The following is a 288,358-nucleotide window of genomic DNA, read 5'->3' as shown; positions in this document are numbered from 1 at the left end:
TGCCCTCCCCTGTTGTGGTTCCACAGGAATGGCATATGTTAGTTATTGATTTAAAGGATTGTTTCTTTTCCATTCCATTAGCTCCTCAGGATTGTAAACGTTTTGCCTTTAGCATACCAGCTACCAATTATGACAGACCTTATGAAAGATTTGAATGGGTTCTTACCTCAAGGTATGGCAAATAGTCCTACTTTGTGTCAGTCCTATGTTGCTAAAGTACTCTCTCCACTTCGTCATCAGTTTCCTGAGGCCTTACTGTTACATTACATGGATGACTTACTCTTAGCAGCACCCACAGAAGGGCTTCTTTTTGAAATCTATAACTCTTTGCAGGCATGTTTATTAAGTGCTAATCTTGTTGTTGCTACTGACAAGGTTCAGCTAGTTACTCCTTATCATTATCTAGGCAGACTTATTGATTCTCATCAGGTGTCCTTTAAAACTCCTATATTGGTTACAAGTCATTTAAAAACTCTTCATGATTTTCAGAAGTTTCTTGGAGACATTAATTGGATACGCCCTAGTTTAAAATTAACTACTGGTCAATTGAAACCTCTGTTTGATATTCTTAAGGGTTCCTCTGATCCCAAGTCTCCTAGACAACTGACAGAACCGGCTAAGCAGGCTCTACAGTTGGTTAGTGAGTCTCTAAGACAACAAAAACTTACCAGAATTTCTGTGAAAACTTCTTGGTGTTATTGTGTACTTCGCACACAGTACACCCCCACTGGAGTTTTTTGGCAACAGGGAGTGTTAGAGTGGCTCCATCTGCCGGCTAGTAGAAGCAAAGTCATCACCCCTTATTTTGACCTTGTAGCCACTCTGGTCGCCAAAGGCCGATCCAGAGCCCTAACACTCTTTGGTTATGAACCATCAGAAATTATTGTTCCTTATAATAATTCACAACAACAATGGCTTTGGACATTTTCTGATTCTTGGCAGATTGCCTTTGCTGGATATCCTGGTAAAATTTTATGTCATTATCCTACTGATAAATTTCTTCAATTTTATTCTCAATGCTCTCTTATTTTTCCACAAGTTTGTGTAAAAAACCCCTTGCCTTCTGCTTATTTAGCCTTTACTGATGGATCAGCATCTGGCATTGCTGCTGGAGTAGTTAATGATCAATCCTTTTCTTTTCAGACTGAGGAATGCTCTGCGCAAAGAGTAGAATTACTTGCTGTTCAACATGTGCTTTCAAATTGGGATTTCCCTTTAAATTTATATTCTGATAGCCAATATGTTGTTAACTTAGTTCAGAACCTTGAAACAGCTCCATTATCTTTCTCAGACTCTTCTTCCATAATTTCCTTGCTCTTACCTCTCCAACAGGTTCTTAGACGCTGTTTCCATTCTTTCTTTATAGGGCATATCAGAGCCCACTCTAACCTACCTGGACCCTTGGCTACTGGAAATTCTGCTGCTGATGCCCTAATGCAAAATATTTTTCCTGCTCTTTCTCCTATACAACAGGCAGAGTCTTCCCACGCTATACATCACCAAAACGCAAAGAGCCTCTGACTACAGTTTCACATTACCAGGGAACAGGCAAGACAAATAGTTAAACAATGCCCTGCCTGTGTTTCTTTTCTCCCACAGACCATTCATCTTGGAGTTAACCCGCGCGGTTTGCAACCTGCTCATGTTTACCAGATGGATGTTACACATTTTATTCCTTTTGGCAAGCTTAAATTTATTCATGTTACCATTGATACCTTTTCCCACTTTCTTGTAGCTTCGGCCCACACCGGAGAAGCAGTTAAGGATGTTATTTCTCATTGACTCTTGGTCTTCTCTATTATTGGACCTCCTAAAATTTTAAAAACTGACAATGGTCCTGCATACACTAGTAAAAGTTTTCAGTCATTTTGTTCACAATTTCAAATCTCCCATCATACAGGTATTCCTTACAACCCTCAAGGCCAAGGCATTGTTGAACGTTCTCATGCTGTTCTCAAAAATTTGCTATCTAAACTGAAACATGATTCTAATACTGTGTCTTTTTCCAAGTCTCCACATGACTGGCTTCGTCATGCACTCTATGTACGAAACTTTCTCACTTTGGATGACAACAACTGTTCTGCTGCTGATCGCTTTTGGCATCCTGATCATAAGGCTCGCCCCGAAGTTATCTGGAAAGACGCCCTTTCTAATCAGTGGCATGGCCCAGATCCAGTCCTTATATGGGGACGAGGACACGTTTGTGTTTTTCCTAGGTCTGCTGATTCACCTATTTGGGTTCCTGAACGCCTTGTGAAGCATGAACATAAACAACAAACGAAGTCCAAACTCCTTGATCCCGAGATTTCATCAACTGCGAGTGACGACTTCTGCTCATCGCAGACACCGGTCCCGACAGAACAACAGACGTAATTCATCATATCATGATGTATCTCTACCTTCCTGGAATCAACTTCGCCGTCTTAGTGCTGAAGCCTCTAATCTTGTTCGGCGACAAGGACATTCTAGAAATCCTGTTACCTTGTTTCTTGCTATGCTTACTATTTTGGCTTGTGAACAAGCTACTCCCTTTCCTGTGCCTCATTCTCCCCCCTCTACCCATCAAACTCTGTGGGCTTATGTTCCTGATCCACCTGTCTTAAGACCTGTTACTTGGGATGATCCTGCTTTTTCTGTTTACATTAATGATACCTCTATGCTTGGTTTTCCTTCTTCCTCTCATATTACTCCTCAAATTGCCAATTATACATATACAGCTCAGGCCATTGCTCCTCCTATGTGTTTTTATGCTTCTTTCATATATGATAAATATTCTTACAGTGATTATGTCTCTTTACAACCTTCCCCTCCTCCACCTATTCCTGGAGACTTTTGTTTTCCTCTAGGAGTTAAGCAATTAAAAACATACAATGACCCTTCCACTCTCTTCCCTACTGAGTCTATTGCTCAAAGAGATTGGATATTACTTTATCCTAGTATTCAGGAATCTTCTAACATTTTTTCTCCTAATTTTCCTTCCATGGAACTACAACCTTGTCACTCTAGCAACATTCCCTTTAATCCTCCTCCCCCATGGCAATTTTGCTACCCTAATCAAAATCAAGCTCTGAATTATACTCTGCCTTCTGGTTTTACTTTGTATGACTGGTCCGTCCCAAACCTTTTAAGTGAAAATCTAAGTCGTTATAAAATATCCGGTGGGTGGAGCACTCCTATTTTTACCACTAATAAGGGCACACTTTACACCTCTCTTTGGAAATTGTTTTTATCTGTATACCCCAGTTATTATTTTGCTGGCTCTCGTAGCCGTGCCTATCCAGCTAAAGGTCATGTATACGTTCAATCTTGTGTTGCATCCCCCTACGCTATTTTACTTGGTAATGTTTCTTTTTCTGAAAACAATGGACCTTATTCAATTTCTTGCATTAATTGTACTCTTACCAATTGTATGGACTCCTCTATGTTTCCTACTTCTACAATATTGATTGTCCATCAACCTCCTTATGTTTTGCTTCCTGTTAACATTTCTGGTGATTGGTATGATGAAAAAGCCTTACAAATTTTTCATGAAGTTCATGAACTTCTGTTAAGACCCAAACGATTTATTGGTATTCTCATTGCTAGTATTATAGCTATTGTTTCTGTTGTGGCTACTGCTGCCACTGCGGCTGTTAGTCTTGCTCATAGTGTTCAAACTGCTTCTTATGTTAATCATTTGGCAAAAAATATTTCAGTTACTATGGGAACTCAAATAGACATTGAAAAGAAAATTGAGGTTAAACTTAATGCTTTAGAAGAAACTGTTGACATAATTGGAGATAAGGTGTATAATATTCAAAATCATCTTACCCTTCGTTGTCATGTGGATTTTAAATATATTTGTGTTACTAATACTCCCTATAATGATACTCATTGTAAATGGCCCTTAGTTAAGGCTCACTTGCAAGGTATATGGAGTCACAATAATATGTCATTGGATATTCTTAAACTGCAGCAAGAAATTCATGCTATTGACTTTTCCCGCAGAGAACTTCCTGAGGATGCCACAATTGCTCATGACATTGTTAACACCCTGTCTTCTTGGACCCAGAGCTTCCACCTGCCATCATTTTCTTCCATCATTGCAGTCGGTAGCTGTGTTCTTTTACTAATCGTGTGCCTACCTTTCATCTTTCGCCTTGTGTTCTCCTCCCTCCAGAAGATGCAGCTTAAACTTTTTGAGTTGCATTTAAAAATCTAAAAATGGAGGAAATGTGGGGATCACTCCTGCGAAGGGCCCTTGACAGGACCCTCGCCATCTTGAGCTTGAGCCCATACACGTTTCTCCTCTCCTGGAGGCTGTTGAGCTAAGGGAAAGGAGGAAGTCTAGTTGCACTGATTTTATAAACATCAATCTTTGCCTCTGACATTTGCAACAGAATGGCTGAGCTCAAGCCTTGTGGTCTAATGAGACATTGTATGGGTAGACATTGTGTGCCTCCTAGTTCCTTCTCTGCACAATAACTGTATGACTTCATTTACCTCTGCTAACTCAATCATATTGTTTGCATATGATCCTATATGAATAGGCAAGGTTAGAATGACATTTAGAAAGGTCCAGCTCTACCTTGTTAACAATCTTACTTGCTTGCTTAACTGATTTTAGAGAAACACATGTTTAGATTTATGATCCCCTTTTTGTAAACTTTATTGTCCCTTTGCTGTACACCCTTTGATTAAGAGTCATACTTTCTGTACCTCTTTTCTTATGATTTTTGTTCTTGATTTTATTTCAAGATACAATGGAATGTACGTCACTCCTCAAACACTGAAAGGTATATAACCTGTAGTTTGCACAAATAAACTTGCTGTCTTGGCACTTCTTGCTCCGGCATTGCCTGGCAGTACTCCAGACCCCGCTCTCTATCTTTTATTCCGCGCACTCCCTCTTCCAGGTTAAAAACACTTGAGTGGGGCTGAGGCTCTCCGCTGGTCAGAAGCCCCCCAGCAGACGTGACGGACCCCCACAATATACACCAACTCAATATGCTCTCCCATGTAAAATACGGAAATTCTAAATTTACGCTAATCGAATAAAATCTAAATATTATCTAGGCACCCCAATGTTAAAAGCAAAATTGCTTGGAATATAATCTGTCCGAAAAAATATACAATGCCCATTTCTACTTTGTTTTGGAGTATATACACCAACTCAATATGCTCTCTCATGTAAAATACCGAGATTCTAAATTAACGCGAATCAAAAAATATATAAATATGATCTAGGCACCACAATGTAAAAAGCAATATTGCTCTGAATATAATCTGTCAGAAAAAATATACAATGCCCTTTTCTACTCTGTTTTGGAGTATATACTCCAACTCAATATGCTCTCTCATGTAAAATACCGAAATTCTAAATTTACGCAAATCGAAAAAAATCTAAATATTATCTAGGCACACCAATGTTAATAGAACATGGCTCTGCATATAATATGTCAGAGAAAATGTACAATGCATTTTTCTAGTCTGTTTTGGAGTATATACACCAACTCAATATGCTCTCTCATGAAAAATACCGAAATTCTAATTTTACGCGAATAGAAAAAAATCTGAATATTATCAACCACCCCAATGTTAAAAGCAAAATTGCTCTGAATATAATCTGTCAGAAAAAATATACAATGCTCTTTTCGACCCTTTTTTGAGTATATACACCAACTCAATATGATCTCTCATGTAAAATACCGAAATTCTAAATTTATGCAAATTGAAAAAAATCTAAATATTATCTAGGCACCCTAATGTTAAAAGCAAAATTGCTCTGAATATAATGTGTCAGAAAAAATATACAATGCTTTTTTCTACTTTGTTTTGGAGTATATACACTAACTCAAAATGCTCTCTCATGTAAAATACCGAAATTCTAATTTTACGTGAATCGAAAAAAAATCAATATTATCTAGACACCCTAATGTAAAAAGAAAAATTTCTCTTAATATAATCTGTCAGAAAAAATATACAATGCCCTTTTCTAGTCTGTTTTGGAGTATATACGCCAACTCAATATGCTTTCTAATGTAAAATACCGAAATTCTAATTTAACATGAACCAAAAAAAAATTTAAATATTATCTAGGCACCCCAATGCTCACAGCAAAATTGCTATGAATATAATATGTCAGAAAAAATATACAATGCCCTTTTCTACTCTGTTTTGGATTATATACACCAACTCAATATGCTCTCCCATGTAACATACCGAAATTCTAATTTACAGGAACCGAAATAAATCTAAATATTATCTCAGCACCCCAATATTAAAAGCAAAATTGCTCTGAATATAATTTGTCCGAAAAAATGTACAATGCCTTTTTCTACTCTGTTTTGGAGTATATACACTAACTCTATATGCCCTCTCATGTAAAATAAGAAAATTCTAATTTTACGTGAATCGAAAAAAATCTAAATATTATCTAGGCACCCCAATGTTAAAAGCAAAATTGCTCTGAATATAATGTGTCAGAAAATATATACAATGCCCTTTTCTACTCTGTTTTGGAGTATATACACCAACTCAATATGCTCTCTCATATAAAATACCAATATTCAAATTTTACGTGTATTGAAAAAAAATCTAAATATTATCTAGGCACCCCAATGTTAATAGAAAATGGCTCTGAATATAATCTGTCAGAAAAAAATGTACAATGCTTTTTTTACTCTGATTTGGATTATATACACCAACTCAATATGCTCTCTCATGAAAAATACCAAAATTCTAATTTTACGCGAATAGAAAAAAATCTGAATATTATCTAGGCACCACAATGTTAAAAGCAAAATCGCTCTGAATATAATTTGTCAGAAAAAATATTCAATGCCCTTTTCTATTCTGTTGTGGAGTATATACACCAACTCAATATGCTCTCTCATGTAAAATACCGAAATTCTAAATTTACGCGAATTGAAAACAATCTAAATATTATCAACCACCTTAATGTTAAAAGCAAAATTGCTCTGAATATAATCTGTCAGATAAAACATACAATGCCCTTTTCTACTCTGTTTTGGAGTATATACACCAACTCAATATGCTCTCTCATGTAAAATACAAAAATTCTAAATTTACAAAAACCCAAAAAAAATCTAAATATTGTCTAGGCACCCCAATGTTAAAAGCAAAATTTATCTCAATATAATCTGTAACAAAAAATATACAATGACCCTTTCTACTCTGTTTTGGAGTATATACACTACCTCAATATTCTCTCTCATGTAAAATACCGAAATTCTTATTTTACACAAATCAAAATAAATCTAAATATTATCTAGGCACCACAATGTTAAAAACAAAATTTCTCTCAATATAATCTGTAACAAAAAATATACAATGCCCCTTTCTACTCTGTTTTGGAGTATATACACTACCTCAATATTCTCTCTCATGTAAAATACCGAAATTCTAATTTTACACGAATCGAAATAAATCTAAATATTATCTAGGCACCACAATGTTAAAAACAAAATTACTCTGAATATAATCTGTCAGAAAAAATATACAATGCAATGTTCTACTTTGTTTTGGAGTATATACACCAACTCAATATGCTCTCCCATGTAGAATACCGAAATTCTAAGTTTACACAAATCGAAAAAAATCTAAATATTATCTAGGCACCCTAATCTTAAAAGCAAAATTTCTCTGAATATAATCTGTCAGAGAAAATACACAATGCCCTCTTCTACTCTGTTTTGGAGTATATAAACCAACTCAACATAGTTTCTCATGTAAAATACGGAAATTCTAATTTTACGTGAATCAAAAAAATTAAATATTATCTAGGCATTTTGATGTGAAAAGCAAGATTGCTCTGAATATAATCTGTCAGAAAAAATATACAATGCCCTTTTCTACTCTGTTTTAGAGTATATGCACCAACTGAATATGCTCTCTCATGTAAAATACAGAAATTCTAATTTTACACGAATCAAAAAAAATCTAAATATTATCTAGGTACCCCAATGTTAATAGAAAATGGCTCTGAATATAATCTTTCATAAAAAATGTACAATGCCCTTTTCTACTCTGTTTTGGAGTATATACACCAACTCAATATGCTCTCTTATGAAAAATACAGATATTCAAATTTTATGCGAATAGAAAAAAATCTAAATATTATCTAGGCACCCCAATGTTAAAAGGAAAATTGCTCTGAATATAATCCGTCAGAAAAAATATACAATGCCCTTTTGTACACTATTTTGGAGTATATACACCAACTCAATATGCTCTCTCATGTAAAATACCGAAATTCTAATTGTACATGAATTGAAAATAATCTAAATATTATCTACGCACCCCAATGTTAAAAGCAAAATTGCACTGAATGTAATTCGTCAGAAAAAATATAGAATGCCCTTTTCTACTCTGTTTTAAAGTATATACACCAACTCAATATGCTCTCTCATGTAAAATACCGAAATACTAATTTTAAACGAATCGAAAAAAATATAAATATTATCTAGGCACACCAATGTTAATAGAACATGGGTCTGAATATAATCTGTCAGAAAAAATGTACAATGCATTTTTCTACTCTGTTTTGGAGTATATACACCAACTCAATATGCTCTCTCATGAAAAATACCGAAATTCTAATTTTACGTGAATAGAACAAAATCTGAATATTATCTAGGCACCCCAATGTAAAAAGCAAAATTTCTCTGAATATAATATGTCATAAAAAATATACAATGCCCTTTTCTACTCTGTTTTGGTGTATATACACAAACTCAATATGCTCTCTCATGTAAAATACCGAAATTCTTAATTTACGCGAATCGAAAAAAATCTAAATATTATCAACCACCCAAATGTTACAATCAAAATTTCTCTGAATATACTCTGTCAGAACAAATATACAATGCGCTTTTCTACTCTGTTTTGCAGTATATACACCAACTCAATATGCTCTCTCATGTAAAATACCGAAATTCAAATTATACGAAAATCGAAAGAAATCTAACTATTATCTAGGCACCCCAATGTTACAAGAAAATGGCTCTGAATATAATCTGTCAGAAAAGAAATACAATGCCCTTTTCTTCTCTGTTTTGGTGTATATACACCAACTCAATATGCTATCTCATGTAAAATGCAAAAATTCGAATTTTATGCGAATTGAAAAAAATCTAAATGTTATCTAGGCACCCCAATGTTAAAAGCAAAATTGCTCTGAATATAATCTGTCAGAAAAAATATACAATGCAATGTTCTACTTTGTTTTGGAGTATATACACCAATTCAATATGCTCTCCCATGTAGAATACCGAAATTCTAAATTTACAGAAATCGAAAAAAATCTAAATATTATCTAGGCACCCTAATGTTAAAAGCAAAATTTCTCTGAATATAATCTGTAAGAGAAAATATACAATGTTCTCTTCTACTCTGTTTTGGAGTATATACACCAACTCATTATACTTTATCATGTAAAATAAGGAAATTCTAATTTTACACGAATCGAAAAAAATTAAATATTATCTAGGCATTTTTATGTGAAAAAGAAAATTGCTCTGAATATAATCTGTCAGAAAAAAATACAATGCCCTTTTCTACTCTGTTTTGGAGTATATGCACCAACTGAATATGGTCTCTCATGTAAAATACAAAAATTCTAATTTTACACGAATCAAAAAAAATCTAAATATTATCTAGGCACCCCAATGTTAATAGAAAATGGCTCTGAATATAATCTTTCAGAAAAAATGTACAATGCCCTTTTCTACTCTGTTTTGGAGTATATACACCAACTCAATATGCTCTCTTATGAAAAATACAGATATTCTAATTTTACATGAATAGAAAAAAATCTGAATATTATCTAGGCACCCCAATGTTAAAAGCAAAATTGCTCTGAATATAATCCGTCAGAAAAAATATACAATGCCCTTTTGTACACTGTTTTGGAGTATATACACAAATTCAATATGCTCTCTCATGTAAAATACCGAATTTCTAATTTTACACAAATCGAAAAAAATGTAAATATTATCTAGGCACCCCAATGTTGAAGGAAAAATTTCTCTGAATACAATCTGTCAGAAATAATATACAATACCCTTTTCTACTCTGTTTTTAAGTATATACACCAACTCAATATGCTCTCTCATGTAAAATACCAAAATTCTAATTTTACACGAATCGAAAAAGATGTAAATATTATCTAGGCACCCCAATGTTAAAAGCAAAATTTCTCCGAATATAATCTGTCTGAAAAAATATAGAATGCCTTTTTCTACTTTGCTTTGGAGTATATACACCAACTCAATGTGCTCTCTCATGTAAAATACCGAAATTCTAATTTTACCAGAATCGAAAAAAATCTAAATATTATCTAGGAACCCCAATGCTAAAAGAAAATGGCTCTGCATATAATCTGTCAGAAAAAATATAAAATGCCCTTTTCTACTCTGTTTTGGCGTATATACACCAACTCAATATGGTCTCTCATGTAAAATACCGAAATTCAAAATTTCCGCGAATCGAAAAAAATCTAAATATTCTCTAAGCACCCCAATGTTAAAAGCAAAATTGCTCTGAATAGAATCTGTCAGAAAAAATATACAAGCCATTTTCTACTTTGTTTTGGAGTATATACACCCACACAATATGCTCTCTCATGTAAAATACCGAAATTCTAAATTTACGTGCATCGAAGAAAATCTAAATATTATCTAGGAATTCCAATGTTAAAAGCAAAATTGCTCTGAATGTAATCTGTCAGAGAAAATATACAATGCTTTTTTCTACTCTGTTTTGGAGTATATACACCAACGCCATATGCTCTCTTATGTAAAATACCGATATTCTAATTTTACGCGAATCGAAAAAAATCGAAATATTACCTAGGCACCCCAATGTTAAAACAAAATGGCACTAAAACAGTCTGTCAGAAAAAATATACAATGCCATTTTCTACTCTTTTTTGGAGTATATACACCATCTCAATATGCTCTCTCATGTAAAATACCGAAATTCTAATTTTACGCAAATCGAAAGAAATCTAAATACTATCTAGGCACCCCAATGTTAAAAGCAAAATTGCTCTGAATATACTCTGTCAGAAAAAATATACAATGCCCTTTTCTAATCAGTTTTGGAGGATATACACCAACTCAATATGCTCTCTCATGTAAAATATCGAAATTCTAATTTTACGCGAATCGAAAACAATCTAAATATTATCTAGGCACCCCAATGTTAAAAGCAAAATTGCTCTGAATATAGTCTGTCAGGGAAAATATACAATGCCATTTTCTACTCTGTTACGGAGGATATCAACCAACTCAATATGCTCTTTGATGTAAAACACAGAAATTCTAAATTTACACGTATCGAAAAAATTCTAAATATTATCTAGGCACCCCAATGTTAAAAGAAATTTCTCTGAATGAAATCTGTCAGAAAAAATATACAATGCCCTTTTCTACTCTGTTTTGAAGTATATACACCAACTCAATATGCTCTCTCATGTAAAATTCCAAAATTCAAAATTGACGCGAATTGAAAAAAATCTAAATATTATCTAGGCACCCCAATGTTAAAAGCAAATTTGCTCTGAATATAATCTGTCAGAAAAAATATACAGTGTTCTTTTCTACTCTGGTTTGGAGTATATACTCCAACTCAATATGCTCTCTCATGTAAAATACCGAAATTCTAATTTTACGCGAATCAAAAAAAATCTAAATATTATCTAGGCACATCAAGGTTAACAGCTAAATTGCTCTGAATATAATCTGTCAGAAAAAATATACAATGCCTTTAACAACTTTGTGTTGGAGTATATACACCAACACAATATGCTCTCCCTTATAAAATACCGCTATTCTAATTTTAGACGAATGGAAAAAAATGTGAATATAATCTAGGAACCCCAATGGTAAAAGCAAAATTGCTCTGAATATAATCTGTCAGAAAAAATATACTATGCCCTTTTCTACTCTGTTTTGGAATATATAGACCAACTCAATATGTTCGCTCATGTAAAATACCGGAATTCCAAATTTACGGGAATAGAAAAAAATCTAAATATTATCTAGGCACCCCAATGGTAAAAGCAAAATTGCTCTGAATGTAATCTGTAAGAAAAATATACAATGCCCTTTTCTACCCTGTTTTGGAGTATATACACCAACTCAATATGCTCTCTCATGTAAAATAACGAAATTCTAATATTTCACGAATCGAAAAAAATCTAAATATTATCTAGGCACCCCAATGTTAAAAGAAAATGGCACTAAATACCGTCTGTCAGAAAAAATATACAATGCCCTCTTCTAATGTTTTTTTGGAGTATATACACGATCTCAATATGCTCTCTCATGTAAAATACCGAAAATCTAATTTTACGTGAATCGAAAAAAATCTAAATATTATCTAGGCACCCCAATGTTGAAAGCAAAATTGCTCTGAATATAGTCACTCAGAGAAAATATACAATGTCCTTTTCTTCTCTGTTTTGGAGGATATACACCAACTCAATATGCTCTCCAATGTAAAACACCTAAATTCTAATTTTATGCGAAAAGAGAAAAATCTAAATATTACCTAGGCACACCAATGTTAAAAGCAAAATTGCTCTGAATATAATCTATCAAAAAAAAATACAATGTCCTTTTTTACACTGTTTTGGAGTATATACACCAGCTCAATATGCTCTCTCATGTAAAATACCGAAATTCTAATTTTACGTGAATCGAAAATAATCTCAATATTATCTAGGCACCCCAATGTTAAAAGCAAAATTGCTCTGAATATAGTCTGTCAGAGAAAGTATACAATGCCCTTTTCTACTCTGTTTTGGAGGATATACACCAACTCAATATGCTCTCTCATGTAAAACACCGAAATTCTAAATTTACGGGAATCGAAAAAAATCTAAATATTATCTAGGCACCCCAATGTTAAAAGCAAAATTGCTCTGAATATAATCTGTCAGAAAAAATATACAATGCCCTTTTCTACTCTGTTTTGGAGTATATACACCAACTCAATATGCTCTCTCGTGTCAAATACCGGAAATGTAATTTTACGTGAATTGAAAAAAATCTAAATATTATCTAGGCACCCCAATGTTAAAAGCAAAATTGATCTGAATATAATCTGTCATAAATAATATATAATGCTTTTTTCTACTCTGTTTTGGAGTATATACACCAACTCAATATGCTCTCTCATGTAAAATATCTAAATTCCAATTTTACGAATATCGAAAAAAATCTAAATATTATCTAGGCACCCCAATGTTAAAAGCAAAATTTCTCTGAATATATTCTGTCAGAAATAATATACAATGCCCTTTTCTACTCTGTTTTGGAGTATATACACCAACTCAATATGCTCTCTCATGTAAAATACCGAAATTCTAATTTTACACGAATCGAAAAAAATCTAATATCATCTAGGCACCCCAATGTTAAAAGCAAAATGGCTCTGAATATAATCTGTCAGAAAAAATGTACAATGCTCTTTTCTACTCTGTTTTGGAGTATATATACCAACTCAATATACTCTCTCATGTAAAATACCGAAATTCTAAATTTACGTGAAATGAAAAAAATCTAAATATTATCTAGGCACCTTAATGTTAAAAGCAAAATTGCTCTGAATATAATCTGTCAGAAAAAATATACAATGCCCTTTTCTACTCTGTTTTGGTGTATATACCCCAACTCAATATGCTCTCTTATGTAAAGTACCGAAATTCTAATTTTATGTGAATCGAAATAAATCTAAATATTATCTAGGCATTCCAATGTTAAAAGCAAAATTGCTCTGAATATAGTCTTTCAGAGAAAATATACAATGCCCTATTCTACACTGTTTTGGAGTATATACACAAACTGAATATGCTCTCTCATTTAAAATACCGAAATTCGAGTTTCCCAAAGATGGCGCTGTGAGAACAACCCAGGATTGGAGCTTTCATTGTGTCCGCGGAGAGGTGAGTCTGAGCTGCATTTCCAGACTGATATTTGTTGCCCACGGAACGGGGAAACTCCCAAGTCAAGAGGAGACGCGGGATGCCAGGCAGAACCTCCGCCTGGCGAAGCCAGCAGTCGGGGTGGCGACGGCCGGCCCTACCCAGCGCTCCCCACAGGGCGTGCTTGTCCAGGCGCCTTGTTGAACCAGCAACCGAAGACGTGAAAGGGCTGTACTTGAGACTGAGCTAGACTTGGACAGTGGGCCAGCCCAGGGGATTGCAGGGACAGAGCGTTATGGGTGGCCCAGCGGGACGAACAAAACCGCGATTTCAAACAAGCCCCATGCAGATGGTCCGAGACACTCTGAGGGGGAGGGGCGTCCACCATTACCGAGGCAACCTGCCCCAACTGAGATACACGCCCATTGCTGATGCAGCCAGCCATTGCCGAGGAAACCCGTCCCTACTGAGATACACGCCCACTGCTGATGCAGCCTGCCATTGCCGAGGCAACCCGCTACAACAGAGAGACTCCACCGCAGGGCGTGGTGGAGAACACAGCAGAGCCAGGGCGAGCCTCACAACAGCAGGGCGGAGCCTCGGCTGGCAAACAGTGGCTAGTCTGCGTCCTAGCTGGGCAGGACCCCAACGGACATCCAAAAAGAAAACCCAAACCCCTCAACACAGAGGATTTGAGGAAAAAAAAGCGTTTTTTTAATGGGCTCTGTTGCAGCAGAATCAAACATAGCAGCCTAACAGCCCTTAATGAACAACAGAGCTCACAGCTCAGCAATTAAGCTCCTATAAAGTACAAACTGTCTCCTCAAGCAGCTCCCTGACCCCTCTATATCCAAAAGACTGACATTAGGCAGGCATCATCCTGGGACAAAGATAGCAGAAAAAGAAACTGGTAGCATCCCTCGCTGTGCCACAGCTGCTAGAGGTGCGCCCCAGACAAGCAGGGCCTGGAGTGGACCTCAGCAGTCGTACAGTGAAGGGGCTAGACTGCTAGAAGGAAAACCAAGCAACAGAAATACTTCATCATCAACATTCTGGGTGTCCATTCAGAGACCCAATCAAAAAGTCAGGAATTACGCAGACGACCAGCGGACAAATCCACAAAGATGGGAAGAAACCAGCGCAAAAAGGAGGAAAACACCCGAAACCAGAACACCTCGCCTCCTAGAAAGGACCAAAACTCCTCACCAGCAAGGGAACAAAGCTGGACGGAGAATGACTGTGACGAAATGATGGATTTGACTTCAGAAGATGGATAATGAGAAACGTTTGTGAGTTAAAAGATCATGTATTAAATCAATGCAAAGACACTAAGAACCTTGAAAAAAGATTTGAAAAAAGACTCGAGGAAATGATAACAAGAATGGATAATCTAGAGAGGAATATGAATGAATTAAAGGAGCTGAAAAACACAATACGAGAACTTCGCGAAGCAAGCACAAGTTTCAATAGCCGAATTGACCAAGCAGAAGAAAGAATATCTGAAGTCGAAGACCAACTCAATGAAATAAAACGAGAAACCAAGATCAGAGAAAAAAGCGCAAAAAGGAATGAACAAAGTCTCCAAGAAATGTGGGACTATGTGAAAAGACCTAACCTACGTTTGATAGGTGTACCAGAAGGGGACGAAGAGAATGAATCCCAGCTGGAAAATACTCTTCAGGACATCATCCAGGAAAATTTCCCCCACCTAGCAAGATAGGCCAACGCTCAATTGCAGGAAATACAGAGAACACCACAAAGATATTCCGCAAGAAGAGCAAACACAAGGCACATGATCATCAGATTCAACAGGGTTGAAATAAAGGAGAGAATACTAAGGGCAGCCAGAGAGAAAGGTCGGGTCACCCACAAAGGGAAGCCCATCAGACTCCCAGCAGATCTCTCGGCAGAAACACTACAAGCCAGAAGAGAGTGGGGGCCAATATTCAACATTCTTAAAGAAAAGAACTTTCAACCCAGAATTTCATATCCAGCCAAACTGAGCTTCAGAAGTGAAGGAAGAATAAAATCCTTTGCGAACAAGCAAGTACTCAGAGATTTTGTCACCACCAGGCCTGCTTTACAAGAGCTCCTAAAAGAGGCACTACACATAGAAAGGATCAACCAGTACCAGCCATTCCAAAATCACACTGAATGCTAAAGAGCTTCAACATAATGAAGAATCTACAACAACTAACAGGCAAAACAGCCACTTAGCATCAAAATGGCAGTATCAAATTCACACATAACAATATTAACCCTAAATGTAAATGGACTAAATGCACCAATCAAAAGACACAGACTGGCAAATTGCATAAAAATCCAAAACCCATCAGTGTGCTGTATACAGGAAACCCATCTCACATGCAAGGATACACAAAGGCTCAAAATAAAGGGATGGAGGAAGATTTACCAAGCAAATGGACAGCAAAAAAAAAGCAGGAGTTGCAATTCTCATCTCTGATAAAATAGACTTTAAAGCAACAAAGATCAAAAGAGACAAAGAAGGACATTACATAATGGTAAAAGGATCGATACAAGAAGAGCTAACGATCCTAAACATATATGGACCCAATGCAGGAGCACCCAGATACATAAGGCAAGTTCTTAATGACTTACAAAAGGACTTAGACTCCCACAGAATAATAGTGAGAGACTTTAACCCTCCACTGTCAATACTAGACAGATCAACCAGACAGAAAATCAACAAGGATATCCAGGGCTTGAACTCAGACCTGGAGCAAAAACCTGATAGACATTTACAGAACTCTCCACCCCAAATCCACAGAATACGCATTCTTCTCAGCACCACATCACACCTACTCTAAAATTGACCACATAATTGGAAGTAAAGCACTGCTCAACAAATGCAAAACAACTGAAATCATAACAAACAGCCTCTCAGACCATAGTGCAATCAAGTTAGAACTCAGAATACAGAAACCGACCCAGAACTGCACAGCTTCATGGAAACTGAACAACTGGCTCTTGAATGTTGACTGGGTAAACAATGAAATGAAGGCAGAAATAAAGAAGTTCTTCGAAACCAATGAGAATGAAGACACAACGTGCCAGAACCTCTGGGACACATTTAAAGCAGTCTCTAGAGGAAAGTATATAGCAATAAGTGCCCATATGAGGAGAATGGAGAGATCCAAAACTGACACCCTATCGTCAAAATTGAAAGAGCTAGAGGAGCAAGATCAAAAAAACTCACAACCCAGCAGAAGACAAGAAATAACTAAGATCAGAGCTGAGCTGAAGGAGATTGAGACACAAAAACCCTTCAAAAAATCAATAAATCCAAGAGCTGGTTTTTTGAAAAGATCAACAAAATAGACAGATCACTAGCCAGATTGATTAAAAATAAAAGAGAGAACAACCAAATAGATGCAATAAAAAATGATAAAGGGGAAATCACCACAGATTCCACAGAAATTCAAACCATCATCAGAGAATATTACAAACAACTCTATGCACATAAACTAGTAAACCTGGAAAAAATGGATAAATTCCTGGACTCCTGTGTCCTCCCAAGCCTAAACCAGGAGGAAGCTGAAACTATGAATAGACCAATAACAAGGTCTGAAGTTGAGGCAGCAATTAAGAGCCTACCACACAAAAAAAGCCCAGGTCCAGACGGGTTCACAGCCGAATTCTACCAGACACACAAGGAGGAGCTGGTACCATTCCTTCTAAAACTATTTCAAACAATCCAAAAAGAGGGAATCCTTCCCAAATCATCTTATGAGACCAGCATCATTCTGATACCAAAACCCGGCAGAGACCCAACAAGAAAAGAAAACTTCAGGCCAATATCCATGATGAACATAGATGCAAAAATCTTCAATAAAATATTGGCAAGCCGATTGCAACAGCAAATCAAAAAACTTATTCATCATGATCAAGTAGGATTCATCCCGGGGATGCAAGGCTGGTTCAACATACGCAAGTCTATAAACGTAATTCACCACATAAACAGAACCAAAAACAAAAACCACATGATTATCTCAATTGACGCAGAGAAGGCATTTGACAAAATTCAACAGCCCTTTATGCTAAAAACCCTCAATAAACTCGGTATCGATGGAACGTATCTCAAAGTAATAAAAGCTATTTATGACAAACCAACAGCCATTATCATACTGAATGGGCAAAAACTGGAAGCATTCTTTTTGAAATCTGGCACTAGACAAGGATGCCCTCTTTCACCACTCCTATTCAATATAGTACTGGAAGTTCTAGCCAGAGCAATCAGGCAAGAAAAAGAAATAAAGGGTATTCAAATAGGAAAGGTGGAAGCCAAATTGTCTCTATTTGCAGACGACATGATAGTATACCTAGAAGACCCCATTGCCTCAGCCCAAAAACTCCTGAAACTGATAAGCAACTTCAGTAAAGTCTCAGGATATAAAATCAATGTGCAAAAATCACAAGCATTCATCTACACCAATAACAGACTTAAAGAAAGCCAAATCAAGAACAAACTGCCATTCGCAATTGCTACAAAAAGAATAAAATACCTTGGAATACAACTCACAAGGAATGTAAGGGACCTCTTCAAGGAGAACTACAAACCACTGCTCAACGAAATCAGAGAGGACACAAACAGATGGAGAAACATTCCATGTTCATGGTTAGGAAGAATTAATATCGTGAAAATGGCTATACTGCCCAAAGCAATTTACAGAATCAACGCTATCCCCATCAAGCTACCATTGACTTTCTTCACAGAACTGGAAAAAACCACCATGAACTTCATATGGAACCAAAAGAGAGCCCGCATAGCCAAGTCAATTCTAAGCAAAAAGAACACAGCGGGGGGCATCACACTACCGGATTTCAAACTATACTACAAGGCTACAGTAATCAAAACAGCATGGTACTGGTACCAAAACAGAGATATAGACCAATGGAACAAAACAGAGGCACCGGAGGCAACACAACATATCTACAACTATACAATCTTTGATAAACCCGACAAAAACAAGCAATGGGGAAAGGATTCCATGTTTAACAAATGGTGTTGGGAAAACTGGCTAGCCATGTGCAGAAAGCAGAAACTGGACCCCTTCCTGACACCTTACACTAAAATTAACTCCAGATGGATTAAAGACTTAAACATAAGACCTGGCACGATAAAAACCCTAGAAGGAAATCTAGGCAAAACTATCCAGGACATAGGAGTAGGCAAGGACTTCATGAACAAAACACCAAAAGCATTGGCAACAAAAGCCAAAATAGACAAATGGGACCTAACGAAACTCCATAGCTTCTTCACGGCAAAAGAAACAGTCACTAGAGTGAATCGGCAACCAACAGAATGGGAAAAAATTTTCGCAGTCTACCCATCTGACAAAGGGCTGATATCCAGAATTTACAAACAACTCAAACAGATTTACAGGAAAAAAATAAACAAGCCCATTCAAAAGTGGGCAAAGGATATGAACAGATACTTTACGAAAGAAGACATATATGAGGCCAACAATCATATGAAAAAATGCTCATCGTCACTGGTCATCAGAGAGATGCAAATCAAAACCACATTGAGATACCATCTCACGCCAGTTAGAATGGCGATCATTAAAAAATCTGGAGACAACAGATGCTGGAGAGGATGTGGAGAAAAAGGAACACTTTCACACTGTTGGTGGGAGTGTAAATTAGTTCAACCATTGTGGAAGACAGTGTGGCGATTCCTCAAGGCCTTAGAAATAGAAATTCCATTTGACCCAGCAATCCCATTACTGGGTATATATCCAAAAGACTATAAATCGTTCTACTATAAGGACACATGTACACGAATGTTCATTGCAGCACTGTTTACAATAGCAAAGACCTGGAATCAACCCAAATGCCCATTGATAATAGAATGGATTGGAAAAATGTGGCACATATACACCATGGAATATTATGCAGCAATCAGAAATGATGAGTTTGTGTCGTTTGTAGGGACATGGATGAATCTGGAGAACATCATCCTCAGCAAACTGACACAAGAACAGAAAATGAAACACCGCATATTCTCACTCATAGGCGGGTGATGAAAAATGAGAACACATGGACACAGAAAGGGGAGTACTAAACACAGGGGTCTATTGGGGGGAAAAGGGGAGGGCCAGTGGGAGGGGGCGGTGGGGAGGGATAGCCTGGGGAGAAATGCCAAATGTGGGTGAAGGGGAGAAGAAAAGCAAAGCACACTGCCCTGTGTGTATCTACGCAACTGTCTTGCATGCTCTGCTCATGTACCCCAAAACCTAAAATCCAATAAAAAATTAAAAAAAAAAAAAAGAACTTAGAAAAACACAGAGCATTACAACAAATGATATAAAGGCCTGTAGTGGAGAAGACAGAGTGGAGGACATCTCTCAAAATAAGGAGAAAACACAGATGTGGACAGATGTCCCCAAGGGTTAAAAAGGAATACCTGAGTTCATCCACAAGCATCCCTCCTTGGGGGTGTCTGGAACGTGGCTGTGCCAGGATGAAGGAGTGAACAGTGTCAGGGGAAGAGATCAGGGAGGTGGGTTCTGGGGCCCAGGTGAGGTCTGGTGTCCCCAAAGGACCTGGCACCTGGGATGGGGCACAGAGGCCCCCGGGAGCTGCTTCCAAGGAAAAGCTGGGATCGATGCCCACCCAGGAGGTGAGTTTGTTGGAGAGCGGGGAGGGGTGAACTAGAGGTACATGGAGAGGCAGAGGGTGGGGTTTAAGTTCATTTCTAGAGCAGGGGCAGAAGAGGGCACGGATATTTAAATAGTGATTTAACCAAATTTACTGAGCACCCAGATCAGGATGGGGAAGTAGCTGGGGGAGTCATCGAAGTGGCCTCCAGACGGCTCCAGATATCGGACATCTCATCTCAAAGACCCGGCGCAGCCACATGCACCTGCTACTTGGCAATGCAAAGTATTTAATATCAGATCAGGTGCCTCAAACAGCTGAAGTCATGTGAAGTTGGCATGTCTCCCCGGGAGAAGCTCTGTGCAGGGAGGGCCCCTGCCCTTCCTCCCGGGTGCCCAGGTGTCCCTGGTGCTGTTTTCATTTAAAAATATGTGAAAAAAAGGAAGGAGAATAAGGAAGAAGACACAATGCAGAAATCTTCTTAATGCAGGTCGGATTTATTCTCATCATTGCTTTATTCATTTTTTAAACTTTTTAACCTAATAGTCACTTAGGAATCTGGAGCCTTTTAGCTTTTTGCTGTGTTGAGCCAGCTGGGAGAGCGCTATCTGGAGATGCCCACAGCGTAGCTGCACTGACAAAGAACATGCATGCTCCTGGAGTGTGACCTGGAAAGCGTTTCTGTGGCAGGCACCATGGCAGGCTCCGTGGCAGGCACCGTGGCAGGCTCCGTGGCAGGTTCCATGGCAGGCTGGGTTTCACTTAATACACTTGCTGCTGCATCTTCCCTCCACGGTGTCTCCCACCGGGCTTTGGGGCACAGCCTGCCATGGAGTCAGTGAAGTGCCCAGACCCAGAACCAAGGCAGGAGAAGGCATTTCAGAAACTGGCAACATAGCTTTTCCTGTTCAGAGTGAAAGAAGGGGCCATGTGGCCATGTCGTTCCCGGAGACCCTCCCACGCTGGGGGAGCGTTTGCAGCAGTTCCGGGTCATCTCTAGGAGAAGGCCGGTCCTTGGAAGTTTGCTCTCTCTCTCTCTCTCTCTCTCTCTCTCTCTCTCTCTCTCTCTCTCTCTCTCTCTCTCTCTCTCTCCTCTCTTTTTCTCTCTCTGTCTGTTGGCCTAGAGGTTGATCTATTTCATCAATCTATTCAAACAACCAGGTTTTCAATTCACTGATTTTTCTGTTATTTGTCCGTGTCCCATTTCGGTAATTTCTGCTCTTATTTTTATGATTTCCTTCCTTATCATTATTTTGAATTTAACTTGCTCTACACATCCAGCAGCGATGGGACTCCTCACTCCACAGTGAGCTTCCTCAAGCCAGCAAGCCTGTGAATTCCCAGGGTCACAGCTGGAGGGGGCAGGCTCAGTGGGCGGGGGAGACCCAGGAAAGAAGCCACAGCCTGCAGGTCTGACCCAACGCAGCCAGCTTCTCCCTTTGTTCATTTCCGCTGCCTTCACTTAGTGTCTTTCATAACTTTATCTTCTGTGATCACTGACTTCATCATTTTACAGCTACACAATGTGCCACCTATAGATATTTTTAATGCCTCAAAAGATTGATTTCATTAGACTGAAAGCCTCTGTAAATTATGTGAATCTAATCATTAGGCCCACATTTTCCATTTTTGTCCAAATTTATTTTTCCATGTGGTTCTATATACTAGGTATTTTGACAATTCAACTAAATTACAAAAACATCCAATTAGTAAAACTAATAAATTTATGTTACCTTTTCATTTTAAGAAAAATAGCATCATTTATGTATTAATTAATGAATGTTCTCATTTCCTTAGTCTTTACATCTGTGAAGCTTCCTCTCTGGTTCATTTGCCATTGGAGCAATAGCCTACTGAGGCACCAGCCCAGATCTGAAGGTGCTTCGTCCACATGCCACGGGTGGTGAGGATGTAACTTGGGATTCTCACTAACGCCCTCATGAGACAACACTCAGTGTCACCACAGACTCTGGGAAAAGCACATGGCCAGTGGAAGACTGAATTCTAAAGAGAAGAAAGGAATTACTTCTCAATTCCCATCGCAGTGGCCTTCCCCAAATCCCCAGCCAAATAGACCACATGCAGAAATAAATGTACAGATATTTTCCTTTCTTTTCTTACTTGCAAGAAGCTACTTGAGTTTGTCTACACAGCAAGTTGCCAGCTAGTGATTTTCTTGTATCATCAAACAATAATATCAAATACAGCCAGGCAGACGATTCCTGTAATCACACAAAGTCTCCAGCTTTCTGATTCCATTGCATGTGGCTCCAGCTCCCACTGTCCATGGATAAATAGAGCCAGGCAGGCAATTCCTGTAATCACACAATGCTTCCAGCTTTGAGATTCCATTGCATGTGGTTCCAGCTCCCACTGTCTGTGGATGCTCCATCACTCCCCATGGAGCCTCCTCTGTCCACGCTGAGCAGAACCTTTGCTGGGAGCTGAAGCACCCAGGAGGATGGGTCACTACACACTCCAGATGCCCAGCTTGCAAAACAAGACACGTGGGAGCCCCCACCAGGGAAGCCTTTGGTCTTCTCTCTTCTTTGGGGTGCAAGAGAATGAGACAGACAAGCATGTGGGGGTGCCAGGACATCCTGGCCAGTGGGGGGATGTCATACAGTGGCTGCCTGTGCCATGCTGGCTGCTGAATACATGTCACCCTGGACACAGGCATGCCAGTGTGGGGTGGGACATGTGACAGTCACAGGCCTTAGCCCTGGTCACATGGACATGGATCCAGTGGTAACTCTCACCTTTGCAGCTGAATCTCTCTTGTGTGCTAATCCACATATTTGCCAAAACTATAATGGTTCACTCTCTATTTTCTGTAATAGCCACAGATTAGAGCAGTGGGATAATTTTCTACTATGAATGGCTGGTTCCCCATGCCCACCAGATGGCTCACTCCACCAGGACCTGGTCCAGTCCAGAGGAAGCTGATCCCCTTTGAAGACAGCAGGCAGCCTGCCAGTGTACTCCCCCTCCTCCCCTGGATCTCAGAGACTTCCCTGGACAGCCAAGGGTCCCATCCTACATCCCTTCCTCTGCAGAGCAAACTCCGTCATCCCTCCACCTTCAGCGGGAGACCCCCAGACACTGCCTCACCTCTGAGCAGCCACAGCACCCCTGCCTCTTACAGATTTAATTATTTAATCATGTTCTACCTTGAAAAAGCACTTAGGTCTCAAAGAAGGGGCTCGTAGCTTCAGTCAGGGATCCAGGAATTCCTCAAATTGGTGTTTTATCAAGAAACATTTTAGTGTGTAGGTGGAATGAGTGTATAAACTAACATAAAGGAAAATGCTTAAAATACCAAACTGTCTTCTGAAGGGATGGATAAGATCTGGATTCCTGGTAAAAGTCATTCTCTCCAGACTTTTACTTTCCATGTGGAAGAAAATCACAGGAATCACTAACATGTGTAGAGTGACTTACTTACAGCTAAACTTGAGTTTAAGAAGAAACTTTTTCATAATTTATGCATCACTAACCCCAGCCCTAACATAGTTCTGCACACTGTGCGATGCCCATCATACTCTACTCAACAACTCCCTTCCTGCTTCCACCATACAGCTTAAGCCACCCGCCTCCTTTCTTCTTACAACCTCAATCAGAAGCTCATGTTTTGGTCTCTGGTTTTTCCCCAGGGCACATTTTAATAAACTTCTGCAGTGAGGTGTATCATACTATCTTGAAATTACTTGCCTGCATGTCTAGCCTGACCCACATCTCCACCAGCAAGTGGGCTACACAAGATGAGAAAGCACATTTTATTTATCTTTATGACTCTAGTACTTGGCATCAGGAAAGAACATAAGATGGGTTTATAGAATTTAATAATTTTGATTAGTTTGTCATTTTCATCTCAGTGGTTTAAAGCATGATTTTTAAAAAAAAACATAGACATAAGATATGCTTTTACAGATTCATCCTGAGTGGCTCTGAGTCTTTGGGAAGCCACTTAGCTTTTCTGAGATCCAAATTACTCATGTGTGAAAGGATAAGGAGATCTACTTGACCAACTTTACCCACTTTGTGGGAGAGGGTGATAAGCAATCCTAAAAATAACAATCAGCATGAAGTTTCCAAAATCATACATGCACATTTCTAAAAACTAGTCATTTAAAAAGTACCTTCATAAACAAGGTATTTTATACTGGCAAAAAAATGAGGCCTAAATAACATGTCAGTAAAAGCTCTTTTTAAGTTGTAAAGCATACATGTGAAATAACATGACTTTCAGTTTCTATTATAATAACTATATCCAGGTTTCTTCTTGGATGTTGTGGGCTCCTGGCCTCCAACTTCTTAAAAGAACAAGCGGTGGGACCACTTCAGCTGCACTGTATGCTTGCAAAGTTAAATTTTGGACCAAAAACAGTGTTGCAGGAAGGTGATTTTATTTAGGTAGAGAAAAGAGAAGGAAAGGAGAAGAAGAGAAAAGCTTCCACGAAGAGTGTGGAAGGGAATTCCAGAGGGACCTCCCACCATGTGGGAGGGGATTCCAGAAATTTGGAAATCTGGTGCAGGTGAGGGAGCATCAACTTTTATGCTGAGGGAAACCTCCACCTTCTCCAAGACCCTGGGCCAATGAAAGGAGCTCCTTAGAACTTCCACTGGAGTGACTGACTTTTAGTTTCTTCCCGTGCCCACAAAATTCAAACATAAACCATTGAATCTCCCAGATGGAGAGAGATGGGAGGGGGTCATGATGCCGGGAAATTCTTGCCCTTAAAGCTACATCCCCTCATGGACCCAGAAAAAGAACACAGTCCCTCATAACCACCTGGCACAACTCAAAAGATCAGTGTAGCCTGCAGAGAGAAGAGCCTGTTTCCAGGGCTCATAACGCATTGAAGATTAGAAGGTAATTTTATTTTCATTAATTTAATGAAAAGAAAATGATACTTTCTTCTGGCTTCCTCTACTTCAGTTGTTTTATGAGGAAATAAAACATCTTACAAGTGCATGGAACTTACATTTTTAAGACACTTCCACATCCATTATGTCTTTTAATTCTCAGGACCATCCCCACTTTGCAGATCAAAAATCCATTCTTCAGAACTGGGAGTGACTTGCATCAGACCTTCCAGCAAGCAAGAGGGAGTTGGACTTCAAACGGAGGTCCTCAGGTGGCAAGTTTTCCATCTTTCCATCAGACCAAAATCCCATAGGATTAGAGTAGTTCAGATCATTCTAATATCTTTAGAGATTAAGAAGCAGAGACTAAGAGATTCCAAGTGATCTAAGATCACACAATTAAGGAGAGTGTTGGGAAATCAGAACCCCCCACTTGCCCCAGTCCCTAAATAACTATATGTTATCTTTCGTGATATCCAGCCTCAAAGATGGCCCCCAGTGATTCCCACCTACCAGTATTCACATTCTTGTATAATGAGAATGCTCACACTAGAGAGAGCTGACTTGTATAACCAATAGGATATTGTGGCAGTGGCAATGGCAATGTGTGACTTCTGAGGCTAGGTCATAAGAGAGATTGCAGCTGTTTTCTTGCTCTCTTTAAATGTGTGCTCTGAGGGAAGGCAGACACAAGGTTGTGAGGACCCTCAAGACACTCCAAAGCGTTCTTGAATGTCCAAGAAACAGAGGCATCTTGCCAAGAGACAGTACTCTTTCCAGTTATGTGAATCAGTAATAGATCTTCTGGTTCCATTAGAAATTTCATTTAAATTTTCAGAGATTGCAGTCCTTGCCAACATCTTGACTAGAACTCCATGACAGACCCTAAGCCAGAACCACAAGGCTAAATCACTCCTGAATTTCTGACACACAAACTGTGTTATAATAAGCGTTTGTTTCTGTTTAAGTCACTTGGTTTTTGAGGAGATTCATTATTCAACAATAAAAACATATTTTCTGTCATGGTCAGTAGGCTCTCCGCAGTGTATGCACATTCTCCTTTCTTCTCCTAATTTCAGGCTTCCTTCCCTAAAACGTAGTCACAAACCCACTTTCATCAGTTCCCTAAACTCCTTGTCAAGGATATTAATCAAATGAGAGGAGTTACTTCAATAATTTGATTCACTATAATCTTCACCCAGCTGCCCCAGGAGTTTTCCATCTTGTCCCAAGGCATTTCCTCACCATATACTCATGTCTAAAGCCTGAGATTAGGTTGACTAGATGGTGTGAACATCACAGGCTCTAGATCTGCTCTGTCTTCTAGGAACACCTAATAAGATCTGAGCTACACCTGGTTGATTGGGTCTAGAAATGATAGGATTGTGGGACTCAATTATACTTCTGTTTATTTAACAAAACTAACTCTCCTCCCCTTCCTCCATCCTATTTACGTATCAAAAGAATCCATGTTTCTCTTTCAACCCTTCTACCATTCTCCTGTCCTGTATGTTTTAACATACTTATTACTGAGAAACCAAAACCATAGCAACTGGTTAACTATAAATATGCTCATCCTCTTTAGAAATAATCTCTCTATAAATTAGAACCCTTTATTTTTCCAAATAAAAATAATTGTGAAACCACAAGTCCCCTTGACAAAGACCAGTCCATTTATGCAACTCCCAGGACCAAAATAAATCAAGGATGAAAATCCTGAACTCATCCCGTCTGCTCTAGGAAAATCCATGATACCTGTCAAGAGGAAGGGAACAAGATGCCAGCCAGCCTATCAGGGCATTGCTTTCGTTGCCAGCTTTATGGTCAGGAGCAAACATCATCAAGTTCTTTGCAGTGGGGATGAAGGGAAGAAGAGGGGCTGGCAACACCCTTTAGGATACCCTCTAGGATCCAGAGGGAAAACAGACATCACTCCCTCCAAGGCACAGTCGAGAACCACTGCCCTAGTCAAGGGGGAGCCAGGAACTTAGTTAGGGCCTCTCTTATCTAGGGTGGACCAACATCAATGCCATGGCAAGGGAGCATCTGGAAGTCTCAAAATAACCAGAACAGAGAAAGAGAACAGAAGTAACAGATAAGGTTACCAGCATGTATTGTCCATCTATGGTGGGCCAGGTACTCTGAGTGATGGATACTTAGCATCTTATTTAAGTCTCCCAACTGCATAGTGGTTAAGAGTGTCTGCTTTGGTGGGAACCTAGCTTCAAACCCTCTTTCTGGTTGTATGATACTGAGCAAGCCATTTGACCTCTCTGAGCCTCAGTTTCCTTCCACATAAAGCAGGGTAGTGGTTAGTATTACCAGGAGATAGAGTTTACAAAATGAGTATCTTTAGTATCATTGAGGAAGAAATGAGGTAATTGCAAGTGCAATTATCAAACTGTCCAGAGCATACAAATTACTCAGAGGATTTGATTAGATGCATATTCTTTATTGAATCAGAATTTCTAAGTACTTTGGGGTGTGGCCTGAGAGGCTACGTTTCTTGCAAGCATCCAGGAAATGACAATGCTGCTGGCCTGAGAACCACATTTTGGGTAGTGAGGATATAAAACGCTCATAACATTCAGTGACATTATTGGTGTTGGTATTTTAACATGATCTCCTAGCAAGAGCAGCAGAGCTGGTAAGTGGCAGAACCAGGGTACAAATTCAGGAATAACTCTCTTCCTCCTTTTTTACTTGCCTTTCAAAAGGAGCCAGATATGTTTGGAACAGGGATAAACAATGCCTTCATGGGGCCATTTCTTCAGTTATCTACCTGTTCAGTGACATCATGTGACATATCAACCCTGACATCTCAAAGTCTCCAGAAAGTACGGCACAGATATTATGGATTCACTGCATCCTCCATCATATACTCTTATACTGAGGACTTTCTGAGTTGCCAAGAAAACTTCTGTCAGCAAAGACAGATTCAATCAAAAGTGAAAACTGAGGCTTAATTCAGCCTGCACATGAAAGGGATCAACTAGGAGATGGGAGATTAACCCCCTGGGTCACATCCCAGGGACACAGATAGGCTGACTGTTCGATGCTCATTAGAATTAATTCACCACCGTCTGCCTTGGGAATCACAGAGAGGAGCTTCTCCTCTAAGACTGAACAGGCCCTGAGACATGGGCACGGGGCTTAAATCTCATTGCCTCTCAGTGAAGGGTTGGACCTAAATAAACAGGTATTTGCCTTAAGAGAGGGTATGATAAGGTTTCCAAGATGAGTCTGACGTTATTATTTTATACTTATGGTACCTATGAGGCAAGACCACTTTGCATTTTTAAATTAATTTATCTTAAAAATGCAAGTAGTCATGAAAAAAGAAAGCAGAGACCAATTCTAAGAAAGAGAAAAAAGTGAGCAACCCTGACATCCAAAACCCTGACATCGGACACTTTAGAAAGTGTGTGCATTGGAGCTGCATGTTGCTGCAGATATATCAGCAGCTAGTTGTGAAGGTTTGAGGCCAAGGGAGACACCTGCAAGCACAGCTAGTTTAAAATGGCACTAATAATAGTTATGACTGATAGCAGGTGCTATTCTGTTCCAGGCACAGTGTTAAGCACTATAAATGCATTGTCACAGTCATCTCTCCAATAATCTTATGGAAGATGGATCAGTTCTCCCTTTCTTACCAAGAATTGAATCATTTGGTAGGAACAAGAGATCCAGCTACTAATCAGAGCACAGAATTTGAGAGAGAATACAGGACAAAAGAGAACAGAAGAATCTTGCTGTTATTGGTCAACATCAAAGCACTATCACTGGGTCTTTTTAAGTTATATAAACCACTCAATAGAATACATGTGAGCTTTACTAGTAGGCAGCATGCTGAGAGTTCAAACCACTCCTTGATGTGGCTATGGTTCCTTAACAATGGGCCTCTCCTGTGTCCAATTATGGCCAAACCCATTTGGGGAAGACAGTGATGATGTGATGGAATTCTCACAGAGCATGGCATTTCAAAGCCTGAGTTTGCATCCAGGTAATAAATGTGTCCAGGGCACTTAGGGAAAGCAACTAACTTTTCTGATGCTGTATCCTGTTCTGTAAAATGGGGCAAATGCTACTTACTTTATAGAACTCATAACCTTCAGTGATGATTATATGTGCTGGTATGTTACATAATCTCCCTAGCAAGAGCAGAACTGGTGAGTGGCAGAACCAAGGTACAAAATCAGGACTAACTCTCCCCCTCTTCTAGTTATCTACCAGCCCATTGACTTCCTATGTGACATTTCAACCCTGACATCTCAAAGTCTCCAAGAAGCAATTCCAGCAGAGATGTAATGGATTCACTGCATCCCCCATCACATTATCTCATGCTGAGGACTTTCTGGGTCACTCAGAACTTCTGTCAGCCCTCTCTCACCACTCCTATTCAACATAGTATTGAAGTTCTGGCCAGGGCAATCAGGCAAGAAAAGAAATAAAGGGCATTCAATTAGGAAAAGAGGAAGTCAAATTGTCTCTACTTGCAGGTGACATGATTGTACATTTAAAAGACCCTATTGTCTCAGCCCAAAATCTCCTTAAGCTGATAAGCAACTTCAGCAAAGTCTCAGGATACAAAATCAATATGCAAAAATCACAAGCATTCCTATACACCCACAGTAGCCATCAGAGAGCTAAATCATGAGTGAATTTTCATTTACAATTGCTACAAAGAGAATAAAATACCTAAAAATACAACTAACAAGGGATATGAAGGATCTCTTCCAGAACTACAAACCACTGCTCAAGCAAAGACAGATTCAATCAAAAATGAAAAGTGAAGTTTAATTCAGCCTGAGAATGAAAAAGGGCAAACAAAATAATACTTGTGAAAATTACTTTACCCTGCAGCACAAATATTAAGTGTTGTCCTTAGAGGAAAATAACCTTTTATCCTTTCCCCCCAAGAAATTCCCAGCCTCAAGCAGTGTTTAGTTTTTAGTTCTTATTCAAAATAATTGCACATAACACATGAATCATCAGAGCATTTGCTTTCTGCAGGGTAGTTTTTTCTCTTTCTCCCCTTTCCACTGGCAATGAGTCCTTTTGAAAACTAACAGTTCTATGATCAGTTAGTTCTCCCCTTCATGCCTAACCAGAGGTTTTGTAGAAAGCAGGGAAACGTCTTCTTTCAGTACCTTGAGAAAGGAATGCTGACAAAGATAATTCAGAATCACAGGCCACTCGCTTAACACTGTTATGTCTGGCTTTTCATCATAGGCTCACCTCGAAAATTTCAGGAGCTAACCAAGCACATACTTCTGCACACATGCACACAAGCTATGCACCCACAGTGTGATGAGAAATCCCTGCCCTGCCCCTTGCTTCCTATTCAAGCAAAGTATGTCACTAACAGCTGGAGGACAAATGTTACAAATAGAAAGCAAATGGTTGGAGGGGACGTTTACCTATGGTCATGGAACCAAGGCCTCGTTGACAAAGCAAAAGTAGAGCTAAGAATGGACTGAAGGGTTATCGATGTAAGAGGACTTTTAAACACTGGAACTCCCCCACCCTTCCACTGCTAACATGGTCTTGCCTCTGGGAGTACTGATCGCCACACTCTCAGGCAAAGTCTGTGAAAGAGACTGGCTAAAGAAAATGTGGCACATATACACCATGGAATACTATGCAGTCTTAACAAAGGAACTTCTTTGAATAATATATCTGACTTCTTATCTTGCTATTCTGCCATTAATTTTGATTTGAAGTTCTTTTTAACCTACCATCCATTTCCTTGCCAAGGAATTACAAGCTTATTCACTAGTCTCATCATACTAGCCACGAACAAGCCCACATGAATGTCACACTGAGTGGCCAGCATGTCTGTGAAGAGCAGAAACCGGGGCAGCCAAACAGCTAAGGCCAGCTAGTAAGTACCCGATGCCCACTCTATAGAGGACTCCACACTCAAGACAGGGTAAGCAAATGCCAGGCTGTGTCATTATTCCCCCCAAACAAAAAAAGTAACCCCGCCAGGAAACATGTGTGTGTACACACCTAAGTACATGCACACAGCTACATGCAACGGGGAAAGGCCGGGAAGGAACCAAATCCACCTCTGAACACCACTTACTTCTGAGGAAAAGCCAGGTGAGGACGACTACCAGCATTCCTCGTCTTTTGAACTGGTGAGCTTGTGTCAATTTTGGCTTTTTTTAAAGGCAATTTGTACTCCTTGTGTGATCACACAAGCCCTACAAAACTGAACCATTAACAACCACCTTCCCATGAGGCCAAACAATGGCTACTGGCCTCCAGGGGTACAGGAGTCCAGGCCAAACCCATGCCACAGATTCCCAGTGAAACCAGCACGTATCCAAGGACCTTTCCCCCTCCTGGGTCATGTGCTCACTGCACAAATATGCCTGTGCTTGCTCCCCGAAGACAGAGACTCCCTTTTATTACAGTTGCAATGAGGAATAGGGAGATCTGATGCTGTCCTGTACAGTTGGATGTTAATCTGATGTGGTGCTGTCGGAGAAGCTTGCCTGACTCAGGTGCATTCTCAGCATATAATGTACGCTCTCCCTTCAAGTTGCAGGAGTCTAAAAAGGCAAGTGCTACTGCAAGCCCCATTTACTGGTGAGCAGAGGTCAGGTGAACTGCAGCTGGCCAAGCAGCTGCTAAGTGGCCCACGGGCCGGATCTGCATCTCACTTGCAGAGTCCCTTCCTGGCTGCTGGGGCTGCCCTGGAGACTCATCCTGCCTCCTCCTCCTCCTCCCTCCACAATGATGCTTGCTTCTAGCCACAGCTGTACTCCAGGTGGAGAACACCTATAAATGCACCAGGGTGCAACTACTCAAAGACTCCAGCGTGCAGAAGGGCCCCTGCTCCACGTCATTCCCATATTCAAGCCCAAGCTCATCTAGGGCTCCAGCAAATGCAAGCCTCCCTGAATTCCCTGCTGAAACCAAGCCAAGTCGTATGACTCCGCTACACTGGCTAGCTGCCCGTTCAAGATGCTGCTCCCTCCGTGGCCCCTGTCTGTACAGTTCTGAAGTCCTACAAGAATATTGAGATCCTAAGCTGACTCTCACCCAAGGAAGTAAACAACTAGGGGCCAGGGGCCACCAGGGGTAGAGAACATACCCAGACAGGTACTGCTGGCTTCAGGCTGAATGTCCTTCCCCTACTATTCACCATGCTTGCCAGGCTGGAAGGGGGACTCCAGAAACTTTGGAAACCCAAGCCTGTAGCTAGCGTATGGATACAATGCCTGGAAGAGCACCACTCCTATCCATAAAACCCTCAGGTGGAACCAGGTAATTGGGAAATATGTGGGTACCAAGCCCGACCCCTACTTAGACTCAGGTGAGAATTGCTGCAGTTACTTGCCCCCTCTGCCACTCTGGCTGTCCCACTACTGCTACAGGAGGAAGGCACATCTGAGCCCATGCTTGAGTAGAGACACTAGGTGTGAGCAGGTTCCCGGTGGTTGCTGCAGCTGAACCTTCCCAACTGGATCCATACAAGGTCATCTCAGGTGGGTGTGTGCCTGGGCTGGGCTGTGGAAGGACACCCCTCAAAGGGTGAAAGCCACTGAAGAGAGCTGTCAGAGAGGCCCCTTTTCCTGCTCCTGGAAGCAGAGGGGAGGTAGGGAGAGATTCCCTCCCTACCTCCCCTCTGCTTCCAGGAGAAACTTCTTTCAAGATGAAGTACTATCCTTTTGCCTGGCCTCATTTGCCCCCAAGAGCCCATTGTCAACATTCAGACAATAAAAAGAGGAGCCTCACCTGTTTTCCCTGACACATCTGAGGCAGGTGGGTATGCCCAGGGGACCTGGGGTAAAACCCATACATCTACCCACCCCCAGGCTAGACTGGCTTCGTCTTGTCTGTTTGATGTGGCAGGTGGCAGAGAATTACCAAGAGGTCATCACACAGACCATGGACAAGTTCTAAAAGAGCCAGGTAGAAGGGCACTGTCCTGGCATGCTGCCCGGCACCCCACTCACACACACCTCATTTGACAGCTTCCTCGAAGCAGACCTTGAAAGTCCAGGCTCCCTGAGAAGCCTGGGGAGGAGACTCTGCCGGGCTAAAGAACCTACCCCCAAAGGTGCCACCCTCACCAGTGTCATCCTGACAATCTTGGATTATTATTGCCCTGAAATTTTGGAGTGGGGGACAGACAGGAGAGTGCCCATTAGCCACCTTTCCAGAGAACATCAGCCCTCCAGACTGGGGCGGCTCAGACCTCCATGCAGGCACTTTTTTCCTCACTGGTTGCCAGTGGGGAAAACAGCACTTGTGAGCACCTGCCTGTCTTCCCAGGCCCTGTTCAGAAACCCCATCTGCACCTTTGGAGAGAGACTACCCCAAGCACGCAGGCCAGCAACTGCATCTATGGCCTTCAGGACCTGCTCTACTTCCATAGGGGGTTCACTGCATGTGAGTATATGGTAGGCTCAATTCCTGCCCAGTAGCCCCTGCCAGATACCCCATGCCCACCTCATTAAGAGAATGAGGCCACACAGACCCACCCAGGCCATTGTGGTGAGGGGGTGGCTGGGGCCCTACTTGCCCACCCTTCATGGCTGGTTCAGGGCCAGTTGTCCACCCACATTCCTGCCCTCAGACGATACATTGGGGACATCGTCCACTGGGGTCACTGACCACTTATAAAGTTTCAGAAACAGAGGCCCAGCTGGTCCCCCGGAAGTTCAGTCCATGGGATAAGCCAAGGCTTGCCTTCAAAAATGGGTTTCACATGAAGTGGCTGCCCAAGACCCAGGCCAGCCCCAAGTTTGCATGAAGCCTGCCTGCCATGTCCACAGCCCATGCCGCCCCCTCCAGGAGCCACTGGACTGCTTGCTCCGGGGATGTGAGAAGCCCAAGACAGATGCAGCCTTGCAGGACCACTATGCCCATCTGGAAGCAGTACCCAGGGGCCTATAGAAAGAAGGTGAACCCAGATGCTATGAAAGTGCTTTATTAGGCCAAACTACTTACTACGAAAATGCTTTAAAATGCAGCAGGAGGAGATGTAAACACTCGAAGAAGAGCATAGTGACCATGGCTATCAGAACACACTAAAGAATCCACACTGCTTCCCCCTTTACCTAGAAAAGGAAGCTTCTAGGCTACCTCCTCCTCAGCACACTCCTCAAACTCCTCCTCCTCAGCTGTGGCGTCTTGGTATTGCTGGTATTCTGACACCAGGTCATTAACGTTGCTCTCGGCCTCGGTGAACTCCATCTCATCCATGCCCTCGCCCGTGTACCAGTGCAGGAAGGCCTTGCGCCTGAACATAGCTGTAAACCGTTCGGAGACGCGTTTGAAGAGCTCTTGGATCGCCGTGTTGTTACCAATGAAGGTGGCTGACATTTTTAGCCCCCGGGGTGGGATGTCACAGACGGCTGTTTTCACGTTGTGAGGGAGCCATTCAGCAAAGTAGCTGCTGTTCTTGTTCTGAATGTTGAACATTTGCTCATCCACCTCCCTCATAGACATGCGACCTCTGAAAATGGTCGCCACGGTTAGGTAGCGGCCATGACGGGGGTCACAGGCGGCCATCATATTCTTAGCATCGAAGAGTTGCTGAGTGAGCTCAGCCACGGTCAGGGCCCGGTATTGCTGGCTGCCCCGACTGGTCAGCGGGGCAAAGCCGGGCATGAAGAAGTGCAGCCGGGGAAATGGAACCATGTTCACGGCCAGCTTCCGCAGGTCCGCATTCAGCTGGCCCGGGAAGCGCAGGCACGTGGTGACCCCACTCATGGTAGCAGACACCAGGTGATTCAGGTCACCGTAGGTGGGTGTGGTCAGTTTTAAGGTCCTGGAACAGATGTTATAGAGCGCTTCATTATCGATGCAGAACGTCTCGTCTGCATTTTCTATTAGCTGGTGGATGGAGAGGGTGGCATTGTAGGGCTCCACCACGGTGTCTGACACCTTGGGTGAGGGCAGGATGCTGAATGTGTTTATAATCCTGTCTGGGTACTCCTCTCGAATTTTGCCCATGAGAAGAGTACCCATCCCAGACCCAGTCCCCCCACCCAGGGAGTGGGTCAGCTGGAAACCCTGCAGGCAATCACAGCTCTCAGCTTCTTTCCTCACAACATCCATCACCGACTCCATCAGCTCCGCGCCTTCCGTGTAGTACCCCTTGGCCCAGTTGTTCCCGGCCCCACACTGACCTGTAAGGTAGTTCAGTCAGTCACTCGATGGCCATGTATATGGTCATCAGTGGTCACCACCACAATGCAAAAAGCACCATTCACCCTGCAGGTGGAGCAAATGAAACCCTCTCCCCTAAAGTTACAGGACAGCAGCCTTGCCTGTTAGAACCTAGATCAGGGGTCAAACCTGAGACCACTTAACAGACTCGCTGCAGGTGCCTCCTGCCCGTTCCCAGGGAAGGCTGTGGTCACCGCCCCAGCTCAGCTCCCTGAGGGAGATTACATCAGCAACTCCTCACCTTGAGAAGACAGCTGGGCCTTCCTCCCAAATCCCATTTAGGAGAGGGAGACTGAGTAACTCAGAGGATGGGAGGGTGTTCAGGGACCCCGGTTCCACAGTTCCCACAGAGATGACCTTGGGGCACTCACTGACTTTGAGGTGCCCTGGCTAAGGAGCTGCACCCCTGTCCTCATCCACAGCTCACCAAAAATGAAGTTGTCTGGCCTGAAGATCTGCCCGAAGGGCCCTGAGCGCACAGAGTCCATGGTGCCTGGCTCCAGATCCACGAGCACAGCGCGGGCCACATACCTGCCACCTGAACGGAATGGGAGGGCATCAGGGAGGAGACGGCTGCCATTCCCAGGAGGACAGTCGGGGAAAGACTGGGGTCTCACCGCTAGCTTCGTTGTAGTACACATTGATGCGTTCCAGCTGCAGGTCACTGTCCCCGTGGTAGGTGCCAACAGGGTCAATGCCATGTTCATCAGAGATCACCTCCCAGAACTGCAAGAGATGCAAGAGGCCAGACAGGCCAGGGCTGAGTCATGGAGCTCAGGGAGCTGGAGTTGCCCCAGCCCCTCTCCCACTTCCACCCCCACCCTCAGGTCACTGGGTCCCTTGAGGTTCTCCCCGGCAGCCTTGCCAACCACCCAACTCTACCACGTTCTGGGCAGGGAGCCTAGGGACCACAATGCAGAGGCGCCACCCCTTCCACTACCAACATCTTCACCAGCCACCCTGCAGGCCTGAGCTGGGCCCTCAGAGCCCTGGCTGCCAACCTTTGCACCTATCTGGTTCCCGCACTGTCCAGTTTGGGTGAGCACAATCTCCCTCATGGCCAAGGTGGGACTAGAGTAGCAGAAAAAAATGCAAGAAGGAGAAGCAATCACAGAAGAAGTGACTCAGCCCATACTCCACCAAAGCTTAAATAGCCCCACACCCACCTGCCCCAGTCTTGGATCGGGCTCCCAGAATAAGAAACAGCTTTACTTTTACACAGGTGTGCCCACCTGTGAATCCCTTGGAGTTTAACATCTATTGGAGAGCTCAGATGGCCTTTCTGTGGTCCTTTCCACGTTGGGGAAAGATTGTCAACTGGAGAACTTCCTCCCATGTCTTTAGTGAGACTAAATCCCTAGCTGAGCTGAAACTGAATTTTCCTCTGATGTGGGAGGGGAAGATTCACAGAGTGCCTTTGCACATGTCCTAGATTGATAACATACTTTTGTAATCGACAAGTCCTTTCATCTGAGGAGATCTGTGGTTAGGAAAGGCTTTCTGTATGCTAACTCAACAGGCCCTAATTATAAGTTTTCCTTTGGAGCAACTCAAACCCATAGTAAGCTATGGGTGTTAGAGATAGTCAGGCCTCTGATTTCGCTAGAGTCTTCTTTTTTTTTTTTGAAACGGAGTTTCGCTCATTACCCAGGCTGGAGTGCAATGGCGTGATCTCGGCTCACAACAACCTCCACCTCCTGGGTTCAGGCAATTCTCCTGCATCAGCCTCCTAAGTAGCAGGCATGCGACACCATGCCCAGATAATTTTTTTGTATTTTTAGTAGAGACGGGGTTTCACCATGTTGACCAGGATGGTCTCGATCTCTTGACCTTGTGATCCACCTGCCTCAGCCTCCCAAAGTGCTGGGATTATAGGCTTGAGCCACCTCACCCGGCCTAGAGTCTTCTTTAGAATTTGATTAGTTCTTTCACCTTTCGAGAGGACTGCCGTCTCCACGCAGAATGAAGGTGATACTTGATTCCTAAAGCTGAGGATAGGTGTTGGGATAAGGCTGCTGTGAAAGATGAGCCATTGTCACTTTGCAGGCTTTTAGACGATCCAAACTGAGGAATTATATCTTCTGGTAAACACTTTTCAGATAGCGTGGGGAATGTCTTGATCTAACCAGTGAAGGTATCAGTAAGCATTAGCAAACCTTTGAATTTCCTGCAGAAAGGTGCCTGAGTAAATTAGAGTTTTCAGTCCTCATCTGGAGAGGTTTCTCAGCGTTGGACAGGTTAAACTAGAGGAGGAGAAAATTACTGGCTGTTTGGGTTATTTCAGGCACAGAGCTCAGGCAGAGTCACCTGTTTTAGTGTCTTGAAAAGATTTATCACCATAAACCGATGAGACATTAACTGCAACAAAGAATCTCTTCTAGGGTGAAAAGAATCATGTAAGTGCTTAATTATTTCCCTATGATGAGTATTTGGCATTAGTAATGTATTACCATGAGTCAGCCAGCCAGAGGGGTTCTGGGCTAAACTGCAATCCCTGGCGCATTTTTGTTCTTCTTCGGAGTGTTCTGGCCCGGCTCTAGGTATGCTGACCAGCATGCCCATCAGCTTCAGTGCAGTGACCCTGGCTGCCACATCTGCAAGGGCATTTTCTTTAACACGGTCAATCTCTCTTTTGGTGTCCTCTGCAATGAATTACAGTCACTTTTCTTTGGCAGTCAAGCAGCATTCTAACAAGCTCAAAATCTGAGTGATGTTGTATGGAAAAGCCCTCTGTGGTCAGGAGTCCCTACCCATTCCAAATTGCAGCATAAGCATGAAGCACCACAAAAATCATACTTAGAATCAGTGTAAATGTTAACTTTTAAATCATTTCCCGACTGCAGGGCTCTAGGAAGTTCAATCAACTCAGCTTTTTGAGCTGAGGTAGAGGCCAGCAAGGCTTGTAACTTGATTAACTTGTGCTGACTAACAAGAGCATATCTAGCCCTCCTGTTTTCCTGATGCATAAAACTACTTGCATCTGTTAACCCCTCTTCCTTGGGATGGTCAAGGAGCTCATCTCAGTGAGCTGTGTCTACAGTCAAATCTTAAATTGTAGCTCTCATAATTCCCATGTGTCTTGGGAGGAACCCAGTTGGAGGTAATTGGATCGGGGGTGGGGCAGGTCTTTCCCATGCTCTTCTTGTGACAGTGAATAAGCCTCATGAGATCTAATAATTTTATTTTATTTATTTTTTGAGACATAGTCTTGCTCTGTTGCCCAGGCTGGAGTGCAGTGGCAGGATATCGGGTCACTGCGGCATCTATCTCAAGTGATTCTCCTGTCTCAGCCTCTTGAGTAGCTGGGATTGTAGGTACCCACTATTATTGCCTGGCTAATTTTTATTTTTAGTAGAGATGTGATTTCACCGTATTGGCCAGGCTGGTCTCGAACTCCTGACTTCAGGTGATTCACCTGCTGCCTTGGCCTCCCAAAGTGCTGGAATTACTCCCCTTTATAGAGGGGAGTTTTCCTACACAAGCTCCTCTACCTGCTGCCATGTAAGAGATGTAAGTTTTGCTCCTCATTTGCTTTCTGCCATGATTGAGAGGCCTCCCCAGCCATGTGGAACTGTGAGTCAATTAAACCTCTCTTTTTAATTACCCAGCCTCAATGTATCTTTACTAGCAGCATGAGAACAGATTAATACAACCTGTGTGCTGGGAAGGCTGGGAGCACCTGTGTGCTCTAGCAGATAAGGAGCTGGGTTTATAGTTTGTCAGACTTCAAGGGTTATACCTGGAGTGTCTAGCAATAAGGCCTGATACTTTAATCAATGTTCTGCTATAATCCACTGGAGCCCTTTAGCTTCTAGGACCACCTTCCCTTGGTGTGAGGTCAACAAATTTTTAGGTGCTTTCCTAATGTTTTTTTGCCTTGCCTACTAGAAAAGTTGTAGCAGCAACAGCGCTAAGAAATCTAGGACACCCTGAGCCCATCTGGTCTATCTGCTCAGAAAAGCAGGCTACTGGCCTTGGAATGTTTCCTAGTTTTGGGACAAGATTACCCAAGGCCTATGCCTTGCTTTTTGGCCACATAAAGAAAAAATGTTTCATCCAACTTATGGACATCCAAGGCTGCAGCAGAGCCTAATTTCTCTTTGAAAGTATTTAAGGTTAGCTTGCAGTTCTAATTACATTGAAGGAGATCTAATATTTTCCTTTTAGTGTTTTATATAAAGGCTTGGCTACATGTCCAAATCTGGGCACCAATCTGCAGTACCCAACTGTCCCTTAAAAAGGCCCACGGCCATTTGTTGGATTAGGACTCTTGGATGACTAAAAAACTGTTTTTCCTTCAAGGGATGTTGATCAGTTCCAGAGGTTAAGACAGATTCCAAATATTTGAGTCTTTGAGTTATAATCTGAGCCTTGTATGGTGACACCCTATAGCTGCCATTTCCCAGGAAATTTATCAATTTAACAGTATTATTATCTGAGTCTTTTTTAGTTTGGCTAGCAATGAGCAAGTCGTCTACATACTGAATAATTGTGCCCCTTTGCAATTGTGAATTTCTTAAGTCCTTAGCTAAAGCATTTTCAAATAGTTGCGTTAACCCAGAACTCTTCAGAGAGGACTGTCCTGGCTAGTTTGGAGGCTAAATGAGTATCTGGATCAGTCCATTCAAAGGCAAACATATGGTGAATCTGGATGCATTGAGATTCAGAAAAATGTCTTTCATATCTAAGAATGTAAACCAGCTCGCATCCCCTGAGACTTGGGTAAGAACTGGGGACAATGGGGTGTATGGAGATGATAACTGCATTTATTAATGCTCTAAGGTTTCTAATGAATCTGTAGGCTTTTGATCTGGTAACATGGGAGCACTGTAAGGAGATTCTCCTGGTCTTAATAAGTCATGCAGCAAGAATTTGGCAATAAGGGGTTGGATTTCCCCTCATGTTCCCTGCCCTAAAGTGTATTGTCTCTTCCGAGGGTGAGCAGCATGAGGCTGGAGTTGGATTTGAATGGGGGGCGGGGGGGGGTCTTTAGTGTGTTTCCCAGAGCCTGTGTGGCCCAAACCTCAGGCAGTAAATGTGACAGCTCACCCTTAACTTCCCCCCCCCCAGGGGTCAGGAAACAAAGTAATGTTTTATCTGCTTTATGATCTGTGAAGGTCACCTGAGTCAATCAAGTTCTCCCCAGTAAGAGGTCAGGCATTCAGACAGTACTAAAAACTGAATGAGAAACCCAGAGGCCCTGGAGAACAACTTAGAAAATAAGAAGAGCAGTGTTTTGGGGCTTGTCCATCATGAGAAGACAGGAGCCACGGTATTAAATCAGGACAGAGTCATCTGCTCCCGTATCTAATAAGAAGTTAGTACTCCTACATGCCACTTTAGGAGTCACCTGAGGCTCCTCCATCTCTTGATGGCTAATAGTCCAATGGGAGTGGAGGCAGGAAGTATCAGGCCTTACCACTCTTGGATCTGCTGGGCTCTGATGATGGCTCCCTTAAAAGCACAGTGCATTCCCTTCGGTAGCAGCCTATTTTCTTACAGAAGTTGCGTTGATTTATACTCAAGGCACAGTGGCCCGGAAACCCAGACAGACACTTTTACCTTCTCACTTCCTCTACAAGGGCCAAGGGCTGAGAAGCTGGCTCTGAAGTGTAGAGGGCACAAGGCTGCAGCTAGAAGCTGTGCCTTTTGGGAGGTTTGCGTTATTTTTTCTCTGCCCTATTTCTGTGATTGAAAATTGTAAAAGCCAAGTCTAAAAGCTGATTCATGGGAGTGTGGAGGCCTAAGGCTACTTTTCGTGGCTTCCTGCAGATACCAAAGGAAACTAGACGGGGTTATAAAGTGAACTCCTAGCAATGCCTGTTCCTTCTTGCAGTCAGGGGCAGTGTTAGTGTATTTCTTCAAAGTCTAAATTATCTACGCTTTTAATAAGGCTAGGTTTTTACCTTTTCCTGGGTAATTTTCCTGACTTTATAGAACTCAAAAAGCTTTGTCACATTTTTTTATTCTTTCAGGGAATTGAATGATCATAATTTTTTCTCTATATATCCTGCTTTCTTCCTAATTTATTTCTCTTTTTTAGGTCCTAATTCTTTTTTGGGTCCTGGTCAGGCACTACTGTGCCTCCTACTCAACAGGCATATGTTCCTGGTTGCAGGCTGCCACCTATTAGGATGTAGTTTAGCCACTCCCATAATGCGCTGCTTTTCTGCCATGCAGTAGGTAGACACGAATATATGCAAATCTTGCCTGGTCAAATTATACATCAAAGTTAGCCTCTTTACATTTTCCAGGATCCTGTCTATACATTTTCCTGGATCCTCTGAAAACTGTTCGTTTTTTTCTTACATACAGCTAATTCAGACATAGAAAAGGGTACATATATTTATATAGTGTCCCCATGATCATCTGCTACTTCCCAAAGAGGGCAAAGATTCAACTTTGCCAGCGGATAAGAGGCCCTACTGCAAGTTGTTCTGGTGAGGCTCAGGTCTTTCAAGAGTGGTATGTATGTAAAATAGGACTTGAAAGGCAGGAAGAAGATGATGACTGGACACTAGATAGCCTTGGAAAACTAAAAGGAATTAATAACATCTTACACACCTCACCAGAACTGGAAGAAGTCTGACTGTGTTATTATAGGGTGCTTGGACTTGCAGAATAAAGTTCAGCCTCAGCTAAGAAAAACCTAATACTAAGAGGCACTTGCATTAAAGATAATCAGTTATGTCCAGTCCCTGTTCTGCCTTTTCCTGCATCAAACATATACAAGCCCCTTTGCTGTTTTTTATCCTAAGCATCAGAGAAGCCTGTATATAATGTATTTCCTCCCCTTTAGTTTATCTTCTATAAAACAAATTAAGCTGAAAAAAAAAAAAGGAGTCAGACCAAACAGGAGACATGGGAAGGTTGTAATTTGTATATTGTAATACATTAGTCCAGTTTCACACTGCTATGACAAAACTCTTTCAGGGAAAAAGTGACATGCTGGGTTTAGAAAGTAGGGTCCAGCTGTCCTTTAACAGCCCATCAAAAGATGAGCTTCTGGTTAAGAAGTGAGGGAAAACTGCTAAGAAAAAGTCTCCATGTTGACCAGGATGGTCTCGATCTCTTGGCCTCGTGATCCCCCCGCCTCGGCCTCCCAAAGTACTGGGATTACAGGCTTGAGCCACCGTGCGCCGGAGGTTGCAGTGAGCCGAGATCGCACCATTGCACTCCAGCCTGGGTAATACAGAGCGAAACTCCATCTCAAAAAAAGAAAAAGTCTCATGTTCTCCATCCTGAGGCTAATTGTTTGCAGGGGGTTGTGGTAAAAGAGGATGTGGCTAAAGAGGCATGTCTGTTTTTGTCATGTGGGGCTGTTAAATACATTTCAACTTCTAATCATAATGATGGAGAGGCTTTTGCTGATCTTTTCTGCTAATCGAGGTACAAAAATACTAAGTTCCAAGACATCTCTTTTTTCCAGTGTCACTTGGACCAGTGGCAAATTAAACAAGCAGTCAGCTAAAAGTCAGAAAATTGTTAAGGAAAGTAAAAGCTAAACTGTTTGAGGCCTCCTGCCTGCGGTAGCCTCCAGGCTGCTACAGAACACAGGCAGTGAGCAGAAAGGTGACAAGATACAGAGCACTCAGGTGAGGGACAGGGAGCACAAGGTGGGCAGTTCAAAAACAGAAAGTCGCAAACATCTTGTTTAGCAAAATCTATTCTTCTCAATATACCCCAGGGCCTCTATCCCTGTGAGCTTGGCCTCCAATCTGAGTATGACACCCCCGGGCCTCTGACTTGGGGCTGAGTCTCTCACCCTAACATTATACCATAGGGCCTCACACTTAAGTGATAGTGGATAATTATTCTTACCCACCAGAATGGCTTTATGACTCTAAAAGATGCCCCACTTGCCTGATGTTAGCTGATTGATTCTGTGTGAATTGTTTTTCTTGGAGTGGGGGTCTTATCTTGGTGTCCCTTCATGGTGTTGCTGAAAGATGTTGATGAAAAAGAGGGTCCTGATACAGACCACAAAGGAGGATTCTTAGATCTTGTGCAAGAAAAAATTTGAGGTAAGTCGGAGAGCACAGTACAAAAAGCACATTTATTAGAAATGACTCCATTACATAGTTGGGCATCCTCAGAAAACAAGAGCAGGAGTGCACTGTCTTTCGTTAGTGTCTCTACCTATAAGTAACTATAAAGAGAAAGAGTTATAGTTAAACTTGGAAAGTGCACTCCTTTAGAGATGTACTCACTAAAGGCAGGGGCCATTAGTTTTCACAATGACCATTAAACCTTTGACCTAAGCTAGCTCATTAATATTATCTTTTAAAAAAATGCTGCACTCCTAGGACATATATACATTTTTCAGTCTTGGTGGAAGATGTCTTGTATGGCTATAAATATTCTGCAATTGTAATTGGCGGCCAGCTAAAAACTGTGGCTATTTTCAAACCAAAAGGATTAATCTTTTAGATGCCTTGAGAGTGCCTCACTACTCATATTAAGATAGAGTACTCTAGTCATGTTTATTAAACTAGAGGCTTGGCAACCATGAGTTTCTCTAACACAGCAAGTCTACTTCTCAATGAGAAAACATATTTCTCAGGAATTTTGTGCATTTTGTTTGATGGAATTTGGTATCTTTACCAAAATGGTAGAAAACAGTACAATTAGTCCTTAAAGATTTCTCAGGATTATATATAAACAAAATGATTATAGATAATATGCAAGTTGATACTCAAAAGGAATTTTGTTTAAAACACAATGAGGTTTTTTATTTTTATTTATTATTTTATTATTATTTTGAGACAGAATCTTGCTCTGTTGCCTAGGCTAGAGTGTAGTGGCACCATCTCGGCTCACGGCAACCTCTGCCTCCCAGATTCAAGCAATTCTGCTTCAGCCAACCAAGTAGCTGGGATTACAGGCATTCATCACCACACCCAGCTAATTTTTGTATCTTTAGTAGAGATGGGGTTTCACTGTGTTGGAAAGGCTGGTCTCAAACCCCTGAACAAAAGTGATCTGCCCACCTTGGCCTCCCAAATTGCTGGGATTACAAGCATCAGCCACTGCTCCCAGCCACAATGAGGTTTTTAAATATTTCTAACTGATTTCCTGTTGTGGAGCAGGGAGCTACCAAATTCAGCACATCATGGGCCTAAAGCAAGAGAAGACTGAGGACAAACTCTGGAACACATGTGATTAAATTAATTACAATTAAAACCTAATAAGATTTAATAAGGCTGTACCTCTTAGTTTCAAAATCGTTCCTGCCATTTTAAAATGTGGTGTTTTTCAGTGGAAAAGAAAAATAGTGTTTATCTCCAGGGTAAAGAACAAGCTTCCCTGCAGGGACTGATTGAGAGCTATGGCTCAGGATTAAAAATCCTTCTTTCTTCCCTTGTAAACCAAAAATAAATTCCTAAGCCCCTATTGACTAAATGGAGCCCTCTTATTGGATAAGGACATTTCAAAGTTAACCTGAAAAGCTAGTTCAGGCCATGGGTCACACGTGCCTCATTATACTCTCTCTTTTTTTTTTTAATTTTAATTTTTAATTTATTTTTGTGGGTACAAAATTTGTGTATATATTTATGGGGCTACATGACATACTTTGATGCAGGCATTTAATGAGTAATACATAATGAAAAATGGGGTATCTATTCCCTCGTGCATTTATTGCTTGTGTTATAAACAATCCAATTATACTCTTATAGTCATCGTAAAATGTATAGTTAAATTATTTTTTACTATAATCACCCTGTTGTGCTATCAAATAGTGTCTTATTTATTCTTTCTAACAATTTTCATGCCCATTTAGCATCCCCACTATCCTGCTGTTCCCCCACTGCCCTCTCCATGCTCTGGTAACCATCCTTATACTCTATGAGATTGGTTGTTTTGAATTTTAGCACCCACAAATAAATAAGAACATGTGAGATTTGTCTTTCTGTGTCTGACTTATTTCACTTAAAATAAAGATTTTCAGTTCCATTTATGTTATTGCAATGACAGACCTTTATCCTCTCTTATAGCTGAGTAGTGTATGTGTAACACGTTTTCTCCATTGTGTATATGTACCACATTTTCTCTATCCAGTCATCTCTTGATGGACATCTAGGTTTCTTCCGAATCTTGGTTATCGTAAACCTTGCTGTAGCAAACATTGGAGTGCTGATATGTCTTTGATTTACCAATTTTCTTTCTTTTAGGTATATACTGAGCAGTGGGATTCCTGGACCATATTGTAACTCTATTTCTCATTATGTCAGATACATCCAATCTGTGTTTCTACCAACAGGGTATGAGGGTTCCCTTTGCTCCTCTTCCTCACCAGCATTTGTTTTTGACAGACTTCAGGATAAAAGCCACCTTAACTGGGGTGAAATACTATCTCATTGTGGGTTTGATTTGCGTTTCTATGATGATTAGTAAGCACCTTTTCATTAGCCTGTTTGCCATTTGTATGTCTTCTTTTCATAAATGTCTATCTAAATTTTTTGCTTACTCTTTAGATTATTACATTTTTTTCTATAGAATGTTTTGAACTCAATATATCATACTGTATTAGTCTGCTTCTGCACTGCTATGAAAAAATACCTGAGACTGGTAATTTATAAAGAAAATTGGTTTAATTGACTCACAGTTTCATATGGCTTGGGAGGCCTCAGAAAACTTACAATCATGGCAGATGGGGAAGCAGGCACCTCTTACATGGCAGCAGGTGAGAGAGCATGTATGTGAAGCAAAGTGGGAAGAGGAGAGCCCCTTATAAAACCATCAGATGTCATGAGAACTCATTCACAAGAAAAGCATGAAAAAAACCACCCCCATGATCCAATCGCCTTTTCACCAGGTCACTTCCTCAACACCTGGGGAGTAAAATTATATGAGATTTGGGTGAAGACACAAAGCCTAACCATATCATGTGGCTATTAATCCCCCTTCAGATGAGTAATTTACAAATATTTTCTCACCTTCTATGGGTTTTCCCTTTACTTTGTTGACTGTTTCCTTCACTGTTAAAAAAGCTTTCTAACTTGCTGTAATCCCATTTGTCCATGTTTGCTTTGCTTGTCTGTGCTTATGGGCCATTATTTAAGACATTTTTCTCAAACCAATGCTCTAGAGGGTTTCCCCAGTGTTTTCTTGTAAAAGTCTGATAGTTTGAGATTTTAAATTTAAATCTTTAATTCATTTTAATTTGGCTTTTGTATGTGGCCAGAAATAGGGTTCTAGTTCCATTCTTCTGCCTATGACTTCCCAGTTTTCCCAGACCTATTTATTGAAGAAAACTGTCTTCCTTTTTATTGTATGTTCTTGGCACTTTTATTGAAAATAAGTTTACTGTTGGTTTATAAGTTTGTTTCTGGGTTTTCTATTCTGTCCCATATCTGTGTTTATGCTAGTGCCATGCTGTTTTAATTACAATAGCTTGGTGGTACAATTTGAAGCCGGCTAATGGGATTCCTCCTGTTTTGTTTTATATACTCAGCATAGCTTTGACTATTATAGTATTTTGTGTTTCCATATAACTTTCAGAATTCTTTTTTGTTATGTCTTTGAGGAATGTTATTGTTATTTTGGTAGAGATGGTATAAAATCTACAGATTACTTTGGATTGTATAAACATTTAAAAAAGATTTTAAAAATACCTATTTATGTATTGTTTGATTAGATTTGCTAGTATTTTTCTTCGCAAATTTTTGCATCAATATTCTCAGAAAAGGGCCTGTACTTTGCCTTTTTAATGTGCCTTTGTCTGGTTTTGACATCGTACTGATCTCCAAGAATGAGTTAATAAATGCCCCCTGGACCCTGCACTGCTCTGAAGGCTTATATCATGGTCAGGCAATGATTATTTCTTCCACAAATGAGCTCATTCTCCTCCTCTTGGGATCAACCCTTTGGCCTGCATGGAGGCATCTGACACCAGGATTCAGGGAATGTTCACTCCTTCCTCTTCTCTCAGCTGCCTGTGGAAATTCCCACCTCATATACGTGACTCCCACAGAGTGGCACTCACTGATCATGGGTTTAACTTTAACCGCTTAAAAATAAGTCAAGGTTTAAGGTAAAGTAACAGGAGGCGTGGGTATCTGAGCAATGCAGAGAAGCAAGTCACAGGGCCATAGAGACGTCACAGCTGGGACCTTCCAGGTCTCCCCAAATGCCAAGTGCCTGAAGCCCTCAGTGGGGCCACAGAGTGTGTTTCAAATGTGATGTGGGGTCATTTGTGCCAGTTTTATTCTACTTTTATTTTCTTCTGGTTTTCTTTCTATAAACCACATACGTCACACATGCTACGTGTTAGTCATCCATGTGACATCTGTCTCACACGGCAATTTAAAGAGGACATTGTTCTGCTGCGCTTTTCACTCAAAAAAAATAAGAATAAACACGAGCTCGAAACTCCTTTGGAATCACTACATGATCTGATAATTAGCAAAGGCAATCCATGAATCACACACAAACATGTCTGCGTGTATGTGTATACATACATTCATAGGCGCAGGCACACACGCCCTGAAGGTCTGCACAATGTAAAATTCTAGAAATGTTCATTTCTAGTTCCTGCCAAGTGCTGAAAACTGTGTGCACCTGAAAAATCACTTGGCTTCTGTAAACAGATTTACCGAATGAAAAAATTAACACTGTCCAAGTGTAGAGGCACTAGAATTTTATGTCTACATTATTTTTTGAACTACCAAACTCTTATGATTTTATTGCATTTTTAACAATGCTTGAGTCAAATATCTCAAGTAAAAAACATCTTCTGAAAAGAAATATATAAAATCATGAAATTTTTAAAAAGCATTATCTGCTGACTCTCTCTCCCCAAAGTTGTGTTAATTTGTATGTCATGCATTGGTTTCTTACAATAGTTCAAAGTCCTCTGGAAAAATGTCAGCGTATCACCAAAAGAGCAGAAAACATGTGTTTTGAGAGCCTCGCCTGAATCCAGGAGTGGAGAAAAATGGCAGAAGCTTGTCCTGAGCAGACATCTGGCATCCACAATGCCAGTGAGGAAAGTGCATCTCAAAAAAAATTAAAAAGGCACGGAAGAGAAGCTGCGTGAAGCTAAGGGACCTCCACTTTCACTTTTAACCTTTGGCAAATGACTTCTTTAAACACTGTGGGTCCATTGGTCTATATATTTATGGGGTGTGTGAGATGTATGGATACAGGTGTGCCATGTGAAATAAGCATGTTGTGGAGAATGGGGCATCTGTCCCCTCAAGCACTCACCCACTGAGTCACAAACAACCCAACTACACTCCCTGCATTGTTTTAAGATATGCAGTCCAGCTATTCTTCACTGTAGCCCCTGTTGTGCTATCAAACACTAGGTCTTACTCATTCACCTGTAACCACCCTGCCTCCCCTGCCCCGCTGTTCTGCCCAGCCTCTAGCAGCCTTCGTTCCACTCCCCATGGACATGGATTCAATTGTTCCAATGTTTAAACCTAAAAAGTAAGTGAGAGAGTGTCGTGTTTGTCTTTCTGTGCCTAGCTTAGAGAAATCATTTTACAATATCTGGCATGCTTGATGGTGACAGCCTGAGTCGGGGCTGTTCCAGTGAGGGGTGTGATGGGGGTGGGGCTTTAGTCAGGGGGTGATGAGACCCCACCCATGGCCCAGCAGCCATGGGAGCTGGCGAATGCCCTGCAGGAAATCAAGGCTGCACATTGATGTCCTCCTCCCAGCTGCTGAAGTGATGTCTCCTCCCGGTTGCTGAAATGATGTCCTCCTCCTGGCTGTGTGAAGTGACGTCCTCAAAACTGCATGAATAGGTGTGTGGCAGAGATGTGTGGGTTCCAGCTGTGACTGATGAGAAAAATAACAGCGATCACAATTTCCCAGCCACAAAATGGGGTGCAGCAGAGTGAGGACCTGGCACGGAGGAGAAACAGACACACCTGAACACCCATGGTGGGACGGGCAGCCCACACTCACCCCTGCATCCTCACATCCTCTGCTGGAACACAAGGATTTTGTGTGTATCACGGGTGTGCATGTGTGAATGAGGTGTCATGTGTGCAAGAGCCCGTGTGTGTGTGGTCAGCATAGCTGTGTGTGAACTGGCAGGAGAGTGTGGATGTGTGTCTCTGTCCAGCTGAAAGGACTGTGAGGGGAGTGGATACCGCCCTCTTCATGGCTGTCTACACCCAACCTCTGAGCTGGCCCCATCCCACTGTGAGGGGAGTGAGTGGATACCACCCTCCGTGTGGCTTTCCATGCCTGACCTCTGAGCTGGCCCCATCCCACTGTAAGGAGAGTTAGTGGATGACAACCTCGGTCATGGCTTTTCATGCCTGACCTCTGAACTGGCCCCATCCCACCTCCCACCTGCAGGCTACATGGGCTGCACCTGCCATCTGCCCAGCAAGGCACAGGTGTTTCTCCCAAGTAGGGGCTGCCCTCCTGCCACCTCTGCTTGCAACCACCCATCTCAGGACGGCTTTGCTCACACCCACCCATCACAGGACGGCTCTGCTCACCAGCCCATCTCAGGGACTGCAGGCCAGTAAAAATAAAATGGACCCAGGATAGCAGGAGCCTGGCTGGCTGTGTTGATGGATTGTGGCCTTGAAATGAGCCCTTGAACATTTGTAGACTAAGAACCTTGATCCATGCCGGGCAAAATGAAAACGGCGTGAGAAAGGGCATCAGCTGGATCTGGGAATCTGGTTTGGCTGTGGTAGCCACTTGTGTCTGGCTCGCAGTGGCTCTGCTCAGGCACAGATCCAGGCCTCTCCCAGAGAATGATCCTTGCCTGCTCTTTCCTTCAACCACCGCTCAGCTCTGACCCTGCCCTCTGTTGTCCTGTGCACATGTCCAGCTCTGTGGAAACTACCACTCTCAGGGTGACACCTCTGCCATGTAAATGGTCCTACTGGCCTTAAGATGTCCTTGGAGTGGAGCTGTTCCCGGGGGCTGCCGGCCACAACCTCAGGCACCACAGGCTACACCTGCCACATCCATAGCTGCCCCACAGGCCTGACCTGCCATGCCCATGGCTGCCCCACAGGCCCCACCTCTCACATCCATGGCTGCCCCTCAGTCGCCACCTGCCATGACCTCAGGCACCATAGGCCCCACCTGCCACACCCACGGCTGCTCTTCTTGCTCAAGGGCATTTCTTTGAACATGGCTTTTGGGTTTTCTTTACATGGAGTTTATAAATCACAGTCTTCTTGGTCATAAGACAGGAACGAGCCTCGCAGACATCACAGGGAGTTGAGGTGACCAGCTGTGTGAGGTGCTGCCTTGAGTGTGTGGATCCTCTCAGCAAGAATTAACAGCTGCCCGGCCCCAGGAGCCCCAGCCCAGGTTCAAAGCCCTGCGTTTCTTTTAACTGTCTTCTGGATCTGAAGGGTGGGGTCACATGGAACACAGGCAGCCTCCGTGTCTCCATAGCAGGGAGAAGAGGCGCCTCTCAATTGTCCCTTCCTGCAAATTCCCCTCCCCATCCCAGAGCTGTGACAGCAGAAACTTCTGGATAGTGGAACCTTCTGGAAGGTGGATTTCCAAGAATTGTCCTTATCCTAGAACTGCATTCAAGAAAAACACACTGACATGATTGCAGGCAGAGGTAATAGAAATGAAGGTATAGTTTTCAAGTAACCTGAAAACTAAATTATCCATTAAAGTTTATTACATTAAATATTTTGCACCTGCACCAACTCTCATTTTGTCTCAGCTTTCACATAAAATCTTGCAAGTACCTCTTAATAATCCATTTCTACACCTTTCGAGTGTGATGAGCATTTCATGTATTTTACAACATTTCAAATCTGACACTCAGTGAAACCACAGGGCTCATTAGAAGGAATATAGGTTTTTAAAAACAGGGAACAGCCAGGTGCGGTGGCTCATGCCTGTAATCCCAGCACTTTGAGAGTCCAAGGCAGGCATATCATGAGGTCAGAAGTTTGAGACAATCCTGGCCAACATGGTTAAATCCTGTCTTTAATTAAAAAACAAATACATAAAAAGCTGAGAATATTGAATCCATGAATAAAAGAGAAAGGAACTGCAATTAGATAGAAATGCTGAAAAGAATGTATCATTCATTCACTTTTGAAAACAGTTCTATCCATTCAACGCGTGCTTGTAGCTGAAAGCACAGGTATTTCAGGCCCTGTCCTCAGGCCCAGCCCACTGCCTGCTGCAGGTCCCCGGGAAGCGCCCACACCTCCCTCCCACAGGCAAGGCTGCCTCATAATGAGTGTGTGCCTCACTTCGTCTTCACCTTTCAAAATTGTGTTATGCATTATAATAACTTTCATTTAAATGAAAACTTTATGCATCAGAAATAGAAAGACCACAAAATGTGTGGCCACCCCTGAACTCCAGTGCCACCGATACTGCCAGACATTGGCTGGGCAAATGGGAGCAATTCATTTGACATTTCTGCACTAGATTTTTTAACTGCAAATTGAGCTTGATAACATTGATTTCATGAAGTTTCCTAGGGATGCTGAAGGCAAACAAGCCCAGTTAGACCCAGATGAAATGAAGAGAGAGAAAAAGAGAGAGGGAGGGCAGGGAGAGGGAAATGGCGGAGGTGCCAACTCATTCTCCTTCCTAAATGAGCTTAGTGGTGATTCTGTGGCCACTCGGTAATGAGTGCTTTCTCCTCTGCAGTGACCCGGGGTGGCTTCGCCATCTGTGTTTATTTGATCCTAGCTGAGGAATGGGCTCCTTCTCAGACCTCAGGCCCTGGAGACTCTCCCTTTAATCAGCACCATGAGATCTTTACTCCCTCCTGGGCCCAACTGATGATGATATTACCAAAGGCATGCATGTAAAATGCAAAGTAAAGAACAAGATTTTGAGTTAAACCCTGGAGCATTTTATTCTAAACATCTGGAGTCCATATCACTGTAAAAGACATGCCCCACACTCAGTTTAAAATCATATGCAGGGGCTTGGGGAATGAGATAGGAAGGCACCGAGCCCCTTCAGCTGATGTCTAACCCACAGCCTCTCCCTCCAGGATTCCCAGGCCTGTGCTTTCAGTGCTATGCTGCCAGGTAGATTGTGTCAGCTCAAAGTCCAACGATCTTATGAAATACTTTTCATGTTTTTTTTTCTTAATTTTAGGAGGGTTTTTGAAATATGTTTTTGTTTTGTGGAGGGGACACCCTCTGTCTTTGACTTGTGGGAGCCTCCTCCATCTGCGTGTACTGAAGCCAGTGTCTGCCACACAGCCTCTCGGCCAGTGCCCGTGGTCAGGTGCAGCTGCTCACTCCATCGCCCTGGAGAGCTCCTCCCCTCACCCCTCCACCCATAGCTGAAACCACTGCCCTGCTCCCCCACACGGTAGCACTGTCTCCCCCAAGATGTCACGTGGCGGGATCCTTCACCTGTGCCCACTGAAACCGGCTTCCTTTCCTGACCGAGTGTCCTGGGAAAGCTTCTGCAATCGGGATGCATCTTTCCATGCTGGCTGGAGCCCCCTGTGTGGAAGCATCGCATTGGTTCACATCTTCTCCTGCCAATGGACACTTCATTCTCGTCCAGTTATTGGTAATGAGAAATAGGCCTAAATACTCCTGTGCAGGTTGATGGACGCATGTTTAAGTTTTCTCTTGGGGGGAATGACAGGATTGGGATTGGATGAACTGGTAAGGATGGGTTAACTTAGTAAGAAACTTCCAGACCACTTTCCAGCATGACAGGACCCCTCCCATTCCCACTGCAGCTTAGGAGAGTCCCAGGTCCTCTGCGTCATCACTAGAGCCTGGGTTGGCCATTGGATTCTGTTTGTAGACATTCTAATGGATTTGCAGAGGGACTGCTGATCAGCATTTCTCCAACATCTCTGTGATGCTGAGTGTCTGTCCTGGGCAATCTGCCCTCCCAATGCCTTCTCTGATGAGGCCTCCATTCAAATATTCACCATCTCTTTTATACCGGGGTTTTCACTTTCTCATGGTTAAGTTTTAATGGTTCTTCATATATTCTGCACGCCAGTGCATTGTGAAATGTGTGATTCACAAAAATTTTTTCTAGACCAAAGTTTGTACTTTCATTCCCTTTAAATTCTTACATTGCTATACAGAGTTACAATTTTGAATTTATGACTAAATCTAATTGGTCAATATTTTCTTTTATGAATCATGCTTTTGGTGTCAGGTCTAAAAACTTTTCACCAAACCCGAGGCTGTGCAAATTTCCCCCATTTTTATCTAAAGGTTTTATAGTGTCAAGTTCTATGTTTAGGCCTGTGACAAACATCGAGTAGTGTCTTGTATCAGCTGTGGCCTTATCTTCCTGCATCTCTGACAGTATCGTGGGCATTTCTCCTGCCTGCACCCTGTGCTCTTCCCGTCTTCTTGGTCCACTCTTCCTGTGAGTTTCAGGGGATGCCTTAGTACTGGCACTGTCCTGGTCCATCAGAAGTCTTGTGGGCTTGCCCACCTGGGAAAGTCAGAACTGTGATGCTGACTGGATACCCTGTGAGTCAGGGAGGTGCTGACAGGAGTTTGGTTTTACAGATGGGAGAGACCTGGGAGGGGATAAACTTGAAAAATGTCACAGATGAGAGGCCCAGGCAGGGCAGGTCTCGGGCTACCCCACTGTGTAAGCACCAAACGTGGATGTGTCAGTGCCACGCCAGGAGGGAACACTCAACCACAGGCTTCTGGATGCCCAAGACCAAGTCTTGTTCAAGAGGTACATTCAGCTGAGCCAACCATGGCAGAAATACATAAGGGCAATCTCATGGTTCCTCTGGTTAAATCCCCTGCTAATCCCACCCTACTCAGAGGGAGCCAAGTCCTCACAGCAGCCTTCAAGCCCCACCTGCTGGACCCGATGTCTCATGCCTGTAATCCCAGCCCTTTGGGAGGCTGAGGCAGGCAGATCACCTGAGGTCAGGAATTTGAGATCAGCCTTGCCAGCATGGTGAAACCCTGTTTCTAGTAAAAATATAAAAAGTGGCTGTGCATTGTGGTACACACCTGTAATTCCAATGACTTGGGAGGCTGAGGCAGGAGAATCGCTTAAACCCAGAAGGCACAGGTTGCAGTGAGCTGAGATTGTGCCACTGCACTCCAGATTGGGGAACAGAGCAAGACTCCATCTCAAAAACATAATAATAGTAATAATAAAAGAACAAGGCAAAAATTTAAAGAAGTAAACAGACGCATGGCAAAAGAGTTGAACCAGCCCTTCACAGAAGAAAAAAATGTGGAGGAATGGCCGATAAAAACATGAAGAGGTTCTTGGTCTAACAGGGTGAGATACCAGGTGACACTGAGCAGACTGGTAAAAATCCCACAATCAGTGAAAGTGTTAAGGAGAATGGAGAGCCACAGGAATGCTCAGCCACCATCAAGAATGACTGTGAATTATTTCTGCTATACTTGCTTATGAAAGGGTGTGTGTCGTGGGACATGAGGAAAATTACATTTCTTACTGCGGTGAAATTTTAAAAATTGAAAGCTACTGACCAGAAGAAACTGTACTTCTGTACAAAAGAAATTCCCAAGAACCTTCATAGTAACACAGTCCTAGGGGCCCACCTGGCCAAACACTCATCAGCAGTAAAACAAAGACATTTCCCACAGTCCTGTCCACCAGGAGAGACCATGCAACAATGAAAAGGAATCAGGTCAGTGTGGACGGGTCTCAGGAAGAGAACAGAGGATGAAAATAGACCTGGAGCAAATGCTCAGAGCCAGTGCAGCAGAGGAGCAGCCACACAGGAGACTTCTTCACATCAAAGTTCAAAACTGCAGCTGAGGCAACAGAGCAAGACCCTGTCTCAAAGAGACAACAGTGTTCGAAAACCACACGCAGTATTGTTTAGGGATGCGCACAAATGCGGGGAAAGAAATGCGCCACGAAGAAAAGCATGGGAATGATAAAGACTAAAGCAGAAAGCCACTCCCTCTGAAGGAGAAGGGAAGGGACTGGGGTTCGGGAGGGGCCTCCAGGGAGCATCCAAAGTTTGGTTTCTTCAGATTCTATTTCCTAAACTTGGTGGAGCTCCCGTGTGTCCAATGTGTGAACATTCCTTATACCTGACCCATATTATACAAGTGCTTATTTCCTATACAGTATTGAAAAGACAGTTATAAACAAGATTCATTAAAGAGCAAGATGGCAGATGAGCATCAGGAAGGAACCTCAAACACATTTGAGATGTTCCACCCACGGAACCTCACCACGGATACCCTTGTGCTCACAGGCCTGGCCTCCCCTCAAAACACAGTCAGTTGTTGGAGATCAGAGGTCACACTCATCACAGCAGAGGGGCAGGAACAGCTGGGGTGGGGTCCTTCTGTGATGCCCACTGCATCCCCAGCTGTGTGAAGCAACCCATCTGCCACGTCTCACAGATCATTGTGCACTGAAACCGCATGGGGAAAATGGTAAGTTCTCCGTGTGTCCATCAGCAGCAACTCTCAGCTTCACCTCTGTCCTTCACCCCTCCATGAAACAATTTTATAGAGCTTTACTTGGACCTATTTTTCTATTTATTTTTATTTTACTAACTATTGAAAAGACATATATTGTGTGCATGTGTGATTTGTTTCTATCAGGATAACCCTGGTTAAATTCCTACTATCATTATTATTGCCAACATCATTTAGTTTTTTTTAAGCTTTTCAATTCCTGAGGATATTGATCAGGGTCTTTCTGTCTTGTGAGACAGAAAACAAATCCCAACTGTGTAGCAGGAAAGAGAAAGCATTAACATCGAGGCCTGAGACACCCCAGGCTCAGCTTGCTTGGTGTACAGGCAGATCTACAGTTTCAGGTGCCCTCCTGTGATTCTCTCTCTCTCCTTCCCAACTTCAGATCCATGTTTAGCTACAAGAACCTCAGACATAACACCATCACTAACTCCTCCAAGGATTCCAGCTAACCTACCCTTACTCCGCAACAGCAGCCCTGGATTCTCTGAAATCTCTGACTCTGAGTAAAGCAAAAAGCACTCCTGCCCCCTCAAACTAAAGTAAGAACCACTCCTGTCCTGGTACTCAGGTCCTCAAACTAAAGGAAGAACTGCTCCTGCCCCAGTCTGAGGCTGCGCAGCCCTCAAACTAAAATAAGCACCACTCCTGCCCAGGTCCCCAGCTGTGCGGCCCTAAAATTAGAGAAAGAACCATTTCTGCCCAAGTAGTTGCTGCCCAGCCCTCGAAATAAACTAAGAACTGCTCCTGCCCAGGTCCCCAGCCGGGGCCATCAACCTAAGGTAAGAACCACGACTGCACAGAACCCTGTCTGCATGGACTAAAGTAAGACCCCTCCCACCCAGGTCGGCAACTGTGCAGCCCTCAAAAAATACAAAGAACTGCTCCTACTCAGGTCCACAGCTGTCCGGAAATCTAAAGTAAGAAATGCTCCTGCCCACATCCACAGCTGCGTGGCCCTCAAACTACAAAAAGAACTGCTCCCACCTAGGTCCACGGCTCCGCGGCCCCAAAGTAATGTAAGAACTGCTCCTGCCCAGGTCCACGGCTGTGCGGCCCTCAAACTAAAGTAAGAATTTCTCCTGCCCAGATCCACAGCTGGGTGGTCCTCAAAATGCAAAAAGAAATGCTCCTGCCCAGGTCCACATCTGTGCAGCCCTTAAACTAAAGTAAGAGCTGCTCCTGCAGGTATAGGAAAGGCAGGTATAGGAAAGGGTCAAAGACATCATATCCCCTCCTCAGATTCTCAGGCTAAATCTGCACTTTGTTCAGCTCGCAATCTTTGCATATTTATATATTAGCATTTGGTATACACTATTTTGTGTGGAGAGGTATAAACAATATATTTAAACTTAACGTTTCTAGTTACCATATGGCCTACTGTTAAATATATCCACACTGTTTCAACTACTTTAATGCTGTGAGACAAATGAGCTGTTAAAACACGAGTGAAAGTGTTTGTGACCCCGCGGCACCTGTGGGTCTACAGCCATCGCCCCCTTGCCCGTCCTGATGGCAGGATCTCTCCACGATCTCTCCCCAGAAACAAGCCCGGGTCTGTAAGACAAGCTGCACTCAGCTGTCATGACATGCAGTCAACATCGGGCAGAAGGGACACCATTTTGCAATAGGCTGCATAGACGGTGACAGGGAAGTAAGGCCCATGGCAGTGCTCCCTCCTCAGCACTTGTGGCTGCTGACAGGAAGCATTTTCCTCCTTCCCTCGCCTGGTGACTGACTGTCCTGAACCACGGCCTCTCCCGGGTGGCGGACACGGAGGAGAAGGAGGCTCCTTCCTCAGGGTTGAAGCTCCATGACACGAGTGAGGAATTCACTGTGGTTCCCCCGTGCACTCCTGGTTAGGCAGGAGCTGGGCGCCCCCTGGTGGAAGCCCTGAGGAATCTTGGAAAATCAGTGTTCAGATTATCTCAGGCTGTGATTTTCGAAATTTCAACTGAAATCTAGCCCACCATCCCATGCCTTGATGGAACAGATGGAGGGTTTTTTTATTTGTTTGTTTTTTGCTGTTGTTGTTGTTATTTTTAAACAGAGTCTTGCTCTGTTGCCCAGGCTGGAGTGCAGTGGCATGATCTCAGCTCACTGCAACCTCCACCTCCCAGGTTTAAGTGATCCTTCTGCCTCAGCCCCCTAGTAGCTGGGATTACAGGCACATGAAACCATTTCCTGCAAATTTTTGTATTTTTAGTAGAGATGGGGTTTCGCCATGTTGGCCAGGCTGGTCTCAAAACTCCTGGTCTCAGGTGATTCACTCACCTGAGCCTCCCAAAGTGCTGGGATTATAGGTGTGAACCACCATGCCTGGCCAGAACAGAGATTTTAAAAACTAAAAAAATATCCAGTAGGCAAAAGTCAGTTGCGTTTCTTCATATCAGCAATAACGAATGAAAATAATTGGAACTGGAAATATTAAAATGCCATTTACAATAGCACCACTAAAGTTGAATCCCTTAAGTATGAATGTAACAAAATGTATGCAAATAAGCATTCAGAAAACCATGAATCACTTTTAAGAGAAACCAAAAGAAATACAAATGAGTGAAGAGATGTTCCTTAACCCCTAACCCTAACCTTCAACCCTATCCCTAACCCTACTCTGATTACCCTTATCTCTAAAGCTAACCTTATGGTAACCCTCAACTATAATTTCTAACTTTACTTTTACCGATTCTAATTCTAACCTTAATCTAAACCTACTCAAACCTTTACTGTAACCCTAATCCTAAACCTCACTACCCTTCACCCTAACTCTTCACCGTAATCCTGACCTCTCAATCTAACCCTGGTTACTCACCTGATCTCTCTCTCTAATGTCTTACTATGCAGCTCCCAACCACCAACCTGAATCTCCTACTTGAAGCCCTTATGCCATAATCTTCAATTGGTAAACTCTGAACCCTCAACCCATATCTCTTGATTTTATAATATCCTGACACACTAACTCTGTAAATACTAACTCCAGTCTATATACAGTCTCATCCTGATCTATCCTACTCAGTGCTATGCCACTTCAAGGACCGATCTATAACCTCAGAAATATAGACTTAATAATCTTCAACAAAATAATAGCATATTAAAACCAACAGCATTTTGAAAGGATCAGACACCATGAACACGATTTTTTATCCCAGTAAATCAATGGTGGTTCCACACACTAATACCATTCATGTAACACATAGCATTGTTAGAATGAATGGAAAACACTCCATAACTTTCTCAGCTGTTGCAGAAAGGGCTTTCAATAAAGCTGGAATTACAGTCATATGCCACCATGCCCAGCTAAATTTTTATTTTTAGTAGAGACAGGTTTTCACCATGTTGGCAAGGCTAGCCTCCAGCTCCTGACCTCCGGTGATCTGTCTGCCTTGGCCTCTAAAGGTGCTGGGATTACAGGTGTGAGCCACTGTCCCTGGCCAAAAAATCCATTTTATACATATACACTAGCAATGAATAATCTGAAAACAAAATTATAAAAATTTCACTTTAAATAATAACAATGGCAATAGTATGCTTAGGAATAAATGTGATCAAAGAGTAAGACTTAAAAGGGGGAAATTATAAGACATTGCTTAAGGAAATTAAACAAAGCCCAAATGAATGTAAAAACATGTCATGTTCATGGATTTGAAGACCATGTTCATTAAGTTTGCCAAACTACACAAAGCAATCCACAGATTCAGTGCTATTCCTATGAAAATCCCAAAGGCCTTGGGACAGAAATGGGAAAGCTGATTCTAATGTTTATATGGAATTTCAAGGAATCCTGAAAAGCCAAACCAATCCTGAAAAATAACTCCAAATCTGGAGTTTAGCCAGGCGCAGCGGTGAGCACCAGCTACTTGGGAAGCTGAGGCAAAAGAATTGCCTAAACACAGGAGGTGGAGTTTGCAGTGAGCCAAGATCACGCCATGGCACTCCAGCCTGAATGACAGAGCGACACACTGTCTTAAAAAAAACACCGAAAATATACAGATAGCAAAATAATTACACAAAAGGATTTCAATATCATGTCTCATTAGGAGACTGCAAATTAAAATAATGCTGAGAGACCACTGCTCACCTAGTAGAACTGCAAGACTCTAAGAAAAGCTCAACAATAACAATTGGAGGTTCTCAACAAGAACAATAGGTACTGTCATTCACTGTTAGCAGAACGCATTAATTGTACAGCCACTTTGGGAGACAGTTTGGCAGTTTTTCCCAAAGATAAATAAGGCTTACCTACAATCCAACAAATGCGCCCCTAAAATGGATATGTTTATACAGATGCTTTGAAAAATTATTTTCAAACAAAGACTAGCATAATCAACTCGAAGTACAACAATGCAATGGCATACCATTCAGCAACAAAAAGGAAAGAACTTTCAACCCCTGAAAATGAATGGATGAATCCTGCATGTATGTTGCTAAGTGAAAGGTGGCAGCATGAAGATGCTATACATTATATGACTCCATCCATGAGACATTCTGGAAAAGGCACAACTACAGAGATGATAATCAGATGAGTGACTGGGGTGGGGATTTGAAGTATTCTGATACTTTAGTGGTGGATATCCGACACTATGTATATATTTAAACCCACAGAATTTTAAAGCACAAAGAACAAATCACAATCTACACAAATTAAATTATTTAGGTTATGGAAGTATCTAAAGACAAAATACAGAGTGCAACTAAGAGTCTAATTGTATTACCAATGCATGTTGCAAATGGTGGGCCAAAGGTACTGACCTAAGTCATTTTGGAAATGAGTAGAATTCACAGACTTGAAGCAAAATGTACTATATACAAACAGTGGACTTTATATTACAAAGTTATTTCCCGTAGGGATAATAGTTAATTTTGAAATCACTATATCTGTAAAAAGAAAAATAACCATAATTTCCCCCTATACTCTCAATACTTCACTTCTGACAGCAAATTGGGGTGGGTGAGGTTTCTCACACCAACCAATTTTCCAACTCTCTGGACAACAATTGGTTGTCCTATAATTCAATTATGACATTAATTACTGAAGTTTGTACAGACCCTACAGGTTAAGGGCTTAACACCAGACTGTCCCCAACCTCAGATGCCAATCAAAAGTAGTGAATCCCCAGTTTACCCAAACTTCTATATGACTTGGCCAGAAACCATGAACTTCTACACCCCTCCTCGGGTTTGATAATTTGCTATAATGGCTTATGGAACTCAAGGAAACACTTACTTATGTTTACTAGTTACTATGGTCTCAATGTGTGTATACCCTCCAAACTTCTATGTTGAAATATAATCCCCAAAGGGATGGTATTCAGAGGTAACTGAGGGGTGATTGGATCATGAGGGTGCTGCCCTCATGAATGAAACCATGCCCTTATAAAATAATCTAGGAGACTTTTCCCCCCAATTCTGCCATGTCGGACATGGCTAGAAGGCACTATCTATGAAAGATGAGCCCTCACAAGACATCAGATCTGTCAGAGTTGATCTGGGACTTTCCAGATTTCGTATTTCAGGAATTTTTATGAAAGCTTCATCATGTAGACATGATCAGCTATTAACTCAATCTCCAGTCCCTTCACACCCTCAAAGGGTTGCATGTGAAGCTAAAAGTTACAAGCTTCTTATCAGGGCTTGGTCTTTCTGGTGACCATCCCCCATCCTGAAATCACCCGGGAACCCACAGACAGTCCTTACAGAAGACATTCCTATCACTCAGGAGATTCCAAGGAATTTAAGAACTCTACATCAGGAACCAGGGCCAAAGACCAAATGTTAGAACACAAGATGTTCCTAGCACCCCTATTGTTCAGGAAATTATAAAAGTTTTAGGAACTCTGTACTATGAACTGGAGACAGAGACCAAATATATTTCTCATTAAATCACAACCTGGAATCTGGATTAAGAATGAATTCCTTGTTCCCAATGGAACAAGGGACGAAGTAAATGGCAGATAGTGACAGCCAGGTTCCTCACTGTTAAGAGTGAGCAGTTACAGATAAGAAATGTGGGAAGCCTGGAATGATCTCTGTGATAATGGATTAGAATATATATCTATAACATAGGTATAAATTCACATTTAAGTTAATATATATACACAGATGGTTCCGTGTAGAAACTGTATAATTAAGTGGGTACATATCAGTTAGAACACACACATATATTTGTTTGCACATGCAGCTGTGAGGATGATGAGGCAATAACCACATTTAGTGGCCAGATGTAAGTTTTTAATACCATTCCCTATCAGAGGAAATCAGGGGCCTTTGAAAAACTGGTTGAAACTGGGAGTGGGACAGAAAATATATGAGCCAGGGTACTTTTGAAGTAACAGAAAGGAATTGTAAATAAATAAATACATGAAATTATGTCAAAGGAGCCAATGGAAAGAGCTCCCAATGGCCACAGGGTATAAACAAAGAGCAAAAAATACTGCAGAATCGGACAACAACCAAAACATTAAAGTAACTCAGCGTCCACACTGGTCTCTATTTATGATTAAATTGATACATAAATGGGCTGAATAGAAATCTCTTATACAGAAGAATTCCAAATACCTGATATAGACACTCAGCCATCAAGGAGGTGAGGCTAACTCCCCACTCCTGAAGTGTGGGCTCTGCAAAGTGACTTCCTCCAAAAGCACACATGAGACAAAAGTACACATGAGACAAAAGTAACTTCATAGTGAGAAATTTGAAGACACTACCTCAGACAGGTGATCAAAGTTCACATTATGGTGATAACACATCTTGAGGCATGAATAGTACCTGCAAACCAAAAATAAAATTCAAAGGCTCCTCCAACCATCTGTCTAGACTCCCTCCTCTCCACCAGAGGACATCAAAGTTCACCTGGAAGACTGGGTCAGGCCTTACTCACAGTGGACGCGGTGGCCCCGAGGTCCGTGCTAAGAACACTGCTCTGCCTTTACAGTGCCCTCGGGTCTGTGCTGGGGAGAACGCAGCTCCGCCCTCGCGATGCCCCCGCCACCCTGCCCCGAGTCTGTGCTGAAGAGGATGCAGGTGCACCTTTGTAGCGGCCCCCAAGGTCTGTACTGAGAAGGCAACTCTGCAGACCGCCGCGACGCCACGCACGCCGGCGTGCTTGGGCGCCCCCTGCTGGCTGTCAGGCACTGCAGGTCCCTCTTGCTGACGGTGTTGTGCCCACGCCGCCTGCTGGCAGCTGAAGCCACTGCAGGGCCCTCTTACAGTGTGATGACCAGCATCCCCTGCCGGCTACCAGAGCACTGCAGAGCCCTCTTGCTCAGTGTCACTTCCTCTAAGGACCCTCCCTAGACACCTCTCCAGTAGAAGGGCCCCACACTGGTCTTTGCACCTCTGTCCCTCAAGGTGCTGCTGTCCTCACTGCTGGTCTTCACTGTGGATATGCTACCAGGTGCTCCAAAGTCACGGCCTCTCCTCGGGTGCATCCTCAGGAGAACAAAGCTCTGATTCTAATCCTAACCTTAACCCTGTCACTAGACTTTGACCCTGACCCTAAACCCTAATCCCTTCCTTGGTCCCTCATTCTGACCCTTACTCCGACCCTGACTTTGATCTTGACCCTGACCGTGACCCCACTGCTACCCATACTTCCAGCCCTGACTCTGACCCAGACCCTAATCCTAACCCTAACCCTATTGTTATCTTTATGATCTATCTCTAATCTTACCATCTAGCACTAAATAACTGTACCCAAAACACTTTTGAATTATATAACTTCTTTTCCTTGAATGTTCTAAGGACATCCTAAAGGAGATGTCATTATGTATTTTGCAGTCCTTCTGAGTGCTATGGCTTCAGATAAGAAGCTCTAATACTTTGCAAGCCATGAAAAGTTCGGAGGGTAATAGTACTGAGTTGTTAGGGATGCATGCTGGCTTCACGATAGTCATGGTGTGTTCTCCAAATATGTTCCGTTCATTTTTTATGAATGCACTCTGACTGTTCCAGCCCACCTAATTAAATTTTTGCATGGCCACATGACTTTTTTTGTTTGTTTGTTTGGCCAATGGAGGTGAGAAAAAAATAACGTGACTTTTTCAGGGGAAATCTCCAGGAAACCGACTTCTATGGATCATGCTTTTTCTCTTTTCTATAGCAATGGAGATCTTATTGATGGTACCTCCCTCAGCCTGGATTCCTGTGTTAGGATGATATAGCACAGACCTACCTCTCATTGACCCATGATGAAATGTAAATAAATGAGGAAGAAGATTTTTGAGCCACTGAAATTTGGAGGTTGTCTGTCACAATGGCTTAACATAGCCCCCAATGACTGATGCAGGGCTGAAGAATGAATCAGAACTGGATCTGGACAAGACATGTGCGGAGCGCTCCAGCCTGAGTAAAATTCAAGCCTTGTCTCAAAGATAACAGTGAGCACGACATGTTATTGGGGTGGGTGTGGGATAAATAAGGTATAGCAGGTGAGAATAATGAGAAACTCAACTTTAAAAGACAGTGCTAATTTGGGCTGTGGAGAAATTCAAATGCCCTGCTTAGCATTTGAGAATATAATGGTTGAGCAAACTAACTAAGAACCCTAAATGAAGGCTTGGGATAAATATTTGATGGTGTCTAATATCCCCATTTTTCATCCTGGAATGGGCAGAGTCCGTGACCCCATTCCAGGGAGACTTCCAACAGAGAAAAGACTTGCAATTCTCCAACAATTCACACTGAGAGACTTTCCTGCACTTTTGACCTGTGGCTAACACTCCTCACCTTTCATTCTGTCCTCAGTGTTTTGGGGAAACACTTTTATCTCTGTATGACTTACAGGTTATTAAGTGGCCCTTGTAATTCCCTCCAGAAGTGGAAAAGACGAATGATGATGGTGTCTGAGCTCACAGCGGCAAGTGGACCTTTGTGCTCAGCAGCCACGTGGCTCATCTGCTAGGAGCTTACTACATACTATACTTAAGCAGTTCTACAACACTGCTTAACACGAGGGGAGAATCTCCTGACTCAGGGTTTAATTACTCACCTACTTCCTTTTCTGCCCTCTTGGGCTCCTAAAATGAAAAGAACCCTGGGGTGATAAAATAAGTCAAAGGGTTGCAACAACATCACGGCAAAATAACGATTCCTGAAAAATCCCTGGCCTTCCATGACAGCCTTGACTGGGTAAGTCTGGATGTGCTGATAGTGGACATGGGAGCGTGAAGGTGGCGAAAACGTTCTTATTAAAGGACTTCCACCCAGATTGCAAGAAAAGAGAGAGGAATGGAGATGGAAGCATGAGCCCCTACAATAAAAGCAGATGTTTTGAGATCAGTTATATTTATCTGACAAAAATTAGAGACAGAAACCAAAGTTTAGCCTGAGGCTACAATTAATTGTGCGATAAGCCAGAGGCACATGTGGCATAGACAGATCTAAACATTTCTCCCTTATATTAACCCAAATACCAAAATTACAAATAAATTGATGCCAAATAAAGCAAGTATCTACAAAATTTAATAAATAAACCCTGGGGTCTATAGTGGTATTGAAAGGAGATCTCACAAACAGGTTTGGTGTTTGAAGGTCTAAAGAATTCATTTTGTTCTAGAAAGAGAAAGAGAGGAATTTCTTGGGTTCCTTCAGGAATGCGTCTGACTTTGCTTCATCTTTGTATGTTTGAACTATGCATGTGGCAGAAGAAAACATGAGGATTTAACAGATTTAAGGTGTGAAAAATCACTGGTTTCTCTAAGAAGCCTGGGATTCTTCTGCTGGAAAAATAAGTTTGTTGAGAAAAAATGAGTTGGAGGAGGTTGTTATTGAAGTGAAGCAGAATTGTTTTTACTGCTACTCCCCACAACTCACCCACTCTGTAGTATGGAAACAAATTATTCATGCACGAGGTCCTCTTACTGTTCCTGGAATGCAGTGGAAATAGAACAGATTCGCTTTTCTCCCTCAGAACACAACCACTAAAAAGTCCTACCTCAGGTGAGATAGTGCATAGTTATTTTCAAAAGACAGTGAAAAATGATGGATACAAATGTTTGCTACAAAATCAATACATGCTAGACACAGAAGCATCTGGGTCACACCTATATTGCAGCTACCTGTGTTCCCCTGTCACTGAGTTTTTTTTAAAGACCAATAAAATCATTCATAGTGTGGGACAGGGGAAGTTGAAGGATGAAAAAGCCAGGCATAAAAGGATTTCAGAATTTCAGTCCATAAGGAAGTGGCTTCATGCATTGCATGTTGCTGTGTGCAAGGCGAAGACTTTCCTCCCTTCCCTATGTTCTGATGCTCTCTCTCTCTGCCTCTCAAGAACTTCCTGTCCCATCTCTCATGACAAATTCCTTCTTCATTCTTCATGATGCAGCTCCTTTGCTCCTTCCTTAAGGATGTCTATCTGGCTCTATTTTGGGTGACATGTTCCTTCTGCATCTCCCAGAGCCATCCTGTGTCTGTCAGCTACTGAATTTCTTTGCGTCTCTGTTTCATATATCACCCAATCTGCAGAAGCTTGCATGAGTCATTGCATGCAGGTGCGGCTGCACATGACAACTTCGGATTCCGCCAGCATTGTCCCCACTAACCACGAGGCTTAGACATTTGTCCAGTATGCCCAGGGTTGTGGGGAGGTATCAGTAACCAGCTGGTGAGCATCCTCTCTTACATCAGACACCAAATCTGTAGATCTATGCCATTCATAAGTATTTGGAGTTTAAAATTAGCATAAAGATTTTCCTTAAAATAAGGACAAATGGCTTGAGTAGGCTTTTGGAATATATGATGTTTCCACTGGTTCATTTCTGTGTTCAGTATTCACACATGAATCTAAACACGAGCCTGCTCTTAGTAGCTGTGCGACCCTGGGGAAGTCACTCAATCTCCCTCAGCTAAATTTTGTTGTGTGAGTAATGAGAAGAGAGTTGTGATTTGTATTTAGGGAATAATAACAAACAAAAGGCACTTGGCTTTCTGGAACTTGGTATGTAGTAGATCCTCATCAAATACTATCTCTGTTGACAAAACTAGAATGAAAGGAGCTTTCAAAGTCAGTAACAACCTCCTGCAGTGAAGGACGTAGATGAGAAGCTGCTGCTGCAGCCTGAGCTCCTGGAGGCCCGTTTTACCCGTGATTTAGCAGGAATGCACTACCTTTCTATGAGGAGACACTGCCCACAGAAACCAAGGCCATTCTTTGAAGACAAACATGTTTTAATAGCCTTTACATTATGGAATATTGTAGTTGATTATTAATAATGTAAAATTATTTGCATTATTATGTTATGACTTCTGTACAGACCTTTACACCTAGCTGTTCCGAAGTTGGTGGTCTGGGAGTGGCATCCAGTGGTGACTGACACACTGATCTGGGGCAGAACAGCACATGCCCCTGCGGTTGGCTGAATTTAAGTGCATCGCCACCTTTTTTCAGGAGTGTGTTTTCCTGTCTTCTAGAGTTTTTCCCACTTAAGCAATGGTCCTGTGGTATTTATCAAAATATTACTTTGGAAGATACTGGTTCACATAGTTCATTTTCAAGTTTTCTTAAACTACCAGGTCCACAGCTAATGCCAGTGGCTCCAAAGATGAGAAGGTAAAAAGGCCTTTCTTTTACCTTCTCGGAAAACAAAAATAACAACCACATTTTAAACTTTACTGTCTCACGCTATTCACTGGAAAATTAAAAGTGAACACACTTCCCTTCCAGCCCAATCACAGCTAATAAATAACCAAGATCTCCTGCAGGTGTCTTTGCCTTGGATTTGTGAGCCTGGAGTTGCTGGCTGGCACTGATCAGCAGGCAGAAGAGCTGGTCCCATTTCTCGGTGCTGTCCCCATTCTGTGGGGGAACACAGACACATTGAAACCCTGGGTCCTGGCCTGGCAGTGGCTGAGAAGCTATTTGATGTCAGGCTCATAGTGGACTTCTGAGTTGAAAAGAGAGTATGGGTCATGCAGCCCCACTTACTCCTTTTACAAAGAATGAAAATGGGGCTCTGTGCCGGACATGAGAGTACACATTACAAGCTGTGCAAGTTCACCACACTTGTATCCACTCAGCACACACTGACTGAGTGCCGAATGTCTCCAGCATGAGAGGGGCTCTAGTTCCCGGGGTCCCACCCTCCACAGAGGACAGCAGCACCTCGAGGGACAGAGGTGCAAAGAGCAATGTGGGGGCCCTTCTACTGGAGAGGTGTCTAGGGAGGGTCCTTAGAGGAAGGGACACCTGAGCTCTTCTCTGAAGAGTGAAGCTGAATTACTTGAAGCTTAGGGTGAAGAGGTGTCCAGGGAAGTGGAGCTTGTGAGAGAAAAGCCTGAGCATAATAACTTGTCCAGAGAAGTGTAACAAGTTCCATGTTATTTTTATGACAAATCTGAACAGGAGTCACCAAAGGAAAGAGCAGGATCCTGGAGCCAGGGCCTTGGATTTCACCCGCTGGTGATGGGAATGTTCACTGGGAATATTGCGGGCAAAACGTGAAAGTGTTTTCTCTTAGCTCCAATTTGCTCTATCTGTCTGTCTCTTTCTGTCCTTCTCTCTCCCTTATCTTTAATTTTTCTATTATCATAAGAAAACACAAATGTCTCAGATGTGCGGATTAGCAGACTGCCTCTTTCGGGATGACTTCAGGGGAGCACTTTGGCCTCTGTGAGCCTATTTACAATAATTCACGAATCTTGCAAAAATAAAAGTTGAAAAAGTCATGATAGCAGGGGTTAGAAAATCTCCTAGTATTTCTTCTGATACTTTCAATTCATGATTTATATGTTTAATCTTCATCTTCTGAAAAGTCACCAGTTGCACACTGAGGACGATAAAGGGCCTCTGCTTCTGTGGTTGTGGTTTCAAGTGTCAGTAGTTTGCAGCAACAGCATGTGGGTTTTAGGCTGATGATGCTGAACAGTGGACAGTTCTCTCACCTGCCTGGCCCCACTGCCCACCCTTCCATACAGCATGGGTCACAGCTGAGCTCTCCAGACACCTCAAAGGATCTGAGCTTCTGAACTGTCAGGTGTCGTGTAGGTGAAGGCTCGGTCTCATAGCCTTTGTGGCTTTCTCCAGGAAGGTTGGTGTTTTTGACCTAACCCCGGTATTTGTGTGACACACGTGTGAATGTGCTCCCTGTGGCAGCGCTGAAGAAGGACTCAGTTTACAATAGCAAAGACCTGGAACCAACCCAAATGCCCATTGATGATAGACTGGATTGGGAAAATGTGGCACATATACACCATGGAATATTATGCAGCAATCAGAAATGATGAGTTCATGTCGATTGTAGGGACATGGATGAATCTGGAGAACATCATTCTCAGCAAACTGACACAAGAACAGAAAATGAAACACCGCATATTCTCACTCATAGGCGGGTGATGAAAAATGAGAACACATGGACACAGGGAGGGGAGTACTGAACACTGGGGTCTATTGGGGGGAAAAGGGGAGGGCCAGCGGGGGGTGGGGAGGTGGGGAGGGATAGCCTGGGGAAAAATGACAAATGTGGGTGAAGGGGAGAAAGGAAGCAAAACACACTGCCATGTGTGTACCTATGCAACTGTCTTGCACGTTCTGCACATGTACCCCAAAACCTAAAATGCAATTAAAAAAAAAAAAGGACTCAGTCATCGCAGATGCCAAAAGGCAAATGCAGTGTGCGTTTTTCCATCTCCAGTCTTGCGTTATTCTTACCCATCGGCCCATTTGAAAAAGGAAAAAAAAAAGCCTTCTGTTAGAATTAAACCCCCTCTGGAGATAATGGGTACTTTTTAAATCTTTCATTATTTTCAGTCACATTTGCTCCCAGTGCCGCCAGGATCCACTAGGGGGCAGAGACGCCGCGTGTGTTCGTGCGGTGCTCGCTGAGCGGGAAGGAAAACAGGCGGCCCCGCCTCCAGCGCCGGCCCACGCGGCGAGTAAGAAAACCTCCCGCTCCGCGTCCGCGCCGTCTGCAAGGTGCCGCTAGTTCGGATCCCGCATCCGCGCGGTCTGCACGGTGCTCGCACACAGGAAGCATCCGCCAGTTTTCCCAGTTAAAGAGACGGAAACAAAACGTGTCTTCACTACTTTTTGAATTTACCGCGTTATCTAGTTGTTTAACTTAATTGAATGAATAAACTCCCTATGTATCTTGACACGAATATTTCAAACCAAAATAGGGTATTTCGCCAAAAGATAATTTTTTTGATACGTGAATTTCACTTTTTCCCCTATCTTTTAGTGATTTTAATGTAATGAAATTGACTTTTCATGCCTCTAAGAGACTTTTTTAAGAGCATGGTATTTCTCCATTTTGGAAAAAAAAAAATGGCAAAATATCTTCTACTGTAGATAGAAGTTAATTGGCTGAGGGTAATAAACAGATTTAAAAACGACCTTTAACCCCTGACATTCCGCCAAGGGCTGCAGTGAGTTGCACGCCCCGTGGTGGGTTCGCACCCACGTGCTGGGAGCCGTAGTCTGCAGGCCACGCCTCCCGCTCCTGGAAAAAGGCCCGTGAGAAAGAGCCCCGTCGGGCTCCCAGAACGTGGGAAACGCTCAGCCCCACGAAGCACCGGCGTCCAAATCCTCGCAGCGCGCAGCTCTGGCATCGGGTTCCCGTGAGGACAGACCCGAGACGATTTCCGGACGGAGGCCGGGGCCGGAGGGACGATGTGACCGCGGACGCTCGTGCTGCCCCCACGCGGCGGGGCCGGTGACAGGGATCCCACCCGCCGTCCAGCTGGGAGATGCACGGATTCACCCCAGCTGGGTGCGCTCTGCGTGTCCCCTGTCAAGAGGGGGGACTCCTCAGCTTCCCTCGGTTTTTCCTTTTTAACACTCTCTGTTTTCCTCTCCAGTGGGGGCCGCATCTCACCTTAGAAGAAAACATTTTCCAACTGGGGGCTGTCTCGGTGGCGGGTCCAGGGAAGGTCTCCGCTCTCTGGAGTGAGGCCCAGCCCAGTAACTCCAGCCAGGTCTCCCTGAGTGGGGCTGGATCTGCCCCGTTCTCCTCCCATCCTCGTGCTGACCGTGGAAATCCATCTATGCCCTATGCAGAGTCCTGCGCCTCAGGCTGTGAAACGGCAGAAGCCGAATTTAAAACAGATGATTACACTCACTCTATGAGGCAAGGAAGATTCTGACGTAGACACTTGGTAAGCGAGCGATTGTGTGTGACTTGTTAGAACACCAGAGTGTTTTTAATTGTCTTACTGATTATTTTCTGTTTAACAGGCTGGCTGAGAGCCAGAGAGAAAGCCGCTGCGAATTGACAGGCATCAGGCGACCTCAGTTCCAACATTTCCGGGTAAACGATGACACAAGATGAGCTGGTGACAGGAGTCCCTGGAAATTCTGACAGTCTCAGCTTCTAACTCTATAAAGTATCATGTCATTTATGATCTCTTTAACAAATCATTTCTTTTCTAATTGTAAAAGTGTGTATTCTCCCTGGAGGGTCTTTGGTAAATATAAAATGAGTTATTTAAGAAACAAAAATTATTCATAATTTTATACTCAAATTTTGATAATTATATTCCTGCATTTTTAACTAAACATAGAAATTTTAGATTATACTGTACATAAAATGTAGTATATATTTTCTCATCCAGTACTAGATTATAAATGTTTTACATGGAACAAACTACATACATAAATCAGGTATTTCCACACCTGGATGCTGATTTAACCCTCCTTATACTGTTAGCCATTTAACTGATTTCTACTTTATCCTGTGAATGACACTTCAACCAGTTATTATTCTTATATACAGCTCATTCAATCACTCATCATCTTGAGCATTTATTTATAATTTAATTGCATGTTACCTGAGTGGTTTCTGGTTATATGTTTATATGCTTATTCCAAATATAGTGCTAAGATTAGCGTTAGAGACAGGAAAATACTCACGGGTTTTGAAACTAGAAGGAGCCAAACCCAAGTCCGCCGTCCAGCTCTGCACACTCTCCCAGCCTTAGTTTTCTACACAGAAAGAGAAAGCTATGCTGTGTGATTGCGCATCGCTGTGAAGTTACAGGAGACACTGATTGCACACGCAGCGGTGCACAGACAGTGGGAGGCTGGGCCCTACCAGCTCTAAGGACAATCACCATCAGACGCCCCACAATCCTACTCCCGGGGTGCTCGTGTGCCATAGGTCATGTGAGTGTCACTCGGTGAACACATATGTGTTGATTATAAATTACTCCCATGCTGTTTTCTTTGTTTTTACATGTTCAGAAATCTGTAAAAAAAAAAAAAGAAAAGAAAAGAAAGAAGAGATATAATTATGAAATTGAAAGTTAATTAAAGGGGGGATGTTTTCATTATCTCTGAAATTTAACCCCCCAAATCCAGATTATAAAGCAAGGAAATGTCTTACGGCCCAACACTTGCCATCAATACTTTTTGGATGTTAGAGGGCAGAGGAGGGTAGTGAAAGCGATGGAATCAGAGCTCTGATGGCTGCACACTGTCACCCTGCAAATCCATTTCTAGTCCAGCCTTCCTTCCTCACTGGGGCTGCTCTATCCTTCTCGGCACATTTGAACTGCTCCCCTGTGGGCCATTCCCATTGGCTTTACTTCCTAGTCTGAATTCCATGGGACCTGCAGTTAAGAGGAGAGGGGAGCCACTTCGGGACTGGAGAAAGTTCACCTCATGGATATGCCTGCCTCCTTCCTCTGCAGTGAGCAGTCTCTGGGGTCCTGGGTGTTCAGTTTCTTTCCACCCATGTGTTACTGACTGTTCAGGTGGCAAATGGCCCATGATCTTTACGGTATTTAAGGGAAAAAAATAAAAAGTTGTGTTTTTTTAAACTTTTTTTTTAATGGTTAAAACCATCTTTATTATATAGATGAAGAAACTGAGGCCTTGAGAATTTCACTAACTTGCCTCAGGTACATGGCATCTTGTTTGTCAAATAGGAAATTATCTTTAAAATACTAAAATGTATGAACAAGTGGCTATTTAAAGAAATTCTGTGATAAAGTCTTTCATAAGGTGAATAATCCTTTGATGATTTGCATAATGATTCTCTGACTTTTTATTATGTAAGTCCAGATTTCATGTATTGGACTTTTTTTTATTTTATTTATTTTTATTATTTTTTCATTTATGTTTTTATTTTTTTTAATTGCATTTTAGGTTTTGGGGTACATGTGAAGAACATGCAAGATTGTTGCATAGGTACACACGTGGCAGTGTGATTTGCTGCCTTCCTCCCCTTCAGCCATATCTGGCATTTCTCCCCATGCTATCTCTCCCCAGCTCCCCACCCCCTGCTGTCCCTCCCCTATTCCCCCCAGTGTGTAGTGCTCCCCATTCTGTGTCCATGTGTTCTCATTGTTCAACACCTGCCTATGAGTGAGAACATGCAGTATTTCATTTTCTGTTCTTGTGTCAGTTTGCTGAGAATGATGTTCTCCAGGTTCATCCATGCTCCTACAGAGGACACGGACTCATCATTTTTGATTGCTGCATAATATTCCATGGTGTATATGTGTCACATTTTCCCTGTCCAGTCTATCATCGATGGGCATTTGGGTTGATTCCAGGTCTTTGCTATTGTAAACTGTGCTGCAATGAACATTCGTGTGCATGTGTCCTTATAGTAGAACGATTTATAGTCCTTTGGATATATACCCAGTAATAGGATTGCTGGGTCAAATGGAATTTCTATTTCTAGGTCCGTAAGGAATCGTCACACTGTCTTCCACAATGGTTGAACTAATTTACACTCCCACCAGCAGTGTAAAAGTGTTATTTCTCCACATCCTCTTCAGCATCTGTTGTCTCCAGATTTTTTAATGATCGCCATTCTAACTGGCGTGAGATAGTATCTCAGTGTAGTTTTGATTTGCATTTCTCTAATGACCAGTGATGATGAGCATTTTTTCATATTTGTTGGCCTCATGTATGTCTTCCTTTGTAAAGTCTCTGTTCATATCCTTTGCTCACTTTTAAATGGACTTGTTTTTTTCTTGTAAATCTGTTTTAGTTCTTTGTAAATTCCGGATATCAGCCCTTTTTCAGATGGGTAGACTGCAAACATTTTTTCCCATTCTGTTGTCTGCCGATTCACTCAAATGACAGTTTCTTTTGCCGTGCAGAAGCTGTGGAGTTTGATTAGGTCCCATTTGTCTATTTTGGCTTTTGTTGCCAATGCTTTTGGTGTTTTGTTCATAAAGTCCTTGCCTACTCCCATGTCCTGAATGGTTTTGCCTAGATTTTCTTCTAGGGTTTTTATGGTTCCAGGTCTTAGGTTTAAGTCTTTAATCCATCTGGAGTTAATTTTAATGTAAGGTGTCAGGAAGGGGTCCAGTTTCTGCTTTCTGCACATGGCTAGCCAGTTTTCCCAACACCATTTATTAAACAGGGAGTCCTTTCCCCATTGCTTGTTTTTGTCAGGTTTATCAAAGATTATAAGGTTGTAGATATGTTGTGTTGCCTCTGATGCCTCTGTTCTGTTCCATTGGTCTATATCTCTGTTTTGGTACCAGTACCATGCTGTTTTGATTACTGTAGCCTTGTAGTATACTTTGAAATCCAGTAGTGTGATGCCTCCCGCTGTGTTCTTTTTGCTTAGAATTGACTTGGCTATGCGGGCTCTCTTTTAGTTCCATATGAAGTTCAAGGTGGTTTTTTCCAGTTCTGTTTAGAAGGTCATTGGTATCTTGATGGGGATAGCGTTGATTCTGTAAATTACTTTGGACAGTATGGCCATTTTCATGATAATGATTCTTCCTAACCATGAACATGGAATGTTTCTCCATCTGTTTGTGTCCTCTCTTATTTCGTTGAGCAGTGGTTTGTAGTTCTCCTTGAAGAGGTCCTTTACGTTCCTTGTTAGTTGTATTCCTAGGTATTTTATTCTCTTTGTAGCAATTGTGAATGGCAGTTCGTTCTTGATTTGGCTTTCTTTAAGTCTGTTATTGGTGTATAGGAATGCCTGTGATTTCTGCACATCGATTTTTTTATCCTGAGACTTTGGTGAAGTTGCTTATCAGTTTCAGGGATTTTGGGTGGAGATGATGGGGTCTTCTAGATATAATATCATGTTGTCTGTAAAGAGAGACAGTTTGGCGTCCTCCTTTCCTATTCAAATACCCTTTATTTCTTTTTCTTGCCTGATTGCTCTGGCTAGAACTTCCAATACTATATTGAATATGAGTGGTGAGAGAGAGCATCCTTGTCTGGTGCCAGATTTCAAAGGGAATGCTTCCAGTTTTTGCCCATTCAGTATGATATTGGCTGTTGGTTGTCATAAATAGCTTTTATTATTTTGAGATACATTCCATCAATACCAAGTTTATTGAGGGTTTTTAGCATAAAGGGCTGTTGAATTTTGTCAAAAGCCTTCTCTGCATCAATTGAGATAATCATGTTGTTTTTGTTTTTGGTTCTGTTTATGTAGAGAATTACGTTTATAGACTTGCATATGTTGAACCAGCCTTGCATCCCCAGGATGAATCCTACTTGATAATGGTGGATAAGCTTTTTGATGTGCTGTTACAATCAGCTTGCCAGTATTTTATTGAAGAATTTTGCATCTATATTCATCATGGATATTGGCCTGAAGTTTTCTTTTCTTGTTGAGTCTCTGCCGGGTTTTGGTATCAGGATGATACTGGTCTCATAAAATGATTTGGGAAGGATTCCCTCTTTTTGGATTATTTGGAATAGTTTCAGAAGGAATGGTACCAGCTCCTCTTTGTGTGTCTGGTAGAATTCGGCTGTGAACCCATCTGGACCTGGGCTTTTTTTGTGTGGTAGGCTCTTAATTGCTGCCTCAACTTCAGATATTGTTATTGGTCTATTCATGGTTTTGACTTCTTCCTGGTTTAGGCTTGGGAGGATGCAAGTGTCCAGGAATTTATCCATTTCTACCATGTTTACTAGTTTATGTGCATAGAGTTGTTTGTAATATTCTCTGATGATGGTTTGAATTTCTGTGGGTTCTGTGGTGATTTCCCCTTTATCTTTTTTATTGCATGTATTTGATTATTCTCTCTTTTATTAATCTGGCTAGTGGTCTATTTTGTTGATCTTTTCGAAAAACCAGCTCCTGGATTTATTGATTTTTTGAAGGGTTTTTCGTGTCTCTATCTCCTTCAGTTCTGCTCTGATCTTAGTTATTTCTTGTCTTCTGCTAGGTTTTGAGTTTTTTTGATCTTGCTCCTCTAGCTCTTTCAATTTTGACAATAGGGTGTCAGTTTTGGATCTCTCCACTCTTCTCATGTGGGCACTTATTGCTATATATTTTCCTCTAGTGACTGCTTTAAATGTGTCCCAGAGGTTCTGGCATGTTGTGTCTTCATTCTCGTTGGTTTCAAAGAACTTCTTTATTTATGCCTTCATTTCATTGTTTATCCAGTCAACATTCAAGAGCCAGTTGTTCAGTTTCCATGAAGCTGTGCGGTTCTGAGTTAGTTTCTGAATTGTGAGTTCTAACTTGATTGCACTGTGGTTGGTCTGAGAGACTGTTATTATTTCAGTTGCTTTGCATTTGCTGAGGAGTGATTTACTTTTAATTATGTGATCAATTTTAGAGTAGGTGTGATGTGGTGCTGAGAAGAATGTATATTCTGTGGATTTGGGGTGGAGAGTTCTGTAAATGTCTATCAGGTTTGCTTGTTCCAGGTCTGAGTTCAAGTCCTGGATATCCTAGTTAATTTTCTGTCTGGTTGATCTGTCGAATATTGACAGTGGAGTGTTAAAGTCTCCCATTATTGTTGTGTCGGAGTCTAAGTCTCTTTGTACGTCATTAAGAACTTTCCTTATGTATCTGGGTGCTCCTGTATTGGGTGCGTATATATTTAGGATTGTTAGCTCTTCTTGTTGTATCGATAGTTTTACCATTATGTAATGTCCTTCTTTGTCTCTTTTGATCTTTGTTGCTTTAAAGTCTATTTTATCAGAAATGAGAATTGCAACTCCTGCCTTTTTTTTTTTTTTCCGTTTGCTTGGTAAATCTTCCTCCATCCCTTTATTTTGAGCCTTTGTGTATCCTTGCATGTGAGATGTGTTTCCTGCATACAGCACACTGATGAGTTTTGGCTTATTATCCAATTTGCCGGTCTGTGTCTTTTGATTGGTGCATTTAGCCCATTTACATTTAGGGTTAATATTGTTATGTGTGAATTTGATACTGTCATTTTGATGCTAGCTGGCTGTTTTGCCCGTTAGTTGATGGAGATTCTTCATTCTGTTGATGCTCTTTACCGTTTGGTATGTTTTTGGAGTGGCTGGTACTGGTTGTTCCTTTCTATGTGTAGTGCCTCTTTCAGGAGCTCTTGTAAAGCAGGCCTGGTGGTGACAAACTCTCTGAGTACTTGCTTGTTCACAAAGGATTTTATTTTTCCTTCACTTATGAAGCTTAGTTTGGCTGGATATGAAATTCTGGGTTGAAAGTTCTTTTCTTTAAGGATGTTGAATATTGGCCCCCACTCTCTTCTGGCTTGTAGGGTTTCTACCAAGAGATCTGCTGTGAGTCTGATGGGCTTCCCTTTGTGGGTGACCTGACCTTTCTCTCTGGCTGTCCTTAGCATTTTCTCCTTCATTTCAACCCTGGTGAATCTGATGATTATGTGCCTTGGGGTTACTCTTCTTGAGGAATATCTTTGTGGTGTTCTCTGTATTTCCTGGACTTGAATATTGACTTGCTTTGCTAGGTTGGGTAAATTTTCCTGGATAATATCCTGAAGAGTATTTTCCAGCCTGGATTCATTCTCTTCATCACATTCAGGTACACCTATCAAATGTAGATTAGGTTTCTTCACATAGTCCCACATTTCCTGGAGACTTTGTTCATTCCTTTTTGCACTTTTTTCTCTAATTTGCCTTCTCATTTTATTTCATTGAGTTGATCTTCGACCCCTGATAACCTTTCTTCTGCTTGGTCAATTTGGCTGTTGAAACTTGTGCATGCTTTGCGAAGTTCTCATGTTGTGTTTTTCAGCTCCATCAATTCACTCATATTCCTAAGTTGTCCATTCTTGTTATCATTTCGTCAAATCTTTTTTCAAGGTTCTTAGTTTCTTTGTATTGAGTTAGAACATGTTCTTTAGCTCACGGAAGTTTCTCATTACCCAGCTTCTGAAGTCTGATTCTGTCATTTCATCACACTCATTCTCCATCCAGCCTTGTTCCCTTGCTGGCGAGGAGTTGTGATCCCTTGTAGGAGGAGAGGTGCTCTGGTTTTGGGTGTTTTCCTCCTTTTTGTGCTGGCTTCTTCCCATCTTTGTGGATTTATCCACCTGTCATCTGTGTAGTTGCTGATTTTCAGATTGGGTCTCTGAGTGGACATCCAGATTGTTGATGATGAAGTTATTTCTATTTCTTAGTTTTCCTTCTGACAGTCTGGCCCCTCTGCTGTAGGACTGCTGAGTTCTACTCCAGGCCCTGCTTGCCTGGGGATCACCTGCAGCAGCTGCAGAACAGTAAGTTTCTTCTTCTGCTCTCTCTGTCCCAGAATGATGACCACCAAATGTCTGTCTGATCAGTCTTTTGTGAGGTGACTCTTTGGATATACAGGGGTCAGGGAGCTGCTTGAGGAGACAGTCTGTTCTTTATAGGAACTCAAGTGCTGAGCTGTGAGCTCTGTTGTTCATTCAAAGCTGCTAGGCACATATGTTTAAGTCTGCTGCAGCAGAACTCATAAACCCCCTTTTTTTCCCAGATGCTCTGTCCCAGGGAATTAGGACTTTATTTATGAGTATCCATTGTGCTGCTGCCTTTTTTTTTTTTTTCAGGGCTTCCCTGCCCAGCAAGGAGGCAGCCTAGTCACTGTCTGCCTGCAGAGGTTTTGCTGAGCTGCTGCTGGCTCCGCCCTGCTGCCATGTGAGCTTCCCTGAAGTCCTGTTTAAATGGGTGTGGTTAGAACTGCCTTGGCAATGGTGGCCTGCCTCTGTAATGGTGGACTCTCTCTGTTATGGCGGGTTGCCTCGGCAATGGCAGGCTGTCTGAGCAATGGCGGACTACCTCTGTAGGGGTGGAATGCTTTGGTAATGGCAGATGTTCCTCTCCCACCGAGCTGCACTGTCCTGGTTTCAGCTGTGCTTGCCGTGAAACTCTCAACCCCAAGCATTTCCAACTGCTGGTTTTTCTGTTGTTGTTTTTGTGGGGGTGGGACCCACTGAGCCCAACCACCTGGCTCCCTGCCTCAGAGCCTTTTTTTTTTAAGTTGAATGGTTGGTTGACTCTCTCCCAGGTGTTTCAGTCACCTGCTGAAAGGGCGCTAGGATCTGTGTGATTTCCCGTGCAGCAACCCACTGCGCCGGCTGAAACAACAGCGCTGCCTGGGAATCTCCTGGCTTGTCTCTCTGTTTCAGTCCCATTTAATCGGATGAATGGGCTAATCTGCCTTCCTGGAGCTCCAATTGCCAGCTTAAAAGGGCAACCAGACCAGTGTATTTTGTATGGAGAGCCACCGCCATGCCAGGGCACTCGCAAAACAGCCGTGCCAGCTGAAACAGCCATGCAGGCCAAAACAGCTGCGCTGGTGACCCATGGAGTTCCTCCACCTGGGAATCTCCTTGTCTGGAAATGCGGCATCCACTCATCCTCTGTACTTTCACTGGGGGATGCAATCCTGAGCTGCTTCTAAAGGGCCCCCTTGGATTTCTCTCCTAAACTGTTATTTTAGGTTTGGGGGTACATGGGAGGGTTTGCTATATAGGTAAACACATGTCACAGGGGTGTGTTGCACATATTATTTCATCATCCAGGTATTAAACCCAGTACCCAATAGTTATCTTTTCTGCTCCTCTCCCTCCTCCCACCTCAAGTAGACCCCAGTGTCTGTTGTTTCCTTCTTTGTGTTCATAGGTTCTTATAATTTAGCTCCCACTTATACATGAGAACATGTGGTATTTGGTTTTCTGTTCCTGCACTAGTTTGCTAAATATAATACCCTTCAGCTTCATTCACATTAATGCAAAAGACATAATCTCATTCTTTTTTAATGGATGCATAATATTCTATGGCATGTATGTCCGACATTTTCATTGTGATTAATGGGCATCTGGGTTGCTTCTATGTCTTTGCTATTGTGAATAGTGCTGCAGTAAATATTTACATGCACGTATCTTCATGGTAGAATGATTTACATTCATCTGGGTATACACCCAAAAATGTGATTGCTAGGTCAAATGGTAGTTCCACTTTTAGGTCTCTGAGGAATCACTATACTGCTTTCCACCATGGTTGAACTAACTTACACTCCCACCAACAGTGTATAATTGTTCACTTTTCTCTGTAACCTTGCCAGCATCTGGTTTTATTTTTTACTTTTTAATCATAGCCATTCTGATTGGTGTGAGATGGTATCTCACTGTGGTTTTGATTAGCATTTCTCTAGTGATCAATGAGACAGAGCTTTTTTTCATATGCTTGTTTGCAACATGTTTGTCTTCTTTTGATAAGTGTCTCTTCATGACCTGGAGCCAGTTTTTAATGGGGTTATTTTTCTCTTGTAAATTTAAGTTCCTTATAGATGCTGGATATTAGACCTTTGTTAGATGCATACTTTGTAAACATTTTCTCCCATTCTGTAAGCTGCCTGTTGACTTTGTTGATAGTTTCTTTTGCTGTGCAGAAGCTCATTAGTTTAATTAGATACCACTTGTCAATTTTTGATTTTGTTATGATTGCTTTTGTTGTCTTTGTCACAAAATCTTTGCCTGCTATAGCCAGGATGGTATTGCCTGGGCTGTCTTCCAGGGTTATTATATTTTGGGATTTTACACTTACGTCTTTTTCTTTTTTTATTGTTATTTATTTTTCTTCTTTTTTTTTTTTTGAGATGGAGTTTCGCTCTTGTTACCCAGGCTGGAGTGCAATGGCGCAATCTCGGCTCACCGCAACCTCTGCCTCCTGGGTTCAGGCAATTCTCCTGCCTCAGCCTCCTGAGTAGCTGGGATTACAGGCATGCGCCACCATGTCCAGCTAATTTTTTTTTTTTTTTTGTATTTTTAGTAGAGACGGGGGGTTTCATCATGTTGACCAGGATGGTCTCGATCTCTTGACCTCGTGATCCACCCACCTCGGCCTCCCAAAGTGCTGGGATTACAGGTATGAGCCACCATGCCCGGCCTATACTTAAGTCTTTAATCCATCCTGAGTTGATTTTTGTGTATGGTGTAAGAAAGGGGTCTAGCCTCAATCTTCAGCACATGGCTAGCCAGTTATCTCAGCACCATTTATTCAATAGGGAGTCTTTTCCCCATTGCTTGTTTTTGTCAGAAGAGCTGTGTTTCTAAGTCTTTGTCCAACATACCTTTAACTTTTGACCACATCTCTCCCCTAATCAACAGGCTCCAGGAAATGGGACAGGATTCTGGGAAATAAATAGCTGACCCTGAGACAACACAGGTGAACACAGGCAAGCTGCTGCATAATAAGTAACCAAAATGTGTGTCTTTCATTAAATATCAAACAATGACAGGCTGAGGATGTGAGCATGTTACCATCGCAGGTTGGAAGAGCTAATTATGGCTTAAATAGTAGAGCCTCAGATTTTAGAACTGGAAGAGCCATGGGTTTTAATCCATACTGGGAGAAGAAACTCAAGGTTACTCTGGAAAAACACATAGTTTGGGGCGGCTGGAGACTGAGGGGTGGGCTCTCATTCCCCAGCTCTTTCAATTAGTCTGATCTATTTTATAAATCAGTTACTGGAAAATGATTCAAACAACTCAACCCAATTCCCTATTATTTGGTCAAAGCCATCGTCCTCAGGCTTCTTGCCCCTGCAGCTGTGGCTCCTGCTGTCCGCCTGCTCTCCTGCTCCGGTTGGGGCCACCAAAGTCCTTCTCTTGCTGGGGAGAGATGTTAAGGAGGGACCGTTTCTTGATTTTTTTAGGGTGTGGTTCAGTTGCAAGCAGTGTAAAAAGTTTTAGAATTTGTGTTATTGTGATGTTGATGACTGACTGCAAAATATTTTCCATTTACCTTGCAATAACAAGATGTATTTTACACAATTGAAGGTTTTGGATCCTACTTCTTTACTTTACTTTATTAAGAATGGTGACATCTGACCAGAGAAGGGTTCTAATTTTGCATCAGAGTGAAGGAATTTTGCACCCATGAAGGAACAGGTGTGAGCTGTTTGCTTCATTCCTGCCGGTCCTGGTTGATGTTCAGCCCTGGCCCTGTATCCCACTTTCAAATGGAGTGGCTCCCTCACCCAGGAAAGGCCCTCCCCACGCTGGCTCCCTCTGCTCACCCAAATGTACTTGCTTCTCTTCATCCCCTGTGAACACCATTTTCTAGGTTGGGTGTGTTTTCCGCAAAAAAAAGGTATTGTTGCACACTTATTGAGGACTTTTTGGATGCCATGCTAAGCATTTCAGAGTCATGAACTCATTGTACAAACTACCCTTTATAACACTCCTGTGAATTTATATTCCCATATGAATTGCCCTGAGGAAGTGGCATGCTGGAGAGATTAAGTAATTAACTGATGGCACAGTTAATTACTGAGGGGATTTGGGTTTGGACCTGGATCTGTGATTCAAACACTTAAGTCTATGACTACAAGTGTTGCCATATCATTTGCATCAGGATTTAGAATCCCTGCTGACAGGCCTGGGAAGATGCATTGTAACCAGATGAGAGGTAATCACCACATTTGCTGAGTTGTGAGAACCACCGTACTGCCTGTCATAGAATGCCAGGCCCTCCTGTGTTTGCCTCGGTGTCTCCAGCTTGAATTGCCTCACCCCTGGCTCTCAGCAGTGTTGCACCTCTCTCCTGCATGGATCACCTGTTCCTGGAGTTCATTTCTCCCATTCCTCAGGTTGCCACATCACTGTAGCTTCCTGAGAAAAGGTAAAGCTTTAATGCCGTGCATGTCCCAAAATGCCTGTGCTCTATTCTCACACTGGGTTGATGGTTTAGTTGGGTTTAATACACACACACACACACACACACATATATATATATAATCTCAGAATGTGAAGGCCAAATTTCATTTTCTTATTATATCTAGAATTTCAATGAAAAACTTCAGTACCATTTTGGTTCTTGATTCTTTGTAGGTGATTTCTTTTATTATTATAAGTTCGGGGGTATAAGTGCAGAATGTGCAGGTTTGTTACATAGGTATACCTGTGCCACGGTGGTTTGCTGCACCCATCAACCTGTGATCTACATTAGGTATTTCTCCTAATGTTATCCCTCCCCTATCCCCTGCCACCAACAGACCCTGGTGTGTGATGTTCCCCTCCTTGTATCCATGTGTTCTCATTGTTCAACTCCCACTAATGAGTGAGAACATGTGGTGCTTGGTTTTCTATTCTTGTGTGGTTTGCTGAGAATGATGGTTTCCAGCTTCATCCATGTCCCTGCAAAGGACAAGAACTGATCCTTTTTTATGGCTGCATATTATTCCATGGTGTATATGTGCTACATTTTCTTTATCCAGTCTATCATTGATGGCCATTTGGGTTGACTCCAAGTCTTTGTTATTGTGAACAAAGACAATATACATATGTGTGCATGTGTCCTTATAGTAGAATGATTTCTAATCCTTTGGGTATATACCCAGTAATGAGATTGGTGGGTCAAATGGTATTTCTATTTCTAGATCTTTAAGGAATCATCACAGTGTCTTCCACATGGTTGGACTAATTCACTCGATTTTGTATCCTGAGACTTTGCTAAAGTTGTTTAACAGCTTAAGGAGATTTTGGGCTGAACAACGAAGTTTTCTAAATATACAGTCATGAAATCTGCAAACAGAAACAATTTGACTTCCTCCCTTCCTAACTGAATATGCTTTCTTCCTCTTGCCTGATTTCCCTGGCTAGAACTTCCAATACTATGTTGAATAGGAGTGGGGAGAGAGGGCATCCTTGTCTTGTGCCAGTTTCCAAAGGGAATGCTTCCAGCTTTTGCCATTCAGTATGATATTGGCTGTAGGTTTGTCATAAATAGCTCTTATTATGTTAAGATATGTTCCATCAATACCTAGTTTATTAACAGTTTTTAACATGAAGGTCTGTTGAATTTTGTCAAAGGCCTTTTCTGCATCTATTGAGATAATCGTGTGAGTTTTATCATTGGTTCTGTTTATGTGATGGAGTACGTTTACTGATGTTGAACCAGCCTTGCATCCTGGGATGAAGCAGACTTGATCGTGGTGGATGAGCTTTTTGATGTGCTGCTGGATTCGGTTTGACAGTATTTTATCGAGGATTTTTGCATTGATGTTCATCAGGGATATTGGCCTGAAATCTTCTCTTTTTATTGTGTCTCTTCCAGGTTTTGGTATTAGGATGATGCTGGCCTCATAAAATGAGTTAGGAAAGATTCTCTCTTTATCTGTTGTTTGGAATCGTTTCAGGAGAAATGGTACCAGCTCCTCGTTGCAACTCTGGTAGAATTCGGTTGCGAGTCCATCTGGTCCTGGACTTTTGTTTTGTTGTTCGTAGGCTATTAATTGCTGCCTCAATTTCAGAACTCGTTATTGGTCTATTCAGGGATTTGACTTTTTCCTGGTTCGGTCTTGGGAGGGTGTATGTGTCCAGGAATTTGTTCATTTCTTCCAGATTATCTAGTTTATTTGCATCGAGGTGTTTATAGTGTTCTCTGATGGTAGTTTGTATTTCTGTGTGATGGGTGGTGATATCCTCCCTTATCATGTTTTATTGTATCTATTTGATTCTTCTCTCTTTTCTTCTTTATTAGGCTGGCTAGTGGTCTATCTATTTTCTTGATCTTTTCAATCCAGCTCCTGGATTCATTAATTTTTTTGAGGAGTTTTTCATGTCTCTACCTCCATCACTTCTCTCTGATCTTCATTATTTCCTGTCTTCTGCTACCTTTTGAATTTGTTTGCCCTTCCTTCTCTGGTTCTTTTAATTGTAATATTAGAGCGTTACCTTCAGATCTTTCTTGCTTTCTCTCGTGGGCATTTAGTGCTATAATTTCCCTCTACACTGCCTTAAAATCGCAGAGATTCTGGTACATTGAGTCTTTGTTCTCATTGGTTTTAAATAACTTCTTTATTTTTGCCTCATTTTGTTATTTACCCAGTAGTCATTCAGGAGCAGGTTGCTCAGTTTCCATGTAGTTGTGCAGTTTTCAGTGAGGTTCTTAATCCTGAGTTCTAATTTGATTACACTGTGGTCTGAGAGACTGTTTGTAATGATTTCCAATATTTTGCATTTGCTGAAGAGTGTTTTACTTCCAATTATATGGTCAATTTTAGAATGAGTGTGATGTGGTGCTGAAAAGTACACATATTCTGTCGATTTGGGTGGAGAGTTCTGTAGATATGTATCAGGACTGCTTGGTCCATAGCTGAGTTCAAGTCCTGGATATCCTTGTTAATTTTCTATCTCGTTGATCTGTCTAATATTGACAGAGGGGTGTAAAGTCTCCCACTACTATTGTATGAGAGTCTGGGTCTCTTTTTAGATCTCTAAAACTTCTTTTATTAATATGGGTGCTCCTGTATTGGGTGCATATATATTTAGTATAGTTAGCTCTTCTTGTTGCATTGATCCCTTTGCCATTATGTAATGCCCTTGTCTCTTTTGATCTTTGTTGGTTTAAAGTCTGTTTTATCAGAGATTAGGATTGCAGTCCTTGCTTTTTTTTTCTGCTTTCCATTTGCTTGGTAAATCTTCTTCCATCCCTTTATTTTGAACCTATGTGTGTCTTTGCACATGAGATGGGTCTCCCGAATACAGTATACCAATGGGTCTTAATTCTTTATCCAATTTGCTAGTCTATGTATTTTAATTGGGAAATTTAGCCTGTGTACATTTAAGGTTAATATTGTTATTTGTAAATTTGATCCTGTCATTATGATGCTAGCTGGTTATTTTGCCCATTCATTGCAGTTGCTTCATAGTAGTGATGGTCTTTACAATTTGCTATTGTTATTGCAGTGGCTGGTGCTGGTTGTTTCTTTCCACATTTAGTGCTTCCTTCAGGAGCTCTTATAAGGCAGGCCTGGTGGTGACAAAGTCTCACCATTTGCTTGTCTGTAGAGGATTTTAATTCTCCTTTGCTTATGAAGCTTAGTTTGACTGGATATGAAATTCTGGGTTGAAAATTATTTTAGGAATGTTGAATCTTGGTCCTCACTCTCTTCTAGTTTGTAGGGTTTCTGCCAAGAGATCTGCTGTTAGTCTGAGGGGCTTCCCTTTGTGGGAAGCCCATTCATTTCAACCTTGGTGAATCTGCCAATTATTTGTCTTGGGGTTGCTCTTCTTGAGGAGTATCTTTGTCATGTGCCTTGTCTTTCCTGAATTTGAATGCTGGCCTGCCTTACTAGGTTTGGGAAGTTCTCTTGGATAATATCCTGAAGAGTGTTTTCCAACTTAGTTCCATTCTTCTCATCACTTTCAGGTACACCAATCAAACAAATATTTGGTCTTTTCACATAGTCCCATGCTTCTTGGAGGCTTTGTTCATTTCTTTTCACTCTTTTTTTTTCTGTAATCTTTTCTTCTCACTTTATTTCACTGAGTTGATCTTCAGTCTCTAATATCCTTTCTTCTGCTTCATCGATTCTGCTATTGATACTTGTGTATGCTTCACGAAGTTCTCGTGCTGTTTTTCAGCTCCATCAAGTCATTTATGTTCTTCTCTAAACTGGATATTCTAGTTAGAAGTTCATTTAACCTTTGTTCAAGACTCTGAGCTTCCTTGCTTCCTTGGGTTAGAACATGCTTCTTCAGCTCAAAGGAGTTTGCCATTACCCACCTTCTGAAGCCTACTTCTGTCAATGTATCAAATTCATTCTCTGTCCAGTTTTGTTTCCTTGCCAGCAAGTTGAAGTCCTTCGTAGGAGAAGAGACAATCTGGTTTTTGGAATTTTCAGCCTTTATGTGCTGGTTTCTCCCTATCTTCGTGGATTTATCTACCTTTGGTCTTTGATGTTGGTGACCTTAGGATGGGGTATGAAAGGACGCCCTTTTTGTTAATGTTGATGTTATTCCTTTCTCTTTGTTAGTTTTCCTTCTAACAGTCAAGCCCCTCTGCTGCAGGTCTGCTTGACTTTGCTGGAGGTCTACTCCAGACCCTTTCTACTCCAGACCCTGTTTGCCTGGGTAACAGCAGCAGAGGCTGCAGAACAGCAAAGATTGCTCCCTGTTCCTTCCTCTGGAAGCTTTGTCCCAGAAGGGCACCCTCCAGATGCCAGCCAGAGCTCTTCTGTATGAGGTGTCTGTTGGCCCCTACTGGGAGATGTCTCCCAGTCAGGGTACATGGGGTGAGGGGCCCACTTGAAGAGGCATTCTGTCCCTTATTAGAACACGAATGCTGTGCTGAGAGATCCACTGCTCCCTTCAGAGCTATCAGACAGGGATGTTTAAGTCTGAAAGCTGCACCCACAGCCACCCCTTCCCCCAGGTGCTCTGTCCAGGTAAATGGAGGTTTTTAATCTCAGTCCCTGACTGGGGCTGCTGCCATTTTTTCAGAGATGCCTGGCCCAGGTAAGGAGGAATCTAGAGAGGGAGTATGGCAATAGTGGCCTTGCTGAGCTGAGGTGGGCTCCACCCTGTTTAAACTTCCCAGGCAGCTTTGTTTATACTGTGAGGGTAAAACTACCTACTTAAGTCTCAGCCATGACAAATGCCCCTCGCTCAACAAACTCAAGTGTCCCAGGTCAACCTCAGACTGCTCTGCTGCTAGTGAGAATTTCAAGCCAGTGGATCTTAGCTTGCTGGGCTCTGTGAAGGTGGGACCTGCCAAGCCAAGCCAGACCACTTGGCTCCCTGGCTTCAGCTCCTTTTCCAGGAGAATGAAGAGTTCTATCTCGCTGGCATTCAAGGTGCCACTGGGGTATGAAAAAAATCTCCTGCCACTAGCTTGGTGTCTGCCCAAATGGCTACCCAGTTTTTTGCTTAAGACCCAGGACCCTGGTGGCACAGGCACTGGAGGGAATCTCCTGGTCTGCCAGTTATGAAGACAACTGGGAAAAGTGCAGTTTCTGGGCCGGAATGTGCCATTCTTCCTGGTATAGTCTCTCACAGCTTCTCTTGACTAGAGGAATGAAATCCCTCCACCCCTTGCACTTCCCTCATGAGTTGACACCCCACCCTGCTTCATCTCACCCTCCGTGAGCTGCACCCACTTTCCAACGAGTCCCAATGAGATGAACTGGGTACCTCAGTTGGAAATGCAGAACTCACCCACCTTCTGCATCTCTCTCTCTTGACGCTACAGACCACAGGTCTTCCTATTTGGCCATATTGCCAGCAAAGCCAGGTGATCTTTTTCTTTCACCTCTCTGGAAGCTTTTCAAATCTTTAGCTCTGATGTTCTCAAATGTCACAATAATGTGCTTTAGTGTAGAACTTTGAAGTTCATTTTGAGGGAACTCAATATATCTTTTAAATGTGAAAATTCATAAACTTTTTTTCTGGAAAATATTTTTGATTTTTTAAATGAGATATAATTCAAATACTACATTTGACTCATTTAAGGTGTACAATTTAGCACTTTCTGGAAGTAGCACAGACTTCACCACTATTTAATAATTCTAAAACATTTTCAGCACCCCAGAAAGAAACACTGTATTTCCCATTTTTCCTTCCTCCAGCCTCTGGCCACAATTCCTTTTTAAGGCTGCATAGTATTCCATTGCGTGCATATACTTCATATTATTTATCCACTCATCAGTTGGTGGACATTTGGGTTGTTTCTACTTTTTGGCTATTATGGATAATGCTGCTATGGAAATCTGCGTACAAGTTTTTGTGTGGACATGTTTCTAATTCTCTTCAGTATGAAGACTTCAGTAGAATTGATAGGTCAAAGAATAATCCTATGTCTTACTTTTTGAAGAACTTCCAGGCTGTTTTCCAAAGCAGCTGTGCGATTTAAATCCCATTGATTTCTTTTCTGACATTTTTATTACTTCTGCTTTTATTTTTTCTCTGAATATGAATCAGGAAAATCAACGCAGCTTCTTCAACAAATAAATTACCAGAAAAGGATATACAGGGGATATAGGGAAATGTGTACCTAATATAGACTTAAAAACACCTCATCTGATCACAACATATGAATTTTATTTGGGAATATAGAGGGCAGAGAATTGGCCACGTGTTTCTGGTTGTTCTGAAGGGTTATAGATATATAGGGGTTTGTTATATTCATTGTTTATTTACATATATGTTTAAAATTCTCCATATAAGGTTTTAAAAATTCCATTGGAAGCCTTATGTCTTAAAATGTATTCAGAATTTGTTTTAATCAGCGATGTTAAGGTCTGCAGACATGGAAGTGACTGCCCCATGGAAATACGTTCATACTCACAGACCCCTGCACAAAGAAGCCTGGGCAGAAGCAGAAGGAGAGAGGGGAAGACATGGGCAGGAGCCTCTGCTGTGCTCTCTGAGGGACAACAAGGCCCAGCAGGGCAGGCAGGCTTAGGCTGACCAGTGTGAATAATTTCAGCAGGCTCTGGGGCATAGAGGCCATCTCTAGTTGCCTAGTACCTGGACCTGGGGTGATTAGGGAAGGGTGGTATTGTCTTCTACAGTATCAGAGCAGATAAGGTAAGTGGTTTGCAGTATGGGTCCTAGATTGGTAGTTTAATGGGCTGGCCATGGGAAAGGCAATCTTTTCCCAGTAAACCCAGATGCTAGAGCATCAGTGAAATAGAATATAAGAAAATATAATTAATGCATCTGTATGCACAGATGGAGTCTTCCTTTGCTTCCACAAAGGAAGAGCACATGGGAGCCTGGCACCCCTGGACCTGAGGAAACCCTGAGTGTTGGCATCTGCAGATCCTGTCCAAAAAGAGTTTGCCAATCTCCTGTCTAAGACTGCAAGCCTGACCCCAGCGCTCTGGGAGCCAAAGGGAGAACAAGTCTGCGGATCTCCCTGCTCAGTAAATTGGATTTCACTAAATACTCTGTTTGCATGAGCAGCATTACCCAGTGTCCTGGAGCTTAGAAAAGTTCTGTTCTGATGTCTGAAGAAAATAAATTGTTTATTGCTCTGATGTCAGGGAGGAGTATTTGATGGCCAGTGTGGAATGAGGGGGTTATGGGATCACACTTCCCAACATGCTTTGAACCAACCATTCTGTGTCTGCCCCTCCATCTCCTCTGCTTACTTAGAAACTTGGGACCCCTAACACAAGCCCTTCTAGGAGTCTCTGGTGTGGCTCAGTTGCCTCTGTAGGCATCTCTTGGGGTTAAACATTTTCTTATCTAAGTCAGTGCCATCTAACCCTAACCCTAACCCCTAACCCTAGCCCTAACCCTAATCCCTAACCCTAACCCTAATCTAACCCTAAACCCTAACCCTAACCCCTAACCCTAACCCCTAACCCTAGCCCTAACCCTAATCCCTAACCCTAACCCCTAACCCTAACACTAAACCCTAACCCTAACCTAACCCTAACCCTAACCCTTAACCCTCACCCTAAACCCTAAACCATGCAATGGAATACCATTCAACAACAGAAAGGAATGAACTTTCAACTCATGAAAAGAATGAATCTTAGATGTATTTTGCTAAGTGAAGGTGTCAGCATGAAGATGCTATTCATTATGTGACTCCATTCATATGACATTCTGGAAAAGGCACAACTACGGAGATGATCATCAGATGAGTGACTGTCTGCGGCAGGGATTTGAAGTATTCTGTACAGTACTTTAGTGGTGGATACCTGACACTATGCATTTAATAAAACCCACAGAATTTTCAAGTACAAAGAACAAATCACAATTTACAGAAATTAAATTATTTAGACTGTGGAAGTATCTAAGGACAAAATACAGACTGCAATCAAGAATCTAATTGCATTACGAGCATACCTTGCAAATGGTGGCCCAAAGTCATTCTGGAAATGAGTAGTATCCATAGACTAAAAGCAAAATGTACTATACACAAACAGTGGACTCTATTTTATAAAGTTATTTCCCATAGGGATAATAGTTAATTTTGAAACTACTATATCTGTAAAAAGAAAAATAACCATGATTTTCCCCTATACTCTCAATACTTCACTTCTGACAGCAAACTGGGGTGGGTGAGGTTTCCCACACCAACCAATTTTCCAACTCTCTGGACAAAAATTGGGTGTCCTATAATTCAATTACATCATTAATTACCTGTAGTTCCTGCGGTTTAAGGGCTTAGTAACACCAGACTGTCCCCAACCTCAGATGCCAATCAAAAGTAGTGAATCCCCAGTTTACCCAAACTTCTATATGACTTGGCTAGAAACCATGCACTCCTACACCCCCTCCTAAGGTTTGATCATTTGTTATAATGGCTTATGGATCTCAGGGCAACACTTATGTTTACTAGTTACTATGGTCTCAAGGTTCCACGTAGAAACATTCATAATTAAGTGGGTACATATAAGTTAGAATACACACATATACTTCTTTGCCCTTTCAGCTGTGAGGGTCATGATGCAATGTCCACATTTAGTGGCCAGATTAAGTTTTTAATTCCATTCTCTAACAAAAGAAATCATGGCTCTTTGAAAAAAATGGCTGAAACTAGCACTGGGACAGAAAATACATGAGCCGGGATACTTTTGAAGTAACACAAAGAAGCTGTAAATACATACATACATACATACATACATGATATTATGTCAAAGGACCCAGTGGAGAGAGCTCCCAGTGGCAATACGGTATGAACAAAGCAACAAAACACTGCAGAATTGGATAACAACCAAAAGATTAAATAACTATCTGAGTGTCCATACCGGTATAAATAAATGATTAAATAGATACACAAATGGGCTGAATAGAAATCTCTTCTACAGAAGAATTCCAAATACCTGATATAGACACTCAGCCATCAAGGAGGTGGGACTAACTCCCCACTCCTGAAGTGTGGGCTCTGCATGGTGACTTCCTCCAAAAGCACACGTAAAATATCGACATGGGGAAAAAATAACTTCACAGTTAGAAACCTGAAAACACTACCTCAGCCAGGTAATCAAAGTTAACAATAATGGTGATAACACATCTTGAGAGCATGAAGTGACTAGAATAGCATTTGCAAACTAAAAATAAAATTCAAAGGCTCCTCCCCCAATCATCTGTTTAGACTGTCTCCTCTCCACCAAAGTTCACCTGGAAGACTGGTTCAGGCTTTGATGGGAAAGGGGTGGACAGACTTGCCTCATTATTCCCTCCTCCCTTTTGGAATTCAGGAAAAGCCAATCAGCATTTAGTTTCCTATCAGACCTAAAATCTGATAAGAAACATTTACAATTTAACCTTAAATCTGCTAATAAATATTTAAAATCTACTCTCTCTGAAACTGCTTCCTGGAGGCTTCATCTGCATGATAAAACCTTGGTCTCCATAACCCCTTATCAGGACCCAGACACTTCTTTCTATTGATGATAACTGATGATACTGTAATCCCAGCACTTTGGGAGGCCGAGGCGGGTGGATCACGAGGTCAAGAGATGGAGACCATCCTGGTCAACATGGTGAAACCCCATCTCTACTAAAGATACAAAAAATTAGCTGGGCATGGTGGCGCGTGCCTGTAATCCCAGCTGCTCAGGAGGCTGAGGCAGGAGAATTGCCTGAACGCAGGAGGCGGAGGTTGCAGTGAGCCGAGATCGCGCCATTGCACTCCAGCCTGGGTAACAAGAGCGAAACTCCGCCTCAAAAAAAAATAAATAAATAAGTAACTGATAAGAACTCTTAATTGCCAATAATAAAATGTTTAAATCTACCTATAACCTGGAAGCCCCACCCCACCCTTTCCAGACTGAACTGATCTATATCTTAAACACATCTGATTGATGTCTCCTGTCTCCCTAAAATGCACAGAGCCAAGCTGCACCCAAACCGCCTTGAGCACATGATCTCAGGGTCTCCTGAGGGCTGTGTCACAGGCCATAGTCACTCATATTTGGCTCATAATACTTCTCTTCAAATATTTTACAGACTTTGACTCTTTTTGTGGACACACTACATACCTGATATGCTTCCTCCAAACCCATAACCACAGTCTAATTATGAAAAAAATCACCAAGTAAACCACAATGGAGGATGATTCTACACAATATCTGACCAATCCTCCTAACACTGTTCTAGGTCCTCAGAAGGGAAGTCCGTGAGACTGTCACAGCCAGGAAGAGCCTGACATGATGAGAAAATATCCTGGGGGATCCTAGATAGGATCCCAGGACAGAAAAAGGCAGAACTAAGGGAAACCACGTAAAATGTGAGCCTATTTAATAATATAATATCTGGTCAGTAACTGTGACAAATGATGTGAGATGTTGGCCAGGCATGGTGGGTCACGCCTGTAATCCCAGCATTTTGGGAGGCCTAGGCGGGAGGATCACCTGAGGTCAGGGGTTCCAGACCAACCTGGCCAACATGGTGGAAACCTATCTCTACTAAAAATACAAAAATTAGCCAGGTGTGATGGCAGGCATCTGTAATCCCAGCTACTAGAGAGTCATTTGATCCCAGACGGCAGAGGCTGCACTGCACTCCAACCTGGGCGAGCGAGACTCCATCTGAAAAAAAAAAAAGATGTTAATAACATATCTGATACATGTTGATATGTTAATAAGAGGTAAACTTGGTTGGGTCTACATAGGAAATCTGCATTTTCTTCCCAATTTCTGTGTAAATCTAAAACTAATTTAAAATAAAACCTTTATTAAAAAATAACTTTTCCAAGCATCTTCTTGTTTGTACTAGTAAGTAGTAATTGATACTAACTACTCTTACTTTTTAAAATAAGAGCATTCATGATGCTGCAAAGCAAATTATGCAAACTAATAAATAATTTCAAAAAATTCCTCCTTTACATGTTTTATGTTAAAATAACACATACTTGTAAACATACTTACATCTTTTTTCTCATAGTGTGGTTCACTCTCTAGGAAAGCTGGTCACCTTCAAACCAGGGGAAAAATTCACATTTTGGAGACTATTTCAATTTATAGCTGGACGTTTTCAAAAGTACGACTTTGTAAAAAAAAAAAAAAAGTTTACATAGCAAATTGTGACCGGACTGAATCACTTATTCTAATGAATGCTTGTCTTTATTTTGTCTCCCATCATTCCTTTTAACTACAATACAACAAAAGCAAATATTTGCAACTAAAAAAAATATTCAAAGACAGGAAGACTGTAAACAGAATTTGTGACCACAATCATTCAGTGTTTCATCAGGATGCTTTCTAATATAGAAGAGTTTAAAGGGATAATCAAAGCTATTCTCCCAAAGATGCTTTGCAGAAATTGATGAAACTAGAGAAACAAAAGTGGCAGGACATTCACTGTGACTTTAGATGTCACTGTGTCTTGTGGGAGAAAATAATTTACCTTTTAGAGGATCACAAAGAAATACTGGAAGCCCAGTCTTTGGAACTTTCTAAATTTAGATGTCAAGACAGCTAGTAATGAGCATAATGGTAAAATGGGATCTGTGCTTTATTTGTGTAATAAAATACCAAAGCAGCATTTAATGCTCCAAGGAAAACAAATTATGCCTGAAATACAGTTGGCAATATCAAAATCAAAATATGCTTCCTAGCCAGGCATGGTGGCTCATGCCTATAATACCAGCACTTTGGGAGGCCAAGGCAGGCACATCACCAAAGGTCAGGAGTTCGAGACCAGCCTGAAAAACATTGAGGAACCCAGTCTCTACTAAAAATACAAAAATTAGCCAGGCGTGGTGGTGCATGTCTGTAATCCCAGCTACTCAGAAGGCTGAGGCAAGACAACTGCTGGGACCCAGGAGATAGAGGTTGTGGTGGGCCAAGACCACAATATTCCTCTCCCCTCTCGTATATGTAAAAATGCAGACTCACTGAGTCAGACTAAGTTGTGATTTCAGTGTAAGGCTGATCAAGGAAGCAAAAGAAGGCAATCTTTTGTCTCTTACCTACTTCTGACCTGGAAGCACCACCACTTCCTGCTTCTAGTTGTTCCACCTTACTGGACCAAATGACTGTACATCTTACACATGTTGATTGGTGTCTCATGTCTCCCTTGTCTACTTTGCTTTTGCTGGTTACCTCAAGGCTACTGCACCTCAAGTCATCTTTCTTTAAGTTGAAGACAGTACTTACATATGAATTGAAAGCCACCTGTTGGAGATTTACTTATTTTTCCCTATCTCCTGTGTATCCATAAGATGTAAATGTTTTTAAACTTTTGTACGTTTTTTTCATTTTAATCTGTCATTTGTCACAGAGGGTCCCATCTAAGAATTCAAAAAAGGTAGAAAGAAATTTGTTTTTCCTCCTCTATTACACATTGGGCAGTTTCTTCCAAAACTAAACAAGTCTCACCTTACAATCCAAAAATCACATTGCTAAGTATTTTGACAATTACTTTGATGTTATTTCCAAACAAAAGCTATCATGCAATTATGTACAGAAGCCCTATACATAATGGCCAAAGGAAAAAAAGGAATCAGAAAGTCCTACAATAGACGGCTGTGTGGGAACTCACTCAGACATCAAAAGTTGTTATAAAGATTATTTAAATGAAAACATTTGAGATATTGAAGATAAAGGAAGAAATCTTACCAGAACTTACTGTATCCAGTTAAAGCAGAGCTCCCAGGAAATACAGCTGCCATTAACCCCATCCAAGGAGTTTCTTACAAATTCAGCTGCCATGAAGACAGACTGCTCATTCCCATTAGCATGGATACATATAAATTAAATCCTAAACTCCCAACTGACTGAACAGACCCACTCTTGGCTAAGGGGACCCCAGAATAACTTTAAAAACTGAGTTATTGGCTTGGCCAGAATGGGATGACAGGGGTCAGATACACTTCATAATACCCCCTCCTTTGCTAACCACGCGGTGGCTCATGCCTATAATCCCAGCACTTTGGGAGGCCGAGGCAGGTGGATCACGAGGTCAAGAGATCGAGACCATCCTGGTCAACATGATGAAACCCCATCTCTACTAAAAATACAAAATAATTAGCTGGGCATGGTGGTGCGCACCTGTAGTCCCAGCTACTCGGGAGGCTGAGGCAGGAGAATTGCTTGAACCCAGAAGGCGGAGGTTGCGGTGAGCCAAGATTGTGCCATTGCACTCCAGTCTGGGTAACAACAGCGAAACTCCATCTCAAAAAAAAAGAAAAAGAAAAAGCAGTCCTTTCAAAAGACTGCACGACTGGTATCCAACTGCCTGAAGCTGCTTCTCCTTTCTTGCTTGATAAGAGACCACCCATGACAGAGAGGTTCTGGTCAGCATACAGAGGATGCACAGAGCAAGTTTTCATGTCCTCTGCTTCACCTTTTAGCGTCAGAGGGCTGAAAACTCCACCCCGGGATCATGCTAACACTGCCATTGTTTGTACATGGGACTCGTGAAGGAGTAAGAAACTCAATTGCGCCTGCATGCATTTCTCCTTTCATAAGTATTCATGACTCCTCCTAGAGCTTGTTAAATATGGATATCTGGCCGTGCCACTCAGCATAAATTACTGTTTCCTTTACCTCTCCGTTGAAGTGTCTGTTTCTGGCTTCTGGTTGGAGGCTATGTTTCCCAGCCTGTCAGGACTACCCTGCAGGCTGCAACTCTTTATAGAAAATAAATCTCTCACTGGGTGTGGTGGCTTATGCCTGTAATCCTAGCAATTTGGGAGGCTGAGGCAGGTGGTTCACCTGAGTTCAAAAGTTCAAGACCAGTCTGGCCAAAATGTTGAAACCCTCTACTAAAAATACAAAAAATTAGCCAAGTGTGGTGCTGGGTGTGGGCTGAGGCAGTAGAATCACTTTAACCCAGGAGGTGGAGGTTTCAGTAAGCCAAGATCATGCCATTGCACTCTAGCCTGGGTAACAACAGTAAAACACCATCTCAGAAAATATATAAATAAACATAAAAATAAAGAAATCTCTCCTTTCCAAATTTATGAGCATCGTCAGTCTTCAATTGACAGCATTAAAAAGTTCCAAAACATTTTCCATACTCTCCCACAGAAGCCCTAGAAATTGTCATTTTGTTAATTACTTTGGATGCCTGAGAACTTGTAATCAAATGAGTAGAAATGTTGAAACTGTGCTTTACCAGCTATGTGAGTATCTCTTAATCCAATCAAGCAGATGTTTAAATCAACTATCAGAATATTTGTGCCTGATTCCTGGCTAAAATTTCAGAATAAAATCTATGAAATCTCTATTTGTATTTGTATGCCTACTAATATATGTTATGTATATGTGATATTTTCTTATCTCTGGATAGCACTGTGAAATTCATTTATAAAATCCTCTCAAAGTGTTCGAGTCTAACTTGGCTTGCTCTGTTTTGGCCTGTTAAACCTGTTTTTGTCTACCACACTGAGAAATTGTACTACGAGGAAACACATCCCTCTAGATGTTGGGAGATTGCATATTCATATATTTTCTAATCTACTATAGAATGATAATATCTGACAATTTAAAATTGTCTACTTCCTAGTTTTCTCTGGAAAATAAAGAGTACTAAGTATTAAAATTATAATCTATATATACAAATAAAAATACTAGAAATAATAGAATAACTAGAAACAACTCTATGCAAACTGTGCCAGAAAAGTAGGACATGTTTTGCAAGTAAAGTTGGATGTATTTTTTGTAAGACAAACCATACAAAATATATAAATAAAGAGAGATGCCTAACCTTCTCTGGGTTATATATGTATGGGCAAAATGTTATGTTTTCATAAATTATATAAAATTCCTGGAAATTTGTTAATGTCCTCCTTATCCATGGTATGTGCTGGTATAGTGTTATGTCATGATTTCAATTATTATTTTAAATGTTGTATGCCACAGAAAAGAATTGAACATCCTTGTCAGTTGTGGTATAATGAACTCTCATCAGATCCTTCATCACAGCCATTGCATACTTTTTGTCATTTAGATATTATTTCCCCCTGATGCTTTCCTGAAAGCTCCTGCAATAAAAATGTTTGGTTGAAATATTTGTCTCCAACACAGGACTCCCTTTGAGACTCATGGGAGGAAGAATTTTCCCTTGCAGGTAAGGGACAGACACGTGAAACACCTGCCCATCCTAAACACCAAACCTGGAATCCTAACCAATAAAAAGTTACGTTAGAGTTTAGGGTTAGGGCTAAGGATTAAGGTTTTGGGTTAGGGCTAGGGTTACGTTAGAGTTTAGGGTTAGGGTTCAGGGTTAGGGATTAGAGTTATGGTTAGGTTAGGGTTGGGGGTGGGGTTAGGGTTAGGGATTGGGCATTAGGGTTTGGCTTGGGGTTGGGGTTGGGGTTAGGGTTAGGGTAGGGGGTGGGGGTAGGGTTAGGGCTAGGGCTAAAGGTTAGGGTTTAGCGTTTAGGGTTAAGGGCTATGGTTAGGGTTAAGGTTTAGGGTTAAGGGTTAGGGTCAGGATCAGGGGTTAGGGTTAGTCATTATGGTTGGGGGTTAGGGTTAGAGTGTTAGGGTTACAGGTTTAGGGTTAGAGTTTGGGTTAGGGTTGGGTTTTGGTGGTTTAGGGTTAGGGTCAGGGCTAGAGGTAGAGTTAGGGGTTGGGTTAGGGTTAGGGTTAGGTTTAGGGTTAGGGGTTAGGGTTAGGGGGTTAGGGTTACAGGTTCAGGGTTAGAGTTTGGGTTAGGGTTGGGTTTTGGTGGTTTAGGGTTAGGGTCAGGGCTAGAGGTAGAGTTAAGGGATGGGTTAGGGTTAGGGTTAGGTTTAGGGTTAGGGGTTAGGGTTAGGGGTTAGGGTTACAGGTTCAGGGTTAGAGTTTGGGTTAGGGTTGGCTTTTGGTGGTTTAGGGTTAGGGTCAGGGCTAGAGGTAGAGTTAGGAGTTGGGTTAGGGGTTATGATTAGGGGCTATGGGATATGGTCAGAGTGAAGGTGAGGGTGAGCATCAGGATCAGTGGCAGGGTCACTGTGAATGTGAGGGTCTGGGTGATGGTCAGTGTCAGGATCAGTGTTTATGTTAGTTCTCACTCTCTTGCCCAGGCTGGACTGTCATGCTAGGATCATAGCTCACTGCAGGTCGGACCTTCTGTGCTAGGTGATCCTCGCACTTCTGCTTCTTGAGTAGCTGGGACTAAATGCTCATGCTGCAATGCTCTGCTAATTTTTTTAATTATATTAATTTTTTTTCCTCAGAGACAAAGTCTCCCATGTTTCACAGGCTGATCTGAAACTTCTGGGCTCAAGCAATCCTCCCCTTGGCCTCTCAAAGTGATGGGATCAAGGACCCCTCTTAAGAAAGCCTGACTCTAGCCACCAACGCTCCTTGGCAGAGCCTTCACAGGACGCGAGATCACTCAGGCCAGAGCATTTGTGTGAGATCAGCTTCAATTCGGAATGGGGTTTGGTCAGAAAGTCAAAGTGTTTGGTTCCTTTGTTGCTTTTAGCTCAGGTTAGTCCCTGGGCTGGTTGCTCACTGTTGTTGCCTGTGCCTGCCATACATTAAGGACCCCAGTGCCACATCGATTAGTAAGTTCAGAGTGCGTTTTGTGGTGGATGATGGGGCATTTGCTTCGTTGGAAACTCTTCAGTTTTTCACTGCCCATTATGGGCATGCTGGGATAAATCCTGGGGATCACTAAGGATCCCAGCAATGGAAAATGCTCTGCTAAGCCACGGGACCTGGGCAATTTATTAGCATCTTCCCCTTAAGAGTCCTCAGCTCTAAATGAATGCACTAATACCCCGTATACTTCATGAGATCTGTGTGTATGTATCAGATGAAGTTGTGCATATGAGAGCACTTTGTAACCTCAAAACTCTTAGAGAAATGGAAGAAGTTATTACTCTAACTCCCGTCCTTTTCTATTCTAGTGGAAAAGAGCTGTGTCAAGATTCCCTCACCCCAGTCCCACTCTAATCCCCATCAGCCCTCTAGGCTCACAAACCCAAATCAACACAGTGTAAGCAACTGCAGTGTGCTTGCTGCATAAATACAAATCCCACCTCATTACCACCAGATAGCTGTGCTGTGTAGAACTTCAGTCATTACAGCCTTTGCTGCCATGCACACTGAGGGTTCTACAACCTCCAGTCTGACCTCCATAAATCTTTTCTTTCCAGAGGCATATCCATGGGGAACTTGAGAACACACGTGGTTTCAGTTACTACAGTTTTGGATACAGCACAACTAAAATGAAGCAGCTGAGAGCTCCAAACACACTCACTGTCCAGGCTGAAAGAATGCTCCATGGCTGACGGGGCCACTCTGCCATCCCTAACCCACAGCTTCCTGCCCAGGGCCAAGGATCCACTGCTTGTCAATCCTAGGTCTACAGGCAGTGGGCAAGGTGGGGCAGCAGGTAATAGGTTGATCATCATTTCCACATAGGTTCACTGGCCAGAGCTTGCTTGGGTGGTAACATCTAGCTGCAAGAGAGGCTGTGAGATGAACCTTGCTAAAATTGAGGAAGATGGAGATACTCAATTTCTGAAAAGGAGGAAAATGGGTGTTGGGGGAAATCACGGTATCCAACATACCACAGTAATCATGAAAGTTCTATTTTCAGGTGTCCCTGAACACTGCCTTCCTCAAGGTCTCAAGAAAGGCCTAAGAGAGCTGGACCCAGCTCAATCCCCACCCTGCACTCCACAGTGAGTGGCACGGAGAAGGCTTCAATAAACTTGGTGAATACCTCCTACTTGTAAAGGCCCTTCATCCACAGAGGTTCCCATCACCCACATCTGCGGACCCTATCTCACACCAGGGGCCAGCCAGCCAGAGCAAGCTTCCCTACTCATGTCTTACTAATTTCAAAGGGAAATTCTAGGGCTTTGCCCCACCACCCTCCAAGTCCAATGCCCACTCCCCACTCTCCAACACCTGCCCTGCACTCACATGACCTCCTTCAAAAGATCCCAACCCCATTCAAAAGATCATCAGACCTGGTTACCCCAGGCAGTGACTCTATACTTCCAACAACCTCACATACATGAAGGTATTTGGGGCAAACGTCACCGAGCTGTCAAACACCCTCACGGATCCCTCCTGTCCAGGGCACAGCTGGGACTTGTGCTGCCTGCTGACCCCCATGCCTGCCCCATCAGCTCCCACTCACCTTCTTCCCTCACAGCATCACTCTCCTGAGACGGCTCGGGAACCTTGCTATGAGAGGCAGTGCTGCCACTTCACAAGATGAGGGCCAAGGGAGGAGAGAGGGCTTTAACAGCTGAGTGAGTAGTCAGCCAGCAAGTTTCTCCACACTTTGCAGAGCAGGCCAGCAGGACACAAGGAACACCTAGGGCAGAGGTTAGACCACACCCACAGACAGCTCACACCCACAGAGGACAGGCCACGCCAACAGACAGGTCACACCCACAGAGGACAGGCCACGCCAACAGACAGGTCACACCCACAGAGGACAGGCCACGCCAACAGACAGGTCACACCCACAGAGGACAGGCCACACCCACAGAGAGGCCATGCCCAGAGGACAGGCCATGCCCAGAGACAGGTCACCCCTGCAGAGGACAGACCATGCCCAAAGAGGAAAGGCCACGCCACAGTGGAAAGGTCATGCCCACAGAGAGGCCACACCCATAAAAATCACACCTACAGAGGCGAGGCCATTCCCACAGAGAACTGGCCACACCCACAGAGGCTCCCATAGAGACTCCTCCATCTCCTCCATCCCCACCCCACCCCACCCCACCCCAAGTGGGGCTAACAGAGTCACATCAAGAAGGGGTGCCTGGGCTCCCCCATTCCTGCTAGTGGGAGTGCAGCTTAGAACAGTGTTTTTGAGGCAATTCAGTGGTACATTTCAGATATCAATGTGCCTTCTTTGTGATCCACCAATGCCTACAGAAACAAGAAACAAATAGTGATGTGTATAAAGATTCTGAGAGGCCGGGCGCGGTGGCTCATGCCTGTAATCCCAGCACTTTTGAGGCCTAGGCAGGCGGATCATGAGGTCAGGAGATTGAGATCATCCTGGCTAACAAGGTGAAACCCCATCTCTACTAAAAATACAAAAAACTAACTGGGCATGGTGGCGCATGCCTGTAATCCCAGCTACTCTGGAGGCTGTGGCAGGAGAATAGCTGGAACCCAGGAGGCGGAGGTTGCACTGAGCCGAGATTGTGCCACTGCACTCCAACCTAGGCAACAGAGTGAGACTCCGACTAAAAAAAAAATAGAAAGAAAGAAAATTATTCTGAGAAACACAAAAGAAACCTGGACAAATGTCCCTTAAAAAGAAAAACAGGGGATATAGAAATTAAATGCAAAACCTCTGTCCTCAAGTTGCCATCTGGTGGAGACAGAAAGTAAGCCAAGTCCTCCTCCCCAGAGTGAAAATGCAGTGATAGAGCCAGGCACAGAGGAGCAGTCCTCAGACAGAGGCCGCAGGCCTGCAGGAGGAGGAGGAGGAGTTAGCCAGGCAGAAAAGGAGACCAGTTAAAGAGGTGCCTGCACAAACTGGCCCTTGAGACCACCATACACAGAAAGGCCCCCAGTCACTGGGAGGATTGAGGCCAGGCTGCACACACTGCAGGGCAAGTGGTGGGCTTCACAGACCACAGGGGACCCGCAGCCCTGACATATACCTGGAAGAGAGGGTCCACTTGAGGGACTGGGTGGCCCCTGGGCTGCCTGAGGTGGGGCTGGGAGACAGGCAGTCCAGCTGGAAGAGAGTCCAGAATGACCTTTCCTGCAGTAGATGACTGAGCAGTGATGTTTTTGGAGGTGGAGACAGATGCTTCCTGAGAAGTTTGGGAAGTGAGGAGCAAGGTCAGAATCCATGAGCTCTGCATTGCACATGTCGAGCCTTGGTGACCAGTGACCCAAAAGAGTGTTTGAGACCATATCTGAGAACCTGTGGATATGAGTACACAGGAAAGAGGAGAAGAGGACCTGGAACTCTAGGGTTTTCCCACCCCTGGAGGTCACAAGGATGTTAGTGTTTAGCAGGGAGTGAAAGTCCAGGCACTTACTCTTGGAAGTAAAATTGGGAGATACAGATCAAGAAGAAGAAGATATCAGGAGGGCATGCGGAGGTACAGAGACTGGGACGTGAACCAGGAGACTGAGACTGGATTAAGGTTGTCTGAGGGAGCCCCGAGAGTTTCCCAGTTTGTCCTTGGGCCGGGTAGCATTATTTGGGGGTTTTATGGCATGCTCTGGAATAATCGAATTGGACACATATTGAGGACAGAGGAGACTTCTGGTTGAAAGGACTACATATCATGCTGGGTTCTGTCTGAATCCAAACCCTTGTCTTCATTTGGGGCTAAGGATGGCTCCAGGAGGTTGCTTGTTCACTGCTTTCTGTGTGATGCTGTTAGTTTTACAACTTGAGCGATCAAGCAGCATCTTCCAGGAAGATTTCCCCACAGATCTAAGAATAAGGAGTTGATGTGTATTCATTTAGAGTGAATGAACTCTTCATACCTGGCTTTGGGATTCTTGCTTTGGCTAAGAGCTCAAGCCCAGAGACATGAGTGCTTCCTTAATGTTTGTATTGCCACGGCCTGGTACAGACCAGCCCACAGCATCATGGCATAATCTGATGAATCAGAGACATTATCTTGGAGATGGCCATAAACTGGGCCACCAAGAAACCATGTTGAAATAGACAAGAGGAAAAGCATGCAGTTTCTTCTGATAGGAAACCCAGCAGGGCCTGCAACTACTTGGAACCTCTGAAATGCCTTGGGAGTGTGCACCAGGAGATGAATCATGCTGATGAATGGATGCTGCATGGCTGAAGACTGACCATGCTTTTCTGCAATAAAATCATATTCTGATACATTCACCAAGTCAGTGAAAAGCTTTACAGATTGACTCTTTTTAAAACAGATCCTGACACTCTAATCCATGCTTAGTGTAATCCTTGGAACAAAGACTGTGCTTCATGTTCTAGGTGCTTTTATTTGTATTTTGAAAAAGTGTCCCAGCGTTTTAAGTAAAGTCAGAGACAGCTGGATGAGGTTTACCTGCCTTTTATCTTCCACCTGGGGATGGACATGCAGGTCACACTACAGGCTGTTTGAGGTGGGAGCCCTTTGCACCAATCTAGGAGATACAAGCAGAGCCACTTTATAGGATGTGGGCAGATGTGAGCAATGACTTCCACATGGCTCTGGAATGCAGGGAATTCATTCTATTCTGGCTGACAGCGCCATCTGTTGAAAGAGCTACTGGTAAGTCAGTTTGGGCATGAAGCTTCCATTGAGAGTAAAGATATTATTGCACCAAAAAGGCACAAGAGGCGGGGGCGTGGTGGCTCATTCCTGCAATCCCAGAACCTTGGGAGGCTGAGGTAGGAGAACCACTTGAACCTGGGAGGCGGAGGTTGCAGCGAGCCAAGATCATGCCATTGCATTCCAGCCTGGGCAACAAGAACAAAACTCCATCTCAAAAAATAAAAATTTTTTTAAAAAAGGCAGAAGAGACCTCTTTGAGGAGGGGAAGAGTACAGGGTAAAAAGAAGGGATGTCTTTACATGATAATTAGGTGATGGTGAAGCATAAATACTTTACTCTGCCATTTCCTTATTTCAATTGAATATCAGTTCTTCTCCTGCCTCAGCCAGAAAATATATTAGAATGCACTGCAAAGGCAACAGCCTGCTAGTTCAAACGTTACAGTGATGCTTTCCTATTACCCAACACAATCATCTTAGAGAATATTTTCTTAGGACATATGTATCAGTAACAAATGTAGAATTATAAAAGAGCCAGCCGGGTGTGGTGGATCACGCCTTTAATCCCAGCATGCTGGGAGGCCAAAGCGGGTGGATCACACCTTTAATCCCAGCATGCTGGGAGGCCAAAGCAGTGGATCACAAGGTCAGGAGATCAAGATCATCCTGGCCAACATGGCGAAACCCCATCTCTATTAAAAATACAAAAAATTAGCTGGGTGTGGTGGCGCATGCCTGTAGTCCCAGCTACTCAGGAGGCTGAGGCAGGAGAATTGCTTGAACACAGGAGACAGAGGTTGCGGTGAGCCGAGATCACACCACTGCACTACAGCCTGGGCGACAGTGCAAGACTCTGACTCAAAAAAAAAAAAAAGAGCCTGCCCTCATTTTTTCTTCAACAGCGTCTCACTGTGGAGGGCAGTAGCATAATCACAGCTCACTACAGACTAGACCTTCCAGTCTCAAGCAATCATCCCACTTCCGCCTCCCCAGTGTCAAACTCCTGGGCTCAAACAATCTGCCCCTCTTGGCCTTCCAAAGTGTTAGGATGACAGGCGTGAGCTACTGCACCCAGTCAGGGCATACGTTTTACCGGGTTCACAACACATTTCCTTGTTGCTCCTGATGGCTCACTTATTGGATCAGTTATTAGAAGCTGTGATTTGAGGAAGATTTAACCCCTACTCATTCCTATTTTCTCTCTCATCTTCTGTCTGAAACCCGTTGGCCCCTTAAAGGCTCCCATGACCCTCTGGTTGTGTGAAAAGGCAGGCTATCAGGCCAAGACCTGTGGAGTCTTTTCTCTCTCTCTTTCTTCTTTTCTCTTTCTCTCTCCTTTTCCTTTCCTCCCTCCCTCCCTTCCTTCTTTTTTTTTAGATGAGGTCTCTCGTTGTCACCCATGCTGGAGTGCAGCGGCACAATCATAGCCCACTGCAGCCTCGACCTCCTGGGCTCAAGCAATTCTCCCACCTTTGTCTCCTGAGTAGGTGGGACTATATTTGTGCCCCAGCATGTCCAGCTAATTTTTTAATTGTTTGAGAGACAGAGTTTCACCATGTTACCTAAGCTACTCTCAAACTCCTGGCCTCAAGCAATCCTCCCACCTCAGCCTCCCAATGTGTTTGGATTACAGGTGTGAGCCACTGTGTCAGGCAGGAGAGGTTTTGTGTGTGTGCGTGTGTCTCTGTGTGTTTTCTCCAATCTTGCTGCTGTACCGTGTAAAAGCCTTTTCAGCTGAAGGCTCAGTTAATTTTTTTTGGTCTATACCCGACTCAGCTAAGACCTCAAAGCCCTAACAAATCCTGTTCAAGTCTCAGCTGGAAACTCAGGCTCCACATGCAACAGCCAGCGTTCCCACCCTTTCCTCCTGGTTCTGCCTGCATATCATGCCAATCCAGAACTGTGGAGCAACAGATGATTAAGATGAAGGAGAAGCACCTCTCAAACTTCAATGTGGACGTGAATCACCTGGGGATCTTGTTCAAGTGCAGATTCTGATTCAGTGGGTCTGGGGTGGGGTGTTGCTAACAAGCACCAGGTGGAGAAGATTTTGGGCCTTATACCACACTCTGAGCCACAGGCATTAACAAAATGATCTCACTCTCATCAATCTCATCCAGAAGCCAAGTCTACAGCTACTTCTGTAGACTTCCAGCCTTTCCTTCAAAAGGTTTCTTCCCACTCCAAAACCCCGAGATTGCTGCGTGGACCCCACTCCCATCTTCACTGCCTACAATACTGTTCATTACTCCACATAGTCCTTTGCCCCTCCATTTCTTAACATGTGTGAGTTGGAGCGTATCCCTCAGGATGTGATTGAGCCTCTTCTAACCACAAAACGATGCTGCCCTCTGTAATGGGCAACTTGCAGTCAGCATTGAGCCTGTGACTTTTCTCAAGTCCAAAGATCCATATTCAGTTCAGGAAACTTCTCTTGAAATAATGTCAGCATCTTGGTCCGCGGTCTGTTTGCCAAGTGTGTGTCTCTCGGCATTTTTTGTCTGCTTGCTTACTGCACGCTTGCCTTGTTTTTGAACTCTGTTTACATATCCGGTCCTCTGGCCAGCCCAGTGTTTCTCTAAAAGGCAGTGATTATAACTCAGTGCCTTTGTAATGGTACTCCCTGGCACTAAGTCCCAGCACGTAACAGGGTAAATACTTAACAAAACTAAAGGAAAATCAGATTTCTATGAAACTAATTTGTATTAAAGGCTTTAGAGGTGTGTACTTTGTGGCCTAGTATTTCTAATTTTTTTTTTTTTTTTTTTTTTTTTTTTTTTTTTTTTTTTTTTTTTTTGTCGGAGTTTCGCTCTTGTTACCCAGGCTGGAGTGCAATGGCGCGATCTCGGCTCACCGCAATCTCCGCCTCCTGGGTTCAGGCAATTCTCCTCCCTCAGCCTCCTGAGTAGCTGGGATTACAGGCACGCGCCACCATGCCCAGCTAATTTTTTGTATTTTTAGTAGAGACAGGGTTTCATCATGTTGACCAGGATGGTCTCGATCTCTTGACCTCGTGATCCACCCGCCTCGGCCTCTCAAAGTGCTGGGATTACAGGCGTGAGCCACCGTGCCTGGCGAGTAGTTCTAATTTTAAAAGTCAACTTAAAACATCAAAGTAAGTAAAATTTAAAAACACAGCTAAACATTGGAAACATCTTAAATATCCAACAATAATGAAATGATTATAAATTATGCTTATATTCATATAAGCACCTTTTAGAAAATATCTAAGAACATTTAATGTGGCCAAGTGTAGTGGCTCACACCTGTAATCCCAGCACTTTGGGAGGAAGAGGTGGGAGAATTGCTTGAGGCCAGGCGTTGGAGACAAGTGGGGACAACATAGACTTCTGTCTTCACACACACACACACACACACACACACACACACACAATTAGTCTGTGTGGTGGCACAGACCTGGGGTCTTGCTATTCAAGAGGCTGAGGTGGGAGGATTGCTTGAGCCCAGAATTTTGAGGTTGGAGTGAGCTATGATTGTGGCATTGCACTCCAGCATGGGCAATATAGCAAGATCCTGCTTTTAGAGGGAAAAAAAGTTCATTATATGGCATAAGCTGAAAAAAGCAGGTTGTAAAACTAGATAAGCAGCATTATCACAGTTTTGTAAAATATACAAATATATATGCAAAAAAATAAGTGAAAATAAAATACACCAAAGGTTAATATAATTCATTGCTGAACTGCATGACTACGGGTACTTTGTGCAGTTTTTTCACTTATTTGTATTCTGCAGGTTTCTTTTGAAATGAATTTATGATGAGATTTATAATTATATAACTTGAAAATTACAATTCATAGTATGCTTTACAATGATTTCTTTAAAAAACTGTCTTGTCTTCCGCACTTCACAAATTCGTCAGAGTCTAGGACTGCATCTCTGGTTTCAGCAAGCCCCTGTTTCAGAGGCCTCTAGATTGATAATCATTCAATGATGCTGCTAGTAATTGATTCTTTGTCCTAACAGGTTCTCTTCTTCTAGCTGCCTTAGACAAAAAGTCTCCTCTCACATCGGGCAGGTCTACAGGTGCTTCTGATCCTGTCCCGAGAGATAGGCTATCTGATAAAACCCTTTAAGCCCTTATTTTTACTTTTCATTCTTTGAGACGGAGTCTGGCTGTCTTCCAGGCTGGAGTGCGGTGACGCGATCTCGGCTTACTGTAGCCTCCGCCTCCCAGGTTCGAGCGATTCTCCGGTCTCAGCCTCCCTAGAAGCTGGGACTACAGGCACACACCACCACACCCGGCTAATTTTGTATTTTTAGTAAAGACGGGGTTTCACCGTGTTATCCAGGCTGCTCTAAGCCTGTCTGATAAAACCCTTCTCCCAGACCATCAACAACTTGACAATTAGTACTGACAGGTGATGCCTTTTGGTCTCCAGCGGTTCTCGTTAGCATTCTTCTCCTGAATATGACCCAAAACAATGGCACAGATCAGCCCCTCTCCTAGGTTGCTCCGTGGAGCCAATCAAAACGAGACGCCTGGGCTGGGCGCGATGCTTCTTTCCCCAGGCTCCGGGATTGTTGGAAAAGAGCGCACACCTACTGGCCAGGCGCCGCTGAGCAGCAGCGTGGGGGCGGGGTGTGGCGGCGGGGCGGGGCGGGTCCTCCGGAGCGCGGGGCGGGGCAGAAGCTGGGCGGGGAGGGTCCTCCGGAGCGCGGGGCGGGGCAGAAGCTGGGCGGGGAGGGTCCTCCGGAGAGCGGGGCGGGGAAAGGGCGGGTCCTCCGGGGCTCGGGGGCGGGGCGCGGGCGAGGGCGCGGGGAGGTGGGGCGGCGCGCGCCGGCGTCTCCGGCGCTCCTCCCGCGCGCGGCCCCTGGATTCCCTGAGGCGCGCGGCCAGCCCAGCTCGGGCCCGCAGCTCCGGGAGCAGCCCGGCGGCCGAGCGATCAGGGGCCGGACCGGGGCCTGGGGGCGCTGCCCCCGGGAGTCTCTGCGGCCCCTGAGGAGCGAGGGCGACGGGGAGGCTGACCGGGGCCGAAACCATGAACCGGAGTTTTCACAAGTCTCAGACCTTGCGATTCTACGACTGCAGCGCGGTGGAAGTCAAGAGCAAGGTAAGCCCCCCGCGCCCCCCGCGCCCCGACTCCTGGCTAATGAATGGGGCGCCCCGCAGAGGCGCCTGGCGCCGGCGACAACTTTCGAGTTCGGGCGCCGCGCGCCGCTCCGCCGGACGCGCACTGGGACCCCGGCCGTCCTTCCCGCCTCCCGCGCGGACACAAAGCCCGGCAGCCGCGGCGCTCGGGGGCCGAGGGCCATCGACAGTCCGTGCAGGCTCTGGACCCGCGCCGCGGGAGCTGCTCTTTTGTTCCACGAGCGAGAGGCGACCGGGGCGCGCCACACATTGGAGGGGCGGGCGGCCTTTCCGGGGCGAATTCAGGACCAGGGGCTGCTCGGATTCGGGGCCGTGGAGGGGCCTGTGGGGGCCCGGGCCGGGGGATGGACCTGGCCAGGGCGCCTTCAGTGCTGCAAAGGGGGCGCCGGCTCCGAGCTGGGCGTCCCCCACCCTTTTGGAACCAAATGCCAGGCATTAGGCGCGCTCCCCAGCCCAGACCCAGAGCACCCACCGGGCTCTCCCCAGAACCAGACCACGCCCCCGGGCGCGTCCCCGGGCCAGACAACCCACCCCCACGGGCGCGCCCCCAACCCAGACTTCCCCGCCGGCGGACGCGCCTCCGCCCCAGACCCAGACCCCTCCCCCGGGCGCGCCCCCGGCCCAGACCCGTACCCAGACCACCCTCACGGGCGTGCCCGGCCCCTCCCGCTGCCTGCGCTCTGGCGGAGCGTGCCCGAACTTGCGGGTCGCGGTGAGCGTCTGGGTAATTGGCTGATAGGATCTGGCGCTTCTGCCCTTTGCGGGGGTGGTTCCTTCGCTGTAGATGCTATTGTTTGTTAGGGTCTCCGTGGTGGACCTCGCGGGCTGAGGAGGAGCTGCAGTTGTTGGGGGATTCTGCGGGAGGGCACCCCTCCAGCCTTTCCCTGGCTACTCTCTGGGAGTTGAGCGGCCCTCTAGCCCTTTCTCTTTTTGCACCCCGGGTCTCAGAGTTGTGTGAACGGCTCCTAACGGCGGAGCAGGAGCCCTGACACCCAACTCTTGCCTATCTGGGCGCAGGGCGGGTGTTCCTTCCCCTGTGTCTGTGGAGGCAAGTCTAACAGCCCCCACTCCCTGTGCTGCTCTGACCTTTGGTGTAGGATTTACAGGGTGTCGTCCACAGAGGATGGGGGGTTTGTGTCCCAGCAACGGCACGGCCACCTCTCCAGACTGCTGCAGTGAGTTGCAGGATCCTTCTTTACCTGCGGGTACACGGTCTTTTAATGAATCTCTTATTTATCCTAAGATCCTGTTCTTATCTTTGCCCCATGACCTCGGCCCCACACCCATCTTCTCTGGAGCACAGGAGTGCCCCCAACTCCCCCAAATCAAGTGTGCCAGCTGTGGGTTAGGTGAGGGGAAGAGCCCACAAGCGTGGGTGGGAGGTTACTTTAACTCAGTGTGAACAGCTCTCTGGAGCTGCGCTGTCTAGTATAGTAGCCAGTAAACACGTATGGTATGTAATCTTATTTAACTTTTTATTTTGAGATTATTGTAGATTCACAAGCAGTTGTGAGAGAATGTAGAGGTCTGTGTATACTTTGCTCAGCCTCCCTGATGGTGACATCTTGTGTGACTAGCACACCGTCATATCCTGGACACAGACCTTACCGGGTCTCAGCAGCATAAAACGCTCATTCGTGTACACTTAGGTCTGTGCAGTTCTGTGATCGCTATCTGCTCCTCATATGAATCATGCAAGGTGCAGAACAGTTTCCTGCTTTCATCTTAGGATCCTTCCTGCTGGCCTTCACAGTGACTATTTAACCAGGGACGTTAAAGACTTAGTCTGGGCTCATCGGCCCTGTGCAGAGGGTGGCTGCCTCCTCACACACAGCTCCAGAGAATCAGAGGCCTCAACCAGGCCCAGGGTAGGTCTGGAGGACATGCACTTACCAGGTCTCATCCCGCAGTCTGGGCTGCTGGCACTACAGAGGCCGCCTCTGCCTTCCCGGGGGTGTCAACTTGCCTTCCTCTGCCAGCTCCACTTGGCAAAGAAGGGGTGCTGCCTCACACCCCAAGCATGGGTTCAAGTATTGCAGCTGTAAAATGGGCATGATACCTTTTCTTCTTACCTCTCAAGATGAAATACAATGAATGCAAGAGCACTTTGAGTTAAATACTGCAGGTCAGAATTCTTCGGCATTTTAAGATATTGGGTGGGAAACTGTCTTAGGTTCTCAGAGTTTTTGTCATTAACTATTTACCACAGCTGGTCAGCCCCCAGTGCTTAGGGACAGGATCCCGGTGCATGAGGGGGCATATGTTATTGATCTTGACCTGGTGGCTCTTCCCCATTTTGCAGCCCCTTATACTTCTCCAACCATTTTTACTTTAATTACAGTGATTCATCTGTTCCTCGGCAAACCAGCGGCATGTACTTCTGATTACCTGGTTCTGGTCATGGGACCACCCTTTCTCCCCCTTACCTTTGACTTTTTCCTGTCCTTCCACAGGACCTGCAATGGGGAGGGAGGAGCTGTGCAGATGTTTAGGGTGCTTCAGGTTGAGGAAAGCAAGTGTCCTTGGCCACCTTAGAAAGTAGCAGAAAGGCCAGTGCTGGGATTGGGATGGGTTTGCAGGGGGCCGTAAATGTAGATGAATTTTCATATGAGGAGCAGATAGCAAGCAATGCGATGCCACTATGAAGTTAGCAATGCCTTTTAACCACATTAGTATTTCGTCAGTTCCACTGTCATCTGCAAAGGCTTGAAAAATCCAAAGAAGCACAGCTTATCCCCACCCAGCTGAGCCCGGAGCCCTGTTTCTTCAGACTCGAGCATAGATGACCCACTCCTCATGGCCTTGGCCCAGGCTTTCTTTGCCTGCATGTCCCTAGTTTGTGGATTCCCCTACTTGAAATGCTTTCTCTGGGAATCTACCCTATCCTAAGGTTCTTCTTAGACAGCTCCCTCTTCTACAAAGTCATTCCGCATGCCTGTGACAGACCGAGCTTTCTCTTTCTGACCCCGTCTTGGTGTTTCTGGTTATCTTAGGGCACTTGTCGTGATGCTGGTGCCACAGTTATGTTTGAGGCACCTATTGTCTGTCATGTTAATTGTATCTGGAGGAGAAGGTTTCCATCCCATTTGTGCTTCCTTATTAGATAATATTGAGACTTTTTTGAATTCTAAACAAACCGCGTCATCACAGGAAGTTTAGAAACAGCCAAGCACAAAGAAGTGAGAGCAAACACCATTGGTAGCTCCCCTGTCTGAAGATGAGCCACTGTTAAAGTTTCTGGCCTTCTGGTCTTTTATGTGCATGTATGAGACACACACTCTTGTGTTACAGAATTTGGGTCAAATAGGCATGTCACGGTGTAGCCAGCTTCCCCCCCCAACTTACCAATGTATGTGTTGCAAGTGTTTTTTCATGTCATTTATATCTATATATATATATATATATAGAGAGAGAGAGAGAGAGAGAGAGACAGACGGAGTTTCGCTGTTGTTACCCAGACTGGAGTGCAATGGCACAATCTCAGCTCACCGCAACCTCTGCCTCCTGGGTTCAAGCGATTCTCCTGCCTCAGCCTCCCGAGTAGCTGGGATTACAGGCGCGCACCACCATGCCCAGCTAATTTTTGTATTTTTAGTAGAGACGGGGTTTCACCTCGTTGACCAGGATGGTCTCGATCACTTGACCTCGTGATCCACCTGTCTCTGCCTCCCAAAGTGCTGTGATTATAGGTGTGAGTTTTAGAAAACAAAAAATAGTCAGGCACGGTGGCTCACACCTGTAATCCCAGCATTTTGGGAGGCCGAGGCAGGCGGATCGCAAGGTCAGGAGATCCAGACCACCCTGGCCAACGTGGTGAAACCCTGTCTCTACTAAAAATACAATAATTAGCTGGGCGTGATGGTACATGGCTGTAGTCTCAGCTACTCAGGAGTAAGAGAATCGCTTGAACCTGGAGGCAGAGGTTGCAGTGAGCCGAGATTGTACCACTGCACTCCAGGCTGGTGACAGAGGGAGACTCTGTTTCAAAAAAAAAAAGAAAACAAAAAAATGACTGCATATTATTCCTGCTCATGTCTAAACCATGACTAACCAGTATCTTAAGTTAATCCCAATATTTTTCCATAGTAAACAGTGCTGTAAATAATATCTTTAAGTCTTTATATAAAAATTATATATAGAATATACACATATAAAGTATGTGAAGTCCATTGATATTAAAGCAATACAAGATTCTTACTGATCTTTAGGACAAATTTCTAGAAGTGACATTACTGGGTGAAAGGTATGTACCTTTAAAGGTTTTGAGTATGTATTTTTACTTTTTTTCTGGAAAGTTTATTTTACCAACTTATAGATGCTTTTTCATATCTAACCATTTATCTGTTTGTTTCTCCCCATCCCTTTCTTCTTTCCTCCTCCTAGCACTGGTCATTTTCTCATTCTTTTCCAATTAGATAAGTGAAATGATATCCCATTGTTTTAATTTGTATCTCTTAAGTTACAAGTGAGTTGAAATTTTCATGTTTATTGGCCATTTGTATATTTATTTTTAGCTGCTTGGTTTTGTACCGAATGCTTTTTCTTTTTTAGTTTTCTTTGGAGTTAATAAGTTATGGGAGCTTCTTGTTCACAGCAAGTTTCCAATCAGTGCAGATGGTGCTGAGGGTGACTGGCTTTAAAAGTGCTGTGAACTTGCCCCCAGGCATTAAACTTGGGCCCTCCAGGATGACAAGGGTACGAGGAGCCTGTTGGTGGGCTGGCCGGTGGACTGGCTGGCCAGATTCTGCAGGGAACAGCCAGGCGTGCGGTGTTTTATGTCAGCGTATCTCCTCTGATCCCCAGGATCTTATTGCCGCTGAGGCTGATGGCCGCCATGGCGCTGCCGGAACATGCTCTTCCAGCTGTGTGATGTACGACAGCTGGTGGGATGGAGCTGAGGCCAGGCCTCCCCATGTGGCTGACACTTGCCTTCTGTGGGCCAGTTGAGAACTGCCTGGACATGGTTTGACTCACCTGTATGTGTCAGCTACGCCCTTTAAGACTCCAGTTTTGTTGTATCTGTGCATGTCTGTTTAAACAGGTTCAGTAACTTGATTTGGGAAGTCACGTCTCGGGGAGACTTACCAGGGACCCAAGGCTGCCAATTTCTTGTAGGTCTATGGCCTGTGAAAAGCAAAATGCTCTGATGGCCTTCTTGGGGTGAGGGTGGCATCCCAGCTTTCCAGGGGGTCAAGCGCTTTCCTAGGACCCATGACATTTCAGATAGAAGGCCCTAATTTCAGGGAAGTGAAGCAATGTCAGGAATTGGGAGATGCAGCCATTTGAGGTATCAGAAGCGCTGATGTTCGTGAATCACGTCCAGAATTAGCACAAAGGGGAGAGGCATCCTGATCTTTTTCCATAAAGGGGTCTCCATGACTTTTAGAGGCAGCAAGAAGGGAGCCTGGCATGACAGCAGCAGAACCTCCCAGGTGGTTAGACTAGTTCACCTGGCTGCTTACATGTCAAATCTACTTCCTCTGGGCAAGTTTCTACTGCACCATGACCCTGGGGAGCCATGGGAGGTACATGCTCCTGTGTAGCTCCCAGCCTCTTCCCAACACACACCCCACAGCCCTGCTTCCAGGCCCCCAAGCTGGACACTGCCTGCTGCGCAGAGGTTGGGTTCTGAGGTATTAGTAACATTAACTTAATGCCCCTCCAATATATGTGTATATATGTGCCAGGCACCATTCTAAATACATTGCAATTGCAGATAGTTTACTAATGCCCATCACAATCCTGTAAGATAGGTTCCTTTATCATACCCACTATACAAATGAAGAGGAAACTGAGTCACAGGGCACTTTACTGACCTGCCCATGGTCATAAAGCTCATAAAAAGGGTTGGAACGCAGATAGTCTAGCTCTAAAGTCTATAATGGGTACTACCAGTTGTCCGTGGCTGGTGGAAGAGGGCTCATGCCCCTTTTAGGATCCAACAAGCCATGGAATCCAAACCAGGATACAGGTGCACACATTCCCGGCTCACCGTGCATAGGATAAGAGACCCCCTCAGCTGTCTGAATCTGGAGCTTGCAAGAAACAGCTGGGAGATTTAGTCTTGTGTTTTGTGGGGAGAAGTTTTATTTTTCTCGCATTACTGTAGAAGGTTCTTGCTGCATGGCCTCAGGGACGTCCTCTCTTCTGTAGCTGTTCTTTCGAAATCTGATCTCGTCCATGCACTCGTGTACTCATTTACTGAGCAGCTACTGTGTGCCAGGCATAGGGCTTATGCTGGAGTAAAAAATACAACATCCCTGCCTTAAAAACACCAGGAAAGGTTCAGTCAGGTTAGTGGGGAGATTTGGGTGGGATGAAATGTCCTTTGTCCTGATAATCAAGCTGTCACCAAATCCTCAGCTTCACATCTCCTTGAAAACAGAGGTTTCCAGTGCAGCCCAGTCAGTGTGCTGGTGCTCCACTGAAATTGCTCTGATGGTCTTTGCATTGGCAACGGTGATGCCCATGTGAGGTGGTTTGAGACGCTAGGCCAGGTCTCCATAGCTCCCAGAAGCGGGTGGGGTACAGTCCTCACTTGTACTCGTTTGGGGCTCTTTAATTCTCCCCACATGTTTTTATGGCGCAAGTTCAGAACCCTAGCCACACTTCTCAATGGCGTGCTACAAGGAAGAATTCAGCATTGGAGGTGGGAAGAGCAGTGCTTTGTGTGTAGTAGGGAGACAATCAGTGTTCCTTAGGTCGAATTCAGATGAAAAGCAAGTGGGTTTTCCTGAAAGCTACTGGTTCAGAAGTGGTCCATTAAGCAAATTTAGAAAATAACTGCTTTTTGAGGAAAGTGACAACTACTTACACTTTTGAGTTGATGCTGGAACAGGTTAGGACTTTGAGGACTATTGAGAAGGGATGATTATATTTTGCAGTGTAATAAGGACATGAGATTTGGGGGAGACAGGGAGAATGCTATAACTTGGATATTTGACCATCCAAACCTCATGTTGAAATTTGATCCCCAGTGTTGGAGGTGCAACCTAAACGGAAGTGTTTGGGTCATGGGGGTGGATCCCTCGTGAATGGCTTGGTGCCATACTCGTGGTAATGAGTGAGTTCTTGCTCTATGAGTTCTAGCAGGAGCTGGTTGTTAACAAGAGCCTGGCTTCTCCCGCTTGCCTTCTCTCTTGCTACACAATCTCTGCATATGCCGGCTCTCCTTCACCTTCCTCTGTGAGTAGAAGCAGCCAGAAGTCCTCTCCAGCAGCAGATGCTAGCAGCATGCTTCTTGTACAGCCTGCAGAACCGTAAGCCAAATAAGCTTCTTTTCTTTACCAATTAAAATATATTGATATATTGATGTGCCAGTTGACTTATTGCCAGGGCATCCTTGAGAGGTGTTGGTGGCCTTGCCCTCTCCATAAGCTAAAGGTAAGTGGCGTTAGTGCTGTGGCTGAGGGAGGAAGGTGAGGTACTTTGGAAATTAAAGGCCCACATGGCTATTTCTGTTGCTGTTGGCATCTCCTGAGTTTCTCAGTGCTCAAAGATAGGGCAGGAGCCTGTTTGTTGCCAGCTCAGCAGCTCCAGGGGTGCTTGTGCCCCTTCCTTGTAGACCAAGCTTGTCCAACCCATGGCCTGTATGCCACATGTGGACTAGGATGGCTTTGAATAATGTGGCCCAACAGAAATTCATAAACTTTCCTAAAACTTGATGAGATTATTTTTTGTAATTTTTTTACTCGCTCATCAGCTGTCCTTAGTGTTTTATGTGTGGCCCAAGACAATTCTTCTCTTCCATTGTGGCACAGGAAAGCCAAAATTGGACATCCCTGTTGTAAACCATGAGTCCTACACACTTCCTCTTGCAGAGCTGCCTGGGCACCCTCAGCCCACTGGGAATGGGGTGGCTGGACCTTGGCACTTCTGATACAGCTTTGTCATCAGATACCTTTGACCCCTGCTCTTCTCCCTGCTGCTCCCATATTCCTGGGGTATGGGGATGTGCTCTCCTGCAATCTGGGCTCTGCCCCACCTCTCCCTTATTCTCCCTTCACATCAGTCATCCATCCCATACTTTATAGGCAGAAGTAGAGGAGTCTAAGAGCTTAGGGCTCCACCTCCCAGCCCCCAGTCAGAGCAGATGTGCTCTGTTTTGAGGTACATGTGCAGCATTTTACTTGGGAAGAAGAAAGGGCTTTTGCTGCATAAAAAGTTTGAAAAGCACTGTAGCGCAGGATGGTTTCAGCCTGGGCATCCAGGCCCTCCCACGTGGTCCAGCCTACATTAAACTACATGTTTGTCTGTCACCTCCCACCTACCCCCCGCCATCCCCCCCCACCCTCCCACTCATTCTGTGACCTCCCAGAGAGCCAATCTTTTCCTACTTTTGGCAGGGGAAGTTCAGCCCTGCCTCCCTGCCTTCCTGCCGCAGCGCTCAAATCACTGCCTGTTCAGGCAGCTGTCCCACACCCCCTTAGCTCAATGACAGTGTCTGCTGTGTTCAGTGAGTGTGTATATTACAGTGACGTACGCTCATCTTAATTGTACAGCTTGATGATCAAGATGTAGAACATTCCAGCGCCCAGGAAGTTTCCTTCATGCCCTTTTCTAGTGAGTACCTACCCCCTAAGTAACCACTATTAGGGTCTCTATTGCCAGTTTTTTATTATTAGGCTGAGCACTGTCTGTCTTCTCTAGTTCAGTATCATGTCTGCACAACCCATCTGTGTTGTGTGTATCAGTAGACCTTATTTTTCATGGCAGCTTAGTATTCCATTGTGTGAATGAACCGCAGCTTATATATGTGTCCTGCTGATGGAGGGAGGTGGAGCTGTTCCCAGCAGATGTTCTAGCCCATGTCCTCTGGTGGCCACATGCACATGCTTCTCTGCAGCACATGTTTGACTACTTATACGGAAGCTCATGCTCATGACCTTTAGCCACCTAGGAAGATGGCTTTATTTACAAGATGGGGTCTTGTTCTGTTGCCCAGGCTGGAGTGCAGTGACACAGTCACAGCTCATGGCATCCTTGACCACCTGGGTTCGAGTGATCCTCCTGTCTCAGCCTCCCGAGTAGCTGGAACTACAGGTGCACACCACCATGGCCCTCTAATACTGTCTTTCAGTGATGCATATCTGCCCATTGGGGGTGATCTCAGTCATTGATCTTACCTGTGACCCAGCACTGGGACTGTTCCTGGCTCCAGTGTACACAGAGACTGTGACCCTTGCCTGGATTTGGGGTCAGGCACTTGTAGGTCCTGGAGGCCTTGAACCATAGCTTATTAGCTATTTGTCGATTAATCAAAATCAGATAAGATCCTTTATCTTGCAGAATTTAAGGTCACCACTGCTGATACGTGAAGGACTTTTACAGTCCCTCTGATTCTTTGGTTTGATTGGCTGTTCTTATGTATTTCCTGGCTTTCCTGAGTTCATACCAGCTGACCAATCTCGGGGGCCCCTCTGGTGGGCTAGATGTTGTGGGAGAAGCTGGGACCTGAGATGAGAACAGACCTGGCACTGTGCCAGAAGTCCCAGGTCATCTTTGTGCCAGGGTTCTTTGTGTATAACTAAAGTTGGACAATCGTTCTTGGAAAAAGTGCCTGACCTTCACGTGTGGAATGAAGATCTCACTGTAGCTTCACTCAACAGGGAGAGGACACCAGCAGGGCCAAGAGCTTCCACTCCACCTTCAGCCTGGGAGGTATGCCTGGGCTGCCCTGCTGGTAGGTCATCCCTTCTACATTACAGGAGGGTGTTTGTGAAGCCATTGTATCTCGAGGGCTGTCAGAACTCTGTGGGAATTTCTCTGCTCCTTCTAAAAGCCTGACCAGCGAGTGGGTGCATTTATTTTCTGTCTTACCACATCAGTACACATGTCAAAAGCTAGATTACAAATTGGTCAGTTCTGTGTCAGTATCAGATCTCTCTTTTTGCCTTTGCTTCTGAGATAGGATGGATGGTACACGTATACATGGGCCCTCAAGAGGCCTCTTTCTGAGGACCCCAAGGTTCTCCATTAAGGCTGTGAAAGAGGAGTTTGGGGCTGTCACAGCTCTGACTTTTAGGTGGTCAGCTGTTCTAGAGGATTTGGAAACAGAAGTAATGTCAGCACCTGTGTCCCAGCATTCAGGGGCCTCAATGCCTGACTTTCCACCCACAGTCCTGATTGCCTCATCCCTTGCTGGTCGGCAGTAATAAGGGGGAGTTTCCTGGGGACTAAACAAGCTTCTCTGTCTTCAAAGTGGTCCCTCATGACAGAGAGGAAGTGGCACTGACAGCCATGGCCTTTGGTCAGCTTGGGCCATCAGCACCTATTTGGTGCAGAGCTGAGAGGGAGGGCTGGCCCAGCTGCAGGGAGAAGCCCCCGGGCCCTGTGTGAAGCCTGAAGATTCCAGTCACCTGACTTTAAGGTGGCACACAAATTATTGGTGCTGAGTGTTAAATCCTGTACCACCTCAGATGGCTTTGTTTTGTTTAAAAACTTTGCATGAATATGTTCCTTTGCCAGAAGTGGGGTAGTTTGCCTGGAAGGTGACACTGTGTCTGCATGGACAGGAGCAGCAGACATCAGAGAGATGCAATTGAGTTTAATGGTATGTTGATGAAGCCCCACTCCACCCCTCAGGAGATGAGCAGCCGGTGTCCCAGCATGCATGGAGGTCTGTCCCTTGAAGGTCTCACTTTTGAGGAGGTCCCACTCCACTCCTCAGAAGATGAGAAGCCCCAGATCCCTGTATGCAAGGTCTGTCCCTTGGGAAGGTTTACCTGAGAGCCCACAGTCAGCTGTCCTGCACCGTGAGCTGGGAGCAGTTCCCAAGGGATGTAGCCCCATGGTTTGTGGGAGGGACACCACTCAGGGATGAGCTGCTTCCTAAATGCCCTCACGCATCCTATACCCTCTCCTCAGCAGCCTGAGCCTCTGATCCTGCCCATGAATGCTGGTGTGGGTGTGTTTGGCCCTGTGTCCAGTCAGTCTGGTGGAGATGGAGCAGGTGCAGTGATAGGATTTGACTGTGTCCTCACCCAAATCTCAACTTGAATTGTACTCCCATAATTCCCATGTGTTGTGGAAAGGACCCAGTGGGAGATAATTTGAATCATAAGAGCAGTTTTCCTCATAGTGTTCTTATGGTAGTGAATAAGTCTCATGAAATCTGATGGTTTCATCAGGGGTTTCCACTTTCCCATCTTCCTCATTTTCTCTTGCCGCCACCATGTAAGAAGTGCCTTTCACCTCTCACCATGATTCTGAGGCTTCCCTAGCCATGTGGAACTGTAAGTCCAATTAAACTTCTTTTTCTTCTCAGTCTTTGGTATGTCTTTATCTATCAACAGTGTGAAAATGGACTAATACAGTAAATCGGTACCAGTAGAGTGGGGCATTGCTGTTAAGATACCTGAAACTGTGGAGGCGACTTTGGAACCGGGGAACAGGCCGAGATTAGAACAGTTTGGTGGGCTCAGAAGAAGACAGGAAAATGTGGGAAAGTTTGGAATTTCCTAGAGACTTATTTAATGGTTTTGACCAAAAGCATGATAGTGATATGGACAGTAAGCTCCAGGCTGAGGTGGTCTCAGATGGAGATGAGGAACTTGTTGGAACCCAGAGCACAGGTGACTCTTGTTATGTTTTACCAAAGAGGTTGCCCCTACCCTAGAAATTCGTGGAGCTTTGAACTTGAGAGATGATTTAGGGTATCTATAGGAAGAGATTTCTAAGCAGCAAAGCATTCAAGAGGTGACTTGGGTGCCGTTAAAGGCGTTTAGTTTTAAAAGGGAAGCGGAGCATTGAAGTTTGGAAAATTTGCAGCCCAACAATGTGACAGAAAAGAAACACTCAATTTCTGAGGAGAAATTCACGCTGGCTGCAGAAATTTGCGTAGGTAATCAGGAGTGGAATGATAATCCCCAAGACAATTGGAAAATGTCTCCAGGGCATGTCAGAGATCTTCATAGCTGCCCCTCCCATCACAGGCCCAGAGGCCTAAGCGAAAATGGTTTGGTTGGCCCAGCCCAGGGTCCCCGAGCTGTATGCAGCCTAGGAGGGACTTGGTTCCCTGCATCCCAACTGTTCCAGCTGTAGCTGAAAGGGGCCAATGTAGAGCTCCGGCCGTGGCTTCAGAGGGTACAAACCCCAAGCCTTGCAGCTTCCCTGTGGTGGTGAGCCGGTGAATGCACAGAAGTCAAGACTTGGGTTTGAGAACCTCTGCCTGGATTTCAGAAGATGTATGCAAATTCCAGTCAGAAGTTTGCTACAGGGGTGGGGCTTTCATGGAGAACCTCTGCTAGGGCAGTGCTGAAGGGAAATGTGGGGTTGGAGCCCCCCCACAGAGTTCCTACTGGGGCACTACCTAGTGGAGCTGTGAGAAGAGGGCCACCATCCTCCAGAACCCAGCATGGTGAATCCACTGACAGCTTGCACCATTCTCCTGGAAAAGCAACAGAGCCTCAATGCCAGCCCACGAAAGCAGCTGGGAGGGAGACCGTACCCTGCACAACCACAGGGGCGGAGCTGTCCAAGACCATGGGAACCCACCCGTTGCATCGGCATGACCTGGACGTGAGACCTGGAGTCAAAAGAGATCATTTAGGGGCTTGAAAATTTGACTGCCCCGCTGGATTTCAGACTTGCATGGATTCTGTAGCCCCTTTGTTTTGGCCGGTTTCTCCCACTTGGAATGGCTGTGTTTACCCAATACGTGTACCCCATTGTACCTAGGAAGTAACTGGCTTGCTTTTGATTATACAGGCTCATAGGCAGAAGGGACTTGCCTTGTCTCAGATGAGACTTTGGACTGTGGATTTTGGGGTTAATGCCGAAATGAGTTAAGACTTTGAGGGGCTGTTGGGAAGGTATGATCGGTTGTGAAATGTTGAGGACATGAGATTTGGAGGGGCCAGGGGTGGATTGATATGGTTTGGCTCTGTCTCCCCACTCAAATCTTATCTTAAATTGTACTCCCATAATTTCCAGGTTGTGGGAGAGACCTGGTAGGAGGCAATTTGAATCATGAGGGCTGTTTCCCCGCACACTGTTCTTGTGGTAGTGACTAAGTCTCACGAGATCTGATGGTTTTATCAGGGGTTTCTGCTTTTGCATCTTCCTCATTTTCTCTTGCCATCACCATGCAAGAAGTACCTTTCACCTCCTGCTGTGCTTCTGAGGCCTCCCCAGCCATGTGGAACTGTAAGTCCAATTAAACCTCTTTTTTCCCCAGTCTTGGGTATGTCTTTATTAGCAGTGTGAAAACAGACTAATACATACAGGGAGCACAGGCCCAGGACTGCAGGCCCGGCCACCTCATCCACTTCCTTCAGCAGCCCCACAGCAGACTTTCTGCAGTGGAGGTCAGAGTGTTCCTGGGGACCCCTGCCCCTGCCCCACCCTGGTCACTGGTGTAGACATCACCTAGCAGAGGCCTGTTGAATTGTGCGGCTTGGGGGCTGCATAACCTACAACTCTATCTCCACCCAGAGCTGCAAACCCTGGTCACACTCATGAGCACAGCTTTTTGCTCATGGAATTATAAAAAGATTATTATTTTTTTTCTAAAGATGCCCTGAAAAACAGCCACCTGCTAGGAGTGAAGGGACAGGCCTAGGAAAGCAGTGGCTTCTACTTAGAGATTAGGGTTTCTAGTTCAGCTGCAGGAAGGCTGAATCTGCCAGCAGCTCAGGCCCACAGTGTGAACCCAAAACAGGCTTACTATGCTGCACTATTATAATTTCAGACATGCAAGAGGTCTCCCATTACTGTGCTTACAACTTTGGGTTTTTGAGAAGGGCTCAGCAGCCATTCCTGTGGATGGCTGTGAGATGCTGCACCCATTTCTAAGCCTGGGGGAGAACAAACAGCTTGGTGAGCAAGTTGAGCAAGTGAATCGCTCCCATTGGCTGGGGTCTTATTCTCTCGCCAGGACCTATGTTGAGCACAGAACATGTATTCGTATTAGATTCTCACCACAACCCTGAGATGAATGTTTTTATTCATTTTACAAAGGAGGAACAGGATCAGAGAAGTTTAATAAATTATCCAGAGTTACACAACCAATACAGGTGAGGATTGGAACTCAGGTGTGTCCACTCAGAGCCTGGAAATTTGCAGCTCTGCTATGTTGTCTCTATCTCTACAATTCCTTTCAGGAAAGTCTTGTGAAGGCAGGGACAGATGAGCAGCCCGTGCTTATGCCCCACACACTTGGGCCCATGCCAACCCCCTAGCTCCCCTACCCTGGCCCTACCTCTCAGCACTGGAGTCTACTGAGCCCTCACTTACTTCTGAAACAGCCCTGGCCCATTCATCCTACTCCCTTGCCGATGGGCCATTCCCTCCATGCTGATGTCCGTTCCCTCCATGAGGGGCATCCCCTCACACCTGGGGTGCTCCTTCCAACAAAGGGGACCCCTTGTCCCTAACCTTCCATTTAGAATTCTCTCTCCCATCATTGTAGCACTTTAGGTTTTTTCTAAATTCCCTTTTTGAATTCAGCCTCGGCTCCTTCATTTACTAGCCTTGACACTACGGACAGGTTATTGAACCCCTCTAGGTTTCAGTTTCCTGCTTTGTAAAGTGGGAACAGTGGCACCTCCCTAGGGTTGCCATCAGGATTAAAGAGAGCATGCACACAAAGTTTGGCATAGACTGTGTTCTCTCCTGTATGGTAAAGCCCTTCTGGACGGAGACCACATTCATAGACCTCTGTGTCCTCCACTTCTACTCCTGCCCCGCTCCTACATTTAGCAGTGCTAGGTGCATCAGTGCAGAATACATACGTGAGCCAGAGTGACAGGCTCTCTGCAGGGACTGCCTGTGCTCAGAGGGGACCACAGGGTGCAGTGGGTTTAGCCATCACCCTGGGCAGTCCGACACGATGCTCGTCTGGGCAGTACTGCAAGTGCCAATGGCTGCACCATCATCACTCTGGATCTTGGGTGGACAGCACCTAGGCAGGCACCAGCCTCCACCTCATCTGACTCATAGGTTTGTGGTCTGATTTTAAACTGTCCCAGCGTGTCAGCCCAGGAAGTCATTCAATAGCAAACTACTGCTGAGTCCCACGCTCCAACAGGTTCCTCCTAAGGATGACAGCCTGTATGTCCTTTAAGACCCATTGCACTCTCTTTCTGTGTTTCTTACTTTCCTACAGGGCTCCGGTGTGCACATGTGCTCCCTGACTTGAAGGTCTGAGGCGGCTCACGTTTGCCATGCACACATGTGAGATCCTTTACAGCTGGAATGTGTCTAGGTTTGGGTGGTGGGCCAGCATCGCCACCACTTCCCAACAGACCCTGCTCTAAGCCAGGGGTTCTGATAGTCTTAAGGTGAGCCTCATCCCCAGTGAATGGTTTAAAGCTGGGCATGTGACCCCATCCTGGCAGTGAGACTTCAGGGTCTTCTTCCTCTGATGTGGTGACATTGTGACCCTATGACCCACCTGGATGTGTGGGGGAATGTGGGAGATATCTGAGGTCCCCCAGCACGTCCTGGAGCCAACTCCCCGTGTCAGGGTTTCCCTGGACCGTCTCAGACACACCAAGGTCCCGCTTGCCTGGCTGCCTACACTACTCTCCTTGTTCCTGGGGCTGTCCAGGCTCCTTGGTTGTGCCATGGGATGAAATACTCTGTCCTCACACTTCACCCAATTATTTCCAGTCCTTATACACAGTTTAAATTAGGGCCTGTGTTTTACAGTCTTTGTGTCTCTCACAGTTTGAAATTACATATTTGCATGTGTGATTACTGTCTAACTCCCGGATTGAGCAAACCATCAGCCCCATGAAGGTCTCCCAAAGCGCTGGGATCATAGGCGTGAGCCACCGCCTGGCCAGAAGTGATACTTTAAAAGGATTTAAGGGCTCAAGGAAGTCTTTACAATATAGTAAATTTTAAAACACACATGTAAGAGCCCTGAATCTTGTGAGAATGCAGATTTGGACTCCAGGTCCAGATGCATACAACATCTCCAGCTGGCTCCAGGGAATGCTTCCGGTTCAGGAAATAGCCTCGAAGTGTGGGAGCTAGAATTTTTTTAAAAGATGTTGCCTGGGCCCAGCCCAGAGGTCCTGACTTTCTTGGCCTAAGGAGCTTCTGGCTCAGACAGGATTCCCAGCCCAGGAGCCTTGCCCATCTGTGCTGTGTTGTGCCAAAGTAATTTCTGACCTAATTGGGACTGCACTGTAGATTGGGCATTGCTTTCTTGTGTGTTTTTAAATTTACTATATTGTAAAGACTTCCTTGAGCCCTTAAACCCTTCTAAAATATCACTTCTGGCCAAGCGGTGGCTCACGCCTATAATCCTGGCAGTTTGGAAGGCTGAGGCGAGTGGATCAAGAGGTCAGGCATTTGAGACCAGTCTGGCCAACATGGTGAAAACTTGTCTACTAAAAGTACAAAAATTAGCCAGGTGTGGTGGCACGCACCTGTAATCCCAGCTACTTGGGAGGCTGAGGCAGGAGAATAACTGGAACCCAGGAGGTGGAGGTTGCAGTGAGCTGAGATTGCACCACTGCACTCCAGCCTGGGCAACAGCGAGACTCTGTCTCAAAAAAAAAATTTTTTTTTTAAATCACTTCTGGTATCTTCATCAAATCAAAGCCTGGAAATGTGCTTTCGTGTGTTTGATGTACTTACTGTCTCCATTTGTCATAATTGTAAGTATTTTGATGAGCATTTTCTGTGGGAATCTCTGTCTCTGTTTCTGATCATTTGCAGTGGTTCACTGTTCTCACCTTTAGGCCTGGGGTGAGGGCCTTAGCTGGGACGCAGGCCCCTGGGGGTGTGAGGCAGGGCCTTGGCTAAGATGGGAGGCGCTGTCTGTGGATGGGATGGGGGTGGGGCTTCAGGGCTGCGTCATAGGAGGTACAGTCTGTGGGCCTGGGGGCCAGGACCTGGGGTGTCTGGGACCTTAGATGGGAAACAGTCTGCACACCTGGGGCAGGCCTAGGGTGGGTGGGCCTTGTTGGGGTAGGCACCCCTAGCAGAGAGCGTGAGCTGCAGGGGTACTTGGTGCCTGAGATTCACCCAGCAGGGCTGGCTTGAGGAGGCTAGGGGTCTATGTATAAGGGCCTGGGGTGGGCTTGTGCATGTGGCCTGCGTTCCCCAGGACTGTGCGTCTGGGAGCGCCCCTCCCATGGCCCTCCCTCTCCTCCCTGCAGCACCTTCCGCAGCTCACTTAGGGTCTCACTGCCGTCTCCCCCGTGGGATGCGACTTCCTGAGCACCGGGTCAGGCCCTATACCTGCTGCAACCAGAGACCTTGAAACCACTCCTCAGATGAACAAAGGTGGGGCCTGCCTCATGCTGGTCACTTGTTGTTTAGTAAATGTTTTTAATATCTACTGTATACCAAGCTATCTTGGAAATAAGACAGAGACCACATTTTTCTTTTACTGTCCAGCCCAGCACAGGAAAATATGGGTTCAATTAGTATGTTTCTACCTGGCTCGAAGAAGTGAGTTCAAATAGAGACACGGCCACTCAAAAGGATACTTCTGTAAACCTCCTGGCCTTTCAGAAGCCCTGGTAGCCTGGTGGTTCCTGGGGTTACCCTCTCGTGAATGGGGTTTCTCAGACGTTCTTCTCTTTCTAGGGTCTGTTCTGCTGAAGGGAAGGATGTGGGATGGGGAGTGGGTGGGAAGTCCCCAGACTCCCAGGAGAATCCACCTGCCTGCAACAGCTGCAGTGCCTGCGGTGCAGTCACCGGTATAGAACACAACCCTGTGTGTGTGAGACCCAGTGGCTCCCACCGAAGTTTGACCAGAAGAGGAAGGGGAGCTGGTCGAGCAATTCAATGCTTCCTTCTTGAGTAATTTGGAAGCAAATTACTTTTGCAAGAAAACATAGCCTTGCTTCTTGTCACCTGCGTGCAGGTATTCTTTGAAACATTACCTCCCTGTTTTTGTTGTTTGAAAACATCTTTACCTGCATGCTGACATTTGGCTCCAGATGGGGGCGAGTGCAGTGTCTACAGGGCTGAACTGGTGGGACTCATTGCTCTGTAAGGGTCATGGAACACATTTCATGACTTTGTGCTCAAACCTCGTCCTGTCTTCCTGTTTTGTGACATTGTCAGCCAACATCAATTTAATAAAATTCTAGAGTTTTATTTTAAAACTGGTCAAGCCAGGGCATGCCTGTAATCCCAGCAGTTGGGAGGCTGAGGCATGAGGATCACTGGAGCCCAGGAATTCGAGACCAGCCCTGGCTACATGGTGAGACCTTGTCTCTACAAAACAAAAATTTTTAAATTAACTGAATGTAGTGGTTGTGAGCTTATAGTTCTAGCTACTGGAGGGGCTGAGGTGGGAGGATTACTGGAGCCTGGGAGGTTCAGACTGCAGTGAGCCACCACTGCACTCCAGCCTGGGCTACAGAATAAGACCCTGTCTCCAGAAAAACCAATAAACTGGTCAACAGGTTTATTTCATGATTTCAGTAAAGATTCACGTGCGTGCTATGTGCTTGTAGTCAGTGGTAAGCCACAAGAGTTTCCTGCCACTCGTAATATGACAATTAAAAATTTTTAAATTTGTGGCTTCTTGGGGTCTGGGAGGTGACCTGTTCCTCAGCAGATTTTAACTCATAAATTAATGCCTGGTTCTTCAGCCTGGTTCTTTGCTGGCCGGTGTGACAAGAGCCTGTCATGTCTCTGGGGCACCTTATAATCATGAGATGTAATCTTTCTCCAGTTCAGGGCCATCTGTGAATCAGGGGTATTGCCACAGTAGGACTATGAACATCCAGCAAAAGACTATTTTCAAAACATACCAGTTAAGTGAAAAAAGCATGAAGTGGACCAGTGTGGGTAGTGTGCTACCATTCTTTAGGAAAGAGGGAAGATAGATACAATTCACATATGTTTGCCTTCTTATGCATAAGATGTCTCTGGAAGGGCACATTAAAAGCTGGTCATTGGTTACCTGTGGGGTGGGGGCTGGGTAGCTGGAAATTTCACTAGATACCCTTTGAATGTTGAGCTATGTGGTTATATAGCCCTATTGAAACCATAAAGAAAAATATAGCAACATATGATTCTAATTTTTAAAAAACTAACATGTTGAGGAAGCCTGGAAGAATGTCTTCTAACACATTAGAGTGGTTTTTTGTGTGGTGGGGTGATGTGCAGAGTTAGACATCCATGTGTGGAGCCCTCGTGAGCCGGCCCAGAGATAACTAGGTGTGCTCTGATCTTCCTGTCCTCTGGCGGCACCTTGGGTATCAAGCTAGACCTGGACTTTCCTCTTTGTTTGTGTTGTACATGTGGGAGGGGGCGTCTAGACTGAAACTTGCTGGTTTCTCCAGAATGAATACTGTCCCACGCTTCTCCAACTACTTCAAGCAACCCTACCTTGATTTGGATACAGAAGAGGAAAGAAGGCTTTTAAAAAAACAGCAAGAGTATTTTGAGGAAATAACAAAGGACAATAAAAACTTAGTGTCAGAAACATTTGCCCTTCAAGTTTAATTTTGCTTTTTTGTGAAAACCAGCCTGAACGGGGAGGTGAGCTGGGAGGGAATTGAGTCAGGCACGGGGGTAGAGAGTGAGCGGGATGACCGTGAATGGGGTATTCAGTTGTCTACCTCTATAAAGGGGACACTACATCTTTCAAGTGGCTTAAAGATTTAAAATAATATATATACATCTCATGCCTCATGTGGCTATGATTGGGCCTTTGTGTGAGTGTGGAAATGGCCAGGATGGCTTCCCTTCCTTTGGTTTGTTGAAGAACATCACATGGGTCCAGGCCCTAAGGGTCCTCATAGTGTGAAAGGACCTAGGTGACAAGAAAACACTGTTAAAATTCTCCTCTTCATTATTTTGGACACTTTGTGAAGGACATGCAGGCATACGTCCAACGTATGGGTGGTGACTGCTTTGTGCATAGACTGAAAAACGGTGCCGCAGTTCCTCTGGGGTTGGTTCTGAGCTATAGCTGCACCTTGATCAGCAAAAGCATGACATCTTAAAGTTTTTAAGTCAATAGTAGCTGAATGAGTTTAAGATTAAACTCATAGCAGAGTCCCCAGCAGGGGACTATGTTTTCAGTGGTAAGAAGAATGCATACGCAGTTGGAGCACTGGGCCAGAGTCAGGAAATAAAGGTCTTATTTCCAGCATGTAATCAAGTTTCTCTGTGGCTTTGAGCAAGTCTCTCACCCTCTCTCAGCCATCAGTGCAGGGGCTTAGAAGTTCACTTTGAATTGAAGCTTATGATTTAATTCAGGACATGAAGACCGATATCCAGCAAACATGAGCCCTGTTTGTGCTGACAGTGAGACCTCAGGTGATTAGGAGGTTTGTCCAGAGCGTACTGAATCAGGACCCAGGCAGTCAGGCAGGCCAAAAGGATTTTGGATTTCTCTTTTAGACAGAAAAAGAGTTTTATACCTTCTAGAGTCATTCATGCTTGGATTTGTTTAAATGTAGGGTAAGTTTAGATGGACCCTCTTAGGTATCAAGAAAATTTTGTTTACAGTATCTTTTAACCTGGAAGATAAGACAAAATCATGGTAATGGTGATGAATTACTCTTCAGTATAGAATTTGAGTGATGAAAGTAGATTCGTACTGCCAGAGCCCTGTGACTCCAGAAATATCATTCATACACAGTTTTAGTTTCTGAATTAGAGAAAAAGGACCAAGGACCTTTGTAGTTTGGGGTCAGGGTGGAGACAGACATGGGAGGGAAGGCAAGTTCTATCCTGTTCGTAGTGCCTGCCCTCTGTCCTCCTTACCTAGCCAACACTGTTGGGCCCATTTTAACTGGAAAAGCCAGCCCTGCCAGCTTGGTTGGACCAAACCTCATATCCTGTGCCTCCTCTCTAAGGCCCAGCAGTAATGATGCATGAGCCTTCCCTGAGTTCTTAACTCTTCATCTTCTGAATGGGTTGTATGCTTACAGCAGATGCTGGCCTCCCTGGGTCTCTTGGAACATCCTGTTTGCCTGGAACAAAAGCAGAGTCTCCACTGAGTGCCTGCCATGCATCCTTGAGGTTTCTGGGTTTCTGAACATGGCTTCTAGTTACCCTCCAATTGCTGGGTCATATGGTAAATCTACATTTGACATTTTAAAGAACTGCCAGGCTGTTTACAAAATCATTTGCACCATCTTACATTCCTAACAAAAATGTATGAAGGTTCAGAATCCTACATGTTCTTATCAACGTGTTATCTTTTTTATTACAGCCATCCTGGTGAGTTCAAAGTAGTAACTCTTATGCTTTTGATTTGCATTTCCCTAGTGACTAAGGAGGTTGAGCATCTTTTCATGTGTTTTTTGGTAATCTGTATATCTTCTTTAGAGAATGTCTATTCAATTTGCCCATTTTTTAATGGGGTTGCCTTTTATTATTGAGTATTAAGAGTTTTCTTTTAATATGCCTGGTGCAAGTTCTTTACCAGAGATCTGATTTGCAAATATTTTCTGTCATTCTATAGATTATCTTTTCACTTTCTTCGTGGTGTCCTTTGAAGCACAAAGGTTTTTTAATTTAATTAAGTTAAATTTATCTATTTTTTTGTTTATGCTTTTGGCATTATATTTAATAAAATACTGCCTAACTCCAGTAATGAAAATTTAATTCTATGTATTTAAGAGTTTTATGATTTTAGCTCACATTTAGTCTGTAATCCAATTTGAATTACTTTTTATACATGGCATGAGGATTTTGCATTTGGATATACAGTTGTCCCAGCACCATTTCTTGAAAAGACTATTTTTTTCCCCATTGAATTATCTTGACATTCTTATCAAAAATAAATAGATTACCAGGTGCAATAGCCCATGCCTATAATCCCAGCATTTTGGGAGGCTGAGGCAGGTGGATCGCTTGAGTCCAGGAATTCGAGACCAGCATATGGTGGGCAATGTGGTGAAACCCTGTCTCTACAAAAAATACAAAAATTAGCCAGATGTAGTGGCATCTGCCTGTAGTCCCAGCTACTTGTGAGGCTGAGATGAAAGGATTGCTTGAGCCCAGGAGATTGACGTTTCAGTGAGCTGAGATCATACCACTGCACTCCAGCCTAGGTGACAGAGCAAGACCCTGTCTCGAAAAATGAATAAATAAACTGATGACAAATGTAAGGTTTTTTTTCTGGACTCCCAGTTCTATTCCACTGGTCATTTATGTGTCTATATGTGCTGTGTGTAAGTTTTGAACGTGCAAAGTGTGAGCTCTTCAACTCTGGTTTTTGTTTTCAAGATTCTCTTGGATATAGTGAGTCCTTGGAATTTAGGATTAACTTGCTGATTACTACAGAAACACAGCTGAAATTCTGATGGGGTTGTATTGAATCTGTAGATCAATTTGGGAGTATTGCTGTCTTAACAATATTAAGTCTTCTGGTGGGGCGCCATGGCTCCCAGCCTGTAATTCCAGCACTTTGGGAGGTCAAGGCAAAAGGATCATTTGAGCCTAGGAGTTCGAGACCAGCCTAAGTAACACAGGAATGACCCATCTCTACAATTTTTTTTTTTTTTCAAATTAGCCAGGCGTGCTGGTACATTCCTAGAGTTCCAGCTACGCCGCAGGGTGATGCAGGAAGATCACTTGAGCCCAGGAGGTTGAGGCTGCAGTGAGCTGTGATTGCAACACTGCACTCCAGCCTGGGTGATAGAGCAAGACTTCATTTTGGGGGAAAAAAAAAACAGAAAAGAAAAATTAAGTCTTCTAATCCATGAGCATGAAATGTCTTTCCATTAATTTAGAACTGCTTTATTTTTTCAACAATACTCTTTTTTTATTATTATTATTATTATCATTTAAGTTCTAGGGTACATGTGCAGAACGTGCAGATTTGTTACATAGGTATACATGTGCTATGGTTATTTGCTGCACCCATCAACCCATCATTTACATTAGATCTTTCTCCTAGTGCTATCCCTTCCCCAGCCCACCCCACCCCCGACAGGTCCTGATGTATGCTGATCCTCTCCCTGTGTCCATGTGTTCTTATTGTTCAGCTCCCACTCATGAGTGAAAACATGCAGTGTTTGGTTTTCTGTGCTTGTGTTAGTTTGCTGAGAATGATGGTTTCCAGCTTCATCCATGTCCCTGCAAATGACATGAACTCATCCTTTTTTATGGCTGGTTAGTATTCTATGGTGTATATATGCCATGTTTTCTTTATCTAGCCTATCATTGATGGGCATTTGGATTGATTGCAAATCTTTGCTATTGTGATCACTGTTGCAATAAACATTTGTGTACATGAGTAGGATGAATTATAATCCTTTGGGTATATGCCCAGTGATGGGATTTGCTGGGTCAAATGGTATTTCTAGTTCTAGATCCTTGAGGAATCACCATACTGTCTTCCACAATGGTTGAACTAATTTACACTCCCACCAACAATGTGTTCCTATTTCTCCACATCCTTTCCAACATCTGTTATTTCCTGACTTTTTAATGATCTCCATTCTAACTGGCGTGAGATGTGGTTTCATATTGTTATCTCATTGTGGTTTGATATGCATTTCTCAAATGACCAGTGATGAGCATTTTTTCATATGTTTTTTGCCTGCATGTATGTCTTCTTTTGAGACGTGTCTGTTCATATCTTTCACTCACATTTTGATGGGGTTGTTTTTTTCTTGTAAATTTGCTTGAATTTTGTAGATTCTGGATATTAACCCTTTGTCAGATTGATAGACTGCAAAAATTTTTTCCCATTTTGTAGGTTGCCTGTTCACTCTGATGATAGTTTCTTTTGCTGTGCAGAAGCTCTTTAGTTTAACTGGATCCCATTTGTCTACTTTGGCTTTTGTTGCCATTGTTTTTGGTGTTTTTAGTCATGAAGTCTTTGCCCAGGTCTTTGTCCTGAATGGTTTTGCCTTGGTTTTCTTCTAGGGTTTTTATGGTTTTAGGTCTTACATTTAAATCTTTAATTCATCTTAAGTTAATTTTTGTATAAGGTGTGAGGAAAGGATCCAGTTTCAGCTTTCTGGCTAGCCAGTTTTCCTGACACCATTTATTAAGTAGGGAATCCTTTCCCCATTGCTTGTTTTGGTCAGGTTTGTCAAAGATCAGATGGTTGTAGATGTGCGTTGTTAATTCTGAGGCCTCTGTTCTATTCCATTGGTCTATATATCTGTTTTGGTACCAGTACCATGCTGTTTTTGTTACTGTAGCCTTGTAGTATAGTTTGAAGTCAGGTAGCGTGATGCCTCCAGCTTTGTTCTTTTTGGTTAAAACTGTCTTGGCTATATGGGCTCTTTTTTGGTTCCATACAAAATTTAAACTAATTTTTCCCAGTTCTGTGAAGAAAGTCAATGGTAGCTTAATGGGGATAGCATTGAATCTATAAATTACTTTGGGTAGTACAACCATTTTCATGATATTGATTCTTCCTATCCATTAGCATGGAATGTTTTCCCATTTGTTTGTGTTGTCTCTTAATCCCTTGGGCAGTGATTTGTAGATCTCCTTGAGGAGGTCCTTCACATCCCTCGTAAGTTGTATTCCTAGGTATTTTATTCTCTTTGTAGCAATTGTGAATGGGAGTTCACTCATGATTTGGTTCTCTGTTTGTCTGTTATAGGTGTATAGGAATGCCTGTGGTTTTTGCATATCAATTTTGTATCCTGAGACTTTGCTGAAGTTGCTTATCAGCTTAAGTAGATTTTGGGCTGAGACAATGGGATTTTCTAAATATGCAGTCATGTCATCTACAAACAGAGACACTCTGACTTCCTTTTTTCCTAATTAAATACACTTTCTTTCTTTCTCTTGCCTGATTGCCCTGGCCAGAACTTCCAATACTATGTTGAATTGGAGTGGGGACAGAGGGCATCCTTGTCTTGTGCCAGTTTTCAAAGGGAATGCTTCCAGTTTTTGCCCATTTGGTATGATATTGGCTGTGGGTTTGTCATAAATAGCTCTTAATATTGAGATATATTCCATCAATACCTAGTTTATTAAGAGTTTTTAGCATTAAGTGCTGTTGAATTTTGTCAAAGGTCTTTTCTGCATCTATTGAGATAATCGTGGTTTTCTTAATCCTGAATTCTAATTTGATTGCTCTGTGGTCTGAGAGACTGTTATGATTTCTGTTCTTTAGCATTTGCTGAGGAGTGTTTTACTTCCAATTACTTGGTCAATTTTAGAATAAATGCAATGTGGTGCTGAGAAGAATGTATATTCTGTTGATTTGGGGTGGAGAGGTTTGTAGATGTCTATTACGCCAGCTTGGTCCAGAGCGGGTTCAAGTCCTGGATATCCTTGTTAATTTCCTGTCTTGTTGATCTGTCTAATATTGACAGGGGGGTGTTAAAGTCTCCCATTATTATTGTGTGGGAGTCTAGGTCTCTAAGAACTTGCCTTATGAATCTGGATGCTCCTGTATTGGGTGCATATATATTTAGGATAGTTAGCTCTTCTTGTTGCATTGATCCCTTTACCATTATGTAATGCACTTCTTTGTCTCTTTTGATTTTTGTTGGTTTAAAGTCTGTTTTTTGCAACCCTTGCTTTTTTTTTTTTTGCTTTCTACTTGCTTGATAATTATTCCTCCATCCCTTTATTTTGAGCCTATCTCAGTGTTGTTTATTATTAACTTGGGAATTTCTCATTTGTCCTTTTTCTTCTCCTTCAGTTTTTTGAAGGATAGTTTAGCTGGATATAGAATTCTTAGTTGGCATTCTTCTCCACCCCATTGCCTTCCCCAAACTTGAAATATGTCATTTCACAGCATTTTGGTCTCCATGGGTTCGTTGGTTGGTTGGTTGGTTGGTTGGTTGGTTGGTTGGTTGGTTGGTCGGTTGATTGGTTGGTTGGTTTTTCACAAGAAGTCAGCTGTTAATCTTACTGATGATCTCGTATACAGACAAGTTGTTTTTCTCTTGCTGGTTTCAGGATTCTCTGTCTTTTGTGTGTGTGTGTGTGGCAGTTTGAGTATGATGTGTCTAGGTATGGACCTCTTTAACAAACTGTAGGTAGGATACACTTAAACTTTTTTAAATATATAGATTAAATTTTCATCAAATGAAAAGCTTAATGGAAAATTTTGGCTATTATTTCTCCAAGTAGCCTTTCTGTCTTTTTTTTCCTCTTTCTCTCCTCTGGGATGTCCAAATGTGTTTGATTGTATCCCACAGATCTCTGAGGCTCTTGAGTCTTTTTTCTTTCTGCTCCTCTGGATAATCTCAATGTTCGTATATCATCAAGTTTGATGATTCTTTCTTTTGCCATCTCTAAACTGCTGTTGAGTGCCTCTAGTGAATTAATTCTGTATTTCAGTTTTATTATTTTCAACTCTAGCATTTCTACTTGGTTCTTCTTTTATAATTGTTATCTCTTCATCAGTATTGTCTGTTTGATGAGATATCATTCTTATACATTCCTTTAGTTCTTTAGAAATGGTTTCCTTTAGTTCTTATATTTATAATAGCTAATTTAAAATCTTTGCCTAGGAAGTAAAACATCTGGGCTCCCTCATGGACAGTTTCCATTGGCTGCTTTATTTTCCTCTTCATGGGCTTTTTATTCTGTTTCTTTGTGTATTTCATAATTTTGCTTAAAACTGAACATTTTAAAGAATAGGATGTGGTAACTCAGTAAACCAGACCCTTTCATCCCAAGGGTTTTGTTGTTGCTGTTGGATTTTTTAGTGACTTCCTTGGACTAATTCTATGAAGTCTGTATTCTTTGTCGTGTGTGGCTTTCAATCTTTGCATAATGTGCTGAGTGGTCACGTTATTAGAGATTTCCTCAAATGCTTTGAAACCATAAGTCTCCCAGCCTTTGTAGAATGGTTCTATATGTGTTGGGACACATCTTCAACCCTCTGGCAGTCCAAGTCTGCTTTAGCCTTTGCTTTCTGATGGCACAGAACCCCAGAGTCAGGTGTTAAAGATCTCGGCTGCCTCAGGTCTTTTATGGCCATGCACAAAGCCCTGCCTGCCCTTACATAGCTGTCTAGATCTCTAAAATATATCAGAGCTTTCACAACCTCCTTTGAACATCTCATTTCCCCAGCATTTCTTTTGTTCATTTTTTTGAATTGTGACAAAATATACATAAAATTTGTCATCTTAACCATTTTTATGTGTACAGTTCAGTAGTATTAAGTCCAGTAGGGCCGGGCGCAGTGGCTCATGCCTGTAATCTCAGCACTTTGGGAGGCCGAGGCGGGTGGATCATGAGGTCAAGAGATCGAGACCATCCCAGTCGAAAAGGTGAAACCCCGTCTCTACTAAAGATACAAAAAAAATTAGCTGGTCATGGTGGCACGTACCTGTAATCCCAGCTACTCGGGAGGCTGAGGCAGGAGAATTGCCTGAACCCAGGAGGCGGAGGTTGCGGTGAGCTGAGATCGCGCCATTGTACTCCAGCCTTGCTAACAAGAGCGAAACTCCGTTTCAAAAAAAAAAAAGTCCAGTAAGTCCTCAATTATCATTGATAGCTTCTTGGAAACTGTGACTTTAAGCAAAACCACTGGCAATAAAACCACGGACTGATTGATATAAACAAGAGTTAAGTTCCTGCAACCTATTTCTGGTTGTAAAAACATCACCAAACTTGTGAATAAAGACCCCAAATTTTTCACATATCAAACATTGAAATACATGTGAGCTATATATTTAAGAAAGATTGATAAAAACAAGATATTTTATTTTTTAGACGGAGTCTCACTCTGTTGCCCAGGCTGGGGTACAGTGGTGTGATCTCAGCTCACTGCAACCTCTGCCTCCCAAGTTCAAGTGATTCTCCTGCCTCAGCCTCCTGAGTAGCTGGGATTACAGATGCGGGCCACCATACCTGGCTAATTTTTGTATTTTTAGTAGCGATGGGGTTTCACTATGTTGGTCAGGCTGGTCTTGAACCTCCAACGTTGTGATCCGCCCACCTTGACCTCTCAAAGTGCTGGGATTACAGGTGTGAGCCACCGTGCTCTGCCAAAACAAGGTAATTATTTACCCAATTTTTGGTGAATCTATGACTGGTTGTAGTGGTGGTGGATTAAATCAAGGACTGTTTGCAGAGAGAAAGTTGTAATGAGCACCTCCCACCACCATGCAGTTCAAAAACAATAACAAATACAGCAGGCTCACTGAGCAGCTTTATACTGTATCATGTATTGCCACGTATTTGTGTGATTACAGCTTTTTATTTTACAATAATTTCTATATATTCATTCACCCATTTTCCAACCCATTTATTCCAATTCATGGATTATAAGTGACCAGAGCCTATCCCAGCAGCCCAGGGAATGAGGCAGGAACCAACCCTGGACAGGACACCATTCCATCGCAGGTTACATTCACATACACACCCACAAGGACTTTAGACACATCCATTACCTAATGTGCAAATCTTTGAGACGTGGAAGGAAACTGTAATACCTGGAGAATATCTATGTAGATGTGACGAGAATGTGCAAACTCCACTAAGACGGTGGCCCTGGCTGGGAATGGGTTTTGTTTTCTTATCAGTATTATAATGAAATAACATTGAGTGAAACATTATTTGAGGGCCTGCTGTATATTCATGTTGTTATGCAGCCATCACCCATTTCCAGAACTCCTTTCATCTTGCAGAACTGAAACACTGCATTCAAACTCCCCATTCCTCCTACCCCAATCCCTGGCATCCACCATACTAATTTCTGTCTCTGTGATTTTTGAGTACTCTACTTATATGTGGAGACATACAGTATTTGTCCTTCGTGACCAGCTTATTTGACTCAGCATAATATCCTCAGGGTTCATCCATGTTGTAGCACATGTCAGAATGTCCTTCTTTTTGAAGATGGAATAATATTCCATTGTATGTTTATGTCAGGTTTTGCCTATTCATCTATTGATGGACACTTAGGTTTTTATATTCTAGCTATTGTGAATGGTGCTGCTATGGACATGAGTACACAAATATCTCTTTGAGATTCCGCCTTCAATTATTTTACTTATATAACTAGAGGTAGAATGCTGGGTCATATGGTAATTCTATTTGTAACATTTTAAAGGAACCACCATGTTATTTTTCACAGCAGCTGCACTGTTTTACATTATCACCAGTAGTGCACAAGGATTCTAATTTCTCCACACTTTACTTGTCAACATTTATTATTTTGGTTTTTCAATAGTAGCCATCCTAATGGGTATGCATCCCAGCATTGTCTTTTAAATGTGTTTGTCTAGTTCTTGTTTGCCCCAACTGGTAACCATGCCTCAGGCACTTTCATGGTGATCTCTACACCATATGTTGTAATCTGCAAGTATCACTTATAAGAAGATAGGCAGTACCATTCAGGACATAGGCATAGGCAGGGACTTCATGACTAAAACACCAAAAGCAATGGCAGCAAAAGTCAAAATAGACAAATGGGATCTAATTAAACTTAAGACCTTCTGCACAGCAAAGAAATAATCATTAGCGTGACCTGGCAACCAACAGAATGGGAAAAAAATTTTTGCAAGCTACCCATCTGACAAAAGGCTAATATCCAGAATCTACAAAGAACTAAAACAGATGTATAAGAAAAAAACAAACCCATTCAAAAGTGGGCAAAGGATATGAACAGGCACTTTTCAAAAGAAGACATTTATGTGGCTAACAAACATATGAAAAAATGTTCATCATCACTGTTCATTAGAGAAATGCAAATCAAAACCACATTGAGATACCATCTCACACCAGTTAGAATGGTGGTCATTAAAAAGTCTGGAGACAACAGATGCTGGAGAGGATGTGGATAAATAGGGACATTTTACACTGTTGGTGGGAGTGTAAATTAGTTCAACCATTGTGGAAGACAGTGTGGTGATTCCTCAAGGACCTAGAAATTCCATTTGACCCAGCAATCCCATTACTGGGTATATATCCAAAGGATTAGAAATCATTCTATTATAAAGACACATGCACACATATGTTCATTGCGCCACTGTTTACAATAGCAAAGACCTGGAACCAACCCAAATGTCCATCAATGATAGACTGGACAAGGTAAATGTGGCACATATACACCGTGGAATACTATGCAGTCATAAAAAAATGATGAGTTTGTGTCCTTTGTAGGGACACAGGTGAATCTGGAAACCATCATTCTCAGCAAACTGACACAAGACCAGAAAATCAAACACTGCATGTTCTCACTCACAGGCAGGTTTTGAACAATGAGAACGCATGGACACAGGGAGGGGAGCATCACACACTGGGGTCTGTTGGGGGGGACTAAGGGAGGGACAGCAGGGAGTAGGGAGGTTTGGGAGGGATAACACAGGGAGAAATGCCAGATATAAGTGACGGGAGACTGGAAGCAGCAAACCGCATTGCCATGTATGTACCTATGCAACAATCCTGCATGTTCTGCACATGTACCCCAGAATCTAAAGTGCAATTTATATATATGCATCATACATATACACACATACACAAAGCATTTAAAAAATCATATTTGTATTGAGGACTAAATATTTTTACTTCCCCATCATATCAGATTAAACAAGAGTCCTCTAAATGAAGGAATTAACAGTTGTAATTCATTATTATATGCTTGTTGGTAAAGTCCCCTTTTAATATACTTACCAGAAACTGAAACAGTGAATGGCTCTAATGACCAGGCAATAAACTTTGCAAGTCAAGTAGTTTCCAATTATTTGCTTTTGACAAAATAGAAAGTTGTCCTAAACTGTCAGCTAACTGTCAAAATAATTTTGACAGATGATTGTATTATTTTTGTCACATGACCTGTTAAGAGTTCAAAGAAATAGCAGAAAAGCACCATGAATCTTAATGCCGCTGTTTTAGCCAGCACAGTGGGTTGCTCAGATTCTGGCTCTGGGAATCAACAGGTTGGACGTCCACTCAGAGACCTAATTTGAAAGTCGGTAATTACAAAGATGACAGGTGGATAAATTTACAATGACAGGAAGAAACCAGTGTAAAAAGGCTGAGAATACCCAAAATCAGAATGCCTCTTCCTCTACAGGGGATCACAGTTCCTCATCAACAGGGGAACAAGGCCTGATGGAGAACGAGTGTGTTCCATTAAGAGAATTAGGCTTCAGAAGGTGGATAATAAGAAACTTCTGTGAGTTAAAAGAACATGTTCTAGGCCAACATAAAGAAACTAAGAACCTTGAAAAAAGGTTTGACGACATCCTAACGAGAATAGACAATTTAGAGAGGAATATAAGTGAATTAATGGATGCAGTACGAGAACTCTGCAAAGTATGTACAGGTTTTAACAGTCGAATTGATCAAGCAGAAGAAAGGATATCAGAGGTCGAAGACCAACTTAATGAAATAAAACGAGAAGACAAGATTAGAGAAGAAAGAGTAAAAAGGAATGAGCAAAGTCTCCAAGAAATAAGGGACTATGTGAAAAGACCTAATTTACGTTTGATAGGTGTACCTGAATGTTATGAAGAGAATGAATCCAAGCTGGAAAATATTCTTCAGGAAAACTTTCCTAACCTAGTAAGGCAGGACAATACTCAACTCCAGGTAATACAGAGAACACCACAAAGATATTCCTCAAGTAGAGCAACCCCAAGACACAATCATTAGATTGACCAGGGTTGAAATAAAGGAGAAAATTCTAAGGGCAACTAGAGAGACAGGTCAGGTTACCCATAAAGGGAAGCCTATCAGACTCACAGCAGATCTCTCAGCAGAAACCCTACAAACTAGAAGAGAGTGGGGGTCAATATTCAATAGCCTCAAAGAAAAGAATTTTCAACCCAGAATCTCATATCCAGCCAAACTAAACTTCATAAATGAAGGAAAAATAAAATTTTTCACAAACAAGCACTCAGAGATTTCATCACCACTAGGCCTGCTTTACAAGAGCTTCTGAAAGAAGCATTACACACAGAAAGGAACAACCAGTAATCAGTCATCCCAAAAACTTAACAAAAGTTAGAGTATCTCCACAATGAAGAATCTACATCAACTAAGGGCAAAATAGCCAGATGGCATTAAATGACAATATTAAACTCACAAATATCAATATTAATCCTAAATTTAAATTGATTAAATGCCCCAATCAAAGACACAGACAGGCAAATTGAATAAAAAGTTAAAACCCATTGGTACACTATATCCAGATCCATCTCATAAGTGAGGACACACTAAGACTCAAAATAAAGGACTGGAGGAAGACTCACCAATCAAATGGAGAGCAAAAAAAAAAAATACAGGAGTTGTAACTTTTGTCTCTAACAAAATAAACTTTAATAGTAACAAAGACTAAAAGAAACAAAGGACATTACATAATGGTAAAAGGATCAATGCAACAACAGGAGTCAATGATCATAAATATATATGCACCCAATATAGGAGCACCCAGATACATAAGACAAGTTCTTAATGACTTATAAAGAGACTTGAACTCCCGCACAATAATAATGGGAGACTTTGACACCACATTGTTAATATTCGACGGATCAAGAAGATAGAAAATTAACAGGGACATCTATGACTAGAACTCAGACCTGGAACAAGTAAACTCAGTGAATATTTATAGAATTCATCACCACAGGTCCACAGAACGTACATTTTTCTCAGTATCACATTACACCTATTTTGAAAGTGACCACATAATTGGAAGTAAATCACTCTTCAGCATTTGCATAGCATTTCACAGACTTAAATGAAATATCAGTTGGCTGTTTGTTATTTTCTTCCCTTTTTCCTTCCTGTCTCTGCTATTAAGCACAATTATCAGCATAAAAGAGGTTTTTAATACCTATTTTTAGATTGCATTCCAGCCTGGGCAATAGAGCAAGACTCCTGTTCTCTTACCCCCTTTCTCTTTCTTTTTCTTTCTTTCTTTAAAAAAAAAAAATAAATAAACATTTAAGGCTATCTATACTATTCTCTAGAACAACTTCCAAAAGAATGATTCAATGAGATATAACTAAAAAGCCAGCAGATAAAATGAAAATTTAAAAAAAAGTTTAGTTACCTCCAATAATGCAGTAAAGAAGGGAACAAAATCTGACAGGATACGGGAAAAAATTAAATGGCAGCCGGGCGCGGTGGCTCACACCTGTAATCCCAGCACTTTGGGAGGCTGAGGTGGGTGGATCATGAGGTCAAGAGATCGAGGCCATCCTGGTCAACATGGTGAAACCCCGTCTCTACTGAAAATACAAAAAATTAGCTGGGCATGGTGGCGCATGCCTGTAATCCCAGCTACTCGGGAGGCTGAGGCAGGAGAATTGCCTGAACCCAGGAGGCGGAGGTTGTGGTGAGCCGAGGTATTGCCATTGCACTCCAGCCTGGGTAACAAGAGCGAAACTCTGTCTTAAAAAAAAAAAAAAAAATGTAAATGGCAGATTCATAACCAGCTATTTGAATAATTACATTGAATATAAAGAGAGAGAGAGAGAGACTGAGACTGACTTTAACTATAAAAACACAAGTAGGATGAAAGAAAATAAAAGAGTTCAAAGAACTGAGCTGTGCTTAGGGGCCTACAATCTCATCTACCTGAGTGTGCAAATGAAGTTCACAGTGTTGAACCCAGCAACAAAAATAGCAAAACAATTGATGCCAGCCTTCCTCATTTAGCAATAAATACTTAACAGTAAATGAAAGATGCTTTTTAATGTTTACTTTGGGTGGCTAATGATTATTTAGCAAGTCACACAACTATGTTTGAATCACCATTTGATAATGATTTTCATAACTCAATCTAGAAATTTTTTTTTACTATAAAAATCTATTTCATTTATAATTGTGGTAAAACACACGTAAAATTTACTATCTGAGCCATTTTTAAGTGTACAGTTCAGGAGTGTACATTCAGATTGTTATGCACACAATAAACTGCTTTTCATCTTGAAAACTAGACCTCTTTACTGGTAAACAACTTTAAAATATTTTTAACAAATAGAGCTTCATGGCCACAAGAGAAAAATGTTTGAACTTCCATTTATATACATATTTCTGTTGCAGAGAAAAGTTACAGGGTAACCAAACATAACCCTGTAACTTTTCTCTGCAACAGAAATATGTATATGGGAAGAAGAAATCAAAGAGAAAAAGAAGCCATGTAAAATTTCTGATTAGAAAAGAGCTATTCACAGTCAGGAAAGTGGCAAAAAAAAAAAAAAAAGACCCTGTTTATCCTATTTTAAAATGCATGATGGTTGTATAAAGTCACCATAGCATTTAGATTTAGATTTAGATTTCATTGGCTATTTATATTTAGAAGCTCATGCACTAAAAGCTTTATTTTTAAATGAAATATTTACAGCATGCTGTAAATTATATCCTTGCAACTATTTATATTTACTACAAAAAACTCAGTGCCAACTTAAAAATATATCATCCTCTTTTATAGTAGTAGTTTTCCAAAATTCTTTTAGTGGGCATACGGCATTCGAAGACCACTACACATTAGAGTGTAGGGATCACTGTGAAAATGCCTAAACCACCATGAAAGGTTAGCAAGAGACTTCCCACTCCCTAATGTTTTCACTGTTTTCATGCCGTTGTTTGTTCATATAGCAGGGCTTACAACAGGGCAACTGCTTCAATATCTGCTGGGCTTTGTTCATTCACCTACTATTGCACACGTAAAATGCCTTAATGGGAACCATCATATCCTGGGAAGTCACCTCCTTACTCCAAACCAGTAACTAATTTCAGTGAAAGGTCAATACTTAAGCCAGGCATGGTGGTATACACCTGTAGTCCCAGCTACTTGGAGGCTGAGGCAGGAGGATCACTTGAGCCCCAGAGTTCTAGTTCAGTCTGGGTAACATAGCAAGACTTTGTTTCTGTAAAAAAAAAAAAAAAATCAAATTTACTAAGAAAAGACTGCACTTCTGTGCCTGGCCTAGGTTACTAGCAAGTTAATAGATAACTACATCCAAAAGTCCACCTTGGCCAGGCATGGTGGCTCATGCCTTGTAGTCCCAGCACTTTGGGAGGACAAGGCAGGCAGATCACTTAAGGTCAGGAGTCCGAGACCAGTCTGGTCAACTTAGTGAAACCCTATCTCTGCTAAAAATAAAAATAAATAAATAAATAAATAGGCAGACGTGATGGCACATGCTTGTAGTCCCAGCTACTTGGGAGGCTGTGCCAGGAGAGTTGCTTGAACACAGGAGGTGGAGGTTGCAATGAGCCAAGATTGCACCATTGCACTCCAGCTTGGGCAACAGAGTGAAACTCTATCTCAAAGAAAGAAAGAAAAAGAAAAAAAGACCACCTTTCCCTCACCAGCACCCTGACTATGAGCTGTATCATAGCCTCTTAAAAGGACTCAGGGTTCCTAGGCAAAATGGCTAATTCCAGGTATATGGCAAGAAATGTACGTAAGCCTATGAATCCCATCTTGATTTTTAAAGAATAAGATTATTTGTTATTGGGGAATTCACGGGTGTGCAAATCCTTATTCTTCAGTGCTTCTAGCTATATGAACCCTCCTTCATTATTTAGATAATAATTACTATATTTTGTAGTTGACCCTAACTATTATTCCTACAACAGAATAGTAAAAAACAGGGTGGGGAGAGATTTCGTCTTTTACAATTATTAAAAATTATTTCAAATACAAAATACCAAGACCAATAAGCAACAGTGTATCAGCTTCTGGCCAGGCGTGGTGGTTCATACCTGTAATCCCAGCACTTTGGGAGGCCAAGGTGGGTGTATCATATGAGTCGAGGAGTTTGATACCAGCGTGGGCAACATGAGGAAACCATGTCTCTACAAAAAAAAAAAAATACAAAAATTAGCAAGGCATGGTGGCACATGCCTGTAGTCCTAACTGCTTAGGAGGCAGAGGCAGGAGGAGGATTGTTTGAACCTGGGATGTGCACGCTGCAGTGAGCTGAGATTGCACCATTGCATTCCAGCCTCGATGACAGCATAAGACCCTATCTCAAAAAATGTAAAGTATATCAAAAGCTTCTAAATGCAGATCATTTTTATTCTCTTTAAAATGTATTCAATGATAATAACAATCATTATACTATATAATAGAATATCCATCTATCCACCTATATCATATCAATCCCTCTCTCCATTAATCATATCTATCTATTCCATCAACTCTCTCTAACTTCTCATCATAATTTTGACTCTTTCCCTTCCAGAAGAAGGGATAGAGCTCTGAGAAGTGCTTGTTGAATGAATAATACCTGGGAGCCACTTGTGATAAAAGTAGTGTTCCATAGAGAACCCAAAACAGCTAAGAGCCTGGGAAGCATGAAAGGAAACTGCTGTTGTATGAGTTAATCTCCAAGCGCTTCCAGAATAAGAATAGGACCTGCGAGCAGGGCAGAGCCCACGGCAACAGGGCAGACCCACAGCAGCAGGGCGGAGCCTCGGCAGGCAGATAGTGACTAGACTGCCGCCTAGCTGGGCAGGACAGTGCAACGGATACTCATAAATAAAGCCCTAACTCCCTGAGACAGAGCATCTGAGGAAAAAAAGGGGATTTATGAGTTCTGCTGCAGCAGACTTAAACGTACTTGCCTAGCAGCCCTGAGTGAACAATGGAGCTCACAGCTCAGCACTTGGGCTCCTATAAAGTACAGACCGACTCCTCAAGCAGCTCTCTGGCCCCCTTTATTCAAAGAGTCACATCACAAAGGACTGATCAGACTGACATTTGGCAGGCATCATTCTGGGACAAAGATAGCAGAAGAAGAAACAGGTAGCATCCCTCACTGTTCCACAGCTGCTACAGGTGTACCCCAGACAAGCAGGGCCTGGAGTGGACCTCAGCAGTCTTACAGCAGAGGGGCTAGACTGTTAGAAGAAAAACTAAGAAACAGAAATACTTCATCATCAACAATCTGGGCGTCCACTCAGAGACCCAATCGATAAGTCAGCAACTACTCAGATGACAGGTGGATAAATCCACAAAGATGGGAAGAAACCAGTGCAAAAAGGAGGAAAACACCTGAAACCAGAACACCTCGTGTCCTACAAAGGACCAAAACTCCTCATCAGCAAGGGAACAAAGCTGGACAGAGAATGAGTGTGACGAAATGACAGAATCAGATTTCAGAAGGTGGGTAATGAGAAACTTGCATGAGCTAAAAGAACATGTTCTAAATCAATGCAAAGAAACTAAGAACTTTGAAAAAAGATTTGAGGAAATGACAACAAGAATGGACAACTTAGAGAGGAATATGAATGAATTGAAGGAGCTGAAAAACACAACACGAGAACTTCACGAAGCATGCACAAGTTTCAACAGCCGAATTGACCAAACAGAAGAAAGGATATCAGAAGTTGAAGATCAACTCAATGAAATAAAACGAGAAGCCAAGATTAGAGAAAAATAGCACAAAAAGGAATGAACAAAGTTCTCCAAGTGGAACTATGTGAAGAGACCTAATCTACGTTTGATAGGAGACCTGAATGTGACGAGAGAATGAATCCAAGCTGGAAAATACTCTTCAGGATATTATCCAGGAAAATTTCCCTAACCTAGCAAGGCAGGCCAATATTCAACTCCAGGAAATATAGAGAACACCACAAAGATATTCCACAAGAAGAGCAACCCCAAGGCACATAATCGTCAGATTCACCAAGGTTGAAATGAAGGAGAAAATGCTAAGGGCAGCCAGAGAGAAAGGTCAGGTCACCCACAAAGGGAAGCCCATCAGACTCACAGCAGATCTCTCGGCAGAAACTCTATAAGTCAGAAGAGAGTGGGACCAATATTCAACATCCTTAAAGAAAAGAACTTTCAACCCAGAATTTCATATCCAGCCAAACTAAGCTTCATAAGTGAATAAAAAATAAAATTCTTTGTGAACAAGCAAGTACTCAGAGATTTTTGTCACTACCAGGCCTGCTTTACAAGAGCTCCTGAAAGAGGCACTACACATAGAAAGGAACAACCAGTACCAGCCATTCCAAAATCATACCAAATGCTAAAGAGCATCAACAAAGTGAAGAATCTGCATCAACTAACGGGCAAAACAGCCAGCTACCATCAAAATGGCAGTATCAAATTCACACATAACAATATTAACCCTAAATGTAAATGGGCTAAATGCACCAATCAAAAGATACAGACTGGCAAATTGGATAAAACACCAAAACCCATCAGTGTGCTGTATCCAGGAAACCCATCTCACAGGCAAGGATACACAAAGGCTCAAAATAAAGGGATGGAGGAAGATTTACCAAGCAAATGGAGAGCAAAAGAAAGCAGGAGTTGCAATTCTCATCTCTGATAAAATAGACTTTAAAGCAACAAAGATCAAAAGAGACAAAGAAGGACATTACATAATGGTAAAAGTATCGATACAACAAGAAGAACTAACGATCCTAAATATATATGGACCCAATACAGGAGCACTCAGATATATAAGGCAAGTTCTTAACGACTTACAAAGAGACTTAGACTCCCACACAACAATAATGGGAGACTTTAACACTCCACTGTCAATATTAGACAGATCAACCAGACAGAAAATTAACAAGCATATCGAGGACTTGAACTCAGACCTGGAACAAGCAAAACTGATAGACATTTACAGAACTCTCCACCCCAAATCCAAAGAATATACATTCTTCTCAGCACCACATCACACCTACTGTAAAATTGACCACATAATTGGAAGTAAAACACTCCTCAGCAAGTGCAAAACAACTGAAATCATAACACAGTCTCTCAGACTGCGCAATCAAGTTAGAACTCAGAATTCAGAAACTAACTCAGAACCGCACAGCTTCATGGTAACTGAACAACTGGCTCTTGAATGTTGACTGGATAAACAATGAAATGAAGGTAGAAATAAAGAAGTTCTTCAAAACCAACGAGAACGAAGACACAAAATGCCAGAATCTCTGGGACACATTTAAAGCAGTCTCCAGAGGAAAATATATAGCAATAAGTGCCCATATGAGAAGAGTGGAGAGATCCAAAATTGACGCCCTATCATCAAAATTGAAAGAGCTAGAGGAGCAAGATCAAAAAAAACTCAAAACATAGCAGAAGACAAGAAATAACTAAGATCAGAGCAGAACTGAAAGAGATAGAGACACGAAAAACCCTTCAAAAAATCAATAAATCCAAGAGCTGGTTTTTTGAAAAGATCAACAAAATAGACAGACCACTAGCCAGGCTGATAGAAAAGAGAGAACAACCAAATAGATGCAATAAAAAACAATAAAGGGGAAATCACCACAGATTTCACAGAAATTCAAACCATCATCAGAGAATATTAAAAACAACTCTATGCACATAAACTAGTAAACGTGGAAGAAATGGATAAATTCCTGGACACCCGTGTCCTCCCAAGCCTAAACCAGGAGGAAGCCAAAACTACAAATAGACCAATAACAAGGTCTGAAGTTGAGGCAGCAATTAAGAGCCTACCACACAAAAAAAGCCCAGGTCCAGATGGGTTCACAGCCGAATTCTACCAGACACACAAAGAGGAGCTGGTACCATTCCTTCTGAAACTATGCCAAATAATCGAAAAAGAGGGAATCCTTCCCAAATCATTTTATGAGACCAACATAATCCTGATATCAAAACCTGGCAGAGACTCAACAAGAAAAGAAAACTTCAGGCCAATATTCATGATGAACATAGATGCAAAAATCTTCAATAAAATACTGGCAAGCCGATTGCAACAGCACATTGAAAAGCTTATCCATCATGATCAAGTAGGATTCATCCTGGGGATGCAAGGCTGGTTCAACATACACAAGTCTATAAACGTAATTCACCACATAAACAGAACCAAAAACAAAAACCACATGATTATCTCGACGCAGAGATGGCCTTTGACAAAATTCAACAGCCTTTTATGCTAAAAACCCTCCATAAACTTGGTATTGATGGAATGTATCTGAAAATAATAAAAGCTATTTATGACAAACCAACAGCCAATATCATACTGAATGGGCAAAAACTGGAAGCATTCCCTTTGAAATCTGGCACTAGACAAGGATGCCCTCTCTCACCACTCCTATTCAATATAGTACTGGAAGTTCTAGCCAGAGCAATCAGGCAAGAAAAAGAAATAAAGGGTATTCAAATAGGAAAGGAGGAAGCCAAATTGTCTCTAATTGCAGACAACATGATAGTATATCTAGAAGACCCCATCATCACAGCCCAAAAACTCCTGAAACTGATAAGTAACTTCAGCAAAGTCTCAGATACAAAATCAATGTGCAAAAATCACAAGCATTCCTCTACACCAATAACAGACTTAGAGCCAAATCAAGAATGAACTGCCATTCACAACTGCTACAAAGAGAATAAAATACCTAGGAATACAACTCACAAGGAACGTAAAGGACCTCTTCAAGGAGAACCACAAACCACTGCTCAACGAAATAAGAGAGGACACAAACAGATGGAGAAACATTCTGTGTTCATGGTTAGGAAGAATCAATATCGTGAAAATGGCTATACTGCCCAAAGTAATTTACAGACTCAACGCTATCCCCATCAAGCTACCATTGACTTTCTTCACAGAACTGGAAAAAACCACCTTGAACTTCATATGGAACCAAAAGAGAGCCCACATAGCCAAGTCAATTCTAAGCAAAAAGAACACAGCGGGGGGCATCACACTACCGGATTTCAAACTATACTACAAGGCTACAGTAATCAAAACAGCATGGTACTGGTACCAAAACAGAGATATAGACCAGTGGAACAGAACAGAGGCATCGGAGGCAACACAACATATCTACAACCATACAATCTTTGATAAACCTGACAAAAACAAGCAATGGGGAAAGGATTCCCTGTTTAATAAATGGTGTTGGGAAAACTGTCTAGCCATGTGCAGAAAGCAGAAACTGGACCCCTTCCTGACACCTTACACTAAAATTAACTCCAGATGGATTAAACACTTAAACATAAGACCTGACACCATAAAAACCCTAGAAGAAAATCTAGGCAAAACCATTCAGGACATAGGAGTAGGCAAGGACTTCATGACCAAAACACCAAAAGCATTGGCAACAAAAGCCAAAATAGACAAATGGGACCTAATCAAACTCCACAGCTTCTGCACAGCAAAAGAAACAGTCACTAGAGTGAATCAGCAACCAATAGAATGGGAAAAATTTTTTGCAGTTTACCCATCTGACAAAGGGCTGATACCCAGAATTTACAAAGAACCCAAACAGATTTACAAGAAAAAAACAAACAAGCCCATTAAAAAATGGGCAAAGGATATGAACAGACACTTTACAAAAGAAGGCATACATGAGGCCAACAAACATATGAAATAATGCTCATCATCACTGGTCATTAGAGAGATGCAAATCAAAACCACATTGAGATACCATCTCACGCCAATTAGAATGGCGATCTTTAAAAAATCTGGAGACAACAGATGCTGGAGAGGATATGGAGAAATAGGAACACTCTTACACTGCTGGTGGGAGTGTAAATTAGTTCAACCATTGTGGAAGACAGTGTGGCGATTCCTCAAGGACTTATAAATAGAAATTCCATTTGACCCAGCAATCCCATTACTGGGTATATATTCAAAGGACTATAAATCGTTCTACTATAAGGACACATGCACACAAATATTCATTGCAGCACTGTTTACAATAGCAAAGACCTGGAACCAACCCAAATGCCCATCGATGATAGATTGGACAGGGAAAATGTGGCACATATACACCATGGAATATTATGCAGCAATCAATAATTATGAGTTCATGTCGTTTGTAGGGACATGGATGAATCTGGAGACCATCATTCTCAACAAACTGACACAAGAACAGAAAATGAAATACCACATATTCTCACTCATAGGCAGGGGTGATGACCAATGAGAACACATGGACACAGGGAAGGGAGTACTACACACTGGGGTCTATTGGGGGGAATAGGGGAGGGACAGCGGTGGGGGAGCTGGGGAGGGATAGCATGGGGAGAAATGCCAAATGTGGATGAAGGGGAGGAAGGCAGCAAAACACACTGCCATGTGTGTACCTATGCAACTATCTTGCATGTTCTGCACATGTACCCCAAAACCTAAAATGCAATTAAAAAAAAAAAGAATAGGACCTGTAAAACTCTGTTTATCCATTAAAGCAAGAATACTGGGGAAAATTGTCAAAACAAACTTTTAGAGAACTGTGGAAATTAATCAATGGCTTGCAACAATCCAAGGAGTGTTTATTCTAGAAAGCAGCTAAATCTCAGTAAGAGCAGCAAGATTTGTGGTGCTTTCACTTCCTATCCACTTCTCCTCAACTGTGAAATCCAGCAGCCTCACAGCCTGGGAGGGAGCAGAACCAATCTGGAAGTCCCCCAAAGCCCACACTCTATTGTCAGACCTGTCTGGCAGCTCCAGGAAAAGCCCTACTCACAGAGTCAGGCTCAGTGGGAAAAGCCCTGTCTCTAGGGCATTTGTTGAAAACAATCGGCATCAACTGTTTAACATTTAAAGATAATATGATCAAAGTTTTATTTTTATTTTTATTTTTTCATGGGTTAAATTTATTTTGTTATTAGGACCAACATAGGTTATCTACAAAGCGAATGATTAAATAATTATAAACCATTATTGCATACTCCCTGCCAATTTTACACCTCTGGCCAGAAACAAAGTATTTACTTTAATAAACTTACAGTGAGTAACTTGCCTAAAACCACTGAAAGTACAGGTATTTTCAAAGCAGCTGTTTATGTGATATGACTGGCAAAACCTCCCCACCTCGCATTCCCAAACACAGGTTATTAGTCATTCCTTTGAGTCAATACATTGAAAGCCTCTGTTAAAATATTATCTACTAAGAGACAAATGAAATTATTAACATTTACTTCAAACTAGTTGATTGAATTTCTTAGTCACTTAGTGTTTTGTTTTGTTTTTTTGAAAAGCCATTTGTATTTTTAGGTTTATTTTTAAGTGAAAATTTTACAACATGCTGGAAATTAGATCCTCTGCAGCTATTTATCTTTAGGAAAATTAGATGCTAACTTAAAAATACATTATCCCCTTTACACTTGTTCTTAAAATTCTTTTTTATTATTATACTTTAAGTTCTGGGGTACATGTGCAGATCTTGCAGTATTGTTACATAGGTATACACATGCCATGGTGGTTTGCTGCCTCCATCCCCGCTTCACCTACATTAGGTATTTCTCCTAATGTTATCCCTCCCCAACCTCTCCACCCCCTGCTATCACTTCCCTAGCCTCCCACCCTCCAGCAGATCCCAGTGTGTGATGTTTGCCTTCCTGTGTCCATGTGTTCTCATTGTTCAACACCCACTTATGAGTGATGACATGTGGTTTTGGTTTTCTGTTCTTGTGTCAGTTTGCTGAGAATGACGGTTTCCAGATTCATCCATGTCTGTGCAAAGGACATGAACTCATCCTTTTTTATGGCTGCATAGTATTCCATGGTGTATATGTGCCACATTTTCTTTATCCACTCTATCCTTGATGGGCAACTGTAAACAGTGCTGCAACGAACATACATGTGCATGTGTCTTTATAATAGAACGATTTATAATCCTTTGGGTATATACCCAGTAATGGGATTGCTGGGTCAAATGGCATTTCTGATTCTAGATCTTGAGGAATCACCACACTGTCTTCCACAATGGTTGCACTCATCTGCACTCCCACCAACAGTGTAAGAGCGTTCCTATTTCTCCACATCATCTCCAGCATGCAAGTTTAAAACCCAGTAGGGCAGTCCTTAAATCTTAAAGCTCCAAAATCATCTCCTTTGATTTCTTGCCCCACATCCAGGGCACACTGGTTTGAGGGGTGGGCTCCCAAGGCCTTGGGAAGCTCTGCCCCTGTGGCTTTGTAGGGTTCAACCCCTGCAGTTGGTCTCAAGGGCTGGTGTTCAGTGTCTGTGGCTTTTTCAGGCATATGGTATGAACTGTCAGTGGATCTACCATTCTGGGATCTGGAGGATGTGGTCCTCTTCTCACAGTTCCACTGTGCAGTGCCCCAGTGGGGACTTTGTCGGGGAGGGGCGGGGGAGGCTCTACCCCACATTTCCTCTTTGCACTGCCTTAGTAGAGGTTCTCCATGAGGGCTCTGTCCCTGCAGCAGATGCCTGCCTGGGCATCCACATATTTCCATACATTTTCTGAAATGTAGACAGAAGCTTCCAAGCCTCAAATCTTGCATTTTGTACACCTACAGGCTTAACACCATGTGGAAGCTGACCAGGTTTATGGCCTGCGCCCTCTGAAGCAGTGCCCCTCTGTACCTGGGCCACTTTGAGCCACATGTCAAGATGCAGGGAGCAATGTCCTAAGGCTGTGCAGCACAGTGGGTCCCTGGGTCAGCCCAAGAAATACATTCAGCCCTCGTATTGGGAGAGGCTGCCATGGCAGTCTCTGAAATGCCTTGGAGGCCTTCTCCCTGTGGTCTTGGCTATCAGCATTTGCCTTCCTTTTAGTTAAGGAAATTTCTGCAGCCTTCTTGAATTCCTTCCGTGAAAATGGGCTTTTCTCTTCTACCATGTGGCCAGGCTGCAAATGTTCTGAACTTTTATGCTCTGCTTCTCTTTTAAACATAAGTTCCAGTTTTAGGTTATTTCTTTGCATAGGTTGTTAGAAACAGCCAGGCCACGTCTTGAATGCTTTCCTGTTTAGAAATTTCTTCCACCAGATACCCCAAATCATCACTCTCAACTTCAGAGTTCCACAGATCCCTTAGAGCAGGGCCACAAAATGCAGCAGGATCTTTGTTAAAACATAGCAAAAGTGACAATGTTAGTATTAGTCAGGGTTGTCTTAGAAGGACAGAACTAATAGGGGCTGTGTGTGTGTGTGTGTGTGTGTGTGTGAGTTTATTAAGTATTAACTTATATGATCACAGGGTCCAATAAATAGGCTGTCTGCAAGCTGAGGAGCAAGGATAACCAGTCCAAGTCCCAAAACTTGGAGTGTGATGTTCTAGGGCAGGAAGCGTCCAGCACAGGAGAAAGATGTAGGCTGGGAGGCTAGGCCTGTCTCTCTTTTTCACGTTGTTCCGCCTGCTTTATATTCGCTGGAAGCTGATTAGATGGTGTTCGCCAGATGAAGGGTGGATCTGCCTTCCCCAGCCTGCTGACTGAAATGTTAATCTCTTTAGGCAGTGCCCACACAGACATACGCAGGAGTAATACTTTGTATCCCTCAATCCAATCAAGTTGACACTCAGTATTAACCGTCACAGTGACCTTTACTCTAGCTCCCAGTAAGTTCTTCATTTTCACCTGATACCTCCTCAGCCTGGACTTCATTATTCGTATCAGTATCAGCATTTTGGTCACAATCATTCAACAGTCTCTAGGGCTTTTCCCCTCATCTTGCTGTCTTCTGAGCCCTCCACACTCTTCCAGCCTCTGCCTGTTACCCAATTCCAGAGTTACTTCCACATATTCAGCTGTCTTTATCGCAATGCCCGACTCCTTGCTGCCAATTTTCTGTGTTAGTCCTTTCTCACATTGCTGTAAAGACATACCTGAGACTGGGTAATTTATATAGAAAAGAGACTTAATTGGCTCATAGGTCCACAGGCTGCACAGGAAGCATAGTGGCAGTCTGCTCCTGGGAAGTCCTCGGGGAGCTTTTACTCATGGCAGAAGGCAAAATGGGAGTAGGCATCTTACATGGCAGGAGCAGGACTAAAAGACGGGGAAGGTGCTAGACACATAAAACAACAAGATCTCGTGATCACTCACTCACTCTCACCAGAACAGCACCAGGAGATGGTGCTTAACCATTCAGAGGAACTCCACCCTCGATCCAGTCACCTCCCATCAGGCCCCTCCTCCAACACTAGGGGTTGCAATTCACCATGAGATCTGGTGGGGACACAGATGCAAACCATATCAGGATATATGAGCTCTATGAGATGGGAAAGACAAGGATTGATATTAGTGAAATAAATGCTTTGTGATTTTATTGGAAACCGGATCTGAAAGATACCACATAAAACTTATGCTGTAGGCTTTATGCATGTGTCTTAAAAGCTTTGGAGCCCCAACGTGGGAAAGAATATGCATTGCCCACATGCCATGGCAGCAGCATCCTTGGGTGAACATGCAATGCCCACATGCCATGGCAGCAGCATCCTTGGGTGAACATGCAATGCCCACATGCCATGGCAGCAGCATCCTTGGGTGAACACTCAGCAGAAATGTAATGCTTCCCTTTGAATAGCGGGGAGGGATTTCAGCGCTTTGCTCCGCTCTGCACCTCTGACAATACCAGGAGATAGAGGAGAGCCCTTCCCTCTGCCTTTTCTAGGGTGCAGCTGTGTTCATAGCATGTAATTGTTCAGATATCAGGTTCTGGGGTCACACTGTTTCCTTACTGAGTATGTAGACAGCAGGTTACAGGGGTTTTGATTAGTCATTTAAACTGGCTTTTCCCGAACCAGTGGTTTTTTTTTTTTTTTTTTTTTTTGAGACTGAGTCTCACTGTTGTCCAGGCTGGAGTACAGTGGTGCGATCTTAGCTCACTGCAACCTCCACCTCCCAGGTTCAAGCGATCCTCCTGCCTCAGACTCCTGAGATGCTGGGATTACAGGTGTGCACCACCACACCTGGCTCATTTTTTTATATTTTTAGTAGAGATGGGGTTTCAGCATGTTGGCCAGGCTGGTCACGAACTCCTGACCTCAAGTAATCCGCCTGCCTCAGCCTCCCAAAGTGCTGGAATTATAGGTGTTAGCCACCTCACCTGCCCCAAGCCAGTATTTTTAATTGTTGTGAGATTTTTTTTTTTAACTGCTGAGTGCAGTGCATGATGGGTAAGAGGTTTGTTTTGCTTTTGGTAACCTGGGGGAAGTGCATTTTGAAAGGGAGGTAGGAAAGGAGACTTGTTCTCAGGCAATTTCTTTTCACAAAGAATCTGTAGAGGTTAAAGTCTAGTGCTGATTCTATAAAACCAGCGGTTCTCTTTGTGTGGTCCCCAGACCAATAGCATCAGCTCTTTCTGGGACCTTGTTAAAAATGCAGATTCTTGGGCTGAGCACAGCCAAACCCAGAACTGTAGGGGCTCCAGGTGGTGCTGACACAAACATGTATAGTTTTAGATGCTTTTACCTGACTCATTGATACAATGTCTAGATGATATAATGACTAGTTTTCCATAAACATTAGACACTTTAATTTTTATATATTTTGGAAAACACAGAATGTGTGCCACCTGATGAATACAGGTCCCTAATTGCCAAGTGAGGAATGACAGGAGCTAGGACCCTTGGGCATGACCCTAACCTCGTGTTCCCTTGGGGTCCTCTCTTGGAGGGTGTCCTGGAGCTCTGCGGGCAGCTCACAGCCAGGGCCAGAGTTTGCTGGGAAAGAGGTTAGTCCCTAGACGTTTCCTGAACCTGGACCACCTAGTGACAGCCCTGGAGGGGAGAGTACATGCCGCCTTTAGGAAAGAGACCAGACCATCATCCTGTCTCCCTTGGACTTGTATGATTTTTACCAGGTTTCTTTATTCTTACAATTTTACCTCTACTTCTGATCCTTTCAAAATGTAACCATTTGGTCTTACTAAAATGCAAATCAAATAAAGACACTTCCTAATTTAAAATTAAGACCTGTAAGTATCCCAAGTTTTCATCTGGCCTTGTCCTCTCCTGCCTCTGAGTTAGGCCCTGAGCAGAGCTGTGCAGATGCCCTCTCAGCAGCCTCAGATGAGGCAAGGGACCTTGCTAAGGAAGGATTCTTTTTTCATGCCACCCAAAAAATTTACATTAATTTTGATGTTGCTTTTTCCTACAACATGAGCTACGCAGCCTGTCCTATCCTGTCCTCAGGATATTCATCTGTGTGGATGACTGGGCTGTCCCTCAGTTAGTGTACATGAGAGGGCCTTCCCCTCATTCGGTGTGGATGAGAAGGCTGTCCCCTCAGTCAGGGGCTGTCCCCTCGGTCAGTGTGGATGAGAGGGCTGTCCTGGGTTGATTGGGTCAGTGTGGATGAGAGAGCTGCTGCCTGAGTCACTACTGCTTTTAATTTTTTAGGGTCCCTCTTCCTGTGTTATAATTTCTTATTTAGTCACTGTGAGACTGTGACTAATGAGCTCTGAGAGAACAGAGCTGTTTGCCACTATCTCCCCTGGGCCTCATGGAGAATAAATAAATACTTGTCCTTTTATATTTTTGTTCTTTTAATACAACATTTTAAATTCATCAGTCTCTATAGCAAACAGTATGAAATGTCTCAGAGAACTGAAAATAGAGTTACCAGTGGATCCAGCAGCCTTACTATTGTGTTTCTACCCAAAGGAAGAGAAATCGTATTAAAAGGATACCTGCACTTGTGTCTTCATTCTAGCTATTCATAATATCAAAGATGAGATCAACTTAAGTGTCTACCAGTGGATGATTAAAGAAAATATGGACTATAAATACTTTTTTGTTAAGTACACTAACCACACCTCATTTCTGGCTTTTTCTCTGGTGTTTATTAATGCCCATCCCCCTCAACCCTGTCTCTTGCATTGTAGTTTGGGGCGGAATTCCGAAGGTTCTCTCTGGACCGTCATAAGCCTGGGAAGTTTGAAGATTTCTACAAGCTGGTTGTGCACACCCACCATATCTCCAACAGTGATGTAACTATTGGCTATGCAGATGTGCACGGAGACCTGCTGCCCATCAACAACGATGACAACTTCTGCAAGGCGGTTTCTAGTGCAAATCCCCTGCTCAGGGTCTTCATCCAGAAACGAGGTACTGAAGTGGTTCAATGGCTGGCTGGGCTTGTTGAGCAATCATTTTTAAAATATAGTTTAAAATATTTCTTATTTAGTCTCTGTGAGCTCTGTGAGAACTGAGCTCACTGAATTTTAAAATTTTTTTTGTCATTACAGAACCGTGTGATTCTATTTTCTAACCTGTAGTAGGAGATTAAAGATATAAAAATTTGTTTGATCAATATTGATTTATTAGACTTAAAATACTTAAACTGCATTTTCTACCTTAAATGTTGTTGAATTCTGACTTTTAAATACGGAAGAAAGAATAATATTGATACTTGCAGTTGTTTAACTAGAAGCGAGATAACTCAGTGATAAGGAGGCTTGAGTCAGTGGCCTCAGAATGAAACTTGGGATTACTGGTGCATGCTTTCCATCATCTCTTTAGGAGTAGGAAAAATGTTAGTTTAGATAATAATTTTGGCTTTTAGCTCTGAGCCCCCGTTTTGCTATAAATCACAATATCATTTTATGTTAAAATGAATTACTAACATAGGGTAATGGCTGGAAGGGAAGAGGTGCCCTGCTGCAGACTAATTGTGGGACCTCATACTGCTCACATCTCTGAACTACGTTTAGATTTTTTTTTCCTTTCCAAACTTCGGAGAACCTTGTTGTTTCAAAACAATTTGCTGAAGGAAAGAAACACCTGCAGGTGGGGCTTGATACTGGGAAAATTGCGTTTTTATAACTGTCTCTCCTCCTTTGGGCGTCCCTGCAGTGGACGTAGTGAACACTGACCACCTCATGGAGCTGGGCAGCGAGTGGCGATACTTGCAAAGTGACATTGCAGTGTGCCCCATCTGCCCTTGTGGATCTGCTGCCAGCATCTGTGGGACAGCTAGGAGAGGTTTCCCGGAGGAAAGGCTGAGCTGAGACTAGAGGAAGCAGCAGCAGGGTGCTGGGCAGGAGGGGCGAGCTGGGCGAGTTCTCAGACGAGGCCTCCTTCACCCCAGTGTCCTGTTTTGCAGAACGAGGGTACTCATATTAGCCCCCATCCAGTCACTATGAGGGTGATGCTGAGCAGCATGCCACCAGCTCCTCGGCCCTGCTCTGTAAATATTAGCTATGGCTGTTATTCCCATCTGTGGTGATGAAGGGAACGGCAGGAGACTCGTTGACCTCACTTGAGACAGATTCTCTGGCACAAGATCAGAACACTCTGCATCTGCAGTTCTCGCTGGGCCTGGGTATCCTGCTGATGGCACTGAGAAGTCAACACAGCTGTCACTTCCTCACAGTGGCCTGGGGGATGGACTGAGCTTCAGCTTCCTCATCAGTCCCTCAGGGTTGCTGCGGGACAAGCGCTCTCGCTTTCTCTGCATGGCTCTACGTAGCCTGGAGCATGCCGCATCTCAGCCCTCTGCATGCTGCCCTCTGCAGTGGCCACCTGCTGCTTGGCTGGTCCTGGAATGGAGGCCTGTGCCCCCCTGCCCCCTGACCTGGAGCTCTCCACCCCTTCACAGTGCCTGGGCTTCTGTATCTGTTCACAGGCTGCCTTCTCAGGAAGGCCTGGTCTCAGCTGCTTGATCTGAGGCGCTCGTGTTCCCCTCCCCCCATCCTCTGTCCTCTTGCTTGGCTTCCTCTGTGCTCTGTCCATTGTTCCCAGGGCTGGTTTGCCGTCCGTCTCCACCAGACCAGGAGCGTAGGGTGGGTTGTGTTCCTGGCTGTGCCCCTGCCATCCCAGGTCATGGCATGTGCTCACATGGTGTGAAGAAAATGTGGTATAAACTGCAGATATGCACACAGGCTTTGTTGCTCATTGCTCTTTTGTCCCACTGACTATGGAGCTGGGGCGAAGATGGGCAGAAGGCACTCTGCCCTTTGGAGGCTGGCTTCAGGAGTCTTGGCATCCTCCATGGGGGAGGCACCAAAGCTGGGGTGTTTCCAAAACCGGAAAGCAAGCTTGTGTGTTGCCAGTGGGAATGCACTAATCTCCAGCAGCGGCTCAGACAGCTCTGCCTCTTCCAGCTTGTTGGCTGGAGCCCTGTGTTCTGTCTTCATCATTTATTTTTCCTTCTTCCTCTGCCCTCAGAGTAGTAGCTCAGTTTAACTAGCTGGCTTAGGGTTTCTGAGTCTCTCGTGGTTTTAGCATGAGTGTGTCGCCAGCAGCCCCTGCCTTTCTCTGTCATATTACAGTGTGGAGCTAGGGAGACCTGAACTCAGACCCCAACTTCTTCCTGGCCCTGTGACACAAACACACGCCTTGCCCCGTAGAGCTCTAATGTCCTCATCTGTACTACAAGTGGCAGCACCTGCCCTCTGGGGTTGTTGTCAGGGCTTCATAGAGAACCCTGCTGATGACAAGCCCTTGGCTGGTCCTGCGTATACATCACTGGCCCCTCAGTCTTGTCTTTGGGAAAATCTGAGCTGCCTCTCACTGTCCTCAGTGGATTTGACTGTAAGGATGACGACATTCCAGGTGCCTATCGGGGCAGTTGTATCCGGTTCACAGTCAGGGGCCCTCCCTGCATAGTGATCTGTGCGGATGTTTAGTAATCTGTGTGTTTGGGACAGAGCTAAGGTCCCCTGAGAGGCAACACAATCCCACAGCCTTTTTACTGCTGCGCGCATGTTGAGGGATCAGTCAGCATCATGCTATTTTTATGATTCTGCTGCAACCATACCCACTCTGTCATTTACTTAATAACTTTCTGAACACAGACATATTTTATCTAAATATATTTTAAGAGGGAATGTACTGTCACAAAGGAAAAAAGTCAGTATTCTAATACATGCTTTAATAAACCCACAACTATGTTTTTAAAAGTTAACTGTTGCTAAGCAGGGCGTGATGGCTCATGCCTGTAATCCCAGCACTTCGGGAGGCCAAGGCGGGTGGATCACCTGATGTCAGGAACTCCAGACAAGCCAGGCCAGCATAGTGAAACCCCATCTCTACTAAAAAATATAAAAATTAGCCAGGTGTAGTGGCATGCACCTGTAGTTCCAGCTACTTGTGAGGTTGAGGCAGGAGAATCGCCTGAACCTGGGAGGCAGAGGTTGCAGTGAGCCAAGATTGCACCACTGCCCTCCAGCTTGGTGACAGAGCAGGACTCCATCGCAAAAAAATAAAATTAATTTGTTGCTTAAAATAATCTCTTCCTTCAACCATACAAAGACATAGTGATAAACTACAGGACAGCATTCCTTTATGAATGTAGATGTGAAACGCTTCACCAAAATACTAGCACATAGAAAAATGCAGCCACACAAAAAGTACACAAATGTTTATGGCAACATCATTCACAATATCCACAAGGCGGGAACAACCCATGCATCCATCAGCTGATGAACAAAGTGTGTGCATGCTTGCGTGTTCACGTGTGTGTATTAGTCATTCAGTGGAATACTATTGAGCCATAAAATGATGCCCTGACACATGCTACAGATAGATGAACCTCAGAATCTTTATGCTTAGTGAGAGAAGTAGATGCTCATTATTCAAGGATTGTGTATTGATGAAAATGTTGTGGCCAGAGGCTCACAGACCCGGAAGCAATGGTTCGCTGCTCAGTAATTCAGTGACTGTGTCAATTTTAGAGAACAAACTACCACACGTTGCAAGAATCCTCTGTAATGTGCAAAGTCCAGAATAGGCAAATCTGTAAATTCATGGTTGCCAGGGGCTGAGAGGTAGGGAGAATTGGGAGGAATGGGGTTTCTTTTTGGGGTGATAGAAATGTTCTAGAGCTAGAGATTTGTGTAAAGATGCCAATAATTGTTGAATTATACACTTCAAATGGGGGAAGTTTATATGAATGATATCTTGATAAAGCTGTCATAAATAGAAAGGACCGTCTGCCTTACCAGGGTGGACAGGCTGCTGAGCAGACCCCTGGATCTGAGCCATAGCCCTGGATGAGGTTTTCTCGGTTTGTCTCCAGCCTTTATTTCCAAAATTCTCCCATCCTCCATGTGTAGAATACTTTGACGTTTTAATAAACATGTTTGTTCAAAACTTTAAAAATTCTCTCTTCCCCCGGTAATAGGAAACTTCCTGTGCTTCTCTGAGAGGGCTCCAGGCATGACGAGTGCCCCAGGTGGGGACAGGAGCGTGGCATCCTCAGCTACCTCCCTGTCCTCACTGGGAATGCACACAGCACAGCCCAGTGGGATTAGCTGGGCCTGTCACTTTGTTACCAATAGAAATAACAGATATTTTCACATTCTGTGGTAGTTGCATTCTGATATCCTAAATATCATTTACAGTAATCATTATTTAAAAACAATGGTACATATTGTTATTTAATGCATGAATAAGAATGCACATAAAGTAATGTGCCACACATTTATTTTACTATTGTGATATTGTCTTCAAAATAATTTCCTTTATAATGCCCTGTGTGTTATTTTATGCATTTAAGAATGTCATTTTGAGAAAGGGGTTCCCAAGCATCATCAGATTGCTAAAGGGCTCTTGGCTTATACCAGGTTGAGAACCCCACTTGTAGAGAGGCTGCATTTGGGACTCAGACGACAGGCCAGGCATGACTTGGCTTTTATCCTCCTGGGATGAACAGAACGTTCTTCGATGACTACGTGGCACTTGGGGGCAAAAGGACCTAGCCTTTGGCCGTCGCTGCCTTTCTTTTGTATTTGCTAGGCTTCTGCTGCATCTGCTCAGGGACTGTGAAAAGCCATGGGCTTTTCCCTTGGACGAATAACAGCTGTCATTGCCCTTCTCTATATCGCTGTGCCCATTTAAGTAAGCAGAACAGCAGTTACCAAAATGGATTGACTGCGAGGAGAGTCTGCATATTTAGGTTGCAAACACAGAGTGTGTTAAGGACCCACTTCTCTGTTCCCCTGCCTCCCCAAGGGTGCAGGAATGTTTTGGGAAGCTGGCCCTTGCCAGAGAATGCAGAACCAAGTTGATGCTTGGAGCATCTCTTTCTATGTTTAGCAGGATAAACAGGAAGTGCAAACAGTAACTTCACTGCTCATCCATCAGATAAACTCTGCAAATGCTAGCGTTCCCTATGGTCTGGTTACTCACCTCCAGGCTCCACCCAGGACTTGGTAAGGTGTGTGGTGAAGGCCAGCAGCTCCTCCTGAAATGTGGAGTTGTAATTACACTGAAAGATGTCTAGCATGGCGTACTCCGAGCTCCTTAATCTTAAAGCTAACATAAATGTTGTGCATTTGCATATACCTGCTAACTGTTCTTGGCATTCTGGGCATTCTTTTGGGTTCCTAGAATGAAGAGAACACAGTTGTAAACTTTTTGATTTCTCAGAAGTTACCTGATGGAGTGTATTATGCTGTGATTTCACTTAAGTGAGTTACTAGAAAAGTAACTAAGGGGCGTTCTTCAGTGTAAAACAGAATGATTGAGAATCTCGTTGTGGACACCGGCAGGATTTTCAAGTATCAAGCATATAAATCCTGCTTGTAATTTGTTTTTCTTGGATTCCTAGGTAAGCAGCTAGAGGTATGTTTGGTTTTTAAATTGAGGGTTCACTGCTTATCAGGAAGCCCTCAGTTAAACCATCAGAATTCAATTTCTGCATTCCACGCATGGTATAGTCTCTTTCCTCAGACACCACCTAAGGGTTTGAGGTTGTGTGTCTCAGGGGAGAGATATATTTGTGCTGAATTAGCTTCACTGTGTCCCTGTGCTTATGGGAACAGACATAAAATGTGGGCTTTGCCATCTGGTGGAGGAGCTTTTCCATGAGACACGTTTTCTGCTTTAATTGCCACAGATTCCTGGAAGTTTGTGTGTTTGGAGGATTTTCTTTCTTTTTCAATAAAAGAAAAAAGTCTCCCACTCCACCGTGGGAACATGGAGAAAATGAAATTCCTGTAGCCGCGTTCACGCTAGAGTAGGAGTGTGTTAAGGGAGAAGAAAATGTGCTGATTTAGCTTGTCAAAAAGAAACAGAGCCAGAGGCACCCCCTCCAGAAGAATCCAGGGTTGTCCTGCAGGGCGCCCACATGAAGCCAAGCTCTGCAGGCGCTGTCGGGAGCAGCCGACCTGCTCTTTGCCTTGATTCTCTTCCAGTTGAGCCCCTGGGAACACTGAGGGAAGCAGAGGACTGACTTGTATCTTCAGTCATCCAAGCAAAACACCTTGTATGTCAATGGTGAGAGTTTATGTTGATGGAATTGGAACCTGTTATTTTTTTACTTTTCTTAACAGTTAAACCCATAATGTATTTATAATTTGGATTACTTTTAAACACCTAACATATTATAAGCATAACCTGTCATTAAATTCTTCATAAAACTTTGTTGTTTTTAAAAAAGCTTTTCTGTTCAAAACATATTTGTAAAACAAGATTCAGATGACATGGAAATAATCTTACCACCCTGAGGCAATGACTGTTAGCATTTTGGGAAAATCGTTCTCGCCCTCTCACTATAGATGCTGTTAGTTGGATGTAGTTTTACATAAACAGGGTCATAATATACAAGGTGTAGCAATTTTTTTTCCTGTGTAATGTGATTTTCTTGGAGGCATAGCAATTATTTTTAATCTAGCACCATATTTTTCATCTTTTTGTAGATGTAAGTAGACATACATCACCCTTTTATGATGGATATATCAGTTACATGACAAAGTACAACCAAGTCCTTATTAATTGTTAATTTAACTGTTACAATTTTATTATAAACTGTGTTGTGTATTTTAATATACTTGTCAGATTCTCTCTTTAGGGAAAACTAGTAGAAATGTTCTTGCTGGGTTAAAAGGTATGAGTCTTTTGAACTAAAATATATATTGCCAGGGACCACTCTTTTGTAGGCTCTAGAGTAACATTTGAATTGGTTCTTTTTTACTTAAAAAAATTTTCATTTTCATTTAAGAGATGGACTCTCACTCTGTCCACCCAGGCTGGAGTGCAGTGGTGCCATCTCGGGTCACTGACATGGCCACCTTCCAAGTTCAAGTGATTCTCCTGCCTGAGCCTCCCGAGTAGCTGGGATTTACGGGCACTACCACGCCCTGCTAATTGTTTTATATTTTGAGTAGAGATGAGGTTTCACCATTTCAGCCAGGCTGGAACTCCTGACCTCAGGTAATCCACCTACCTTGGCCTCCCAAAGTGCTGAGATTATAGGTGTGAGCCACTGCACCCAGCCAGGAAAAAAAAAAAAACATCTTTGAAGACTCTTATTGTATGGCACAGAAACTCATGGTCTTTGAATTTTTCCTCTCGGCTGCTGCGTTGAAGACTGGCAAGGGTCTGGCCTGGGGTGCCGCGGAAGGCTGCTTTCCTGCCAGAACAGCACTGAGTAGGGCCAGATGGATGGCCACCTGCCCTGAGAATGGGGATTCCCACCTGCTCCAAGCACCTGGCATTTGTATTCATGGACACTCAGCTCAGCCTCGTGGGTGAGGAGCTGTAGGTCTGCAGAATTCAAGTTTAGCAAAGAGGATGCTGCCCGTGAGCAAGTTGTACCTCTCCCTCGAACAGAGTGTTGTGTGATAAAAATGGCCGTGTCATTGTTCCTGTCATGTCAGAGTGTCTTGTGTGATGATTAGCACATTTGGGTGGCTACAGTTTATGGAAATGAGGCCAAGCATGGAGGCACAGGTTGGGGCTTGCTCTTCATATTAGGCCAGTGATCATCTTGAGCCCAGATGACTGGTGGTCCACGGTGGGACTCTGGCTGGCAGTGCTGCTTTCCTGCCCCCTCCTCCTCCTGCTGTTTTACTCCCTAGCCATACAGTGATACCCAAGAGCAGTGCTGCTCTTCTCTAGCAGTGAGCCCAGGAGGGGCACCTCTAGTCATGTCTCCACTGTAGCACAGCCGGCCCCTCGGAGGAGCTCACGTAAGCCCCTGGTCTCCTCATGCCGACACCTCACACGTGGGTTTCTCTGTCCCCATGGGTATCATTTCCCCCCTCAGTTATGTCCATCTCTCATCCAGTTAACATCCTTTACTACCTAGAATTCACCCCTGTTACCATTTTTACTTCAGGAATCCTTAGAAATAATTCCCCATGTGGCATAGGGTCATCCTGCACCAGTATTTTGGAACCAGGGTTATGAAATATGCAAAGTCCAGAGCTCACCCCTACCCCACAGAACTAGGATTATCAGGGGAGTGAAGGTCCAAGACTCATGCACATTGAGGTTTATGAACATCTGCCTGAGAACAATTAGCATGTTCTCAGAAACATTTAATGTTTTACTGTTAACCAAGGATTTTTTAAATTATCTTGTGACTCTCACAATTGACCAAGTTGTGTACGTTTCCTGCTTTTACACCTGATGGCACTGATGCTTCAAGACAGGCCAAACATTGTGAATATAGTTCTCAGTGCAATTTAGTTCATGTATCCATGAGTGAGGGCTCATTTGGCCCCTTTGTATGGGGGTGCAGAGGTAGCGACAGGGGTGCATCTCACAGTAACGGGTTCACACTTTGCTTGCCAGTGCTCAGAACCAAGGATTGATTTACTGCCACTGTCACACTAAGGCCATGTTTTTCTGTGGCCAGGAGAATCCCTATTCAGTAGTGCATTAATGAAAAATGGCTCATTTTAGAAATGATATACCTATATCATTTCTAAATGATATTAGTTTGGAGTCCAGAGACATAAAAATTTCCACTGTGAACTTTTTTCTTTTCCAGAAACGTAAGCAAGATTTGGATTTCCTCTTGCACAGCAGTTTCTTTTCCTGTTTTTGCCCCATATCTCTGTACTTTCCATCCTCTCCTGTTGGAAAATGATTCAGCCTGGAGGTCACCCTGTGCAGCACATCCTACCTGTACCCAGGCTCCCAGAAACCCCGACTGTTTTTGTAACACTTGACGCATACACACAGAGTTGGGAGTGAGAGGTGCCGTTGGAGCTGGAGCTATTTACTCCTCGGTGGTGGTTCGTAGGGCCGGGATGCTGGGCATTGCCACCTTCCTACCAGCACTCCTCAGCGTCCCACTCGGAGCCACTTGCTTGGGGGGTGGGGGTGGCTGGGGTGGAGGAGAGTGTCCACACCCAAGACGTTAAGCAGTATCAAAGATGAATGCCTTACTTTTTATACTGGTAAAATATTTGTAATGTAGATTGTACTATTTTAACGATCTTCAGGTATATAGTTTAGGGGCATTAAGTACCTTAGGAACATTGTACAAACATCACCACCATCTGTCTCCAGAATGTTCTAACCTTCCCAAACTGAAACTCTGTACCTATTAAAGCGTTCTGTCTTTTTGTTGCATTGAAGTCAAACTCCAGAAAGCAGCTCTGTACCTATAAGTATAAATTTCTATAAAATGTCTTTGGGGCGTGTTTATAACTGATGTGTCTATAGTCTTGCTAGAAATTTCAGATCAAAGGGTGAGGAATTAATACTTTTTCAAAAAGCAAATCACTTATGAAAGAATTTTCTTTCCTTGCTGATGGAATTGTCGAGTCTCTGGGGAGCTCCTGGACCCTTCCCCAGGCCAGGTGTGAGGCTGACCCTCCTCCCCTGGCTGCTGCTCCTAGCTACTGTGCACTGACCATACCCCAGGCCAGAGGCTCCCAGGACCTGGGGTGAGGAGGATGTCGGGAGTCAGGAGCAAGCCTTCTGTGGCACTGGCATTGGTGCTGAGGAGGGGCTGTGCCTCTTGGGCTTCGGGTGGGTCTCTGAGTTAAATTTCCTTAGGAAACAGCACAGCTCAGAGGCCTAAGTCACCACCTGCTTGGGGCCTTTCTGAACTAGAAAGCGAGTTCTCTCTCGAGATGTTGGTCCTCTGTGCTATGTTTACATGTTGGCAGCAGGGGCCAGGAGGACTCGGACATGTTGGTGCTTCATCCACCAGACGTTGCTGCAGAGCAGCTTCCCTGCAGACACCTCTGCTCCACCCTCCACATGGGAGTGAGGGGAGGTCTGACAGCCAGGCCACCACGGCCAGCAAACCAGGAGGGTCCCGGCCCACGGTGCGGGGACTGTGAGGCGGAGATGTTGAACAGTGGAGATTTGGGACTAGTTGACCCTCATCTCCAGGCCAGGTGTGCTTTTCTTTCACTCTTATTCTTCTTCCCTCTGTCCTACCTTGTCTTTGGTGTTCTGGACCACTGCGAGGCTTACAAAGTACAGTGTACCCTTCAGTGTGTTGTGACAGCCCCACTCAGGTCCCCGGGGCTGCCTAGGCAGTTGTGGACCTTTAGGTTCCCACTGTAGCATCTGCTGTCCCCGTCACCTGGGCTCCCACTGGGCAGTGGCTCCAGTTAGAGCTGGCATTCCGTTGAGGCCTCACCTAAGGGCTCCAAAACAGATCTGCTCCCAAGTGGCAGCTAAACAAGGCCCCCTGGGGTCTGGAGCTGAGGCCAGATGGCCCCTCTGCCTGCAGTATGCCCCACCTCAGGCTCGGCTCAGAGACCACTAAAGGAGAGTGTTCATTGATGTTCTTGCTTCTTAGGAATAAACAAAGGGGCCACCATCATACCGTGTCTTGTAGAGAATGTGCAGTCTCCGCCTTTTGACCCCAACACCTTCCAGGATTTTTAGTGACTCCTTAGTAATCAAATGAAAACTATTTCTGTGGTTAGCCCTGACCTTGTACATTGAAAACATGAAAAAAGCACGTTTTTGATGGTCAGAATCATCACGATAGAGTTAGATACCTTTGACCAATTTTAGATTTGGCTTTGGAGGCCGGTTTGTTAGCGCTGGGAAATAAATCCCTACCTTGGAACAAGTCTTTTCTAACCTAAACAGTTTTTCCAACAAATGATTCTTTCCGGCTACCCTTATTATCACATGTATACGTCTAAGCACATTTAGTTAATAAACACTGAGTCTCCTGCTATGTTAAAATCACAGGACTCTGAAATTGAAGGAATTTTAAATGTCATCCAAACTAGCTTTCTTCTTTACAGGTGAGGAACCAAAAACCCAGCTGGACTGAGTCTAAGGCTTCCACTTAAGTGTCTGACAAATATATTTGAATTGTGGCATAGGCCCTCGTAGACTTGGTTTTCCTATAGACCGAAACCTAAATGGTTAAAATATTTTTCAAGAAAATTTCTTGTAAGCAGATGAAAGAACCAGTAGGAATTCATATGTCTGAGCTGCCTGCAACCTATCATCTGTGGCAGAAAATTTATGTCTCCATATCACTGCCCAGGGACACACATGGGGGCTCCTGGTGCTACAGTCAGTACTCAGAGTGTAATGACCCTGTCACAATCTGAGTGGGATTTGATAAAGCCCAAAGAACCATACAGAGAGGAGGGGAAAAAAAAGATAAGAATTCTACAAAGGCATCGCTTTGTGCAGCCCTGCCAGGCCTGGCTGTGGCCAGGGAGCTGCCCCAACATTTTCTTCTGCAGGTCCTAGGGAGGTGGCCAGTCTGAGGTTAACAGGTACTCAGCTCTGGATCCTCTAGAGATACCTGGGATATGCTGATGAAGCCCTTGAATGAGCCTTCACTGACCTTCCTGCCTGTTGCCAGGCACTTCTGAAATTAAAATTACTTCTGCTTTACCCTTTGTTACTGTTAAAATACTCATCTACCTGGTGTTATGGAGCCAGTGGATTCTTACATGCTGATGCTGCCACAGTTGTTTTACAGTTAGATGAGAAGAGTATCATGGAGCCTCCAGAATGCCTGGCCCCTGTGGGTTGTTCCCAGGGCTGTAGGTGGAGGGAGATGGAGGAACCCAGCACACTTCACAGAGAATTTGGGCAAATAGGTTCTGGGTCTGTTGTTTCAGGATGGGATTTAATGAGCTCTGTTTCCTGCTCACGTACGGCGATTTTGTTTCATTGCCTGGAGACCAAGAAAGAATTCCGAGGGCTGCAGGGCCTCACAGAGGAGTCGGAGGCATTCTCTCGTAGGCCTCCTAAGCCCACCGTATACCAATAGCTGCCCACCTGCCCTCCACTCCTCAAGTCCATGGTCTTCAATACCTCCTCTCAGAGGTAGGGGTGGCCGCCCTTTTTATATAGGACAAAAATGAGTCCTGGAGAGGCTGTGTGACTTTTCAGAGCCACGTGGCCATCAGATGACAGACCAGGATCTGTGTCTGGGCCTGCTTCCACACCTCCTCCCCACAGCTGGACTTAAGGGTGGAGAAGCAGCTGTGTGTTCAGGTGGTCAGGGGTGGAATAATGGGCCTGTGCACATCAGGCCCACAAGTCAGAGGCCTAAAGGGACGCCTCCTTGGACTACAGAGTGCCTTTTGGGAACAAACTCTGGACAAGAAGCAATGTACACAGTAGCCCTCTCAGCCCTGCCAGAGTTTGCCCGTCCGAGGAGGCTCTGCCCTCAGGACCCTCCCCTGGCCTCCTGTGGGTTCATCTACGTGAGCCTGGATTGTTGCTGGTACACTAGACAGCTTCTGAGAAATGTCAGGAAGGTGACTTGCTTCTTTTTTAAAATCCAAGCTCTTAAAAATACTAAGTGGAAAACACGGGCAGAATGGTGTGTATGATACATGACCCGTATAATAAAAGGAGAGGAGAAGCATTTGTGTTCCCTTTTACTTGTAAGTTGCATGAATAGACTCTGGAATAATCTATGAACCTATTGAAAGTCGCATTCTTGGGGTGAGGAGGTGAGGATGGGGAGTGACTAATGGCTTTGGGGTTTCTTTTTGAGGTGGTGAAATGTTCCAGAATTAGGCAGTGGTGGTGGTTGCACAATCCTGAATATACTAAAAAGCACTGAATTGTACACTTTAAGATAGTGAGCTCTTTGGTAGATAAATCATATCCTACACGGTATCTCAAGCCAGCTGTTTAAAAATTCCTCTGATAGTATTTCATTTGGCTTTGAACTCTATCTGGATGTTTAGAAACTGATGAGTTCTGCTTGGTGCTTGACCTTCTCTCTGGAAGGAGAGGGATGGTCTCATCTGGAGGTGAAAGAAGAGCCCCAGCAACTGACGGGGGACTCTCAGGGGCATGCTTAAAGCTGTTCATGTCTAAAGGGTCTGTGAGCCAGGCAGGGAGATAAACAGGGAGGACTGTGGGGCTAGGGTGACCTGCCCGGCCTGGTGGGCTTCTGACGTGGTGTGTGTTAGTGGGTAAGAGATGACATCTGGAGTTAGCAGTCCTTTTGGTGGACTAGGAGGAAAAAGGGTGTTTTGCCCATTGGTATTTCAGGCTGGCCCCTTGAGGAGCCCCAGGAGCACTTGCCTCGTGTCCTCTGCTAGAAAGAGCTTACTTTGTGTTTGTGTAGGACTCGGCTTATCATCCAGAGATATGGTCCCACGGCTGGGGTAGGGCAGTGACCCTTGGTTGAGTTAGGAAGGGACCAGTGGCCAGTCCAAGGGGGACCACGTTGATATGCCCCAGGCCTCTTTGTTGGGCTTCTGAGATACCCTTTGAAAAGAAAGAAGAAAACCGTTGGTTTGATGTGCTGGCAAAATTTGGTCTTGAATGCTGGCCATGGGAATTGCTGAAGGAGGTCTTCTCTAAATATGGGCTTTTCTGCCAATGGTTATTTTTGGTTGTTTCAATTACAGTTGTGCTCTTTGCTGACTGCTGTAGTGTTGTATAAATACAGGGTGAATCACAACCAGGCCATGAATCCAGATCTGGGGTGGAAGTGACACGCGGACAGCCCCTAGAACTGGGTTCTCTGCCCCAGAGTGTGACAGGCAGCCCAGGCTGGGCAACGCCTGCCCTGCTGCCTCTGACGGGCGCTATTTTTCCCATGTCCGCACTCACACCTGAGGTCACTCTTGTGTTCAGATGCCCCAGCAAGTCCACACCACCCTCATGAACATGGGGAAATGATAGGGATTGCACATGCCTGACCTCCCCACAAGGTCATCCCATGGGCTGGTTTCTCCCAAGTGCCTGTCACTTGCTCTACTAGCCATCCCAGACCAGGGCAACTGGCCAAGGAGCTGCCCATCTCCTGAGACGCAAACCCATGAGAGGCTGTGTGAACTCTGCCCTGCATCTGTGTAGGAAATTAGGGGCCCATGTTTCCTCTTTTTCCTTCATCTTAAAAACTCAAGAGCAATAGGCGGGGAAATGGAGAGACCCTTCCTCTTGTCAACTGGGCATCTGAAGAGGGCTGCAGTGGTTGTGCTGGCCCAGTCAGGTTCAGGTACCTGCACAGGTTAGTGGGCTGCAAAGCAGCAGGGGTCTCTTTCTGTTGTTCATTACTAGAGGGTCCTGCCAGGTTTGGGGCCATCAGAAGTTCTGCTGCCCGGGACAGGAATTGCAAATGGAAGGGACCCCGAGGAGGTGCCCAGGACCATCTGTGCTCCTCAAGAAAGTGTTGTTGTTGGAAGAGACACCAGCACTGGAATCCAAGTCTCTGTTCCCCAAGACACCCATGTAAGTTCACTCTTTGAATCTGAGTCCCTAATGCAGACAGTGAGATAAGGCCACCTCCAGGGCCTTAGGAGTCGTCAGGGTGGGGCCCCGAGAAGGGTCACATAATTAAACAAAGTAGTATCTAATTAAACTGTAGCAGATACTGAGGAGGGATAGAAATACTGTAAAATGAGAGGGATATTACTGTGTCCAAGGCATCTCACTTCTAACATTGAGTACAGTCGTGCAACACATAACATTTTCATCAGTGACCACCACATAGGCAGTAGTTGTCCCATGAGATTTTATTTTTACTGCACAGTCTATGTTTAGAAGTATTTAGATACACGGATAGCCACCGTTGTGTCACAGTTCCTAGTATATTCAGCACAGTAACACATTGTGTGGGTGTGTTGTCGCAAAGCAATGGGCTACTCCAGGTAGCTCTAGGATGTTTGTGTGACAACCAGTCGCCTGTTGATGCATTTCTCAGAACCTATGTGGCAATCTCTCAGAACTGTGCCTGACCTTGCAAAGCATCTTACAGGGCAGCAGTGGTCATCCATGGGCTGGGGTGAAGCCCACAAGTGAAGAAAGGTGCTGCTCCCACAGTAGGTGATGTGGGTACAGCATGGGAGAGCCAGAGGTGGACAGGGGGCCCATACACACCAAGAGGGAAGGGGCCGGAGTCTCCTCTGTTCCTCGTGACTCTTGCACAATGCCTGAGTTGTGGTGATTCACAACTAAATCTAACCGGAGCAGCCCAGCTGTACTGAGGGCTGCTTTGCGGATGCTGTGTGTCCCCCTTGCTGAAGCTCGCGTTGGTCACGTGTGTCCACAGTTGGTAGAATCCTTCCCACACATATGCCTCATGTCTAGCCTGAGGAACACAGCTCTGTCCACTCTGAAGCAAAATGTGAGAAACAGTTCAGCCCAGTGTTCCAAGAGTATTTCTTACTAGGAGGGAGTCTGCTGGGGAGAACCTGACAGTACCCACCCATGTGCACCATCCCCTCAGTCGTGCAAAGCAGGACACTGACCTTCCAGGGCCAGAGAACAAGTTGAAGCAGGCAGCCCCATGTCCTTGGGAGCAGCCCCACTGGCATCAGGCCGTTAGAGTAACTCTTAGTGGATTCTTCCTTGATTTTATTATTATTTTTTCACTACAATTCTCACACGCATCTTCCTTGATTTCTTAAGGTGATTCTGAAGATCAGAAAAGATGACAAAATACTGGTTAGCATGCAGATTTGAGGAGCAGAGGGTAAAATTTTATGTTACTTTTAAAACTGGAGGAACAGCAGCTACAGACAAAATGCTGATTAGCACTTGGCTGCATATCACATGTGATCATGTGTACCCCTCAATTATCACATCAACTGAGAGCTGCAGCTATGTGTGTGTGTGCACAGATGTGTGTGTGTACATCCTTGGGGGTGTGTGCAAGGGCTGTGTGTGCGTGCATGTGTGAGGGTGCAGCATGTGAGGGTGTATGCATGTGTGAGGGTGCGTGAGCATGTATGAGTTTATGCATGAGGGTGTATGCATGTGTAAGGTGCATGTGTAAGGGTATATGTGTGAGGGTGTATTCATGTGAAGTGTGAGCACATGTGAGGGTGTGTGTGTGAGGATGCCTGTGTGTGAGGGTGTATGCGTGTGAGGGTGTATGTGAGGGTGTATGAGCATGTGTTGAGGTGTATGCATGTGTAAGGGTGCAAGCATGTGTGAGGGTGTGTGAGCGTGTGTGAGGGCATGTGAGCGTGAGTGTATGCAAGCATATGTGAGGGTACATGCATGTGTGGATGCATATGTGTATGAGGAGTGTGTATGAGTGCTTAATACATGTGAGGGTACATGCTTGTGTGAGGATGCATGTGTGTGATGGTGTATTCATGTGAAGTGTGAGCACATGTGAGGGTGTGAGGATGTATGCATGTGTGAGTGTGCAAGCATGTGTGAGGGTGTATGTGTGTGAGGATGCTTGTGTGTGAGGGTGAATGCACGTGTGAGGGTGTATGTGTGTATGAGGATGCTTGTGTGTGAGGGTGCATGCATGTGAGGGTGTATGAGCATGTGTTGAGGTGTATGCATGTGTAAGGGTGCAAGCATGTGTGAGCGTGTGTGAGGGCATGTGAGCGTGAGTGTATGCAAGCATATGTGAGGGTACATGCATGTGTGGATGCATACGTGTATAAGGAGTGTGTATGAGTGCTTAATACACGTGAGGATACATGCTTGTGTGAGGGTGCATGTGTGTGAGGGTGCTTGTGTTTGGGGATATGTGGGGGTGCATATGTGAGGGTGTATGTGAGAGTGCATGCACATGCATGGGTTTATGTGAGGGTGTGCGAGCATGTGTGAGGGTGTAAGCATGTGTGAGGGTGTGAGCATGTGTGTGCGTGTGGCTGCATGAGTGTGAGGGTGTGCAGGCATGTGTGAGGTTGTGTGTGTGTGTATGGGTGCATGTGTGTGATGGTGCATGCATATGTGAGAGTGCATGCATGTGGGGTGCATGCGTGTGTAGGGGTGTATGCGTGTGGGAGGGTGGGTGTGTGTGTGATAGTGCATATGTGTGTGAGGGTGTGAACATGTGTGTGTCCCTTGTGTTCCAGGGCTGCTGGTCATGTGCCTGGAATAATTTCGTCTAGGTTGTATGACATTCAGGTGATGTTGGCTCCAAATTTAACTAGAAAGGAAAGACAACAAAAGTTAATTTCATTCATACTAATTTTTAAATTACTTCTTAATACATTAAAGCTTAGGCAGGTATGATGGTGCATGCCTATAGTCCCAACTACTCAGGAGGCTGAGGCAGGAAGTTGGCTTGAGCCCAGGAGTTCACATCTAGCCTGGGCAACAGAGTAAGACTTTGCCTCTTAAAAAAAAAAATTAAATCACCTTCTGAAGATATGTGAGAGACCCTGTGAGTGTGCCACCTGTATGCTTGAGGGAATGATCCACTCCTCCCAGCAGGGCACATCACACTTACCAGATTCCCACTATCCAAAGTCAGCGTGTGCAGTATTGTACTGGAAAATACCCAGGCTGAGAACCTAGAGAGTACAGGATGTTTCGGTTAGTTGTAGACTGCATGATTTTCTAACATCTCAGAAAGAGCAGTTACCCTTGAGTGGCATGACTGCAGCCCAAGGCAAACCCTGGAGGATAAAGGGGTTGCCTCGCACAGCTGCGGGGTTAGGCACTGTCTGAGCTCAACCCCATCCTCAGCGCACTGCTGGTTCCCACTGGGAGTCTATCGCCACAGTCAAGCTGAGAAAGTGTCCCTGGGGATAAGCCTGGCAGAGTCATCTGGTTTTGTTTATGTTCCCACCAGTGCTTTCACCTCCTTCCGGTGCTCCAGCAGACAGGTTGTTGTCTCATTAGATCTTGATGTGACTTAGATGCGTCTCCTGAGCTGTTCGGTGGCAGTCGGGGCAGAGCCGCTGCCCCTTAGACGTGTCTCCATGTGGAAGGAGGCCTCATGTCCACAGCCATGCAGGACGGGGAAGCAGAGTCAGGTGGTCGGCAGGCTGAGTGGACGCTTGAGAGCAGGCAGTGGTGGAGGCTTAGGCCTGAAGACTGCGGCTCTCAGAGCTGCCAGGATGACAGAACTTTCCTAAAACCGTGGATTTCGAGGGACCAGAAAACTGATCTCTTTACTGATAGTCCAGACTTGAGTCAGTCCTGAATGTGCTCCCTTAATTTCTCCTGCTTTGTGTTCATCTTAGTTGCTATCTGATGAAGGTGCCGTCAGAGTTACTGAAACAACTTTGGCAAATCACCGAGGGCACCTAGAAGCAAGGGCCTGTGCATTATAGTGCCCCACAGCTGTGGTGATTTGCTGGCTCTTCCTGTCACTCTTCCTTCTGTCTTGCCACGGGCTGAAAATACAGGCAGACGGGTTGGGGTTCATCCTCCAAGTACTGCTCCGTCGCTCTGCAAAGCCGTGAAGTACTGCACAGAAGCCAGGGCAGAAGTGTCTGGGATGACTGAAAGCTCCATGTTTGTGACAAAAATGGAAGCAACCCAAAGTTGTCAGAAGAAAAAAGAACAAAAATGTCTGGCCACTGTGTTGAGAAATATATCATAAGTCAGTTCATCATGGTTCATGACACCACCCCAGTGTCTGCATGCTGCACAGGCTTCCCAGCCACACTCTCCGGCCGCTGTCCCCACTGCGGTTCGGACCAGCCCGTGCAGCCATCGGTAGCCTCCTGGTGGCAACCTGTCCCCTGCACTGGCGAGGCCCTCATCCTGGGAAATGGTAAAAGGTGACCTGCTTAAAGAGCAGAATATATGAAGGCACCCAGGACATAGCAAGGGGCATGCTGGTAACTCCCCTTAGATGATATAGGAAAGGTAAACATTTCAGATCGTAATTCATTAATGTTGATTTTAGTCTAATTTGCTGAAGGAGTAGATTAAAAGCAGGGAAAAGGTTAGGCTCTCACAAATCTCTCATTCTTAGGAAGGCATTCAAGGTTGCAGCAACTAGGAGGGCAAGTTTGTGGGACTAGCAGTTAGGTTTCTGCAAAGCTGGAAGGAGCCATCTTATTCTTTAGCTCTATTGAGACATCATTCAGCATCCAGCCATTTAACTTGTCCAATCCAGTGTTTCTTAGTGTGTTCAGAGTTGTGCAGCCAATGCCATAGTCAGTTTTAGGGCATTTTCATCACCCCAAAGAGAAGTCTCTGTGCCTGTTAAGTGGTCGTTCCCCATCCCCCCAACCCCCAGCCCCGGGAACCTCTAACCTGCTTTCTGTCTCTCGATTTTCCTGTTCTGGAAATTTTGCATGAAAGGAATTATACAGTCCATGGTCTGTGTGCCTGGCTTCTCTCACTCAGCGTAAGTGAGTGGCTCACTCGGATGCTTTAGTGGCTCATCTGTGGTGTTATCTGTGTTATGGCTCATGTCATGGATCATTCATGTGGTGGCTCATTCGTGTCATGGATCATTTGTGTTGTCATCTGTGGTGTGGCTCATCCGTGTCATGGCCTGTTTCAGTGCCTGTCTCTTGCTTGTGGCTGAGTGAGACCCCACTGTATGGACAGACCACACTGTGTTCATCTGTTCATCAGTTGATGGACATTGGGGTTGTTTGCTCCTCTTGGCCACCATGAATGATGCCGCCGTGAATACTCGCGTATGACTCTGTGAGATCACGTGGATTCACTGCAGCCTGGCAGTTCCTCAGAGGCTCAAACATAGAGTTGCCATATGACCAGCGCCTAGGCTCAAAGGGATAAGAGCGGGCACCCTTGTCTTGTTCCTGACCTTAGTTGGAGGTGCCCAGTGTTTGGCATTGAGTGTGACCTTAGCTGTGGGTTTTCATAAACGCCCCTCGTCTGGTTGAAGCCCTGGTGTTTCTTGTTCACATCAGAGGCAAATGCATTGGGGTGGGCTCTTAATTTCCTCCAGTTTGGACAATAAAAAGGACCAAGGAAAACAGAACTCTGACTGCCCACATATGTGTAAAAAGAAAGTTTGTAGAAACAAGAGTGAAAGTGCTTTCAGCAGTGCGGTCGTCACTGCACACAGGACACTGGAATTATAATTTGGGGTTGTGTGTGTCCATGTGGTTTTGTTGTATGTCATGTGCTCTCAGCTCAGACAGAGACATCCAACTGACTTCTGACTTGGGGAATTTAAACTTTATACCACAGCTTTATTTAGAGGGTTTATTTATTGTGTTTTCCATTTGTTTTTATTTAAAAGTTGTATAGAAATTGTAGGGCTGTTTTTGATAGAGAAAAATCATTATGACGGGTTTTGCTAAACCCATATACCTTTGTGGTCTGGGGAGCGGTGGGTGCTGAAGCCAAACGAATGTCTGCAGAATGAACAAGGGGAGTCTCTCAGCTTCAGAGACTGATGAAGCAGGATGAAGCAGGCTAGGACTTGGAGAGAGGATGACCACACAGCACACAAGCTAGAGCTGTGCGTGCCACACGCAGGATCACGTGCTGAGCCATGGGGGACTCAGCGTGGGGCCATTAGAGCTCCGGGGCCTGCCCCACCCATTCTGACTGGCACTGCCCTCGGGAAACCATCTCTGCCTGAAACCCGTTAGAGCCAGGGAGATTTGTGTGGCTGTAAAGGATGCTGGTGGTTTTTTGTCTTTTGGTTGTTGCTTTAGAGCCGCTGGGAAGATCAGCGTACTTTTCCACTCCCTGTGTGTCGCTCTGCTCTTCTCCATGCTCATCTGCAGCTTGTTTTGCAAAGATCTCCCCTTCGGCTTTATCTCCCTTCTCCAGTCGCAGCCCATGTTCTAATGTGGAGACTGCAAATGAGATTCAGGCCTTTGAACAGCCTGACTCTGTAGGAACCGCCTTCCAACCTGCTGGAAACGGGCATGTGAGGCCAGGGTTCTTACCCTCAGCACGGCTGACCTATGGGCTGGACATTTCCCTCCTGGGGCATCTGCAAATGGAGAGCTGTTTATCGGTGCTCCTGACCTCTGTCATCTAGATACCAGGAGCGTCCCCCAACTTGTGACAACTAGAATGTCTCCAGACATTGACCACGTCACTGGGAGCAGAACCATGGGGCTGAGTTGTGGCTGTCCCTGTGGTGGGTTGTCTGTTGTGATGAGGAACGGCTGGACCTGCAGGTGGATGTCTGGCCCCCCACAAAGCTTGTACAAGGGGGGACCCAGGAGCATATGGTGCCTATGCCAAGCTCACTGGCGGGAACTGTGGTCAGACTTACTTCCTCCAGGGAATGGCGAGCAGCCCTGCCATTCACCACTAAAGTGCCACAGAGACAGTTAAGCTTGAGAATGTGATTGGCATTCTGAAAACACCCAGGGGCTGCAGTGTGCCCCAGCTGGCAGAGAGCGAGGACCCCTGGCACTGGCTCGGTTGGTCCTGGGAGGGCCCCCATGAGACCTGAAGGTTATACACCATGGAGCAGAGCCTCCTCCAGTGCAATGTGGAGCCTCTGTGAGCATGGTGCCGCATTCCCAGGTGCTGCTGGCTGTGCCCCTCCCAACTGCGTGTCCTTGCCTGCCAGCCCCAGCTGTCGCTGCCCACGCCCTGCCTGGCTCTCCTGTCAGGAACTTCCCAAGCAGAGACCTCAGGTAGCAGGCACTCCTTGCCCCTTCTGCCACTTGGGCTGCTGAGAGTATATCACCAGGAGTGAGCTCAGGCCCTGGTTTGCCCAGCCAGGCCTCTGTGCCACTTTTCCACAGGACATTTAGCTTCCCCTTTCCTGTCCTCTCTGCAGACCACTGAATTTTCATTCCGAGGCACAGTGGGGCACTCCCATCAGGCTCTGCCTCCCTTGACAGAGGTGAGACCAGCTACAGCGTAGCTCCTGGCAGCCGGGAGCCCCTCTGAGATGAGTCAGGCGGCTTCGTGTGGCTTCGGTTCTTTGACCATTGTATTCCTAACCAAAACATAAACTTTAGGATCACTTTGGATTTTGCGTTACCCAAACCATTTGCTTTTGATGATAATGGTGTCTCGGCAGAGTTCTCGCTCTTGGACTTGGTGTGGAGGTGGTGACTGCCATGCATGCAACCCATGGCGTGGGGATCTGCCACTGTGCTCATCAACTGAGGAGGAGTTGAAGTCGCTGTCCAGAAGGCACAGGCAGTGGCCAGGGACGGTAGCAAGGCCACACCATTGTGGAACCCATGCTCCCAATAGCTTACCTGCACCTCTCCTCTTGGTTCTGCATGTCTTTGCATGGAACAGCTGATTTCACGTGGGTCCAGGCCCGTAGGGGACCCTGAAGCAAGCCTCCTGGGTGCGGGGAGGCACTGGCATGTGACGGACATCCATCGGCCGTCTGTGGTGGATTTGGGGGCCAGTGGCCTGTTAAAGGCAGGACACGCCCTGGCACAGGAGCAGACGTGGGCGGGAGGGCATGTTGCTGCAGTCTGGGGCATGCCAGCCCAGCTGCCAGAGATGAGCTCATCCTCCCTGGGCCTTGCTGAGTGTCTGAGGCCTCTTCACCGAGGCTCACCTGGGTGACTTCAGCGCCAGGGGATTACCAAGGGAAAATGTTCCCCTCTAGTCTGAAAAAAAAAAAAAAACGGACTGCAGCCAGCCCTCAGGCCCTTCCTGTGAAGGCACCGTGGGCCACACCATGTGAGCTTGGCTGTGGGTACTGGGCCAGCCTCTGGTGCTCACCAGCTGGTGCGTTGGGAGGTCTCAGGAGTGGGCAGTGAGTTCCCATTGGCGCTTTGTGACAAGCTCCTTCTCTTCTTGGTCTCTGAAAAGCATTGCATGAAATGGGAAATTGTCGGTGGCAGTTAGTGCTCTCCCTGGGCTCTGGCGTGTTCTTCTCTGTCTCCCTGCAGGACGCCACCCACCTGATAGGCTCTTCTGCCTGTCTCCTGCTCTTCCTTTCTCACTCCCTCCCTGGAATAGGAGCCACTGACTTGAAACCTTCATGCTGTTTTGGATTGACCTGTTCCTATACCTGGGAGGAAGTGATGGGGCAGGGCTAAGAGAGGCGACCTTGCCATGCTGTCGGCATGTGTCTGTCTGCACAGATTTGCGGACGTCTGTTTTCTGCCTTGTGTGTTCTGTAGATAAAGACACCTGTGCAATGTGAAGGTAGCACTCCTTCCTACTCTGTGAGCTCCACTCTCCCATCCTAGCAGGAAACATCTGGGGCAAGAGCCAGCATTGCTAGGGAGTCTGGGGGCTGGGACATGGTTTTACCGAAGTGCTATGTTTGGAGGCATTCGTAAAGCAAAAATGACCAAAAAGCCAGACTGGACACTGGAAATGGGCTTGAAGGAGGATGGCTGCAAGCTGGGATTCTTCGGGGATGCTCCTCTCTGTGGGTTCTCAGCATGCAGGCACAGAAGGCTGGAGGATTCTGCCTTTCCTGAGGGAAGACACTGTTGGAAGGGCAGGTGCAGCCAGGAGCAGGAGTCGCCAGTGAAGGAATGGGGCCCCCTCAGCCCAGCAACCACAGACACTGAGCACTGGAGGAGTCTGGCTGGAAGGCACAAGTTTACAAAGCCTGGGCCAGAGGTATCTCCTTGAGGAGTCAGACCTGTTCTCCTTCTAGGGTGCAACACTGAACCTACTGGGAGCAGGTGTTTGAGATGTTTATAGAGATCACTGCAGCTTTTCCAATGATATCTCCACTGGGACAGACATTGGGATGCAATGCAGGTCTCCCCATCTCACCTGTACTGTCTCGTGTGGTGAGTGGATCTTAGGAGCAAAACACAGCTGTATCTGGAAGAATCAAGCACAGAAAGAAAGCTTCTTGTCTAAGGCAATATGTGGTCTTTCTGGATCACAATTATTCCATACCTCTGTGTGTGTGTGTGCATGCACACGCACACACGTGCTTCCCATTTAGAATATGATTATCTTGTGCAGGTGTGTGTGCATGCACTTCCCATTCGGACTGCGATTTATTTCATGCATGTGTGGTGGGCATGTGTGCACATCCACATGTGTACATGTGTGTGCTTCCCATCTGGGCTGCCGATTTATCCATGCATGTGTGTGCATGCACTTCCCATTTGTACTGCCATTTATCCCATGTGTTCATGCATGTGTGTGCATGTACACATGTCTGTGTGTGTATATCTGTGTGCTTCCCATTTTGGCTATTTATCCTGTGTGTGTGCACATGTGTGTGTGTGCTTCCCATTTGTATGTGTGCTTACCACTTGGACTGTGATTTATCCCGTGTGTGTGCTTCCAATTTGGACTGATTTATCCTGTTTGTGTGTGTCTGTGTGTGTGTATATCTGTGTGTGCTTCCCATTTGGGCTGTGGTTTACCCTGTGTATGTGTGTGTGTCTGTGTGTGTGTGTCTATCTGTGTGTGCTTCCCATTTGGGCTGTGATTTACCCTGTGTATGTGTGTGTGTCTGTGTGTGTCTATCTGTGTGTGCTTCCCATTTGGGCTGTGATTTACCCTGTGTATGTGTGTATGTCTGTATGTGTGTGTCTATCTGTGTGTGCTTCCCATTTGGGCTGTGATTTACCCTGTGTATGTGTGTGTGTCTGTGTGTGTGTGCGTACCTGTGTGTGCTTCCCATTTGGGCTGTGATTTACCCTGTGTATGTGTGTGTGTCTGTGTGTGTGTGCGTACCTGTGTGTGCTTCCCATTTGGGCTGTGATCTACCCTCTGTATGTGTGTGTGTCTGTGTGTGTGTGTCTATCTGTGTGTGCTTCCCATTTGGGCTGTGATTTACCCTGTGTATGTGTGTGTGTCTGTATGTGTGTGTCTATCTGTGTGTGCTTCCCATTTGGGCTGTGATTTACCCTGTGTCTGTGTGTGTGTGTCTGTGTGTGCTTCCCATTTGGGCTGTGATTTACCCTGTGTATGTGTGTGTGTCTGTGTGTGTGTGTACCTGTGTGTGCTTCCCATTTGGGCTGTGATTTACCCTGTGTATGTGTGTGTGTCTGTGTGTGTGTGCGTACCTGTGTGTGCTTCCCATTTGGGCTGTGATTTACCCTGTGTATGTGTGTGTGTCTGTGTGTGTGTGCGTACCTGTGTGTGCTTCCCATTTGGGCTGTGATTTACCCTGTGTATGTGTGTGTGTCTGTGTGTGTGTGCGTACCTGTGTGTGCTTCCCATTTGGGCTGTGATTTACCCTGTGTATGTGTGTGTGTCTGTGTGTGTGTGTCTATCTGTGTGTGCTTCCCATTTGGGCTGTGATTTACCCTGTGTATGTGTGTGTGTCTGTATGTGTGTGTCTATCTGTGTGTGCTTCCCATTTGGGCTGTGATTTACCCTGTGTATGTGTGTGTGTCTGTGTGTGTGTGCGTACCTGTGTGTGCTTCCCATTTGGGCTGTGATTTACCCTGTGTATGTGTGTGTGTCTGTGTGTGTGTGTCTATCTGTGTGTGCTTCCCATTTGGGCTGTGATTTACCCTGTGTATGTGTGTGTGTCTGTGTGTGTGTCTATCTGTGTGTGCTTCCCATTTGGGCTGTGATTTATCCCATGTGTGCGCATTTATGTGCATGTGTGTGCTTCCCATTTGGACTGATTTATCCCATGTGTGTGTTTGCATGCATGTGTGTCTGCTTCCCATTTCAACTGTGATTATCCTGTGTTTGTGTGAGTGTGTGTTTGTGTGTATATCTCTGTGTGTGCTTCCCATTTGGGCCATGTATCCCATGTGTATGTGTTTCCCATTTGGGCTGTGGGGTGTGTGTGTGTGTGTGTGTGTGCATGCACGTGTCTTTGCATATGTGTTTGCTTCCCATTTGAACTGATTTATTCTGTGTGTGTGTGTGTGTTTGTGTGTATATCTCTATGTGCTTCCCATTTGGGCTATCCCGTGTGTGTGTGTGTGTATGTGTGCGTGTACTTGTGCGTGTGCTTTCCATTTGAACTGTGATTTATCTTGTGTTTGTGTGTATATATGTATGTGTGCTTCCCATTTGGGATGTGATTTATCACGTGGGTGTGTGCTAACGCATGTGTGTGTATTTCCCATTTGGATTGCGATTTATCGTGTGTGTGTGTGTGTGTATCTCTGTGTGTGCTTCCCATTTGGACTGTGACTTATCCCATGCGGGGGTGTGTGCACACGTGTGCACACACCCCACGTGGACTGCAATTTATTGTGTGTGTGTGTGTGTGTGTGTGTATCTGTGTGTGCTTCCCATTTGGACTGACTTATCCCATGCGGGGGTGTGTGCACACGTGTGCACACACCCCACGTGGACTGCAATTTATTGTGTGTGTGTATGTGTGTGTCCTGTTTGTTTTTTAAGGATCGTGAAGAGCTGTTTACATAGATCATGTTTTGCCTGTGATGGCTGCAGTACCAGCGGGGAGCATTTTTCCACTTTAGTGAGCTGTTTGCCCTGTTGGGAGCTTGGCCTTGGCTGCACAGCAGGCAATGTGGGGGGAGGCTTTCTTTTTTTTTTGAGACGGAGTTTTGCTCTTGTTACCCAGGCTGGAGTGCAATGGCGCGATCTCAGCTCACCGCAACCTCCGCCTCCTGGGTTCAGGCAATTCTCCTGCCTCAGCCTCCCGAGTAGCTGGGATTACAGGCATGCACTACCGTGCGCAGCTAATTTTTTGTATTTTTAGTAGAGACGGGGTTTCTCCATGTTGACCAGGATGGTCTCGATTTCTTGACCCATGATCTACCCGCCTTGGCCTCCCAAAGTGCTGGGATTACAGGCGTGAGCCACCGTGCCCGGCCCGAGGCTTTCTTTAAGGCTGGTTTGTATTTTTATTCCTTCCCATTTTTCCCTTCCAGTTCCACAAAGAAGTCTTTGCCTCCACCCCCTTCCATAGCAAACTGCGGCCCTTCTCCCCACCCTGGCCAACATTAACTATCGTCTGCCTTTCTCTTGAGGCTGAGACCTGAGTGGAAGCTGAGACCCAGGACCAGCTGCTGTGTGGCGGCTCCAGGGCCTTCTTTCTGTTTTTAATTTTGAAGGGAGTAGGAATTATACACTGTAAGCTGGCACTTACTTGGACATTAGGTCTGGAGTTGAAATAAAGAGGTACTGGTTTTGAAAATTGTGTATATATTCTGAGTGTAAAGTAAAGGTGGGATGTGTCCATCAGGCTTTTCTTAGTGAGTTGAGTCCTTTCAGGTAGAGATACAAGGAAAAACTTGATGAGAAGCACATGTGCACACTTTAACCCTGATCGAGTTGTCTGCCCCAGTTCCTATTTTATAATATTATTCCCTCCTCTTTAACGTGCTTCTCTATACCACTGATACTTTCTGGGGAAAAAATGTGAATTTCTCTCTGTCTCAAGAAATATCAGTTGCCCCCTATCCCCACCTTTCTCTCTTCATCCTGGCTCTTAGAGCTCTCTCCTCCTCCACCTCTGGGTCACCACACCACAGACCCTCAGGGTACAGCCAGCCTCTTCTCCCTTTCGGAAGCCATCTCCTCCAGGAAGACCCTCAGGACTTGCCACCCTCCTACCAGCATGACATCCCAGCAGGGCACTCACCTCCAATGTGACTGGAACTGGTGGACATTTGGAGGTTTTGGATTTAGAGGTACCATCTGCAGAATCTCACAGAAACAAGCCTGAGAGTGTCCCTCAGAAAACACTAATGTAAAACACAGCAGTCCTGCATCTAGGAAGTGACCACCCTGGAGCTCAGTGGCGGGTCTGTATGGTTGTTCACTGTGGTGTTATTTTGTGATGGCGAACATTTGGCAAAAGCCCAAACACCTACCTGCTAGGGGCTGAATAGTTAGAGGCACGTCCCTGCAGTGGTGGAAGGAGGGATGTGCCCTGACAGAGAACGTGACTCAGATGTGCTCAGCAAGAGAACGGCTATAAAACAGTGTGTGTAGTGCGCAGAATCGTGTTACCCCGAAGTCCTAGCCCTCAGTATGACTGTATCTGGAGACAGGGTCTTTAGGAGGTGATGAAGGATAACTTAGATCATAAGGATGAAGCCCTGACCCAATCAGATTGTGTCATAAGCAGAGGAGTAGGCACCAGAGATCTCTGTCTCCCTGCCATGTGGGGATACAGGAAGAAGGCAGCTGTCTGCAAGCAAGGAAGAGAGCCCTCGCCAGAAACTGACCGTGCCAGACCCTGATCTTAGACTTTCCAGCCTTCAGAACTGTGGGAAGTAAATGTGTGTACTCTAAGCTATGCCATCTATGGTATTTTGTTATGGCAGCTGGAGCTAAGACACACATTGTGTTCATACTTAGCAACACAACGGTTATTAAAGTGTGCGTTTCCTATCTAGTGTGTGTAAGTTGCACTCAATAGTCTGGGGAAGTGTGTACTAGACTGTTAGGAAGAAGGATTATGGGAATTTTCTTTCTGCTTTGTTTAATCCATTTTCTCTAGTCTTCTGATCCCAGCATGTGGGAGAAGGCCTCACCTGTGTTGGGTGCTCTCCCTGAGCATTGGTTAGGAATGAAAGGACAAATGCATGAGAGATTGTGTCTGAGTTTTACAATGAACATTTTTTACTTTGGCAAAGGGGTGTGGGCTTTGGGAGATTATCCTCCTGCATCACCCAGTATAGGAGTCAGAGCACCTGGGTCCTGCTGTTACCCCTGAGTATAAATGAAATGTGGGCTGCATCCATCAGTCCTTTCTCAGTGTGTCGGGTTCCTCCAGGTGGACATAGTGGAAAACTTGATTAGAAGCACAGGCACGGTGGCTCATGCCTGCAATCCCAGCACTTTGGGAGGCTGAGATGAGAGGATACTTTGAGCCCAGGAGTGTCTGTCACCCTGCTGTCACCTACCAGCCTCCAGCCTCAGTTGCCCACTCTGTCAAAGGAAGTTCTCATTGGCCTCAAGGTATGGGACCAAGGAGGAAATGGGTGGAAAAGTTTTATGGAGCCTCTGGGACTTGCCTGAGGAGGTGGGAGCTCATCCCCCATTTCAGCCCTTGGTTTGTGGACCTGGTGGGATGCAGGGCCTGGAAAGAATAGGCTTGGCTTTGAACTTGCTGCAGTGCAGAAGGTGAGGGCTCTAGGCACAGCCTTGGGGTTTTACAGCAGCCCTGTGGGAGTGAAGGTGGTGCATCCCATTTTATAGATATTAACACCGGGCTCAGAACTGGTCCGGGCAGTAGATGGTGGCTCTGGGATTAGGCTAAGCTTCCCTAACTCTACAGACTGATTGCCTTTCCCTGCATCCTAAAGCCACAAAGCCAAGGAAATTTGGGCATTAGTGACCTGTTGTGACCTGGAAACTTCCCCAGGACTAACAACACAGTGGCTTCTGTGAGGCAATAGCCCTGTGCTTTCAAGGGGGCTTAGCAAACTCGCTGGGGAGCAGTTCCGCGGCCACCTCTAACTGAGGCACCATTACCTTTTGGCAGAGAAAAGTGTGTCTGAGTTTGCTTTATTTTTACTTTGAGGGGTTTTTAGGAAAGAGCCATTGTTTGAAGAAACTCATTTAACAGAAGAAAAGAAGAGCATCGGTGTTTGCCTTCTTCCCCTTTCTAGGTGGTGTCTCCCCAGCCTTTGCCCTTTTTTGGGTTTTTTTTTGGTTTTTTTTTTAGACTGCAATGCAGTGGCTCAATCTCGGCTCACTGCAACCTCCACCTGCTGGATTCAAGCGATTCTCCTCCCTCAGCCTCCCGAGTAGCTGGGATCACAGGCGTGTGCCACCACACCCAGCTGATTCTTGCATTTTTAGTAGAGACGATGTCTCACGGTGTTAGCCAGGCTGCTCTCAAACTCCTGACTTCAAATGACCCACTCACTTCAGCCTCCCAAAGTGCCAAGTTTAGGCATGAGCCACCACGCGCAGCTGCTTTGCCCCTTTTCAAGCAGGCTGGGTTGGTGTCTGGCCATGACCCCTGCCCTTGTAGTTCTGAGTCTTGTCTTTGTCCTCCGTGACAAACTTTCCACAGCCCCAAACATGCTTCCTGGTGTGCCTCACATGCTCATGATGTTGGGAACCTGGTCACTAAACATGATAGTACTTAATTTCTTAAATTAGGACTTTCTACAGTGGGTAGTTGGTTCGTTCACTTTTATATCATGCTGGTCCCAGACAGCTTCTAATAGTGCCTGGGATTTAGGGCTCTCTTCTCCAAGGCCGATGGAAATGTTCTCATAAGCCCGGCCCCAAGCGTATGGTGACACACGTGTTTCTGGTTTTTCGTTTGCTTGTTTTTACCAGAGCAGCAGATCATGTTATTTGATGCTTTACTTAGAATGGCATAGGGATGTGACTTTGAATTAGGCAATGATTTCTTTTTTTATTTTTTTTGAGATGGAGTTTCGCTCTTGTTACCCAGGCTACAGTGCAATGGCACAATCTTGGCTCACTGCAACCTCCGCCTCCTGGGTTCAGGCAATTCTCCTGCCTCAGCCTCCAGAGTAGCTGGGATTACAGGCACGCACCACCATGCCCAGCTAATTTTTTGTATATTTAGTAGAGACGGGGTTTCACCATGTTGACCAGGATGGTCTCGATCTCTTGACTTCATGATCCACCCGCCTCAGCCTCCCAAAGTGCTGGGATTACAGGCGTGAGCCACCGCGCCCGGCCAATTTCTTAAATATAACACCAAAAGCACAAGCAAAAAAGAAAAATTAAGTAAGTTGGACTTCATCAAATTAAAACCTGTTGTATATCAATGAACACTATTGAGAAAATGAACAGAACCCCCTCACAAAATGGAAGAAAGCATTTGTAAGTCATGTTTCTTATAAGAGACTCGTATTCAGAATATGTAAAGAATATTCATGGCAATAGAAAAGACAGCCCAGCCAGGCATGGGGGCACAGGCCTGTAATCCCAGCATTTTGGGAGAGCAAGGCAGGCAGATCCACTTGAGGTCAGGAGTTTGAGACCAGCCTAGCCAACATGACAAAACCCAGTCACTACTAAAAATGCAAAAATTAGCCAGGTGTGGTGGTGGGCACCTGTAATCCCAGCCTCAGGAGGCTGAGGCACGAGAATGGCCTGAGTCTGAGAGGCAGAAGTTGCTGTGAGCCGAGATCACCTCACTGCATTCCGGCTTGGAAAACAGATCAAGACTGTATTTAAAAAAAACACGCACAACCCAATTGAAAATGGACAAAGGATCTGAATACACCTCTCTCCAAAACAGATATACAGGTGGCCGATAAGCACAGGAAAAGATGCTCATCACCATCAGTCATCGGGGAAATGCAAACCAAAACTACAGTGAGGCCCCACTTCACACCTACTGCAATGGCTGATAATGACAGACAAAAACAAGTGTTTTCAAGAATGTAGAGAAATCATAACCCTCAGACACTGCTAATGGGAATACAAAATGTTTCAACCGCTGTAGAGAACAGTCTGGCAGTTCCTCAAAAAGTTCGACATAGAGTTACCATATGACCCAGCAGTCTTACCCCTAGGTATATATCCAGCAGAAAGGAGAACATATGTCCACACAAAAACTTAGTTCTGCTGCTCTGCAAAGCCCAGACTAAACATCCAAACCATGCTGTCATTCTTCCCCCTTTATCAAATGTACATAACAGTGTACATAAATGCACATATCAAATGTTCACAATGGCCCAAAACTAGAAACAACCCAAATTTAATCAGTGGCTGAATAAATGTGGTATTCCAACACAGTGGAATACTGAGTTCCTTATACAAAGTGCATGAACCTTGAAAACATGGTGCCAAGTGAAAGAAAATCAGACACAGCCATGTGTTGTAAGATTCCACGTATTTGAAGTGTCCAGGACAGGAAAGTCCATCTAGACAGAAAGTAGATTAATGGTGTCAGGCTGGGGAGAGGAAGGCATTGGGAGGTACGGGGTTTCTTTTTAGGATAATGGAAATGTTCTGTCATTAGTGGTGATGGTTGGTTCCACTATATTGTGAATATACTAAAACTACTGAGTTGCACACTTTATGATGGTTAAAATGGTTAATTTTATGTTATATAAATTTTCTTTCAAATCTTTTTAAACAAAATGCGCAGGGAATGAGCATGGGCCAGTGATGTCAGCAACCGGGTGTCTGTTGCTGGACTGTTGTGGCGCTCCCTGCTGGCCCCACGTGAACTGGGGGAAGGTTTTTGTTGCAGAAAATTCCCAGGAGTGGAAACCCCCACCCAGAGTGACCTCCCAAAAGGCAGCACTGCCCAACCAGGAACGCCACAGGAGGAAGGCTTGGAGGGAGGGCAGTGGGCATGGCCAAGTCTTCTTTCCTGAGGTGATCCAAGCTTGCTGGGGAAGACACAGCAAATGTTGACTGCAGTAACCTAGGAGTGAGTTATGGCTTTGAGGATTTTTGAATTATTTTTACTTCCAGTTTTTCTGTAGTGAGTATAGATTACTTGGGGTGGTATTTTTAATAGAGAGAAATAATAGAGAACCAGGACCAACATGCAGTGTTTCTTAATACTTCTAATGAAAATTTAAACTCAATTCTGCTCATTCCGTTACTGTCTGTCTTCCTGGGTCAGGGTCAGGAGTATCCTCCTCTCCTTGCTGACAGCCTCTTGCTGGAGGAAGGTTGTTGGCAGAACATTCCAGAGGCAAGTACACAGATTGGACCTGGCTACACTCGAGTCCACTGTGTCCAGAAACAGGGCCCTAAAGTAAGTCAAGAATTATGCACCATAGGGTTCCTTTTTCCCATATTTGTGGAAAACAAAACATTGCTTAAAGTTACAGAAAACACTTCTTAGATGGAAACTAGGTCTTTGAATGTGTGGTGTTTTCATTGGTTGAGGCTGTCCTTTACTGCAAGGGCACAGAACCCACCTCGGCAGCGCGGTGTGTGGCGCTCAGACCCCGGCCTCTGGCATGCTGTCACCTCCCTCATCAACCTGGGCGCCCTTCATGACTGAGAGCCGACAGTCCTGGTCTTGGTGGGAAATGGATTTGCTCTGGCAGATGGGGGCAGACGGTGGTCTTGAGCTGTTCTGTGCTGGGAATCATGGCCAGGTGAGCCCGGAAGAATCCCCTGAGGATGCAGAACATGCCTGTGGAGATGCCACAAGGAGACAGGCCGTGGGGTTTCACGTTTTGAGGAAAAGATAAAACTACCAAAGAGTTCTGAGACTTCTTGTTAACACACAACGTGTTTTGTTTTTCACCTTACGTGGCAGACTTTTAAAATGTTAACATTTATGTTGTCTTTTAAAAATGAAGTCTTGTTCTGGCATGTGTTTTGACCCAGTAGTGTAGTTCTTCTGCAGTATTTTTTTGTATGTGTCTACATGTTGTTTAATTATGGGGAGGGAATTTGGTCTTAACCACCCATGGACAAGCTGGGACTAGACAAGGCCCTGACAGGCCATGCTGATCTGGCAGCTGAAGTCTCTGGCGTGGCGCGTCCTGATGGCGTCACTGAGAGACTGAGATGTGCTCTCCCCTAGGCTTCCTCCGTCCTTCCTTCCTTTCTTTATTATTTTAATTTCTTACCTTTTAAGCTGGCAGCCACTTTGCCCATGAGTAAGCGAGACCATGGTGTTTGGCCCGGGGTGGTTCGCCAGGTGACCATGGTGGCTCACAGCTGCTCCTCTCTTGAAATCAAGTGTGGCAGATGAGTGAGTACTTACTACTTCTCTCCATGGTGAGTTAAAACCAACTAACTGATCCTGCGTGGGAAAGAAAGAGACTATCTCTTAGTTTAGGTAATGAAAAGTTGAATCAGAAGCAGTGAAGTGAGTGGTTTGACAACAAGAACACTGAGAGCCAGGAGACTTGGGAAGATCAGGAACTGGGCTGGGAGTGGCTGTGAAAAGGATGTCCCAGAGCACCACGTGGCGCATCCCGATGTCGGAGGGCGTTGCCTGGGGCATCTATCTGTACGTGACGTCCGAGGACCGTGTGACACATCCCACATGTCAGAGGGAGCTGCGTGACACGTACCCGTGTGATATCTGAGAGCACCGCGCTACATCCCTGCATATCGTAGGGCGCTGCCTGAGACATCCCAGTGTGATAGAGGACTCTGCGTGATGTGTTTGTAGATGATATTGGAGGCCACTGGGGATCCCACCTTGAGCCCCCTGGGCCTGGGGGCCTTCCCAACAGAGGTATGGCTGGGTGGTAGAGACTAGATGAGCTTCATCCCTGCTGTGGCCTCAGGGTGAGAGGCCAGTGGGCCCCAGTGGGTGGCTGAAGGCAGTGTCCCATGGACCACACCTGGCCTGGGGCTCAGAGGATGGCTGCGCCGGCACCTACTCCCCTTTTCCACCTGTGGAGGTCTCACCTGCCCTGGGGTTCATGCTCCCACTGTTGTCTTTGCCTGCCTTCCCTGCACCCCTGCATGGGAACCTCCTCCATCCTCTCCAGTAGCCCTGCATGAGCCTTCCTCTCAGGTCAGGGCCTAAGCAAGTGCTCATCCCAGTCAGATGGAAGAGGACCCCTGGCCCCTTGCCTCTCCCCACCCTGATGTAGGGACTTTCAGGCCAGAAGGCTGGGGTGCTCTGGGTTCCTGCAGGGTCTGAGAGCAAGCTGTAAGCGTGTGCCTTTAGGTGCTTCTTTTCCACATCAGCATGTTTTGTGACACAGAACAGTGAGTAGATTGGACTGTCACTTGTAAGCCATTTTTTTGGTTGTAACATTCCTATACCAGCTAACTGAAAAGAGAAAAGTATTCAGCTAGTCTACCTATTAAAACTAAAATTTTTCAACCTTTCATTGGGAAGTCTTAGACAACTGCAGGTATATGATTTTTTCTCACCTCCATGAATCTGCTAAAACTTCTTCCCAGAGGGAACCATCTGCCAACTTGAATTTATTTGCCCATTCTAGCTTGGTCCCTAGCCATTTATTCTTGTAAAAAAGACAAGCATGAAGCTCGTTAGCAGAGGCCCCTGCAGTCCTGAGTTGGGGGCAGAGGCCCTGGCTGGGCTGGAATGAACAGCTGGTCGGCTGCTGCCTCCCATGTTTTCATGCTTGTGTTTGGAATAACTTGAGTCTGCTGGACTTTCTTGGTTGTGTTTTTCAAGAGCATGTTCCCTGCTAGAAAGCTCCCACCTGTGTTAGGGACAACAAAGTCTGCATCACTGGCACAGGCCATGCGTCCATCTGTCAGCCTCCAGTTGTGTTCATTTGTAGCACTACCCACCCATGTGGCTGGCCCCGAGTATCCTCAGCGTGGGTCTCTGTAATGCTGTATACCAGCTGGTCTGACCCACTGCTAGTTAGGACAACACTAGCAGCTGAACAGATAATCTCCAAATGCAAGTTTGTTTTTTTCTCATATGGAATCCAAAATGAGTCTTCCAGAACCATGAGGGCCCCTTTCTTAGAGAGAATGTGGGCTCAAACTCTGCCTATCATTCATATTTCTTCAGCACTCAGGAGACTGGACATGATGAGTTCACCAGGCATGGGAGAAATAGAATGAAAGGGTTTGGGGAGCAGAAAACAGCCCCTGCTTTGCCCACATTGGTGCTGGGGCTGGGGGCAGTGCCCCGGAAGGCTCTGGAGGGCCTGACACCTCCCCAGTCACTTAGAAACAGCTTGTCCAAATGGGCAGGAGCTCCAGTGAGTCCTGGACAGTGGTCTCTGATGGTTCTGGATGTCTCATTGTCTGATGCAGCTTAGGATCCCAGGGTGGCAGAGGACAAGGTTGACAAGGGGATTCTGTACTGGGGTATTGGTGCCAAGTAGTAGTAGTGTCCTCAGCAGCTCTGATGAGCTGCTGGACACCTGGCTGGGCAATTTCACAGGGCAGGGCACAAGGTAGCACCAATAAGCCAGCTTCTCTGGGGCCTTCCATCTGTAGCTGTGAGATGCTGCGGCAGTTTGAGAGGGACTCTTGATGCACATTGTGCTCCTTCTCCAGGAATGGCTAATGGAAAACAGAAAGGGGCCTTTGGCCAAGAGCTGCCAGTCATTTACCTGCACACCACGCAAGCCCTCAGGCATGCAGAGCTGCCTTCCTGAGTGACCGGAGCATGAAGGGGATGCTTTCCTGTTTCTCTCCCTTCCCCAGAGTGGAGTTGGACAGGCTCCATCCAGGACAAGAATCCTGGAAACCTTTGGAAGTGGCATCTTTTTTTTTTTTTCTTTTTTACTTTATTAACTGATTTAGGTAGATATTTTGGTCTTTGGCTGCATGAAGCTACAAAATTTACCTCTATTTATTTACTTTTTATATATTTTATTGCACTTTGGTTGTGGGGTACATGTGCAGAACATGCAGCATTGTTGCACAGGTACATACAGGGCAATGTGGTTTGTTGCCTCCATCCCCATCACCTACATCTGGCATTTCTCCCCATGTTATCCCTCCCTAACCTCCCCACCCCCTGCTGTCCCTCCCCTAGTCCCCCTCAACAGACCCCAGTGTGTGATGCTCCCCTCCCTATGTCCATGTGTTCTCATTGTTCAACACCCACCTATGAGTGAGAACATGTGGTATTTGATTTTCTGTTCTTGTGTCAGTTTGCTGAGAATGATGGTTTCCAGATTCACCTATATCCCTACAAAGGACACAAACTCATCATTTTTTATGGCTGCATAGTATTCCATGATGTATATGTGCCACATTTACCTTGTCCAGTCTATCATTGATGGACATTTGGGTTGGTTCCAGGTCTTTGCTGTTGTAAACAGTGCCACAGTGAACATAGGTGTGCATGTGTCTTTATAATAGAATGATTTATAATCCTTGAATATATACCCAGTAATGGGATTGCTGGGTCAAATGGAATTTCTATTTCGAGGTCCTTGAGGAATCGCCGCACTGTCTTCCACAATGGTTGAACTAATTTGCATTCCCACCAACAGTGTAAAAGTCTTTCTTTTTCTCCACATCCTCTCCAGCATCTGTTGTCTTCTGATTTTTTAATGATCGCCATTCTAACTGTCGTGAGATGGTATCTTAATGTGGTTTGCATTTGCATCTCTCTAATGACCAGTGATGATGAGCATTTTTTCATGTTTGTTGGCCTCATATATGTCTTCTTTTGAAAAGTGTCTGTTCATAGCTTTTGCCCACTTTTGAATGGGTTTGTTTGTTTTGTTTTTGTAAATCTGTTTTAGTTCTTTGTAGATTCTGGATATTAGCCCTTTGTCAGATGGGTAGATTGCAAAAATGTTTTCCCATTCTGTTGGTTGCCAGTTCACTCTAATGATTGTTTCTTTTGCTGTGCAGAAGCTGTGGAGCTTAATTAGATCCCATTTGTCTATTTTGGCTTTTGTTGCCAATGCTTTTGGTGTTTTAGTCATGAAGTCCTTGCCTACTCCTATGTCCTGAATGGTTTTGCCTAGGTTTTCTTCTAGGGTTTTTATGGTGTCAGGTCTTATGTTTAAGTCTTTAATCCATCTGGAGTTAATTTTAGTGTAAGGTGTCAGGAAGGGGTCCAGTTTCTGCTTTCTACACATGGCTAGCCAGTTTTCCCAACACCATTTATCAAACAGGGAATCCTTTCCCCATTGCTTTTGTCAGATTTGTCAAAGATCAGATGGTTGTAGATGTGTGGCGTTGCCTCCGAGGCCTCTGTTCTGTTCCATTGGTCTACCCTTCCTCACTGGAGATTCAAGATAGTTTTAATTCAGGTCAAGCCCTTATGTGACAGAAGGGGTTGTTTGTAGGAAAATGTTCCCTAGAAAATCTTTACTTTGAAAATTTATAACCATGAAACCTTCATAGGACCAGACTTCAATTTCCCCTCTTGTTTCGGATACCTCAAAATAGAAATGGAAGAAGAAAATATAATTTAACTTGATGGCTAGGTGTGGTGGTGCATGTCTGTAATCCTAGCTACTCAGGAGGGTGAAGCATAGAATCACTTGAACCCAGTAGGTGGTGGCTGCAGTGAGCAGAGATTGTGCCACTGCACTCCAGCCTGGGTGACAAAGTGAGACTGTCTCCAAAAATATATATATACACACACACACACATATAATTTAATTTGACTGAAAACAGGATATGGGGAGACGGTGGTACAGTTGCCTAAAAATGTGACTCCTCAAATTGTTTACTTTGTGGAAAATAACAGATTTACCATATTTCTTGAAAAAGAAGCAGTGACAATTTTTTTCTTATAAAAAGGTATTTTAGAAATCAAAGTTGGAATTTTAGAAATGCAGTATTCTTTAAAACAAATTTTATTGCTAAGAAAGTTTGAAATTTTTCACTAATGAAGTCCATATGCGATGGTTTATATTTAAAGAGATGGAGAAATGGACTGTCGTCTGAAATTCAATCACCTCACCCCCATGCCAGGGTGAGCGGTCAGCTGCGGTATGAGCAGCTGCACACCGAGCGCTTCTCTTTCCTGCATCCTCGCTCTGCAGACAGGCAGAGGTGAGGTGTTCTCTCACCCCAGCCGCAGCTCTCACTGGAAGCAGTCAGGGTGGTTGGAGCCAAAGACACTCTGGGCCCTTGGATGCTGGGAAGGAGGTTCAGGGTACAGCCCATGGCCAGCCCATCTCTTCAAGAGTTCAGGAGGGACCAGAGTCGCTTGCTTACACTTGCTGGCCCTCCTCATTGCGGGGTGTCGGCCGGTTTCCTCCACTGCGCCGCTTGCTCCTCTGCCCCCTGCCTACAGATGTGTTCATCTTTCAGCTTACACAGCCATTTGACAGTGGCAGACATTCCTTACCTCATTAGCCTCCTGTTATTCAGAATTAGTTTATCAACCCACAGCATCGACCTCACCCGAGTGTCCTCCAGCTACAACAAAGGCCCAGGGGTTCAGAACCTGCCTTTGCACAGGGTGGTCTGCATGCCTGCTGCTGAGTGGTGCTGCACCGTGAGGGGACACATTTCCCTGCTGCTCGAAAATTCCCTGCACGTTCATCCTGGGCCATGTTCCCGTGCTTGTCATCATCTCCCTACGTGGCTCACAGCATCAGAGACACTGCGGGAGGGAATGAGGACAGGCCTGGGCACATCTTATAACCCCAGCTCCACCCTCTGTAGCGCCTCCTCCCAGGACCCCAAGTCTGTCTGGAAACATGGTGAAGCATTGCTGCTGCCTCACCTGTCATGGGTGTTCCACACAAGACCCTCCCTCTCCAGGCCATTCCAGGCCCCTGAACCCCCTGAGCCTGTGTCCCCAGGAGTACCTACTCCAAGCTTGCTGCCCTGAGTGAGCTGCTGCATGAAGAGCTGTGCCCTGTCCTGAGAACTGCCTGTGTGTTATCCTGCACACACGTCCATGATGCTCTCAGGCGAGAACCACACAGAGGACCCGCAGTGGCAGTGTGGCCCATGAGGCCCAGTGGGAGTCACTTGTAATTATTGACTTTCACTGTTTTGACCGATTAGTGTCTTGCACTGAAAAGCGGTAATTATCCCATATGGTGACACATTGAGCCCTACACCTGTACATTCACTGAAACTCCCTTGGAGCACAGGGCCAAGGCCAGAGGGGTCAGCATGGGATGTTAGGGTCTGGCCAGCACGACCAAGATCAAAGGGGGCTCCAGTTTGTTGGGTCCTCCTCAAGTGTTTGCATTTGTGGGGCACCTAAACAAAGAGGTGGCCGTGGTGTGGAGAAGGGAATCTGAAGGGACTTCTGTGAGAACAGCCCCCTTACGGTAGGGGGAGGATCACACCTCCCTGGTCTGCAGGGAGGGCCAGTGCACTCCCCTGAAATTCCCTGGGAAGGTGGAAGTGTGGGGTGAGTGCCCTGTGGGCTGTCTCGCTCTCAGGATGTAAGGAGCCAGGACAGGATGAAAGGTGCACGCACCTCCCCTCCTTGTCTGAAGCTCTCTACAGGGGACATTTACCTGAACATTTAAAATACTACTCAAAAAAGAAAAAAAGTCGCCACTATGATTGGGGTGGTGTGCTGTGTAGGTGCCAACCTGACCATATGGTGTCCATGAGCTGAGGCTGTGTGCCGCTGACATGCCTGCCTTCATCTCAGAAAGAAAAATACAAGGGAACAGTCACGACATTTGTTTGCAGGTCCAGATGGTGACAAAGTGGTAGCTTTGTTAGGGAATCAGTGGAAATGATCTTTTTTTTTTTTTTTTTTTTGAGACAGAGTTTTGCTCTTGTCGCCCAGGCTGGACTGCAATGGCACGATCTCAGCTCACTGCAACCTCTGCCTCCCGGATTCGAGCAATTCTTCTGCCTCAGTCTCCCTAGTAGCTGGCACTTCAGGCAGATGCCACAACGCCCAGCTAATTGTAGTATTTTTAGTAGAGATGGGTTTCACCATGTTGGTCAGGCTGGTTTTGAACTCCTGACCTCAGGTGATCCACCTGCCTCAGCCTCCCAAAGTGCTGGGATTATGGGTGTGAGCCACCACGCCCAGCAAAAATGTCAAATTATAATGTTTTCTGGCAAATTCCTGGAGGTTAACAATTCAACACCATGTTTTGTTTAAAAAAAAACTTTACTATTTAGAGGCAAAGACATATCTTTGAAATGTTTAATTTGTGGTTGGCTAGAATTATATTTTACATTATCATTTGGTGGGTAAACAAGGCTCCCCTCTGCTCAAGTCCTTGAAGGCCCACTACCCAGTAGTTTCATCCTCTTACTGTGGACACAACATTCAGATGTGAGGTGAAGGGTAGTGTGGACCCAGCAGAAGACACCCAACCATGAAAGTTAAAAGCTGGTTAGACAACACCCCTCCAGGTTTGGAGGGTCTGGAGTGCAGCGAAGGGATTTGCAGTAGCTGGGACTTGGCTGGGAGGAAGGAGTGTTAGGATGGCCCCTGAGTGTTTTGAGACAGGAGAAGCCCCTCAGGACTGTGGGGCCCATGGAAAAAAGACAAAAGTCCAGGTCCTCACTCCCTGCTTAGTCTCCGTAGCACCAAAGCCAAGGTCAGGGGCTGTTGGGCGCCCATTCCAGCCTCAAGGAGGTGAGGGTCCAGGCTGTGTGTGGGGTGCAGCAGGCAGGGCAGTTATTGTCCACCTGTGTTCCATGCTTTTAGGGTGCCTCTCTCTGGTCTTTGTATAGACAGAGCAGGCAGATTTGTGTTGGGGCTATTCGGTACGTGCCCGTTAGTGTGTCCAGGTTGCTGGTGCCTTCGGTTCCAAAGTCTGGGATGACGAGGCTAAAACTCAGGGAGCTGCTGCCATTTGCTTCTCAGGTCCTGAGGCCCCAGCTAGTGTGAGTTCTCTCCTGCGTCTTATCTCGTTTGTTTTGTATATAACATCCAAGGTTTTTGTTGCACTTTGCAGAGGGATTGGAAGAACTACATGACTTCTGGGAAGCAGAAGTCCACACACTTGCTTTTATTGGTGCAGGGAACCCTGGTCTACCTAAGTGATTTATAAGCCCCTGACGAGGAGGGTCCCCACTGTGCCCTTCAATGTATCCCACAGTTCTGGGCTTGAACCTGAATCTGGTCCACTGTGCACCGCGACCAGAGCACTTGCTGCCCTGTGGGGATAAGTGAGATGCTGCTGCCAGGTTCTTGTGACACAGGTTCATGGCTTTGGTGGAAGGGAAGGCACCATGTAGAGCAGCAGTGGGGTTCCCAGGAGGGCTGGCCGTGAATTGGGACTTTAAGTGGCTTGTGGAGGGAGGTGGAATAGAGTCTGAAAAACTCTCTGAGACAATGGTGGAGAGAAAGAGGATGCTTGGAACAGTTAAGTGTCACTTCTCCCGGGCCCAGCCTCGCCACATTCTGCCTGTGTGTGAAACAGGAGGCCAGGCTGTTTCACACATGGACATGCACCATTTCTTACTCCCCTACCCTCAGCATCTAAGGCCTCACCTGCCCTGCATAAAACCTCAGTCTCTTCTCCTAGGCCATTCCTCCCTAGGCCTCACCTTTCTTGGGTGGCCCCGATTCCTGCCTCAGGTCCGACAGGGCTGGTGACCCCAAATGGCCCTGAGCACAGGGCCTATCCCAAAGGAGGAGCATGCGGGGAGCCACGTGCTCCGTAGTGCTCTTGCAGGGTTTGCCAGAGGGGTTGCCCTCTTAAAAATGTATAGATCTGTCATCCAAGGAGTCCCCTTGGGAAGAACCCATGTCATGGAAACCACGCAGAGCACTGCGCCTCAGAAGCTGCCACATGTCCAGCTGGGCCCTGTGGATCCACATCCCTGTTTGGAAAGAGCACATCATGAGGCAGATGCCTTCGTTTGCGTTTAGCTTTTAGTCCGGGGAGAACGCACTCTGTCCCAGGCCCTTGGTTAATCCGGTCTGCGGCAGCAGCCAGACCAGATGGACCCTACAGGCACAGCCTTTCTTCACATGAAGAGGGGCTCTGTGCCACTCACTCTCTGACATCTTCTCTTGACCTTTATGGTGTTGGTCCCCACACCCCTGGGCAGTGTAACTGTGCCGCCTCCCCAGATGCCCCCACACTGTTCCCATCATCCTGGGCACATCCAGTCTCACAGGGCTCTCCGTGTGGCCGTATGTAAAATTCAGTCTATTTCTTTCTCCCACTAGCTTCATGGCTACTTCAGGGCAGGGACTTTATTGACTCATCTGTGTCCTTGAAGTCACCAACTTAGCATTTGCAGTCTGTGAGGTGCCAAGAGGCTGGGATCTCAGGAACTGAGATCCAGTTTCTCTTTTTTTTTTTTTTTTTGAGACAGAGTTTCGCTCTTGTTACCCAGGCTCTTGTAATAGCGCGATCTCAGCTCACCGCAACCTCCACCTCCCGGGTTCAGGCAATTCTCCTGCCTCAGCCTCCTGAGTAGCTGGGATTACAGGCACATGCCACCATGCCCAGCTAATTTTTTGTATTTTTAGTAGAGACGGGGTTTCACCATGTCGACCAGGATGGTCTCGATCTGCCGACCTTGTGATCCACCCACCTCGGCCTCCCAAAGTGCTGGGATTACAGGCGTGAGCCACAGCGCCCGGCCAATCCCGTTTCTATAAAACAACCACAGACAACCATATCCGTGTGTGTTCATGTGAGTGTACAGGAAAGGACTCGATAGGCATATGCACACTCAGCCCCGCTGATCTCAGCTGAGGAGTATCACAAGTGTAATTTTATTTTTAAAAACTTTTATTTTTGTGGGTACATACTACGTATATATATTTATGGGTTACATGAGATAGTTTGATACAGGCATACAATGCGTAATAATCACATCAGGGTAAACAGGGCTTACAGGTGTTGTTTTTAAAAGTCATCTTAATTGAAAAGTCCTTCCAGACCTTACTGCGTCAGTGGGTAATAAATTCTGCTGATAACTGATGGTGAATTGGTTCCATCATTGAGCAGAACGTGTTGAGTGCTGGCTGGGATGCCAGCTCCCAGGAAGACAGTCCTCATGCTGGGGCATCCTGGCTCCAGGAGGCATTAACCCTGCTGCCTGCAGCATGTTCCAGAACCTGCGCTAGGGCCATGGGCTCTGCTGGGTTGAGAGATGAGATGCCTGAGAGTTGGCTTCCTCTCTAAGCTGCCTGAATGTTGCCTCCATGGTGGAAGTGATTTGTCTTTGAAGTCCTTTCCAGAACTGTCAACCAGCATTCCCCATCTCCAAAGCAAGTCATAATGCCTGCTCACTGAGATGCAGAAGCCAGACTGACCCCTGGAGCCTGGCGGTCTCTGCTCTGAGGAGCGCCTGTTTATGACATTGCTTCTACCTGGGCACTCAGTCCGCCTGGCTTTCACTAGCAAAGCAAAGATGTGAGCCTCCCCAGCCCCAAGAGTAGCCGCTGTGGATGCAGCAGACTCCACAGGACCAACCCTCCTGGAGCAAGCCCTTCCCTCTGCTCCCCAAGATGCCTGTCTCACAGAGCCTTGTGTGTCAAAAACTAAAGAGGCTTCATATAAAAATAAAAGTGATAAAACAGTATTTTTTTTTCTGAGATGAGGAAAATACCTTCTTCATAGTTTCCAAATGCCACCAGTCTCTGCTTAAAATTTTTACTTTAAGCTCCTACATTTCTGCCTTATTCAGTGGACTTTCGTTTTATTTTGCAGTAGCCTGACTTTAGGGCAAAGTTTCCACACTGCCACAAATGTGTCATGCCACGCTCTGGCAGGTGTGTGCAGGACCTCACAGAAGGGAAGCAGCTGTCCTCTGCACATCTCCTCTCATCAGCTGCTAACCAAAAATGCATGGAAATGCATTTCACCTTCAGGGAGCCTAGAATGCTGGCTAGCAGACAGGGTATGGGGCTTGCACATAGGAAGAAAAGAAGAAAGCAGGAAGGGTCTCTCTTAGTTGTGATTAACCTTAAACGAATCTGTCTCACAGTTGAGAGAAGGACTGTACCAGTGAATGGGCAAAGCTTAAGTCCCCAGTCCAGCCTGCTGCCTCCCTGAAGGTGGAGGCAGTGGCCAGTCCACCATGCCCCAAACCCTCCACTTGCCATTGATTCTCTCTGCTGCACGTGCCTGCTAGCACCTTTTAGCCTGTAGGTCCTTTGGTTTGGTGCCTGTGGAGCAGTTTGGAGAGTGCTAGAGAGTCAATTTTAGGGGATTGCACTTGAGCTTGCCTGGTTTCAGCTCAGCCTGTGGGTCTGGAACACTCCCATGCACCTGGGGTGTTTACGTGTCACGTGGATGGAACAGCAGTGCCAGGTATATGATTGCAGAGGGCTCAGGCGGGGCTGGGTTGTGTGTCCCCTCTAACTGTCCCCTCTCCCACAGAGGAGGCCGAGCGTGGCAGCCTTGGCGCAGGCTCACTCTGCAGGCGGAGGCGGGCACTGGGCGCGCTGCGAGACGAGGGACCCCGGCGGCGCGCACACCTGGACATTGGCCTCCCGCGCGACTTCCGCCCCGTGTCGTCCATCATCGACGTGGACCTGGTCCCCGAGACGCACCGGCGAGTGCGGCTGCACCGGCACGGCTGTGAGAAGCCACTAGGTTTCTACATCCGCGATGGTGCCAGCGTGCGCGTGACCCCGCATGGGCTGGAGAAGGTGCCGGGCATCTTCATCTCACGCATGGTACCCGGGGGCCTGGCGGAGAGCACTGGGCTGCTGGCCGTGAATGACGAGGTCCTGGAGGTGAACGGCATTGAGGTGGCCGGGAAGACGCTGGACCAGGTCACGGACATGATGATCGCCAACAGCCACAACCTCATCGTCACCGTCAAGCCCGCCAACCAGCGCAACAATGTGGTGCGTGGCGGCCGCGCCCTGGGCAGCTCGGGGCCGCCCTCGGACAGCATCGCAGGCCTAGGGGGTCCCCCTACCCCACGCATCCTGCAGAACTTCCACCCCGACGAGGCAGAGAGCGACGAGGACAACGACGTGGTCATCGAGGGCATGCTGGAGCCTGCGCGGTCCCCCCAGACCCCAGGCGCGCCTGCAGGCAGCCTCTCCCGGGTCAATGGCGCGGGCCTGGCACAGCGGTTGCAGCGGGACCTGGCCCTGGATGGCAGCCTCCAGCGGCTGCTCAGCTCCCTGCGGGCCGACCCGCGTCACAGCCTGGCACTGCCGCCAGGCGGCGTGGAGGAGCATGGGCCCGCAGTCACGCTCTAGACTCCGGAGAGACCCCCAAATCGTAGCTCCGCTTCCCGGGTAAGGACAGGGACAGGACCTGCAGACTGCATCCCCTACTATTTTGTTTTTGTGACCACAAAAACCCTGCTCTTTATTTCCACTTCTGGATAGAAAACACAAATACTGCCTATTTTTATAGAACTTCTCCACAGAACTTAAAATGAACACCTGCAGACACACTCTGTACCAGGCCCGAGTGCAGGTCCTGGCGCCTTTGCAAAGCGATAGGAAAGATCTGACCAAATGCAAAAAATGCTTTTTTAAATATTACAAAAATACTTTGTTTTTAAAATGAAGCTTTAAAATTAGTTTTTAAAAGTATCAAATTCACATTTTTAACTTCGCCCATGCAAAATATGCCTCAGCATTCTCACTATGCTTTCTGCTCTGACTTGCTGGTAACCCCGCCTCTACTAAAAGGACAAAAATGAGCCAGGTATGGTGGCGGACGCCTGTAAACCCCAGCTAGTCAGGAGGCAGAGGTTGCAGCTGAGATTGTGCCACTGCACTCCAGCCTGGGTGGAATGAGAGCAAGACTCTGTCTCAAGAGAAAAAAAATGAATGAATGCACCCAAACCTGTCACAGGTACAACCAGGGAGATGAATTCCAGATTTTCATACTGTTCATAGTCATAATTCAGCTGGGGCAGGAGATCTCCCACAGCTGTGATATTATCCCCAGGGCTGTTTTTTGTTTTGTTTTGAGACACAAAGTCTTGCTCTGTCCAGACTGGAGTGCAGTGGCGCAATCTCAACTCACTGCAACCTCCACCTCCCGGGTTCAAGCGATTCTCCTGCCTCAGCCTCCGGAGGAGCTGGGACTACAGACACGTGCCACCAAACCCAGCTAATTTTTGTATTTTTAGTAGAGATGGTGTTTCACCATGTTGGCCAGGCTCGTCTCCAACTCCTGACTTAAGGTGATCCACCCACCTTGGTCTCCCAAAGTGCTAGGATTACAGGTGTGAGCCACCACACCTGGCCAGGGGCTGTTTTTGTGACTCACACAGGTGACCCATTCAGCCTCAAGGGGGAATCCATGATGGGAAGCAGTGGCTCTGCTGGACTGGAAGGCAGGGCCCAGCAGTCCCATTCGGGATCAAAGCCTCTGTCGCCTCTGAGATGACAACCAGTCTTTTTCTGTGGGTTGACTGACTCTGAGGGCAATTTCTGACATGTTTTCATCAGAAATGAAGGGTAAGCATCACACACCTCCAGCAAGGGCTTTATCAGTGCAGTCATTTACATGTTGAGTTCTCATCTTTGTTTTTGAAACAGACATTGTTTTTTGTAAGTCACAATTAATAAATGCTAATTTTCATTTCTAGATTACATGGTCACTGGCAGTTCTTATTTTGAACTATAATAAGCCATGTGGAACTCAGTGATTTTTAACCAATACTAAATTCATTCTCACTCTGTTCTTCCAGCAACATTTATACATTTAGTAATTTGAAAAGTTCATATTTGATGAAATTAAATTTTATATAATGTGTTTTGCTTGGATACAATGTTGGGAATGGAATGTTACATTCACACTTTGAGAACTTTGACCAAATCTTTCATACAGATAAAGGTAAAAATATTTTTCGAGGTTGTCAGAGCCACGCACATCCTGCTGCTTCTCCTTGTGGCCTAGCACCACCTGCTGGTCAGTGGCGGAACTGTCCTGACTTCGTGAACATGGGGCTGCTAACAGGGAAAACTGCATCTCAGCATTTTCATTGTTTCTGATTATTAAGTGAAAAGCAAATTATTTTCTTCTTGAATGCTATTTATTTGTAAGAAATAGCTGTTGCTGAGGACTTGTGAATTCCCGCACCTGTGTTTGATGTTATTTGTATGCAATGGATTGCTGGCCCCTTGTTCTTAAGTACAGAGAAGACCAAAGATGCCTCCCGGTGACCTCTCCAGTGAGGATCCACATCCCGCCAGACTTGCTCTCTGACGAGCTGGAAAGGCATGTTGTTCGGTGCCCCAGCAGTCAGGAGCGGTTTTCGTGGAACTAAAACTAAAGCTGTTACTCTCACAAAGGAAATGTTCTTTTACTAAGTTATTGCGGATTACTGAATGTCTGTTATATAACCAGGTCTGCTTTCAAGAAGGAAAGTTATATTTCTTATCACATTTTAAGTTTTTAAGCAAATGTGAATTTTTTTTAAAGAAATAAGGCTTTCTCTGAGAATTGTGTGCTATTCATAATTTTAGAAATTACAAACTGCTTGGAACAGCTGCTTGAGTGTATTTTTCTACAGAGGACTGTACTTCTGACACTTTTTCCTTTTAAACAAAACTGTCATATCATGTATTAAAATTTCCTTGGTTTTATATATCAGAGAATAAAAACTTTTTTGACTTTTGAGTAAACAAAATGCATTAATGATATAGTTCAGTTGTGTTCTAAGTGGAAGAGAATACCAGAGATAAAGTAATCTCTCAAAAAGAGAATGGCAGATTTATCAAGTGCCTATCATGTGCCATCTTTTTTCACTGAATCTGCACGCCTTCTCTGAGGCAAGTAGATGATGAGAAAATGGGCCCAAGCTCAGACAGACAGATGGCAGTCCAGAACCCTAGTCCTTTTGAAAAAGCTTTTCTGAATATTTATACAGTACTTCCTAAATATGCCCTGGTTGGCAAAGTTTTCATTAACACTGTTGTTCTCACACCAAGATTCAAATTGCAATGACAAATGCGATTACTCAGCAAATTACAGATGAGATTTCATGGGGCATCAGCACCCTGGAAGCAGCGCAGGCACCCCACTAGGGTGCCACAAGTACTCGCCACCTGCTGAGTCCAAACAGCAACTCTGGACTGTGGGCAGCCTTTCCAGTTCAGAGGTGAGGAAACCGCTAGCTGGACAGTTGACCCCCCCAGTCTGATGAGCTGGAGCTGATGGGGCAGAGGTCAAGTGCCAGCGCTGGGTACACCCTCCAAAACTAATGACCAGTTTCAGAGACACATGGTGCAGGATGAGATGCAAGGCTTAAGTGTGAGCAGAGGCCACATGTGCACCTGGCTGCTGGCCAGGTGTGGCCTCAGGGCTGGGTTTCCCTGACCCGATAATCCACTTCATAAACCCCAGAACATGCAGTGATACTGTGAATTTATTCGCAATTTGGTGAGGGTATTTAATATTTTATGGTTTCAAATGAAATGATCGCAGGGAGTGGGAGTTTTATGGCAAGGTGAAAAAGTATTCAGAAAATGCCATGATTGTTTTATAAAATCCATTTTAGCCAAAATCTAAATTTTCCAACAGAAGGCCATGTAAATTACCTGTACTTCTGTGGAATGTTTTCAAAGGATGCAAGTATGAACCAAGTGTGGTAGGGTCAACTTTTGATCCTTGCATTTTAAAAGCTGGCACTAGTATGAAGTTTTTTATGGCAGCACTAAAACTCACCTGGTCTGAATAGTTTATTAAAAAGGTGTAAGGCTGGCTGGGTGCGGTGGCTCACGCCTGTAATCCCAGCACTTTGGGAGGCCGAGGTGGGCAGATCACGAGGTCAAGAGATCGAGACCATCCTGGCCAACATGGTGAAACCCCGTCTCTACTAAAAATACAAAAATTAGCCAGGTGTGGTGGTGCACACCTGTGGTCCCAGCTACTCGGGAGGCTGAGGCAGAAGAATCGCTTGAACCCAGGAGACGGAGGTTGCAGTGAGCTGAGATTGTGCCACTGCACTCCAGCCCGGCGACAGAGCAAGACTCCGTCTCAAAAAAAAAAAAAGGTGTAAGGCTGTACTAATGGACAGTTCCCAAAAGCACTAAAATACTACGTATACCATCCTACTGAAAGTATGAACCTACTTAGCTGATTTCCAACTTGCTCTTTTCTGGAAAGGTAAGCTGCTCAGTGTGAGCTCAGGGACTTCCTGTTTCAAACAGATCAGAGGGTGAACCCTCGTCCCCTCAAACAGCTTGTTTAGAGTGCCTACTGGCCGGGCACAGTAACTCATGCTTGTTGTCCCAGCACTTTGGGAGGCCAAGGCGGGCAGATCGCCTGAAGTCAGGAGTTCAAGACCAGCCTGACCAAGATGGTGAAACACTGGCTCTACTGAAGATGGAAAAAAAAAAAAAAAAACACCAGCCAGGTGCAGTGACATGTGCCTGTAATCCCAACTACTCTGGAGACTGAGACAGGAGAATCGCTTGAACTAGGGAAGCAGAGGTTGCAGTGAGCCAAGAACACACCACTATACTCCAGCCTGGGTGACAGAGCAAACTCAGTCTCAAAGAGACAAAAAAGAGTGCCTGAATTACCCCCAGAGGGTCTGATTTAAGGATCTTGGATGGGGCTTGAGAATTTTTATTTCTAGCAAGTTCCCAGGAGATGCCGACAGTACTGGTGCAGGAATCACATTTGAGAATTATTGGCTAATTCCCCAAGCTTACAGGACTTGCCTATAAGCTTGGACTTGATGACCAAGACCCTATCCAACAAGCACATAGATTTCCCTCTAGGATGTTATGTGCCAGTATCAATATTGTAATTTAACATCAGGTAACCTGCAAAAGTATTTCCTAAATGCACAAATACCATTTTTTGAATTATCTCCCACCACCACCATTCTGGTGCCACATCTATACACCTAGTCGTCTTAACTCTCTACTTTCTGCCTTAAACATCTCCTGTTTATTCCTGAAGACACTCCAAATCAATATGCAAGTTCTTTTTTCCCTCTTACCTTTCCTCAATTATCTTGTGCTTTATTCTCCTTTATCCTCATGGGAAGAAAAGAACTTGAAAGTATTGAGGATGTTTTCAAAACTGAGACACGTTCCCAAGGAGAGACATAACCTCTAGAACGGTAATAAAAACCAAACAAAATGATTCAACATTCTTCTTGCAACACAAAAGATGAGTGCCATTTTCCAAGTTTGCTTTCCCAGTGAGCTTTGAAGATAAACACATTACTTCTTGATTTGAGTCCCCTTGCTCCCAAAACAAAGTGCCAGGCAAAAGCTCTTTTAGAAGAATTGCACTTCCGGTAGACTGTCATGTGAGCTGTTAAGCAACATGGACGTGATGACAGAAAAGTGTGTCTTACCACCTTAGAGCCAAATTACACGCCCTATGTGAAACCCACCTGAGGTCAGACTGCAGGGACCCAAACGTATAGATGAGAGGATCAGAATATGAAACCTCCTTTCTCATGAAAAGACGGTAGCGTAAGAGGGGCACAGGGCCAAACATACCTCGTATGATGAGGCTGCATAATTCCAGATGTACGATAGGAACAGCATCCAAAATCTGCCACAAAGCCAGACCATAGGGAGCACCACACATGAATAAGGATAATATCCAAAACCAATTTCCAATTAACCAGACTCCAAAGACCAGCACGCACAGATGAGCGAATCAGAGATGGAAAACCACCATCAGTCACAGAACTGGGCCACAGAGACTACCAGTCATGAAAAGAGAACTGCACAGAACCAGACTGCAGAGGGCACCCCACACATGGATAATGGGATCTGAGCCCCACATCTACTTTCAGTTACTGGGCTGCAGATCCCCACTTCAGGTCCTCAGAACCAGGCCGCCGCAGAAGCACCACAGACACTGATGAGGGTACCAGAGTCCCAAATCTACTTCCACGCAACAAACCCCACTTCACGTCCCCTGCTTGCCACGACGGTTTTGCGTTTTGTTTCCCACGCCAACCTAAGTGCTTTATTCAGAGGCTTGTCGTATTTTCCCTGATGTTCAGTTACTAATGACCCTACTTACTGTGGATGAGTGGAACAATGTTTCCTCTGAGCTCCTGCTTCAGAAACAGGCAACAAACAGCCTAATTTGTTTATCAATAAATGAGAAGAAAAACAGCCAGAAAGAGGATATTGTAAATTTTTATCATTTACCATTAGTTTTCAGATGAGAAAATGAAGGCTGACTGATATTTCTAGTGTCACATAAATAATTTCCAGAGCCATACTTCACAACTGTTTGATGTCTTTCTCACCCCTTCTGTTTTCAGAACTGCAGGCTGGGTGCAGGGGCTCATGCCTGTAATCCTATCACTTTGGGAGGCCAAGGTGGGAGGATTTCTTGAACTCAAGGATTCAAGACCAGCCTGGACAACACAGACCTTGTCTCTACAATTTTTTTTTTTTGTAATTAGCCAAGTGTATTCTCTTTGCCTAAAAGAAAAAAAGTAATCACAGCTACTCAGGTGGCTGAGGTGGGAAGATCACTTGATACTAGGAGGTCAAGGCTGCAGTGAGCTGTGACGACACCACTGCACTCCAGCCTGGGCAACAAAGTGAGACCCTGTCTCAAAAAAAAAAATAAAAAACCAAAAATGCAATGTTTATCCACACAATTCTAGCTAAGGAAAGACACCGTTCACCACCTTGGATTTATTCTGGAATGTACCTTCACCATCTGCTCTAGCCAGCAATAGGCAGATTGTCATTCAGTGCAAGTGACTTCATTTCTCTGTCAAAAATTAGAATTAAAAGTCTCCTTATATGTAAAGGGTCACTCAAGTTGCTGCTGAAAATACTAAAGAGAATATTCCCTGCTCAGGACCACTGATCGATAGAAAGACAATCAGTGGGAAACAGGCAATCCTTTCTCTGAGCATCCTGTTTCTTCACTTTCTTGGAATCAGGATTTTTGTATTTGAAAGCATTTTGGTGAATACTTATCTTAGATGAATGCTACTGTAATAATAATCTAAGCAGAAATCTCAAAGTCATCCTTACAAGTAACCATTTTTTATTTGTATAAATCGTGGGATACAAGTATAGTTTCTGGTACCCTATTCAGTGTGCATACACTAACAGGACAGCTGTGCATAATTGGATAAATGCATACACCATGTGCTGGTCAAGTCAGGGCTTTTGGGATATCGTCACCCAAATAATATTGTACTCCTTAAATTCTCATCACCCACCACCCCTAACCTCTCACCCTTCCAAGTCCCCAAGAGCTGTCATTCCACTCCTCACATCCATGTGCACACATTTTTTAGCTACCACTTATGAGAGAGAACACATGGTATCTGTCTTTTGGGGTCTGACCTGTTCATCTGAGATAGTGACCTCCAGTCCATCCACGATGTCACTACAGACAACATTACTTGTTATGGCTGAACAGTATTCTCCGAAGCAAACCACGTTTTCTGTATCCAGTCATCCACTGACAGACCCTCAGGCTCATGTTCCTGTCTTTGCTATTGTGAATAGTACTTCGTTAAACATATGAGTGTATACATTTTTGATATATTGATTTCTTTTCCTGCAGGTAGATACACAGTAGGAACACTGTTGGATCAAACGGTAGTTCTATTTTTAGTTCTTTGAGAAATCTCCAGTTTTCCATAGAGGTTGTACTAATTTACATTCCCACGAACAGTGTATAAGAATTCCCTTTCTCCACATCCTCACCAACATCTGGTTTTTGACTTTTTAAATAACAGCCATTCTGATTAGGGTAGGATGAGATATTTTGTTGTGGTTTTAATTTGCATTTCTCTGATGATTAGTGATGTTGAGCATTTTTACATATACCTGTTGGCCATATGCATGTCTTTTTTTGAAAAATGTCTATTCATGTCCTTCCCCTACTTTTTAATAAGATCATCATGAAAATTATGCATAGGCTTTTTTTTTTAGCTTATCAGCTATTATTAGTGTTACTGTATTTTTTGTGTAGCCCAAGACAATTCTTCCATTGTGGCCCAGAGAAGCCAAAAAAGTTGGACACTATAGCATGAGTGTTTTGTACACTTAGAAACTTGAGTCACCTGCACCCTTCTGTCTGGACAATTCATATAAATCATGTGACTTACAATGAACCCCTGACTTTCTTCAAGGGTTCTGTAGCCTCCCCTGTGCCTATGGGACCAATCCCCCAAACAACACATGGGAACTCAGGCTCAGACAAGCATCCTGGTAGACAACACCTCACACATCATCACAGCTCACTGCTGGCGGAGTTAGGGGCATCCCACGTGACTGCCCTGGGAGAGGATGCTCACAACTCACACGGGCTTCCTGCAGCCTTTGCCTTGAGCCATTTCCCCTTACGAACACCATAGTCATGAGTAAAATGACTTCTGAGGCCTGTGAAACTCACTAAACCTGAAGGTAGTCTTGGAGATGATCTCTCTCTCACTCTCTCTCTCTCTCTCTCTCACACACACACACACACACACACACACACGTGCACACATACATTTATATCGCGATTGTTCCTTTCCTTATTTGTAAGAAACCTGCTCCCATTATCCTTAATATACTTATGTGCTGACCGTAACCAGTAACCTCCCATCACCACCACGGCCACCCTCTTCCCCATGCAGGTGCCCTTCCCCATCTCCAGGCTCAATGCCCCTTCAGAGGTATCTCTCAACCTCCCAGCCCCACTTACACTGAGAGGGGCCATTCTCATCTCCCCTGGGCCCTTTCTCACCCTGCTTGGCTCCACAGCCAACTCCAAGCACCAGAGTCCTTCCCTCTGCCAGCTGGAGCCCTCTTCGCTCTGCCTCAGTTTAGGGCTAAGGGGGAAGGAAGAGGATGAGAGGAGAAAGAGGAAGACTTCTGAAGCTTCTGCACCTGTAGTGCTGCACTGTCTGACATTTATTAATTTACCAGAATTATTTCAAGAACGTTTAAACTTATCAGACTCTGATCCCAATTCCTGAACTTAACCGTGAAGTCCAATTCTGTGCCACTAAACTCTTCCGTGGTCCTCAAACGAGCTGTGCTTCTCATGTCTACATCTCAAAGGTACCTTGTGCTCTGCACTTCCCCTGCAGCTTCCCTTCACACCTGAGGTCAGCTGTGGTGCCTCCCGCTGTGAAGCATTCTCTGCTCGTCCTGTAATGTCCGCCGTCCCCTTGCTCCTGCACATTGACAGAGCACAGGGTCGTGGCTTCAAAGCTAGGAGCTCTTTGAGGGGTAACTCCATTTCATTTATGTTTTATCTCCAGCATTAGGCAGGATCTCAGAGACCAAGCCACTGATGGCATCAGAACTAATTTCAAGAAAGAGGAAAAAGAAATGATGGCTCAGCATCCCATCTCTGAGGGCTAACGGCGGTCACCGGTCAGCCACGGGACCCAGGTCATCAGACAACTCTATTCAAACTTGCTACGTGTGGTGTTAAGGCTTTTTTCTTCAACAATTATTAAATATGAGTCTACACACAGGAAAAATAATGCTTGCTGTCTCCTGGCCCCTTGCCTGCCCCAATGTGGTCTTCTCCCTTCAGGTTGCTGGGGCCAGGGCAGCCATGGAGGGGCAGCAATGCCTCTGAACCACTCCTGTGGAGTAGAAAGTACTGTGGAGTACAAAGTACTGTGGAGTACTTTCTGCTTAGCAAATTCAGGTGGTAGGGAAGAAAAGCAGACTTCAAGAACATTGTTATGAGGCCGGTGAGGGAGGAGCTGTCCCCGTCCTGCACACTTTTGTTAATTCCTTGCACTATGTTTCAAAAGTAACAAAAACATTAATTGCCTAGAACTTTGCTGTTGGAGTGACCAACAGTCAGATAAGCCACTTTTTTTGTTTCTTGAACTTGAAGCTTTGATACTTGCACAATCTAGCAGCATCTAATTTCAACAATGACAATTTTATATACAATAAATTAACGGGTAAATGGGGTTAATCACTTTTTCCAACTGGTAGCACTACTAACCCGGACACCACTTACATTTTTAAAGGACTAAACACACATTCATTTTAGAAAATTTGTAAAATATTAAAAAAAACAACAAAATCACTCCTAGTCTCATCACCACATACATACTTCATAGTTGGGTCCTCCTGGCCCCCCACACATTCCAAATACGAATTAAAAGCAAATCAGTACTCACTTCTGGATGTAAGCACTCTAGAAATATATTTTGGACTCTTAGCTGACCTGTTTACCAAGACTCCTGGGCACAATCATTCTTTTGCATACACACACTGCTGTTTGCCTAGGATTTTAAAACACCTTAGGACCAGCATATGTGGAACAATAAATCATTTTGGAGGTATGTGTTTGAATGGACCTTAAAAGACTGCATGGTTTGATACTGCCTGCTGCCCACACCCAGGGATCATTCATTTCTCCACGTGAATGTGTCTGGTTCTTAGTTGAAAACAGGAATGACTCGAGTGTTCCAAAGGGAGGGAGGGAGAGGGCAGTAAGATCAGAGTGACAAGCAAGAGTGGAGAGGAAATTTGATATCCAAAAGAAGAGCACAGAATAAGAAGTCCCAGACACAAGGCAACAAGCCTTTCCATCCAGTGAAAGGCGGGACGTGTGCTGCAGTCAGAAGGGTTTAAAGAACGAGAACGAGACCGACGCCGCCTGGAGACAAACGGAGCTGGTGTGGCCGGCACAGAAGTCTCAGCTCTCACCTGGCACCTCAGGGGAGGCAGAGCGGCCATCACGGGCTCCAGGCACCCCTGAGCCAGGAGGGGCTGTCTCCTGTCCTGTCCCCTGTCCTGGGGGCCCAGAGGCTTTGAGCTGGGGGAGGGAGAGGCTCCCACTGCCACGGCTTGGGTGGGCTTAGCGATGTCAGTACGTGTGAACGCAGGGCATGGCTCAAGCCCAAAGGCTCCGGAACCACTGGCGGCCTCTTACCTGAAATTCAGTCCCCACTCTTCCTGAGCTCCTTCAGCAGCAGTTCCCCTCCGGGGCCGCCGTGGGTGATTCTGCAATCACATCTGCAGCGGCTTTCAAGCTGGAGCCTGAAATTCATCTGGGCTTCAGGGCTGCATCCACTTTGAAATGATCTCATTTTTTAGCTCTCCTTACCTTTGACTTTTTCTTCCACAGAATTTCTCCCCTTCCCAGACTGAAGAACACTGTTGGAGAAAGTGAAGGCCAAATACGAGTTGAATCACTGCGTGGTTCCTGACACCTGCGGAAATCACAGCCACGTGTCACCCCCAGGTGAGGGCAGCGCCGGCGCGGCTCGGCCTCTCGGGTGTGCGGAGCTTCCTCCGCAGCGTTCCCTTTCCTTTCTCACGAGGGTCGTTATCATACAATTAAACATTCTACAGCATCTTCGTCTCCGCCCGGAGGCAGCAGGTGCCGGGAACGGAGCCCAGAGCCTAACCTGCCTCTCCCAGCGAGGGCCCCGCGAGCTAAGAAACGCCCTTTGGCCTGGGGCCACAGGTGCTCGCCCGGAGGAGACGCAGCCTGATTCGCCTCCTGTGCGGGACCCAGGATGATGCAGGGCAGGTCAGCCCCAAACTACGGCTTAGCCTCGGAGGGCCCACGGCTCTTCTCCGCAGGGTTTCTTCCCCGCTGCTGCTGGGCCGCGGCTTCGAGGCCCACTGAGGCGCGGGAGCGACCACGGCAACCCCTCAGGCAAGTGCGCCCAGGGGAGCAGCTGGGGGCGGGGCGGGGCTGCGCTCCTGTTTATACGCAGTTACTGATATGCAAATTAAGCGAAGATTATGCAGCTATTTCTAGAATAAGGGTGGTAACTTTCAGGTCGTCAGGTTGTTGCCATGGAAAGGGGCGGTGACTTCCGGGCGTTGCCATGGCAACGGCAAACTGACAGGTTCCCGAGGGGGTGGGCCTTATGGAAAACTGCTTCCCCCGCCCCATCCCGCCTCCACCTCGATAGCGGTCAAAGATGGGCGCCCCCGCAAGTGCCAAAGATGCGAAACCCGTAATTTTAGAAACCATATTCTGTGGAAACTTCAGAAGCATCCCGCATTTCCCACTGAAACTCGCCCTGTTGAAAGAAGCCTCACCCGCCGTCCGGCTACCGCGCAGTCCTGGCCGGTCTCCTCCTCTGGCCGCGACCAAGGCCGCGTGGCCGTCGCTGCAGTTACGGGCGTTTCCAACACGCTTTAAAACGCACGCACACGAGCACCGCACCGCAGGGCTCCACGCCTCCTACCGGGCCTCGCAGATGACATGAAACCACCAAGTTTATCGAGTTGATCAATGGTTACTTCTACTTGGAAACTGATACCAACGTAGAAACAAGCATTCTGTAGGAGGGTAGTTTTGCGATTGAAATTACCAAGCTGACTGGGCGCAGGGCTCACGCGTGGAGTTCCAGCACTTTGAAGCCCGAGGCGAGAGGATGGCTTGAGCCGGGAAGGTGGAGGCTGCAGTGAGCGGAGGCAACACAGCTGCACTCCCGCCTGGGAGACACAGCAAGACCCTGTCTCAAAAACATGTTTAATGCAATTATCAAATAACCAATGTTATGCTTTGCAGAGTCCTTAAAAACTGTTGAAAATTATATTCATAAATGCACAAACTTAGTTATTCCTATTTATGACAAATCAAAGCTTTAGATGGGAGTCTTGAAGACTTTCTAACTAGAATTGATGGGTTTGGGGGATGTTAGATAAGGTGCGTTTGGTTTTTATCTCTAATACCGCTGTACTTTAAACACTAAAATGTAGCAATGAGGTTGCCAAGATCGTTGGATTTTTAACTGGGCTATTCAAATATCCAGATGCCAGCTGAATTCACAGCAGAAAAAAAAAAAAGCTATTTGATCTATTTACTGAATTTTCATTTTAGGGTTATGATTTTTTCCATTAGTGCCTGGCAAGTAAACAAATACTAGAATTTAAATCTCTAGGGCAGTTCATGCTTTTTTGGTCCTTAGCAACTCACATGGGGGCTGTAGTGAAAATGGACAAAATCAACGGAAAGGGCTTGGAAGCCATCTAAACAGACTCAAGCCAGCCACACCCACAGGAGCCCACAGTGACGACAGATGAATCCACCTGAACTCTTACAGTCCAACATCAGTGACTGATTTCAACACATTTTAGAAACCTATACATATGACAGTAGTAATGAAGATTACATGTTACCCAAAACGATGTAGTCAGAGTCACCTGCTTTAACCTCACCCTTTATTCTTAGGTTTTAGATTTGTGGTACTCCTAATCTCACAAATGAAAGGGTACCGTGCACCTAGGCTAAGGCCGCTGAAACCAAGTAGACACATCGGGGCCAATTTGGGGTATGTAACGTATTTAGAAAGATTCAAATGATACAGGTAAAATCACAAGGGACATAACTAGCTCAGCAATTACTTCACTGTGTTCAACAGCTGAAGCACCTCATCGTGTTATTGGGCCCCAAGTTGTCGTTTATATTTTCATTAGCATCTTTCTACTACTGGAAATGTTATCTAAAATCAACACAAACTTTAATAGGAGATAAATATATGTGATAATATAACCAGGGAAATTTGGTCCAAGATGTTTCACGGCTTTAGGAAGAAAGGTCTGCCCTATGGTAAAATATTTATACTATTGCTGGTAAATGACAGAGTATGTGTGCTCTATAATCTTAAATCATATGCACAAATGCTTTAACAGTGAGAAAACACTGTTAGAAGCATATCACATTGCCAAATGTTGGTGGAAGCTTAAATTTTAAGTTAATGGATGGTAGATTTTAAATAAAAACAATCATTCTGGCATGTTCTTCCTGGTAGTCTCTTCTGCACATCACTTCTCCCAGGGGCAACCACATACAGAAAGACCTTGTTACAGAGATGTGTAAAGAAAACTTCTCAATCGAGACAGTTACACTAATCTCTGTAGTTTGAGTTCAAATGATCTGGATTGAGACGGACTTTATATTAGAAAGCAAAAAGACATCTAGTCCCGCTCAGGAATATGCTGTTTTCTTAACTCATAATCCAAATCTGTGGAGTCTTGGCCTGCTGCCACCACGACAATCCTTCAGGAGGTCAGGGTGTGGTATCAATGAACTTGCAGATCACTGCGGGTAAGCAGCTTGCTAATTAACTGTTCAAGAAATGGCAAAGATCCAGGCTCCCCTTCTAGCACACAGGAAATAAAACATGATTATATGGAGAACATCTTTTAAGAAACACAGAAGGGGTCGGGCGCGGTGGCTCAAGCCTGTAATCCCAGCACTTTGGGAGGCCGAGGTGGGTGGATCACGAGGTCAAGAGATCGAGACCATCCTGGTCAACATGATGAAACCCCGTCTCTACTAAAAATACAAAAAATTAGCTGGGCATGGTGGCGCGTGCCTGTAATTCCAGCTACTCGGGAGGCTGAGGCAGGAGAATTGCCTGAACCCAGGAGGCGGAGGTTGCGGTGAGCCGAGATCGCGCCATTGCACTCCAGCCTGGGTAACAAGAGCCAAACTCCGTCTCAAAAAAAAAAAAAAAGAAACACAGAAGGAATCATCCTGCTGTTCCCACCCCCACCTTTTTGTAAAGAGAAAAGCAAGGCATAGTGGGGCAAGAACTTGGCACGGGGTCTCAGATGTAGAAGGTGGTTATGTAGTGATATTCAGAACTTCTTCAGCATTGAGAAATTAGATTGAGGATATTGTTAAATTATACCAAGTCCTTCAGACACTATGGATATGTATTTTGACCCTGGAAACTAGAATCTTCATTTGGATAAAACCATGTACATTCTAAAATGGTTTTAAGGATTTCTAAGTGGGATTCAAATAGATAAGAACTGGTAGACATGGTGATGTCCCTAGACAGTCTAACTTTATTACTGAACAGATTTCATACTGAACTTTTTCATGTTATAAGATCCTGAATTGAAACCATGTTTAGCATTTCAGTAGCCACACATCTATTTTTAGTATCTCAACTTTTACCTTCTTTCATCAAACCAATTAAACATGGAATATCATATCAGAGCAAAAAAAAAAAAAAAACCTGACGCTATAAATCGCTAGGAAATGGCTAGAAAACGTGCAGCACTGAGTGCTGACATATATGTATTCTGCTCACTTCTAAATTAGCTCATTAGACAAAGATGATCACTACTAACACCTATGAATAAAAAACAAAGAATGAAATAGTTTGTGACTAGGAAATGGGGCACAGAGAACCACTGTAAATGCAATGTGCAGTTCTGGGAAGAGGTTATCAATTTTCTAACAGCATGTGAGACATCACCAGAAGAGGGCCAGCCTCAGAACCAGCACAATTAGACGCCTGAGCTGCTTCATCCCAAAGGGGTCATGGGGCTGGAATGGGAGCAGGGGACGGAGCAGGGCTAAACTTGGGATTCCCAAGGGCGTTCCAAAAATCTTTGCCCTCACCTTCAATTCTGTCCTCTCCTTTCGTGTAGTCTTGATACACCTAATCATTTGAAAGCACATATAAAAACCTATAAAAATGCTTTGGTAGCCAAAAATAATCTTCCCTAAGAAATGCCTAATCTCTTTAAAATTACCTCTTATAGATTCCCAATTATTTTCAGAAGTTGTTTTCCACAAGATAATATAATTGGTGGATGAATCTCCCATCCTTTATAGGATCAAATATCACTTTCCTTGTAATAAGACCTCCAATCTGGGCCTGCACAGGGACTCTTTAGAGCATTTATTTGCAGCTTATGAGAGGCCAAATTTGAGATCCTATTTCTATATACTGTGATGTCTGAAGTGTGAATTGCTTTTATTTTCAGCAAACTGTCTTGTATGGTTTTTCTGTATCTTCAGTCTTCCCGTTCTAAACAAGCTGCCTGGTAGAAGGCCAGGAACTGCAACTCTCACAGGATGTTTTTATGAATTTTATGGCTCTGCCTTTCAAGATATACGTACATCTAACACAGAAAGATTACCTTCAGAGAAACTGCTGAACCATTAAAGCCTATGATTCCTTGCTAATATTCTATTTTCCTAGTGTGCTTTTAGGTGAATGGCAAAGTATTTAACATTAAACTTTCCATATCATGGGTTCAAAACCGTAGGAACTGCATGATTTCCGAAAAAAAAACCTTGATTCACTGCAATTAGTTCTGAATTTCTAAGTATGACCTCACAGTCTTCGTTTCTACACAGCAAACATGTCTGTGTGGCTGCTGTTTAGTTTGGACTTGAAATATCTTAAACTCTTATTGGAAAGCTTCCCTTCTGAAAAGCTTCCCTATGCATTTTCTTTTTCTAAAAAAGTAATGTTTAGTTCAGAGATGGGCATGCTAAAAAAGGAAATCATGTTGCTGGTGATCTTACGAGCAAAATGAAGGTAAGTGGGTCCGAAGCACATTATTTTAAAGGCCATGAAGAACAACACTGGCTACTGTTTAGCAGCGATATATATATTTCTCCTCTCAAAATGCACATCAGAATCATCTTGAACTTGACACCGTGATGACACCAGGGGCTCTGGCGTTTATCTGTTAGGTGGCCTCCTAGACAGCAGTCCCCATATAAGCAGAGGTCTTTGAGGTTGGTAGTGTAAGTAAATTCTCATTTTAGCTGTATATTATGAAAAATTTGATAATATTCTAGACTTTAACATTTTTCCTTCTAGGTCACATATTTACACTTTTCATTGATCATAAATTAGGAAACTCTGGAGTTTAGGATCTGAAAGAGAACAAACTGTCTCCTGGGTATTGTTGTAAGCAGTGTGTTCTTATGGCACATTTACAAAATATAAAAACAGCTTCCCTCCATATGGCCAAAATGATATTTAAACTTATAGTTAATATTAAAGACTAAGTAGTTAGGACAAAAGATAAAAAAAATCAGAATTCTAAAGCTGTGAAGTAGTATCTGCATAATGGAAAGCCTAATCGCAAAGCCTGGGCTAGGAGGTGTGCTACAGTAACCCGGTACAATCAGAAACAGTTAACATTTACTTTCACCGCCTGAGAAAAGGAAGGAATCAGCCTGAAGAAACTGCACATATAACAACCATGAGAGAAATTCAGCTCAAGTGTTGAAAGCTAGAAAATTTTCCAGCAGTACTTCACAGATGGAGTTTTGTTGCCTAATGAACATTCAACAGAAGAGAATCTAAACAGCAAAACTGCATCATTTCTTTCATCGTTTTCATGAACTCAGCCAGGGCTACTATCATTCTTCGTCACTAATATATATATTGTCACCATCAAATTTGACACGCAAAACATTCAGAATGGCATCTGGCACACAGAACTGCTCTGCTAACCATCTTTATGCTGTTATTGTTGACATTACCACTAGAAAAAGGATGTCTAGGATCAGGATGCTATTCACCCTTGTACCCAAAGGGCAATGTACAGGTCTGACGATAGCATTGCACTACTATGCAACATGTCATCCTGGGAAAACTGAACTTTAAGTGGAATGATAAGCCTGCCCCTCTGCCTAAGAGGTTCCTTTTTAGCACTGATGTCCAGAGAAATTGTTCAAGTTCTTAGCAAACTGGGATAGCTAGCCAACTCTGCCTCTGAGCTCCTTTCTTCCTCTGTAAAACACAGACAACTTAATACCTACAGGGTTACTGTAAAATTCAAATGGGATAATACATGTTAGAAGCCACTCAACAATCACTCTGGCACTTCCACCCTCACAGGCCTCCGCCTCAGGTAAGTACTTACCTCCAAGCCTCAATCTTCCAGGTCAGAGAGGGGAGACTCTCACTCACTCTGTAAGACTAAGTGTGAGAACCATGCTCATGGCCAGGCCACAGGCACAGCAGGCGGCGGGGATGACTGTCACGCAGTACTCAGTCCCTTTCCCAGCAGTATCAAGCAGTTAATACACGTGTGCAATTTTCTAAGACCTTAAAACGAGGTTACTTTGGGGGCTAACTTTTCTTATTTAGTGAGTTAACTGCTGCTTTGTTTAATGACTCTAAAAAATATAAAACTGCACACAACAGTCATCAGACTAAAATGTCTGCTAAAAAAGCATAACAGAGGCCCAGCCCAGTAGCTCATTCCTGTAATCCCAGCACTTTGGAAGGATGGAAGGTGGCAGCATGGCTTGAGGCCCAGAGTTTGAGCCCAGCCTGGGTGACACAGCAGAACTCCACCACAACCTCCGCCTCCTGGGTTCAGGCAATTCTCCTGCCTCAGCCTCCTGAGTAGCTGGGAATACAGGCACGCGCCACCATGCCCAGCTAATTTTTTTTGTATCTTTAGTAGAGACGGGGTTTCACCATGTTGTCCAGGATGGTCTCGATATCTTGACCTCGTGATCCACCCACCTCGGCCTCCCAGAGTGCTGTGATTACAGGCTTGAGAAGTGTATAGTATTTTTAAAGCTGCTGCTACATAGGTAGATTAAATACATAAAGGTCACAATTTTTTGTATTTCAAAAACTCTTTTCTTCTGGAATTTAATATCACTTTAAATTTTTTTTCACAACTATTAATCTGTTACTTTTGCATCTTCCAAAAACAAATTTATTTTTTACATTTCCAAGAACTCCCACACTGTACTTTTTGAAGCTCAGCTTCTATCAAATTTTAATCTCTAAGCCTAAAAAATGTGTGACCAGCAAGTAGCATGGCATTAAAGACTCAGCGCCAACAGTTGTACCACGGCTAAACTGCACCAAGAAATCAGAACTCTTTTACAGGGTTCTGACAAGGAGATCCTGCCCTCCCAGGGACCACTTGGCAGTGACATTTTTGGTGGCCACAACTGGGGAGCGAGCAGAGGCACCGTGCTACTAGGGTCTAAAGACACTGCCAGAATAATCACCCATAACAAAGATTACCTGACCCAAAACGTCAGGAGTGCTGAGGTTGGGAAACCCTAATATACACAACAAAAGAAAGTGAGGATTAAACCACATCAGACAGCAGCTGCCTCCTCAGGGGCACCTCCTCCACACTGACTCTGACACAGTCACAGGAAGGAAACTACACAGCTCCGACACCCCCGTGACACACCTTGACACCCCCGTGACACACCTTGACACCCCCGTGACACACCTTGACACCCCCGTGACACACCTTGACACCCCGTAACACACCTTCTTTGGCACTCCGGGGGCTATCAGTCCCCCAGTCCACATCAGGACGCTCTAGTCACACCTATTTTGTGACCCAGTAATTAGGCATTTTAGGGTTATGTTCTTATTTTCACACAAATGATAAGTAATGTTTTTCAGAAAATAAATGTATCTATTCCCATACTGAGGTTATTCCTATGATTCACAATAATGTTTTAACTTTTAAAAGAATTAAACAGCTCTATTTGCAGTGGTGTAACAAATTTTAATTCAAAATAGACACTCTGAAAACAACAGGTAAAAAAAAAATAAAGTTCAACAAGCTCTCTTTGAATTTACAACAGAGTACACCAACAATCACAACCGGTTTCACAACTGCCTCAAATGTGCACAGATAGCAATTACATGCAAGTATTCTATGTTTTAAAATCCACATCGTAACATCGTGTTTCTGAGAGGCTGTCACATCCTCCAAATATTTCTACCTAAAGTAAAGGGATTCCTCTGCTGTGTATCACCAGAAATATGACTTACGGTCTAAACTGGCTGGTCTCCATGACTGGTTCTGGTGCTGTAAGTCTTTTTTATATCGTGTGGGGGAAAAACGAGGTTTACCATCCACAGGACAGTGATGACAATGGAGATTCTTTAACACTATGTTATCCTATCCACCCAGACACAGCTTCCTGCCCGAACCAGACAGAGAAAAGCCCATTTCCCCACCAAACATGACCTTCAGAAAACGTGGTCAAAGACTTACTGTACCAACCATGGAGACTTAGATCTCAGTCTGCAAACTTCGCCATGTCCCCTGAAAATCTATGCTATAATTTAAGTTAATATCCATACTCAGGGGCAATAATTTTATTCCTGAGTATCACTGTCCTTCCCTTTCACTAGTTTATGAGTAGTTAGGTTAGGAGAAGAGTTTTTGGGTGTATTTTTTCAATGTTTATTCTAAAGGCACTAAAAATTCATTGTTTTACCTCTGAATGGAGAAATGACTTAGCATATCAAAGAAGGGGAAAATCTACACTGAAAAATATTTCTGCATCTACAGAATAACTTTATTTTTAAAATAATTCTTGAATTTATGAGCTACATACCAGCATATCAGATGTCAGATTCAGTCTACTTTTAACAAATAAAAACATTTGATTTTCTATGAGTTACGGTTAAAAAAAAAAAACAAAGGCAGCTATCAGGACAACCCTAAAAAAATACAGAGCAAAATGATAATCTATAAGCAAAGATCTGACAAAGAAATCAGTGTAAGTTGATGCGATGCATCCGCAAGGAGCCTTAAACATCACGGGGATGTGTACCCACATCGCTCAGCACGCACGGGGATGTGTACCCACATCGCTCAGCACGCACTGTATGACCTCTGGCTTCAGAGAAAGTTGAAGGAGATCGATGCTTCCACTCGCAGATAAATCAAGAATTCTGGAAAAGGCTGAAATTTCCTTAAATGAAAAAAAAGTTATTTATAGATTTCAATTTCTTATCATATGACACTGACACTATGGGGAAAACAAGGCGTGCATAAAATATCAAAAAATTTCATTTACAGGTCAGAGAAAAAAACCTGAAAACAACTGTTACAAACCAAACTGCAGGAAACAATAGATGTGAAATAACTACTAGCTTCCTGGTAACAGGGGTCTCTCCAGCACCTGAAATAACTCTGCAGAGCAGCACAGCAACCACTGAGGTTGATTCACCAACACAGTGAGGAAAACACTGTGAAATTTCAACTGAAAAAAATCTACTACTTTAGAGTTATATATATATTTTTTAACAAGTTCTATGGTTCATATTCGAAGTTCAATCTGTGTTTAACATTTTTAAGTTCAGACATATCAAAGCCTAAAAGCACAGAAGGCTTGTGACTCTTTATTGCTTTCATGCAAATGTACCTTCTTTTTCCAAAAAATGAAGCCACATCAATTTTCCACACCCAAAAGAGTGAGGATAACAGTTCCATTTCCTTTTTACTAGGATATGGTTTCTTATGGAAATAATCTTTAAGAAATTGTTTCTTTTCTTCATAAGAACGGCCTTCATATTTTTTAGGGTCTAATGCTAAAATCTGAAGAGCATCATCCTTGACAATCGGTCCCTCGGTTCTGCTTTCATTCCTTTGTCTTTTAAAAGGCACAACACTCGTCACCTTTTCTGGACCTGGGGCTGCATCAGCATTTGGGATGGGAGGCTGCTCCTCCCTGTGCCTCTGGTCTTCAGTCCCTACGTGGCCATCAGGCAGTTTCCTCTTAACAGAAAAACTGGAATCATGTATCACTTCACCATTGACTAAAAGCAGTTCACTGTTCTGAATAAAATCCGGCTGGACTTGAAGGTCTGAGCTGCTGTCCTTAGGAGCACTTCTGCAGCGCACCAAATGGACGGCGATGGCAGCCAGGGTCATGTTTCCAGTGTAGACCCCACAGCAGTGAATGCACTTGAAGGCAGGAGACTTCAGGACTGTGTGGACTGTGGGCATGATGTGGTGCCTCTCCTTCAAATGCAGCTCGTAGGCCTCAGTTGTCACAAAGGGGCCAAAGCAAAAGGGGCAGGTGGACACTCGCTTGCCAGTGCTCCCGGGACTGCCCTCAGCCTGAGGCCTCACCTTCACATACACAGGCACCAGTGACTTGGAGTGTATCCCAGCCAGGATTGCCAAATAGACTTCCCGCTCCCCAAGCTTCTCCTTTGGCAATATGGTAATGAAATCAAGGTGGGGAAAGAGCAGGTTGCCATTGGCATCAACATCTAACTGAAAACCTCTGTTGCTATAATCCATAGGTAACTTCTTCTTCCCCAGGTGCCTATTCCTGCTGTGCTCTGAAAGACCTTTGATATCATGGAAGGTACATGGACAGAACAAGCACCCCAAGCCATGCATCAGCAAGTGGTGTATAAGCTCGTCCTCAGAGACCAAGCATTTACAAGACAGACATCGCACTGTTTTCTCTCTCATCCACTTTAGAAATGGTGCACAAGCTGCCAGTTTTTCAGGCTCAGGTTTCTCACCAGCCTTGGACTCGCTGTGCTTGTGTGCCACCTCCATGTGGACCTGGTAGACATTGGAGGGAAAGAGTTCGTTGCAGACAGGACAGGTCTTCCACTGCTTGGCCTGTTTCAGCGCCTGGTTTGTGTCTGCTGCAGACGAGGAAGCCTGAACAAACACACTCTGAGCAGCATTCACCAGCACTGGAGGAGAGGGCATGCCGGGCATGGAACTGGCCACTGGTGCAGCGGTGCCTGACGGCAGGAGCTGGATGGGCATCTGGGGCGGAGCCACAGTTGCAAGGCCTCCAGGGGGAACCGGCAGAGTGACAGATACGGGGGCCAGCGTGTAGGTCGGAATCCCATTCACTTGTTTCCCTGTAGGGATGAGCTGTCTAAGAATAGAGCCTGATGTTAGGAAAGTGGTGTTCTGCGAAGCGCCAGGTCTCACTGGCTGGTTCACAGGCAGAATGCTGGTGCTGACGGTCTGGTTGAGTTGCAGAACCCCAGGCCTCACCGGCTGGCCCACAGGAAGAACTCCCGACATGACAGGCTGACTCAGCTGAAGAACCCCAGAATTCACACCCTGGTTTACAGGCACAACAGCTGAGGAGGAAACTGACTGGTTGGGAGAAAGCAGCCCAGACGGGACCACCTGGCCTGCAGCAAGAACCCTCAATGGGGCTGTCTGGCCAGGGGGAAGAACCCGTGATGGAGCTGTCTGGCCAACAGGGAGAACCCCTGATTGGACCATCTGGCCAGTAGGAAGAACCCCAGAAGTTGCTGTCTGCCCAGGGATAACCCCTGCAGGAGTCATCTGGCCTGCAGGAAGAACCCCGGATGGGACCGCCCGACTGACGGAAATCACCCCTGGTGAGACAGCCTGCAGGACCCCGGGGGGGACAGAGGGACTCACAGGAAGAACACCAGGCCCAACAGGTCTGTTTATGGGCCCCACAGGCTGGGCAAGGGGTAAAACCCCAGGGCGGACAGTCTGATTTATGGGGAGGACACTAGTTCCAACAGACTTATTGATAGGTCCAACTGGCTGACTCTGATTTATGGGGAGGACACTAGTTCCAACAGACTTATTGATAGGTGCAACTGGCTGACTCTGATTTATGGGGAGGACACTAGTTCCAACAGACTTATTGATAGGTCCAACTGGCTGACTCAAGGGCAACACAGGAGGATTCACAGACTGATGAAGTGGGACCCCGTGAGAAAGAAAGACAGGCTGAGGTGCTGGGGGCTGCAGGGTGAGGCTGTTCTGGCCCATGGGCAGAGGGCTGGAGACCAGAGTCATGTGGGATTGGCCAGCAGCAGGTGGGGAATGAGTGAGGCTTCCAGGGGCACCCTGGGCCACAGTCACTGGCTGCCCGGAGGCGGGGCTTGGACTGTTCTGTGGCAAAGCAAGATGAAAGCAAGGAGGCGGAGCTGGAGTGCTGGAAGCACTGCCATTTGCTGCTGCAGCCAAATGTGCCGCTGGTTTTGGAGCAATGTGTGTTTGCTTCAAGAGTCCAGTCCTCTTAATATGTTCTGAAATCACAGATCTAAGCTTATTCTCCAAATCTCTGTGTATGTCTGATGTCAAAATGTGATACATTAATGTATCCTGGCTGCTGGCACTGGCATTGCACTTTTTACAGTAGTATTTGTCAGGTGGTGGGATCTTCTCTATAGAAAGAGGATTGTCAGTTTTCGGTTGCTCGCCCATTTCCTCAGTTCGCAGGCCAAAGTAGGAGTTAATTAAGTAGTGAAAATGGGCGACCAGCACATGCTTCTTCATGCTATAGTACAAAGTGTTTGAAAAGTTACATTTTAGACAAGTGAAACTTATCACATCACTCCTAGACGATTTAGTTTCCCCTAAAATGTTCACTGTGTAGTTCTGGACTTTCCGGACAGGCGCATGGAACATTCTGAAGTGCCTTCCCACAACTTTGGGCTGAGACGCAAACACACAGTTTGGGCAAGGGATCACCAGTTCCTGGTCAATTTCATCTTCGTGGTAGCGATGTAAATGATTTCTGAATGAAGTGAGCACCTTTGTAGAGTACTTACAGAGGCCACAACAGTACGGCTTTGTTCGATATCTCTGTTAAAAGAAAAGAAAGTCTTGAGCATAGCTGAATAAACTGTGAGATGCCAACCTTCCACGGTCCCTGAGGATTTGATGTCTTTTCTTCTAATGTGCTAGGCATTTAACCTGACTTAGTGTTTCTAACCCAGGGGTTGGCAAGCTTTTTCTGTGAAGGGCCAGAGACTGAGTATGTTAGGATTGTGAGCCATACAGTGCAGTCTCTTTGGCAAGTACTCAGCACTGACACTGTTGTACGAAAGTCCCCAAAATAATTTTTAATTTATGTTCCAATAAAACTTTATTTATAGACACCAATTTGAATTTCATATACTTTCCATATGTCACAAAATAGTATTGTCATTTTTTTCTTAAACATTTAAAAGCCTAACAACTATTCCTTGCTCATAGGCTACATGGCTCATGGGTTAATTCATACAAATATAGGATTTGGCCTACAACTCATAGTTTGCTGACCCCTGTTTTATGTTATCCACTAAAACCACAAATATAATTACTTAGCCCTGAACTCTGAATTATTAATAACAGCATTAATTTTAAAAGCTTCATTAATTTTCTACAACAAAAAGTTATTTTCTCCCCCTCATCCCATTTCTCTTAATTCCAATGTTCTTTTTCCTCCAAATTCTAAAACCTCTGGAATTTATCTACAACTAATCTAGCTTTCAAACTGTTAAACCCATCATTACTATCTTTTTATTTCCCCCATTTCTAGAGAAGGTAGGAGTGAAATGGACAGTGTTTGGCCCATGCAGGTACCCAATACTCTATCTGATAAACAGTAAAGAAAGTCTGAGTAAGCCTAAACTCACACTGTGGATGACCCTCAGATAAGGGTAGGGCCACAGAACACAACACTGACCATATGGAATTTTTATTTAAGGCACATTTCAGGGAATTTAACAAGTTCAGGGCCTAAAAACAGACATGCATACAACAGGGTTCTAACATCCAGTAAGACTTGCTGGCTTGCAATAACTTGAGAGCACACTGAAGTCTTTGGTCTCATGATACAGTCTTGAGAACACAGAGCTGGTGAACCACAAAACACGTGCACTCCAGTTCCACAAACTAGGAAGCTAAGACCTAGCTTAATCTAAGACCCAAGAGTTGGCTGTGCAGCATCACAGTGATCAAGGGTTAATTCTCATCCTTTCATAAATCTGTGTGCTCACTATCACTCACACACTCCCATTCTACTTTTTTTTTTTTTTTTTTTGAGACGGAGTTTCGCTGTTGTTACCCAGACTGGAGTGCAATGGCACGATCTTGGCTCACCGCAACCTCCGCGTTCTGGGTTCAAGCAATTCTCCTGCCTCAGCCTCCCGAGTAGCTGGGATTACAGGCATGCGCCACCATGCCCAGCTAATTTTTGTATTTTTAGTAGAGACGGGGTTTCACCTTGTTGACCAGGATGGTCTCAATCTCTTGACCTCATGATCCACCCGCCTCGGCCTCCCAAAGTGCTGGGATTATAGGTGTGAGCCACCGTGCCTGGCCCTTTTTTTTTTTTTTTTTTTGACAGAGTCTTTACTCTGTCACTCAGGCTGGAGTGCAGTGGCGTGATCTTGGCTCACTGCAACCTATGCCTCCCGGGTTCAAGTGATTCTCCTGCCTCCGCCTCCCAAGTAACTGCGACTACAGGCATGGGCCACCACACCTAGCAAATTTTTGTATTTTTAGTAGAGGTGGGGTTTCACCATGTTGGCGAAGGCTGGTCCCAAACTCCTGATCTCAAGTGATCTGCCCACCTTTGCCTCCCAAAGTGCTAGGATTGCAGGCATGAGCCACCACCCCTGGCCTCTTCAAGATTTTGCCATCCTATCTCTTCCCTATTCATGTAGCTTTTCCTCTTAGGGCACAGATCAGAAAAATTATCCGAACACATTACTGTCTCATCAGCAGTTCACAAAATCTTAGGTTCTAGTACTTCTGGTAGGACATATAATAAGCCTAGGACAATAGCCACAACATCAGACCACATAGACTAAAATAAAAACCTATTTCACTTATTCTAAAGAGGCACATTTTTTCATATTTTAACATCTCTGAAATCTGGAAGTACCTTAAAACTGATCGTTCATATTGCAACATGGTTTATGTATCACTTGGTTTTATGAGTGGTTCATTAACACTGGTGAGTTTTATACTCCCTGCTCCTGCTTCAGCTTACACCATGATTTTAGCTTCCTGAAGAACCTACCAGAAGCAGAGCAGATGTTGGTAGAGCCAGCAGAACCATGTCCTCATTAAACCTCTTTTCTTTATAGATTAATCATCTTCAGGTATTTCATTATAGCAACACAAAAATGGCCTAATAGTGACTAATCATAAACAATCTTGAGTGTGAGACATTAGTTCACTGGTACTAGAGGAAGAAGAAATAATTAGCGAGAAGTGGTGGAGTCACAGTTCTTTGCTGTCAGAACACAATGATTGCTGACTAGGGTGTAATCTCTCCATCACACCTGCATGCTGCTCCTCTAGACTCCCACGGTAAGGAAGTCCCCTAAGCACCTAAGCAAGCCTTTCTGCCCTCAAAACCTCAAAGTGTCACTTGTTCCTATGAGCCCTTGAGGATCTCACTGTAATGTAAGCCTCATAATCCAACCTGATGACACAACTTTCCTGCTATGTCTCCCTAAATGTCTCTGTTCCTAAGTCCTATGTCCACAGGGAAAAATTAAAGCAGGAGGACCAATTAGGAAAGAAGAGCCGAAAACTAGCGGCACCACAGTCTCCATCACTCCAGGCAACAGTGCTTTTACCTTATTCCGACTGTGGTATCCAGTACATTCAATTTCTAGTATTTCAAATTGTTATGTAGCTTTGTTATTTATATTATCTATTTCTGTTATCCTATTCTAATATTGCTATTATCCTTATGTTAGTAATAACTTTGTTATTTAAATTATTTATGCCTAAGGCCCTATTCACTCCAGCAAGAACATAAACTATTTGAGGAAAAGAATCCTAACTTTGCCTCTTTGTACCAAGCACTCAAAAATTGTTAGCTGCTTTGCAGCAGGATTTCAAAAAGTGTTTCTTAATGAGAAGTATGTAATTTTATATATACTGCGAGTTACATTACAAGATATTTTAAGAATTCAGATAAGAAAAACAATGAGGCTTAAGATTCATGAAGTCAAGATCAGCTAAATGAGGCATCCTGCAGCAGCCACAAGCGAGGCTCAGGAAAAGGGCTGAATCACAGCGGTTTCAAGGAATCTTGCATCTAAATCACAGCGGTTTCAAGGGATCTTGCATCTAAATCACAGTGGTTTCAAGGAGTCTTGCATCTGAATCATAGCGGTTTCAAGGAATCTTGCATCTAAATCACAGCGGTTTCAAGGAGTCTTGCATCTAAATCACAGGGGTTTCAAAAAATCTTGCATCTCATGGTAGAGAGGAGAGTGCTGGGGCAGAAACTGAAAAATGGGACTCAAGGAAAGTGGCTACAAAATACCTTCACAGAAAATTCTGACAAAGCACAGCCTGAGCAACACAGTGAGATCCCACCTCTACGAAAATAAAAATTAAAAAAATTAGCTGGTCATGGCGGCACGTACTTGTAGTCTCAGCTACTCAGGAGCTGCAGTGGAAGGACACTTTGAACACAAGAAGTTGAGGCTACCGTGAGCTAAGGTTATGCCCCTGCACTGTAGCCCGGGTGACAGCAAGACCCTGTGCCCCCACCAAAAAAAAAATTCTGACAACAACTAATTACAGAAATATTTTAAAGAACAAATTCCCAAGGCCAGCATGCCTTTGACAACAGAAGCTGGTGAGAGGGAACAGCCAAATCAAGTCTGAGATGAGCTGAGTTTGATACCAAGGAAGGTGCTAACAACTGGTAGAAAGGTGTCCCAGAAACACTTTAATGAGAACTTAGCAGTATGGCTCATGTTTTAGCCTGAATTTGCTTAAAAGCTTGAAGTTTCTAATTATTTAAAATGTTGTTCCTTGATTCAAAAGTCTACATTTTTACTTTAGTTTCTGAAATCAGGATGTACCGTATGCACTTAATGTAGTGGCATTTTGTTTTACTCAGAACAGTTATTAAATCAACACCATCCTAAAATCAAGGACAAACAATATAGTCTCACTGTAACACTGTATCAACTCTGCACTACACAGAAAACTCTCAGAGCATCAGTAACCTGCCTGACCACATACTGGACTTGGTTTCTTGCCACTTCCCTGAAAGGCTACATTATGCCTCCTTCCCATTCACTCACCAGGAAACCCCAATACATGTGATGTTCTTTAGACCACAATTACATTCATTCCTCACTTTTAAGGAAACATGAAAACCAAATACAAAAAAATACATACCACTTTCTTTCCAGAAGGTTCCCAGAGAGAAACATCTCCCCATGACGTGTTATAAAAGTATTTCTCTCCCGGATCAAAGCCTTTAAGGTCCTTTTAAAAAGAGAGAAAAAAAGAGAAAGATTGGTATGTAAATTCAGAAGATAAAGCAATATTTAATAAGAACCTGATGAGATTACGAAGCTGGGCACAATGGCTCACACTTTTAATCCCAGCACTTTGGGAGGCTGAGGAGGGTGGATCACTTGAGGCCAGGAGGTTGAGACCAGCCTGGCCAACATGGTGACACTCCATCTCTACTAAAAAATACAAAAATTAAGTCTATGATAAAATAGACTTTAAAGCAACAAAGATCAAAAGAGACAAACAAGGACGTTACATAATGGTAAAAGTATCGACACAACAAGAAGAGCTAACGATCCTAAATATATACGCACCCAATACAGGAGCACCCAGATACATAAGGCAAGTTCTTAATGACTTACAAAGAGACTGAGACTCCCACACAATAATAGGAGACTTTAACACCCCATTGTCAATATTAGACAGATCAACGAGACAGAAAATTAACATGGATATCCAGGACTTGAACTCATACCTGGAACAAGCAAACCTGATAGACATTTACAGAACTCTCCACCCCAATCCACAGAATATACATTCTTCTCAGCACTACATCACACCTACTCTAAAACTGACCACATAATTAGAAGTAAATCACTCCTCAGCAAATGCAAAAGAACAGAAATCATAACAAACAGTCTCTCAGACCACAGTGCAATCAAGTTAGAACTCAGAATTCAGAAACTAACTCAGAATCGCACAGCTTCATGGAAACTGAACAACTGGCTCTTGACTGTTGACTGGATAATCAATGAAATGAAAGCAGAAATAAAGATGTTCTTCGAAACCAACAAAAACAAAGACACGACATGCCAGAACCTCTGGGACACATTTAAAGCAGTCTCTAGAGGAAAATATATAGCAATAAGTGCCCACATGAGAAGAGTGGAGAGATCCAAGATTGACACCCTATCATCAAAATTGAAAGAGCTAGAGGAGCAAGATCAAAAAAACTCAAAACATAGCAGAAGACAAGAAATAACGAAGATCAGAGCAGAACTGAAGGAGACAGAGACACGAAAAACCCTTCAAAAAAAATCAATAAATCCAGGAGCTGGTTTTTCGAAAAGATTAACCAAATAGACCACTATCCAGATTAATAAAAAAGAAAAGAGAGAATAACCAAATAGATGCAATAAAAAATGATAAAGGGGATATCACCACAGAACCCACAGAAATTCAAACCATCATCAGAGAATATTACAAACAACTCTATGTACATAAACTAGTAAACCTGGAAGAAATGGATAAATTCCTGGACACTTGCATCCTCCCAAGCCTAAACCAGGAAGAAGTCGAAACCCTGAATAGACCAATAACATGGTCTGAAGCTGAGGCAGCAATTAAGAGCCTACCACACAAAAAAAGCCCAGGTCCAGATGGGTTCACAGCTGAATTCTACCAGACACACAAAGAGGAGCTGGTACCATTCCTTCTGAAACTATTCCAAATAATCCAAAAAGAGGGAATCTTTCCCAAATCATTTTATGAGACCAATATCATCCTGATACCAAAACCCAGCAGAGACTCTGCAAGAAAAAAAAACTTCAGGCCAATATCCATGATGAACATAGATGCAAAAATCTTCAATAAAATACTGGCAAGCCCATTGCAACAGCACATCGAAAAGCTAATCCACCATGATCAAGTAGGATTCATCCCGGGGATGCAAGGCTGGTTCATCATACACAAGTCTATAAACAAAATTCACCACATAAACAGAACCAAAGACAAAAACCACATGATTATCTCAATCGACGCAGAGAAGGCCTTTGACAAAATTCAACAGCCCTTTATGCTAAAAACCCTCAATAAACTCGGTATCGATGGAACGTATCTCAAAGTAATAAAAGCTATTTATGACAAACCAACAGCCAATATCATACTGAATGGGCAAAAACTGGAAGCATTCCCTTTAAAATCTGGGACTAGACAAGGATGTCCTCTCTCACCACTCCTATTCAATATAGTACTGGAAGTTCTAGCCAGAGCAATCAGGCAAGAAAAAGAAATAAAGGGTATTCAAATAGGAAAGGAGTAAGCCAAATTGTCTCTATTTGCAGACGACATGATTGTATATCTAGAAGACCCTACCATCTCAGTCCAAAATCTCCTGAAACTGATAAGCAATTTCAGCAAAGTCTCAGATACAAAATCAATGTGCAAAAATCACAGGCATTCCTATACACCAATAACAGACTTAGAGCCAAATCAAGAACAAACTGCCATTCACAATTGCTACAAAGAGAATAAAATACCTAGAAATACAGCTTACAAGGAATGTAACGGACCTCTTCAAGGAGAACTACAAACCACTGCTCAACGAAATCAGAGAGAACACAAACAGATGGAGAAACATTCCATGTTCATGGTTAGGAAGAATCAATATGGTGAAAATGGCCATACTGCCCAAAGTAATTTACAGAATCAACACTATCCCCATCAAGCTACCAATGACCTTCTTGTCAGAACTGGAAAAAACCACCTTAAACTTCATATGCAACCAAAAGAGAGCCCACATAGCCAAGTCAATTCTAAGCAAAAAGAACACAGCGGGGGGCATCATACTACTGGACTTCAAACTATACTACAAGGCTACAGTAATCAAAACAGCATGGTACTGGTGCCAAAACAGAGATATAGACCCATAGAACAGAACAGAGGCATCGGAGGCAACACAACATATCTACGACCATACAATCTTTGACAAACCTGACAAAAACAAGCAATGGGGAAAGGATTCCCTGTTTAACAAATGGTGTTGGGAAAACTGGCTAGCCATGTGCAGAAAGCAGAAACTGGACCCCTTCCTGACACCTTACACTAAAATTAACTCCAGATGGATTAAAGACTTAAACATAAAACCTGGCACCATAAAAACCCTAGAAGAAAATCTAGGCAAAACCATTCAGGACATAGGAGTAGGCAAGGACTTCATGACCAAAACATGGCAACAAAAGCCAAAATAGATAAATGGGACCTAATCAAACTCCACAGCTTCTGCATGGCAAAAGAAACAGTCACTAGAGTGAATCGGCAACCAACAGGATGGGAAAAAATTTTTGCAGTTTACCCAACTGACAAAGGGCTGATATCCAGAATTTACAAAGAACTCAAACAGATTTACAGGAAAAAAACAAGCCCATTCAAAAATGGGCAAAGGATAGGAACAGACACTTTACAAAAGAAGACATACATGAAGCCAGCAAACATATGAAATAATGCTCATCATCACTGGTCATTAGAGAGATGCAAATCAAAACCACATTGAGATACCATCTCACGCCAATTAGAATGGCAATCATTTAAAAATCTGGAGACAACAGATGCTGGAGAGGATGTGGAGAAATAGGAACACTTTTACACTGTTGGGAGTATAAATTAGTTCAACCATTGTGGAAGACAGTGTGGCGATTCCTCAAGGACCTAGAAATAGGAATTCCATTTGACCCAGCAATCCCATTACTGGGTATATATCCAAAGGATTATAAATAGTTCTACTATAAAGACACATGCACATGAATGTTCACTGCAGCATAGTTTACAATAGCAAAGACCTGGAACCAACCCAAATGCCCATCGATGATAGACTGGACAGGGAAAATGTGGCACATATACACCATGGAATATTATGCAGCCATCAAAAACAATGAGTTCGTGTTTTTTGTAGGGACATGGATGAACCCAGAAACCACCATTCTCAGCAAACTGACACAAGAACAGAAAATCAAACGCTGCATGTTCTCACTCATAGGCAGGTGTTGAACAATGAGAACACCTGGACATGGGGAGGGGAGCACCACACACTAGGGTCTGTTGGGGGGAAATAGGGGAGGGACAGCAGGGGGTGGGGAGTTGGGGGGAGATAGCAAGGGGAGAAATGCCAGATATAGGTCAAAGGGAGGAAGGCAGCAAATCACACTACCATGTGTGTACCTATGCAACAATGGTGCATGTTCTTCACATGTACCCCAAAACCTAAAATGCAATTTAAAAATATAATAAAAATTTAAAAGAGTAGAAAAACTGAAAAATAAAATACAAAAATTAGCTGGGCATAGTGTCCTGTGCCTGTACTACCAGCTACTCAGGAGGCTGAGACAGAAGAATTGCTTGAACCCGAGAGGTGGAGGCTGCAGTGAGCTGTACTCCAGACTGGTAGACAGAGCAATCCTCTGTCTTAAAAAAAAAAACACCTTATGAGATTACTTGATACCTAAGAAATCTACATGGGAAAAGAGAAATGAAAGTATGGTCATCCCTCAGTATCCATGGGGGATTGGTTCCAGGACCACACGCAGGCACCAAATCCAAGAATGCTCAAATCTCTTATATTAAATAGTTTTTAAATAGTGTAGTTATTTGCATGTAACCTATGCACATCTTCCTCCTTACTTTGTTTAGAGAATAATGACAAGAAAACAGGTCTGTAGACATTCAGTACAGATGCAACCATCCACGTTCTCCCCCAAATATTTTTGACCTACAGGTGGTTGAATCAACAGATGCAGAACCCCTGGATACAAAAGACAGACTATAAAGCTCTCAGCAAGTTTTGACAGAATACCCTTTAATATGAGAACTGAGGAAGAAGTTGAAATAATCCAAGTTAAAATTACAGATTCCTAAGAAATAAAGAGGAGATCTCCCAACAAATAACTATCTACATCCTTTATATGTATGCAAAGCCTAAACATAAATATTCCAAAACCCATGTAGCTTCATGAGTACATATAAAGAAACAAAAAAATACTCCAAAGTAAAAGAATCTTTACCTTGAACATCCTCTTTTTAAATGATACCTTACCACTACTGTTCAATCCATTTGTCTTAGGGAATGAAAGCAAAGTATATTTTTATCTTACTCTTTAAATGTTTTTCAAAGCAGTTAAACAGGATCTAGCATGTGTACAGGGTTTTTTCTCAGACAGAATCAATCACTTTTCACTCAGAAAGTTATACTTGCTACAGCAAGAAAATTATGCAAAAGACCTATAGGGTAGACAAGGGTGTAAGGAAAACCTCACAATCAGCTGAGAAGCAGTCGTGTGAGAAACATGGTGCGTATTAGAGACTCTCAGGGGCAGGTGAGCACAGAGAGAGGAGGAGCAGGTAGGTCTTGGAAAGGGGTCCAAAGGCCAGAAATGCATGAGCCAAGACCTCACACAGCAGCAGCAACCTCAGAGCAGGGGTTCAACGGCTGACTTCCAAAGCCTGCTGGCAACAGGTGCGGAAGGGAGGAAAGGTAGAAGGAAGACCTCCACTTTGCATGCAGATAAAATGGCCTAAGACAAAATTATTACAAGCTCCATAGAACAGTAATCTACCTCATCCTTTTGTAATCATCACTAACTCAACCCTCAAATATTTCCTTTTGGACTCTTGAGCCAGATGGGATCCCAACCTCACAGAGTTTCACAACTGAGAAACACAGATATTTAAAAAAAATTTTTTTTCACAAGAAATTGCTGTCTCTCATGGGTGATAAGTGCTATGAATAATGACAGTGAAGTGGTATAAAGCAGAGAGTTCCAACTGTGTCTGCCTGACCTGACCATGATGTGGGGGTTGGGGGGGGGCTAGGGGTGGCTAATATGACAGGGAGGGGACAGGAGAGAGAAACAACAAGGCCTGGGGCAGAATGCTGATAAAGTGTAGGGCAGCAGAGGGTTTTAAATAAAACTGTTTCAAAAAGTGAAAATCAGACACTAAGTGAGAAGGTGTACAAGAAAAACATTTTCCACTTCTCGATAAAATTTTAAAGTCCGTGTGGCCCAAGATTACTTTTTTTTCTCTGAGTTGAAAGAAGTAAAAATCTACTCCTGTTTTGCTCTCAGCTACTTCCCAACGCATGTAGAAGCTTTACCTGTGCAGCACAGGTGACTTGCTTAAAACTGTATTAAGAAGTGAAGATAAAGAGGTATCAAATCCATTATCTCATGCTGTGGACAGACCTGAGAGGTGACAGTGCATTCAGAATTAGCTCATGACGCCAATTTCAGAACCTACAGAAAAGTACAAGTACAAATGCTTAAAGACAAATGAGACAAATTCTCAAAATAGGGCCCATCCTCACAGGCCCTTTCGTGGAGGGGTCATGACGAAAGCACCAGGAGCATCAGAATGTTGTAACATTTGAGCACCAAAAAGACAAATGGCTATAGAAACCCTAACACATGAAGTCACAGGAGAGTCACAGAAATGCCAAGAAACTCAGAAAAAAACGAATTTCAGGAATCACCACTAGGAAAAGGTTAACTAACTACTCGCTTTGAAGACTGATAGCTCAAAAGCAAGTATAAAACTATCCTGCCTTTCCCAGAGGGACTACATCTCAGAGAAACCAAACAGTCCCAACTACTGAGTACAAGAGTTTACAGAAGAAGGTCTGCTAACAATCCACAAGTGATTCAGAAAGACCTCATTCACAGCAAGGCCCCCAGTAAAACTACCTCCTAGGACCAGGATTCTCAACGGGTGTTAAACACATTACATTCTAGTCCACAAAAAGAATGTAATGCACACGAAGACCAGACTGCCATCTACCGTACTGAAGCAACAAAATGACTGGGGTCCCTGCAGTGACAAGAAGCATAGAACATCACTTATTATATAATCCAACCCAAAATGTTTCACTTGAATCAATGGGCCTTTCAGTAGAACATCTCATTTAAAAGAAGCTCGGGGACAGGGAACTAAGCTAAAACAACACTACAAAGAAGTACTAGACCGATCTCGAAGGAGCAGCATCTCTGCAGGACAAGAGGCTGGTCTGGCCAACAGTAAGGGAAAGCACTGCAAACCCAACCACTAGATGCACCAGGGTCCACAATGAACCCCTAGATGCATCAGGGTCCACAATGAACCCTAACTTACACAAACCAGGGTCCACAACGAACCCTAGCTTACACAAACCAGGGTCCACAACGAACCCTAGCTTACACAAACCAGGGTCCACAACGTACCCTAGCTTACACAAACCAGGGTCCACAACGTACCCTAGCTTACACTACCCAGGGTCCACAACGTACCCTAGCTTACACAAACCAGGGTCCACAACGTACCCTAGCTTACACAAACCAGGGTCCACAACGAACCCTAGCTGACACAAACCAGGGTCCACAACGAACCCTAGCTGACACAAACCAGGGTCCACAACGTACCCTAGCTGACACAAACCAGGGTCCACAACGTACCCTAGCTTACACAAACCAGGGTCCACAACGAACCCTAGAGCTTACACAAACCAGGGTCCACAACGTACCCTAGCTTACACAAACCAGGGTCCACAACGTACCCTAGCTTACACAAACCAGGGTCCACAACGAACCCTAGCTTACACAAACCAGGGTCCACAACGAACCCTAGCTTACACAAACCAGGGTCCACAACGAACCCTAGCTTACACAAACCAGGGTCCACAACGAACCCTAGCTTACACAAACCAGGGTCCACAACGAACCCTAGCTTACACAAACCAGGGTCCACAACGTACCCTAGCTTACACAAACCAGGGTCCACAACGAACCCTAGCTTACACAAACCAGGGTCCACAACGAACCCTAGCTTACACAAACCAGGGTCCACAATGAACCCTAACTTATACAAACCAAATGTACAAAATGTTCTGGGTAAAAGACATCTGAGTATGGACTGGGTATTAAATAAGATGAACATGTAATACATGAAAAGACAGAGAAAAGTGAAAAAAGCAAGTGATAAAATAGCTAATCAATACGATCTCAGGGTAAGAACAATAAACAAACAGAAAGAAAAGGCTAAACAATACACTGTTAATGGTGGCAACCTCTGAATGGTAGAAATGTGACATTTTAAATCTCATTTTCTAATTAGAAATGGTTACTACATTTTCTAACATTCATGGTTTATAGTGCTGTTTTTATAACAATCATTACTTTTAACATAAAAAAAGTTAAGCTACAGAAAGATAGTTAATACAATTGCCTTCAACTCTACACTAGTACGTGGCTTACCAAGTCAGTTCAGAACTAACAAGAAAAAGAAATTATTATAAAGATTACTTTTTTTTTTTTTAACATGAAGTCTGGCTCTGTCTTCCAGGCTGGAATGCAGTGGCCTGATCTCGGCTCACTACAGCCTCCGCCTCCAGGGTTCAAGCAATTCTCCTGCCTTAGCCTCCGGCACAGCTGGGACTACAGGCGGTGCCACCATGCCTGCCTCTGGCTAATTTTTCTATTTTTAGTGGAGATGGGGTTTCACCATGTTGGCCAGGATAGTCTTGATCTCCTGACCTCATGATCCACCTGCCTCGGCCTCCCAAAGTGCTGGGATTACAGGCATGAGCCACCGTGCCTAGCCAAGTTATTACAAAGATTTCTACTGAAAATCAGGTTATTTTCAAAATGAACTACCTGGAAAGATGAACTATACAACACACATGTCCTTTATTCTGGTTCTAACAAAGAGCAAAAATATTTGAAACAAAGAAAAATAAGCATAAATGCTAGGAAACACAAGGGAACTTTAAGTACATCTTAAAACCAGCACATACAAGATTCTAAGCCCAATTAAAAGATGCTGCTAGAGCAGCAGAAATGAATAAAGTTGGCTGGAATTAAGAGCCCCAGCAATTATGAAATCATTATCTGTCACCTGATAGAAAGCAAGAATTCACCATTTAAAAATAGACAAAAGAAATAAACTACGATTAAAAAGGGGCATTGCACAACACCGACCTTGTGATAAATTTACACAGGTCTCCTGAAGACTTTTTCAGAGCACTGATGCTCTCATGTGAGAAAACCAGTGGGACTTTTCCACTGGTTCACTAGTGGGAACTAGTGGAAGGAGAAGGTAAAACAATTGTCAAAATGCCAGAGTCCACCGGGAGAGGGGAATGACCCCTTAATACAGGGACATGAGTCAAGCCCTCACAGCGACGTCTGTCTTCACAGTCCCAGGCGGTCCAGACCCACCCTAGCAATGCTTAAAAATTCCAAGTGTCTTAAACATGTTGTAGAACAAAGCCCAAACATATTTAAAGGAAACCACAAAATCTAACACCCATAAAACTCAATGTCCAGCATGCTGTCAAAAACTGCCAATCAAAAAACAAAAAACAAAACTGCCAGTCAAACGAAGCAGCAGAAAAATAAGGCCCAAAACCAGGAGAACAAGAAATTACAGAAAATATAATGCAACGAGAAGTGGAAGAAAGTGAGAGTAAATTGAACTTCAATGAATGAAAAATGCACTATCTATCATGAAAAATACGTTGCATGGAATTAGGAGCAGATTAGATGCTGCCAAAGAAGACTGGTAAATCTGAAGACGAAGCAGGAGAAATATCCAAAATGAAAGAGAGAATGGGGAAAAACCTGAAAAAACCCCAACAATGGCATCAATGAGCCGCTGACAACATCAAGGAGCCTAATATACAGGAGGCCCCCTTATCTGCACAGGACATGTTCCAAGACCCCAGTGGATGCCTGACACTGTGGACAGTGCCAAACACTACACACACTACGCTTTTTCCTATACAGACATCCCTACAATAAAATACAACCTATAAATTAGGTATAGGTAGATATTAACAACAACAAAATACAACACTTGTAACAATATTCAGTAATAACAGTTATGTGAATGTGGTCTCTCAAGTATCTTTTTTTTTTTAATCGGAGTCTCGCTCTGTTGCCCAGGCTGGAGTGCAGTGGCACAATCTCGGCTCTCTGCAACCTCCGTCTCCTGGGTTCAAGCGATTCTCTTGCCTCAGCGTCCTGAAGAGCTGGGATTATAGGCGCCAGCCACTGTGCCCAGCTAATTTTTGTGTTTTTAGTAGAGACAGGGTTTCACCATTTTGGTTAGGCTGGTCTCGAACTCCTGACCTCGTGATCCACCAGTCTTGGCCTCCCAAAGTGCTGGGATTACAGACAAGCCACCACATCCAGCCTCAAAATATCATACTGTACTATGCTCACCCTTCTTGGGGTGATGTGAGATGACACAATGTCTGTGTGGCACCTCATGTGACACGATGAAGTGAGGTAAATGGTACAGCTCGGTGGTGCGATATTTCATGACGCTACTCAGAATGCCATAGAATTTAAAAACATAAGCATTACTCATTTCTGGAATTTTCCATTTAATATTTTCAAACCATGGTTGACTGTGGAAAGTAAAACTGAGGATATGGGGGACCTATTGTATGTGCACAATTGAGTATCAGGGACAAAGGAGGGAGGGGAAGCGAAACTAGTTGAAGAAATTAAGCCACAAAATTTTCCGTATCAGATGAAAACTATAAACCCACAAATTCAAGAAGCTCACCAGACTCCAAGCAAAAGAAACACAAAGAAAACCAAACCAAGGCACATTATAGTCAAAGTGTTCAAAATACAGAGGAACAAAAATGACAGAAAACATATTGTTTGAAAAAATGCCAGCCGGAAAACAATAGAGTGAAATCTTTAAAATATTAAAAGGGAAAAAAAACTAGAATTCCACCTAGAAAAAAACCTTCCCCTTCCTTTGAGAAAGAGACAACCTTTTTAGAGAAAGTATAGTGAGTTAAGCATATCAGCAATACAAAGTATGAAGTCCTACAGGAGACAGAGGAAATGACTCAAAATGGAAATACACATCTACACAAAGGGATGAAGAGTATCATCAACGACATGTAGATCAACAGTTTTTTCTTTTTTGCTGTTTAAAATAAAAGTAACAACATATTGTAAGATTTCTAACGTGTGCAAGAAGAAACTGTCTAACAACAACAGAACAAAGGCTGGAAGAAGAAATTAAAGCATACGCTGTAAGGTTCTTAGACTCAGATGAAGCACAGTACATTAGGAAAGTCAGAGAAAGATGTATAGTCAGTAAGCCAATACTGGAGATAAAATGGAATCACAAAAAAAATTCAATCCAAAAGAAAACAGAAAAAGAGTGAAAAATAAAGAACAGATGAGACAAGTGAAAAAAGCAAACACGAAGATTGCAGATTTAAAATCAACCATATCAATGACCACATGAAATAATAGGGACTGGCAAACTTCCTCTGTAAAAGGCTGGTGAACAGTTCAGGCTTTGCTGCCTACAGAGTGTCTTACACAATTCCTCAATCCTGCCACACTGTGCACAGAAGCAGCCTTAGACAATATATTAAACTAATTAGAATAGCTCATTCTAATATTTGTTATTTTAGATATTTATAATATTTGTTATTTTAAAGACAGAGTCTTGCTATGTTTTCCAGGCTTGTCTATAACACCTGGCCTCAAGTAATCCTCCCACTTCAGCCTCCCAAAGTGCTGGGATTACCATTGCACCCCACCCCAATGAACCGTATTTACAAAAACAGAGAGCAAGCCCAACTTGGCCCATGGGCTATAGTTTGCCAGCCCCTGGGTCTAGATACTCAAAAGGCATAGATTAACAGGATGAGTAAGAAAGCAAGACCAGTTATATGCTCTCTATTAAAACTTTAAATATAAAGTCATTATGGATTAAAGGTTTAAAAATAGAAAAATATATGCCATGTATGATATTCCAAAATATACATTTGGTCTCCATCCCTATTTCCTGACATACAACTCCTAAAATCCTTGGAATCTCCTAAGTGAGATTAATTTGTAGTTGGGCCCATACGTTATGAAATTTTTGAAAATTCAAGCAATATAGAAGTTTTCAAAGAAAAATTAAATAGACACAGAAACAAGAATACTCAAGTGTAAATCATTACCCTGAAACACCGAGAATTAACATTGTTAATTTTTGTCTTTTTGTGTGCTAATGAGATGACTAGTGGTTGGCAGCTCCTGGGTAGCTTCAAGCATGGGAGCTGATCACCAAAGCAAGTTTAGAGGGTGGGACTTTCAGCTTCCAAGAAAAGGAGCAGCGCTGAGGGTTAAGATGATTTAATCCATCATGCCGTAAGGAAGCCTCCGTAAAAACCCACAGGACTAGGCTTGGTAGGCTTCTGGATAAATGAACTCATGGAGGTTCCTGGAGAGTGGAGTACCCGGGGAGGGCCTGGAAGTTCTGGCCCCTTCCCCTATATCTTGCCCTACCTATCTCTTTGATGTTCACTGAGATTCTTTATAATACCCTTTCTTTGTAATAAACCAGTAAATGTAAGTAAGTATTGCTTTGAGTTTGGTGAGCCACTCTGGCAAATTAATCAGATCCAAGGAGGGAGTTGTGGGCACATCAGTTTATAGCCAGTCAGTCAAAAACACAGTTAAAAGAATCTGCGGCTAGAGCTACCATAAAGAGTGATTATTTTCATCTCAGAAAAAAGAGAGAGGGCGATTACTAGGAACAACTGCATGTGAACGAACAAAATTAACTTGATGAAATGGACAAATTCCTAGAAAAACACTAATTACCTACAACTGATTCATACTCATAAAGAAATGGAAAAAATTCAAAATTCTGTAACAAGGGATTGAATTCATCAAAAACTTCCTAACGAAGAAAAGTCCAGGACCAGGTGGCTTCGCTGTTGAATCCTAAAAACATTTAAAGGCTGGGTATGGTGGCTCACGCCTGTAACCCCAGCTCTTTAGGGTGCCAAGGTGGGCAGATCATTTGAGGTCAGGAGTTCAAGACCAGCCTGGCCAAGATGGTGAAATTAGCCAGGTGTGGTGGCAGGCACTTGTAATCACAACTACTTGTGAGGCTGAAGCACAGGCTGAAGCAGGAGAATCGCCTGAACCCGAGAGGTGGAGTTTGTAGTGAGCCGAGATCACGTCACTGCATTCTAGCTTGGGTGACAGAGCGAGACTCTGTCTCAAAAAAAAAAAAAAACACCAAAAACAAACAACATTTAAAGAACAACAACAATTTTTCTCAAATTCTTCACAAAAAAATAGAAGAGGAGGAAACCATTTCTAACTCATTCTTTTTTTTTTGAGACGGAGCCTCGCTCTTGTTACCCAGGCCGGAGTGCAATGGTGTGATCTCAGCTCACCGCAACCTCCACCTCCTGGCTTCAGGCAATTCTCCCACCACAGCCTCCCAAGTAGCTGGGATTATAGGCACGTGCCACCATGCCCAGCTAATTTTTTGCATTTTTAGTCAAGACGGGGTTTCACCACGTTGACCAGCATGGTCTCGATCTCTTGACCCCGTAATCCACCCGCCTCGGCCTCCCAAAGTGCTAGGATCACAGGCTTGAGCCACCGCGCCCGGCCTCTAACTCATTCTTAAAGCCAGCATTACCTTGATACCAGGGCCAAATAAAAACATCACAAGAAAATTACAGATTGATATTCCTTATGAATACAGATGAAAAATCCTTAACAACACACTAGCAAAACGACACAGCAAACCAAATTCAACAGTGTATTAAAACAATTATACACCATGACCAAGTGAGTGCATCCCATCCCAGGAATGCAAGGGGGATTCAACCATAAGCAAATTTATCAATGTAATTCACCACATTACTTGAATGAAGCGGGGGAAGAAAAATCACATGGTTATCATAACTTGCACAAAAAAGGGATATGATAAAATTTAACCTTTTCATGATTAAAAAAAAAATCACTCAGAAAACTAGGAATTGAAGGAAATTTCCGCAACATGATAAAAGGCATTTCTGAGAAACCCATTAACACCATATTCAACGGTAAAAGACCAAAAATACCCTCACTTTTATCGCTGCCACATAATATTATTGTACTGGATGTTCTAAACAGAGCAATGAGACAAGAAAGAGAAATAAAAGACAGCCTAAGAAAAAAGAAGGAAAACCTTATTTGCAGAAGGCATGATTCTCTACACATAGAAAATCCCAAAGAATCTACAGGAAAGCTACCAGAGTTATTGACAAATTCAGCACAGTTGCATGATACAAGATCAACACACAAAAACCAACTGTGTTTCTATACATCTGCACTGAAAACTCTGAAGAGGAAATTAAGAACAAAATTCTACTTATAGCAAAATACATATGAGTTTATTACATGAATTTAACCAAGGAAGTGAAAGACTTACACAATGAAAACTACAAAGCATTGTTGAAAGAAATTAAAGGCCTAAAGAAACAGAATAAATATGTTCGCAAATAGGAAGACAGTATTATTAAGATGCCAATAAATCCCCAAAGTAACATACGACCCAATCCGTATCAAAGTTCCAACAGCCTTCTTTGCAGAAATGGAAAAGTCTATCCTAATATTCATATGAAAGAAATTACACGTGGCCCCAAAAACACAGAACAATACTGACATAAAGAATACAGTTGGAAGACTCACACTTCCTAATTTCAAAACTTATAAAATGACTATTTGTTTAAATCAAAACAGTATGTTGATTTAATACTGGGGCTGTGCACGGAGGTTCACACAATCCCAGCACTTTAGGAGGTCAAGGCAGGTGGATCACAGGAGGTCAGGAGTTTGAGATCAACCTGGCCAACATGGCAAAACCCTGTCTCTACTAAAAAACCAAAAATTAGCCAGGCGTGGTGGTGGGCACCTGTAATTCCAGCCATATGGGAGGCAGAGGCAGGAGAATCACTCGAACCCAGGAGGCAGAGGTTGCAGTGAGCCGACATCGTGCTACGGCACTCCAGCCTGGAGTGAGACACAGTCTCAAAAAAGGAGGGGGGGAGGACAAAACAAACAAAAAAACAGTACAGGATTGGTATAAGGACACACATATAAATCAATGGAATCTAACTGAGAGTAAGGAAATAAACCTATATATCCAGGACCAACTGATTTTCAATAAAGGTGCCAAGTCCATTCAACAGGGAAAATACAGTCTCTTCAAGAAACAACTGAATTTCCATCTACATATAAGAGAATGAAACCGGGATCGTATTTTACACAATATACAAGAATTAACTCAAAACAGATCAGCAACCTAACATGAGAACCACCACCATAAGCCTCTTAGGAGAAAACATTCATGACCTTGGACTTGGCAATGGATTCTTAGATATGACATAAAAAACATCAACAACAAAAGAAAAAATAGATAAATTGGACTTCATCAAAATTAACAACTTTTGTGCAACAAAAGACGTTATCAAGAAAGTAAAAAGACAACCTACAGAAGAAAATATCTGCAAATCATATAGGTGATAACAGTTTAATATCCCGAATAAGGAAATTACTGTATTTCAACAACATAAAGACAAACAACCCAATTAAAAACAGGCAAAGAATCTTAACAGGCATTTTTCCAAAGAAGATATACAATTGGCTTATAAGCACATGAAAAGATGCTCAAACTCATTTGTCTAGGGAAAGGCAAATCGAAACCACCATGGGATTCCCCTTCACACTATTAGGGTGGCAAGTGAAAGAGGGAAAACAGAAAAGGAAGACAGAGGAAAGGAAGTAGGGAGGGAGGAAAAAAGGGAAGGGAGGAAGGAGAAAAAAAGTAAGTGTTGGAAATGACGTGAAGAGACTGGATTCTTGTACATTTCTGGTAGGAATGTAAACTGGTACACTTTCACTGTGAAGAGTTTGGCAGTTCTTTGAAAAACTAAACAGAATAATTATATGACCCAACAATTCCACTCCTAGGTATACACACTGAAAACAGTGACTCAAACATATTTGTGCCCCAGTGTTCGCTGCAGCATTATTCACAAGAGCCAAAGGTGGAATCAATCCCAATGTCCACCAGCAGATGAACTGATCAAATGTGGTATATTCATACAATGGAGTATTACTGACTCATAACAAGGAATAACATTTTTATACATACGACATGGATGCACCTTATAAACATTATGCTAGACAGATAAACTAAACACGAAAGGACCAATATGGTATGATCCTACTTTTATCGAGTATCTCCAAAAGGCAAATTCAAAGAAACAGAAGGGTAGATCAGAAGTTACCAGGGACTGGTGGTGAGGAGTGTGGGTAGGAAGTTGCTGCCCAAAGATGACAGTGTCTATTAGAGGTTAATGAGACATTTTGGAAGTAGATAACGGTGATGGTTGTAAAACATTGTAAATATAATTAATGCTACAGAATTGTACACTTAAAAATTGGAAACTTTTGTTATATACTTTGCAAAAAAAATTTTTAATATACTTAGAAGAGAAAGAGGATAAAATATTTAATTGCTTATTTTATATTAATTACACCTTGAAACGATATTTTAACATGTTAGCTTAAATAAATAATTACATTTAAAAAAAAAATCCTGGGAAGGTCTTAGAAAATACCAGTCGTAATCCAGGTGCAGTGGCTCATACATATAATCCCAGCACTTTGGGAGGCCAAGGCAAGTGAATCACTTGAGCCCAGCCTGAGCAACATGGTAAAACCTCAACTCTGCAAAAAATACACACACACAAAAAATTAGCAAGGTGTGGTGATGTGCACCTGTAGTGCCAGCTACTCAGAAAGCTGACTTGGGAATATCATCTGAACCCAGGAAATCGAGGCTACAGTGAGCCGTGATTGTAACACTGGCCTCCAGCCTGGGTAAAAGAGCAAGACCCTGTCTCAAAAAAAAGATAATATACCAGTCAGGGCCAGCTCCATGTGCATGCAGCTAGCACAGCTGCACAAAGCCTGCGCTCAAGGGATTTCATGCTCAGTGGTAACCATCGTGAATTCTTAACAATTTATCTTTGAATCTGTGTTTTATAAAAGTGAACTCTGATGGGACATGAGCATACGCCAAGGGCTTGGAGCCTCAGAGCTCACACATGGTCTGCCTCCTTTATCCTTTACAGGGCCAGGTCTGATACTGCTCTCTGCCTTACCCTCACCCCAAAGCCCATCTGGCCTCCTGGTCCCCAACCCTATAATCACTCTCCCACTCACATCTTCCACCTGGGACTGTACCAAGTTGTCAAAAGGTCCACATTCCACTGTAGCCCCAAGCAGGGGACCGGCACAGATTGAGGGGTGGTGGGGGAGGTGGTTGAATACACTTGCTGCAGCATCCCAGTGTGCAGCAAGGTGGCAACCATCCCTGTCCTGCATTGATGGCACCAATGTATGGCAGGCAACTTGACAAGGATCCCTCGCCCAACCCAGATCCAATTTAATTTCTAATCAGATGTTAATTTTTATAAAAAACAACTCCTGAAGAGTTTCTATGTGAGGCAGGGTTTAGACATACTTTAGAAAAGAAGATAAAGTTCTTGGAAGAGTCTACCTTTCCTAAGGCTTTCTTTTCTCAGCCAGGCTATTGACAAGAATAGCCTCCTATTGGAGGTGTTAACTCTTGCTAAGATTGAAGTCACATGTGCTGTAGAAATCTCATGGGAAGGCAGTGTGACATACCACCCCGAAATCTGAAGTACAGAGCAAGGTGTGGTGAGGACAATGGACAGGTTGTTCCCTTGGTTCCTTCTCTTTACAATGTTGGTTCTCCTGTCAGCTTGGATTTGTAAGCCCCCCAAGAGGCTTCTAATAAAGCTCCTTTTGTGTAAATTGGTCAGACTGGTTTCTGGTGCTTGAAAACAAAGAACTCTAATTGCTGTAGTGGATTCAGAATAAATGCACTTGACATGGAAAAAGGTTCTTACTAGGAGGTTCAGTGAAAAAGAAAAAACAGCTAGTGTGGTATCTTACACAATTTGATCAGATCCTTTTAAGGAAAAAAATGTGAATATATTCCATTTTTTTAAATCTGTAGATACATAACAATATTAATTCTGCATATTTCAGGGTAATGGTTTACATGTGAGTCTTACTTTCTTGTTTCTGTGTCTGTTTTCTAAGTTTTCTATAAAAAAACTTCTATGTTACTTAAATTTTCAAAAATTTCATAATATATAGGCCTAACTACAAATATGAAAAATTTCTCCCCAAAATAATTAGTTGTATTAATTCAAGTTACTCTAACTGCTTTAAGCCATTCAAATCCCTTAATTTCCCTTTGTGAAGTACTGTGTCTCCCTGTCCGTAAAGTGTTGGAAAGACAAAGTACACAGTCATGAAGAAGTTCAGATGCGTAAACACATTCCCAGGCTGAGGAAGCAAACGTTCAGGAGCAACGCTCAGTTCCAGACAAGTCAAAAACGAAGGACTCGAGGATGAGAAACTTTTGTTGTTACTGAGATTTTACCTAAAAATAAAACACATTTCATAACAGAATTCTACTTTAAAAAATTGAATTGATATTCAAAAGAGACTAAAGAGACCTGACAACCAAATACAATACCTGGTCCTAGACTAGATTTATTAATGAAGGGGAACACAATGGTACAAATGATTAGATGAGACAAAAATATCATTACCAATGACTACAAGGATATACAAGAGCTTTTGTTTTTTTTTTTGAGATAGAGACTCACTCTGTCACCCAGGCTGGAGTGCAGTGGCGCCATCTCAGCTCACTGCAAACTGTGCCTGCCAGGTTCAAGTGATTCTCGTGCCTCAGCCTCCGGAGTAGCTGGGACTACGGCACCCGCCACCGCACCAGGCTAATTTTTGTATTTTTAGTAGAGATAGGGTTTCACCATGTTGGCCAAGCTGGTCTCCAACTCCTGACCTCAAGTGATCCACCCGCCTCGGCCTCCCAAAGTGCTGACATTTTAGAGGCATGATGTACAATAACTCATTTAACATTTTTAAAAACTATATATGCCAACTATATATTCTCAATGTTAAAAGGACAGACAAAATTTTAGAAAAATTAACTTTTCTGAGACCATATATACAAATACACAAATCAGGATTAAAAAAAAAACAAAACTCAATCAGGCCCATTTATTGATCACTCTAATACTGGGAAATGAAGTTAGTTTTCTTTTTCTAAAATAATAAATAAATCAATACATTCCCCTCAAACATCAAAAACAATTTTTTAGTAACTAATGACTAGAAAAATCCCTTCCTTAAAGTAGCTTAAAAACCTGAAGAGTTTAAATAGCTCACTTTATGTCATAAAGGCATAAATAAGTACTAAGGAGGCATTCACAAAGCCATCTGAAGTATAATAATAGCAATTCCCATTTTCAGGAATCTTACCCACTCTTCAAAAAACCCCAGTTCAAATCTCACCTCCAAATTTCAACTGACTACTTATCTCCTCTTACCTTCAGTAACTGCTTGCAGCTGTCAAGCCCAATATCCACAAGAATACCTTTCACCTTTTTTCGCACCTTTCTGATGTTGTCAAGATTTTCCACAGGAATTTGAAACATTTTCGAAATTTTCCTTAAAAGGAAAGAGAATGAAGCTGTAATAAGTAGATATATATAACACACAGAAAGGTATTTTTTAACAAGGTTGGTAAAACTCTAGGAAGAGAGTATAACTTTCAACAAATTGTTGCAGAACAAGTGAACATTCATATGCAAATGAATGAGGTTGACCTCTTCCTTACACCACACACAAATAGTAACTCACAGTGGATCACACACCTATATGTAAGACCTAAAACTATAAAACTCTTATAAGAAAACATAAGCATAAACATTCATGACCTTGGATTTGGCAAGAAATTCCGAGATATGACACCAAAAAGCACCAGTAATGTAAGAAAAAATAGGTATGATGAATTTTTCAAAATTAAAAATTTTTGTGCTTCAAAGGACACCATCAAAAAAGCAAAAAACCAACAAAATGGGAGAAAATATTTGCAAGTCATATTTCTGATAAGAACTTAAATGCAGAATACAGATCAAGAACTCTTGTATCTCAATAATTAAAAAACAGATAACCCAGTTCACAGATGGGCAAAGGATCTGAACAGACATTTCTCCAAAGAAAAATGTCCATTAAGGTACATGAAAAGATGCTCAGGCAGGGCACAGTGGCTCATGCCTGCAATTCCAGCACCTTCGGAGGATGAGGCAGGCAGATCAGGCAGACTGTTTGAGCTCAGGTGTTGGAGACCAGGCTGGGCAACATGGTGAAACCCTCTCTCTAACAAAAAAAAAAAAAAAATTAGTAAGGCATCCTGGTGCACACCTGTAGTCCCAGCCATCCAGGAGGCTGAGGTGAGAGGATCACCTGAGCCCAGGAGGTCAAGGCTGCAGTGAGTCTGATCAGGCCACCATATTCCAGCCGGGAAACAGAGTGAGACCCCCATCTCAAAACACAATAAAACAAAACAAAAAAGATGCTCAACATCATTAGCTATTTGGGGAAATGCAAATCAAAACCACAAAGAAATATTATGTCCACCAGGATATATCTCATTTAAAAAAAAAAAAAGGGAAACACATTGGCAAGGACATGGAGAAATTGGAACTCTCATACATTCCTAACGGGAATATAAACCTGTGGAGCCAGTCTTGACAACAGTCTGGCAGTCCCACAAAAGATTAAAAATATAGGTAACATATGAACGAGCACTTCCACCCAAGAGAAATGAAAAGCATACATCCACACAAAAACTTACACAAGGATGTTCATAACAACCCTATTCAATCACCAAAATGTGTAAACAACCCAAATGCCTCTCAACTGACGACTGGATATCCATACAATGGAGTATTATTTGACCATAAAAGAAATGAAATACATACATGCTACAACATGAATAAACCTTGGAAATATGCTAAGTAAAAGAAGCCAGACACAAGGACCACATATTGTATAACTCTATTTATATAAGTGTCCACAAGAGGCAAATCCATAGAAAGCACAACAGTAAGCCGGGCATGGTGGCTCATGCCTGCAATCCCAGCACTCTGGGAGGCCAAGGCAGGTGGACCACCTGAGGTCAGGAGTTCGAGGCCAGCCTGGTCAACATGGTGAAACCTCATCTCTACTAAAAATACAAAAAATTAGCTGGGTGCCTGTAATGCCAGCTACTCCACAGACTGAGGCAGGAGAAGCACTTGAACCCAGGAGGCAGAGGTTGCAGCAAGGCAAGGTCACACCACTGCACTCCAGCCTGGGTGACGAGCGAAACTCTGTCCCACTCCCCGCCCAAAAAAAAAGAAGCACAACAGTGGCTGCCAAGGCTAGGAAGTGATGGAAGTAGGGCTTCTTCATTCTGAGCTCAAATGTGGTGCTGTATATATGATGTGAAAATGCTCACGGCCATTCACTGTACCCTTTAAATAGATGAACTGTATAGTATGTAAATTGTATCACAAGCTGTTTAAAACAGTATCTAAAAAGGCATACAATTAAAGTAAACCCTGTAGTGCTTGACCAGACTGGGGGTTACTGAAGTGAACTCACTGTTCTCAACACAGATATAAAAATAAAGACAGTTCGAGAGTATGTGTCCACATACATACATACATTCATAGCTCTGTCCACTGAGAGTTATACACCCAGTAGCAGTGGGCACAAGTAGGGCTCAAATCTTAATTCCCAAATACTACTTTCCTTTTAAAAATAACTAGGGTCCCTTGGGAAGATGGCTGGAGCATGGTAAAGACAAGATGAGCCTAGAACATCCTATGTCAGAATATAAAGCAGCCGCTCAATGAGGCATGCCAACAAGGCACAGAAGTAACCAGCTTGAAAGGGCTCCCATGGGCCAGATATGAGGCAATTTGGGCATATATCAAGGAACAGATATAACCCGTCGCAAAATAAATTTTCCAAACACCCAACAATTCCTTCCAACCCACATGCTGTTACAATATGGCCCTAAACTCCTTCCGAAAGTGAGGGCATCTATGCCCCCTCCTCTTGACCTGTGGGCAGAACTTTGTGGCTGATTTAACCAATAAAGTATGAAGAAAATAATGCCGTGAGAATCCCAAGACTAGATCATAAAAATGCCACATACCTCTCAGGATGATCATGCTTAGAATCCAGATACCACGTTTGTAGGAAGTGCCCACTAGCCCACAGAGACACCATGTGGAGATGGTCCATAACAACCATCGGCATGGGAGTGAAGATGCTTCTTGAGGATTCTAGCCCCTAGCTGTCAAGTCACCCCCTGCCTTTAAGTCTTCCCAGATGAGGCCCCAGACACTGTGGACCAGAAACAAACCATCTCCCTCCCCTGTCTGAATAGACTGACCCACAGAACTAATGAGCTTTCTAAATAAAATGTCTTACTCCACTAAGTTTGGGGTGGTTTGGTATACAGCAATATAATCCACTCGAATGTAGTGATATACTGAGTTTGATGATTTTGTTATGGATATGTAGGAGAATGTTCTTGTTTGTAGGAAACAGTATTTAGGGTAATGTGGCAACTTAAATGATTCAGGGAAAAAAATTCTTCATAATATACTTGTAACTTTTCTATATATCTAAAACTATTTCAAAAAACATTTAAAAGTGTAGGTTATACACACTAAAATATGTATTAGTCAAACTGAAGTGGCAAACATTTGGTTATTCAAGTTTACTAATAAAGAAATGCCATTTAAAATAATGTGAATTTTCTACTATCAAAACAGCTATTAAGATTAGTAACATCTGGTGGTAGTAAAAGCAGAAAAATTACAATTTTTACACATTTACAGGGCAATTTAACAGTAGCTCTCAAGACTTTTTTTTTTTTTTTTTTTTTTGAGACACGGTCTTGCTCCATCCACCAGGCCCGGAGTGTAACGGCTTGATTACAGCTCACTGCAGCCTCAACCTCCCAGGCTTAACAACCTCCCAGGCTTAAGCAATCCTCCTCCCTCAGCCTCCTGAGTAGGTTGGACTAGAGGTGTGTGCCACCACACCTGGCTAATTGTTTTTATTTTTTGTAGAGGCAGGGTCTCCCTATGTTACCCAGGCTGGTCTTGAACTCCTGGGCTCAAGCAATCCTTCCCCTCAGCCTCTCAAAGTACGGGGATCACAGGCATGAGCCACCATGCCTGGCCCTCTCATGATTTTCAAGGACAATTTCTGAGTAAACAATTCTACTTCTACACTCCTCTCGTGTATCCTCCACCCAAGGACAGGCTTAGTGATCCCTCCTAGGACTTGGCACAATAACCATATGCCACTCCACTGCACTACTCACCATATAGCAATTATCTACTTATATATCCATTTCTCATACTGGGTTGAACTACTCCAGGGCAGACATCATGTTATATTTGCTTCAGAGGGTCCCATCACAGAGCACAGTACATAGCATATGTTCATTAAATGAACTAAAGATATAACATAAAACAGGATAAGAACCATAAGATATGCAGAAAGTACTGGGGGTTCAACAGAGGGAATGGTTATGGAAAGCTGGTGCCCAAGACACACAAGGTGAGTGAATGAGCATTCAAAGATGATTGAGGTAAACGAGGAAACGTGAATTTATTCAGCAAAAGTAAAACCAAAAAGGTAGACTGGAATGAAACTGGGAAAGGAGTGGGAGGCAGAAAGGGTTAACATACAATAGCGAGCAATTTCTGATGGGTAACACACAAACAAGCTTTTGAGAAGCTGTTTGGAGGGTTACATTTCTTTTAAAAGTTATCTATGTGAAAAATGTATCCTGGTCTCAGCCAAAGGAGAGATTTAAGGATCATTAGCATTGCAGAACTGGGAGGATATAAAAATCACAGGAAATAGTTTGAAAATTTTCTTCAATAAAATGCACTGATTCAAAAGCTTACACTCCCATAGAAGAGCTGCCATAACCTCATTATGCACTTGTAAACACTAAGCTCAAGGTCACTTTCTAGCCCGACCAGCTTCTTTGGCCAGAGCAAAACTCAACAAAAATTTTGTTAGCTGCTTTCCACGGAGTCTATCAGACTTGATTTCATTTCTTCCTTAAAGTTTCACTATCCTCTCTTTCCTCTGGGGTTCTTCTCCAAAAGCTGGCTGACAAACAGGATTGTCTAAAGTAGAGACCCTCACCACATTTTTCTGAAACAGGGAAGCTAAATTTACTGCTTCCAAGAAAGTCTCATCTCCCACAGCAAGAGCTGATCTTATCAAAGGGTTTTGAGAAACATGGTGGACCCCTTGTTTTTTGGAGATGGAATTTCGCTGTTGTTACCCAGACTGGAGTGCAATGGCACGATCTTGGCTCACCGCAACCTCCGCCTCCTGGGTTCAAGCAATTCTCCTGCCTCAGCCTCCTGAGTAGCTGGGATTACAGGCGCACACCACCAAGCCCAGCTAATTTTTCTATTTTTAGTAGAGATGGGGTTTCACCTTGTTGGGATCTCTTGACCTCGCGATCCACCTGCCTCGGCCTCCCAAAGTGCTGGGATTATAGGCGTGAGCCACCGCGCCCGGCCCCATGGTGGACTTTTAAAGCAGAGTGATCGGGGACTGGCTGATTCACATAAGCATGGTTGTACGTACATGAATCTCAGAAAGGAGTTACTAAAATGAGGCTCTCAGTGATTGGGCAGTGTTCTGTGGTTACTTGTTCAAGGCTTGGGATTAGGTCTAAGTGGCTGTCAATCTGATCTTTTTTTTTTTTTCTTGAATTTGAAAAATAGGAACTTTTTGTTCTTAAATAAAAGTGCTCTCATTCCTTCATCATTGTTATTGTGGTCCTCCGGTCCTCCTAAACAAAAGCACACAAATACCTTTTTACTTAAAAAAAAGGGGGTGGAGAGAGTTTCCCTTATTTTTTTTTTTTTAAGCAGTTTGCTAACTGCTTTAGGGAAATCACCAGAGGATTAAAAAAATGCAAGTAAATTACAGAAGTTTCATAACTGTTGCCAATCACTTTGGGGAAGGGATGCTGACTTTTATCCATAATTTATCCATTCTTTTATTCATTCTTAGATCCATTCTTATACCATAATTTATCAATCCTAAGATACATGATCCATATAAAATGCCCAGTGGTGAAGTAACTAGGAAATAGTTCAATGTTTTCATGTTTATAGATCCTCTACATACACTGTTCTCCATAGATTCTTAGTGCTCAGTAAAATGTATTTTCACCATTAGAAAACAGCAGGCTCACTAGGGTAAACTATCAATCTCAATTCAAAATAAATCTCAATTCCCAAAGTTTGTGGTAGGCATGGAACTACCATAAAATCCCACTGATATGCACAAGAAAATATTATTTTCCAAAAGGGTATATAAAGGATTTCTCTCTCTCTTTTTTTTTTTTTTAGTATAATGTTCTCTTAAGGTTTTTCTATTATAGAAAAAAAATACGCTCTAAAAAAAATGTTGGCCAGGCACGGTGGGTTATGTTTGTAATTCCAGCACTTTGGGAGGTTTAGACAGGTGGATCACCTGAGGTCAGGAGTTCAAGACCAGCCTGACCAATATGGTGAAACCCTGTCTCTACCAATATTACAAAAAAAATTAGCCACGCATGGTGGCATGTGCCTGTAGTCCCAGCTACTAGGGAGGCTGAGACAGAAGGGCTTGAACCCGGGAGGCAGAGGTTGCAGTGAGCTGAGATCGTACCACTGCACACCAGCCAGGTGACAGAGTGAGACTCCGTCTCAAAAAAAAAAGTCATTCAGGTAATACAGTAATAAATCATACTTTTTAAGCCACAGGACTATTTAGTTCCTGTGAAATTGCACAAAATGATGGTCACCAGAAAGGATTCTGGAGCTGTGTCCCTTGAGTTTACATCAGATCTATCATTTAGGAGCTACGTAACCTTCAGCAAATCACTTTCTCTAGGCCTCAGCTGGCTCTTCCACGAAACAGAGCAAGTATGACGTAATTCACAGCATAGCTATGAGGATAAATTAGTTAATACATGCAAAATAGCACATAAGCACTGAGTTTGCTATTAACTAACTCCAAAAAACTAAATGAAATGTCCCAACGACTGGAATACAGGGCTTTTTTAAAGGCAACTTTAAACATACAGAATATTTGGATCATACATTCAGAAGATCTGGGTTCAAATCATTGGGAGGTACCTGTTTCCACCTATGAAACACATTGCCCTAACAGGTCTGGGATGGCCAGAGGGTGAAGGGCAGGGCAGAACCCAAGTTTGCAATATACTGTTGGTGAACTTATAAGGACAATAATATATTAACCAACAGCATACTGCAAACTTGGGTTCAAATAAAAAAGGTGTTTCCCAAACCCCAGAATCTCTTCACCTAAAAATCTTAGCATAGTTGCCATCTTCCCCCATAAACAGTGATCAACTCTTTCAGACATGTCCTAACCCCTCATTGTTCCTCCTCAACTAGAGGGCTGGTAGGACAACCTTGTCTCATCTCTACTCCTGTACTTCCTTAACACACATGTGTCACTTTCATGTTTAAGGACCACGGGCTCAATCCTGCCTTGAGTGAAGTCCTAACTCTAACTGAAATATTAAAACACACCCATACATGGTCAACTCTCCAGGAACATCTCTAAATGAGTTACACATACATTACCGACTTCCAACCATAGCTGAACATGTACTTTACACAGCTCTTACCTTTTTACATGTAGTCCTCTCTCCCACTAATGACTGCTCAATCCCACAAATCGTACTCAGACTCCAAACCCCCTTTTCTGATAAACGCTGCGCGTGCCAGATGCCCACAGTCCTCCAGGAGCATATAGGAGTATCTGCTGCAGCACTTGCCCATCTGTATTGTCAGTTATCTGCTTACCCGTTTCTCCTCCCCCACCCCACCCCGTACAGCCAGCAGATTCCTCAAGATCCCAAGAGGCAGTGATTACCCATGAAAATAAGTTTTAAGTACTCAGGCAAGTCTTCTGTTCAAAGAAAATACTTCAAAAAATTTAATTCTCATTCTGAATCTGTAAAATACTGAAAAGGGCAGTTACGATGTTTAACATTCCAAAGCCGAATGCGGTAGAAATTTTGTAAACGGAATCTATTTCAACGCAACCAGCCACGGCAGATGAAAAGTTATTTTAAAGTCAACATCTGCATATCAATTATTGATACTCGCATCAAAAGCTCAACGGTGAAGAAACAGGGCCCCGTTATCAGCTGTTCTTCAAACCGTTCTACGGGGGAAAAAAAACCTGGGCAGATTTAGGTGTCACCGTCAGCTCCTGCCCTACATTTGCCGTCGCTCAACGCTGCTCCAGGGAAAAGCTTCCAGGAGAACCTGGGCTCGGGGCTGCGGCGGGCGGCCAGGGCGTTTCTGGGGTTCTCACTGGGGTGGCCCCAGCTCCTCGCCCCCTCTCTCCTTCTCCATCCCTGTCCCGTCTCCCTCTACTCCTCGCTCCCTTCACCAACCCCCTTCCCTCCCTCGGTCCCCGGCCCCATCTTTCCCCTATTCCTCCTCTCCACTTTGGTCCGCGTCCGCTTCTCCGCCCTCCCGGGGCGGCACCCGCTCCCACGTGACCGGCGGCGGGCGGGGCGGGCCGCGGGTGCGTCGGGGGACGATGGGCACCGTTCGGGCCGCGAACCCGCGCCGAGAACGTCCTGGGATTCCCTAGGCGGCCATGGGCAGCGCCAGGGCAGGCGGCGGGCGTGGGTGTGGGCTGGGTACCGGCGTGGGCGGGGCTCTGCCGGGACTGGGGCAGGGGGCGTCGCCGCGCGGGCCGGGGCCGAGCCGGGCCGTACCTACCGCTCCGCGCCCGAGGAGCACCGCGTCTCCGCTGCCGCCTCTCGCAGCGATGCCGCGTCTTCCACCGGGCGCCGCCGCGTCCCGTGGGGCCGCCTGTGCCCGCCCGCGCCTCCGCCCCGCGCGGCGGGACCCCCGCCTCAGCGCGCGCCCACCCCCGGCGCGACTCGTCCCCTCCTCCCGCGCAACCAGAAAGAGAAAATGGCGCTCGATTGGCCTCAGGAAGTGACGTTAGCCCTCATTTGCATGTCGGCGCAGCCAGCCAATGGGAACAGAGTGTGCTTGGGGCCCCTGGCACTCCCCACAGGCCCCTCGGGGGCCCCTGGCTAAAGCCGGACTCGAGGCTCCGGAGTGGTAATGGGGGGCCCCTGTTGGGCCCCCTGACTCCCTTCTGGCCCAGGGAACTGTTCTGCCAGTTCCCCCCACATCTGTGCAAACTCTCGTGAGAGTTTGAGTGGGCGATGACGTCACTAAAGGGGTGGAGAGAGTGTGTCATCAACCATGTGACCAATCACATGTACTCACCACAGCTTTGACTTTATTTGCATGAAATGGGGGTGGAGCTAGTGGCAGCTCCAGGAGTGGTGACCCCGCCCACATCTCAGAGCCAATGGGAGCCCAGCTTTGATAATGCTGCCTTGCCATTGGAGGACAGAACTTTGGCTACCAGAACTGGGACAAGAGTTCCATGATTGACATATCCTGGTGAACCGACTGGCTGGGGTCTCCTGACTTCATCATTCCTTGGGAAAGTGATGATACCTTTTCTTGAGAATTCTGATTTTTAGTTAGCTCTACTATAAGTTGTGTGGGGAGAGGGTTAATTGCATACATTTGTATAACTCTTAACCTAAAAGTTCGCTTTTGTACAGGTTATCAGCTGTGTAGCAGTAGTATATTCCTCAAAATGAGTGGAAACATGGCGTAGGGCTTGCACAATGGCTCTAGGTCTTAGTCCCTGGAGTCCCAAGGCCTCTGGCAGACACCTCGTGGCGCAGAGCACGTGGGAGCGGCCACGAGGGCAGCGCAGGCGCCTCCCCCAGTTCCTCTAACCTTAACCCTAATTCTGCCCCTGCCCCTGAACCTCACCCCGAGCACTAACCCTGAGCCTGACCCTAACCCTCCCCCAGTGTTCCTCCCCCTGACCCCAACCCTAACCCTAACCCAGCCGCGCCCTTGGTGGCTGTTCCAGGCCTTTCCTTCTTGGCGAAGCCCCCTGGAGGACACCTGCTCCTTTCAGCACGAGGCCACAAGGTCTCCTTCTCCTTTCAGAGCGCTGAGCCCCTGAAACCCGCAGCCACCCTCCAGCCCTGAGGCCCACTCCAGCCGCCGAGGGGCAGAGGCCGTGCCCAGGCTGGGCCTTGGGCTCACAGCCTTCTTCAGAGCCTCCTTGTCACCATCCACTCGCCCATGATTTCAGCTTTTCCCTCTCAATGGGAGCCATCTGATCAGTTTAGCTCAGTGACTAAAAACATAATAGGCACTAAATAAATGTCCATATGCGTTTTAAAATTGTGTTAAATGGTGAGCCGATATAACCTGACCACAATTTGCTTTTTTCCTACAGGAATACACGTCATAATTGAAGGAGAGTTTACCCTTTATGTTTGCTTATGAGTTATGATTTTATTTTATTACGAGTTACAGTGGTAAATGGGTATGATGTCCCTATTTATCTTCCTTGCAAAATTATGTGTGGGATGAAAAATTTAGTTAAAGCCTTGCAGTCTCCCATTGATCCTCTAGTGACCTCTCATTTTATCATGTTTCTCAAAACAGCAGTCCCTGTGTCTGCCTCCTCGGCCCCCTGCCCCCTCTCACCCCTACCCTCACCACTCTGCAGAAACACCTTGGTCACCTAATTAGGGCCCTCCTAATTGTTGAGCCCAAAACAGATTTTAGGCCTCATCTTTCTGGATGTGTTTTCCATTTGTTAGTACAGACCAATCCGCCTTTCCTACAGATTTTCCCAGCAACCCGCGCTCCCACCCCCATATTGCCCAAACGTGCTCTTGAATCTCTATACTCACGAACTGTTTCCCAACCTTCACCTGCACCTCTTCCTCAGCCCATCCTTGAATGCGTGTTCTCTGGGATCCCGCTGGCGTTTTCATTCACGGTGCAGCACATAGGCGCCACTCGCTCCCTCTGTGCCAGGCGCTGTGCTGGTTACTGGAACTCCCACGCCTTTCATTTTTATTCTGCGTTTTCTCCTCTGTTAATTTCGACCACAGATTCAAACCTTGTTCTTTCAGTTCCAAATCAATATCTCCACCTCTTTCCTACGTTTCAGTTTTATTTTTCTGGCTGCCAAAGAGGGCAGCTCCACTTCAGAGTCCCACAGGCAACTCAGATTCAGAACATTCAAATCTAAGCCCATCGTTCTCTCCTCAACGCCTCTCCTACAGCAAGCAATGTGTTCCCTATCTCCAGTTTTCCAGTTTTCCATCCCAAATATTCATCAGGTCTGTTCCCTCATGTGCAGCCCCACCACCTCTGCCTGCAGGTCGTCCCCTGCCTGCAACACCTACACGAGCTCCCACCTTACCTCCAGCTTGGTGCCTCAGGTACTTTCCCCAGTCAGCCCTTTTAGAGAGTGAATCAAGTGAACAAGTGCCAGGTGATTCGGCACACAAGTTGTCCAAAGCCGACCAGTCAGTCCCCAGCCCCATTTTGCTCCTGTAAACACCACATGGTGTTTGTTCATGGGATTCCTGTCCCACCCCCTAAGCTAATTTTCATTCCATTTCCATTCAAGGCTGAGCTTTGCTGGCCTCGCTCCCAGAAAGAGCTCCCTGCACACACACACACGCACGCACACACGCCAAAATGTGGTAGGTACTTTTTGACATTCCCAGAACATTCTGTGTGTCTCCTGCTGCCCTCACCAACTTGTTTGCTGTTAATCTGCTCACTGCTTGTCTCTCTAGGGCAGCGCCAATAGGGTCCATGTCTCATTCATCATTGTACCCCTGATGCCTACTTTAATAAATAAACATCAACATTGTCATCAATATAATAAATTTTAATAAATGTAAATAAAATAAAATTTAAATGTTGAATGAATTGTTTTCCCCTGCATTTTGCTATGAAAATGTTGAATGTACTGAAAAGTTGAAATAATGGTTCAGGAACACCATCCCTTAGCTCTTCCAGGTAACATTTGCTTCCTTGCTTTATCACGTCTGTTCAAACTTTCGCCTCTTGACTGATTTTGTTTGTGTTAGCAAACATCAGCACACCATCCCTAAACGCTTCAGCATGGATATCCCACGAATCCAGTATAAAACCACCATCCGCGGCTCTGACATTCAAAGGACTGTGCCTCCCACCACAGAAGGAATGAGCAATATGACCTGGGGAACTTGTCAAGATTGTTTTCAGAGACTCAGGAAAGTGCATGACACTGGAGTCATCAAACCAAAGACGCAACTTGGACCCCAGGACTTACCTAGCAGGCAAGTCACAGCTCATGCAGGTTTATTCTACCAGCCTCTCCTGTATAAGCAGACCACAGACTTGGTGGCAGTATGAGGGTTCATTCCTTGACTCTGGTTGTTCAGCTGGGTTTAAAGGGGAAGATGGCCCAAGGAAGCTTCCCACTCTCTCATCTAGGTCCCCCTATAACCAGCATTGACATTTGTAAGATAATTGTTCAGAACAGAGGGAACCCCGGAGTTGACTGTGGCAGCCACAGGCACCTTTGTGCGAATTAGAAAAGCAGGGTACCCCTGGGTGTGTGCTACCTTCTGGGACCCGGCTGGTCAAGATGAAGGTGCCTTGTGTTTTTCAGTGTCCCTTCCTCTGCCTCTGTGCAGACCCAGCCCCACAGCAGGGCCCTGACCTATGTGAACAGAGTGAGCTGGATTTCAGCTCCCACTTCCCACTCCACTGGCTCTGTGTAAAGCACAAAGTGTGTACAACTATAGTCAGCAGCCCGATGAGTCTACGCACAGAGACAACTGTGCACTTGCACGTGTACAATCTAAGAAACTGCTGAGTTCATCTAAAATGAGTGAGCCACAGAAAAGGAGAGCTTTGGGAACAACTCACATGTACCCTTTCTCTACTTTGTTTTTTGAGGTGGTTTTTTTTTTTTTTTTTCTGTTAGAGACAGGGTCTTACTCTTAGACACAGGATCATAGCTCACCGCAGCCTCAACCTCCTGGGCTCAAGGGATCACCCCACCTCTGCCTCCCAAGTAGCTGGGACTACAGGTATGCGCCACCAATGACTGGCTAAGTTTTTGGGTTTTTTAGAGACAGGGTCTCACTATGCTACCCAGACTGATCTTGAACTCCTGGACTCAAGAAATCCTCCCACCTCAGCTTCCCAAAGTGCTGGAATGAGAGGCGTGAGCCACCACACCAGGTTACTTCTCCCCTTTATTCTACATACGCTCTGTGTAGGTCCACCAGGCGCCAATAATAGTGTCGAACGGACTCCACCGCTGGTCTCCTGAAGCTTAGGTTAGTGGAGGGGAAAGGCATCTGTGAAATAAATACACGATGAAAATATAATTATAAACCTTGGTCAATGCTCCTGAGAATGGAATCTCCATATATGCCTGTGACCCAGAAACGTGATGTAGACCAGTCTCAAAGAAGCAAGGTCTGGGATCAGAGGATAAGTAGACACTGGCAGAGCAGAGCTGTGAGAGGTAGAGAGGGAGTGCGTGCAGCCCCAAAGTGCAGAGGGCAGCCCCAGAGAAGACCTGCACATGAGGGAGCCTCGCACAGCCAGACCAGAACAGCCAAAGTGCAGGCCACAGGAAGATGAGGACCAAGGGGAGGCCAAGCCAGCCTAGAAGGACATTTGGATCTTATTAAGAGCAAGGAGAAGCCAAGGAAGTGTTTTCAGTGGTTGGTTGACAGGATCAGATTTGCATTTGAAATGTACAGCGGGGCTGTCGTATGGAGAAAGGAATGTTGATTGAGGAAGGGAATGAGGCTTAAGAGGAGGTTGCTGGAGCAGTCCTGGTGAAAGATTATGACAGCTGAGAGCTGTTATTAGAGTGGTAGCAGTGAAGATGAAAACAATGGCCAGCCTTGAGAGAAACTTCGGAGGGGAGGAAACCTGCAGTTTTGGCATGGAGAGAAGGAAGCAGCCTCTAGAGGTGAGCACCTGTTTTAGTGGGCTTGCCGGCTTTGGAAATACGCTTGGCTCTTTCTGGTTGTCCTGAGTTGGAAGTGGAAACAATAAGAGCATGGAAAACTGGCAGTCTTTGACTACGTCCTGGCCATTCTGGGCGGATTGCTGCAGAGGCACAGGTCAGAGATCACCTTATACAGTCAGACCATTGTCTGTCTGCACATTCAGCTTGGTCTCCCTTCCGCTTTTAGTCATTCTCTCACTGGAGAGTTTGGACAGTTCAGAGGAGGCTAGAGATCCAGGTCTTCACAGCTTGGGGGTTGTCTGGTTGCCTCCATAGGCAATCATTTCATGAGAATTCTTTTCTTTGTGTTGTTGTAGCACCATGGAGATCATCTGATGACGGAGCGGCTGCACAAAAGCATGGCAGACTCTGCAGAGGAGGCAACCAAGCGTGATGACCACTGTGACGAAACAAGACCGAGTAATAGTTCTCCTAAGATGCTTCTGAGCTGGGAACACCAGTTGCCCATCCCAGGGCAAGAGAACAAATCCCATAGGCCATGAGGATCAGCCTTAAAGAGACAAACGGTTTTTTCCTCATGGCAGTGTATAGTCTCTTCGACTTTGCCTGTTTAATTCATCCAGGTACAGCAAGAAGTATTAGCAGCAGCACAGACGCCATGACTAGCCAACAAGAGCTCTGGAGCAATGTGCTCGTTCATCACCATGTATACCAGTGAGTTGAGACTGGCCTGTTTTCCATCCAGTGCACAGGAGGTGGTGTTCATACTTCTGCCAGAGTAACTAGTAATTTTCTCAAAGTCTCCTCTACTTGTATGATTCCCACTTCTGGGAACACTGGTGGTTTGTATCAACCTATTTTCTCCAGGTATAGTTCCTGAATGATCAGCTGGATGTCCAGTCTTGGTGATTTCTAAAATTAGAGTCTCTGTATACAGACAAGCCTCAGAATTCTATTCCTAAAGTGCATGAGAGGCTGGGTGAGGTGGCTCACACCTGTAATCCCAGAACTTTGAGAGGCCAAGGTGGGCAGATCACCTGAGGTCAGGAGTTCGAGACTAGCCTGGCTAACATGGCAAAAACCCATCTCTACTAAAAATACAAAAATTAAAAAAAGAAAAGAAAAACACAAAATTAGCCAGGTGTGGTGGTGAGTGCCTGTAATTCCAGCTACTGAGGAGGCTGAGGCTGGAGAATCACTTGAACCCTAGAATCAAAAGTTGTAGCTACCCGAGATTGCAGCACTGCACTCCGGCTTGGTCAACCGAGCAAGACTCTGTCTCAACAAATAAATAAATGAATAAATATAAATAAACAACAAAGTTCATGAGAACAATCAGCATCAAAAGCCCTGGACCTAAAGAAAGTAGTATCCAATAGGGGTCCATGGAAACCCAGGTAAAAGGGATCTGTCTGTGACACTAGGTTGGAACCAAGAGTTTACACTAGCTGGGTTATGCTAATTTGGCCTCTGTTGGTATCTTCAAGGTGGCACGTTCATCACTCTATGAAGGTTGTTGAATACAAATTTAGTTTTAGGTCTTTTTGTCCATGTAGGTGCAAGTGGAAACACTATCAGCTGTGATTCTCTATGTCTCAGTTATTAAAACTAGAATTGCCTCAAGGTTTTTATCATTGAAATGTGATGGCATGCCCTGTAGTCAGTAAGACTGAGGGCACTGACTCCTGTCTGGGGTAATCTGAGAATGGTGCTAGACTATTTTCCGATCTACCTATTATCACAAAAGGGAAGAAAAGAGAAAAAAGGGGGTTCATTATGAGTGGACAGCAACAAGGGGCCCATAGAAAATTGGAGGAATTATCATAGGCAAAAGATGAAAACTCAAACAGAAATCAGAGTCTTGGTCCAATGTCTTGAGCAGAATCTTTCCGCTATTTAGCTTGCTCTAAAGGTCTTGAGTCAGACGCCCACTTCCTCAGATGGGCTGCTTCTGGGGAGTCTCTAAATCTTAAGGTCTGCTCTTGGAATAGGCTTCCAGTTGTGTGGTATTCTGGATTGCTTCTTTAGCAAGTTGTGAAATGTGACTGCAGTTTCACTGCTGTGGTTGTGGTTAACGTAGATGGTAAGTCCTTTCCAACAAAATTTAAGAGCAATCTTCTCAGATGTCTCTTCCAACAGACAAAACCTCCAGGTTGAAGATCGTGAAGAAGCTGTTTAGGAAGATGTTAGAAGGGGGCTGTTGAATATTGAACATCACCAGTGTTTTGCTCATCTGGGTGCAAGAGGGCAGAGGCTAGTATCAGAGGTGAAATCCCTAAATGCATTACAAATTGTCTTAGTCCATTCAGGCTGCTATAATAAAATACCAGACTGGGTGGCTTATAAACAACAGAAATTTATTTCTTACAGTTCAGGATGCTGGGAAGTCCAAGATCAGGTAGTGATGGGATTCAGTGTCTGGTGAGGTCCGAGTTCATCATAGAAGGCCATCTTCTCACTATAACCTCACACAGTGGAAGAAGTGATGGGTCTCCCCTGGGCCTCTTTTTATAAAGGCACTAATCCTATCTGTGAGGGCTTCACCCTCATAACTTAATCACTTCCCAAAGACCCCACTCTTAATGCAATCACATTGGGCGTTAGGATTTCAATGTAGGAGTTTTGGTGAGACATTCAGTCTATAGCACCAGTTCAGAGGGTAACTGATATTTCCCTGAAGGAGGGAACCATATGGCCAGAAGGGGAGTGGGAGTACCTTTGGTCAAAGGAGCTCCAGGGTTTATTAAATTTTTCCTACACTTAATTTAAGGATGCTATTGGCTCTCTCAATCTATTCAGAACATGTGGGTAGTGAAGGCAGTGTGGTTTGGGGGTAGGCGGTAACACTTTATAGGGTTCTCCTATAATGGCTTCATAGAGTGTTTGCCTTGGTCACTTGATGTGAAAGCTGAGAGGCTCCAGGTTGGAAACATGAAAGCAAGCAGCTCTTTAGGAACTGTAAAGGCTCTGCTTTCTGGTAAGGAAATATTTTAACCCACCCTGAAAATAGACATGCAATAACTAAAACACCCTCAACTCTCACCGAGGGCAGAAGCAGGTAAAATTCATCTGTATTAGTCCGTTTTTACACTGCTGATAAAGACATACCTGAGACTGGGCAATCTGCAAAGGAAAGAGGTTTATTGGACTCACAGTTCCACACAGCTGGGGAGGCCTCACAATCGTGGTGAAAGGTGAAAGGCACGTCTCATGCGGTAGCAGTGAGAGAGGACAGTCAAGTGAAAAGGGTTTCCCCTTAACAAACCATCAAATCTCATGAGACTTATTCACTACCATGAGAACAGTTTGGGGGAAACCGCCCATGATTCAGTTACCTCCCATGGGGTCCCTCCCACAACATGTGGGAATTGGGGAGAAGAATTGAAGCTGAGATTTCGGTGGGGACACGGAGCCAAACCATATCTCCATCTGAAGAGGCTCACGGGGCTCTTGGGATTGTAGTCCCTGGCCATGTTCCAGCTCTACAGATTTTTTCATGATTATATTGTCAACAGGTCATAACACAAGCCTAAAATAACTTCAACTATCTTTTTAAGTTCTCCCACCAATATTAAGATTGTAACCAATTTATCTCTACCATGAACAGTAGTTTCATTGAGAAATTTAGCCAACATTCATCTGAAATCATCTAGTACCACTAATAAGCCTTGTTGGAAGTGCCAGAGATTATCTGAGCAGCGGTACAACCAGGCTGCTTCCATAACAGTGGATATCTTATAATGGCCTCTTTGGCTCCCTCCGGGGTTTATTCTTTAGATTAGAATCACAGTCTTTGTTAAAACTGTTTGGCATGAGGACCTAGCATTTCCTTTAGTTTCCATGGTGTCTCTTCTGGCCTAGGCCTCAATCTTTTTAATAGAAGAGAGAGAGGCGTCACCTCTTTAGGAAGTAAGAGTCCAGCTAAAAGCTTCGGAATGTGCCCATTTTGGATGGGGATCCCAGTAGAAGTGGGAAACCTCTTCTGTTTCCAAAGCTTCCCACAGGTGTGTGCTGCTCCCAAAGCCCACCTGCTGCCTCTGTGTGCAGCCACTCTGGACTTCCACCGTTTGACAATCTCTAGTAAGCATAGTGAGCGTGGCCATCAGGATTGATTTTACCTAGGAGAGGATGCTCTCCTTAACAAAGAATATAGAGTGGTGATAGCATATCCTACCTGACCACCTCCAGCTTCAGTTTCAAGCTACAGTCCATCCACAAATAGTATTACGTCAGGGTTCCCAATTGAGGTCTCCAGTGAAACTAAAAAATACAGAAGGCTCCCTGGCTGAGGCAGCACTGCCTTGAGGCTCCTTTTCCTTGGCAGGGGTGTGAGAGTAGCAGGATTCAGGGCACTGCAGCATGAACAGTAAGGGGAGAGGGAGAGGAACAGAATCTCCTAAGAGGCAAATTGGCTGGCTGGGAAGTGTGCATTCACAGGCAGAAGCAATGTCTGCGTGGAAGAAGGAACAAGGAGGTCAAATGGGGAGACGAGAACTGTAATATGGTTTGGCTCTGTGTCCCCACTCAAATCTCATCTCAAATTGTAATCCTTGTACGTCATGGGAGGAACCTGGTGGGAGGTGACTGGATCGTGGGTGTGGTTTCCCATGTTGTTCATGTGATAGTGAGGAGGGAGTTCTCACAAGAGTTTCCACTGAGCTCTCTCTTGCTCTCTCCTGCCACCATGAGGTGCTTTGTTTCTCCTTCACCTTCTGCCATAATTGTAAGCTTCCTGAGGCCTCCCCAGCCATGAGGATCTGTGACTCAGTTAAACCACTTTATAAATTACTAGTCTCAGGTAGTATCTTTATAGCAGTGTGAAAATGGACTAATACGAACTGGTTCATCAGAAGCCTCAAAAAGTGTTCAGTGTCAGCTATTGTACTAAGACAAGGAGAATAAGCCTCTGCACCCAGACCAAGGGTAAAGCCACAGTGAATCCAGGGTCTTTGATGGTTCCCAGGAAGTTGAGTAAAAACCCCAAGCGCTTGTGCAGATTGCTCCTGCAAAACAGATCACAGGAAGCTTTGCAGTTAGGGGTGCCAAGGGAAGGGACCGCTGAAGCGCCTTCTTCAGGCTCCGGAGGCCTGTGCAGCTTTATGTTCCCAAAGCAAACTTACTGAGTCCTTAGTCAATTTGCAAAACAAAGTGTTGCAACTTTAGAAGAATGTTGCACTCATTTCAGCATCCAACTAAACCTAGAAATCCTCTCAACTGTCATTCTGTGAGAGATCTAGAATAAACTTGGGTAGTCATTAGTCTGTGAGAACAGAATGCTTTTTCCTCCTTAGATAGGGCATGTCCTAAATAGTAAACTATGTGTTGGCCAAATGGTAATGTGTCTTCTGAAATGTTATGTCCCTTTTCTACTTAGGCTGAGAGAAAGTCAATGGAATCTTTTACACAGGTTTCTTTGTTCTCTGAGAAAAGTAGATCATCTATATATAGTGTCAGAACCAAATCACATGGAAAGTTTGATCTTTTATGTCTTTTTTTTTTGACAGGGTCTCACTGTGTCACCCCGAGTATTTCAGGCTGGAGTGCAGTGGTGCAATCATAGCTCAGCAGACTCAACCTCCGGGACTCAAGTGATCCTTCCACCTGAGCCTCCCAAAGTGCTGGGATTACAAGCACGAATCACTGCACCTGGTCATCTTTTAAGTCTTAATTGAGGACCTGCAAAAAATAGGAAGGGTCATGATTGAGACTCTAAGGCATAAGTGTCCAGGTATATCTTGTCCTACTCAGATGAGGACGAAGGGTACTGAATGTCTCTATATAGGGGCACACTGAAAAAGCAAAGGATCTCTATCATGAAGGCCAGTGACTTCAGGAGAAGTTGATAGCAGGAAGGAGTTTAGCTTAGAAGCCACTGGGAAGTGAGAGAGAACAATTTTGTCGATGGCCTCGAGACCTTGAAAAATCAACATTCTCATCCACTTGGTTCCTTTACCAGCAAGACAGGGGTGTTAAAGGGTTAGTGAGGTGCATGAGATGCCTTCGGATCCAAGGCCTTCAATAACTGGTGTCAGCCCTTTGTTTCTGGCTTCAAGGAATACAGAGGAAGTTTAGGTTACAGCACGGTAGGAGAGTTGTTGAGAAAAGGTAGGGCATCTGGACACAGGGGAGAGGAGGAAGGAATTGATGGAAGTGTGGAAGGAGAGAAACAGTAAAGGATGAGGGACAAAAGGAGAGTTAGGCACAGGGGGACACAGGGCAGGCGGGCGAGGGGCTGTTTAAGCTTGTCAATCAGTCATTAGCATTGGGCAAACAATCTCTTAGCAAAATACTTTTTTATTCGGAATTCATTTGGAGGCCTCTGTATTTATGTGTGGGAAATCTTATTCATTTTCTTCTATAAAGAATCTCTTAACTGAACAATGTTTCTCAAGCCAAATGTTCCCAGAGTTGCCACTGAAGATCCAAGTCACCCTTGGCAAAGTTTTGCCATTTAGAAAGATCAGCATGAGAATTAGGACCATGAAAAGCACAAGTCTTTCCGGAAGAGCAGGGGATTCGGACACGGATGCCCTGTGAGCTGGTGATGGTCAGCAGAGGATTCAGACACGGATGCCCTGTGCCCTGTGAGCTGGTGATGGTCAGCAGGGGATTCAGACATGGATGCCCTGTGAGCTGGTGATGATCAGCAAGGGATTCAGCCACGGATGCCCTGGGAGCTGGTGATGGTCAGCAGAGGATTCAGACACGGATGCCCTGTGCCCTGTGAGCTGGTGATGGTCAGCAGGGGATTCAGACATGGATGCCCTGTGAGCTGGTGATGATCAGCAAGGGATTCAGCCACGGATGCCCTGGGAGCTGGTGATGGTCAGCAGGGGATTCAGACACGGATGCCCTGTGCCCTGTGAGCTGGTGATGGTCAGCAGAGGATTCAGACACGGATGCCCTGTGAGCTGGTGATGGTCAGCAGAAGATTGAGACACAGATACCCTGTGAGCTGGTGATGGTCGACAGGCACATGATGCCAGTGCACAGTGTGTCTCAGACCCTCAACCTGCAGGACAGCCTCCTTGAAACACAGACCCAACACCCTGAACCAGACCCCCAGCCCGAGGCAGAAAACCAGAGAGAATGTTCTAAAAGCCAAGTTCTCAGGACAAAACCCTTGGGTGGCAGAACCTCGCCAGTTTCCCTGCTGATCCACAGCGAAGTTCGTGGATGTGAACAAGGGTCCAGTGAGAGCTGCAGACTGACCTGTCTGTGAGGCTGACCCATGTGCCCCTCATGCTTCTCCTTATTATGATGAACACCGCTTTTTAGAAAGCACTGCACAGAAGAGTAGAGCAATGGATGATGGCCCCGTGATAGAGCAAATGGTAAGCAGGAACGAGGCCTGGCACCAAACTGAGAAGTCCAGGAGGGCGGCAGTGAGGGGCTCAGACTGGGCCTCAGTCACCAGTCAGGTGCCCTGTGAGCTGCAGCATGAAGGCCAGGGTGCCTGGGCAGAGGCGGGGTCTGGATGACAGGCAGTACAGAAAGTATTCTGGAGGAGCCTTTGCATTAACCATGGACATCAGTGAGGATGGCAGAGGCTGCTCACTGGAAGCTGTCACCAAGAAGGCAGCCACTGTCACTGCACGTGGCACAGCCTCAAAACTGGGTGGGGAGGGAAGCGTCCCATTGGAAGATGGGAAGGCTCCAGGTGGGTGTCCCCTGGGTGGAGGCTGTTGTCAGGGGGAAGCTATGGGTGGGCCACCTGGCAGCAGGCATCTTATGGGGTTGGTTTGGGGAGAATATTTGACTTTCTTAGTTGGAAGCAGAGGCAGAAAATTGGGAAGCTGCAGCCACTTCCCATTCCTGAGTCTGGCCAGATGCTGCATAGGATGTGCTTTGACTTTTAAGTTGGGGTACCAAGTTTTGCCATCATAGATGGTCTGCACATTGCCCATTTGTATATTCACCCTCTCGGTGGTGATCCACAGCTATTGCTAAGAGCAATTTCACAGACAGTCCTCCTGCACCAGATGTGGCATAGAGAAGACCTTGAGCGACGTGTACAGGGGGCCTACGACATGTCAAACAATGAAAGCCGTGTGCAGTCTCATCTCCCTCCCCTGCTCTGCCTCTCTGAGGCCCACAAGCCCAGTGTCCCCTCCTCGGCCACAGTGCAACCCACTTGCTCCTGCCCCCTGTTGGCTTCCAGTCTGTGCTCAGATCAAGACGTGAGAAGTTCCTTGGGAGATTCAGGAGCTGGCTGGCGACGCTCTTCTTGGTGGGCCTGTACTTCCAAGGGGCCCAGGAGCCTTTCAGGTCCAAGGGAATGAAGGGGCAATGGCAGGGTGATGGGGAAGGGCCTAAGGCCAGAGAATTGTGGATAATAATTATCTCCGGATTTTGTATGAAAATGAAACAAGATGTCAGGTGTGAATAGCTGAGCAAAGTGGTGGAACTCAGCCAGCAAGGGAGTAACATATCATAATTGTCCATTACTGATTGGAAAACAGCAAAAGAGTCCCAATAATTTACTCTGTTACTGGACCTTACTAGATTGATTATATAGGTAGAGATGGGGAAAATGTGGGGACAAATAGCAATGGATCATGGCAATGTTTGGTTACGGCTGATAAATATCAGACAAATTATAATTTTGAGTTAAAATGATTAGATGAAGACAGAAGCTGTGCTATAATAATTATTTTCAGGTGAAACAGAGCACAGAAGTCATCATTTTAAAGTGTACAATTCAGTGGCATTTAGCACATTCAAAGGGGTCTGCAATCACCACCTCTCTCTAGTTTCAAAACCTTTTCATTGTGCAGAAGAACATTTCATACCCACTAAGTCATGACTCCCCATTCCCCTTCCCCCAGCCCCTGAAAACCACTAATCTTTCTGTCAGTATTTGCCTATTCTGGACATTTCATATAAAAGGGATCATAAAATACATGACCTTTTGTGTCTGTCAGCTTACACTTAGCAAAATGTCTTTGAGGTTCATCCATTTGTAACATAAATCAGTACTTAATTCTTTCCTAAGGCTGAATGATATACAGACCGTATAAGCCACATTTTATTTATCCAGTCATTTATTGATGAACATATTTCTATGTTGTATTAGGCTGTGCTTGCATTGCTATAAAGAAATACCTGAGACTGGGTAATTTATAAAGAGAAGAGGTTTAATTGGCTCATGGTCCTGCAGGCTATACAGGAAGCATAGTACTGGCCTCTGCTCAGCTCACAGGGAGGCCTCAGGAAGCTTACAATCATGGCAGAAGGTGAAGGGAGAGCAGGCATGTCATATGGCAAAAGCAGAAGCAAGCAGGGGAGGTGCTAGATGCTTTTAAATGAACAAATCTCACAAGAACTCACTCACTGTTGTGAAAACAGCACCAAGCCGTGAAGTATTTGCTGCCATGACCCAAACACTTCCCACCAGTCCCCACCTCTAGTATTGAGAATTACAGTTCAACATGAGATTTGGGTGGGAACAAATATCCAAACTATATAATATATTTTACTTTTATAAATAATTCTATTTAAGTGTCTGTAAGGAAATATTTTTGTATTTTATTTCGTGTGTGTGTGTGTGTCACTGCTGGATTATATGGTAGTTTTGTGTTTAATTTTTTGAGGAAATACCGAACTGTTTTCCACAAGGGCTTCACCATTTTTGAATTTCCACCAGCAATGTATGAGCGTTCCTAATTCCCCACATCCTGGTGAACCTCTGCTCTTTTTATTACTGTCACACCATCTTAGTATGAAGTGGTACCCTACTGTGGTTTCAATTAGCATTCCTTAATGACCAGGGATGTTGAACATCTTTTCATGCATTTATTGGCCATTTATATACGTTATTTAGAGAAATGTCTATTCAGATCCTTTGCCCATTTTTAACTTGGGTTGTTTATCTGTTGAGTTGTAAGAGTTCTTTTTATATATTTTAGATTCTAAATACTTACCACTATATGATTTTGCAAATATTTTCCCCAGTTCTGTTTGTCATGTCTTTTTTTTGAGACAGGGTCTCACTGTGTCACCCAGGCTGGAGTGCAGTGGGGTTATCACAGCTCAGTGCAGCCTTGACCTCCTGGGATAAGGTGATCCTCCCACCTCAGCCTTCTAGGTAGATGGAACTACAGGCATGTGCCACCACATTGGCTAATGTTTTGTATTTTTTGTAGAGACCGGATTTCTCCATATTGCCCAGGCTCAGCAGAGAGGTCTCAGTGGAAACTGCCACTTTAAAACCATCAGATCTCATGAGAACTCCCTAACTCTCATGAACTACTTGAGCCCAGGAGGTCTCAACCTCCTGGCTCAAGTGATCTGCCCACCTCAGCCTCCCAAAGTGCTGGGATTACAGGCATGAGCCACCATGCCTGGCACTCATTAACATTCTTCATGTAGAAAAGTTTTTAATTTAATGAAGGCCAATTTATTTATCTTTTCTTTGTTACTCATTATTCATGTTTTGGTGTCAAATCTAAGAATCCATTTCCAAATCCAGAGTCATAGAGTTGGCACCATGTTTTCTTCTAAGAGTCTGGTTTTGTTTTGTTTTAGCTCTTACATTTAAGTGGTGGGTACATTTTGAGTTAATTTCTATACATTGAGTGATGTAGGAATCCAAGTTTATTCTTTTGCATGTGGCTATCCAGTTGTCCCAGCATCATTTGTTGAAGAGACAATTCTTTCTCACATTCAACGTTCTTGACACTCTTGTCAACTGGCCATAAATGTATGGTTTATTTCTGAACTCTCAGTTCTATTCATGGGTCCTTATGTCCACATGCCAGTACCACACTGTTTTCATTATTGACATTTGCAGTAAGTTTTGAGATTGAGAGGTGTGGGTCTTCCAAATCTATTTTTCTTCTTTAATACTGTTTTGGCTATTTGGAGCCCTTTATAATTCTATATGAATCTGAGTATCAGCCTTTCCATTTCTGCAAAAGACATCATTGGACTTTTAGTATGATCGTATTGCATATGTAGATCACCCAGAGAGTACTGCTCTTAAAAAGACTGTTTTTCAGCTGCGTGCAGTGGCTCATACCTGTAATCCCAGCACTTTGGGAGGGGAAGCAGGCAGATCATGAGGTCAGGAGTTTAAGACCGGCCTGACCAACATGGTGAAACCTCCATCTCTACCAAAATTAAAAAAATTAGCCAGGCGTGGTGGCACATACCTGTAATCCCAACTACTGAGGAGGCTGAGGCAAGAGAATAGCTTGAACCCGGGAGGCGGAGGTTGCAGTGAGCCAAGATCACACCACTGCACTTCAGCCCAGGTGACAGAGTAAGACTGTCTTAAAAAAAAAAATGTCTTTCAACATGGGATATCTTTCCATTTATTTAGGTCTTCATATTATTTTGCCAATATTTCATTGTTTTCAGGAGACAAGACGTTCACCTCCATGGTTAAATGTATTCTTAGGCATCCTTTTTTTGAGTAAAATAGAATTGTTTCTTAATTTTATTTTTGGTTGTTCATTGCTGATGTGCAGAAACACAACTGCTTTTTATACATTAATCCTGTACCTTATAACTTTGCTAATTTTTTTTTTTTTTTGAGACAGGGTTTCGCTCTTGTTACCCACGCTGGAGTGCAATGGCGCAATCTTGGCTCACCGTAACCTCCGCCTCCTGTGTTCAGGCAATTCTACTGCCTCAGTCTCCTGGGTAGCTGGGATTACAGGCACGCGCCACCGTGCCCAGCTAATTTTTTGTATTTTTAGTAGAGACGGGGTTTCACCATGTTGACCAGGATGTTCTCAATCTCTCAACCTCATGATCCACCTGTCTCGGCCTCCTAAAGTACTGGAATTACAGGCTTGAGCCACTGCGCCCGGCCAACTTTGCTTAATTTTTTATTAGCTACTGGTTTTTTGGAATTTTCTATATATAGAATCATCTACAAACAGGTAGTTTTACATCTTTCTTTCCAATTTGGATGGGTTTTATTTCTTTTTCTTGACTAATTGCTCTGGATAAGACTTCTAGTACAATGTTAAACACAAGTAGTGAAAGTGAGTATCCTCGCCTTCTTTTTGATCCTTAGGGGAAAGCTTTCAGTCTTTCACCATTGTTTATCATATTAGTTGTGGGTTTTTCACAAATGTCCTTTATGATGTTAAGGAAGTTACCCTCTATTTCCAGCTTGCTGAGTGTTTTTTTAATCAGGAAAAAACATGATTAAATTTTGCCAAGTGCATTATCTGCATATATTGAGATAATCATGTGTGGTTTTTCCCCTCCATTTTATTAATAGGGTATATTACATTCATCGATTTTGTCTGTTGTTTTCTTTTGTTTGTGCTATCTTTGTCTGGCTTTGGTCTCAAGTGATACTGGCCTCATAGAATGCATTAGGAAATGCTCCCTCTTCTTTCATATTTTAGAAGAGTTTGGTAGAATTGGTTTAATTTAAATGTTTGTTATTATTTAAATGTTGGTTACAATTCATCAGTGAAGCTAGCTAGTCTTGGGCTTTCTTTAGGGGAAGCTTTTTGATAATTGATTCAATCTATACTTGCTATTGTTTGAGATTTTTCGATTTCTTCTTGAGTCAGTATTGATCATTTGTATGTTTCTAGGAATTTGTAAATTTCAGCTAGGTTATCTAATGTGTTGGCATATAACTGTTCATAGTAGTCTTTTCTAACCCTTTTTATTTCTCAGGGGTTAGTGGTATTACCCTCTAATCTCTGATTTTGTTTATGTATGCCTTCTTTCTTTTTTTCTTAGGTAGTCTAGTTAAAGACTTGACAATTTTATTAATCTTCTCTAAAAATCAACTTTGGACTTTGTTTATTCTGTTGTTTTTCTGTTCTCCATTTCACTTATCTCTGCTCTAATCTTTATTTTTTTCTTCCTGCTATTGGTTTTAGGTTTAGTTTGTTATTCTCTCTCTAGTTCCTACAGTATGAAGTTGTTGATATGAGATCTTTCTTTTTTTTAATGTGCCATTTACAAAAATAAATTCTCTCCTGAGCACTACTTTTGCTACATCCCATATGTTTTGGTATGCTGTGGTTTGGTTTTGTTTGAGACAGCATTTTGCTTTGTCATCCAGGCTACTGTGCAGTGGCAGAATCAGGGCTCACTGAGGCCTGAACCTCCCTAGGCTCAAGCAATCCTTCTACCTTAGCCTCCCACCCTTCTTGCCAAGGAGCTGGGACTACAGATGTGCACCATTACATCTGGCCAATTTGTGTATTTTTTGTGGAGATGGGATTTTGCCACATTGCCCAGGCTGGTCTTGAACTCTTGGACTCTAGCAATCTGCCTGGCTCAGCTTCCCAAAGTGCTGGGATTATAGGCATGAGCCACTGTGCCCAGCCTGGTTTTGTTTTCATTCATTGCAAAGTATGCTATAATTTTCTGAGTGATTTTTTTTCTTTGACCTATTAGTTGTTTAGGAATGTTGTTTAATTTTCACGTATTTGTAAATTTTCTGGATTCCCTGTGTTATTCATATCTAGATTTATTTTACTATTGGAGGAAATGCTTTGCACGATTTTAGTCTTTTAAAATTTATTTAAAATTATTTTATGGCTTACCATATGTCCTATTCTTAAAATAGTCTCTACACCAAAAACTTTATCCTTTGACAAGAAATATCACCAATTCCTGGGAAAGAGGGAGAATCTGATTTTTTTTAAATTAGCACATTACAATATTCAAAACTTCCAGTTCTCAATAAAAATTTACAAAGTATACAAAGAAACAAAATGTATGGCCCATTCACAGGGGCAATAATCACCAGTAAATATATCCAAGGAAGACAAGATATTGAACTTAATAAACAAAGACTTTTAACTACTCTTAACTGTGCTCAAGATGCTGAAGGAAACCATGGACAAAGAACTAAGGGCAGTCAGAAGAATGATGCATGAACTGTAGGGAATATTAATAAAGAGACAGAAATTATAAAAGGGAACCCAATAAAAGTTCTGAAGCTAAAAAGTACAATCACAGAAATGAAAAATTCAACAGAGAGGAAAAGCAGCAGATTTGATTAAGCAGATGAAAGGATTAGCAAACTTGAATATAAGGCAATTGAAATTATCTGGTCAGAAGAGCAGAGAGAAAACAGAATAAAGAAAAATGAGGCCAGATGCAGTGGCTCATGCCTATAATTCCAGCGCTTTAGGAAGCCAAGGTAGGAGGATCATTTGAGCACAGGAGTTTGAGATGAGCCAGAGCAAGAGAGCAAGGCTCTATCTCTACAAAAAATTTAAAGGTAAATTAGCTTGGCAAGGTGGCATCCAGCTATAGTCCTAGCTATTCAGGAAGCTGAGGTTGGTGAATCACTTAAGCACAGGAGTTTGAGGTTACAGTGAGCTGTGATTGTGCCACTGCACTCCAGCATGGACAATAGAGCAATACCCTGTCTCTACAAAGAAAGAAAAAAAATGGCCAAAAACTTCTCAAATTCGATGAAATACATGAATCTACATTTACAAGAAGCTCAATGAACTCCAAACAGGATAAACACAAAGAGATCCACAATGAGACACATTATAATAAAAATACGAAAAGCCAAAGATAAGGAGAAAATCTTGAATGCAGCAAGAGAAAAGCAACTTGTAACATACAAATGATCTTTATTAATATTAACAGCCAATTTATCGCCAGAAACTATGGAGACCAGAAGCATGGGGTGATATGCTTTACATTACTGAAAGAAAAAAAAACTATCAGGTAGAAATTTTATATCTGGCAAAACTATCCCTCAAAAATGAAGGAGAACTCAAGATATTCCCAGGCAAACAGAAGCTGATGGAATTCATCACTAGCAGACCTTAGCTACAAGAAATGCTAAAGGGAACACAAGGAGAAACAAAAGAAATCTAGATGGTAACTCAATGTTATACAAAGAATTAAAGGTCTCTGGTAAAAGTAAGTATGTAAGTAAACATAAAAGCTAGTATTACTGTGTTGTTAGATTGCAGCTCCAGTTTTTGTGTCCTATGTGATTAAAAGGATAGATGCATAAAACAATAATTTATAAATCCATCTATGCTAATGGTCACACACATATAAATATATAATTAATGGCAACAATAATGCGGATGAAACTGGACAGGAGTAGACTTAATGTGTGCTACTGAAGCTATGTTTGTATCAGTTTAAACTAGATTGGTATAAATTTAGACCCTATCTCTGAAAACACAACCTCAGCTCTCTTGTCCCTTGGGGAGCAATTTGCCCAGACTATAGCAGGGAAGCATAAAGTTCTACAAGCAATGAAGAAACTCTCCCTGCTGACAAAGCCCAGCTTGAGGGAGCTTCAGCACCACCAGCAGGGCAGGAATCAACAGCAGACCCCTCCTTGCCTTGCAAGACACGGAGCAGAGAGAAGAGAACTTGAACAGCTTGCACCCCTCATCTCCTCAGCACCCACAGACACATCTCCAGGGCCCACAGAGCTCTTGTTGGGTCCAGGGATGGCCCCCCACCCCATTCACTCCCATCTCCAAGACCTTCTTCACCACGGCTCACAGCTGGATGCTGCCCTGGAGATATGGATAATTTTAAACACATCACTGTATTAGAAACATCATCTTGGGTACAGGCTAAACACAGACCTGAATGCCCTAAAAAGAAGCCAGTCCTCCAGAAACTTCTTTCTCTGCTTACTGAAGCTCAAGTCCAAGCTCATCCCTGTAAAAGGCCTCACCAGACACAACGAGACGGGTGCAAGCTGCCTGGGGTTCCAGAAGCTTACACTTCACAGCCAGTGGCTACTGGACATCACCTCGGAGGCAGAGCTGGCCCTGACCTGGGCCTCCCCATCTTGGTCAGCAGAGGCCTCCATCCTCCTACCCCATGGGTGCCCTTATCAGTGTCCTGCTGCCCCGCGAGACCACCCAGGACCCCACATGCTCACTCCCAGGCCCTCCTGACCACTGCCCTGGGGAGCAGCCAGGCAGGTGGGAATGTCCAGGGCCAGGCTGTGCTCCCCGCTGCCCCCAACTCCCCTTGGCTGGCCCCAGCCCATGACCTCTGACCTCCACTGCAGCCCAGGGACCTCTGACCTCTGGCTCTGCCAGTATGACCTCTGACTTCTGGTCCAGGGTGACCTCTGACCCAGGCCCTGCTGGGCAGCACCCTCTAGAGAGCCCAGGTCCTAGCAGGCTTGGGGCTCCAGCCAGGCTCTGAGACCAGCTGATCCCACAGACTTTTTTAGGATGAAGAACAAGATGGGGAAGGTAAAGGTGGATGCGGGAGGTGATCCTACAATATTAGCTAGACCTGATTAGAAAACTCTGGAAGTTTTAAAAAGCAGCATTGGGGAGAAACCACTCAAGTGGAGAAGTGGTTCACTTCCTGCCTGTGTGTGTTTTCATTTAACAAAGGGAGAGTTTCATGAGTACAGTGCTCAGAAAGCTTTAATAAGAAGCCTTCCAGACAAAGCAAAACTCACAGTAATGCCCCCATCAGAGTCTGGGAAGATTAAACTGCAAGGAGCAGGCCAGGGGTCCCAAGGCAGAGAGCGGATGTGTGGCAAATGCACCTCCTTCATTCCTTTTTTCTGTGCGTGATGGCTATTTGTCCAGTGTACTTACCTCAATGTCTAACATGTCAAAAATTAAAATAAAAAAATAAATTGTATTAATTTACTAATGTATTTATTTGTAATTTATATTATTTATAATATGTTAGTTATAATTATAATTTGTCATTAATTTAATTAAAAAATAAAAAAATAACCAAATGAGCCATGATGACCCTTCAAAGTGAAGTGCTCAATGTGCACAGCCCTGCAGTCATGTCGTATTTCATCAGATGCCTCAGGTTCTGTGTTCAGGAAACAGAGACGTCTAAGAGAGACGGATCTTATTCCTTCATCTCCTTAGGAAAACACACAATTTAGACATTCACAGACACCAATACCTACACTTTGCCCAATCTAAAAGTAAAGGTGTAGTTTAGAACGTTTGGAGTGATCCTGTTTTATAAATATTCTTCTTATTACAGATCAAGTACACCTAGTCCACAAAAACCGAAATCAAATTTGTGATGTGTGCTGGTCACTAGGGAGAAGAAAAACATGATTCACAGGCAAAGCAGCACCTGTGGAGAGAACGCGACCATTTCCCACAGACATCTAAGTGGTGACAACAGAGACAAAACTCACCAAGGCCCAGCCACCTCCCACCCAGTGTCTGCTGAGAAAGCAAAGAGCTTTACAGACTTGATGCCAAGGACCCAGGACACTCACTGTGGCGTGACCGTCCCCACCAGGTTACTGCAGGGCAGACGTCCACGGCCTGAACCCCGAAGGCCAGTCAGTGAGTCCAGGCCACAGTGCCCAGTGAGGAGCAGGTCTCTGAGAACCCAAGCACCTCAGAGCAGATGTGAGAACCACCACGGAGAGCAGGCCCATCGCACACAAGACGCAAAGAGCCAGAAAATTAGCTCAATGCAGCTTAGGGACAGAAGCGCACCAATCTATAGAGCTGTCCTGCTGCCCACAGGTGCCTTGCATGTGAGTCCTAATAAACTCGCCCACTCGCCAAGCTGGATTCTGCCCTGTCATTCTTTGGCCTCTCCTCTCCTCCCTAGTTTCAGGTTGGGGGGGGCGTGAATGTTACAGCCCCAAGTTTTTCTTGTAACACTAACGATAGCCAGGTTTTCTAGAAAATCCAGGCAAACATTAAAACAAAAAGAGAGGGAGGTTTCCCTCTTCTGCAGCAGGTTATAGGCACTGCAGGACAGGTAGCTATGGGGCGCTAGTGCTGGAGGCCAGGGACCCTCTGCCTATGTGCAGTCAGCACGGAGACGTAAGGGAGAAGGCAGCCAGGACAGGCCAGAAAGAAAAGGTTTCCAACTTCCAGCTGACAGCATTCAGCAAATGCACATAAACGCAAAGAGGGAAGACTGGGGCACAGCTGGCAACACAATCCTCTCAACAAGTCACAAACAGTGACACGAACAGACTCAAGCAGGGGCCTAAAGCGGATCTGAAGCCAGCCATGCAGGACGCAGCACCTGCAGCTCATCTGTTGGAGGGAATGCATACCACGTGCCTTCAGGCTCCCTGGTCCACAGTTCTAACTTGGAGCAAGCTCTGGAAATCTGGAGCTCTTAAATGACAGTGAGACCTGGCCTGATGTGAAGCCAAACATTATCATTTATCCATGTGAACTGTCTGGTATCATGCTGCAAAAGTAGCACATTTGATTATGACATGTGGAGCCTGCAGGGGACAGTGTGTGTACACCAGGCTCTGGTGAGGGAGGATGGGCCTCTGTTATGGACAGAAAGGAGCAACTCCATGAACCCTTTCACTCAGCAGGAGGCCTGCAAAAATCAGTGGGAAGGCCCATCTGACCCTGCTATCCTTTCCTCTGTTCCAACAACCACACAGACGCCAGGGAAACCTCGGCTGTCCCTTTAAGGCACCGGAGGGGGTAAGATCAAGGCACTGGCCCAACCATCAGGACTCACAGATACTAAGCAGGTGCTCCTGCCACTTCAGGATGATACGACTCAAGGTAAGACAGGGTCAGGAGAGCGTGAGGGGTAATAAGGAATACAGAGATAAGCTGAGGACATCCTAACATTTCAGGGCCTTTTAGCACCTTCCAGAGAGGTCCTCAGTGGAAATTTTAGTAAAAGCTACTAAAGTGATATCATTGTATAATTAGAAAACACTTACTGGTAAATTTATCATCATTGCTAGGCTTAGTGCTTCTGAAAACACAATGTAATCTAAAAAAATGCCAAGCTGTCACTGTTTTTTAGAGACAGAGTCTAACTCTGTCAGCCAGGCTGGAGTGCAGTGATGAAATCATGGCTCACTGCAGCTTTGGCCTCTGGGGATCAAGCTACCCTCCCACCTCAGCCTTCTGAGTAGGGACCACAGGCGTGTGCCACCACGCCTGGTTAACTTTTTTATGTTTTGTAGAGATGGGGGTCTTCCTGTGTTGCCCAGGCTGGACCATCAACTTTTTAATAAGACAGCACATGGACACTGACTTGTGTGTTCTTCCAAGCATTTGTCAGAGGATGTAAACCAGAGCAACTCCATCTTGATTAGGGCCTGGGTAAAGTAAGGCTAAGACTTGCTGGGCGGCATTCCCAGGAAGTTAAGGCATTCTCAGTCACAGCATGAAATAGGAGGTCAGCACAAGACACAGGTCATAAAGATCTAGCTAATAAAACAGGTTGCAGTAAAGAAACCTAAAACCCACCAAAACCAAGATGGCAGTGAGACTGACCTTTGGTCATCCTCACTCCTGCACTCCTATCAGCGCCATGACAGTTTACAAATGCCATAGCAACATCAGCAAGTAACTCTATATGCTCTACAAAGGTGGGGGTGGGGGGAAAACATGAATAGTCCACATAAAAATAGGTGACCAGCAGCTCTCAGGGCTGCTCTGCCCATGCAGTAGCCATTCTCTATCCCTTTGCTTCCCTAACAAACTTGCTTTCACTTTACTCTGTGGACTTGCCCTGAATTCTTTCTTGTGTGAGATCCAAACACCCTCTCGTAGAGTCTAGATCCAGACCCCCTTTCCAGTAACATCTCTCTGGTGACCACAGAAGGAATGATACTAAGGAAACCTTTGGCCCAAAGGCTAACTTTGGGTGAGTGGTAGGGTCCAGAAACATTCTTCTGGAGAACCACGGAAGGACAATACTGAGGAGACCCCCAACCCAAAGGAAATGGACTGCAGCAATGTTTGGCCAACTTTGGGCAAGTGGTGGGGTACCCGGCTAATGGATGGGATTGCATTAGAGGCCCAACTTAGGGGAGTTAGAGTCTCTCTTAAGACAGAGAGGGTTAAAGGCCCCTCTTAATAAAAGGCAAGGAAGCTTGACCAAACTTGGGTTTCAAGCCCAATGTAGGAAGGTTAGAGTCCTGCCTAAAACTTAAGGGATTAGAGGCTGTTCTTAGTAAAGTCCCTTTTGGCTAAGAAGGGGTTTGGCACTAGGGGATGTTAACTGCTATTCTCTTTGGATTAATCTGTCTTGAACTCTGTGCTAATGGCGATGGGTGACAGAATCAGGCATGTACAGGACAGTGGGACATGGGGAGCTTTTTTCTCCCCAAAAGAGAAACTTGAGAGCTGATGGGACTATTGGAAAAGATCCTTTCACAACTGACAAGCAGCCACCTGAATGCTTCAATGTCACTGCAATGAGTGGATCCTTCTCTGGCCTCCCTGAGCTCTTCGTCTTCCCCAGCCGGCCACAGGCAATGCTTTCTTCTCTTTCCTCTCTCTCCTTCCTGTTTCCTATCTTTTCTGTTACTGAGGATGATCATCTTGTCCGGAAAACACAAGGTGAAACTCCTGGTCAGAGGCTGGATTAACAATGATGGGGCCCAACTGGGGGCAAGTTTGAAGTTTGCCAGTTTGACATTGAGTGCTAAGCAGAGTGGCTTCTGTCTATGTTTTGTCACATGTATTTTGCTCTGGTCAGAGCAGAAAAGATAATTTTCCTTTATGATGCAGCTTGACACCCAGGGCTGTGATGGAGCCAGCCCAGTCACTAATTTCTCTCAGGGAAAGGGACCCAGAAGCTTTTCCTGGATGCTGGGTTCACTCTTTCTCTCTGTGTGAAAACCAGTTGAGTGAATGGGGAAAAAAATTATTGTTTATCTCCTACGTAAAGTTTTGATTAATGGGAAAGAAGATTCATGAGGCTAATCTTCAGCTATAGTGAATCTGGTGTGCTTTGTGTCTTTCTGTATTGTTCTGTCATAATGAGGGGTACCTTAGGACAGAATGTGGGCCTAGGACTCCTGTAAGCCCGCTGTTCAAGATGGCCCAGCAAACTGGTCGGTTGTAAACGTTGTTGCAGGTCCCTGGAAAAAAAAAAAAAAACCTGGATGAGATTTCCCCCTTGTCTTGTATGTCTTTGAGAGCTCGCCCTTGTAACCATGTGGCTGTCCTTTCTTTTTTCACAATGGTGGCCCAGGTTTAAGGTCCACTTCCTGTCTTAGGGGATGAGTCCTTTATCGTTTATTTATATGTGTTGTGTGTGTAATATAAAAGAGTTTTGATTAATTAGTTTAATAACAATAAATGCTTAAATCAAATATTTTGTCAGAAAAGTAAAAAGTGTAATGATTTTTATTTAGTTCATGTGACTTAAGTAATCTTCAGGAAATAAAAACTGTTTTAAAGATTATTCATAAAGACATTTGGTCTAAATTAGGCAGTTCGGATATTAAGTTTACTAAACGCTTTAAGGTCATAAACTGCTTCTTTGACTTTTGAAAATTGTTCAATTTACCTACCTTGGAGAGATTAGATTGACTCTAGATAAGGCATGGTGACTCGTGGAGAGCCACACCCCTAGCTATGCTGGAGAGTCTGCCCTTATCTCACTTCTGTCTGGTGGGTCCTAGGCTAGGCTCCACATCTGGTATATAATTAAAATCCCTTACTTACCAAGGTTTTTCCCAAAAGTAAAAGTTGCTAAGAGTTAACATTTTATTTGAGACTATACAAGAAACGGTTCTACACCCATGATGTGTAAGGAAGGTAGAATATACTTTCTTACACAAAGATTATAAGAAGTAATGGGAATGTGGATGTTTTTGCCTAGACTAAAGGATTAAAGAATTATTTTAAGTTAGGATAAAGCTAAAAGTTTGAACAAGTTATGAAAGGTTTGTAAAAAAATTAATTGTAAAAGAAATTCTGCATATAAACATTGGCTAAATGTAAAGGGTATTCACTTTTTCTGTAAATTAAACATTGTAATAAAAGCACAACAGGTTTTTCTTAAGGCAAAATCCTGCTTATAATCTTCCCTTTAACAAAAAAAATCATAAAGGGTTATAAAAGGTATAAGAATCTTACCTTCAGATTGAGCACGGTGGCTCACATGTGCAATCCCAGCACTTTGGAAGGCCCAGGCGGGTGGATCACTTGAGGTCAGGAGTTCAAGTCCAGCCTGGCCAACATGGTGAAACCCTGTCTCTACTAAAAATACAAAAATTAGCCAGACATGGTGTTGGGCACCTATTATCCCAGCTACTCAGGAGACTGTGGCAGGATAATCGCTTGAACCCAGGAGGCGGAGGTTGCATTGAGCCAAGATCATGCCATTGCACTCCAGCCTGGGCAATGAGAGCAAAACTCCATCTCAAAAAAAAAAAAAAATCTTATGGTCAAACTGATTAAGATTAAATACATTTGTCTATAAGTTTTTATTAAGATTTGGGTTTAATATTAATAGTACGCTATTAATATTAAATAGTGTGAAGGTGAAACTTGGCTAATTTGGTATAAAAATCATACAGGAAGCATTGTCAAATATGAAATAATGTTTGGCTTTCTTTGGGCTGTATCTGTTTAAATGTTATTGGTATGTGTTCCAAAAGTATAAGAAACTTCTATAACTCTGATATGACTTAGTGTATGTTTTTAATAGTTATAATTGTTATGTAAAATTTTATATGCCACAGAAATAACCAAATTTCCTTATCAATTGTGACTTTAATAGTGGCTATCCTAAGATTTTTGTCATCCACAGACAATTCTCTTATTTCGGTCCTCTTTAAAAGGTGATTTTATAATCAACTACAGGACTTTGACAGGAGTACTTAAATGCAGGTTTCTGATAACTTTGGAAATTGTGATGTTAGAATAGAGGAAAAAACTTTCAGGAATCATGGAAAGCTAAAATGTTCATGAATATCAAGCAAAACTAGAGTTAATTGCATGGACTAAACTGAAGAAGTCTGAAGTACTTTTCAACTTTGTTTAAAATGTTATTCATCCTTGTTTTATTTATCAGAGTCAAGGAAACTTGAGCTATTTGCAGCTTTTAACAATTAAGTAAAGCATACTCCTGTGAACAAAATTTTGAGCATATTTGTTTCCCTGAGCCTGATTTCTCCAGAACTTGGAAACTATTTGTGAGTATTCTTAATTTTTAGCAATATAGTTATTTGCATAAATTCAATACGAATCTGTTTTCATTTATAACAGGACAAAATTGAAGAAACTGGTTGTTTTACCAAGGCTTTGACTGAAATGGTATGTTTTCCTTTAAGGAATCAAACTTGACTTGCAGAGCCAATAAAAGCCCCTTGGGGAAACTCATACCTTGTCTGCATAGTCCCTGTACACGGTGTCTGACCTGTGATAAGTAAAGAATGTCACTTTATTACAGGCTCAGGAGCCCCAAGTTATATTGGGACCTCAAGAGGAGTGGAATTTACCTAACTCATAAGTATTTGAGGGTAAAAACCATGGCTGGACTCAGCTTAAAAAAAAAAAAGGTCTTATCTGAGATTCCTTCTATGGAACAGAGTTTCAGCAAAGCCAGTTTTAAAAGTCTATGTGAAAAATAATTATTCTTGCTGCACTTTATACAAATAATCAGGCCAAGCATAATAAGGTAAATCAGTTTTACAGTGATTTGTCTTTAGTGAAAATGGGGGACTAGGGAGAGAGAAATTATGTTTCAAAAACTGGTACACCTGTTCTAAGATTCTAGTCTCATCAGTTGTTTGTAAGAATTTTTTTTCCTGCAATTTAGACTAACCCTGCTTATTCCTGTGAACCAACCAGTTATCTGTGACTGCTCCTCAGAAGAAACAGAGGGATGGGTAATATAAAAACCTGAATCAATATTCTAATTCTAGTCATATTGGAATCTGCTAGTGATCCCATATCAGCTTGGTTCCAACAGTTGCCCAGTTCATGGAAAGCCTTCTTATTTAGTTTACGTGGGAAAATTGTACTTATTTTGCCTTACTGTTGTGGAATATATTGCTGTGGTGCTCTGTGTGGGAATGCAGGATAAGCTTACAGAATGTTTTCTTAAATTGAGCACTTATTAATCTTCCAGATATCACCTTTTGCCAGAACTTGGAGTTATGAATGGCTCTCATCTACTGAATCTTTCTGACTGAGCTCCTCTCTACCCTGAATGCAAGAGACCTAATAGTTAGGTAGGAATATAATTGCCCCATTCGGCCTGAAGAAGTTACAGAAGATGGATCTTTGACCCTCTGCAACCCTTAGGATTAAGGGTTCTCTTGTAAAAGGGAGGGGGGAAATGTCAGAGGCATTTGAACCAGAGCAATTCCATCTTGAATAGGGGTTTCCATATAGGAAGTTACCCTATAGTTACCCTATATGCTCTACAAAGGGGAGGTATGGATAATCCACCCCCGTTTAGCATATAATCAAGAAATAACCATAAAAATGGGCAACCAGCAGTCCTCAGGGCTCAGGCCGTGGAGTAGTCTTTCTTTATTCCTCAACTTTCCTAATAAACTTGCTTTCACTTTACTCTATGGACTCGCCCTGAATTCTTTCTTGCAAGAGATCCAAGAACCTTCTCTTGGGGTCTGGATCAGGACCCCTTTCCTGTAACACATTCACTTAAAAATAAGACACTGGGTTTGCTGACACTTAGAGTAACAGCTGTATCTATGCTGCCTAATGCTGAGTAAGCACCATGAAATGCAAATAATAAAGATAAATTATAATACATAAACACATCTCAAGTCACCACCCTCTCTCCCATCTGCAGGGAGACCCCAGCCACCTGCAGAAACAGGGCCCCTTCACCCCCTCTTTCTGCAGGACACCCTTCATGCAGACCAGAAACCCATGAATGTTTATCTCTTGCCGTTTGTCAGAAGCTGCACGTTAGAAGCATATCCTTAGAAACACTGTGAGGTGAATAAAAAACATTGTAAATACCACTTGAACAGCTGGCTGGAAGAGGACCCAGACATTCTCATGGTGGCTTCATTTCTCCCTTCCCCCTTAGGCCACATGTAAGAATTTCTAAAATCCCAAAAAACCTGAATCATCCATGGTCCAGCCTACTGTGTGCTTGGGGAAGCTAAGAGGAAGCTGAGCCCCCATGGGCAGCCCTGAGTCTTCCAGGAAAGGCCCTGATTACCTCAAGAGGGCAGGCTGCAGGCCCTGGGGGGATCCCAGGGAGGAAGGTGGATTTCTTTCTTGTTTTGGTGGTGCTACACTTTTGGTGTGGATAAAGCTGTGGTTTTGAGAAAAGTACTGGAAAAGGTGACAATTTCCGATAAAACATGGGTCGCATAGCT

At 44.0% G+C, this 288,358-nt stretch overlaps 3 protein-coding genes and 3 long non-coding RNA genes across 16 annotated transcripts; 2 read left to right on the top strand and 4 right to left on the bottom strand.

Annotated features, from left to right (window-relative positions):
* Positions 1-34,344: 34,344 nt before the first annotated feature.
* Positions 34,345-37,943, bottom strand: LOC100403851 (tubulin beta-8 chain). Its single transcript, XM_078348314.1, has 5 exons — positions 37,505-37,943; positions 36,841-37,210; positions 36,226-36,334; positions 36,036-36,146; positions 34,345-35,568 (listed from the first exon to the last, which is right to left on the bottom strand). The coding sequence occupies exons 4-5, from the start codon at positions 36,094-36,096 to the stop codon at positions 34,511-34,513; spliced, it is 1,119 nt and encodes a 372-aa protein (XP_078204440.1). The 5' UTR covers positions 36,097-36,146; positions 36,226-36,334; positions 36,841-37,210; positions 37,505-37,943; the 3' UTR covers positions 34,345-34,510.
* A 70,908-nt stretch (positions 37,944-108,851) lies between these two features.
* Positions 108,852-205,044, top strand: PARD6G (par-6 family cell polarity regulator gamma). Its single transcript, XM_002757352.7, has 3 exons — positions 108,852-109,080; positions 157,458-157,680; positions 201,816-205,044. The coding sequence occupies exons 1-3, from the start codon at positions 109,009-109,011 to the stop codon at positions 202,649-202,651; spliced, it is 1,131 nt and encodes a 376-aa protein (XP_002757398.2). The 5' UTR covers positions 108,852-109,008; the 3' UTR covers positions 202,652-205,044.
* Positions 188,881-214,019, bottom strand: LOC103787757 (uncharacterized). Of its 5 annotated transcripts, XR_013525971.1 has the most exons (7): positions 213,438-214,019; positions 213,264-213,370; positions 211,101-211,185; positions 207,367-207,481; positions 190,740-190,915; positions 190,077-190,297; positions 189,734-189,905 (listed from the first exon to the last, which is right to left on the bottom strand). It is a non-coding gene; the product is annotated as an uncharacterized LOC103787757 (long non-coding RNA). The 5 variants fall into 5 exon arrangements; XR_013525972.1 differs by lacking the exon at positions 213,264-213,370; XR_013525968.1 differs by lacking the exons at positions 189,734-189,905; positions 207,367-207,481; positions 213,264-213,370 and adding an exon at positions 188,881-189,571.
* Positions 212,990-216,104, top strand: LOC103787758 (uncharacterized). Its single transcript, XR_001906707.4, has 2 exons — positions 212,990-213,575; positions 213,686-216,104. It is a non-coding gene; the product is annotated as an uncharacterized LOC103787758 (long non-coding RNA).
* A 5,486-nt stretch (positions 216,105-221,590) lies between these two features.
* Positions 221,591-258,435, bottom strand: ADNP2 (ADNP homeobox 2). Of its 7 annotated transcripts, none has more exons than XM_035271428.3 (4): positions 258,221-258,435; positions 249,918-250,038; positions 230,792-230,881; positions 221,591-226,453 (listed from the first exon to the last, which is right to left on the bottom strand). In XM_035271428.3, exons 2-4 carry the CDS (start codon positions 250,023-250,025, stop codon positions 223,154-223,156), a joined length of 3,498 nt encoding a protein of 1,165 aa, XP_035127319.1. In that variant the 5' UTR covers positions 250,026-250,038; positions 258,221-258,435; the 3' UTR covers positions 221,591-223,153. The 7 variants fall into 7 exon arrangements, with proteins under 7 accessions (XP_035127319.1, XP_035127318.1, XP_008978281.1 ...); XM_035271427.3 differs by having other exon boundaries at positions 258,225-258,435; XM_008980033.4 differs by lacking the exon at positions 258,221-258,435 and adding an exon at positions 257,114-257,966.
* Positions 258,436-262,590: 4,155 nt separating this feature from the next.
* On the bottom strand, positions 262,591-284,130 carry LOC144579090 (uncharacterized). Its single transcript, XR_013525975.1, has 2 exons — positions 284,038-284,130; positions 262,591-262,711 (listed from the first exon to the last, which is right to left on the bottom strand). It is a non-coding gene; the product is annotated as an uncharacterized LOC144579090 (long non-coding RNA).
* Positions 284,131-288,358: the final 4,228 nt, after the last annotated feature.

This window comes from Callithrix jacchus, chromosome 13 (genome assembly GCF_049354715.1).
Source record: "Callithrix jacchus isolate 240 chromosome 13, calJac240_pri, whole genome shotgun sequence".
Lineage (NCBI taxonomy): Eukaryota > Metazoa > Chordata > Mammalia > Primates > Cebidae > Callithrix > Callithrix jacchus.
This window is presented reverse-complemented; position numbering and strand designations above follow the sequence as displayed.

Excerpts from the sequence above, each read along its gene's own strand:
- PARD6G (XM_002757352.7), top strand. The coding sequence starts at position 109,009 with ATGAACCGGAGTTTTCACAAGTCTCAGACCTTGCGATTCTACGACTGC. Across the intron at positions 109,081-157,457 it reads CGGTGGAAGTCAAGAGCAAG|TTTGGGGCGGAATTCCGAAG; the intron begins GTAAGCCCCCCG and ends CTTGCATTGTAG. Across the intron at positions 157,681-201,815 it reads GGTCTTCATCCAGAAACGAG|AGGAGGCCGAGCGTGGCAGC; the intron begins GTACTGAAGTGG and ends CCTCTCCCACAG.
- LOC100403851 (XM_078348314.1), bottom strand. The coding sequence starts at position 36,096 with ATGGACTCTGTGCGCTCAGGGCCCTTCGGGCAGATCTTCAGGCCAGAC. Across the intron at positions 35,569-36,035 it reads GCCAGACAACTTCATTTTTG|GTCAGTGTGGGGCCGGGAAC; the intron begins GTGAGCTGTGGA and ends ACTACCTTACAG.
- ADNP2 (XM_035271425.3), bottom strand. The coding sequence starts at position 252,681 with ATGCCGATGGTTGTTATGGACCATCTCCACATGGTGTCTCTGTGGGCT. Across the intron at positions 230,882-249,917 it reads GCTGCAAGCAGTTACTGAAG|GACCTTAAAGGCTTTGATCC; the intron begins GTAAGAGGAGAT and ends TCTTTTTAAAAG. Across the intron at positions 226,454-230,791 it reads AACCTTCTGGAAAGAAAGTG|AGATATCGAACAAAGCCGTA; the intron begins GTATGTATTTTT and ends TTCTTTTAACAG.